Source organism: Diceros bicornis, chromosome 10 (genome assembly GCF_020826845.1).
Source record: "Diceros bicornis minor isolate mBicDic1 chromosome 10, mDicBic1.mat.cur, whole genome shotgun sequence".
NCBI lineage: Eukaryota > Metazoa > Chordata > Mammalia > Perissodactyla > Rhinocerotidae > Diceros > Diceros bicornis.
The window spans coordinates 77,684,336-77,950,852 of NC_080749.1; the positions used below are offsets into that span (position 1 = coordinate 77,684,336).

Here is a 266,517-nt window from a genome sequence, read left to right on the forward strand (position 1 = left end):
CGTCCCGAGACTATACTTGGATGAGGTGGCCCCAGGCTCCAGTCCAAGCTTCACCACCAACCAGGTGTTCACTCTTGGCCAAGTCCTGGAACGCTTGGCTTTTCCTGTTCCACCCAGGCTACGTGGTGGCTGCGTGGGAGGACGTGGAATGAGGGTGCAGTTAGGGGCAATTCCACAAACACAGGTAAGAAGAAAATGTGGCTTCTTCAACTCCTCAAGCTGATCCAGTCTTTCTTATAAGCCCTTGTCCCATTGTATAAGGGGGGCAACATGAAATTCCAGCCTACTCAACATAGTCTCATCCAATAATTTAAATAGACTCTTTAGATAAATCCGTCTTTATCAGGCAAATGCTATTCTTTCAGATTACCTGCTCCTCTCTGTTGTCTGGGAGAACAGAAGGAATGTGCGTTACCACTGAGTGGCGGGAGAAAGCAGGACCTCAGAGCTGTGTGTCAAGGACTCAGACCTGTTTGCCTACTCCTTGGTCTCTTTGCCCTTGTCCACTTTCCTGGCTGCCCGGCACCCTGCTGGCATTGGGTGCTGCATCTAGGGCTTGGGAATGGGCAGTGGCTCCCTTGGCTCACTCAGGGCAGAACCCACTTCCCTGATGTCTAGACACCCCAAGAATCTCCCTGGCATTAGGACCCCCAGAAATCTGGCCATGACTTCCATTTGATGCTCACCCTGGATGGTGCTCTGTACTGCTTGTCACAGGTCACTATGTCCCTGCTGTGGTGACTCTCTCTGGCTGGTTCCCCAGCCACACTCTCAATCCCAATCTGTGCTCCTACAGATCATGCAAGGCATTCAGGTCTCTGCAAGGCCACACAAAAGCAGGGCAATGCTAGTATCATCTTGGTCTCTGCCCAGCCACATCGTATCATTACTTTATGGTGAGGACAGGGTACGAGCTATAAGAGGGAATCCTCCTAGAATCTCAAATAGGAATGGGAGTAAATGTCCTCTTCTTTGGCTTTCCCCTAAACTTATCCAAATGCCTCACCCTCTGGCATTTCTCTCTCAAGAGGAAAGATCAGGACTCTCAGTTGATGCTTTTCTTACCTCTGTCTTTCTCTTCCCCACAATCCACTGAGGACCAGAGTCATGAGCTATTTTTTTCCTTCTTCCAGTTTAGCTAAGTTTAGCCCTATGTTACATCAAGGGCCACCACGTACAGTTGTACAGATTGTGGCCTGCACAAGAAAGCCCAAATGAGACAATGAGTAGGATTTGAAATCCATCCCGTCCTCTGCTCACCCCGCCAGAGCCCTGGCCCTGGGCTGTCTATTTAGAGCAAGAAGATCCTTTTTCTAGTTTGCATGAAAGCATTGTAAGGGTTAGCATCAGCTCTGGTCATATCCATTCTCTTCTGAGGACATTACCCACCCCTTCCCCGGAGCTACGACGGCTGTCAGAGGACACAATTTATAGGGGAGAAGAATGGCATACACATTGCTTAGTATTTTCAAAATATGATCCACATTCCAGATGCTGAAGCACTTGAAGCCAAAAGGGTTTGGCTGGTCAGTTAATCAACAAGTGGCTGCTGTGTTTTGCCACGAATCAGCACTGTGCAAGGACTGGGGCGATATGGGGGGATGTACTCTGTGACCCCTGAAGAAGGAAAGCTGAAGTGGGCTCTAGGGTACAACGCAAGAAAGCCCGCCATTAGGCAGCAGCTGTGCAGCGTGGGCTCCGTCCTGTGGAGCGTCAGGACGACCAGGCCCATGAGGTCAGGGGATCCCAGGGAAGGCTGATGTCAATTACTGGAGTACAGGCGGGGCCTGCTGAGCTCTTACACATGGCACAATCCGAGTTCTTTCTTTGGAAATCTTTTTTTATCAGTCTTGGGCTTTTCTGTAGTCTATCTATCTCTAGCCAATCCCTTAAAAAAACAATGAAAACAAACTATGCTCTCTGGGGTGGTAGCTCTTCACACATGGACTCTTTCATGAGGCAAGTAAGACGGTTCCACAGATTTCAACTTGATTTATTTTTCTGGGTCAGAAAAAAACTCAAAAATGATTATTAAAGTAAACCTTTAAGTGGAAAAAACAGTGCCAAGCAACTGTGGGTTGAATCCCACCTCCTCAACATGTCACAGACCGGCCATTTGGTTTGTCCCACCACCACCATCTCATAAGACATGGGGTGTCTGCAGAATCTTGATTCAGCCAGTGTCCATCATACGGACGTCTGAGCTATCATGGCCATGTCTCTTTATTTCACCAGATACGTTCCGCAGGCTGTCAAGGCTCGTGCATTTGAGTGTCTCCCTTATACACTCGTTTGTTGCCCAAAGACAATTTGTGTCAATGAGAGCAATCAGTTCACTGAGAGGTGAGTTTGTAATCAGCATAACGGTCCTCCAAAATCTCGCAGATCAAGTAAGGGTCAGGTCATGTATTTGAAGAGGCTGCAAATTTAAATTTAGGAGATTCATAGAAACCGATGAATGACTTGTTTTTTAGTGAACTAAGGTCCATATCCACTTTATTTCTATAAATAAATCTATTTATAAACATATGTAATATCTATAAATATTACAGATTGTTTCTAATGAGACAGGAGAGAGAGAGAAGAAAAGAGAGAGAAGAGAGAATAAAAAATGTTTTGCTAATAAGAATGATAAGAAGGTATATTTATGGCTCTTCTCAGATGTTTTTGGGTGCTTTTTCTTTTTGTATTTATCAGAACAGATGGACTATGGAAAAATAATGCACTACATAAATTCTAGTTATATTAGCATAAAAATGAAAAGTAATCATAGGAAATGATTACAGTATAAGATGCTTATAAATTCAATATTTTTCTTTGTAAAAGATGCGGTGCATGATTTCTAGTGAAAAAATGTCTATTTCATATCTGAAAATGAACTTTTCTTTTTAGTATAATAAAAGAAAAAATATCCAGGATGCTAATGAGTTAATAAAATTACAATTAGTCTGAACAACTCTCTCTACTGCTCTGAAGCACTCACCAACATTTAACAGAAATGCCAAGTCTGATGGGCTATAAAATGAGAATAGTAATGAGAATAGCCCCTGCCAATCCCACAAGATTGTTCTGGAAGATAAAATGAGCCCGTAGCATGTAGAAAAAGAGTCCAACCGTGCATCAGCATAGGGGCTTTTCTCTCTATTCTCTCACAGCTATCTGGTTGTGAATGCCCCACATCGTCTGATGTAGGAGGTATGTAGGATATATGCATGTAGGATGAGGGGTACAAGCATTTTGGAACTGAAAAAGACCACTGAAACCATCACTGAAAAGGATGTGCATACACACAGGAGAGTTTGAGTGGAACTTGGCAAAGTCTCAGAGATGTACCAGCTTTCTTCCATTGAGCGATCCAGGGCCACTGTGAGGACAACTGTGGATGAAAGAAACAGACCCCAGGGTCTTGAAACAACAGCTAACGTGGCTCCTCCCCCGGCTGACATGCAGTGCTACCTTTTGGTGTGACAATGAGAGAAATAAAAGATCAGGATTTCAAGATTTCAGCTTGAAAAAAGACTTACGTTTTTGTCGTCTCAACTTTTTATCCCCTAATTTACAAATAGCCTTCTTTCTTTGCCAGCCCAGTTTCCAGGATCTGTGAGGCAGAATCGAGTAAATGGATAGGAGAAAAACAGGACTGGAAATGTAAGAGGTAGTGGGGAGGAGAGCAGAAGACCAGGGCCACGGGGGCTGAGACTTGGAGAAGAGAGCTGGTGAGAAAGTGAGGTGTGAGAGTTAAAAGAATGAGACGCTCCTGATCACCTGGTGGTCAAGAAAACCGAAGAGGAAGAGAAATCCTCAGAAAGGTTTCTAAAGGTTGTAAACCAGGTTGTAAGGTAAAACCATACGAGAACCAGAAGATAGAAGCTCTTTCAGAAACACAAGTAAAGATGTGACCGGCTCCTTAACTGCTCTCAGGTGCTAGACTGGGTTTCCTTGGATGATATACTAAGTAACGATGGGAAGCGGTGGTGTTTACTCAGGTGTTTATTTGGGCACTCCAGCCGTTGTATCTTCTGATGGCATATATATTGTCTGAATGATAACATCTCTCTGACAAAACTCAAACTATAAATCTAGTGAGATTTTAGTAACGCCGCCTACTTCGTGCGCCTCAAAAATTCTTGAAACAACAACTAGAAACTCTTTCAGATCCCCATAATGATGTGGAAAGCAAAAGATTCTGTTTTCCACACAAAAATAAGTGTTTCTCAGGGTGCAATATAGTCTAGCAGAAATTAACATGTGAGTCATGAGCCTTATAATCTATTTCCAGTCACAACCACAGATTTTTTTTACTTTGGCTAAGTCATCCTCTTTGACGCTTTAGAACTCTCCCAAAGATGTGGTAAGAGAAGGAATCAGATTATTGTTTGTATCTGTATCGTTTGGGTCATATTGAACACTTCAACAAAATGAACAATATAATCACAAGGCTGGTGTTATCAGTCAGGGTTGTGGGCACCCCGTGGCCCAGCTGACATATAAAATTAACTGTCACAGCTGGGTTTATAAATTATAAATAAAACCGTATTTTCATTGAATAGAATGTAGTGTGAGATGTGACTCGGCCTCTGCCTGAGAACCATCCAGGAATTCATCTTTTTGGTCAAGGGCGTGCCCGACGCTGAGCAGTTCCCCTCGCCGTCGGTTTCCCGCTTGCGGCATCCTTGCTGAAGGGCCGGCCTTCCCGCGGCTGGAAGCCCAGACTCGGCGGCAGGCTGCGAGCGGGCCGGCGGGCGCCTGGCGACGCCCCTGGGGGCTCAGCCGGATGCCTCACCAGAGCGCGTCCGGGGAAAACTCCCCAGACCTCGGGCCTCCACTGCAGAGGTTGAAGAGGTTGTCCAGCATATGGCATATGGCAGAGGGAACGGCAAGTCGCTCAAAGAGGAAATGAAGGGAACTCTTGGCTGGTTGTCGAGCTCACGGGTCAGCCCCGAGAGCCGATTTCTCTGCTTTGCTTTGTCTCTCAGAGTTCATTTTGTTTTGCAACCGGAAATACATTTCAGTTTAAAACCTTACCCAGGCCACACCCTCCCGCTCCTATGTGAGGGTGCACCAGCTCTTCCCAAGGCTCCAGCAGGCAGTGGGGAGCCCTGCGTCCAGAGGAGTCCCTAGTGAATGCCATTCTGGAGTAATAGCTTCTTTACAAGAATGACTTACAGGTAACACATTACCTCTCACCAGCCAAAACCATGCACTTCTCCAGGGTGTATCTACATGACAGTAAGTAAATATGGAAGGAAAGAATTAACCGCTTTACATGGAAATGTGCGTTAATTTCTTTTCATGGAAATTGACTTGACAAACTGATAGTTCTGCCCTGATTCCTCAATAGGCAAGTGTTCTTGATTGATTAATTCTCAACAAACAAGACTGGCATTCTAACTTGTTGCCCATTCCTCAAGCTGAAACTAATTTCTCCTTTTTTTAAAAAAATTTTTTAGCATTTACCTGTACATCTCCTCTGTGGTATAATTACTTAGGTGCACACTTTATCTTTCCTAATATGTTGTAAGCTCCTTGATCCGTGTGTGATTCGCTCTACACCTTGCACAGCACTCAGCCTGGTGCTCTGCTTTTTTACGTTCTCTATAAATATAAACAACATCAGGAGAATGTGTATTTGCCATGCACAAGCCAGTTAATACTTACTGAGCATCCACTAAGTCACCAGCACTGTGCTGTCCCTATGAAAGAACATGGTCTCCAACAGGAGGGATTTAAAGCCACGTTAGTGAATGAGAGTTACCTATACCCAGAAGAACCGGAGGTTTGTGCAGAAGCTCTTAGTGAGCTACCTCCTGCTTCAGTTGGTATCTTCTCCAGCTTAGTGCAAAGACAAATACTGGAAATTGTTCAAAATAAGGGATACAATATTATATAATACATGGTTTCTATAAATATTACTGCAGGGTATTGAGAAATTCTGACTTACGTGTAGCCAAGTAAGATAGTAAATATAACTTAACTAGCAAGATATTAGTAAAAACCATATCTATTAAGAATGAGGGCCTTAAGCTGATTTTAAAGTTCATTTGTAAGAAAAACAAGCAAGAATAGCAGGGGAAAAATCTTTAAAGAAAGATCAATTGTGGGGGAGCTGAGTCTCACTAGTTATTAAAATATGTTATCAAGCCTCTATAATTAAAACTGTGCGGTATTGGCACTTGAAGAGAGGGAAAGACCAATGGAAAGGAATCGAAAATGCAGAAATAGACTCAGTTGCATATGAGAATATAGTGTATGATGAACTTGACATTTCAGATCGGGGGAAAATACACACTTTAGTAAACGGTAAGGGATAATTGGAGAATTACAAGGAATAACATAAAGTTGGATCCATTCCTTACACCACACACCAAGATAAATTTCAAATGGATAGGAGACTTAAAGTTGAAAGAACAAAACCCTATAATAATTAGAAGAAAATGACATGAGTAAATTTATAATTTGGGAATGGGAAAAACTTTCCTAACCAGAACTCAAATATCCAGAAGCAGTAAAGGAAAAGATTGGTGTATTTGACCATATATAACTAAAAAAACACTTGCAAGGCAAAAATATACTGTAAGCAAAGTATAAAGATAAATGACAAAGTTGGAAAAAGTATTTGATACCACAGATAAAGGGTTAATATCCCTGCTATATTTGATCATGTAAAGGAATCGTTGTCAACTTTCTAGGTGTGAGCCTGCTCTTGTGGTTATGTTTTTAAGAAATAGTCTTTATTGTTTTGAGATACTTATTCACATATTTATGGATAAAATTACATGCTCTCTCAGATTTGCTTCAAGATAATCAAGAGGAGGGAGAAGAGGGCAGAGGAAATGAGAGAGGCAGTGAATTGAGAATCGTTAAGTTGGGTGAGAAGATATACAGAGGCTCATTCTATGACGCTCTCTCTGTTGTATATATTTAAAATTTTCCTTACATAGAGATAAAGTGTTTTTGGAAAAAAAACCTATGTAAAGCACACAATTAGCTTCAAGAAACTCTTATTAGAGTCATGTTCAATACATGTGGATGGAATATGAACACAGTCTCACACATTATTATTTGTTTAATAAATCTTTATTATATTTTTTTAAAATAAAGGTCATCACCTCCATAATTATGGCTGACTAGATGCTCTGAGGGACTCTCCTGCTGCAAAACAATGAAATCCTGTTGAAGACACATTCTGAGACATGACTGGTTTCACAAGAGATGGGGGATGTGTTGAGAGATCCTTCCCTACCCCCTCCCCGAATCACCTGAGACCAGAAGTAGCAGGAGCCGGGGCAGGTGGAAGGGACAGGGTCGCCTGAGGCTGGTCGGGCAATAGCACGGTCCACCACGGCAAGAGTGGAAGGAATCTGGGACTCCTCGTGCTGGCTGAGACCCTCAGGGAGGCTGAAGTGGTCCCAGTATAGAGCCCCCTGGCCACCAGCAGAAGCAAGTGATATGAGGGGTGACATAGCCATGCCCCTTTCTTCACATATGGCCCGTGGCTGCTGTTTGCTACAAGAGCACAGTTGAGTCGTTGCAGCAGAGACTGTAAAGCCCACAAAGCCTAAAATATTTATCATCTAGCTCCTTACAGAGAAAGTTAGCCAGCCCCGCTTTAGGCCCTTAAAGACAGCATGGAGGTTGACCCTTCCAGTAGTCCTGGAAGTATTTGGGTAATGCCCTTTCTCAAGCATCCAGTCACTTGAGTAAACGGCCATAGGTCCCTGTGGCGAGGCTTTGGGGGCATCATTACCATGAGTGATCTCACATCAATAAGTTCTCCCCTGTCTAATCTTATGCTCCCATCTCCTTGATCAAGCCCCCTCAGAACCCATCCCGTGCAAATGCCCTTTCTCGTGCCACTACATGATGGCTTGTACGGTCCCTTTCTTCCCCATCAGTCCCCTAACATCCCCCAGATGGTTAACGCTGTGACTTAACCCTAATTATAGGCCAGGTGGTCAGGAGGGGGTTAGGGGCAGATCCTGAGGGCATCATGTGGGGGAGAGACCACTAAATTGTCCCAAGGAAGGGGACTGTGCTAGTTCATAATAGGGAACAGTGGGACACTTCTGAAAGCTCAGAGGGTCAGGAGCCTGGGCACTCAAATTTTGATAGATGCTTCACCCAGATGCCTGCATCCCAAAAATGGGGCTCCACCTTTCCCCCAATACGGCCTGACCTTGACGTAGCAGACCTGTCTTGGTTGGATGTTTAACCTTCTTTGGGGCTTGGTCACTTGATTAAGTCCTGGGCCTGGGCCTGGGCTTCAGCTTTCTCTGCCCTTCTGATGTGGGGGATGAGAGCCCTTTGTAAGCTCCCAGGGAAGCCTTCACTTTTCATGCCTAGCTTTTCAATTGCTTGTTCATCACTTACAGCTTTTCATCATCTTCTTCTAGAGCATCAACAGTGCTTAACAATAGCCATCCAAGCTCACTGCCCTTGGAGTTACTATTTCCCCACATACTTCTCAACTGCCTGATATGTCATACCAGCTAGCATGCTACGCTCCACCACGTACCAATTCACCTCCGGCGCGCATGTCAACCACTGGATTGCCGCCTAGGGCCAGGTGCTCTACCTACTCCTCCAACCACAGTGCTGGCAGCCTCACTGCCAACAGGGAGGGAGAAGAGGGCTGAGGAAATGAGTGTGATCCTGCTCCAAAACCTCATCTTGTCACTCATTCTCCTGACCACTCCTTGTACCACACCTGTCTCAGAGTGGGTTACTTCTGCAGGAGAAATGAAGGCCACACAAGGGAAGAACAAATAGATTTACAGAAATTATAGCTAATGTTCCAGTTCTTGGGTTGGGAGGCAGATTCGCCAGTGTTTATTGCATTATATGGTAATTATGTATATTTACATATAACCTTTTGGGTATATGTAACAATATTTTTTAAAGATAAGAAGGCAAAAAATAAATTGTTTATTAATTGTTTATATTGCGTAACATCTTATGCTACCATAATTAGAAAATTATGAAAAAGCATTACTGCATTTAGAAATTTTCTTTTAGGCTTCCACATACTTTAAACCAATACATGTGTTATTTTGTTGTTGTTGAAAGTATATATGGTCTGTTGAAGTTAACTGAGAATAGTGGTAGTTCATTATCTTTGCCATTTTTTATTGTAATCTTGGTAATTGATTTTGAATAGAAAAATGGCTGAAGTAACTTTTAATAATATAGTCTGCTTTAGCTTTTAACCAATTAATGTTTTAAGTCTCCATTTTGAGGTACAGATAGAGAATTTTTCTATTTCTATAGGAAGTCATGACCTTAACAGGGTTCTGAGGTAACTCTCAATGTAATAAAAGATAGTTTCCTAGGTCAAGTCTAATAAATTGTTTGTGCTGATCTTGCTTCATTAAGTTTCATCTTTCCATAAACTTTGTTGCAATATTAGTGTAATGATTCTCAACTCTTTGCATGATGGAATCCTTAAGTATTGATACGCTTTTGGATGGGCTAGAGTTATCAACAAAAATCTTGGATGATTGTGCTTAGTTTTTTTAAGCAAGGGAGTAAATGATCATATCTATGTTTTGTAAAAATATAGTTTGCTGTTCTATGGACAATGAACGGGAGAGAAGAGTGTGGGGAAGGAAGGAGAGAAGCCACTGAGGACTCTTACCAAAGTCCAAGTGAAAAGCAGTGTCTGAATCCGGCGGTGACAGTGACAATAGAGAGGAAGAATGGAACTAAGAATCTATTGGATCTATTCTGGGGAAGGACTTAGGGATCAGTTTGACGTAGAGATAAAGGACAAGAACTAGTCAAAGGTGACTCAAGTTTCTAGTCAGGTGGACTGGGTGGAGATGGTGCCGTCAGCACAGTTTGGTAATCAACGACGAATTGATGGGTTTAACAAGGAAAAGATTAACTCAAGTTTTAGCCATACTGATTCTGAGAGGTCTCAGGCACAGAGGTAGAGCCATCAGGGATTGTCAGGCAGGCACGTGTGCCAAAGGAATACTTTGTAAGATTTTTTTAATCTCTAAAAACCTCTCCTCCTCCATTACCTCAGCTATGCCTTTCCTATTTCCCTAAAGGAAACCGGACAGATCTCCTGGGCCTGTGGGAAGGAAGAAAAGAAGCCACATAGAGAGCCCGAGCTTGAAGCAGCCCTGGGCCAACCCTAGTACCTTGTGCAGGCTCATGGAGGTCTAATACGGAACTGGATTTTTCTCCTTTTTATTTTAGATTTTATTCTTTTTAAAATCACAGTACAAAATATTTTCAAAACTATGAAAAGTCCAATTCTTTATAACATACAGCTCATGCTAAAAATGAATGATTAGACACTGACAGCCACACAATCCATAATTCCCAGTTGAGCCAACACAGAAATAATCAATATGTGACAACAGGCCTACCAAATATCAGTACACAGTGATAAGCCAACCAGCCCTTTTATAAATGGGATATGCAAAGCATTAGCAGCAGGCCGACTTTGGGCTTTTATTTTTAGTTGAGATTAGCTGACCTTTGAATAGATTTGCATTGGGAGAAGCATAAAGCTTTCTCAAATAGAGTGCTACTTAACTCAACACACACCATGGCAGGGGGTCTCTGGAGAGACTTTTTATATTCTAGTAACTATAAAAGAAAGGTTTAATACTAAGCTATTTCTCTGAAATTTTCATATTCTAGTGAAGTTTATAAATGTGTCTTTGGACTTAATAAGAATACTGCTGAATGGCGTGCCCCCTCGAAGCTATTCTCACCCCTGGGATCGGTTTTTTGGCATCTACTCTGAGGACGACTGTTGTTTCCCTTTGTCAGCTATCCCTGCAATTTTGTTATGATGCCACCAGATGGTGACAAAAAAACATTGTGCTCAAACTGTAGAGGCTGTGCCCCAGGGATGCAAGATGGGCAGGCAACTAACCGATTAATGGACACATATTTTCCTTGAGTGATTTCAGCTTTTGTAGTCACATCAGTGCAAATACATTGATGTGGGCAAGTGTTCAGCAAATGCATCAGTCTTCCGGACCCTTGATTTCCCATCCAGGCCCTTACCACCCTAGTACCTCCTAGGTACCCCTGGCCCACCAGTCAGTACCCAACTCTGCTCCTTGAACAGCATCCACAATATCTGTCCATTTATTAGGTGCCAGGTTTCTCAAACATTATTTCAGTTATTCCCCATATCAAACCTGCGAGGTAAGTATTGTTACACTCTCTTACTGAGGGTAATAACACCAGGGGAAACTGAGGAGCCAGGAGACTAAATAACTTGCCCAAGGTAACCCAAATTACTGGAAATTTTATTAAGCATTGGAAATTTTTTTATGGAGGTATAATTGACATATAATATTATATTAGTTCCAAGTATACAACATAATGATTTGATATTTGTATATACTGTGAAATGATCACCACAGTAAGTCTAGTTCACATCCATCAATACACATAGTTACAAAATTTTTTTCTTTTGATGAGAGCTTCTAAGATCTATTCTCTTGGCAACTTTCAAATAGGCACTACAGTATTATTAACTATAGTTACCATGCTGTACATTACATCCCCATGACTTATTTATTTTATAACTGGAAGTTTGTACCTTTTGACCCCCTTCACCCATTTCGCCCATCCTCTAACCCCCACCTCTGGTAACCACCAATCTGTTCTCTGTATCTATGAGCTTGGTGTTTTTTGCTTTGTTTTTTTTTGTTTTTAGATTCCACATATAAGTGACATCATATGGTATTTGTCTTTCTCTGTCTGACTTATTTTACTTAGCATAATGCCCTCAAGGTTCACCCATGTTGTCGCAAATAGCAAGATTGCATTCTTTTTTATGGTTGAATAATATCCCCTATATATATATACTATATTTTCTTTATCCATTCATCCATCAATGGACATTTTGGTTGTTTCCATGTCTTGGCTATTGTAAATAATGCTGCAATGAATGTGGGAATGCATATATCTTTTCAAATTAGTGTTTTTGTTTTCTTTGGGTAAATACCAGAAGTGGAATAGCTAGACCATATGGTCATTCTATTTTTAATTTTTTGAAGAATGTCCATACTGTTTTACAAAACACTGGAAAATTTTAAACCAGGCCCAATCCTAAAACTTCAGCCATTACACTATGCCAACCTCATAGGCTACCTGACTGGTCTCTTCCAAGGTCTTTAGCTGAAGGGAATGATTTTGAAAAAAATGGAATTTTCAGCATGGAAGAGTTTTGGGGAACCAGAAGTTCTCAGAGGATGTAGGTTCTTCAGTTATTGGACCTACTAAGCCCCCAGATGACATTTTGGCCCACTTGATTCAATTCAACAATGATTTAAGGCCTCCATGTGCTAGAGATTGAGCTCAGTGTTATGGTAGAAACAAAGATAGATGAAACCAAGTTCTACCTCCTAAGAAGCTCACATTTCTCTCCATCTTTGTCTACCAAACATCATTGGATGGCATGCTGTCCTAACAGAAGAATTTGGTTTAATGAAGGCAGCAACAACCTAAGGTTTATTAGGTGTAGCTTGGTACACAGTAAAGGACTTATTTGGACTTATCCCAAGTCCATGCATTCCATATAGTATCTAGGCCCTCCTTGAATGGCAGAGGAAGAGCATGAGTGGAAAGGAGGAGCAGTTGGTAATCTCCTATTTATTTTTAAGACCATCAGAGTTTTATGGACTACCTATATGTTGCAGTGAGCATTCTTTTTATTTATCATCATCCTTTCCTTGAAGAATCTGCCTCTTCCATACATGGTGAGATCCCAATGGAGCTATTAATCACACAGCCCTGCCTCCATTGGCCATACGAGTGGGCATATGACTAGTCAGATTATCCAATCACGTCCCTCGAGGCATGATTTGTCCAGAGGTGTACCTGTGCTCCAAGTAGAGCCAATCAGAATCCGTTTTGGGGACTGATACATGGACACCAACAAAAGAAGCTATTTTTTCACCGTGATTTCTAACCATGGACTATGTGAAACTTGCCCACCATGTGGAAAGAGTGTGCAGGAGCCAAGCAAAGAAAAGCAGTGCCAAGATATGGAGAGAGAAACAGGACCCTGATGGCATCACTTAACTCCTGGATATATTTCTTAGACTTTCAGTTATATGAAACACACACACAAGCAAAATATTTTGTATGTATCCATTTTTTCAGGGTTTGTTTGGTGTAAAAACTAGTACAAGTTAGGTTGAAAGTATAAGAAGTTAGATTGAGCGTCTGTTGCTTGGAACCAAGAGTTCTAATTTAAAAAAGGAAAAAAATCTGTACTGCCCTTAAACCTTGCAGTTAGTGGAGCTTAAATCTCTGAGAATAATGAGGCACAAAGTAGAGGGCCTAGTGTCGATGTCCTGCTCATCATTGCTGTGCCGATAAGAGCAGCTCTCTTGGGTACGAGTTCACTGTGTCCCCCAGGTATCTTCCGGAAGGATTTGGAGCAATCTCCGCCACTGTCCGTCAGTATCAAGCATGTCACTGAAAGCAGCCTCTTGGAATCCTAAGTATCCTAGGCAGCCTTCACCTCCCTATTAGCAATTTGAACAGTTTGCCGTCAGGTCTTGGGACTTGACCCTTTTTCTTTGCTCAGACTCTGCAGATGCTGAGCGATGAATTGAGATCACTGATCTAAGGTTTCTACCTCCACAAAGAGAACTGTTTTAGCTCATTCCTCTTAGTGATGAATAAATAGACTTCCAACTATGAGTAATCTGAAAATAAGCATTTTGTGGGCCCTCACTGACAACTGTTAAATTGGTAAGTCATTAATCAATTTCAATTACCTGGCCGAATGGGAGGATGAGGTCTGGAAACTCTGTCATGGATGATATGCAGCCTATGGTGCCCTGGTCTGGCATTCGGCTACTGAAAACAAATGCAAAAAGTAGCTGAGGTTTCAGCCTCAAGCTCTGATAATTTATCGCTAAAAATAAACATGTGCTCAAGAGACAACTACTGTAAACACTCTCAGAAAGATTTCTCAGCATCTGCATCCAGAAGCTGCCATCCAATACCCGGGGAAGCTGAGGGCACAGCGCACTAAGAATGCTTTATCTTTGGGGGAGCCAGCATCTGCTGAGCATGAAGGAAAAGCAGGACAAAGAGTCGCTTCTCTGGTTCCGGCGGGGAAAGGAAACGGGCTTCATTGTTCTGTCTTGAGCAGCCGCAGGTTTACTGTTCCCTAACTGTGCAGAGTATTGGAATTTGCCATTCCTTGGAAGCATGACGCTGGTCCTTACACTGGCGTCGGGCTACCCAGGACTCAGTGGGAGCAGAGACACCAAACCTCCTCCTTCTCCCTGAGGACTCTGTGCTGTGTCCAGGATATTACCTGGCACTTAGTGGGGGCTTAATAATTTGTATTTCTTGCCCATCTTTCCATTAACACTGTAGACTTGAGGCAAATACGATTTGTAAAAACCAGAACTATAAGGCAGCTAAATGAGGACACAAATACTATAAAACCAAAGGGCTCTTTCCTTTACCTCAGGATGATTTTAAGTTGACAGTTTCCTCACTTGGGGTGCATTTAAAATGCACAATTTACATACAAATTTTCAGTGACGATCTTGTACGCAAGAACAGGGCACAAGCCATGCGGGCCATCTGCCTCCACTGGGATTTGCAAAGGAGGCACCAGAGGAAGAATCTACCAAAAGAACAGCTGCTTCATGAGGCAGGCCGTTGAAAACTTGAAAGCTTTCCACTTAAAGTTAGGTTTGGGGATTATCTGAGGTCTTCAAATATTCGTACAATTCGTATTCTTCATTATCACGGGTCATAGGAGACACTGCAATGCATGAGAATTTACTGCCCAGCATTGTGACAGGAAAACCTCTAGAATCATCAATTCATAGATTTATGGCTCTTGAATATGCATTTTCGCCACGGATCACACACTCATGGTGATGGGAGTTGCTTTGGCCACACTATGTGAGAGCATAGCCAAGACGAGGAGGGGCGGGAAGCAAGGCTTGGATGGGAAAGAACCGCATTCTGGTTGATGTCCTGCTTTCTCGGCTGGGTTGGAGTCTGGAAGCCTAAGCCTGCCCCCAACTGGATCTGACTCCCCAGAGTAGGCTAGCCTCCAGCTGGGCCTGGTCACTCGCCGGTCCACCCTGCCCTAGGCCGTGGTCATCCACATCTGTACTAGATGATGTGGTGAAACCCTCACTCTAGGCCTAAACTTGAGCATCTCCATAGGTGTCTTTCTAAATTTAGGCTGATGCTTTAGTTTCTTTTCTCTTATTTTGACTTTGTTCATGAATTTGTGATTTTATATAGTTACACATAACATTATTTAAGGGGGATTCAGGTTTCTCATGGTTGCTAACCACCTGGGGTCCGATTCTTGCTTTCAGCATTTACTGCATGATAAGTAACATTTCTGACTCCCAGCTAGCCCCTTTACATTCTTGCTCCCTGCATGAGAATTTGTGAAAAACTGTCACCTAATTCTAGTGCTCAGTAAGTCTCTCATGGGAGAGAGAAGCCCAGAATTTTAGAAACATCCTGTGACTGACTAACTCCACAGGCTTGAGCAAGTCCTGGACTCTAGGACCCTTATGATGGTTAATTTTATGTGTCAATTTGGCTGGGCCACAGTGCCCATATATGAGGTCAAATGTTATTCTGGATGTTTCTGTAAGGATGTTTTTGGCTTAGTGGACTGTGTATAAAGCTGATTGCCCTCCATAGTGCAGGTGGGCCTCATTCAATCAGTTGAAGGCCTGAATAGAACAGAAAGACTGACCTCCCCTGAGCAAGAGAGAATTCTGCAGCAGACAACCAGCCTTCAGACTTGAACTGCAACATCAGCTCATCCCTGGGTCTCCAGTCTTCGGGGACTTACCAGCCTCTATAATCACAAAAGCCAATTCTTTGAAATAAATATATATGTATCTTATTGGTTGTATTTCTCTGGAGAACACTGACTAATACAACCCTGTTTCTTCTACTTTAAATTATGGAATAACCTGAATCCATTCTGCAGACATCACAGCTGGTATGATGAGCTAAAGGAATAAAATATGTGAAAAAGAGATTTGAAATAAATAAAACACTGAACAAATATAAGGATTTATTTCAGTAAACCCTGAACTTAAGAATTTATAGTGAAAATCAGCAATTTACTTAAAGATGAGCACCAGAAATTTCTTCTTCTGGAAACAGCCTGTGCATGAATTTCTCTCCTTTGGTCAGGTCTCCATCAGTGAGCTCAGACGAGTTTGACAGAAGTATGGCCCCAAGGGCCTCAGAGGAAGTGGTGCTGTTTCAAGGTGAATGTCAAGGTTGGCCTCCCTGTGTCGCTTCCCCAGTTCTTGGTGGGAGGAGGGTCCTGGCTAGTCTCTAACAAGTCCCACTCTCTTCACCGGGGTACAAGGGGTTTTCCGTGTGACTTCTGATGTTCATGTACACTTTGTTCACCAAGACCAGACCGATGACACAGTGACTTCTTTGTTCATTCATATTATTTTTTACCTATTCCTCCAGCAAGGCTTTATAGAAAATCCACCCTGTGCCACCCACCAAGGGTCCAAAGATGATGAAGACACCAAACCTGTCTAAAAATATACTTACAGACTCTTAAAATTTCTAAAGGAGATGACCTCAGACATTCTCAAATCCCTAAAACCAAGAATATGGAAATGCTTTTATAGTCTGCTGGCTTTTCTCATGAATCATATTTTTTGCTCAGAGTCACATATAAACTATGAATATTTTCACGCCACAAGTTAACCACCTTTTCAACTTTATTCAAACTCTCTCTCTTTTACATGGCAGTCATTTTTTCCTTATGCATAGAAACAATTGCTTTACTTGTTATATGTTGGCATCTTTTACCAGAGATATAATAATCAGTGATGAGAAGAGGGCCAGTAGAATTGATGGGGCAGTAGGGTCATCCATTTACCTGATAATCAGACTTGGACCTGAAACCCAGTCTCATAATTCAAACAATTGAGCTGATGCCCAAGTCTGCATAATGACATTTCTCTCTCCTGTAGTTGACAAGGTGTGTGTTAAACACTTAAGCACCAAGAGTAGACCACAAAAGACATCTTGGTTCTCCCACCATCTTGGCTCTCTGGGTGCCGATGCCATTCTCTCCTCTGGGACTCCACATCTTGCTTGGTCATTCTTTACAGTAACCTTTGCCCCCCACCCACCACCACTGGCCTCCATTCATAGGTCCCTCTCCCCACACTACCTACCCCCTCTAACTGAGAAGCTTTACAGATTTACCAGATTCTCCCAGCCTCTTCCCTGTGGCCTGTCCTAGTCCACACTGTTCCATTTTAGTTCAATTCCAAGCCCTGACAAGAAGCTAGACCAATTGTTCTGGTTTTATTATACTTGAAGTAAATTTTTTGATTTTCCAGAAGACTTTTTGATATTCTCTACTGTATTAAAATCTTCAATATTATTTTTCTTTTGAGCTTGATAAGTAATCTTTTTATTTCATCTTTTGATGTTAATATCACATAATACAAAAAATACACAATCATAAGTCTAGAGCTCAATGAGTTTTCACAAAGTGAACAAATCTGGCGTGTAGCCAGCACCCAGATTAAAAGATAAAACATTATCAACACCCCAGAAGTCCCCCTTGTATCCTCTTCCAGTCACTACCTCTCCCTAAAGGTAACCACTATCTTGACTTGTCAGTTTTTTAATTTATGTAAATAGAATCAAACAGTATTATAATAGCAGCTATGGATATGCGCCACTCTGATCTCCCTTTAGGAGAGAAGGGTAGCGAGGAAAGCAGTGAGCCAGCAGCCTCTACCTGTTGCACCATCAGGATCCGTTGCAGAATTTACCCCAAGACCATGCTCTCCTAGGCTGCACCCAGCTAATGACAGAGCATCATGGGTGTGCTAGAGTCAAGCTATTTCTGTTCAATGCAGGACCCTCTAGTAGGCAACCTTTGCTGTAAGGCTACCCATCAGCATTTCTGCCCTACAGTCTGGGAGTCTTCTCACCAGTCCTCCTTCCTTCCCCCTCTCCTTTCCCAGGTGTCAGACCTGCACTGTAGTATGATAGCTCTCCTTTCCTATTTCCACTCTCTTTCCCCTTTATTTGACATATTACATTTCTTGGACTTCAATTCCGTTTGTCATCTGCTTCCTAGAGAACCTGAACTAACACACATTTTTTGTGTCTGGCTTCTTTCACTTAACATTACGTATGTGAGATTCGTCCACGAGCAATCTTTTTATTGAAAAGTCTAATTATATACCAATAAATCTATTAAAATTCTATCAATATATATGTTAAAATTTTATAACTCACCATAGTCTGTTTCTCCTCTTTGTGATTGAATCTACTGTCCCAACTGCCAGCCTCCTCGAGCCTCAGTCAATCCTCACGGAAGGTCTAACACAGCCTGAAGTGCATCTCTGGTGAGAACGTGTCCCAGAACCAGCCCACAGACTATCGACAGCTCACTCACTCATATAACAAATACACATGAACACCTACACTGAGCCAGGCACCAGGAGGGCATCCCTTGGCAAGTCAAGTAAATTCCAAATTGAGCAGCCTGGCAGTTAAGGGCCCCACAGTGTGGTTCCCATCTGCCTGAGAGAGCAGAGTTCAAGACCCTGTTCTCCACTTCATGCCTTTGTGATTTGAACTAGTCACTTAATCTTCCTGAGCCTCAGTTGTACAATAAAGAGATCAAACTAGATTGATCTGAAGTCCCTTATGGCCCTATTGAAGGCTCCACCCTAAATGATTAAACAGAGAAAGCAAGACAGTACTGGTGCATTTGGCTGCATAATGAACATGTACTTAATGGTTCAGTTACTTTCATTTTGTCATTTTCTTGGGTATAATCTTCTGCGCTGTCTTGCCCCAAATACTGGGTAACCCTGATCTCCATCTGGTACCCATTCTGTGGGCATTTTGGGAACTTTCATTTCCTGTATTCAAGTCTGGAATCTTTGAGAGCCCTAATTTCAATCTGGAAGGGAATAAAATTGGCCCTGCTTTTCTGAACTTAGAAAAGCTGAACATTCTATGATCCATTTGTGTCATAGACATGTTCACACACAAACACACAAAAAATCCAAACAATGTCATTAATATGTAACAGCTGTTGTGCATATTAATAACTTTGATTTTAATTTGTAGGTTTACACAAGTAAATCTTTATATCATTTTGTATGAGTCTAGAAATTTTAATTGTTAGAAACAAAATATTCTTAATTCTAGGACTGCAGGTTTAGTCATTTCAATAATATTCTTTTGGTTTAGAATCTCTGCCAATGATCTAAAAATAGTTAAAGATCTTTTGCTTTTATTTTAAATACAAATTCCTTTTGATTTGATCATCTGTCATCTGAGACTCCTAGCTTCCCTCTGAATTGAACTGTGTGCATGAATTTGTAATGCCTGAAAATAGTAGATAGAAATGTAAGCATCAACAACATACACACAACTATGCTCAAGTTAAAATGTTTGCTATTAATGCATGTGATTGTGTAATATTTTAAGCACTTAATGGCACTTAAAAGATTTTGTCTTCATATAGTTCTAATTTTCCCTGGAGTTTTAATTCCATTTTCCAAGCATACTTATTTGCCGTTTTAAAAATGGCTAGAGAAAGCCTAGATAAATATGTGACCAGAAATTTAATAAGTCTCTTTAAGTTTATTATACAACAGAGAAAGAAAGGAAACTAACATTTATTATGTGTATATGTGCTAACTCATATACAAGTTACTTTCATATATATTCTTTAATTATAGACAAAAAGCTTAGAGTAAAACAAAGGAAAAGTAAAAATGAACTTTGAGGATTCAGCAGTAGCCTGATGATTTTACTGAATTCATGAAGATTTTCTCAATGCCTACTTTAAGTTCAAGTTGAAGAATGACTATTTTTTTGAACTCCCTAAAAAATATCACCTCTAGTGTGTAATTAAAATGAAACTTCCTGGGCTCACCTTGATAACTAAAAATGTGTTCAAGATTTGACTCTTCCATTTCTCCTATTCTGTCATGTTAATGCAATATTAAAATTACATTTTACTTAGTCCCCGCTTTGTTCAGCCTATTTTCTAGGAAATCTGAGAAGAGATTTGCATTAGGTGTGATACTTTGAGTGTTGCAAAAGTGGATTTCATTTGTATCTAATAGACTTCACTGACACAAAGTAAGACATTTTTAGGTTAGTTCAAATTCAAGTTTTGAAATGTTAATGAGTCTGTAGTAAAAATAGCAATTTAAAAAATAATAGCACTTAAATAGACCCATTTGTACCTCTAAAGTGTACTGAAATTGTCCAAGCATGTTATCATAAAATAGAAATTATTGGAGGGCCAAAAGCTCTTTGATCCTGATTGGCAATGAATAGTCACCAAGACAAAAGATTTTTAAAAATCCATCCTTGTAGGGAAAAAACAAAACAAAACCCCACTCCTTCTAGCAGAAATTTGTAGAAGGTATAGCATAAGAAGGCATTCTTTAAATTATGCATAAATAGAAAAACATGGATAAAAGATGAATAAATATTTTCAAATATTAAAATCTATACTAGCAATGGCAGTGGCATTTTTATTGATTAATTGAAAGTTAGCAATTTGGGGAATTGCCACATAAAGTGGAAATTTAATAAATGGGACTCACGTGACTCAAAGAGTTACGTTATTAATCATAGTTATTGACATTTGGGAGCAAAGAACCATCACATTAGTTTCTCATTTGATTTTCACGATAGCCCAGTAAGTTCTCTGTTACTGTCACCGTTCCCTTTTACAGGTGATATTGATATGAGAGGCAGGCCAACATAAGACCGGTCCGTAACTGATTTTGAATTCCCCATCGGCCCCGTATTCCAAGAGGTTTAATTGGGGCCATCAGATGTACATGACTATTTACCTTTGTTATATCTCACCTACACTCAACTCCTGTTAGCTTAGCCAAACTCAAGAGATTGTGTAGATCATAGGTCAGTGCTTCTCAAACTTTAGCCTGCACAAGAGTCACCTAGAGAGCTTAGGCCGGAACCCCAAAGATTCTGATTCAGTAGGTCTGGTGGGACCTGAGAATCTGCATTTTAATAGGTTCCCAGGTGATTCCTGCTGCCAGTCCATGGTCCACTCTGAGTAATGCTGTGATAGGCCACTGGTTTTATTTAATACAGTGCCTAGTTAAGGAACAGATTGCTAGAGCCACAGCGAGATGGCCAACGGGTCAGCAACGACTTAATGCTAACAGGGCCACTTGGCAAATGTGTGAGCTGCACAGCTCTAGAGGGTGCTACTTACATAGCCTACAGCCTGCACAACTGTCAACCACATCCTTGAGGACTAAACAAGTGTGTTCCAGGAGCAGGAGTGGGAGGGGAGGAGGCAGTGAGAGGAAAGAAACAGCATTGCTCTAACCACTGGGTTTTGGGATTTCCCAGATCCAGGAAAATTATCATAACCTGTCTTGTCAGGCTGATTTAGGGTCAGAAAGTTGATCAAAGGAGAAAATCTTAGATCAGCTTTGGAAGCCGGGTCTATGGAGTGAATGTTTGTGTCCCCCCCAAATTCATATGTTGAAACCTACTTCCCAATGTGATGGTATTCGGATGTGGGGCTTTTGGGATGTGCTTAGATAACAAGGGTGGAGCCTTCATGAATGGGATTAGTGCCCTTATAAGAAGTGGCCAGAGAGCTCCCTAGCCCCTTATGCCTTCTGAGGACACAGTAAAAAGATAGCCATCTGTGAACCAGGAAACAGGCTGTCACCACACACCAAATCTGCTGGCACCTTGATCTTGGACTTCTAGTTTCCAGAACTGTGAGAAATAAATTTCTGTTGTTTGTAAGCTACCCAGTCCATGGTATTTTGTTATCCCAGCCCAAACGGACTAAGACGCCAGGAATCTGGGGAGTCTTGAAGTTCATGTAGTACTATTTGGGATCTGGAAAGCAAAAGGCATCACAAAGTTGGGGAGAAGATCATCCAACACATTTCTTCCCAGAACACTCAGCGGCTTTGGTGGCATAGGCCACTGGAAGCATCAGGAGACAGTAAAAAGGCACCACTGGGAGGACGCCAGTGGCAGAGGCAGTGAAAAACTACCTTCTCCAGATGGCTGGCATGCAACTGCCTCCCTCACAACCTCACAGAGCCAGGGGCAGAACTGAGCAACCATGAGATACCACCTGGGGACTGCCAGGGAAAAAAAGCAAAACTCAGGGAGACACCAGTGAGGGATGGGGCTGAGATCTGGGAGCGGTGCAGGTGGAGAGTAGAAAGCCTGAGAATATTATTAATAAACATAACTGCTTTCATGCTCTCAGGCTGGTGAGTTCCAAGGCCATTCAAAGGAAAGAAATAAAAAATTCCAGCAATCATAAGAATACAGATTGCAAACATTCCCTTTTGTGATGAGAATAACTTTATTATTTTACTGTTAGTCACAGACCATGAGTAATTCACTTTTCTAATTGATCTCTGCTGCTTGTAAATTGCCACTTCAACTACAACTCCAGCTTGTTACCAGGTTTTGGCATCTGATACAAACTCACAGCTCTGTGAGTGGGAAAGCACCTGACATGCAGGTGTTCCTGAGCCCAGGCTCACTGAGACGTAGAGACCATCTTCTCCTCCTCCCAGCATCCCTTCTTTGGCCCACAAAGTCCACCTCTTTGAAAGTAATAGGGAGAGTTTGTTTGTCCTCATTCCACTTTACTCCTCCTTCTCAAGTAAGGAGGAGTGATATATCTAACCAACGAACTTGGGAAAAGGAACTGAATGTCTCCTAGCTTAGTTCTTTCTGCTTTTGATAAGGCAAGTCTTCAAGAAAAAAAATTCTCCTCCTCTGCCGAGAAGAGGTTTGCCCTCCATGGGGCAGGAGGGATCCTATAGTTGTGTGGTGGTAGCTGGGTAGGTAGTCTAGTTCAAAACCACTTAGCTGCTGTTGCAAACCACATTCTCCCATCAGGGTTCCAACAAGAAACAGACAGCACACGCAAATTAGGTTAATTTGAGGAGGGTATGTTTACAAAGGGACAATTTACAAAGTTGGGAGCAGAGTGTAGGAAAAGCACAAGGGATTGTGCCAGAACAGAGCTCCCCACAGAGGGTGGCTATCATCCAATCTGTTGAGGGTCTGAATAGCACAATAAGACAAAGGAGGTTGAATTCACTCTCTGCCCAACTGCATAGGCTGAACATTGATCCCCTGCCCTCCATGCTCCTGGTTCTCAGGCCTTCAGACCCAGACTGGAATCTACACCGTTGGTTCTCCAGCTCTCAGGCCTTAGAACTACACCGCTGGCTTTCCTGGCTCTCCAACTTGCAGACAGCAGATCGTGGGACTTCTCAGCCTCCATAATCAGTGAGCCAATATCTTATAACAAACCAGTCTCTCTCTCTCTCTCGCTACACATATATACATATATATATATATATATATATATATATATATATATATATACACACACACATATCTCCTATTGGTTATGTTTCTCTGGAGAATACTAACTAATATAAATATACCATGGGATCCCCACCCCCATCATCCTGGCATCTTGACACCGCCCATTGCAATGCATACTACTCAATGGTTTCTAACTGAAAGCACTTGCAACTCTGCTTGATGGATTTCTCAGACCAACAGAATCTACTTGACTTGCACACCAAGCAGCTGAAAGTGCCAGAAAGATAGTGGGTTCTGAGAGCACCCCTCAACCAATGGCTGACAGGAGTTGAAGGACAACTATCTCAGCCCCTCCCTCCTCAGGGATAATTCCCAGGAATCTTCTACACGGTCTCCCAGAGTTCACCAGTAGGATCGAGCTCCCGCTGTCCACGGTGGCAGAATGCTTGATACCACACTCTTTATTAGGTATCCTGTCCTTCTTTGTCTCATTTCCGCATTGTCCTACCTGTACTTCTAAGGATTATCTCCTAAATAAACACTTTACTCAAGTTCTTGATTCAGGGTCTACTCTGGGTGCACCTAAACTACACATACATACAGGGTGAAAGAATCAATAAATTACAGCCTAAGAACATTATTTAGAAGCATAGAGGACAGTGCCAGAAGAAACAGGTAAGAGAACTGAAAGTGATTGCCTCTGGGGAGGGGATTTGGGATAGGGCTGGGGAAACAGGTGGGCAAGGAACAGCTGGTGTTTGTTGAAGCTTTGTAATATTATTTGATTAATTGGTATATGTACATGTATTTCTTTATGAAAATATAAGATAATATTAAAATATGCTTTTGACTTATTTGCAGAATAGGAGCAGCAGGGGAGTAGAAGAAAAACAAAGAAATACAAGCTGATTAAGCTGGAAGAAGAAAGAAATTTCCTTGGGAGAAATGTAATCTTAGTAGTCAGGCCAGAAAAATATGAAGAGAAAAATAAGCTACTAGATGCTAGACTTAATGAACAAAGTATGGAAAGGGAGATGCAGCTAAGTAACTGCTTATAAATATGGGAGTATAAAACAGGGTGATGTTTTAATCATTGCTAGCCCTTGAATGGTAAATGGGGCTCAAAAGTAATGTAAAAGAGAAAGACGCAAGATTTCTGGGAGCAAACTAGAACGGCATCACTTGAGAGAATTCAGATGCAAGAAGCAGAGCATTCTCCTAAAGCCATAAATAGGATGCCCATAAAAATACAAGCTGGGAAGTACCCCTTGGAGAATGAAATGGCTCTACTAAGTGGTAACAGAAAACTTGGACAGCTTGGAAAGAAAATGACTGAGACGATCAAGGTACCATACGCAAAACATTATTAGGTAGGTGAATTTCATGGTGACCCATTTCTTGACGCGTGAATCCAGAAACTGCCTGTCCTATGAGAGAGCATATTCCAAAAATTCTTAAAATTAAGAGGTTCTGCATCTAGAAATGGCTGAGGAAGCGCCTATCGGACCACAGATGATAACTGTAAACTCCAAGAAAAATATAATAACACAACAATCTGAAGGCTTAGAGAGTGAGTAAAAGAAGGTAGATTTTGGAAGGGAGTACATATTTGGAAGAAGAGGATGGCATAAGGTGAATTTCCCATTTTTATGGCTTTTATCCCAGGGATAGGCTGCAGTAGGCACCATGCAGAGCAGCTAAAACTCTGATAGAAAGCCCAAAGTTATTTTGCCCTGAAGAACCAGAAGACAGAGGGTGGGGAAACAGAGCTGCAAGAAAATGAGAGAATTATCCCAGAAAACATTTAGATAGATGGAGCTCCAACTACTCTACACAAATCTCTGCTGGACCCCTCAAGTCTAGATAAGAGTAAAAGAACTGAACTGAGATTTGAACTGCCACCTAAGAAACACAATTTGAAATTTGAGTCTAGCCAAGTCAATCGACTGATAAACCAAACCCAAATGAGAAAAAACTAAAAAGTCAACACTCTTCAGAAGGATTTAAAACCATCCAGTCTCCACAATATAATAATCACAATGTCTAGGACTCAACCCAATATACCTAACATAAAAACTAGGAAATTGTGACCCAGTCTCAAGAGAAACAACAATCAATACAGACCAAACCCAAAATGATTCCAATACTATAATTAGGAGATAAGAGTGTTAAAGCAGCTATTAAACTATAGTCAATGAGGTAGAAGAAAATATGCTCAAAATGAATAAAAAGATAGGAAGTCTCAGCAGAAAAATAGAAACTATAAAAGAATCAAATGGAAATTCTACAGCTGAAAAGTAAAATATCTGAAATAAAAAATTCACTAGATACAGCAGAATGGAGATGAAAATAGATCAATAGAACTATCCAGTCGAAAGAATAGGTAAGAAAGAAAGAGAGAGAGAGAGGAAGGAAGGAAGGAAGGAAGGAAGGAAGGAAGGTAAAAAGACTAAAGGACAGAACTCAGGGACCTCCAAGACAATATCAAAATGTCTAACAAATTTATAATTGGAGCCTCAGGAGAATAGTAAAGAGTGAGAATGGAGCAGAAAAGAATATTTGAAGAAATCATGGGCAAAATTTTTCCAAATTTGGTAAAAGTCATAAATTTACAGATTGAAGAAGCTCAGCAAAACCTAACCAGGACGAACATGAATAAAACCATACCTAGCACCTGATAATCAAACTGCTAAAAAGTAAAAATAAAGAAAAAGTCTTGAAAGCAGCCTGAGAAAAATACCACATTTCCTCTCGTTTATTGTTAACTTTGTATCTAAAACAACGGAGGCCAGAATACAGGGGAGCGGGCCGGCCCCGTGGCTTAGCGGTTAAGTGTGTGAGCTCCGCTGCTGGCTGCCCGGGTTCGGATCCCGGGTGCGCACCGACTCACCGCTTCTCCGGCCATGCTGAGGCCGCGTCCCACGTACAGCAACGAGAAGGATGTGCAGCTATGACATACAACTATCTACTGGGGCTTTGGGGGAAAAATAAATAAATAAAATTATAAAAAAAAAAAAAAGAATACAGGGGAGCAACATACTTAAGGTGCTGAAAGAAAAAAAAATTTTGTATCCAGTGAAAATATCCTTCAAGAATGAAGATGAAATAAAGACATTTTCAGATTTAAGAAAAAGAAACTAAGAGGATTCATCATCAGAAGTCCTATACCACCAGAAATGCAAAGAACATTCTTCAGGCTGGAGGAAAGGATACTAGATGGAAACTTGGATCCTCAGGAAGGAATAAAGAGCACTGGAAATGTCGAAGAGCTGAGTAATTATAAAAACCTCTTTTTTCCTCAACCTTTAAGAATGCATACAGGTTAGAGCAAAAATTATAACATTGTCTTGTGAGATTTATAACATATGGAGATACAATAATGCAACTATAGCATAAAAAAACAAAGGGGGTAAACACAACCTCTATGATTACAAGGTTTCTACATTTTACTTAAAATGGTAAAGAATAACTCTAAGAGGGCAATAAAAAGTTAAGGCTAGATATTGTAATTCCTAGAAATTTTAACTAATTTAGTTAAAACATATAATGCAAAGAGGTATAGCTAAACAGTCAATAGATTAAAATGGAATTCTAAAATATATTCAATTGATCCAAAACAAGACATAAAAGAAAGAGAGAAACAAAGCAATAGCAGGAACAAACAGAAAATGAATAACAAAATGGTAGACATAAATCCAACCATATTGATAAAAGCAATTCGAAGGTGAAAAGAGTCTTTTCAACAAATGGCATTGGAATAATTGGATTATCCATAGGGGAAAAAAATAAACAAACATTCACCCCTAGCTCACATTGTACACAACTATTAATTTGCAATGGATCAGAGACTTCAAGATAAAAGCCAAAATCATAATGCTTTTAGAAGAGAACCTAAGAAAATAGTTTCATGACTTGTGGATAGGCAACATTTTCTTAGACAGAATACAAAAGCGATCACTGATTCGGAAAAATGATAAATTAGACTTCACCAAAAACAAAAACTTCTGCTCATCAAAAGTCACTGTTAAGAGAAAAGAATAGACAAGCCACAAACTAGGAGAAAACTCGATTTATTTAGAAGGGGACTATTTACAAGGCTGTAACCAGGAAATAGGGGAACCAAGAGATAGTGCCAGACCAGAGCTGGTAGCAGCAGAGTGCACGGAGAGGTTACTGGACCCAGGAGAGAATCATGTAGAAAAGGTCACCTTGAGAGGAGCTATGATCTTCAGAATGCAGAGCAGTGACCTTTGGTCAAGGGATATAGCAGCCTGAGGCAATCCCATAGGAAGAGAGTCTGTGGAATAAATAGCCTAACATTCCTCTCCTCCATCTCTCCCATCTTTCTCTAGGGTTTCCTGTTGACTGAATCCAACCAGAAGCCAAGGGCAGGGAAGTTGGTTGAAACAGTCCAATGAGACACCGTAGTGACCCCACCCCCATCACCTTGGCATTTACATTCCCATATGATTTTTATCAAAATCACATTTTAACATTTTTATTATATGATTACATACAAGACCAACAGGACCTTTCTAGAAGTTCCTATAGACACATGGCCAGATTCCTGCCAACTCTCAGCTTCCTAGCTCCTTCAGCTCTCACACTACCCATCACAAGTTTGGGAATTCCAGAAAGCACACTATCTTGGATGGCCCATCCATCTGTATGTTTGCCAGGGGTGTTTGAGAGGGATTTTGGAATTGTAACTAACTGACTGAACCAAAATTTGAATATGAGAGAGAGTAGAAGAGAGTTAGGTAACTGTTACATTTGGAGCAGAAAACAGCTAAATCACCAATATAGTAGAGTAGAGAGCAGGGTTAGATACTAATTTCTGAGGAGATTTTAAAAATTGGATTTGCTAAATCTCGACTGTTTCTTGAACCAATTTTCAATTTTTCAAGAGACCAGCTGAGGTTTCATGCTATATCCTAATAAACCTGAGGAAACCTGAACAGACCTCAGTTCCCTACAACCTTGAAATACCCAATTGTATCTTTCTTTCAGTTAAGTGACAGGCAAAAAAGAAAAAGGAAACTTATTGCCTCCCATAAGTGAACAGTCTTGAGGTAGACAAGTGAAGTTTGATCTAGCAGCTCAATTACATCACCAAGGACTTTTCTCATTGTTTATTCCTTATGCCATCTACAGTGTTGGCTTCATTTCCAGGTTTCAAATAGAAGCTTTCCTCTCATGGTGCAATAATTTCAGCCCTTACTATTTTATTATCCAGTGCTTAGATGAATAGAGAAGAAAGTTCCAACGGTTTCTGCACAAGTCTTGAGATTCATTCTCATTGAATCAACTCATGTCACATTCCCATCCATGAACCAATCTCAAGGGCCTTGAAAGAGCTACTTTATCAATGTTCCACACCTGAAGTTAGAGGTGAGATCAGCTTTTATGGAGCTACATGACTTCCCAAAGATACCAATGGCTATGGAGAATGGGATAGTGGGAAACAGATACTTGGAAGCAACACATTTGTCCACTACCTAGGCTAAATGGCTACCCAAAGATCTGCGACTTCCATTGGATTATCGAGCCCTGGCATTCCACTCTCAGAAAGTTCTTTGGTTAAGGCTTGGTCCTCCACTAACGTGCAAGTATCCCTGTTAAGATAAGACATTCAGACACAATCATCAGTCCTGGGCAGGTTTAGATTTGAGGAAGGGAGAGAGCAATTGAAAGCAGGAGAACCTTGGATACCTAGAAAGAAGAAGAAACTACCAGAAGGGGAAGTGGAGAAAAAGAGACTTAGGATGCTAATGACAAATTGTGTCTCATTTTAAAAAGTGGATAATTTTTTAGTGGTAAAAAAGAGAGTAAACTTCCCATTACCAAGAAGAAGGTGTCTCTCAGCTGCACTGAGCAGACTGAAAATGCCCATTTGTCATCTCTGGCCCAAGAATGGTTTTAGGACTTCACAGACCACTCCAGATATTTGAGACATTTTTTATTAAACTCTGGTGGGCCACTCCAAAGGGGGAAGGTGAGTTTACCCCAGGACTTCTCTCTCTACTAGACTGAAATAAACAAGATCTTTAATCAGCCATCCATTTCCTGCCTCCTACTGAAATACACAGACATACATACTGTTCAAGGTATTCCATTCTTGCGTGGGTCAAAATCCGCGCAGAAAAAGATGCTTCATGCAATAACCCTGGAGTTTCCCCAGTGTGCAAGTTCAGAGTTATGAGCATTTTCATGAGGTATCAATAAGGCGTATTCACCCCTAGTTCATACCTACCCTGCTTCCCGTTTCTCCTCTTCCACCCTGTAATGTTCAGGGGCAATCCGGATCAAAGTGAGCTCATAGAACTCAACTTGATAAGCTGATAAGCCAATGGGACATGAGACACAAATAATGTTGCTTTAGTCCTTTACAATAAAAATTAAAAAGTTATTGAGACCACCTTGATAACAGAAAGTAAAGAATATATTTTTAAAAATTAAACAAGGAGTTAGTTTGGGCTGTTGGCATATTATTCTTGATTATAAAATTTTAAAATAAAGGCTTCCACTGATTCACAAGAACAGACTCTCTGATAATTTGTTTAAATTTATGTGTTTCAACAAATTAAATATCCGCATGCAAAACAATGAACTTCAATCCATACCTTCCACCATATACAAAAATTAACACAAAATGGATCAGAGACCTAAATGTAAAATCTGAAATTATAAAATTTCTGGAAGAAAACACAGGAGAAAATATTTACGAGCACATGAACTTAACCACTACACCACTGGGCCAGCCCTATAGTCTCCTAATGTTGATCAGAATTCACGGCAATCATCACTTCATTATCCTTGTTCTCCTTCACTCAAGCCCCTAGGTCCTTTATTTCTTTCTAGCTCCATCTCTCTCCTTCAAGCTGCTGGAAAGAGTAGTGCATGTCCACCGTCTCCACTACCTCATGGTCCCTCCTCTCCTCACCATCTTCAGGCATCCAGAAATCTGGTCTTGGTGGTGAATGGGGGAGTTGTACCGTCTGATCAGAGGTAGTGTAGAGAGTTTGATCTCCAGGCTGTGAGAAGCCACACGCAGGTGGATTTTCCAGATGAGAACGACATACACGGAAATGTCCGAACTCTTCACTACCAATGCAGTTCACTCTTTAGTATAATGTCTTACCTGCTACTCTACCCTGAGACGACCCTTTTCTGCTCACAGTTGTAAGCACTTGACTGCTATCTGTAGACCGTCTGCTATCCTGCCTGTGGCTTACTGGCAAAAGCGGATGCTTGGTGGAAGGCTTTGGGATTTGGATTTAAGTAGCTCTCTCTTTCAGAGAAGTAGACTTCAAGTGGTTTGCTAGTTTGGCTTTTATCTTATGTCTTAGTCCTAGTAACTATGCTTCTTCCTCCTTCCCCACCTTGTACTAGAACTCTTGAAACCAAATTCCCATCTCTGATTGCCATTCCTTAGTACCTGGCTTGTTAGCTGGCTATATCAGACAAGAATTTCAACTGGACAAGAATTTCAATTGGTACCAAAATAGGGAATAACAGTGGCTTAAACAAGATAAAAGTTTATTTTTCTCTTATGTGAAAAACATCCAGAAATAAATAGTCCAGGACTGCTATGATGGCTCTTCAGTGGTCAGGGCCCAAGATTCTGTCATTCTTTCTGGAACAACATCCTTAGCACTGGTTTCTATTTTCAAGGTTGCCTCATGGCCCAAATTATCTGTGGAAGCACCAGCCATCATTGTTTTCGTTCCAAGGAAAAAGTGGGAGAAAGAGAGAACAGGGAGAGAAAAAAGGCACAAAACAGCCATTTGTCCTCTTTTTACAGAACATTCCAGAAAGTTCTACCTAGCAACTTCCACTTATATTTTATTGGCTAGAGATTAGTCACACTGCCAAGCTGTGCTGCAGAAGCCAAATAAAACACAGGTTCTAAGTAAGAGAGAGAGAGTAGATTTTGGGTAGGCAATCAGCAGTCTCTGACATATTGCTCAGCTTAGAGACTTTTGCCATTCTCATTATGTCCTCTCTCTTTCCTTGTATCAGTATTCTATCTTATTTCTCAGCAGATACCTAATATCTGCTGATGGTCTTCCATAAATCTGACTGCCTGCTGATTACTTACCTGGGACTCCAAATTTTTTCTGCTTCTAGAATTTCTATTGCTATGCTGTATCAACATAATTGTTTAAATTGCTTAATTACTCCTTATTGGCCTTCCATGCTGTTGACAGCAGGCTTGGACTTCTTGTCTATAAATTCTTAGTGAACGGTACTTTCCAGTACTGCCAAAGATGCTTGAAGTTCCCTTAGGGAGAGGAAGATGAGCCTATTGCACAAGAGGCAGATGTGGAAAAGGGCAATGACAATCATCATGTCGGACAGAAACACATCTGGTTTGAAGCAAGCAGATCCTTACCCTGCTTGAACTGCAGCATCTTCCCCCTTCTCCTCCTCGTCTAATCAGTCATCATCTCTGGGATCTGCCCCTGAAGCCAAAGCTTTCCAGTTTGGCAGCTAGCTCGCTACCTTCCAAAATTTCTCCTCTTTGTGGCCTCTTTGGCTCTGAATGATTTCTAGCTACAAGTCTTCAGTCATAGACATCGTCTTAGAAATTATGTTTTTTCGACTTTCTCTTTCACCTGCTCTGTCAGACACCCATTCTCATGAATAGCATCTCCAAGCTTTACCCTGAGACTGCTGATAAACAAGTTTATTTATTTCCAGGGGTTTGCTGGAGCAGGCTCATACGGGCTTGATAAAGTCGACTGATAAACATAAAAACATATTAAAAATAAAATAAAATAAATATATAACTTGTTGAACTGTTGGCAGCTTGAAATTGGCCAAGGCAGGAATATTTACAACATGGAAATTGGCAAATGCTGCCAATCGGAGCTTTTCTTTCCCTGAAAGGTGGTTTATTAGCACACTATTGCTCGTTTCTCCCTGTAACTGCCCCCGTGCATGCATACACGCAGTGGACAGTTCTAATTCCAGACCCCATTTCTTCAGTCTACCTTAGCCTCCAGCTGCAGGTAACCCTTTCACACTCATCTATGTTCAGTGATTCGACATTTTGCCTCCTATCTTAAAATGTTCACTTTTGACATTTGATAACAGAAGACATATTTTGAAAATACATTCTGGATCCTAAATAGACTTATCCAAAACTGCTCACCACACTATTTGAGAACTGCTAATGTAGCCCATCTGTCTGTCTTCAGAACACATATAATCATGTGCAGGAATCATTTGTGGGGGATAATCTACATACTTAAAACAATGTTTCAGGAGAGGCAATTATGTATCAGCATCAGAGACGACTCATCACAGAATATTAACTTCTGTGAACTTAATATTGAGAGGAAAAGGGCCAATTATTATTAATTATTACAAGTATTTCAGAAAACCTGGCGCAAAGTGTGCGATGATGAAGCTACACGAGCCAACCAAAATACCAAGTTGCTTTGCCTTTGACAAGAATTATATCAATTGAGATCATGCTGTTACCTCATATTAATCAGGAGCTGTTACATACGTCTTTGATTTATTAAGTGAAAAATGAATTATTACTTATCACTGCAGGATTTTAGTAAATAAAACCATTCAAAACATGGAAGGAAAAACCATACAAAAGATGATGAAAGGCTGGAGACCACTAGACTATGAGTTTTTAAAGAGCATATCAATTTTTTTGTGTGTGTGAGGAAGATCAGTCCTGAGCTAACATCTGATGTCAATCCTCCTCTTTTTTTCTGAGGAAGACTGGCCCTGAGCTAACATCCGTGCCCATCTTTCTCTACTTTATATGGGACGCCGCCACAGCATGGCCTGACAAGCAGCGCATTGGTGCGAGCCCGGGTTCCCAACTGGCAAACCCCGGGCCGCAGCAGCGGAGCACGCACACTTAACCACTTGTGCCACCAGGCCGGCCCCTCAATTTTTTATTTTAAAAGAGCTAATGTTTATTTGTTTATCAACATGTAGAGGTTGCTAGTATAGTGACTAGAAGCACAGGTTCCGGAGACAGACTGCCTGGGTTTGTATTGGAGCTTTTCCACTTACTAGCACTATGATTTGCGGTAAGTTATTTAATCTCTTGTGACCATCATAGACCAATTCATACTGGCCTTATTTATCCAATTGTATCAATATCAAAATATCAAAGTTACTTTGCGGGGGCAAGGAGCAAAAACCACAAGTCATGCTCAGAAGATGGAAACTTTGTCCTCAGATGACCTCGAGCCACCCAGGAACCAAAAGTTCCCTAACTATGGGACTCAATGTGAAGAGAAAGCTGTGTGGGGAATCTACTAAGAAGTGAGGGGTCCCTTGATTTGTAGCACACTGGACTTATAAGACTGTTACACTCCCACCCTACAATCAGATTCCGTCCAGCTAGTATTTAGCATAACCACTCCCACTCCCAACTCTTTCAAGTCTGTCCCTGCTTCAGCTTGGGGAGACAGATTTTGGCCTTGCCTCCTGTCTCCTTGCTGGGTTGACTTTGCACTAAAGCTCTTTCTTCTCTCAAAAGCCAGCACCGTAGTATTGGCTTCTATGCACATTGGGCAGCGAGCCCTTTCTCAGTAACACTCTCTGTGCCTTGGTTTTCTCTGTAAAATGGAAATAAAAACACCTACCTCGCACGATTATTGTGAAATCAAAATGAGATAGCACATAAAGTACTTAGAATGGTGTCTGGCATGCAGTAAATACTTAATAAATACTTGCTATCATTTTCATTATTAATGCTATTTTTAGATGGCTTACAATGTGCCAGGAGCTGTGCTACATACTTTACATTCAATCTTCTGTAACCCTGAGGTAAAAACTAAGCCCATTTTATGAATAAGGAAACAGAAATGATGTAACTTTTCCAAGCTCTTGTGCCTAGTAAGTGAAAGAGCTTGACTCAATATATTTTAGGAGTTTTCATTTAAATGATAGAAAGATGTAAAACCACATCTTGTACTGGAATCCAACCCATTATGATATTTAGCAGTATTCTATTAGGAAATTCTTCCTTCATAGACAGCCAAACCTTTGCGTGCTGTAGCATCAACTATTCTTATTCTGTCTCGAGCAGAGACGGGAAAGTTCATCAACAGCCCTGTGTTTCCCCTGGAAGACTGTTATTCAGTTGCCCTTCTGACTTGTCTTCTCCAGGTTTTAAAAACACACAGCTCCCATAGGCCTTCCTCCTGACCTCTGTTTATTAACCATAGAATAATCTCCACAAAAGTATTTCCACTTTCTCTGTGATTTTTAAACTAGACTTTAAATCTAAAGTTCATTATTAATGTAAGTAGGGTGCAAAGTATCCTTTGACTGAACTTGCTTCCTTGGGAAGCAGCTGAACATAAGGGTCTTTTTCCTGTTTTGGGCTTCCTTATGCCACCTTCCTATTGAGAAGCTGCATCCACAATGTGCCACATTATACTTAATAAGGACTTTAAAATGTTTCTAGTTTGCGTGTCATTTTGTTTCACAGGGGTGAGCCTAGATTCACTTATATTTAGATGTGCACTCAGGAAGAAAAATGGCAGTGTAGACTGGTGTTCCTTAAAAGATGAACATTGTATCATTGTTAATCATTCATTCATGCCCCTTGTCTGGGTCAGGCTAGACACCAGGAACAAAAGACGCAGTCCCTGCTCACAAGGAGTGCAGAAGTCTTGTCAGAGAGATAAATGTGTAGCTACCTAATTATTATGATAGAGCAAAGCACAAGAATCAACAGGAATGTGGGGGAAAGGGCAGGAACGATGCCCTGGAATGCAGAGGTAGTAGGATCTGATAAAAAACCCCGGGGTAACCAGTCAGAGGATCTAACCCCACTTGTACTTTTACCTTCATAATTATGCCATCTGTTATGGCTGAATTGTCTTCCACAAAAAGATATCTTGGAATCCTAACCCCCAGGACCTCAGAATATAACCTCATTTACAGACTGGGTCTTCAAAATGAGGTCATTAGGGTGGGTCCTAATCCAGTACAGTTGGTGTCCTCATAAAAAGGAGAAATTTGGACATGAAGACAGATGTACACAGAGGGAAGACAATGTGAAGAGACACAGGGTGAAGTCGGCCATCTGCAAGGAGAGAGGCCTGGAACAGATCCTTCCCTCACAGCCCTCAGAAGAAACCAACCCTGCTGACCAACCTTGATCTTCGACTTCTAGCCTCCAGAACTGAGACAGCACATTCTTGTTGTCTAACCTACCCATCTAGTCGGTGATACTTTGTTCTGGCAGTCCTAGAAAACTAATATACCATGTCCCTGTCACCAGCATACCCCACGTCTCAGCTCCACTCTCAGCAAGGCCAGTTTCACACATGGGAAAATTTGGACAAAAGCACTGAGCGTCCAACCAACCAGAAAAATACCTGTGACCCAGAGGAATCTCGAGATTTCTTTAAATAGTGAGTTTGGCTCTACAAGATTCCTTTATCCTCTCGGGTGTGGTATCCAAAGGCAACACCCGTAGGCCTTTGTTTATAAGGTAAGCAATATACAATAATATGGGGAATTATAGAGTAGAAGCCAAACTCAATAGATAAAATAAAACTTTCTGTTAAGTAACAGATCAACATGGCACTACTTAAAATAAGCGATTAATAAACATATGAGAAGATGTTCTATCGCACTAGTAATCAGATTTGTGACAGAACTACTCTCGGTAAACAGAAAATGCTACCACACGTCAGAGAAGAACGAATGTGCCATCCTGAGTGAATGATGGCCTATTCACCCATAATGCACATGCGAGCCATTTTTCTTCCTGTTGGCACAACTAAGGTTGAATGAACCTGGAATTATCTTCCTACAATACACAGGGACATGTAACTTTTAAAACCAAAAAAAAAATCTTCTATTAGGTATATATTCATTTCAGGCAACAGCTTCTGAGACGAGAAGCTTTTTAACCTAAAAAAAATCTGAAACAGTGAAAAGATAACCTAATATTTAGTTCCTGCGTAGACTAAGCAAGTTCAGCAAAAGGACATTGTTTGGTTTTTCTGTTTCCAACATGATTGCCCTTAGGCCAGCAAGGTTATCCCTTCTCTTCTTACCCCAAGTCTTCCTCTTTCCTGGAAAATTTCCAAGCAGAACCTTGGTTCCAGGTCATAACAACTCAATCTGCTGCCACTGGAACTCCAAGAGAGTGACTCATTCCTTTGGATTTGCCTCAGCAAGTCTTCAACAAGTCTTTGTTCCTCTGCCCATCCATGCCTCAACTGTCGGCACTGGCCAGAGTCCACAACGGGTTTTTCTTTCACTCTCTCTTGACTTCTTTTACTTTTTTAAAAAATAAAAAAATTGTAATTATAAAAATGATACACAAAGGGGAAAAAAGGAGTGTACAAAGTTAAAAATGGGAGTCCCTTACCCCAAGGGTTGCCAGTGTCAACAGTGCCCACATCCTTCAGGATACATAGATTTCCGCCCTCATTCCCTCCTATAGAGCACATACTGTGCTTATTGTTCTGACTTGCTCTTATCATGCACAATATGTCATGAATACTCTTCCATGTCAACACACATAGCTCCCTCATTTTTTAACAGTTATTTATTATTCCACAGTGTATATGTACCCAATTTATTTAACCATTCCTCTATTCATAAGTGTTGAGGCGTGGTCCAATATTTTTTTGCTCTTACAAATAATACTACAATAGGCATACATGTAAATATTTTTTTGCACACAGTATTTCTGGAGGACAGATTACTTCTAGTGGAAATGCATGGTCAAAATATATATGCACTTTTAATATTTATAGATACTGCAATTTGCTTTCCAGAAATGTTTATCAATCTATACTCCAGTCAGTTGAGTATGAACGTTACTTTTTATACATGCTCACAAACACTTGATATGAAAACACTTTTTTTGTCAGTCTCATAAGTAAAGAATACTGTCTTGTTTTTACACTTTGATCATTGATGAGGTTGATTATGTTTTCATATGCTTATTAGCACATATTCCTTCTTTTGAGGATTATCATTTCCTGTGTCCGTTTTCTTATTTTGCTCCTACTCTTTTTTGAATTTATTTATAGAAGCTATTTGTTATTTTGCATATTAATTCTTTTCTGTTGTGTATATATGTTGCATATATTTCCTCCCATTAGGTAACATTGTTTATGGTGCCCTTCACTGTATAGAAATGTTATTTATTTATTTATTTTGTAGTCAAATCTGTTCAATCTGTCCTGTTATAGTTTCCGGAGCTTTTGTTATTATATTTCTAAGTAGTATGATAAACATAACCAATATTGTAAAAGAATCTCCTATATATTTTTTTTAGTTTTTTATAGTTTTTTTAATGTATTGAATATATCTATGTTTGTTTATTTTTTTTTAATTTTTTGTTTATTGCAGTAACATTGGTTTATAACATTGTATAAATTTCAGATCTACATCATTATACTTCTATTTCTGCATAGATTACATCATGATCACCACCCAAATACTAATTACAACCCATCACCACACACATGTGCCAAATCATCCCTTTTGCCCTCCTCCCTCCCCCGTCCCCTCTGGTAACCACCAATCCAATCTCTGTCTCCATGTGGTTGTTTATTGTTGTTATTTTCTACTACTTAATGAAGGAAATCATACGGTATTTGACCTTCTCCCTCTGACTTATTTCACTTTGCATAATACCTTCAATGTCCATCCATGTTGTCACAAATGGCTGGATTTCATCGTTTCTTATGGCTGAGTAGTATTTCATTGTGTATATATACCACAATTTCTTTATCCATTCGTCCCTTGATGGGCACTGAGGTTGCTTCCAAGTCTTGGCTATTGTGAATAACGCTGCAATGAACACAGGGGTGCATGTATCTTTACACATTGGTGTTCTCAAGTTCTTTGGATAAATACCCAGCAGTGGAATAGCTGGATCATATGGTAGTTCTATCCTTGATTTTTTGAGGAATCTCCATACTGTTTTCCATAGTGGCTGCACCAGTTTGCACTCCCACCATCAGTGTATGAGAGTTCCCTTCTCTCCACATCCTCTCCAACACTTGTTGTTTCCTGTCTTGTTAATTATAGCCATTCTGACGGGCGTGAGGTGATATCTCATTGTAGTTTTGATTTGCGTTTCCCCGATAGTTAATGATTTTGAACATCTTTTCATGTGTCTGTTGGTCATCTGTATATCTTCTTTGGAGAAATGTAGGTTCAGGTCTTTTGCCCATTTTTTAATTGGGTTGGTAGTTTTTTTGTTGTTGAGATGCATGAATTCTTTATATGTTTTGGAGATTAACCCCTTATCAGATGTATGGTTTGCAAATATCTTCTCCCAATTGTTAGGTTGTCTTTTTGTTTTGTTGATGGTTTCCTTTGCTGTGCAGAAGCTTTTAGTTTGATGTAGTCCCATTTGTTTATTTTTTCTATTGTTTCTCTTGCCCAGTCAGACATGGTGCTTGAAAATATATTGCTAAGACCAATGTCGAAGAGCGTACTGCCTATGTTTTCTTCTAGAATTTTCATAGTTTCAGGTCTTACATTCAAGTCTTTAACCCATTTGGAGTTAATTTTTGTGTATGGTGTAAGGTAAGGGTCTACTTTCATTTTTTTGCATGTGGCTATCCAGTTTTCCCAACACCATTTGTTGAAGACTTTCTTTTCCCCATTGTATGTTCTCGGCTCCTTTGTCAAAGATTAGCTGTCCATACATGTGTGGGTTTATTTCTGGGCTTTCGATTCTATTACATTGATCTGTGTGTCTGTTTTTGTGCCAGTACCATGCTGTTTTGGTTACTATAGCTTTGTAGTATATCTTGAAATCAGGGAGTGTGATACCTCCAGCTTTGTTCTTTTTTCTCAGGATTCCTTTAGCTATTCGGGGTCTTTTGTTGTTCCATACAAATTTCAGGATTCTTTGTTCTATTTCTGTGAAAAATGTTGTTGGAACTTTGATAGGGATTGCATTGAATCTATAGATTGCTTTAGGAAGTATGGACATCTTAACTATGTTAATTCTTCCAATCCAAGAGCATGGAATATCTTTCCATTTCTTTGTGCCTTCTTCAATTTCTTTCAGCAATGTTTTATAGCTTTCCATGTACAGCTCTTTCACCTCTTTGGTTAAGTTTATTCCTAGGTATTTTATTCTTTTTGTTGCAATTGTAAATGGGATGGTATTCTTAATTTCTCTTTCTGCTACTTCGTTGTTAGTGTATAGAAATGCAACTGATTTTTGTATGTTGATTTTGTATCCTACAACTTTACCATATTCGTTTATTACTTCTAAAAGTTTTCTGGTGGATTCTTTAGGGTTTTCTATATATAAAATCATGTCATCTGCAAATAGTGACAGTTTCACTTCTTCCTTTCCAATTTGGATCCCTTTTATTTCTTTCTCTTGCCTGATTGCTCTGGCTAGGACTTCCAGTACTATGTTAAATAGGAGTGGTGACAGTGGGCATCCTTGTCTGGTTCCTGTTCTTAGAGGGATAGCTTTCAGTTTTTCACCATTGAGGATGATATTAGCTGTGGGTTTCTCATATATGGCCTGTATTATGTTGAGGTACTTTCCTTCTATACCCACTTTATTCAGAGTTTTTGTCATAAATGGATGCTGTATCTTGTCAAATGCTTTCTCTGAATCTATTGAGATGATCACGTGATTTTTATTCTTCATTTTATTAATGTGGTGTATTACGTTGATTGATTTGCGAATGTTGAACCATCCCCGCATACCTGGAATAAATCCCACTTGATCATGGTGTATAATCTTTTTAACATACTGTTGTATGCAATTTGCTAGTATTTTGTTGAGGATTTTTGCATCGATGTTCATCAGTGATATTGGCCTGTAATTTTCTTTTTTTTGTGTTGTCCTTGTCTGCTTTTAGTATCAGGGTAATGTCGGCTTCGTAGAATGAGTTAGGGAGCTTCCCCCCCTCCTCAATTTTTTAGAAGAGTTTGAGAAGGATAGGTATTAAGTCTTCTTTGAATGTTTGGTAGAATTCACCAGGGAAGCCGTCTGGTCCTGGACTTTTATTTTTGGGGAGGTTTGTGGTTACTGTTTCGATCTCCTTACTGGTGATTGGTCTATTCAAATTCTCTACTTCTTCTTGATCCAGTTTTGGAAGGTTGTATGATTCTAAGAATTTATCCATTTCTTACAGATTGTCGAATTGGTTGGCATATAGTTTTTCATAGTATTCTCTTATAATCTTTTGTATTTCTGAGGTGTCTGTTGTAATTTTTCCTCTCTCGTTTCTGATTTTACTTATTTGTGCCTTCTCTCTTTTTTCCTTGGTGAGTCTAGCTAAAGGTTTGTCAATTTTGTTTATCTTTTCAAAGAACCAGCTCTTGGTTTTATTAATTTTTTCTTTTTTTTTTTTGGTCTCTATTTCATTTATTTCTGCTCTGATTTTTATTATTTCCCTTCTTCTACTGATTTGGGGCTTTGTTTGTTCTTATTTTTCCAGTTCCTTTAGGTGCATTGTTAGATTGTTTATTTGAGATTTTTCTTGTTTGTTGAGATAGGCCTGTATTGCTATAAACTTCCCTCGTAGAACCGCTTTTGCTGTATCCCATAAATTCTGGCATGTTGTATACTCATTTTCATTTGTCTCCAGGTATTTTTTGATGTCTTCTTTGATTTCTTCGTTGACCCAGTCGTTCAGTAGCATTTTGTTTAATCTCCACATATTTGTGGCTTTTCTGATTTTCTTCCTATAGTTGATTTCTAGTTTCATACCGTTGTGGTCAGAAAAGATGCTTGGTATTATTTCAATCTTCTTAAATTTATGGAGACTTGTTTTGTGGCCTAATATGTGATCAATCCTGGAGAATGTTCCATGTGCATTTGAAAAGAACATGTATTCTTTGGTTTTTGGATGGAATGCTCTGTATATATCTACTAGGTCCATCTGTTCTAGTGTGTCATTTAAGGCCAATGTTTCCTTATTGATCTTCTGTTTGGATGATCTACCCATTGGTGTAAGTGGAGTGTTAAAGTCCCCTACTATTATTGTGTTACTGTCTATTTCTGTTTTTATGTCTGTTAATAATTGCTTTATATATTTAGGTGCACCTACATTGGGTGCGTAGATGTTTACAAGTGTTATATCCTCTTGTTGGATTGTTCCCTTGATCATTATGTAATGCCCTTCTTTGTCTCTTTTTACAGTTTTTGTTTTAAAGTCTGTTTTGTCTGATATGAGTACTGTTACCCTAGCTTTCTTTTCATTGCCATTTGCATGGAGTATATTTTTCCATCCCTTCACTTTCAGTTTGTGAGTGTCTTTAGGTGTGAAGTGTGTCTCTTGTATGCAGCATATATATGGGTCTTGTCTTTTTATCCAATCAACCACCCTATGCCTTTTAATTGGAGCATTTAGTCCATTGACGTTTAAAGTAGCTATTGATAAGTATGTACTTACTGCCATTTTTTTAACTTTTTTTCCTCAGTGTTTTAGTAGTCCTCCTCTGTTCTTTTCTTCTTCTATACAGAATTGATGGTCTCTTTAGTTTGACCTCCATCTGAAAGCTCTACTCTTTAACTCCCCTCCTCCCTCCTTTTATGTTTTTGATATCATATCTAACCTCTTTTTTGTGCATTTGTATCCATTACCCTCTTATCATTGAAATAGATAATTTTTCCTATTTGTGGTCTTCTCTTTTCTCCTTAAATCAGTCCCTTTAACATTTCTTGTAGCACTGGTTTCTTGGTGACAAACTCCTTTAATTTTTGCTTGTCTGGGAAATTTTTGATTTCTCCTTCCATTTTGAATGATGACCTTGCTGGGTAGAGTATTCTTGGCTGTAAGTTTTTTTCCTTTTAGCACTTTAAATATTCGTGCCATTCTCTTCTAGCCTGTAAGGTTTCTGCTGAGAAGTCAGCTTATAGCCCTATGGGGTTTCCTTTGTATGTAACTTGACTTTCTCTTGCGGCTTTTAGGATTCTCTCTTTATCTTTAATTCTGGATATTTTGATTATGATGTGTCTTGGTGTGGGCCTCTTTGGGTTTATCTTGTTTGGGACTCTCTGTGCTTCCTGTACCTGGATGTCTGTTTCCTTCCTTAGGTTAGGGAAGTTTTCATCTATTATTTCTTGAAATAGATTCTCTGCCCCTTTGTCTCGGTCTTCTCCTTCTGGGACACCTATAACATGGATGTTAGTGCGCTTGAAGTTGTCCCAGAGGTCCCTTAGACTGTCCTCACTCTTTTTAATTCTTTTCTCTTTTACTTGTTCAGCTTGGGTAATTTCCTCTAGTCTTTCGTCCAGCTCGCAGATCCTTTCTTCTGTATCCTCTACTCTGCTTTTGAGTCCTTCTAGTGAATTTTTCATTTCCAGTATTGTATTCTTCATTCCTGATTGGTTCTTTTTTATATCTTCCATTTCTTTGTTGACATTCTCACTGGGTTCATCTATTCTTCTCCCCAGATCATTGAGCATCCTTAACACTCTTTGTTTGAACTCTCTATAGGGTAGGTTGCTCATTTCTGTTTCACTTAGTTCCTTTTCTGGGGTTTTGTCCTGTTCCCTTACTTGGAATGTATTCCTTTGCCTCCTCATTTTGCCTCTTTCCCTGTGCTTGTGTCTACATATTAGGTAGGTAAGCTACGTCTCCTGCTCTTGGATAGGTGACCTGATGTAAATGATGCCTTAGGAGGTCTGCAGTGTGCCTCTCTCAGTTCTCAATGTTCCAGGGGTGACCCCTATGTGGGCTACATGTGTCCTTCTGTTATGGCCTGTTTGCTCTCCCAGTAGGCGCCCAGGGAGGCTGAGTTATGCTCCTGGCCAGCTGTTGTAATGCTCAGCTGCATGTAGTTGTTGTGGGCCCTTCAGTCTCTTTATCAGGTGTGGGGAGCCCCAGCACAGTTGGCTGCAAGTTCTAATACCACATTTGTGTTGCAGTATTTCTTTTAAGTGAGTAGGCCCTCAGTGTGGCAGGTTGTTAGGCTCAGGGCCTTACAATTGCTATAAGCCTCCAGCCTTTAGGTCTCTTGTCAGCTCTCTGAGGATTGCAGCTGGGTGGGGCTGGCCTCAGGCACAGGAGCACCCAATTGTTTCAGGCTTTGGAAGGTGGGGCAAACCCCCATGTGGGTCTTTGAGAAGCACAAGTCTTCTGCAGCTGACAAGCCCTGCCACCCACAGGTCCACACACACAGTTAACACAGTCCTGCCCCGTGTGCATGCCCTGACCTCCCGAAGCAGACCCAGTCTCTCCACGGCGGGAGCCCCACATACTCCACCACCACCCCACACTATCCACCGGCTCCTTGTGCACACCCTGCCCCACTGAAGTCAGCTCAGCTGCCAGGCTGCAGAGAATCCAGTCACCAATCTTTGCAGGCCCACAAGTTGCCTGAGGGCTTGTTGTTGGGTGGGGCCAGTCTCTAGGGTGGGCTGCCTGCCCTGGCTGAGCTGGATTAAATCAATGCTCTAGCGGGTGGGGTAGACGCTGGGCTAGCAGGCCTCAGGGAAAACTCCAATGGCGTCTGTGTCAGCAGGCCCACACCAGGCCACAACAATGGCCGCTGCCCATGTCCCAATCCCTGGAGAGGTCTCACCTCTCACCGAGATGCACTCAGGGCCTATTAGGTGAGTCTCTTTTCACCAAAGCACTGTGCACCTTTCTTTCTGGTGATTTTAGGTTGCTTTCTGAAACAGGTGACTTTGCATGTGGGCCCTTTAAGAGCCAGTTTTAATTTCTTTGTGAGCCAGCTTTTCTGGAGGTACTCCCCGATGTTTTAGTAGCAGGCAAAGTCAGATATTCTGCCACTCGTCTCGATTGTGCTGGGTCCACAAAATGCCCACAGCGGGGGCACTCCCCGGCTCGGACCCCGCTCCTCCAGGGAGGCTGCGGACCTGTGGGCTGCTCCCAGGCAGCCGTCATGCGCTGCGGCTTGTGAAGGCGGCGTTTTTCCTCTCCAGAAGGGAGTTTCTGCCTCTTCTACCTCAATTAGGATTGTCCTTTGTTGCAGGAGTTCCTCTTATCCAGTTTTCAGTTCTGTCTCAGGGGTAATTTTTCCACCAGTAGTTGTAAATTGGCTGTGTCAGCGGGAGGAGGTGAGTTCAGAGTCTGCCTACGCCGCCATCTTGACTTCCTCCCCTATAGTTTTGTTTAAACTATTAATCCATCTGGAATTTTTTCTGGAATACAAAATAAGATAGTGCATTAATTATGCTTAATTCAACAAAGGTTTTTCTACTCAGATAACATTTCAGTGTGGATGTTCAGCAGGTGGACACCATAGAGTGACTCAGAGACTAAGCTTCCTTCCATCCTGTATTTCTACCCTCATCTACATAAGGAGTCGGCAAATTACTGCCCACAGGATACATCAATCCACTGCCTGTTTTTGTAAATAACATGGAACACAACCAAATCCATTCGTTTACATAGTGTCTATGACTGCTTTCCTGTAAAACAGCAGAGTTAAATAGTTGCAATAGAGACCTTATGACCCACAAAGCCTAAAATATTGACTATCTGGCCCTTTACAGAAAAAGTCTGCTGACTCCTGCTCTCAGAGTCTCAGAGTCCTTAGTTTCCACACGGCAGCTGCAGAGGAGAGATCATGTAGGAGATTTCCATGGGTGGAGACTGGAAGTGAAGCACAAAACTTTCATCTACATTCCACTGTCACATGGCCTCACCTAACTACACAGGAGGCTGGGAAATGTGAATTAGCTGTGCACCCAGGAGAGAACAGAAACCGATTTGTGGAATTATTAGCCATTCTCTGCCACAGTGTGCCCTGCAATTATTTGTTTCCTTCTTCCTCCCTATTTTTAATCAGAATAGCTAGATTATACTGCAGAAACAAACAACCTCTGAATCTCAGTGGCTGAGAACAATGAGGTTTACTTCTCACCCATCCTACATATCCCGTAAGGGGCAGCAGGTGTGGCACTGCTCATTGTCGTCATCATTCCAGTCCAACGAAGCGACCATGCCAGGCACCTTGCTGGCTGCAGTACTAGGGGGAAAAGAAAATGTGGTGATGCATGCACTAGCTCTTCACTTCCGCCCAGAACTGATACTCATCACTTCCATCCACTGTTCCTTGGCTGAAGCAAGTCGCAGGGCTACACTGTACTTCAATGGGGTGGGGAAGTGCAATCCTACCATATGCTTTAAAGGAAGCAGAGCTGGAGTATTTGTGAACAGCCCTAACGAATACCACACTCACACATTCATCTCCTCCCTGAGGGAGATCACCCAGATTCCACCCAGTCACTGCACCTAGTCAAAGGCAAGGATTTCTAGGTGACAGACCCTCCAGCAGCTTTGAATAGTGGTCTGGAGCCTAGCACCTAAAATCACTCTCTGTCCCCATCACTTGTTCAGATATTAACATTCTAATAGACACAACTGACCCTGGCCTAAAACAAGCCTCTGAGATCTGAGCTGCTTCCATGAAGGTGAACCCTCCTCTGAATGACCATGCCTAGAGAATCAAGACAATCTAGGGGGTGGAAAATAGGGAAAATGGCATTTTGCTGAAATCAATCCTGCAAGGAAAGAGTCAGCCTCGTTGAAGGATATGGCATTGCTCCTCCACACTTACAATTACGCCCACTGGATAAAGAGTGTAGATGACGATACGAAGGGAAGCAGCAGACACAGATTATAAATACTTACATGGAAATATTAGAATATATACACTGACATACTTTATTCATCCCTCAGAAAATGTTTCCTCTTATGATTCTTGTTTGTTTGCTTAAGAAAAGATCTTCACTTTTCTACTTAGCTTAGAAAATTGTAAAATAAGATTCACGGATTATAATCATAGAGAATCATTTTGAACAATAGAGTCATACTAGCTGTAGACAGATAACCTCCTGATCAAAATTTCAAACAATGTAATTTTTCAAATAAATTCTCAATGTCTGTTGCTAACTCCATTACATATTTTTTTATATTCTATTTCTTTGGATTTTTATATCCAAAGATGTATGTAATTATAGGAATGTAATTCATATGTTTTAAAAATCATTTATGCTTAACTCATCAAAATGCTGCTTTTTTAGTTATTTGATGTGCAAGAAGTTTTTACATACTTTTCAATAAGCATTTTAAACTCTCTCTCCCAGAAACACAAGTTTTCATTTTTTCCAGAGTAAATTAATTTGAACAGCAAAAGGTTTAAGTTTACTCTGAAACTACCTATAAAACTTTTTAAAGTATGATTTCTTTTGCGAGGTCCCTTAGCTAACTCTTGAAAGCTATAATTATTTTCTTTAGTTACTTTATAATTGTCTCTTCATGGACTAGGCCTCTAGTCCCAGCGGAGAACTAGTTTTAGTCTAGTTTGTGGTATAGTGGCTACCACTACACTCCTATTCTCCATTTGTTTCTTTTTTCTCGTCAGTTCAATGCTTTAACATTTTTGCTCTCAGAACACATACCAGTTATACTTATGCTACTACCTACTTACCAGGAAATAGCCCTCAAATGTAAAATGCCATGTATAGGCTTCTGAAAACTCTTTCTTCCCTCTGGTCATAGTCAGTTCTTGAAAGCATTTTTCTTTCAGACTTTACTAAACAAGCCGGATTTGGAGTCCTGGGAAGATTATGAAGTGGTAGAAGAAAGGAATGAAGACTGAGTTCAATGTTATTTCCAAAGCCCTTACTAAGAAAACAATAATTTATTATTTCTTTTTAAATTCTAATTACGAGGAGAAACCCCCAAAAACTTCAGTGAATGATATGGCCAGAGGACCTAAAAAGTGCATAAAACTCCAAGTCAAATTGTTGTTATTTTTTTCGTCTAAATTCAATAAGTGATCTGATGTTTATACTTGATATTTACCCCTATATGGCTTCTAGAAGCAAGTTTTCCTATGGGCAACATAAGTGGGGCCAGATTGTGTCCCTCTGTCGTTTATCCTCTCCTGCCTCAGTTTCTTTATCTGTAAAAGAGGTCAAAAATAGTACCTATTTGATAGGATTGTTTGAAAGATTAAATGAGTTAATACTCATAAAGCACTTAGAAATGTGCGTTAAATAACTTATATGATTCATACACCCACTCAGTGTAACAAGAGCCACCATCCCAAGTCCCATAAGAAAAGGAGTTCCTTTACTTTCAGCTCCTCGTCCTTATTAGGGCTGTGCTTCGTCAACAGGGCCACATTATGCTAGCAGATTTGAACTTTACCAGAAAGGTGTTTGTATTTTATTTAAAATTATGAATTCCTGAAGGTCGGATGATATACCATTCTGCTGTACACTCGGGCCCCTTGCGGTTCCGAGCGTGAGAGGCATAGCTAACTCTGGTCTGCATATTCGTAAGGCGCTTTGACATCCAAGGAGCCGCTGAGAAACAGTCATTGGCATTGAGGAAAAGGGAGGCTCAGTCACCGTTTTAAAAAAAATAAACTGAATTGGAGAGCTGCCTGCATTTCACTCTACCGCCTCTGGAAGAGGTGTGTTATCTAAAGTGCTTCCGTCATGAATAATGATTGAGAAACTGCCCTTGTTCTCCCGACTACTGTGCTCCCAGGCAGAAATCTACGGGCTGATGCCCACGGTGTCTCTCTGGAACTTGGCTGTCCCATGTTTAGAGCAACCCATCCTCCAGGAGCCCCGTGTGAACAGGCAGCGAAACGGGAGGGGAGGACAGCCCGGGCGAGCCGCGTTTCTAAGGTCGGATCCAACTCCGCCCCGGTTGTTTTCCCGCGCCGGGTTCTCCAGGTCCTCTCGGAAGCGGCTGTCTTTGTTTACATTCTGAGCTTGGCTCGGCGCCAGAAAGCATTACCGCCTTCTAAAAGCAGCAGCATCCTGCATTCGTAGACAGTGCTGGGGGAGCGAAGTTCCTTCTCCCGGGCGTGGGAGGCCGGCTCCCCTGCAACACGTGCGGGGTGTGACAGTCTTCCAAGAACAGGGGCGGTTTCAGCGAGGTGGACATTTGGGGCCAGGCGAGGAGGTTGGTGTGGGGCAAGCAAGCGAAGTGCGGAAGCTGTACGGGGATTCTTCTAGAAAGTGGGGTGGGAAAGGAGCTCGGGAGGGCGTGTGGAGGGAAGGGATCTGTGTCAGAACGTGCGTGTGAGCAGATACAAAACCCGAGAGGCGTGAGCAGCGCCGAGTGTGCGAGCGGGAGCGCGGGCGCCGGCCCGGGTGTGCGCCTGGTGAGTGACACGGGGGCGGGCTGGCCGGCCGGCCGCGGGGGGGGGGGCGGCGGGGGGCGGGAGTGTCCCTGCGAGGAGCGGCCGCCGGAGTTGTGTCAGCGAAGGAATCCAGCCCGGGCCGAGCCGGCTGCGCCCTCCGCGAGCGCCGGCAGCGCGGGCCCAGGCAGCGGCTCCGCTCGGCCCGCCCTCCGCGCCGCACGGGCCGCCACCGCCACCTCCCCGCGCGGCCGCGCTCGGCACAGAGGTAAGCCCGGGAGCCCTCCCGCCCGCCGGGACGGCGGCTCGGCGGGGCCCCGCGGCCCGCAGCCCGGCCGCCCGGCCCCGCCGCCCCCGGCCGCTGGGTGTGGCCCCGCTCGACGCCGGCGCGGGCTGGCGGCGCGGCCCGGACGCGGAGGTCGCCGTCCTTCCTTTCTCCGGCCAGCGGGCGGCGGGGGGAGGCGGCGCCGGGCGGGCGCACAGTGGGGCGCCCCGGGCCAGCGAGTGGCCGCCGCGCTCCGCCGGGGAGCCGCCCGCCCCGGATCTGAATCGGCCGCCGTGCTGCCGGCCGTCCCCGCGCGAGCGCCCCCTGCCACTCGCGGGGCGGAGGGTCCCACTCCGCCCGCCGCTCCAGCCGCGGGGCCGCCGCCTCCGCCGGACCATGCTGCCCTCGGTGGCGGCCGGCGGGAGCGGAGGCGGCGGCCCCCGGCCCGCGAACTGGGCGCGATTGCGCCGGGGGACGGGAGCAGACGCCGCGGGGACCCGGAGTCCGCAGGGGCGGCGCGGGCGCGGGCTCGGCCGCGGGCTGGAGCGCGGGACGGCGGGAGTGGCGGCGGCGCGGGGGCGGCTCCCGCTCCCGGCCCGCTCCACTTGCCGCGTCTCCGAGCTCGGCCCGCGCTCGCTCCCCCTGCTCGCTCGCCCTGTGGGGTGTTCAGAACCGCTGCAGACGAGGTGGTGGGGGGCTGAGACCGCCCCTGGACCGGGATGCGACCGGAGCCTCCCATCCTCGGAGGTGGAGGTTCCCAGTTCTTGGGGGGTGCTGTGCGTGTGTGTGAACTTCAGAGCCTCCAGTTCCCAGCGGCCGTGGGTTTAGCGGGTGTCAAGGTTTCAGAGACCTGACGCTGAAAAGATTCTTTCCGTACAGCCTTATCCTTTGAGCGTTTTACAGGATCCGTAGCTGGAGAGCTAGTGAAAAACCTTGAACTTCAAACACAGCCTCTTTCTTTACATAAAATGTTATGTGTAATATTTTTCACTTGCTTATTTAAAAAAAAATTTTAATGTTGTATTAGAAACTTTTATCAGTTCTCTCACAAGTAAGAAAAAAACAACTGAAATTTTAGAACCTATGCAGAGGAAGAAGCTTTATGCCGGTATTTGAAAGAGTAAGGTCGTGTGACCTTTATGACATCGTTTTAGTTTGTCTTAGAGGAGCGATTGGTTGCCATTCTGATTGATTTTGTTTTCTAGAGATTAAGCAGATGTGCAATATGGCAGGGAAAAGAAGGGACAGGAAGTCAGAAATTGCTTCATTCTAAAAGAAAAAAAAGAGACAGAATATTCAAGTAACGAATCCAATTATTTTGAAAGATACACTGAAAATAAAGACTAAAGTTGCCTTCTGGATAAAGTGTGTCATTGGCCTTATAAAATTGTGTCACTTAACCAGAAAGCAGTGTGTTGTGCGAATGGGGACAATTTTATCAAGTAAATGTAGCATTTAAAAATACCCGTATGATGATATTTGTTGGAACTCTGGGGAAAAATCAACTTTGGGAATGATTTTCTTTTTGGACGAGGCAAATACTGCTGCAGTCTCTAATTAGAGTTTTGGATTAAACTCATGCTTTGTTAAAATCTATTTTATGGAGGAGCAGAACAAAAAATATGTCAGTTTCTGTTTCTTTGTGGCTTTAAACACACACACACAGACACACAAACTAGACTAGCCCCAAAGAATAATTTGCATAAAAATACAATCACTTGAATGCAGAGACTATTTAAGAGGATAGTAAAAACTCAACATCTGGGAAAGGAGTATATTAATTGGCAATTTTCTCTCTTTAATTCCTGCCTCTGAAAATATTAGATGATTTTCTAGGCATCAACTTAGTTTAATGTACTTACTTAGGCAAAATGATCAAGACTCCTTTTGTATTCATTTTGTTTTGGGGAGCCCCTAGTGAAAGTCATCAGTTGATCTGTTCTGTGCTGCAATGATTTTCCGGTGGCCATTGTGGGGTTAGGTATCAGTGGGCTTCTGAAGCTGCCCCACCACCTCTGTGAGATCAGGGAAGAAAATGCTTAGGCCACACCGTTGCAGTCTTTGAAGTGCTGCCAGTTGGAAGTATCTCGTAGATCCATTTTGCCATGCAAATAGAAATACTTTCCGTCAGAAGTTAAGCTTTAGAAATATCTCATTTTGGGTTCTAAGTTTTATCAGTTTCTCAGTCTCTAATCGTGGAATTGTGCTGTCATTAACCATGAATATTCATTTATGGCTTATGTGTTGAAGGCGCCTAGGTGGTCTTCATTCTCTTACCTTTACACAGTTTTCGTCAGCATCTTATGAGGTGAGCCAGGACAAGGACTTTGGGTTGCAGTTTGATGCAATGGAAGAAGTGGAGGTTGCTCATGGCAAGATCTAAGTTTCTCCCACCTGTCTCTCCATATGATGCGAGTGGAGTGGGTTTCGTATGCGTTAGACAGATACTGCTTACTCACCGCCCCCTAGTCCTTTCTCTGTAGACCCTTTACTGTTATTTGACTGTGATAGTTGAATCATGTGGCTTTTATAATTTTTGTACACAGAACAGTGGCTTTTACAAGCATGACACAGGACATGAGGGCAGATACATAAAATGGACCGTTGTAAGTGATGGAGTCTGTTTATTGATCTCTGAATGATTGTGCATAATTCAGCTAATCAATTCATGCCACCACTGTTGTGTCTTCGAGTGTAATCACACAATTAAAACATGATTTTCATGATACAAGCAGTTAAAAACCCAGTATACATAATTATAGAAGAAAAACAACCTTTCTTTTCCTTCCCTCTTTTGAAGTAGTCTGCTGTGAAGGTGTTATTTCCTTGACACATCAAAATGGCTCATTTGGAATTGTGATGTTTGCTATGTAAATAGGCCATATGTTGAATTTCTATAGAAGTTTATTCCTTCACTGTTGTGATAATGGGTAGGAGGCCCTAAGTACCATAGCTAAGAAAAATAATCTGTGAAGTTATATTTCTCTCTACTATGTATATCATTTCCATTATTGTTGTTTAATAGCTAGTATTTTTATTTTCTAGTAAAAGATTCTTAAATGTGATGGTGTTATCTATCCTTTATCGTACAAAGCTTTATCTCTGGGACTGACACCATCTCCATTTCCATTTATGCGCCTATTTCATGGGCTTTTCATGGTGGATGTCCTGCTGACATGCTAAAGGCTGTATGCCTAACGGACTTTTCATAGTCTCTGCTAAACCTGTTCCTTTCATAGTGAAGACTTTCCTTTTCTTGATACTGTTGGTGTTCTCTTCATCACCCAGGCTTGAGACTTAGGGACCATCTGACTCTTCTCTCTTGATCCCCCAGTAAAAATAAGCATCAAGTCCTGTTAACTCTTCCTTTGTAACAGTTTCTCCGAGCTGGCCCCACATGTTCTCTTCATTTCCCACTCTCCCCTCAATGGCCCAGGCCCTCAGCCGTCACTGCTCTAGGGTGATTATAGTTGTCGACATCCTGGTCTCTCTGTCATTCAGTATGCCCCATTCTGCGCACTTCTGCCACCTCCACCTTCCTAAGACTCTTCTCCGAGGGTTATCTCATGGGAAGGCTGTGTTGAACTCAGGTTGATCTGATCCTAAAGGTATCACTCTATCCACTAGTTCACATACTTTGCATGCCTCCTGCCCAGTTGCCTTTGGCATAAAGGCTAACCTCTCAGCCTGGTTTTAATGTACCTCACAGTCTTGCCCAAATTTAACTTACCAGCTTTGTTTTCTGTTTCTTTCCAATATGAACCTTCTGTTCCTACTGATTGGATCTCACTGCCCTTCCAAGATGACTTTGTACTCTTTTGTTCATGCTCTGCCTTTTAGAAGGGCTTTTCCTTGCCGTCTGCCCTAACCACCATCTCCAAGTTCAAGTCGCCTGTTCTGATCTTGTTTCTCTCACTGGTTTCTTCCTCCTCTGCCCTTTTGTCTGCATCCTTCCTTCAGACCATCAAACACTCTCTGACACCAGCCTATGCTTAATCCTTGCTTTCCCAGCTGGATTACGAGTCCTCCAGGGCAGTGGTGTACCTTGTGTTCTATCTTTGAACCATCAACAGGCCCTTGGGCAGAGCAGGCACTTGATAAGTATACCTGTAGAGTCGATAAACCAGAGGGTGAATTTTTTTAAATGATGGGCTTTGATACTGCCTGTGTACCGCTCACCCTTGTGTCCCCAGAGCCTAGCTTGCAGCCTGACATCTAGTCCTGACCTCTGTAAATATTTGTTAACATAGAAATTAATGTTGACATTGGATAAAAGGGACAGGTGTTGGAAGGAGGCATCTATCAAGGAGTTTTTTTCCCGTTTTTCTTCAGTGGTTCTCTAATCGGCCTCTCCATTCATCAGCTGTGAGGATTCTGAGGCCTCACACTTTCCGGAGCTGAAATGATGCTGGAGGCTGACAGTTGTGAGTTGGAATTAAGGAGGCTGTCGTTATTCTCGGGTGGAGTGATGGATCCCAGTAGTGAGCAAAAATAGAAGCATTCAGGCTTTATGTCAGTATTTTATACATGAAACAATTAGGGTAGAGTTCTCAGTTATGTGAAAGTTCAGCTAATTGGCCCTAAAATCCCAGACTGTATTGTAAGGCTGCCCAACATTTTCATGTAAAAGCTTCTTTGTAGGGGCTGGCCCAACTGGACGCTGACCTGTGCACCACTATCAAGCCGTGCTGTGGCAGGCGTCCCACATATAAAGTAGAGGAAGGTGGGATGTTAGCCCAGCACCAATCTTCCTCAGCAAAAAGAGGAGGACTGGCAACAGATGTTAGCTCAGGGCTAATCTTCCTCACACACACACACAAAAAGCTTCTTTGTAAGTAAAAAAAAGTCATCTGGGAGTGAAAGGTGAGGTAGGGAAGAGTTGCCACGCCCATCAGATTGTATTTGGGACAGAATTCAGTTCATTAAACTTTGAATAAGACTTGCTTTGCACAGGCGGTGTTTTTGCCGGGAAGGAATTTATAGCCTAGCTGGAGAAATAACACATGTATCCCAGGAACAAAGGTCTAAGAGAGCTCGGAAGGGAAAATGTCCTTCTGCTGGAGGGTAGTGGGGTCTTCCTAAAGGGACAGTTGTTTGAGCTGATTATTGAGAGGATTTGGGTAAGATTTCACTGGCTGTTATTGGGAATGCAGAGGTGGGGGAAGGGTGGCGGGGTCCGGGGGAGTGCAGGGCAGGCTTTCCAGGGTTTCTGACTCTCATCAGTACCCTGTTACACTACCCCTGCTCCTCGGCTGAACCCCGGCTAGGGCTCTCCTGGGCATTGGTGCTCTGCAGTGTTCCATAGTGAAACTTACAAGATACACACATTCCTGCAATACTTACTTTTGGTGCGAAGTGCAGAAATGACCATGACATAAGGCACAAAATAAATCTTGTAAGTAGTAAAACCATTGCATTCCTGGGTAGCATCCAGCTTGCTTAGAATGCTCAAAAAGGCCTCCCGCATTATGGAAACACCACTGAAGGTTGAAACTTTCTTAGTAATGTTAATAGGGAGAGGTCAGGTAGCCAGCCATCTGTGGGATGCTGCACCCAGCAGAGCTCAATAAACAACACACTGTAGAACCCTAGTTATCATTCTGTAGAACTGCCCCCATGGCCTATAAAACTAGGACTGATGGGTGTGAGTTTCAGAAAGACTGATTGGGGGTCAGTATAAGGAAGGTGGTCCTATTATGGATTGTACTATTTCATGAGATGGTGAGCCCCCCATGACTAAACGTATTCAGGCGTAGGCTATACCAGGCAATGTCTCATTTAAATATCTGCATTATCTCCTTTCTTCCTCAAAACGGTGCTGTGACATACATGCTCTTATTGCCCTCATTTTACTGAAGAGCAGTGCTGAAACCTAGAAAGGTTGAGTAGCCAGTGAGTTGTAGAGCAGGTGTCAAATGCAGGCAGTTTGGGGGCAGAGACTGGATATGCACTGTTGTGAAGAAAGGATACAAACATCTGATGCCCACTGGGATTTTTAAGGGCTCTTCCTGATGCTAGGATGGATTCTTTATTCCCCTTAGGGATCAAGATGCTAATTGTTGGAAAGCACTAATTCATTATCAGCAGGGCTCAATTCCTAGAAGTTCAGTACAAAATGAATACTATTATCCTCATTATCATGATAGTTATCACTTATTTATCATCTCATTTAAACCTCGAAGTGATCTTGCAAGGTAGGGATCATGTACCCTTTTAAGAAGGGAATAGTGGGGTCGGCCCGGTGGCGTAATGGTTAAGTTTGTGGGCTGCGATTCAGCTGCCGGGGGTTTACGGTTCGGATCCCAGGCGCGGACCCACACACCACTCATCAAGCCGTGCTGTGGTGGTGTCCCACATATCAAATAGAGGAAGGTGGGCACAGCTGTTAGCTCAGGGACAATCTTCCTCAAGCAAAAAGAGGAGGATTGGCAACAGATGTTAGCTCAGGGCCAATCTTCTTCACCAAAGAAAAAGGGGGTGGGGATAGTGAAGCTCAGGGAAGTTACATAACTTGATGGAGTCTGCAGAGTTGATAAGTGGTAGATGAATCTGTTTGGTGTCTGACGCCCTAAGCCCCGACTTTTTTCTTACACCGCCCTGTGAGGTAATGCCTGGTGATACTGAAAATATTCACCTATCAGTTCAGCCCCGATACCGACCAGTCAGAGAGGCCATTAGCTATAAACAACCCTGCAGCTCTCCTGGGTGATCACTTCCCCTGAGGTGAGGTTAGGTGAAGTCCAGAGGAGTGTGAACGGCTTGGTGATATAGCGACACTGCAGATCTAGAGCTCCAGAAAATGGGTGACTTCCTGTGTTCAACATTTATCCGATTTTATATATGATACGTAGTACTATAAAGAAAAAAAGCCTTCATGTATAATTATATTTTGTTTGTATTTCTAAATAAGGAAAAATAGTTTTGTGATGGTGGTGTTGTGTCTTCCTTATAAATGGTGGGATCTTCCTCCCACTCCTTTGCTTCCCTTCACTCTCTTTCATCTGAGGCTGATATTTCTGGAGGCCACCCCCTCTTGCTTCCTTAGCGACCCTGCTCCATTATCTCTCTTTTCTTCAGGGTCTCAACCTGCCTTTTCTTTAAGTGCATAAGCATGTGTGTTATCTCTTATAAAAACGGAATATGAGACACAAGACAAACAAGATCCCCGTGGCCTCCCCCCTCTCCGTCTGGTTATGTCCATCTCATTCCTGGTCTTAGAAGGCAGCTCCTTGAAGGACAGGTCCTCATACGGTACCTGAACCTCCCACCTACCCTCCTCTCCAACCCTCTACAGTCCTGTCCTCTTTTAATGGCCACCTCTGTCCTTCAGACCACCAGATCCATTGTCCGGGATTCTCTTCTGATTCTTGACTGTGTGGGGCACTTGGTGTGACTGATGATCACTCTCCGCTCCATGAAGCTTGGCCCCCTGTTTCCTGAGCCCTTCCCTGCTCCTGATTGTTTTCCTGCCCCGCCTGCTCTGTGTTATACTTCTCTGCACGTTCCTCTCCTCCTCCCAGACCTCAGCATCTTCCAGAGTTCACCGTGAACTTGAACCCACTTCTCACTCTTCTCATTTGCCGTGGGGCAGATCACCTGTTTTCTTCTGCTACCACCTGTATGTCATTGATTCCTAAATCTGCAACTCCTTGAGCCCTTGCCTGACATATGTTCCAGGTATCTTAAACTCAGCGAGCTCAAAACTCCACTTCCACATCCAGCATATTCCTTCCATGTTCTCTGTCTCAATTAATGAATCCTACTCACCAAGTTTAAACTCTGGGAGTTGTTCTAGATTCCTCTCTCTTCCTCAGCCCCTGCATTTCTCTGATCACCAGGCCCTGTAGAAACTGTCTTCTCACACTCTCTTGAGTCTGCCCTCTCCATTGCTGCCCTGCTTCAGGCCCTCAGCCTTCTCTTGAGGATTACTGCAGTAGCCTCGTGACTGGTCTCTCTGCCTTCTGCCTGGCCTGCCTCCAATCCGTTCCCCACACTGCTGCCTTTCTAAAAGGCAAATTTGATCACGATTGCTGCTTAAAATCTCTCAGCAGAGCCACTGCTCCTCCAGGATAAAATCTAAGCTCCCTAGCATGGCACAAAAGCTCCTTTGTGATCTGGGCTCTTCCTTCGAGTGTGATCCAAGTCTTCTCTGGGAGAAGGTCCTGGGCTCCGCTGTCTCCCTCTACCCATAGCATCCCTACTAAAGGAAATGAATGGTTATAGAAACAAAATGAGAGGAAGGCTGGGAACAGAGAAGAGATTATGGAACTGTGCTGTCTAGTACCATAGCCTCTAGTTGCAAATGGCTACTAAACACTTGAAATATGGCTAGTCCAAACTGAGATGTGCTGGAAGTGTAAAATACATGCAGAGTCAGAGACTTTATATGAAAAAAGAATGTAAAATATCTCATTAACAAATTTTAATATCAAGTACATGTTGAAACAGTAATATTTTGGCAATAGTGGGTTAAATAAAATATATTATTAAAATTAATTTCACATGTTTCTTTTTACTTTTTTTTTAACGTGGCTCCTAGAAATTTTTAAATACCTGTGTGGCTCGCGTTATAGTTCTACTGGATAGCATTGTTAGAGAACATCTCGTTCCCAGGAGATGATCCTATAGGAGCCCATGGCTTTTTGAATGATAAAGTCAGCCCTACAGGGAGAGAGAAGCAGCAATTGCTCAGTTTCTTAAATCCAGAGGTATAAAGTGCTTTAGATAAGATTCAGAATCAGAGAAACAGATTGTGAAAACTGCAGCCAGGAGTCACACGAACAGTGCACAGAGCTGAAGTCGCAATGAAAGTACATCTGTCTCCCCAGGCCCACCCCATCACTGCCAGGAGTGGGAAGCGGGGATACTCGCTCGTGTGGTCGAGGGAGGATTTGAGATAGACAGGAGGGACAAGGGAAGGAAAAGTGGAGTCACATTCCTGGAGGCTTGCTACGTGTGAGGTAGGTGGAACACTGAGAGCCACGTCTGGGTCTCTGAGACCCCCTCCTACCACTGATCCTTCCCAGTGGCCTCGCTGCAGCTCCCCCACTGTCTGGCTCTAGGATCCTGAGAGAGTTAATGAATCAATGGGTCTTGAGCCTCAAGAACATGCACTTCCTAGTCATTGTGCATCAAACCAATGGCCTGTCAAACAATTGGTAAGTGCTCTACAGGAGTTAATTATGCCTTAAGACGCTGAGGGTAGCAACCTTGGATCAGGTGACCCACAAGGCTTTGAGGGAAGGGCATATAGGGTCTCAGAAAGACCCAGAAGACGGTGTGTTGTGTCCTAGGAGATATGGAGAGCCTTCTGTCTTCACAGAAGAAAGGCCAACTGGTGAAAGGAAACCAGAGCTTATCGTGGGAGCAGGAGGGAGCAACCTGGAGGAGGGGAGGAAACCATGGCTTGAGAGAAGAGGTCCTCAGGACGGGCTTCCGGTGCAGTCTGATGGGCAGCGTGACTCTGTGGTCTTTCCTAGCGGTTTGCATGCTGTGTTCTGCTGAGCCCTTCGGGTCTGAGAATAGTCCCCCTGAGCGATTGTTTTTATCTGCTTTACATATTAGTCATTTGTATAAGATTCTGTTGAGGGGAAAGTTTCTTGTGCTAAAAATTTGAAAGTCATACATCTATAGAATATGGCCTGAGAGGAGTGGTGACCACCCTGGTGCGGTTATTTCTCCCCCATTTGCAGGATGTGGGACCAGTGTCGGCCCTTTGCAGGAGGATTGGCTCCCTTGCATCTGTGCCTCAGTGACCCTCCGTCAGACTGACCATGCGTTTCCCTTCCCCGGGCAGTTTACCCAGGAAGCCGTAACTCAGCCTCATTCTTGGGTAACCGGGTTTTCACTTTGTGCCCCAGGTTCCACTTTGTCTCCCACATTCCCAAGAGCCTGCTTTGAGTTCTTGTGTAGGAATCCCAAATTGCCTTGAGTAAGGGTCCCATCGTGTATCTTCAAGCCTTCTTGGGATGGTAGTCTTGCCTCTGAGCTACAAGCCCTGGGATGAGTCCCTGCTGCTCCCTTCCAGGCCTCTTCAATACTGACAGCTCCAAGCAATGGGAAGGAAGCTCAGATAGTTTAGTAGGTATTTGTGGATTGAATATCTTGCCTGGCTACTGGCTGTTCCCTGGTTCCAGACCCCTGACACCAAACGTTGCTTGCTAGTTGGCTGCCCCACTGGTCTCTGAGTCCCGTTTGTACCATATGTGCGACTTGGGAGGAGAAGGGGAAGGCAAGTATAGGGCTGATTTTCCTAAGTGATCATACCTCCGTTTCTTTGTTTCCAGTGGGAAGGCTGGTCTTAAGTGTGGATGAGAAAGGTGCTGCCTTTATGGTGTGATTTCAGAATCCATACCTCTCAAAAGGGCTCTTCAAATATCAGCAGTGTCTCTCTCCTGCTCTCTAATATTCGAAAGCCTATGTTATAAAAGCTCTGTTCCCTTTCCTCAGACCAGTATGGTTTAGAAGAAAAAGAGGACATGCTTTGGTGCTGGAAAGACCTGGTTTTGACTCATGTAATTGGCTGGCTATATGAACGTGAGCAAATTATTTAATCTTCCTGAACGTCAGTTTTCTCACGTATGAAGTGAAATTAATAATACCTACTTGTTTTGTTATGATTTTGCTATGCGTAAATAAGACAGGATATGAAGTGTCCAGCACCAGGGCCTACTGCAAATTCTATGGAAGTGCTAACTTAAACTTAACAGACTTGTGCTCCTAACAGTGAATCATGTTAGAGACCCTTCTCTAAGACTGATAAGAAGATAAGAAATCTGGGGTAGGGGGCCCAGATTTCACCTATCCAGGGGCACAAAAGGACCAGAAGAAAGTTGCCTTCACATTTTGCTTATGGCCAGTCCTGCCTAATGGTTTGCATTTGTGAAAATATCCATCTGGGATTATGAGTACAGCATGAAGCCATGGAAGAAAGGCATGTTTACATCCTCTGCCAGGGTAAAATAAGAATAAACAAAGGAAGTTTTTGAATCTCTGAATAGTCAGGTGCACGGCCATCAAAATAAACATTTATTTCTGTTCTTTGCTGATAAATTACAAATAAAGGAAGCCACTAAAATACCCTGAAAAGGAAGATTCATATACAAATTAGACACTGGGGACAAATTTCACACTTATTTTGTTGGAGCCATTCTTCCCTTAACTGTGGGTGTTTGGGTAGTTCTTTTTTGTAGCCTTTGTTGCTTGCAAGAAGGAGGAAAACGCTTTAGTATACTGAGGAAAGAATGGTTTTGATTGGAGGCAATATTGTTCTCACTGTGGGCCGACTTTCATATACTACAGTGATTGCTAATACATAACCGAGAAAACCCGTTCACTGGAGTGCCATACACAGCGGTGAGATCGTCTGAGCTGACAGACTGCCACATCTGAGTGACGAGGGTTTGTTATAGGAACATGGGCAGTCCTATAATTTTTAAAGGGGAAAATGGAGGATGTTATGCTGGCTACTGTGACTGCTGATGTCTTGATCTAGACGGTCTTTGTCCTTTCTCATTTATTTCCCCTGTGAAGCCTGAATGGTGGACTGGGCTCAGTGTGCATTAGGCTTCCAGTGACTTCCCTGGCTCTTGATGGAATTGATCATCCCACTGTGATACCATAGCCTCAGTATAGTGTCATATTAAAATTGTGAACACTCAAGGAGAATATGTAAATCTGCTGCCTCAAAAATTAAAAATAAAAGCATTAAAATGTTATTTAGTGCTGGTTTGTGGTGTTGAATATATAAACTTATTTATTGTTCTGGTAGTCCCAGAGCAAGAACTGTTTCAGCTGCAATGGAGGATATCAGCTTAGGTTGCCATGACAACGTTATTTTATAACTTCCAAACTTTGGTGGATTTTCACCTTCTGGACTCTTATGGATTGCATTTAAAATTTATAGTTATTTCTCATTTAGTAAGATGAGGCATATTTAGACATTGCTTACATAAATGCACTAGGAGTATCTTCATGAAAGGTACTGATATGAAATTAGAGCGTCGAATGTGGGCGTTGGAAAGGGGCTGGTGGATCCTGTGGTCTAACATCCCCCGAATGCAGGAATCCTTTCTACAGTATCCTGGTCCAGTATCCTGGTCAGACGGCTGCCATTTGAACTCAGACAGGAATGAGGAGTTAACAGTTTTGTGGTGCCGAGGAGTTCTGCTGACAGTCATCTGTGATGCTCCTAGATCTTAAGCCTCTTTAGATTTGGACCTTGTCTCATTTGTGGTTGTAACCAGTACTCGTTATCAAGCACAGGTGGACAGAAACACGGACATCTGCTTCCCCGCAGCCTCCCCATTGGTCTTGCATTGCCTTTGGAGTGCCACAGCATAGACGGTCACCTTCTGTGTGTGGGAGCTCTTCAAAGGCTTGACCATGGCTATTGTGTCTCCTCCTCCAAGTCTGCTCTTTTCAGGGTGATGGGTCCCAGTTCTTTCGACTGAGCTTTCCCATCCTGTTAACACTCTGGGCCCCAGTCACTCTGCCCGTGTCACTTTACAAGTGATATCTGGAACTCAACACCCTACTCCTGAGCTCTCTGAGCCCTAGAAAACACGGGGCCGCTGATCACTCCCTAGTTCAGGCACCTTGTATTTATCTAATCAGATATTGTGTGGGCCTCCGTTTTAAATCAGGGGCAGCAAGTTGCTCGTTTATATCCAAAGTGGAATAAAACTCCAAGTCCTTTTCTTCACAGCTGCTACAAAGCCTGGTCTCCCTTCTGTCCTCCCTTACATTTACCCTCGTTACATTTTCTCTCTTTCTGTCAAATCATTTTTCCTCTCTATCCAGACATTTTTGAATTCTAATTTTTTTAATTCAATCTATTATTGATACTTCTTTCCCTTGTTTATCAGTTACACATTTGAGAATGGTACTTTCTCTGTTGTTGATAAAATGTCAACCAAGACAGGCCAAAGATAGAGCCTGTGACTTTCTACAAGATGCTTCTTGACATCATTATGCAAATTTTGTTAGTTGTTGTTGTTGTTTTAACTAGTTTGATCATCTTTCACTTGTGTTTACTTTCTTGCCAGGAAAGACTGAGTCAAATGCCTTAGTAATGGTGTTGTTTTTGATCCACTTATTGCATAGAACCTCTATTATGAAGTGTAACAAGATTAATTTGGACTAACTTTTGGATTGCGTTAATTTTTCTTTTGAGAAATTTACTAAAGAGCATTTCTAAATAACCTTATTTTTAATTTGTTTTAAAATAAAATAACAATTTTGTAAAATAAATTCATGCCTCACCTATAATTTCAACTCCTATGAACTCGTTTGGTTCAGAGGAATTGCTTTTTAGTACATCATTCAGTTCTCTTTATGGGATTGTTGCTCTGAAAACGGATTGGTGGGGTGACAGGAAGTCACTCCTTGGGTGTTGCTCCCACACCTCATTGTAGTCACAACTCCTGGGACAGACAGTAATCAGGCTGAGGCACATCTAAACAATGTGCTGATGTCTACATAAATGGCTCCACGACAGTATCACTAACATGACCGTGATGGAGAACGCACTGATGGCGTCACCTTACTAATGAGTGTGTTTCCTCTGAGTGGAAAATTCTGTATTATTTGAAAAGAGATTTTTTTCCCCTCACAAACTCTTTGACTTTTTATATTAACATCAGATGTCTTTCAAATACCTATATGGTGCTTTCGGTACTATATTTTGTTGTATTCATGTACAAAATAGTTTTTTACATGCTTTTTACCTTCGACTCGATGGAAAGAAAGAATAATTTAAAAAAATAGTACTGAGGGGCTGGCCCCGTGGCTTAGCGGTTAAGTGCGCGCGCTCCACTGCTGGCGGCCCGGGTTCGATCCGGGGTGCTCACCGACGCACCGCTTCTCCGGCCACGCTGAGGCCGCGTCCCACATACAGCAAGTAGAAGGATGTGCAGCTATGACATACAACTATCCTCTGGGGCTTTGGGGGAAAAAATAAATAAATAAAATTAAAAAAAAAAATAGTACTGAGGAACCCAAATCATAATGCGTCAAGGAATAAACTGTTGCTTTATAAAAATACTGGTATTTGTGTAATACTTTATATTTTGCAAAGTATTCACACATTTTCTTTTTTGAAAAAATTTTTTTTCTGATTGTAAAAATAATGCATACTCATTGAATTTGGAAGAGATACTGAAATGCATAAAAACTAATTAAAAGTCAGCTAAAATTTCATCACCCAGAGATTGTCATTGTTACTATCTGGTGCGTTTTCCTTGCAAATATGCATGTACATGTGGTTGTGAGTATGCGTGCATACACGTGTGTGTCTGTGTGTGTGTATGTTTAAACTAGCCTCGTGGTGGACCTAGGAAGTTTATACTAAACAATCAGTGTGACACACTAGTTAAAAGTGCTTTGGAATCAGGCACTTTGCCATTCCAGTCCTGGCTGTGCTACTTATGTAGTGACTGTAAATTGCTTAAAGTATCAAAAGTTCGGTTCCTACTTCTGTAAAATGGGGATAATAATAGCATGCATCTAGTAGGTTTATTGCAAGAATTAATAAGATAATGGATGTGGAGTACATAGCATGTTGCCTGGCTCATAGTAAATGCTCAGTAAATGTGAGCTATTATTGTTTTACAGGGTTTCTTGTCTGCTTTCCTCACTTAAATTCTAGGATAGCAATTTCCCTTGTCATAAAATATTATTTGAAAAAAATTTGGAATGACTGCATACATTTCAATATGAATATATCTTAATGTAATCATTTCCGTATGCTTAGACCATTTCCAGTGCTTTGCTGTCATAAAGAGCACCCCAGTTAATATCCTTTACATTATCTTTGTGCATAGACAACAGATTCAAAATGAATTACTAATGGTATTTTATGGAGAGGTGGAAAAAAACTAACAATTTCTTAGTGTCTACTAGTGTGCCAGGTTATATTCTAGGTTTTTTACGTAAAAATTCTCATTTAACTCTTCCACAACCCCTTTGAGGTAAATCTGCTACCCCCAGTTTCCAGATGAAAAAGCTCTGAGGGGAGATCAGCAGTTTGCCCAAGGTCACAAGAGTTAGTGGTGGTGGAGATGGTGTTCGAAGCCAGCTGTCTGATTTCAAAGCTTAAGCTTTTCCTCTCCGGCATGCAGTTCGTACCTATCTTTTTAAGGCTGGTGGAATGAATAGTTACCATTGTGCTTTTTAGAAAATGTCACTTGGTGCCACATAAAAGATAGGACACTTGGCTGGAATTCTTGGCTTCCTCAACATAGTACCTCTTGTGTGCGTATGTTCTTATATGTTTTGGAATCAAGCCTCATTAAAATAAGGTGTTAACTAAAGGAAATAAAACATTCATATGATTATTTGATGAAAGCAAACCTCAGGGAAGAGAACATTTATTTAGTCAATCATACAAAAGTCGTCTTTGTTTTAGTAGCGTGGACTGTGCCAGAATTACTTATCTCCCTAGGAATCAGAGTATTTCACGTAAGTCAGTATAGGAATTAAACAATAACAGCCAAAGTAATTGATGCTGTCAAAAGGCGTTGTAAGTTTTGTTACTTGTATATTAGGGATTGAAAGTTAAAATCTTTAGCCTTAGTGATAAGATGCTACATCAGGAAAGAGCTGTAATAATTGCTTTAAGCTGGGGGAGACATAAAGTATACTGGGATAAACCCCCAAAGAATTACTTGGTGAACTGACAGGTTGTCTTTAAAAAGTCAGCCATTTGGAACATTTATCTTGGCAGCTCTCAAATCTGACTTACAGCGTGTAGTGTGGCTTTCAATTTTGTAGGAAAAATGCATAATTAATGTGAAGATCAAGGTATAGGTATTGCCAGTCAGTACCTAACACAGTTTCTTAGAACAAAGGAACAATTGAAGTTGTCTTTTAATAGGATAATCCTGGTTTGTCATTTTGTAGGTTTCGGTTCTTAGTAAAAATGAAAGAAAAAAAAAAAACCCTAGTAGTAATATTTCATATTCAAGAAGTACTTTGTTGCAGAGTTTATAACCAACTATTGTCTAGTCAATAAAGCTCTCTTTGGTTTTTTTTTTTTTTTTTTTTTTTTTTTTAAAGATTTTATTTATTTATTTTTCCCCCCAAAGCCCCAGTAGATAGTTGTATGTCATAGCTGCACATCCTTGTAGTTGCTGTATGTGGGACACGGCCTCAGCATGGCCGGAGAAGCGGTGCGTCGGTGCGTGCCCGGGATCCGAACCCAGGTCGCCAGCAGTGGAGCGCACTCACTTAACCGCTAAGCCACGGGGCTGGCCCTCTCTTTGGTTTTTGATTGCTTGAATTTCTATAGCCCTTGAGCTTACACATTCTTGCCTTAGAATTGTTTCAGTTTTCCTTAAGTCACTTTAGTCCTTGCAAGGGAGAAACAGGGTCACTCAGAGCCCTATAACTAAGAAGGTTATGGGTCTTGACAGAACATGACCACAAACTTGGCCTATTGAGAGTATGTCCCCCATGGTTGTGTTGCAGGTGGGAAGGGCCCAAAAAGTTAAATTTGGGCTCTCCACACAACTAGTGAGTAGTTGGAAGTCTGAACAGAGAGCTCGATATGGCACCTGCAGATTGGACTCAAGATGTGGCACCAGTGCTCAGTAGCTGTCTAACCCTGGAGGTGCGGGCCAAGCGCTTCCCTGTCTCTGAGCCCTGGCTCCCGACCTCAGCTCTCCCATGAAGATAATGACTACTGCAGAGTCGAAGGTCATTTGGAGGATTAAATGTGCTGAGCAACCGCTTGGTTAACTCAGAATTGCTTTTATGATTAGTTTCTAAGTAATTAGTTTATGGCCACAAGTTATCCCTCTCAAGGAAGAGCTGATTTACCATTTAAAATATTTTCAAATGAATAATATGAATATTTGTAAAATACATATAAAAATACACCACTTCTGGGACTGACCTCATCACACCTTCTTAACTCTTTGCTTATACTTTATCCAGTAATAATGGGACAGGTCCTTTCTCTGCCCTGGAAACCCCTGGTGCCTCGCTTGGAATCTCTCAAAGCATGGACGCTCACTCCCACGGCATATTCCTTGATAAGGGGAGGAGGCCCTTGACATCAATAGGTGGTTCCTTTGAACACAATAAAGACCTTTATCAAAATAGGCATTTAGATATATTATGTTTATTCCAAAATAGAAGCAAAACTTGTGTATTTGATGTATTATTTTCGCTTACAGTGACAAAGCCTCAAAGAAAAAGACTATCAGGTAGAAAAATGTATTCCAAGGTTGCATTATAAACACATAGGAAACTCTTTGATTATTAAAGTAATCGTGTTGCTGGAGGGGAGAAGGGAAGAGAATAAGAAGTTAGGAATTTTGGCGCTGGTAGTAGTCCATGTGAGCTTTTCGACGTCTCTCTTGGTTTCCCCAGCCCTGGCCATGTCGCAAGGGTGCAGAAAGCGATCTTGAGTCTGGCACCAAGAGAGTAAATCCCACCCCTGGGGCTGCGCTTACTTCCTCTCCCCGGGCTGCTGTGGGCTCACCTCTCAGCCTTTTGTTGCCTCCAGACAGTCATGGTGGCCCTTTTTCTCAGTCCTTTGGAAGGACAAGATTTGTTCATTGGCCACCCTAGCTCGGCCTATTCTGTAGGACCTTTATGAAGGTGTTTCAGGCAATTACTGATTGAAAAGTCTCTGTGGCGTCCCCCCGGGACGGGAGTGAGTGAGCCAGGTGCTGGACGTTTCAGACAAGCCCTCGTGACCGCTTAGCAGTAGGGAGCCACTGGAAGGTCCCCGGAGCTCCAGACTCCTTGAGCATGCCAGCCGAGATGGCTAAACCTGCCAGCTATACAACTCTTGAATCAATTTCTAAATTTTATGTCTCCTTCTATGCAGGAAACTATTCTGAATTTCCCTCATTTGTTTTTGTATCACATTCCATTCAGCTCATTTCTTCATCAGCTCTGTCTTGAGCATCTGCCCTGTACCAGGCACTGTGAGAGGAACAAAGAGTAAGCAGACGCTGAAAAGGAGAGACCATTACATACCCAAGGTAGAAAGCAAGGTGTGTCTCCAGACCTGAGAGGAGGGAGAAGTTAAGTCTGTAATGATTTTTTTTTGCACTGTACTTTTTGCAGTAAATTGTACTACATAAAAATCTATACCAATATTCATTTATGTGGGAAATCCCATTATAATGAGAATTCCTGTTATTTGTGACTCGGGCAAGCATCATGAGAACACAATTCCAATATAACAGAGGACTTGGGACAGTCCCTTGGAGTGAGCTGAAATGGGATTTGACCTATATATCAAGCTTTTCATGGTTTTGATATTTTTCATTTCCACATGTCAACAAATACCTGACTTGATAGTAAAGCCAGGTAAATCAATATTTCTTGCTGTAGTCAAGATACAACAACATATATCCAAGGGCAACATATGCCCAACAGCCATAATTTGTTGAGTACGTATATTTTATCATAAACCTAACTGATTGAACTACCTTCAGATGAATACAATGAAAATATCAACATAGCTACCTTAAAAAAAAAAAGAAAAGCCAGAGAATCTATGATCTTGTCCCTCGCCCTTCATTTAACCAGTCCCGTTATTTATTTTGCTCACTTTAATCATAAGGAATGACAGTATGAAGAGGTCTTGATTGTGGTAGCTGTGGTTTCCGTCTCTCTGCGCTGGTGGGTCTGCTTTAACCCTTCTCCCAACTCCCGTCCCGACTGAGGATTTCTGAACACAGCAGCAGAGGAGCGGGTACAGGTGAACCCAAGAGTCTCAGACTGTAGGAAGCCAGTCGTTCTGATGGAAGGGAGAGTGGGGTAGAACCCTGTACTTTCTTTTTTTCTGAACTTTGAACTGTTAGAAGATTTCTGAAAGTTGTTTGTTAGAAACTCGCAATGTTTCTATAAACTAATGACCTGAAGCATCAACTTAGAAACACCAGCAAATTTATTTACTGTTATTAGAAAAGCCTAACTTCCCTTCCCTGTGTCCTATGGATAGAAGAGTGACTGTCATTTTGGGGGCTCCTACTCTGTGTTAAGCACTTTTAGTATCTCACCTCTCATAGTCAAAATGATGCTTTCAGGCAGATGTTTTTATTTCCATTTTATGAGTGACTTGGGCTGCTGAGTAACTTATCTGAGAGCACCAAGCTAGAAAGTGTATAAGCAGGGATTTGAACCTAAGTTTGTCTGATTCCAAAGCCTTTTCACTTTTTACATCAAGCGATTTACCATAATATATCATGAGATTGAAAAATGATCTTTTTCAAATTGTTAAAGTAATACATGCTGATTATAGAAAGTTTGGGAAGAAGAGAAAATTATAAAGAAAAAGGAAAAAATCACCCATAATTCTTCACCCCAGGGATAATTGCTGCTAAAATTTTAATTTTTTTCTTTCTAGGCTTAAGAAAGCCATAATTTTATACCCAAGAGAGTACTTCTCGTCAGAGTTGTCATCTTTGAAGTTTATGCACATACTCCAACTATGTTGCTGTTGCTTAAAACGTTTTTGGAATCCCTTTCCGAGCCAATTTAGAAACTGAATTCTCTATAGATTCCCATGCACAGGGTGCTTTGGCAGAGACATAACAAAAACGGTATATCTGTTACCTGAATACCTATCAAAATAATATGTTTTTATGTGTTTTACCATTTTGTGCCTTCTAAAATTATATGCTGCAAATATTTAACCATCCTGTAAAGAATACCATCATTGCCCTCTTTAAGAACCATAAACATCTTGTGCTGACTTCTCTTGTGGTAGGAGATGGACTTTACCAAAACACTACTTCCTCCCATGTCAAAGATTGATGGATATTTTGGGGTGTGTTTAAAAGTCTTTATTAAAAATTAAATCTATAAATGTTTAATATCTCATTTGACAACTCATGTTATTTATTACATTGTCAGTGCAACAGTGTTTGCCTTTTGTGGTACATAAAGAAAATCAGAAAACTGTTTTTGTCGAAAGTTTGAAAAGCATATTTTAAAATCAGTTTCTTTTTAATGGAAGTATTATACTCACTGAATTATTCCCCTCCAAGGAGTTTCTGTGAAAGCAAATATATCTAAGAGTGATGATCTGATCTTTAAATAAAGTCAGTAGCATCTTGTGTTGAAGTCAGTGTTTTTCAAAGCAGCAGGCATGCATGCGCACTCACACACACATACATAAAAGAAAAGATTGCTATCAAAATGGCCATTGGTATACTTTATTAAAGTCAAGACAGTCAAGTAGTTAAGTGCCTGCTGCCTTCTCATCTCTTTGGTTTATTACATATAACACTATTACTTTTAGAAAACAAACCTAACCCTCAACCCAAGCATCTCACTTATTGTCTGGTTTCTGCTGTATTTTCACAAATGTTTTTATCTGCTCCATCATCTTAGTGTGGCCCCGCCTCCGCCAGACTACTGGGGACCCTGGGACACGGGGACCCTGGATCTTGGATTGGTGCAGAATTCTTTGGGGCCACTCCCAGGGTTCAGATTGGGGCAGACCGGGCATGCACAGTTGTCTTAAGGGCTGCACTCTTCCCTGGTCTTCTGATTGCCAAAATTTCTTGCCATACAACTTCATCATGCTCACAGAACTAGTTACAAAGTGTGGGCCACGTCTTGTGTTGATATCCTGGCCACTATTCATGGTGCGTGGCGCCGTGTTCAGTCAATGTTTGTTAGATAAATGAAGGCTTATAATATATTCTCTCAAAAATGGACTGTTGGGGGAAAGGTTAGTCTGATTGAAAGGGAGAAGAGAATTGCAGATTAGAATCTCAAGGCTTAAGAGCCTCTAGGTCAGTCCTCTCATTTAAAGATAAAACCCAGAGAGTCAGCTGACTTGGAGAAGTTCACCCAGAGAGTTGATGCTGAGCCAGGCACCGCATCCAGTATCCTGAGGTCCTGTCTTGTCCTTTCCAGAGCTCACTCCTTGTTGTCATTCCCCGGATGTTTCATGGAGCTTGAGCTGACTTTGCGGGATCAGTGACCCGAGCATTTGAAGCCCCACACAGTGCTTAACAGAGCATTGGATGCACAGGGATTCTCAAGGAACACTTGAAGCAGTTGTTGACTTACTGAGTGATTGGTCGGTTGGCTTATGACCCTGGCCCCTGTCTCTCTGCCTTAGTGGTTACTAGCTGAATGGCAAGTTCCCTGGGGTTGTGTGGATATTATAGGCTATCTCTTAGAGAGGAGAATATTACAGCAACAATAATAACAATAGTTACCATGTGTGATAAATTAAGCAGGACGTCATTGTGATTTAGAGTCCAGGCTCCAGTGCCAGATGGTCACAGTTAGAATCCCAGATCCACCACTTATCTCATATATTTTTATGAGACAGGTGATTTGACCTTTCAGTGCCTCGTTTTCAATATCTGCAAAATGCCAGTGGTAATAGTGCCCACCTCAGAGTATTGAAGAGTTAGCCCATTTGGAGCCCTAGAGCAATGCCTCACTATTTCTAAGCGAGCAATAAATGTTAGCTATTGTTGTTATTAAAATATTACTCTTTTTTTTTTTTTCTGGTGAGGAAGATTAGCCCTCAGCTAACATCTGTTGCCAATCCTCCTCTTTTTGCTGAGGAGGATTGGCTCTGAACTAATATCTATGCCTGTCTCCTCTACTTTATATGTGGGACACCTGCCACAGCATGGCTTGATAAGTGGTGCATAGGTCCACACCCGGGATCTGAACCTGCAAACCCTGAGCCGCCAAAGTGGAGCGCACGAGCTTAACCACTACACCACTAGGCTGGCCCCCTAAAATATTACTCTTGTGTGCTAAATTCATTGCATGAATTGTGTTATCCTGTCTTCTCAAGACTGGATAGTGAGGAAGGTACTATTAATATCCCGCATTTTACAGTTGAGTAAACTGAGGCACAGAGAGGTTCTCTACCTACACAGCTATTAAGTCACAGGTAAGGCCCGATTCCACGTCTGCCTGACTCCAGATCCTGTGCTTGGGTGTGGATGTGATGATGAAATTGTGGTGTGGCTGCTAAATGTGAGATCTGACCTCCCAAATTTCCTTTTTCCCTAGAGCGCTCCAGAACCCAGGCTGCTTTCAGGAATATCTCCGTGGATTCCCAGGTAGGTAGAGATGGTCCTTCCCTTCCCCATATCCTCCTCCTGTGCACATGGCCAGCTGGGCCTGCACCTGCCGCTGACTCCAGGAGGCCTGGTCACAGCCTTTCTCAGCCTCTCGGGGTGGCAACCCCTGAGTCCTTGTTTATAGGTGTGTAGACTGAAGTCACTCATGATGGGGCGGGGGAGGGGCAGTGGGCCTGGGCGCTCCTCCCCCATCTACATCCCCTTCTCCACCTGCATCAGCATTTCTACGGATTTCTTTAGAGTAGTTTCATGCATGGAAAATACTTCAAAGTATCAAAAGAAAAGTCTTTTGTAGATGCCCTTGAGATGTAGAAAGGGATCGTGGTGAAGAGCGGCGGGCCTTCCCACCCCACAGTGGTTCCCATGTTTGCTCTTGTTGCTGTTGTTGAAGAACTTGCTCCAATGAATCCAGAAGTCTGGCTTGCAACCTTCGGTGCTCACTCAGCCTTGAGTGGGAGTGAAAGGACACAGGCTTTTGAGCCAGACAGCCTGGCTTTGCACCCTGCTTCTGCTGCCTAGTAATTGTGCGGTCTTTGCACGCCGCCTGCTTCTCTGATCCCCGGCTTCCTCCTCTCTGAGATGGGGAGAATTATACCCATCTTGCAGAGTTGTTGTGATGTGTATAGCTCACGTGTGTTGAGTGAACTATACAAGATTGGCATTCAGTTACATGCTGATTATTATTGTCATCAGTTATTGCATTTGAATGGGTTCTTCAAAAGTATTTGCTGGACAGGAAGCGTGTTGTTATTTTTGGTTCATCACACTTCCTCTGAAATATTTTTATTTCTTCCCCCAGCAATCTTGCTTATTTAAATTAATTTGCTTAGAAAGCCATATATTCGTTGTAAAAAGATCATCTCTGGTTCAGACCCTGTCAAATTATTGTAAATTCCAAATTGAGGTAGTCCAAATTAATGAGGTCTCATTGCACCTGGATATTTCCATGAATGTTTGATCTGAACTTGATTCTTTTTCCATAACCCTGAAACTTTAGTAGTGAGACAACTGTAACTTTTTGAAAAGAGCCAATAACACTGGTGGCAGTTGGTTGTTTTCCATGAATGGAATAGAATATTTTACTTCCTCATATCTGAAATCTGAATCACCATGAAAATACTTTCTTTATAGGTGTTCAAAGAGAATTATTATGGAAAGTACTGGTTGATTCTCTCTCTCTCTCTCTCTCTCTCTGTGTCACACACACACTGCTTAGTTTTTCTTTCCATTAGGCCACTGAAGAGTTACTATGTAAATTCTGGCAGCTTTCTCCCCATCAGACAAGCAAGGGCAAAATCAATTCCTGTTTTCTTGAAATGTACCAAATAATCAGAAACTCTGTTTATTCTGCTGGAAGGCAACGAACAGCTTGATGGAAAGATGTACCAATTTGAAAACAATTCTGATCATATTTCTGTCAGGAGAATGAGATGCCTCCAGCTGTCTGTCACTAATCATATTAGAGGTGGAAAGCAGGAATGTTTGGCCTGCAAAAGATTCCTCTAATCGCATGTTGGAACACGACTTTTACTGGCTGCTTATCCCAGAATGGTGACATTGAACGTACATTCTGTAACTCATCTTGCCAGTTGGTAGTAGTCTCAAACATATGTCACGTGAGCACACTTAAGGAATTTTCTAATTACAGTTCAAAGGCTTTCTTTTATCTTGCTATGCTCGTTCTACAGACATCACTGATTGAAATGATTTCTCCCTCAGCATAATCCTGTTGCCAGCAGTTGCAAAAGAGTAGGGAGATGGCAAATGAAACTCACAATAACTGAAGAGGTGTCCGAATTCAATTAGGAAGAGGCCTCTCCCATGTGGATGCCTAAGCCATATAAACCCGTTTTAATTGTGAGCTGTGGTACTTATCTGCCGTGTTTATTTTGGATGCACGTGCCAAAGCTGGATTTAGACCAGAACTCCAGATCTTCGAGCCCTAATGACTAATTTGGGTATCCATTGAATCCCTTAATTCATTTCTTAATTAGTTCTCCCAGAATTAGAGTTGCTTGGTTACAACCACTTTCACAAAATTTTCATAAATCAAAACAAATGTACATAGATTCCCCTATGGTTCACACATTTTGCCCTAGTCTTAAAGAACTATTCTTATTGTTATCAAAATAATAAAAACAATGCCAACAACAAAACTAACATGTTGCCAGGCAGCATAGTAGAGTATGGACGGAGGCACCAGGAAGCTTGGTTTCAATTTCCAGCTCCACTACTTACAGCCATGGGACCTTGGTCAGGTTACCTTCCCTCTCTGTGCCTCGGTTTCCTTTGGTAAAATGGGAATAATAATAGTACCTGTCACATAGGGTTGTTTTGAGGATTAAAACAGCATTGTATATAAGAACTGATATGCAGAAAGTGCCTGGCACTATAATAAATGTTATTATGTTTATTATCAATAAGACAGTGGGAGACCAATGAGCAGGTTTTGCTGGTGTCACAATATGTCATCGAAGTATGTCCCATTTATGCAGTCCATTTGGAGATTACTCATGATGGTAAAGAAATGCTGGAGACTCCGGAGTTGGAATTGGTCTCTGTTATTTGTATTTGTACTCCTCAGTTGGGTTATAGGATTAACATTTTTGGTTTCCATGCTTGATCAATGTGAGTGTTAACTTGAAAACTTTTGGTGAAAAATTTCTTTAAAATTTGAATGAACATTTTGTTCTCCCAGTAGACACAATATTGACCTTCATTAAAAGGAAAAATGTGATTATATGTAAAAAGTATATATGTGGGGGGGGAGAATTTGGGAGGAATTGGTATTGGAAATTTTCAAACTGTTTTTTAACAGAGTTAAATGCATTTAATATCATGGTTCAAATTTAATGAGTGTGCAGGAGTGCAAGTCTAGGGAAAGATAAATCTAGTCATTTAATGAGCTTTCCTCATGGCTACATAAGAGTTAGTTAATATTAAAAGTGATTGCCAAGCAATACACTAGAATTACCTTCCCTTAGGTTTTTTAAAAAGTTAAGTTAAATAGTACCCAGCAGTTCCACTCACGTGTGTGTGTATGTGTGTGTATTCTAGAGAAATATATACTCGTGCATCCAGAGACCGCTGTAAAATGTTCTTAGCAGCATTGTTTGTATTAATTTCAAATTAGAAATGTCCAAAATATCTATCACTAGTAGAGTGGATGAATAAATTGTGGTGTAATCATAAGATTGAATACTATACAGCAATGAAAAAAGAATAAACTAGAGCTACACACAATAACACAGATGTATCTCACAGATATAACGTTGAAAGAAAGAGGATACAAAATAATACATAGCACTCTTCCATTTATATAAAGTGTGAAAACAGACAAAAGTAAACTCTTTTGCTAAGGGCTACACGCATAAGTGGCTAATACTATAAAGAAAAGCCAGGCATTTATTACTGAAAGAATCTGGAAGTAACACTGGGGAAGAGAAGGGACCTGGAGGGCTTCTGGGAGTGCTGGCAATGTTCTGTTTTTTGACTGGGCTGGTAGTTACATGGGTAATAGCCAATGTATTACATGAAACATTAATGTTTTATGTGCTTTTCTGGTTGTGGGTTATATAGATCATAATTTAAAAAGTTTTTTAAAATGCAAAATAACTGTCTTTTTGACCTGGGTTGGTTTGTCCTTTTAGTTTTGTCCTGCATAGTTTTAGGCCTGGAGGTTCCTGTGATTCTAAGTGGCTCTAGAAGTAAACTGCTGCCTGGCTGTGTGGTACAGTGGCCTCCAAAGTGGGATGTGGACCCCATGGAGCTCTGGAGAGGATTCATTTGGGTGGGAAAGAAATTGATTAGAACTTGGATTTGCTTTCATTTTATTATCATGCAACATTATGATAACTGGTGGTGATTGTGTTGACACTGGCATCGTCCCTGGGTCCGCATGTCAGGTGGCTGGGTATCACCTGGAGGGAGGGAGGTGAAGCCTCCCCTTCACAGTGGCTTCCCCACTGGTTCATCAACTTTGGCTATTTTGGGAAATATATCATGCCTGGTTAACTGGATTTACAAACTCTATATTTTAGTTTCAACAAACCCTCACAAACTAACAGAATCTTAAAAAGATTCTGCAGAGAATTCCCATAAATGGAAGATCATTTTAATATTGTAGGCAACAAGAAAATGGCAAGGTTTAGCATGAACTCTTTGTCAGTCACATCATGAGGTACTGACAATGACTATCGAATCAGATCTGGCAAGAAGCTGGACCTCAAAATGCTAAATTATCTGAAAGACATATGGATTATATCCACTGCAGTTAATCAATCATGAACTTCACCCCACATTTGCCTTGAGATAATCATTTTTAGCAAAACATTACATCAAGTCTGCCATTCCCTTTTTCTATTTTGTTCATGTTTCATAAGGTATATAACATGTTAATATAATAATATATGTATATGAATTATAAACAAACAGCCAAACGTATTTGGGGATACATGTTCAAAACATGTAAAATGAAAACAGCTTGGACATCACGGCCATGTAGTTCAAAGCCTGCTCCCTGCTAATAGCTAAAATGGGTAGAAGAAGGTAAACTTGCTACCCATATCAAAAGGAGGCACCTCTTGGGCCTAATTTCTTTTTATTAGTAAGTATCAACACTAAGGCAATAGCTTATATATTTTACTTTATTAAAACTTTTCCCAAGCCCCTGGGTTGGAGTTGGTGTAGGAGAAAATGAAAAGATAGACAGATAGATAGATAGATAGATAGACAGACAGACAGATAGACAGACTGACTCAGAATAGCTCTGTTATTCTCTTTTGTTTATATTCCGTGTACGATTCCCTTTAACTAAGGATTTTGTATGTTAAAAAAAGAAAAGAAAAGTTGAATACCATCCCAAGGCAGGAGGAGTAATAGAAGGTGCTAAGTGGCATATGCATCATGGCTTGTAGTGGGAAGGACGCTTGACCAGCAGTCAGTGGACCTGCCTTCTAAGCCTGGTTCTGCTCCTTGCCAGTGGCCAGGCCACAGCACACAGGCAGGGCTGTGAGCTGCCATTGCTTCTTCTCTATCATCACGGTGATAAGAACAACCCTTCCCTGGCCTTACAGTGATCACATGTGAGAACATCTGTAAAACATAGTTTCCTACCAACATAAGGAATTATGATCCCATCCCTTATACTTCTCCTTTAACAAGATGTAATTTTTTATTAAAGTGCTGATGTCTTTAACCTACAAGGTTCTTTTGATTATAAGCTACAGAAACTAACTGACTAGCTTAAACCAAAAAATAATTATTTTTAAGTTTTTTTAGGAAGGGTCCTGGGGTGTCTCACAGAGTTGAAGCAAGGATGGAACCATCAAACTGCATGAGGGGCCGCAACCAGAGAGGCTCTTGGGGTCTCAGCAGAGGATTTTGTGGCCCTCTTCTCTAAGATACCACTGTTAATGTGATCCAGCGCTGATGACTGCCACCCTCTGGGTTCACGGTTCCAAGTCTGAGGTCCCTAGAAGAGAGAATCTAATTGGCCCAATTTAGGTAGCCTGACCACCTTTTGACCACCGAGGCTCAAGTGAGGGGACATAGTCACATAGTATGGACAAGATTCCTGGGAGCTCCAGCCCCACATATCTGGGCCATCTCAGAAAATCAGGGATCCCTTTGAGCCTTTATCTACCACTGGTATTAATGTTGCAATAGTTGCTAATGACTCAACGTTCTTTAAGGAATTTTAATAAAAAGAACCAAAGAACTAGAAACACAGAAATATATATGAGTGTTTTCTTCAATAAATGTCAACGCACCTAATCGAGCCTGGACTTCTCACATTCTTCTTTAGGTGGACACTGGACTTGAAGTCACTCTCATTAGATGCTGAAAATTCTCTGTAGGTCCCAAGGGGTGTCCTTCCACTTAGGCTGCTTCTTTAAGGTTTCGCTCCACTTCTGCCTTTAGCTACTGCTTTACCTCTTGTTAGAAAGAAGGCATTAAATCAATGGAGCATTCCTAATGCTGATGCTCTTCACTCCCTTCACTGACAGCCTGACGCCTTTATGCCAAGGTAAAAAGAAGAGTCTGCTTACCATAGGCAGGTCATCATACTGCTCCACAGCCATTCCTAAACAGATGTGTATAGCTGTTCCTCACACCAGACGGATATTTGATACGTAGCATTTGTCCCCCCAGGGCTCAAGCAATTACTTGTAATATTTCAAGAATGGAAATGATGAAAATGTTTATATGCCTGAAAAATTGATGCATATCTTCCAAAACAAGTTAAACATTGCTTTCAAATATTGCCCTGACAAGCCCTAGAGTATTGTCACCTTTGGATCATTCACTATGAAGCTATAAAGAGTGCCAAAATGCCTTGTTTTTAAGCACATATACTGAATTTTAATAACTGAAATTTTATACTGTTAATACAGTATAAAAAAAAGCACATATACTGAAATAACTGAATTTTATACTGTTAATACACAGTGAAATTTTCTTTCTGTAAAAAGAAAATTCTTTTCTTAGAGAGTGCACCACTAAAGAAAGAGAGATGGTAATAACAATCATTATTTTACTTAGCCTCCATTTTCCAAAGTGCTGAGTTACAACGTAATCTATAGTTCATACTTTTTAACCAACTCGCAATACATTGCCCACCCAGTGCCTCACACTGGTTGCAAGGATGATTTCTTATTTGTCCGATTTTAAGTGCCGACCCATGAAATGTTAAAGTTGTATTGGCAGCTGTTGTCTGAAGGTTTGCAGGTGTCCTGACTAATGCTTTGAAAGACAAGCATTAGCAATAAATCGCAGCTTACATAATTTTTCAATAAAGTAATGGAAAGGATTTTGCATTCTGGGTCCTCTAGGCTTCGGTATTTGGAAGTTACTTACATGGGAAATTAAAGTAAAGGGGTGAAACGTTCTCAGGCTTTACCCCTTGCACTTTGGGCAGCTGTAGTCAATAGCAAAAGCTTCTTGGTAGCTTTGTTCTCCTAACCCTGAGATCTCTTGGCTCTGGGAACTGACAAGGTGCCAAGTATAGGCCTAATTGCATTCCTCGTTCCTGAGAAAAAAATCTCAAAGGAATTTTTCTTTTCTTTCAAAGGAGTACCTTGAACATTAACATTTGCTGGAATAGCAAAATTGTTTATAAGACTTCTGCAAAGTTTTCTGGAAAGAGAGCTTGAAGAGGGCTCTGGCAGCCAAGTCAATTAAGAGGTATGTGTTGCTTACCTAAAGCAACAAAGAGTGAGGGAGATGAAATCAAAGTAGGGGATATCTGGCTTGGTCCTCTACGAGCTTGCTCTCTGATTAACGAGCTGATGTCCTCTTTGAGCTGATGTGATCTGCTCAAAGACTTAGCAAGATAGTACATGATATATTCAGCTAGCCCCATAACAGACCACTGACTATCTGAGTGTGAGCTCTGTTCACCAGTATTCCCAGTGCTGTGCCCTTCTCCTGGTACATAAGAGATGTTCAATTAGTATTTGTTGAGAGCAGGAATATGTTCAGGCGGGTCTTTCTGTGATGTATATATTAGTGAATTTTATACTGGGCCAGATGTACTCTGGGCCAGATTGGCTCTGATCAAGGAATCAGTAACCAACCTTAGTAGATTGGGATCTTGCAATACATGGAGCTAATATTCTAGTAGAGGAGCCAGACAATGAAGAAACAAGGAACCAAGTGAATAAATACAATAATTATAGCTAGCAATCAGGGCTACAAAAGGCCTACCAAGAGTGGTGCTGGTATGGAGACGAAGGGCTTGGAGAAACCAAAACCTGGAGCAACCTGAAAACTCAGTGGTAGAAAAGGTATTGATACACCTCCAGGTTTAATTACTCCAGAAGTTAGCATATTCAATGAAAAGGTTCAGCTTATCACAGCTTTTCTTAATGCAAATAGGTTTTCAGAATTCTGACCATACCGACAGTACCAGTTTCTCTTTTATGGAATTTTGCTTTCAACACCGCAGTTGGTTTGCACCTAGTGCCAAGGCCAAGGGGTAGCTCTCTGCTTCAATTCCCTTCTCCAAGCTGCAGCTTCTCTCCCAAAGCCAGGCAGCTGTTTCCCAAATGGACACTGTCGGTCCCATAGAAAAACAGATGACCAAAACAGGGTAGATCAGCACAAAGTTATCGTCAAAGCTGAAAGAACCTCAAAACGATTGCTCGATTGCTCGATTGCTCGTCTGACTATGGGTCAGCAGTGTTATCTTTATCTCAAGGACAGACGTTTAATCAAGATTTGGGTACAAAGTACACATCACCCTCCAGGCATGCTGAACCATGTCAACAGGAAAACTGTTCCTTAAGGTTTACAATTTCCCCTTTTTCCTAAATTAAAAAATGCTAATGTGAACTCTTGACTCTCCACAACACGTTATTATTGCATATAGGGCAAAGAGTAAATAAGACACTTGCCTAATGACATAATGGTTCAATTGAACTCAGCAAGCTGGAGGTAATTTTAGCATGTTTTCCTTTTTCCATGCTTCTTTATGAAAATAGGCCACAATCATTTTTATTCCACCATTCTTCATAGCCTTATAGCATGCTTCCTGTTTATGCTATTAAGAGCTGTTTTTAAAGACCCTTGAGGGATATATTTTAATACATTCTTTTTAAAAATAATTATTCATCTATGGTACCCCCTTAGAATGTGTGAGGACTTAGAAATATAGAAACTTCTTAATGAGATATGCTTAATGATCTATGCAGAGTATTGCAATGTTTACACCTAGTTCCTTTAATGTAAATTATTCTGGAAAAGTAGTAGATATTGTAGAATCGATTCAGTACCTAAAACCTGCTATTTGCCTTTTATGTATAGTATTTATAGATAAAATTCTATGACTAGTATATATAGATTTAAAAATGTTTGCAGTAACATACAGTCAATTCTTAGGGACTCATATAATAAGAACTTGTCTTGTTGGAGCATGAAAAACATCCATGTGGGATAGAAGATGGCTTTTATAAAAATTCTTTATAGACTTTAAAGTGCTATACAAATATAATTGTTGTTATTTTGACATTTGTGACATGCAGAACTTCTGGGCTGAACAACAGTCCGTAACTTTGTGTTTTAATGCTGAATATGTTCCTGTTTCAAGTGAGATTTCCTTTTTCACATGTAAGTCTTGTGTCAGAAACGCTGAGTTTCTTAATTGGGTTCCTTCACACTGCACTTGACTTTTGAACCCTCCAGTCCACACTTCGCCAGTAGAGGCACGCTTCACGTGATGCTTTAGGAGTGTAATTTCCAGGAAAGAACTTGACCCACATCACATGGATCTATAGATGCTGGCTAAGAGCCCCACTGTGGCCATCCCCAGCTCCTCACATGCACTGCACCAGGACTGAGAAATCACGCATTCCTGGTCTTACATGGCCTCTGTCATGGTCCTCTGACATACCTCCTTTTCCAGAACTTCTCTGCCCTGACTGTCTCTTTGCTGCTGTGGTGTCTTCTGCAGGCTGGTCCTTCTCTGGTAGTTATTCCAGCCACTTGCATTTTTTTTCTGCCAACCCCGTGTCCTGGTCGGTCTCTCTGTGCCTTCCTGTCCTCCCAACACCACATTCTCTGCACTTCAGCCCCTCTTTTTGCCCCCACGGCTGCAGGAAACTGGACACAAGAGAAGGTGTCCTGGTCCCACTCCTGTGCCGATCCCCTGCCCTCCTCCCTGGGTGAGCTGCTCTCCTCCACAGCCCCCGGGGGCTGCGGGCTGCCTCTGTGCTCGGCTCTTCACTGACAGCTGGGTGGGGTGGGCGCAGCGGGCGGGGCCGGCCCAGAGAAGGCCGCATTGTCGCGGCCAGGCCCAGGCCCTGGGACAGACTGCGGGCAGCCCCCGCGGGCCACACGAATATTACTCCGTGAGCCTGGCCTCCCACTGCGCTCTGACGTGACTGAGCATACTTACACGGTGTACAGTGTTTTCTGGAAACAAAAATAAATGGGGTTCTTCTAAGAAGCCACACTTGACCTTTTGCCCTTTTCTTCCATTTTGAGTCATTATATCCAGTTCACGGTTTCCTTTTGGCATGTATTTTGCTGTTGTGAGAAACAGCTAATTTCTCTACTGATAAAGTTACGAATCACAGAAGCGATGTGATTGTTCCAGATAAGGCTGCCTCGTAGAGCCTTCAACACCTAGCTCTGGGACTTGAGTCCCGGACGTTTCCTCAGGCTTCCGTGCGCGGGGCGCCGGCCGACTGGCTTCCTAATTCCGTCACCGCTTCAGCGTGTCGCCTCAGCTAGTCCTGCCAGCAGCCCTTGCGGCGGGCAGCGTTGCCCTCGGCGCGAGTTTCCCGCCGTGGACGCCGAGGCGCAGCGGAGGCAGGGGAGGCGCCCGCGGCCCCAGCGCTCGGGCCCGGGCCGCTCCGGGCGCCGCCTCAGCCCACGCTCTCCGCCAGCGGCCGGCCGAGGGGGAGGGTAACGCCCGCCCTACCGAGCCGTGGCGAGGAGCCAAGACGACGACCGCCCGGGCCGCTCGGCGGTGCCGAGGGGCTGCGGCGTCCGCGCAGGCGGGAGCTGGCCTGTCAGTCAGGCGGCTCTCTGTTCAGTTGGCCCTCGCTCCTTGGATATCCTGCTGCTTCACATGAAAAACTGCGTGTTCTTCTTGAGATTTCAGAAAACCTCAGGTTTCACAATGAAAATGATCCTTTTATTCCAAAATGGCGGCCATGGGGAGCATGTAGAGCGTGGGCAGAACTCAGCCGAGCACTGGAACACGGCGGGTAGGTCCAGCGGCGCTCGTTCCCCTTAACCCCGTCAGTGTAGCGCTTGGCCCTCCCTGTTTCTCTCAGTCACGCACAGTGAATTTCCTTCCAAGTCCCTGTTCGCCACACTTGTCTGGAAGTGACCGTCAATGTGTAACATGGGGTCTGGGGCCCCGAAACAGAGGCGAGATTGGGCGAGGTTTAGGCCAAGGAAGAGACGTGGAGATCGAGTCCGAAGATGAGGATTTAGAAAGGCCACGACGAAAAACAAACCGTGCTTCGAAATGTGGGACGGAGGGCCAGGGCCAGCCCCAGAGAGGTCTGGTGGGGGTGCGGGAAGAGTGGGAGGCCCGGGAAGAAAAAGAGAGAGGAGACTAAGAAGGCCGAGCCAGACAGCAGGTGCTGCTCGCTGCTCGTGCGGCCGGTCCGGGGCGGGAGCTGCCCTCCCCGCCTGTGCCGGCCTGCCTCCCCCGCCCTGGGCTCCTGGGCGTGTCCGTCTCTCCGTGCTCTCCCAGGTCGGGGTGGCCGGAGTTCTTACAGTCCTTGGGGGAAGGGAGGAGCCAGAGGCCGCCCGTCTGTGCTTCTTGGGAGCTTTTATGCCTCCTAGAAATGGAGTTCTTCCTGGTTTTTTTACGGGACTGATACTGCGTACCTTGGGTCCCTCTGTCTAGGGCGTCTTCCAGGCAGGATTCATGACCATAATGAGTTATTTTTTCCTCTTTTCTGGATAAGAACAATATCCTTGCCATTCAGTCTCCAGATAGAGAAAGCAGTTATGACAGAAGAATATCCTTATGTTAGGAAGGAGGTTGGCAGCCTCAATGATGTGAAAATGTCTAATTTAGAAAACACGTTTAAAAAGAAAAGCTGTTTTAAGTCCTTTTTGAAATCAGGTGGGAGAAAAATGAATAAATAAGAAATTTAAAAGAAAACGTGTGGTCTGACAACACATTCCACTTCTCTTTAGTCTTGCAGGTACTTGTTGATTTTGCCTGCACCTCAGATGTCGTTTCTCACATTTCATTAAAATGTCACACTGCAGACTTATTTTGGCATCTAACTGGGAGCATACCTTGGATGAAAGATTTTCTAGCTGATGCGTGTAAACAGAGCACTACAAGAATGTTGCCGGGGACTAACCATCTAGAATCTCTTTAAGAATATTGAGTGCTTATTAACACAGAAGGGGAAGGCATCACATCCCTAAGAAAGAGTCAAAGTGGAATGTGTCAGTCAGTCATGGCTGGAGGTGTATGAGTAGGGAGCTTCTAGTCTAAAATCCTGTAAGTGACTAGGGGTCTGTAGTTACCATTCATCAGAATTATAGATACAGGCACATCTATCACCCTTGATCAAGCCAATGCCTACATAGTTTCTCCTGACAAAGTGCTGAACTGATCAGAGCACTTGACATGCATGTAACTGGAGTAAATTAAACTGTGTGACTCCTTGTGTAGAAGGCAGTTTTGCAAATGTATTTTTTTTAATCCTTTAAAATGTGTTCACTGTTTTGTTACAGGAATTTTATTTCTAGGAATTTATGCTAAGGAGATAAGGATATGTGCAAAGGTTTTAGCCACAAAGATGTTCATCATGTCATTGTTTATAATAGGGTAAATAGGAAATTGCTTAAATGTACAACAATAACAGATTAGTTAAGTATGTTACGGTCATACAGTGAAATACTGCTCGGCTACTAAACATACCTCAGCTGAACATGTGTGCCATGAATTGAGAACAGTAACTGCCCTTTTGTACACCGGATTTAGCACAGATTGGTAGCTTTCTTCCTGATCTCTGCAAAATGAAGGAACTCAGCTTATTAGACCTTCTCTGGGGTTTCTTCCTGCTCCCAAATCTCAGGTCTACACTTTCTGGGTTTACTCAGAAACTGCTGAGTGGGGGACTTCTGCATTTCTAATACTTACCAGCTGGCAAGTGATGAAAGTGGATTAATAAGAAGGATTCATCTTTTTATTTGTAGTACACTCAAACTAACCCACTCCACAAGATTATCCTTGATTCTATCTTCTGCTACATTGAAGAGAGACCTTCAAATGATCCAGTTTTTCCATCACTTGTTGATTACCCTAGTTTTGAATTTTTGGGAGACCTTATGGTGAGAACTGCTCGCAGGGGAGCTTCGGCAGTGGGTGGGAAGCAGCTGATGCAGACAGCGACAAAGAGTTCACTTCCATTAGAAGATAAAATGCCCACCAGCTGTTAAACCCTGACAACCTCTCAGCCCCCTCCTTTGGTATCACGGAGGCCTCTGTCTGTCCGCACCGCCTGGGCCTGGGTTAGTTCAGTGAGGCGAGATGTCGTATATTTTTCTTCATTATTCACTCTTGGCAGATATCATGGTATTACAATCAATTTTCTCCTACCTTTAAAAATATAATTCAGAACAAGTTCACAATAAACCTAGAGGTAAATTACAATATACATCTGGCAGACTGACTTCCTCATTCTGTTAGTGAAAAGAGTTTGGAGCTAGGAGTTAGGGAACCTGTGTTTTGATCTCAGCTGTGCCATGAGCTTGTAGAACATTAGAGAGGTGACCGAGTCTTTTTAGGTTTAAGTTTTTCTCCTCTGTAAAGAGAGAGGGTTGAATTCAGTGGTTTTCAAGCTTTCTTCCGGCCTCTGAAATTGTATGAATATAATCTACAAAGGTCATTTATTGTTGCCTACGTAACTCAAGACTGAAGGCAGAGTGTCTGTTAACAGGTGGCCCTGTGACTCCCTTGCCTGTTATCTCTCTTGGTCCAATAAACCATTGTTTTCTTGTTTATTTTCCTCTTCTCATGTCACTCTACATAATTTCAGAGAGAATCTCGTTTTGGCATTCTCTATATCCTCTAATGTCTGATGTATCTTTGTGACTAGTGAAAAAAATTCTTAAAAGCGGCTACTTCCATTATTCTCCAGTTTTTAAAGCTACCCTCTGAGAACTAAATGTCAATTCACAAATTCCTACATTTGTTATCATTTCTAACCTAACCTATAGAAGTCTAAAGCATATTTTGAAACAGAAAACAGAAAAATTCCTGCTTAGAGACAGTGGACTCATAAATATGTAGTATGATTTTTGCCTATAATTTAAGAAGAAATTAGGATATTTAACATTTTTAGCAAAATTTTTTCAGTATCTACATTGAATATGCAAAATTGGGCTGCTGCACATGCTTGCCAAGCCTGCATTTTTAATTGTGGGTACCATATTTTTAAATTGACTAATAATATCAAATGAATCTACTATAAAAGAAAAATCGGATTACCCTAATGAAAGGTTTTACAAATGAAATACTTGTGTGTTTTAACTTGATCTCTAATTTATAATTCTGAAATATGTAATACCTTCTTTACGTAGAGAGAATATCTATTTTCTGTAGTAAGCACAGAAAACCAACCCAAACAGGCCACAGAAGAGACTGCTAATTGCCTCCCCACTACCCGTTCTTTCTTTCCTCCTTAGTAGCACACCCTGATTTTCTTCAAGGGCAGTGTGCCTAGCCAAAGACTGCGTTCCCAGCCTCCCTTGCAGTGAGGGGAGGCCAACAGAGACATCGTTAGATGGGACTTTCAGGAAAGTGCTTCAGCGGGAGTTGACTGGGCTGTGTATTTCTTGACTCTGCTTCCTCTGTGTTCCTCTGTGTTGGCTCCTTTCTGAGCAGCGCATGTTTACAAGATGGCTGAGGCAGCTTCACTTCCATCATCCTCTTCATTAAAGCCTAGCAAAGAGAAAGTCTAATTTCCTAATAGCTCAAAACAAAGGTTTGCTTCTCCTTGGCCTGATTGCCCATTTTGGGCTGAGTTGAACTCATAACTGAGACACATGGAATAATAAACTGATGGGTTCATCCTGGGTCTTCCCCACCCCCAGACCCATTCAGGAAGTAGCTTCACTGGGTCCCCCAAAGCAAAATAGAGCTTCTGTGGCTAGGAGAACTGCGAGTGGATGGATACTGGATGATCAGACCGCAAATATCCACCCTACCAAGTTTGCCACTTTCTTCTCTGAGTTATTATAGTCTCTAGTAATGAGGTAACTGATCATTTGGTTTTGCAAAATTACACTGAACAATGATTTGGTCATTGGATTCATTTATGGTAAATGAAATTGAAGTCTCAAGTCCATACCATTAATCCAGATTAGATATCAAAATAAATATCTTTTAGTTTTCCAGATTAATATCTTTCAGTAAGCCCTATAACTTCCCCTTCTTATTGCCACCCTATATATGGCCCTCTAAAAGATAGAATCAAAGTTTGCTAAAGTTTTTTAAAAACCCCAAACAACTGTATTTTCCAATTTGGCTTATTGATGCAGCAGAGGACATTGTTTCTGAACGTAAAGTTGTTTAGCAAGGTAGAGCTAAATGAAATTTAAAATGACTTGAGATAAACCCTGAAAAAGTGGTACTTTAAAGTAGTAATGGCAGCAAGCTGACTATTATGTAACCGTAATACGAGTGCTCTGAGTTTAGGTGGAGGAGCTACAGGGCAATGACAAAAAATACCACGCCTTCTGTTTTGTATGAGTGACCATGTAGAAGTGATTTACTGCAGTTGCACACTGGGACATGGTATGCAACAAGACAGATGATTATGGCCCCAGTTCTGAAAATGTTCAGCTGGCTTTCAACTAGCTTTGGGCAAGGCTGCTTCTTGCAGAAGCCAGTATTGATTTTTCAGAATGCCTCCTAGCTTTTCAGCAGAAGGGCCGATCATGTCAATCCTTTGAAGCCACAGGAAGTGTCACTGGAGAGTAGACTGCAGCAAGTTTTCCTGCAGTGGCTGGGGGACTGGCTCCCTGGGCTGCAGACGGTAGGAACGAGAGTGTGGGCTCTGTAGTCAGAGTGATACCTGGATCTGACACGGCTCCTCCGCCTGTACCAGCAGATCACTAAGCTCTTGGACCCTCGATTTCCTCATTTATAAAATGGGTGTATATGAGAATCTAGTAAGAAAAGGCATGTAGAGCTTCTAGCCCAGTGCCTCAGACCTATCCTGAGTGTTTGGTAAATATTAACTATTACTCTGTTTTCAGAGTTGGCCCTTGAAAAGAGGGAGGAGTGTTGAGTTTTCACTCTTTTCTTTTCTCCTGAGTTTCATTAAGCAAAAAAAAAAAAAAAAAAAGTGTGAGTGTGAAGAAGTTGACTTTGGGTTGGCTCCACCTGACAATGCTTTTACTTTGTTGTGTGGACAAATGGAGAGTTGATACTGGCGTCTTGTGGGTGCCTTGGGGTCCTGTTGTGTACTTTGGGTGCAAGTTCGCTGAAAACAGCCTTTTTGGAAGGATAGTGTCACTGCATCACATCTAAGAATGCCAGCCTCCTGCTGTGGGAACAACAAGGACCCTGAGAAGTCAGGGAAGCCTCAGGCTACAAATGGCACCATATCCAAGACCCTGACATTCTGTTTGTCCTTTTAGACCTGCTGGGAAGAGTGAGCATCTCAGAATAACAGGACCCTAGGACTGTAACCCTCCATTTTACAAATGAGGAAACTGAAGCATAGAAAGGAAGAGTGACTCAAAGGCCACATGAATAGTCAATAACATAGGCAGGACCTAAACCCCAAGTTCCTGAAGCCCAGGTCAGGGGAATAACGACTGTAGCCACTGGACTCTACTGGTTATCCTGAAAACCTCTCCTTCTCTTCCTGTTTATTGCCAGTCTCATCCAACCACTGAAGGACAGGAATTCATTTCTTTGAGCAAATTCAGTTTGTTAGAAGCCACCTTACCCCCTCCCCAAATGTCAGCATCTAGAAGTCTTCCTATTGTGGCCGCTCAATTTCCTATGAACAGAATCCACATCTGCCTGCGGGGTCTAAGGGGAGCCACTGTCCTAAGCTGTTGAATGGGAGAAGGGTTGGAGGCCTCCCTGTTAGTGTGTCCAGACTTCCTCCTCGGCCCCTAGTTTTCAGCCTGGTGCCTTTCACTGTCCTCCATAATCCCTGAAGTCTCCAGCCTCTTGGGTTCAGTTTTTCTAGAGAATAAACCACCCATGTCCCACAGGGCTAGGGAGGGATGGTTGCCTAGCTGCTGTGAGTAGGGTGCATCTGTCAACTTCCAGAGCCCTCCTGGGGTTCTTTGGGGGGTCAGCTGGCTGGCTTCTCCTTTGCATTCTTGTCTGTGGGCCCTTAGTCTCAGTTGTGTCTGCCGAGTCAGTCACCACTCTGCCATTTGCTTTCTATCTTGCAGACTTGTGTCATGTCTCAGCCAGTTTTGTCTCCTCTCCCATTTGTTGTCCTTTTGGGCTTATACCTTTTTTATTTCTTTCTCACCATCCTAGTGGGTTTTGGAAGGAAGCTGAGATCAGTGTATCTGTTAACTACCTCCCCTGCCCGAGAATGTTAATAGCCTTTTTTTTTTTTTTTTTGTATATTGTCCAAAATTTCATCTCTCTTAATACAAGGTCCTAATGTGGACCTAAAGCCCAATGGATAGTGACTGACCCAATGCATAGTGGCTGAGTGCAGTTAATTTGGGGGGGGGGGGGCCTGGTGTTGAGAACCTGGGTCTTCAGCAATACAGAGAATGGATTAAGGAAATCTCAGTTCTCGCGTGTGAGGTATTACCCTCAGCAAAGAACACACCATATGTTCAGTCACTGCCAAGAACCGTCTGAAAAACAAATCTCAGGTTTTGTGTTATCACCAAAAATTAACCTCACAGCATGGTTCACAATCATGTTTATGAAAGTGTTTTGAAAATGAAATGCACCACTATGAAATCAATGGATGGAAATCAATGAGACCTCTGAGGGGGAGGTGGATTTGTATGGGAGGAAGTGCCAAACATCTCTCTCAGTGTTTGTGTTTTTAGATGCACTAACCAGCAATAGAAAGCTCTCCTCCAAGTGTGTACATACCAGGAATGCAGAGGAATAAATGTTTGGCAAGTGAATAAACTTAATGTATGGTAGAGAATTTTGTGACTACGGCAACATGTTTGCAGTAAAAACATTTGAAGGTGAGATGCTTTTCAAAATCCTGAGAAATTAAAATTAAATAAAGGGTACATATTTTATTTTGCCAAGGACTAAAATTTTCCGTTAAAAAAATAAACCTTTTAGCCTGTCAGTAACTTTTCTCCAGCACCTGACGTATTTTAGTTAGTACTACCTTATTCCTGGTGATCTGACGTGCATAATTGTTACCAAAGGGATTCGCCAATATTGTATTCAGAATTGATGACTGACTTACATAGCCTTAAACTGAAGGATGAGGCATTAAAATATTTGTCTTCACTCCCGCTCTCTCAGCCAGTCCCTCCAGTGAGGGATTATAGATTGAGGTTTTACTTTAATACAACTACAGTTCAGCCTTGCAAAAACACAGCTAACAACAATGTAGGATTTAGTGTAAGGTAGTTCTGTGGACTTCATTCTGGAAGCATTGAATTCTAGAAATATCTGAGGAGTTTGGCTATAAATCCCTGCCCCTTGACATAGTTCTCTGGGAGGGTGGGTCTAGTTCAGTATTGTTCAGTTAATGGTTGCTCTCCATTGTCTTTTTTTTTTTTTTTTTTCTTTTTTTTTGTGAGGAGATCAGCCCTGAGCTAACATCCGCCAATTCTCCTCTTTTTTTTGCTGAGGAAGACGGCCCTGGGCTAACATCTGTGCCTATCTTCCTCCACTTTATATGGGACGCCGCCACAGCATGGCTTACCAAGCAGTGCGTCGGTGCGCGCCCGGGATCCGAACCAGCGAACCCCGGGCCGCCGCAGCGGAGCGCGCGCACGTAACCGCTTGCGCCACCGGGCCGGCCCCTCCATTGTCTTTTAATGGATTCTAAGAATGTTGTTCTCTCTCTCTTCCAGTCTGTTTGGCTGCATCTCTGGTTTGGGTAGTTTCCCATTTCGGTGTACGTGTCAGTTTCATGTTTCTGTGCTTGATGAAAGAGCCAGAGGCTGAGGCCTTTCTGTATCCCACCTCTTGCTTTTTGTTAATGCCTAGACGATGTGACAGTGTCTCATGGTTTATAACCAAAAGACATGCATGCTGCGTTTGTATTCTGAATTTGTTTTCTTGTGTAGGCTAAACTGATGGTTTAGGGACGATAGAAAAGGGTATACACTTAGAGACATAAAATGAGTTGCAAGCTCTATATAAAAAAAATACAAAACATTTTGGTTTCGAAGCCACTGTGTAACCAGCAGAAGTTAAAAAATAAAATAAAGGCAAACTGTTTCTCTCTCTCTTAAACATTGTTCCAAATAACTGGATTAACTGGTTTTTTCCCCACTCTATTGATCAGTTGCTCTGGCCTGGTGCAGACACAGCTACTGAATGCTCTTGTGAACCTCCTGCTTTTTTTTTTCTTTAAACCCTTGGCTTTAGAATAGCTGGATTTAGTGGCAGGGGCCTCAGCCTGTGTTCCTGAAGGCTCTTTTCCTCCTACTCCCTTGGAGAGGGGAGCACGATTAATTTCTCCTCTTCCCTTTTGATTATAGGAAGAATCAGGTACACGTAACTCAGCGCCAGCGCACCTGAGTTCAGGGCCAGCTCCCCGACAACTGCTCTCCTGTTCTTTAGTCTCCTGGGCCTGGGGAGCAGTGAGGGCGCAGGGTAATGAATTCCTCTAGGTGGTGATAAGAGCTACATTCCAAGAGGATTAAGAGCACAAAACCCGCTTCTAGGAGGAAGAAAATGGAAAAGGCGGGGGAGGGGGAACACCCACATTGACACACACACATAGCCGCACAGTGCACTTGGCAGTATGTGCTCAAAGCTACTTTCCAATTATAGCTGTCAAAAAAACGAAGCTACTTTGACAAGAGCATCTACATGTTGCACATGACGGGGTGGTCTTTAAAAGGCTTAGGAGCATTCTCGTTCAGAGAAAGGGGACTGTTGTTCGTATCCTCTGCTTTGCCATAAGAATTACGTCTGGCCCCTGTCAGGTACCTCCTTGATCAAGACGCAGAAACATTTTCAAAATACCTTGGTTTCAGGCTTTTCAACCTAGAGGAGGAAAGAAGAGGGTGTGTAAAAGTCCATGTAATTTGGTAACTACATCTGAGAACAGTGCTGCACATGGAAATTTGGCCCCATTTAAACTTTCCTAAAACAGCACGATCACTGCATTGAAATTTGGGAACTTGATTGTGCAACTCAAGTGGAGGTCCCTTGTGTGTGTTTCCACGGATATATTTGGTGAAACGTAAAGGCAATATCATTCCTGTCTGCTAATCAAGGGCCAGAACCAACCCACACACATCTGCCTAGCTATTCCTCACTGCCTGTTACGAAAATAAGCCTTTCATTTTTCAAAAGAAGTCGCTACCCATAAAGGAGAAAGTGAGAGCGCATGGATGTGGTCAGTGATGTGGCCCCCCAATCTTCTCACCCTCTTCTAACCTTTCACCACCCCCACCCCTAATAGCTGCGATACCCTAAATTTTCAGACTTTAAGTCTAAACACCTTTTGTCTTGCCGGATCCCCTCTCTCACTAAGAAATCTGACTTAGTTTAGATAATCCCTAAAAAAATAATTCTGAAGGTGTTTGCCAGGTAGACACAGTGTGCTTGAGAAATAAACACGTAATTAACTCTTATTGAAGCAGTGACTTTTACAAGTACTGTGCTATAGTCTAAAACAGAAATATACCACACTATTGTGGGAAACTACGGCTTTTACATTTCCTTGGCTGAACGCTGGTCGTCTTTTTAGTGAGAAGAGAACATTCCACAAATAGCAAAGTAGGCCTTCAGTAAAGACGTCCAATCCACATTTTGCATGGCTGAGTCCATTGGAAATGCACCCTCTCAATGTCAGTACAGGCTTAATGAAGTTAAACATTGGCGGAGTGAGTTTGTTTTTTAGAGGAGTCACTTCAGGAGGGCGTGTTGGAGCAAATCTAAGCTTAGCTAACCGTAAGTAATTATTTGCCTATGTCCATAATTTTAACAATGTGAATCATTAGCTCAGACCCTCTCTTTTATCCCAAAGAGGAAAAGATACATTGGGCAAGACCATGAATTTTGGTGAAGGCTCTTTGTTCTTAGTAGAAAAGCATGTTGATGTACCTCACCTCTGTGCAATGAGATGACTTTAGCATTAGCCTGATGACCCTGGCAATGGAGCCATAGGGCTTGTGCAGTGTAACTGGATGTAGGTGAGTTGTGTTTGGCTGTCTCCATCTTGCCTGCCCACTTCAGTCTTGTGCTTCTGAAGTCCTCACCAATGTGGGAGGCTAGTTATTGCCAGGGATTCTTGTTAATGTCCTTTCTTCCCATTTTGGGAGGTAGTTTGTAGAAAATACAAATAGCTTTTAACTGTCCATAGATGTATTTTGAAGTGCTTTCTGGGATACAGGAGAAAATGCTTTTCAATTTAAGAGAAAATAGCCCTGAGTTTGTTAGTTATTTGCTGTGACCCGAACAAACCAGATTTTAGCAACAAAGGCAGTACCTTTGACATCTTGCCAGGGTTGTGTTTCATAGCTAAACATGACATTTAGGAAATGTCAATTGTGAGTGACTTTTAAAAATTGTAGTAAAGTGTGGTTTGCTGTACGTACAATCCCTGACTTACAAGTACTTGACAAACAAGTTTCCAGGAGACATAAAAGGCTGCCCTTCCTCCATCTCTCCCTCTCAGGATCCTTTCATTTCTCCTCTTTGCCCTTCCAGCCTCTCCCTCCCATCCCCCTCAGTGCCAGAGCCATTTCAGCGCTGCTGTGGAAACTGCCTGTGAATAGACTTGGCTCTTCTGGAAAAACTGGTTTCTAAAGTGGAAGAAGCAGCTGTGTGTAACAGGCACAGTGGGCCTGACCCCAGAGATAGCTCCTGGGCAGGCCCAGGTGGACTTGCCAATATTTTCTCTAATGTGGTGGGGTTCCTTTTAACTTCATTCACTTTTATGCGTCTGGACTTACAAGTATCCTTTTTTTAAAGATCTGGATGTCTGTGAGAGAGTTGAGGAAAACAGCCTTTAAACACACAACCCTCACGTAGTCTAGTGCTTTATCTCTCACTGTATACAAAAGGTTTCCACACACATACATTTGTTCTTCACAACTTCTTTACAAATGGTGAAACTGGGACTCAGAGAAATGAAATATTTGAGCTGATGGAAGCAGGACTAGAAACTGCAAGTTTAAATTCTGAATCAAGTTCTCCTTGCAATCCGTATTCCACTGTGTGCGTGAATATTTTTATACGTGGATGTGTTTTTGTATGTATACACGCATGCTCACATCTCTGCCTTTTTAAACAGTGAAGGAAACACATTTGCAGGTGATTAGTAAACAGTATAATTCAGAGAATCTCAAACCATCTCTGACCTTGATATTCTGCTGTTTTATAACATCTTTATACCTAGGAGGTGAAAATTAGATGGCTGAGTTTTATTTCATAAGCTTTAGAGGTTGAGAGTACTGTGTGTGCCTATAAAACACGCTTAAAAACCTGAATGTTAAGAGTTTACAGCTTGACTGAGAAATATCTATGTAATGGTTGATTAATTAATAATTTTCATGAATTATATTTCTGCTTATAGGCCTAATACCAACACTAATCTGTGGTTTTGAATTACTTATAGTAAGTCGGTCCACTCTTGGTAAATGGATATTATTTGTATCCACAAAGTGTATTCGAATTCCATACCAGAATCTTAGGTTCATTAGATATTTTCGTGTGATAACCTTTCTAATCAAGGCCTAAATATTACAATTCTGACACTGAAAATGATAAGCATGCATAAAAATGCATTGTACAGGTCTATTTATAGTAATAATAGTGGTGCCTCTAAACAGATTGTCTCACTGGCAGTGAACATACAATGGGAACATCGTAAGAGATGAACCCTACCATTTTCTGCGATAGAAAATTCTCACATTTTACATAAAGCCACAAGTAAAAATGGTTCCAAGAAAAAACATGTGTTAAGAATTATAAGTGTTTAGCTTAGAAGGAGGGAAAAAAATTGGGTTATCACAAACATTGCTTTTTTTCCTCCCAAAGTATAGAAACAGTTTATGACTCCATGATGTCATGCTCTGAAATAGTGAAAGCAATGCACTTATGCAAATGAATGATAAACTTGTTATCAATTAGATTTAATAGGAAATGAAAATTTGAAAACAATTTGGTAAATATCTAATAAAGCCTTGAGAATCATGAAATTATTATTTGCCAGAATCTTGTTTGTGATTAAAATTGTGTAAAGTTCTACCTGAATGTTTTCTTGAAAACTGTAACATCATCTTCCAACATTCTCCACAAATGTTGAATGTTGTTCCATTCACTTTTATTTTGTGGCCAGGTGTTTTTGGACATATGTTTACCCTTCTAATCTGCCTCACTGGAACAGGTCACTACTATTCCTGACGGTCATTTCATTGGCAACATCTATAGAATGATGCTTTGGGCTCTGCTGCCATCTTTAGCACTGCTGGCTAAGTGAGGCCACTGAGAGATGAAGGTAAACCCAGAGTGTCATGACAAGACTTCTCCCCATCTGAACAGGCGGAAGTGTGCAGGCTTTAATTCGCAGCTCACCCTCTCGCTGTCTATGGAGACAAGTGGGTAATTACAGAGACCAGCAATTTCTACCTTTTGAAAAGGCTGGAAAGGGGGCAAAGCAACTATGTAAGTGATGTGATTTTTGTTATTAAATGCCTCTTTTCTTAGTTTAAACAGGATTTGAAAAGCCACTGCAGATCAAATTACTTTTTCTGTACTTGAATACGCCCTGGCTAAATTTTAAAGCACAGGTTGTATTTTATATAACTAGAAGAAGGAAACTTTATTCCCATTTCCTCTGAAATAACTAGTACAGAGACTCGGTTTAGATCCATTTCCATCCATGTAGACCATCATAATGTTAACCGTGAACTGGCACTGGGTTTTGAAGTCTCTGTAGTTAATTTTAGAGCATCGGTGGATGTAGAGGAGCAGTGCTTGTTGCAAAGTGCACTGCAGACATCATCTTTGAGAGATGACAGAGATAATCAGTTTGACTTCGTAGCTGAAGGCACCCAAGTAGACAGAGTCTGGGAGAGACTTGCTTAACTACTGAGGCAAGGAAACTGCCCTCATGTCAAGCAGCTAATGTTCTGTCACTTGCCAAACATTCCTGCTACAGATTCCATGTTCGGAAATTTTCATGAACCAACTAGACGAACAAACTGTGTGGTCTGGATTAAATAGTATCTGCCTGAAAGGAAAGAAGTGAAATTAGCCAGAAGGCCAGATGGCAGCTGTATTTTCTGCAGAGCTCTATTTAGAAAGTGAGCTTTATGTAATTTTTGGTCATTTCTTGCCATCTTAGGAGACCATTTTCAGAATAAGTCATTGAGGGATATAGCACACGGCTTTCAAAAAATGAACTACACAGACATAGGCACATTATATAACCTGTGCACAGAATTATAGCTATTTGGTGAAAATCTTGGATTTCTTTTTCTTCCAGCATTGTTGTGACCTACACCTCTATCCTATCTTTTTTATTAGACAGCTGGCTAAACTACCCCAGAGCTAAACTCCATAGCTTATAATACATAGAGTTCACATATATAGGGAAAATGTGGCTGAAAATGTCATGAACTTATTACTAGTCTTCATCTTGTGGTTGACTAGATGGTTCACTCACATGCGGAAAACCAGCAGTTGTCAACTGCTTATACACAAACATGATGTTTCCTTTTTTTCCAAGGCAGAATGCCATTTCTGAACTGTATCTTCCAGCAAACTTAGTAAGTAATACCTTGGACTCATGAAGATTTAGTCCATGTTCCATGTTTAAGAATTTTACTTTGAGGTTATAGGGTGAGCCCCAAGCTTTTAGATAGGAGCAAAGAAACATCAACTCACACTGGGGTTACTCACCATAGCTAATCAGGATAGAGGAAAATTTCAAGAAATCAATTAAGGTTGTTCATTTTCCAAGTGGTGGGATCATCTCTAGGCATATTTGGTTTCTTCTCTTTCTTCCTCCCTATCTTACTGGTTACCAAGGCTTGATCATATTCCTTCTAACTGACTTGCAGTTTCATACTTTCTTCTCCATTATCACCTTCATCACTCCAGTCAGACTCATGATCTCATTCCAGACTCTTCAGAGCTGCTCTAACCAAATCCAAGTATTGCTCCAACAAATGTGCATCGTAATCCCAGTCTAACCTTCCTGAAACATTGATATCATGATGATGTTTCACATTTTAAAAACATTCAGTGGTTCCATATTTTGTTCTCCAGCAAATCAGATCCAGATATCTCTGCCTAGATTTCATGGCCCAGGGTAACCTGCCACCTTCTCTCTTCTCTCTCTCCTCCCGTAACCAGCTTTATTTTCTGTTACTCTATAATATGTTGGTGCTGAAGTTGGTGTCTGATGAAAGCCAACCCCTATCCCATTTCTGTGATGTCTATTCTTGGAATAAGGTATTCCAAGATAAGTCTCACTTGGAATAGCCCTCCCTTTTTCCTTGTAGCTCGATGAACATCCATTCGTCCACGTTGGCTCAGTTCTCACCTTCTCCTTGCAATTTAATTCACCACATACTTACTAGCACCTGTCATTAAACTGAAAGTCACCTTATAATGTGTTGTGCAGACTGCAAGGCTGTGTGAAACAAGGCCCCTGTGTGAAACAGCTCTGCCTGAGTCTGTCTGGACTGCTCCAGACCTCCAGATCCTTCTCTTCTGAAATTCTACAGCACTTAAAGTCTAGGCCAGCGGGCTACAGAGTGGAGTGCTCAGAATAATCCACTGGGGTGCAGGAAGACTATCCTGAAGCTTACATTTACATTTTTTTGTATCTTTTCAAATTTCTATTTTAGAGTCTTTTATGAAGTATATAATATATTGATGCAAAGGTACATGTTTAATATGTACAAATAAATAATATACATATATTGGGGGTCCATGTATGAGCATTTTTACTAATGGAGTGAATGATCAAAAAATATAGAGAGCCTCAAGTTCAGAACAATTTCGTTGAGGTTTTAGGAGGTTAGCAAACTGGCCCACCCAAGTCCATTCCTTCTCTCATTCAAAAATTGTTTACTAATCCCCTACAGGGTACTAGGCAGTGTTGGGAGATAGAGAAGTCAGGCAAGAGGAGATCAAAACGTCAGCTTTATTTTTGATAACAGCTCCCTGGGAAATGTGGCTTTAGATCAGGGCTAGGACTGCTCGATAATACTTCACCCTGCGTTAAGCAGACCCAGTCACAGGCAGAGCGGGTAATTACAGCCCTTTTTCTGCCTCCCTCCTCCCAACCAGGGGCTGGGCCTACACTCAAGGCTAGTTGCCTGACCAAGAGCGGGTGAGAAGGCAGAAGGATCCTAATCAATGGGGAGAGTGAGGGATTGACTGGGCACGCCCAGTTTATCCTTTGAAATGCACCTATGAGATAAGCCACTCCCTCCTGGGGGTGGGAAAGCAGAGAGTGGGGCGGAGAGAGGTCAGCAGTGTTCCCTTAATATGGGGTCCCTCCTAATAAATATGCCACTGTTGTTTCAGCTTTTATCACCTCCTAATAAATAAGATTTTGTGTTGTTTCAAATGGATCTCCCTAAAAAAGAGCACTCTTTTCTCTTTTACCAAGAGAACAAGCCAAACACATAAAACCCGTTGACAGAATTTTGAATTGTGTACTTGAAGGCCTAAGATGTGTCTGTACTGAAACCTGGGTCCTGATGCCATTAGATGGCCCTGCCCAAGAGTCCATTATCTGATTTCCCAACAATGGGATAGAATGGGGCTGTGTGTGTGTGTTTGTGTGTGTGTGTGTGTGTGTGTGTGTGTGTGTAAAAAGAACGGTGTGGCTGTCCATCTCATCTGGATACATTGTGAAACTCTTTTCCTAGGTCTATCCCCCTGTTCCCCATCACACACACACACTGTTCCTACGTACCATTGAATTTTGCAGCCTCTGGCACATTATGGAACAGCAGACGTGGGTCAAGGCATATGGTCATGAGAAACAAAGCTGCTTGTTTCTCATTGCTTGTAAGAAAACGATTTAGTGTCATTCTGGAAAGAGAGGGAGAGAGAAAGAAACAGAGATGCGTAGGAAGCACATCTGGTCCCTGGGTGAGGGACCTTGTTGAGGTCACCTAGGCTATCCTCACTCCTTCCTGCCTGCCCTCACAGGGCAGAACTCTAGCATGACATTCTGGGAGATTAAAATCTATCCAGTTTTTAAATATTTACAGAGAAAGAGATTTCACAACCTCCCTCAATAACTAATTAAAGTGATTAACCATAAGCTCAGAGAATGCTTTTCTCCAAACTGTCAAGGCTTTCTTGCTTCAATTTAAAATGGTTTCATTTTTAAAAGTGGAAGAGACCATCACCATCCTTTGTCTGATACAGGGATATTAAGTTGACCACCAGATAAGCCAATCCTATGCCATCATACACCTGTTTTTGTTTACCTTGAATACTCTCTGTGGCACCTCTCTGCATCCTTTTCCAATTATCTGCTTTCTACTTTAGTTGTGGAAACTAAATAAAAGGATTATATGATGGTTTCTATGTGCTTCTATATGTTTATCCCAATTATTCAGCTTAAAACAAATCTATAATGCTAATTGAAAATCAGCTCTTTACCTGCCCATTCTGATTTCTTTGGTGTATTAGGACATTTATATGTACGTCTTTAGGATATAGAAACCTTCTTAATCCAAAGATATGAATCCTGGAGATTTCAGGAAGGTCAGTGCAGGAAGTTTTTGGACTAAACAATAGTTAGGAGACCGATTTGGCTGCTGTGATAAAACCCAGACAACAGTGGCTTAAAAATGTAAAAGTCGATTTCTCTCTTATGGACAGTCTAAGTGTGCAGGCTGATGTGGAACCTCCACAGTGATTGGGACCCTTCTTCTTATCTTCTTGCTTTGCCATCTCTCTTTATGGCCTCCATTTCAAGGTCTTGTCACGCTTTAGCTGGCAAGAAGGGACAAGAAGAAGTGGAAAGCACACCCCTTCTTTTTAAGGGTACAACCGAGAAGTTGTACATATCACTTCCATTCATACATGAACATGCTACATGAATGTGCTCCATGAACGTACTGAGCTGCAAGGGAGCCTGGAATCTGTGGCCTTTAGCTGGGTGATCATGCACGCAGGAAGGACCTCAAAGTTCTATTACTAAAGGAAGAAGAAAAGAACGGATTTGGGGGACAGCAGTTAGCTCTGCCTCTGGCTTGGGAGAGCCAGCTTGAGAAGCAGTTTTTGACCATGAGTTCAGCTATGCTTACCATGTAAGCAGTGTAGAAAGGACGTATAGGAGAAAATCTTGCTCTGCCATAGAAGCCAGACTACTGGATAAGCTTGGTGTTGCAACCTTGTGGATCTCAGGCCTGGGGCTCAATAATAAGGTCCACCTCCCCTGCTACTGGGAAAGAAGTTGAAGCTTAACTCCAAGAATACCTTTTGCTACTGTACAACTGAATTAAAATAGACTCTCTAGGGGCAGTTTCCAGACTAAATAAGTTCAGTATAAAACCAAGATCACAACTTTGTTTGGTTACTGTGATTTCAGGCTACAGAAGCCATGCTGCGCTGTAGCCCCTTGACCCAGATCATCCTGTTAGTCTGAGGCATTGCTACACTTCTCTGAAAGGGGCAGTCATGTATATTTGAGGCCTGTAATGATAAAACTTTTTAAATGCTAGTAAATGAAAAATTTAAAGTAAAAAAAATTGTACTACTGCTACCACCCCATTGGAAGATCCACATCACTTTAAGAATGTTCTAGGACAATAACCATAAAGAGACACTTCGCTGATTACAGTGCTGGCCGTACTCCGTGTGGGACTTGCATGTTGGATTTGTTTACTTCATTAGCCAGCTGCTTTTCTTGTTAGTGTCCACAGTCATGGTTTCCAAATGTAACCCTGGTTTTCATCTCAACCTGACAAGACCAACCTGGATTTTGACAGTCATGCTGACTTTTATCTATTTAAACTGCTAGAAGCAAAATCTGATTTTGTTCCTGGCTTTTGTTATTGAGAAAAGTAATGAAAACCAAGGCAGAATTAGATCAGGGACATCCATTATTCTAACCAGGAAAAAAAAATAAGTATATAGCTCTCCCTAAGTATTGGATTAATTTAAGTATACAGGAGTCATTAAAAATTGCACTTAAAATGTGTTTCTCGGCTGATCATTTATTTGATATGCAAATTTAACATTTCTATTGTCTGTTGTAGAAATAATAATATAATAACGATGAAAACTCTTCATTTGTTGAGTGCTCAAGCTGTACTTACCCTGCACCAATTTCAATGGCCAAAGTTGAAGCCTTGAATCAGTCCACTACGTACGCAGTAGAGGAAAAGAAATCCAGGAGCTTTGGGTGGAAGATCCATACTAACAGGTTCTTCTTCAGTATTATTGTTCTGTTTGAATAGATGGTGCATTCTCAACAGGGGCCATATTGCCCCCAAATTGAAAACTGGTTCTTGGGGAGTGGAAAAATCAGATATTATGGCTGAGGTCAGAGTGAGAGGGAGATGTGACTATGGAAGAATGGTCAGAGTGATGCTACAGTGCTGGCTTTGAAGATAGGGGGAGGGGAACACGAGCTAAAGACATGTGGACAGACTCCAGAATCTGGAAAAGGCAGGGAAACAGATCCTCCTCTGGAGCTTCCTGGAAGGAACACAGCCCTACTGACACCTTGATTTTAGCCCAGTGAGATCCATGTTGGACTTCTGCCCTATAGAACTGTAAGATGATAAATTTGTGTTCTTTAAAGCCACTAACTTTATGCTAATTTGTTACAGCAGCAATAGAAAACTATACACTCAGTTTCCTGTTCAATGAGAAGAATAGAATGATCGATGTCGCAGGTTTGTTGTAAGCATTAAATAAAATCATCTGTGAGAAGTACCTAGCATGGGGGCAGAGTGACATATCCTGGCCTTGCCAGTGTTCAGCCAGCCAGCTTGCATCTGAGTGCGCTTGGACCACGTTTAGGTTGCTGATAGACTTCTGTCTTTGATTATGTCAGAGACAACATCAAGTTTTACACCGGCCCTGTCACTTTGAGGGGACTTTGTAGATTTCTCTTCAGATTCATTGTGTATTGATTTTATATTTCAACTGTGGGAAGTTCCTTTCAGTGCCTTCCCTGTACTGCCAACTCTCAGGTCCTTCCCCAGCGCTCTCTCCCCTTATTCTCTTCTCCTGCTCTGCCCAGTCTGAAGAAAAGCCTGAGGCCTGGGTGGGTCTGTGGAGAGGTGGGGGAGGGATCTTCCCAGCAGCAGCCGAGAGGAGAGAGAGGCCAGCTGCCAAGCACCCCAGTGAGGGAGGGGGAGCCCCAGGTGGGGCTGCTATTCCAGAGAGAGTTATTCCATGTTAGAGCCTGACTGGGCTGGGAAGAATGACCTTGGGTATATTGTTTTCTTAACTTAGGGAAAGTGTGTGTGTGTGTGTGTGTGTGTGTTTCATTCTTGTTTTTTTATGACTAAGATCCTGCTGAAAATGAGAATCTTCACGATGGAACGAACATTCACTGACTTGCTTCATTAAGTCAGTTGGGTAGAGCCTGGTGTAAATGAAGTGAAGGCCACAGGTTTTTCTCTCTTTGTTGAGTCAGTTATTTTCACAGAGAACAGCTTTTGCATTATCACAGGAAAAGAAACCAACAGAATTGTATTCCTACAACCCAAGTGCTAAAACTCTTGTGTGTTTACATATGTTGTCTTTAATCTCACAGCAACGCTGTGAAGCAGATATTATTACTCTCATTTCCTGCGGAGGAAGGGAGAGTTTCCTCACAACATCACTATGAAATAGATGGATAGTATTACCCCCATTTACGGCTAAGGATCCTGGGCTCAGGGAGGGTGGCAGCCATATGGTTTGGCTAGGATGGCAGTGTGACTCAGGTGTAGGCAGGACTTTTCGGTTGATGCCATATTTCAAAGCCTGGCTTTTAGTCTTTGAGGTCTATACACTGGACTATTCCTGTGAGCTCAGAGATGCCCACACTCTATAGTGATGTACTCAGGCTAACAAAGTTTTAATATGGATGGTGAATCAACCAGAAAGCTGACGTCTTTATTATTAGGGTATTTCTTTCTTTCTAAGGACCAGGACATCCCCTTTCCAATATCAAGGGCTCACAGATTTCTCTTGCCCTCCACACCAATCTGATCTGCACTGCCGTGTGTTCTTTCTGGAATATGTATCTGGCCATTTCGCTCATTGCTTGTGACCCTTTAGGGACTACTTGCTACCCTCAGGATAAAGTTGAGGCTCCATTACCTGAGTCACAGAACTCTTTCTCTCTAGATTCATCTCTTCTTCTCGCTTCCTTCGGTTCCAGGGATACTGAACACCTCAGTCTGCCCTGAATCTCTTTTGCATCTGGGCTTTGGTGTATTCTTGTCCCTCCACTGAGACCGTGTTCTTCCGCTATCTTCCCGCTTGACCATACCCCATTCATCTGGCTAATTCAGGGCCCAGCTTAGATCTCACATCCATCTGGAAGCTTTCCTTGACCCTCCTGATCTTGGTAATTTACCACTCCCCCAAGTGCTCTAATAAAACCTTATACTTCCTCTATAATAACTTGTCAACTTGTGTCCTGTCTACTTGTCTGGTAACCCTCACCAGAATCAGGGTTCTCTGAGGCCAGAGTCCGTAGTTCATTCATTATTCCTCTACCTAGTATTTGGCACAAGTCTATGTATATGGGAAGTGCTCAATGAAATTTTCTTGAATGAATAGAGAATGGAAGACCTATATTCAAGTCCTGGCCCTGCCACTTTCTAGTTGTGTGACTTTTGACAAGTTCCTTATATGCCAGGGCCTCAGTTTTCCTCATTTACAAAAATAAAAATTTCATTGCGATGATATGAAGTTCTTTTCAAACATGAACATACTGGGATTCTAATGCAACTCATTAGCCATCCAGAAACCATAAATCAATCATCGTATTTTGTAAATGATAAGCTGGGAGCATTGCTATGGACTTCATTTCTTGGATGTGGATTGATTATTTCGCTCCATCTACTTATATACATTAATGGTCAACAGATTTTACACCTGTTCTTGTGTTGATATTTCTGTCCTTGACCCAAGGGTTTATTTTCTGCAGGATACTCTCTTCATTTACATTGATTGGCACATCCAAAAGGAGCATTTTAAGCCTGAGAAAATAATAAATTCTGTTTATGTCTACTTTTTTGTTCTTATGTCCATCTGTTTTTACCTAGAGGGAGTTAATGAAACCTTTTGCTGTACTAAGAATTTCAAGTGAAGGTAATTAAATAAACTATTAGATGAGAACAACAGAATCAAATAAAAAAATCTGCAGATTTTTCTGATTATCCACGGACTTGAGTTGGTAATAGACATAATACCATATATTAAATATGGAATATTTGATATGAAAATAAAAGGAAAAGAGAGAACTCCTAACATGCCAGCAGTAAAAGTGTGACTGTCAAATGTAAACCATTACAGTAGCTCACACATGGTGTCCACGAGGTTAACTCCCTGGGGAAGGAATCCATGTTAAGCTTCAAGATTGTATTTGAGCTTATACATTTGGAGCTTGCTTCCTTCTACATTTCTAAGGCTTATTATCCTATGAATCAGAATCTTACCATGTCTCAGGTACTTCTTGCTAGTAAATTTAACATGTTTAGATATTCCATTAATATATTGTATGTAATAATCTGAAGTAGAAATTTACTAAGAGTTTCTATAGGTGCAATTAATTTTTCCCAAAATTTGCTCTATATTTCCTGGTAATTGTGACTAATTCAAGACTTGAAAATAGAAATTTTTTCAAAAATTACTTCTTAACTTGACTGCAAAGTTTTGATCAATATTATTGAAATGATATACCTGATGGGATAAAGCATCCGTATTCCACGTAAACTCATTACAAATGATTTTTAGTCTCTGTCCTTAGTTGAAAGTTTTCTTGCCCAATGCAGAATTTCTTTTATCTTTGGACAAAACTGTATTTGGCCTAGCTTATAAGCTGCTTAGTGTTGGGGTTTTTTTCCTCTCTCTCCATTACTTTCATGTATTGTTGCTTATTTAGCAATCCATGATGATCTTTGACCTCCTGACTCAGCAAAGCCACTTCCAGGTCAGGTGGCCGTGACCTTGTGTGGACGGAGCGCAGTCTGTTAGCAGCACATCAGGAAAACACCAAAGACAAATGGATTTGTTGTTCTCTACTGACAAGTTACTGTGAGCTCAAGTCACAGCCAGTGAAAATGATTTGATGACTCAAATACTTGGTACAGAGACTTTCAGGAAAATCTATACTTTTCAAGAAAATAAGAGTATATCTTTATTTCACATGGAAAATAAATTGTGGTGATTTATTTGGGGGACAGCTTCTGCACTTGATTATAGATTACTTTGCAAAAAGTAGATTAAAAAATTTAAGAAAGTAATGCTCATATTTACATGTCCTAGTCTTGAAAGTGAATTCCCATTTTTATGCTACACGTAGGGTCTATGGATATATAAATTAAAGTTCACATCCTAAAAGTTCCTGGTCGTGTTGATGATCAACTGAATAATATTATAAATTTGGCTGTATTCTTTTAAAATGTCAATTATTTCTGTCATTAAGATCAGTGATTTTTAATGGTGGGTGGTAAGGGATGTAGTTTATAAACAATGTAGTACTTTGTCTCATAGCTCTGTTTTTTTAAGTTACTGTACTTAATTTGATATTTCAAATAGGATTATAGGAAAATAAAGTTTTCATTATCAAAAGATTGAGAAATCCTGTTTTAACTAATCTGCAGTTAAAAAAAGTTGGTCAGTGGCAGAATTTTTGACAGAGAAGAAACAGAAGGAAAATGAGTTGTTCCCATGGAGCAGGAATCCAGATGTTCTAGGGGAGGCAGAAGTGTGAGTATCCAAAAACCCAAGAGAGAACACATGCTTGGTGAAGTTAGAAGGAGGAAGAAAAAAATACAGTGCCCAGAACAGCTCCTTGCACTTAGTAGGCACTCAATAAATAGTTTTGAGTGAACAAATGAACTTAGACCACCCAACCATATCAAGCATGGGTATAATTTACTTCTGATATACCATACAAAAGTGATGCAAAGGGAACCAGTAGGAGTGATGAGAGACTTAAGCTATTTGGGCATCTGCTAGAAGTCTTATTCATGTTTAAATGAAAACAGGGTCTTGGGTACCAATTTACCTCACTGACATTTTCATCTCTAGGAAGGTAAAGGAAATGAAGGGAACTGCTTTGTTGGATCTAATTTTAACCAAGAAGAGATTGGTTAGTGAAAAAGAAGTGCAAGGAATAGTTATCCATTTATTCAATAAATATTTATTGAGTCTCTGCTATGTGCCAAGCGCTTGGAAGATTGTGGCCATGTCATTTTAGCTTTTGTGATAACCAAGGAGCAGATGATGGATATAGTCAGATATGTACTACAGACTTTAGGAAGGAAATTTCAAATAGTCAGAGAAGAAGTAGATATGATTCTATAGCCTGAGACTCTAAAAGAGAAGATGACTAAAGAAATGAGAAACCCAGTCCGTAAGTTCAGATTAGGGCCCTTTCTGTGAGCTCCCAAAGCTCCTCAAACCTCCCTTCTGAAGTCCGGTGTTGTGCTGGATTTCATTGCCTTTGTACTCATCTCTATTTATTATGAAACTTTGAGCTTCAAGAGGGCAGGACTGCAACCATTGTGTTTATCTTTGTTATCCCAGCAAATAAGACAGTACTTGCACATAGCTGATTCCCAATAAATTATACACACATACACACATTATTATATACATATATAATGAATTAAGCAATAAACAATAATGAAATCCTGATAACATAATCATGAATATTTTTCCAAATTATCAAAGATAATGCGCACATATTCCAAGTCTAACAGTCCACAATTTTTTGAATCGTTAGAATTAGAAGTTTGAAAGTTCTAAAAAATGAGCAAGAGAGATGGTTGTGGCTGCAAAGGGCATGCTCAAGTTAACTCAAAATATAAAAGACCATTTAAAAAAGAATGCAAAGAGAGGCAAATAACCAAGAACAAATACCAAAGAGAAAGATAATTCCATTAGAATAGTGTCAGGAAGCCTAGAGTCCAGAGTGAGCTGAAGTATGTAAAAAATTCTAAAAACAACAAAAGAAACTTAAAAAGCTGGCAAGGAACAATCCTACAGAAAATGAAGGTGACAGAATAAGCCAGACATAGAAAACTGGAATACTTATGATGTCGAGAGTGTTGTGCCTGTTTTTGATAATGACATACTTTAATTTCTGTCAAGACTAGAATACTATTTTTATCATATTTTTTATTGTAGAATTTAGTTTTACTTTTGTAGGAAAGAAGACAAGAATGGGCTAGGACCTCTGATGAGAAAAACAAAGGACTATTCATTTCTTCTTACTCTTGCCTTCTAATCAGGGATCGTGATTTCCCACCTGGTAAGGGTAAAACAAAATGTGAATAACAGGGAATTGAGGCCCCAGTGGCATCATACTAGATCCTTAGCCCTTCACCATGGTTTGGGGTCTCCTGGCCCAGGTGTTATCCACAGGCCTGAGAACCCTCACACCTGTGACTCTCTCACTCCAGCCAGCCATCTTGGGGGAATATCAGCAAATGGAGAAACACCCAAAAGCCTGGAAATTAACAAAAGGAGAAAACATAAAATCCCAGCAAAATTCTAAAATTTATTCTGCAACTTTGAGAACACTCAGAAAAGAAAGTGATAATCATTAAGCACCAACAAGACGTCAAGTGGGACTAAATAATTTTCCTGTTTTCCTGTTCAATAGAGTAACTGGAATGCAAGATGAAGAAAATGTGGTAGATAGAGTGTATGTGAGTTTCATCAAGGCAGTTTTCACAATATCTCAAGATTTCATTATGGATTAAATGAAGAAATATGAACTGAATAACAGAATAATTAAGTGGATTGACAACTAGGTTTGTATAACCAAACCCAAACAGTGCTAATGAATGGATGATCTCTAGACAGCTACCTGTTTTATTCTAAATCTCTCTTTATCAATGACTTGAATGATGAAGAATTTGATGAAAATAATAGAAATAACAGACATCTATTGAACTCATGTATCAAACACTGTTCTTTTACTCTATAGTATTAGTTTATTTAATCCTTACAATAATCCTATGCAGTCAATACTTTTATCTCCACCTTATAAATGAGTAAACTACAACACAGAGACTTTAAGTAACTTCCTCAAGGTCACACAGTTCTTAGGTGGCAGAGCTGAGATTCAAGCCCATACTGTTTGCTTAATGAAATAAGTTACATAAATAATATCTGTCAATTTGTAAATGACCAAAGTTAAATGTACAACAGAAAGTAAAGTGGAAAGTTATAGATTGGGTATCCAAAAGAACTCTAATATGCTGGAGAAATTGGCCAAATTAATACGAGAAAATTAATTTGAGCCAATATAAACTCATGCACTTAAATTCCCCAAAAAATCAACTGCTAAAGTGAAGATTGGGAAATGGGACTTACTAATGGATCAAATGAGGACATCTGGGGGTTTCATTTAATATAGGCTCATTATGACAATGTATAATGTGATGTGATTATCAACAAAATGCAATTTTAGGATGTAATAAAGAATAAAGCCATGGAATGAATATATATATATATGTTTATATAGATCTAGATATCATATCAGAGTGAGAAGACTCAACACTATGTCACGTGAGGAATGAGTGCACTCTCCAAAATAAAGTTCTGAAGTTCTGACGATACAAAATGTCTTATCCACAGAATAATTTAGGGATCTGTGAAGTCCCCTCTGACTTTAACATCCTGTGATTCTATGAATGGTTCTGTACTAGAACAGCGAAAGCATGCTTAAGACAAATTTGAGAGTTTTGGAAGGGTGGTCAGATTTGTGGAGTGTCTGAAGGCAGAACTAGGAGCATTGCATGGAAAGTTACAGGAAGGTGGTTTTATCTAGGAATTTACTCGCAATTAGTCTTGTGCAGAAGAAGCTATGTTAGGAGGCATTGAATCTCCATCATGGCATTTGTTTGAGCAGAGGCAGGATGGCAACTTAGTGAGGATGTTGGAGAGGAGGTTCACTTATAGGTCAAGAAGATAGGAGACCTCTGAGTCCCTTGTAACTCCAAGATTCCAGAATCTTGGACAGTTACTAGACCTCTCTCTGTGGAAATAAGTAGTGAGGGATGGATGTTGAGTTGAGTGTTGAAGCTGCACCAGCTTGCAGGACTGTAGGGGGGTTGAGACCTGGAGATGCTTTCCATGGGAGATAGATGAGTTATGGACCAGATAAAATAAAAAATCTAAGTTAGAAGGTATTTGTGTGTGCCTTCCTGGTGACAGTTTCTTTAGATTTTGCTTCAGTGGTAAGTCACTAATTATTTTCCAACAAAGCCATATATTTGGAAGCATTTCTGGACCTGCAGGCTCTTTTCCATGACCATCTCAGAATCCTAGGCACAAAAAGCCCAAAGGAAATAATTCACTTCTGGGAGTATGCCTAGTAAGTATCAGTTAGACCCAACTTGGTTTCAGTTTTCATTTCAGGCTTTCAGACAATAAGGCAAAATGAGAAACTTAGAGTTGAGAAAGGAAAACTTACAAAACTATGTTGTTTCCCTTTGTGAGATCCTGGAGTTACAAAGGACCCAGAGGTCCCCCGTCTTCCTGAACTGTAAGTGAATCTCCTCTCCAGCATCCCACTAAGTGGTCATCCAGCCTCTGCTTGAACAAATTCTGTGACGGGAGAATCCCTATCTGCTAAGACACTTCTCCAGCCATCTAAAGACACCAGATGTAACCGGAAGAAAGGGAGGGGAACATGAGGAGATACCAAGTAAAGGGTGAGCAAGACTATGGAAAATGGGATGGGAAAATGTGTTCCTGAGGAGTGGAGAGCAAACTTGAAAACAGTGAGAAAACATTGTTCTTCTTCCCATTGATAATTTTCCTTCCCATTTGACTTTTTTCAAGCCTCCTTTACATTTCTGATTCTAATTCTTGTAAACACTAAGACTTCTCAATTGGAATGAAAATAATTTTTTGACCGAGTCCCTTTATTTGCGATGAACCAGAGCAGTGGCAGCAGACAGGTGGAATAAGCACAAGCTTGGAGTCGGTGTCAGAGGTTTGAGTCCCAGCCTGGCTGGGAACTGGCTCTGGGACCTTGGCCTTCACTTCTATATGCCTGGTTCCCTCGTCTGTAAAATGGAGATGACAGTACCTACCCTGCAGGGGCACTGTGAGGACTCCGTGAAATGGACATTAAGAGAGACAATCACCCAGCGTGGGCCTGAGGGGGTCTGTTTTGTTCTCTGTTTCCCCAGCGCTGGGCCAGTGCTAGGCGCAGAGGAGGTGCCCAGGAAGTGTTTGCTAAGTGGATCCTGAATGAGTGAATGAATGAATGAATGCCCTCGGTATATGACAGCTATCGCTAAAGGCATGGTGGTGTCCACAGACATGAGAAGTCTTTGTAAAGCAAGAGGCTGATTACTCAGAGGTTCGAAGAAGGAGAATGCTTTGTTAGAGCTAGATTTCTTTTTATCCATCATGCGGCATGGCTTCAGGATTTTTTAAAAACCGGGCTAAAGTTGTGACCATTATGTAGTCTTTGTAGTCTTTCCTCATCCTTACCCCACGTTTTCCATGAAGTGTCTAGAGTGGGCTCATTCTGTCTAGTCAGATATGGTTTCAATGCTTGAAATGAAAAATGAAACCAAGTTAAATCTGGCTAGTAGCCATTCAGAAATAGATTTTTTAAAAAATTGATTAATTTTCGAAGACATTTTCCCTCATTAATACTTCCTCATATTTTTAAAAGAAGCATTTAGTAAAACAAATAAGAGTGTCTTTTCAGTGTCTGGTTATCTCTTCTTCAAGACTGAGTTTGGTAAATTATATAATATTAGCTGTTGGTCATCTCCCAGGATGTAAAACCAGGTAAAAATAAAACCAAATGAAATCTCTAATGTAATTTATGCGTTGTTTCCCTACAGCTAAGTGAAACTCAGCTACGTAGCTTTTATTTGTTTTGGAGCCTTTAATATTAGTCAGATTAAAGTGTATGTTTTTGCAAACCTAAAAGGACAAAGAATCAAGTTGCATCAAGTTGAAATGGTTAAAAAAAAAAAAGATCCAGTTTTCGATTCAGCATTTCAAGAATAACAGAGAAAATTGGGGCTAGTTTCAGAACCTTGTAGCCAACACTGACAGTGGGGTGGGGTGGAGAATTGGAGTGGGGTGGGGATGAGAAGGAACTCTCCCATTTGCTAAAAGGAAAACGAAACAAGGATGTTATCTCTTTGCTGCATTACGAACAGGACAAGCGTATAATTGAAACCACACCATTTAACACCTTTTCACACACTGCCTTCTGCTGTCATCTGACTGCGTACTGCCTGCTAATCTTATCTCCCTTCAGGAGCCAATCTTAAAATTAAATAGCACTACAATTAGCTACACACATTGCATCTAGCCAGGACACACGGTGGACCCCCAATAAATAATTATTGATTGACTTCTGTGCCCTACGCAGATAAGTTTTCTTTCTGGCCTCACACATGACTTCCTTGTTTCTGGCAGAGTCTTCAGTCTTGCTCTTACTGAAGTACCTGAAATACCATTGCCTTCATTGCCAGGACTGCCTCAAAGCGGCACAAAAGAGCACCTCCTCTCAGAAGGCCTCTCTGATTAAATCCTCCTACGTTAAAGCCATCTCACCCCTTTGGAAGCCCCTTTTATAAATATCTTGTAGTTATTTCAGAATGATTTGCTTAAAATTCTGTTACTGGCATTCTTATTTCTCTTGGCTCTGACACCTCCCAGGCCCCACAAAATACACCCCTCAAGAAGAGGGATTGAGTATCATTTCCCACAGGGACACACATGTGGACGTCCCTCCACAAGTGTGTCCAGCCCATGAGGAGCACACTCAAAAGACACGTTCTGCAGTTGGATAATGAAATTTTTAGCATTGGTAAAAAATCAGACCACCTTGATTGGTCGTCTCTATTGGTCTGCCAAGAATGGGTATAAATGGAATCAAAGGTGTGAGAGAGAGGTCTGTTTCACCAAACAAGTGATCAAAACATAATACTTTATACCTCAAAATTGCTTTAAGGTAGATTGGATTACTAACAGAAAGTCTTCCAAAGGGAAATAATATATGATATTATATTTATTTGAGAGGCATGTACAATATTTGAACTACCTTACAAAAACCAGTTTTGATTCATTCAGTTTTTAGAAAAATGATTTGGAAGAGATTAAACTACATATTGCTAAGGCTCATAGACCATCGTCAGCATTTGGTACTTTCCCCAATGTGAGTTGAGCCATGGCACAGGCTGGAGCCCAGTGCAAAGCAGAGAGGAGTGGTGTCTGCCCTCAAGGCTTTTCTGCTGTAAACTAGAGGAGTCAGCGGGCAGGCCAGGAGAAGGAGTACAGGGAGCCCTTGGTGTGCATATGGGCGTCTACAGCAATAAACCCCCTGTCTGTGGGTGGAGTTGCAGGGGAATACAATAGTGAGGTTAGTGGTTAAATGTGTTTACCGTTGGCTGGAAACCAGTTATTTTTTCATACTCCACAGAAAGGGTAACGTTTCAGTCTTTCTCTTTTGGACAGAGTGTAGGCTTTGATGGAAAGGAGCTAGGGGCCTAGTCTCGTGACCTGGTTATCCTGAATACAAGGCTCTGCGTTAAGAAGAAATAAAATAAGGAGAAGCTATTGAGGAAGTTCCCTGGTTAAAGAGATGGGATACATAGGGTCCAGTGTGGGAAGAAGTGGAGGTCTTCGGTGCTCATGATAAGACCACGACTCTGAGAACGACTAAAACATTGCAGGGTTGGAGATGTGGCCAGGAGGAGGCTGCGGGGGTGATTGGAGGGTGTGTAAAGTGATGTGGTTAGAACAGCATTTGACAGTGCTGGTTTTAATGGTGGCCTTTAAAGGGATAACCCAGTACTAGTTGTTGAAAACTGGGGAATAAATTATTAAAGACTCATTGTGACCAAGAAAGGAAAAATAAAATGGGAGGACATTTATTCCTCTTTTTCCACATGTCAGAGGCATTATACTAGGTACTTTGGAAAAGAGAAAGAAGAAACGGAATTTATCAGAGACAGGCTTTTTAAAGGGAAGTTCTTTTTGTAATTCATTAGATCTGTTAATATCTTGTATATTTGAAGTACTTTTAAAGTGTTTATTTTCCTCTCACAGCATGTTTCAGGTGACAAATTTCTATTTTTTATTACAGTTAGAAATGGAAAGAAAATTCACTAAGATGGTAAATATGACCTCTAGTATTTTGAGCATATCATAAAATGGTCAAAATGAGTTTTTATTATCTGTGATTGCATTAGAATAAACTCCAGGGTATTAAAATCATTAATTCTCTCTTTTGTCCATCTTGATACAATTACCTGAAATCAGAATGTGTGAAGGAGATTTATTATTTTTTAGGTTGTTCTCTGATTACCTCTAAGACTTACTTGAACTTTGCTCTTTCTATGTCGTAACTGTTTATTGTCCTCTAAGGACAATACCTTATCTATGAATTTGGTCACTAGAACACTGATCACATTTGGCAGCCACAAGGTAAGAAACTGTGACCTGGTGTGGGTTTCCAAGCCATTCTGTAGGGAAGGGGTATTATAGTTTAGGATTTACTTTTGCTTGTGCTGACGTTTTAAGAATATGGAAAACGGCTGACCCTGTGGACATAGACAGAGCCCTGAGAGTTTACACCTCTCTTAACAACGCTTTAGCCATGGGCTGCCACCCACACCTTTCCGGGGTTGCCCTGGTCCTCCCATAAGGTGGCAGCGGCAGTGGGGAGGAAAAGGTGTAGCCATATTAGGGCAATTTGTGCTCAGAAGGCTGTGTTTCAAGGTCCAGCTCCATCCCTGGCCAGATGCGTGACCGTAACCTCTTACGGCTTAGTTTCTCACCTGCAAAATGAGGACAGTAGGAAAGCAACCACACAGGCTATGGAGGAATCTAATGAGATGACTTATCTATTTATATTTATTTTATAACATGTACTGTGTACTGAGCGCTGTTGTAATCACTTTACAAATATGAACTCATTTCATCCTTGTTACCACCCTCTGAAGGAGTTACTATTATTATCCTTCTACTGGTGAGGAAATGGAGGCATGGAGAGGTCGAGTTACTTGCTCAACTCCTAAAACTAGTAAGAGGCAGAGTTGGGATTCAAACTTGGTAAACTGTAATTACTTATTTTCTATCATAAGAGGATAAGGAAGAATCTGAATCCCAGAAGATAGGCAGTATTTCCTCTTTGCTATCTTTAAGGGCCCAAGATGCTGTGCTTGGTGACAGAGGCACCTTGGTTAATGCAGACACCTGAGCCCTGGAGCCGGCTGCAGGGGCCTCCTGGCTGACTTTGCCGTGGGTAGTTATCGAGATGGGCTCTGACGGTAGGGACCAAGAGAGGCCTGGCCCTAAAGAGAAACAGTGCCTTTCTGAGAACATGTTGAACTTAGTTGTTAGTTTTTAAAAAAAAATCAAACCAGCAAACAGAGGTCACATATATAGGGCTTGCCTGTCGGTAGAGCAGGCCTGACAGGTAAGAAAGCCTGTCCACTCTGTCCCTCTGTGGTTATGCCCAGCCCCATGCTCCTCACACTAGCTTTTCACTAGTGAAGACTGAGGGTTCACATGAGAACATCATTCTTTCTGTTGAGAGCATGACCCTGATAAAATAGGTGTACCCCTGGATATGGTAGTACATTATTCACGTAGTGCAAAATTAGCTAAGAGATGCTTCCAGTTCCATCTAGAACCAGGAACAGGCTTTAGAAGTGGGAGGGGAGAGAGCGAGCCGGGGGTGCAGCACTGGGAATGTTTGCTGATTGATTGATAATGCCCTTGCTCATGTCGCCGGAAGAGTAGAAGCCGTTCGCGGATGACCATGCTCAGAAACTGCCCTTTGGAATGATGACTGCAGTCCCAGCCTGTACTGTCCCTTAGCGTCTGTGGCAGTCTGTGTAAAGTTTGCAAGTTCAGTCTTACAGCCATGCTTTCCCCAAGATGAGAAGGATGAAGACCGGGACATTCCCTAACAGGGGCCTGAAGACAAAAGCATTGGGCAGTTTTACAGAAAGGGAACAAGCACTTTCTCAGAAGGTGAGTCCCTCCAAGCCTTAGGCGGCTGAAGCCACTGGCCTGGTTCGGGTTACTTAGCCACACCCAGGGTCCTGCCACCTCCCCGGGTTTCTGCCTCTACCTGCGTCACTACTGGGATGACTTACTGGTCACAGTGAAGGCAAGTTGATAACCATGGCCAGCTGGGGAACAGGGCTTATGTGCCTGGTGAGAAAGCCAGCAGCCGGCCGGACGCCGAGACAGCTGATGTGGAGCACCAGGAGATCTAACAAAGTGAGTGGAGGTTGACTTTGTTGGGAAGCCTTAGGAGGAGCAGTAATGGGGGGTGGGGAGCGAGAGGGGCCAGCCGCCTGTGGGTTCTGTCCTGCTGGGCGTCGAGGTGCCCGCCTCCTCCCCTAGTGTTTCTTTAGTGCCTGGAAGGTGGTACAGCTGGTACTGTTTTCATCCAGCCAGTGCCAGCGACGTAGCAAGGAAGCAGGAAGAGCCTGACTTTCTCTGCTACTTTGAGAAAATCATTAAATGTTGACTAGGAGAGTTCTGACTTCATGAACTGGAATATTGTGAGTCTGTTGGAACAGAGGGGTTTGAAACTAGAATATGCTCTGAAGGATGACGGCTTCCTTTCCCGGGTGTTTATTCCATGACTAATGGCCAGCTTCCCTAGAGTTGCCTATGAATGGATAGTTTTGGTTGCCAGGTTTAGTTAGGATTTCTCTTTGCTGGTCCAGCATTATATTGTAGAACTACAATGCATATTTTCTTTGGAGATGAATATGCAGTGTTTTCCTTAAAAAGATGCTATAAAAAGTTTTTAAAAAGCATACAACCTCCATCCCCACCCCACCCCCTCTAACTGCGAGCCTGCCTCTAACTCCTGCTCTGCGGCTCTAGGCCTCAGACTTGCCAGCCGGGCCCGTCACAGCCCAGTGTTGCTCTGCTCAGAACCTTCAGCCAGGTCCATTCCAACTCTGATTTCCTGAGTGCACCCTCTGATTTCACTCCCCCTCCTCGCCTGGCTCTTTTCTGTGTTTTTGTGTACGTATCTGTCTCTATCCAACGATATAAGCTCTTTTAGGGGCAAGACTCTGGAGCCAGGAGGCCCACGTTCAGGTCTCACCTCAGCCACTTAACCAGCAGTAAGTAGCTTGAGTAAGTAGCTTACCTCTCTGGGCTTCCATTTCTTTTTCCATAAAATGAGGATACTCCATAGGGTTATTATGAGAATTAAATGAGTTCATTCATGGAAAATACTTAGAGCAGTGCTGGGTAAACAGTAAGAGTTCAGTAAGTGTATTTTGTAACCTTTGCCAGCCTTCCCCACAGAGCCTGGCACACTGTAGGCGTTTAATAAATGTTTGTCAAATAATACGTAAAAACATTGCCCTTTCTGCAGGAATCGCCCATAGCTGGTTGAAGAGCTGGGGGAAAGGAAAGAAAGAAAGGGAAAGCATGTGATTTCTTTTGCAGCATTCGGGGAGTTGGTGGGAAGGTACTTGGTGCTCAGGGGTGTGGAGAACTGTGCTTGGTCTTTTGTCTAAACCCCTCTGGGATTTGGGATTTGCTCAGCGGGCAGTGGCGGGGATGGGGACGAGCCAGTGTGATCTGCAGGGAGAGAGCCTGGAGCAGCATGCCTGGAGAGGGTGGAATCTATTCTTCTAAACCTCCTCACACCAGCCACTTTGCCTTTCCGGAGGCATCTCTGAGGATGGGCCTGTTTTAAAGACTAGAGCTGACATCATCACATTTTAAAAGAACCGAGCATAATTGAATTGCTGATACAAGTGGGTACTTGCACCAGGCCCGGGTCACCCACATCTCTATGGAAACACATGTTTGCTTGAAAGCCCAGCAATCAGAAGCAGAGCCTTCCAGGAGCCAGCATCGGGGCACTTTTAGAAAAAGGCATTTATTTATATTCTCAAGCCGTCAGAGACCTATGAAATGAAATAATTTCAAATTAAATAGAAAATCATGCTGTAGATGAGTGCTAATAGAGCCTGCCGTGTGCCCTCCTGCTGTGCTCGCGGTGTTGGAGATCTGCTGCCTTTAGTCTAGCTGTCCTTTGCTCTTTTGCTCCCATTTGCATTCTGCTGCTGTGGGGAGGTGGTTTGGCACTTCATGCAAAAATGGTTAATCTTCATTCATACGAATTTGCCAGTACTAAAATGGAAAATTCAAAGCTGGGCCTGCCATAAAGTGTGCGTTGTGCTCTTCTTTGCCGTCTCTGTGTGTGCAGCGTATACAAGGGTGCCCAATCCGGATGACTCTGCCTCCCCCACGAGCGCTCAGGCTGTTCAGTGAAGACGGTCTCCCACACAGGTCTGAAACTGGCGTCAGCACCTCATGCCCTCGCTGTGCTCCAGCCATGTCCCAAGTGATCAGGAGCCTTTATCTGCTGCTGGAAGCAGGCCTTTTCAAATCGATATTGACTGTTAATGACCTGTTTAAATAAAACATTCCATTTTCTTTCTTCCCCCCACAAAGAACTTAGTAGGCAGCGACATTTCTAAACTAAAGGCTAACCTTGCTTTTCAAAAGAGGCAGATCCAGGGCCTTTAAATGTGAAATTTTTTTCTGACATTTGCCCTTAAAATGCTTTTCAGTGAAGTTGCCCCAACAGTGGATTTAAAGTGCATTGAAGTGTCTTTGAATAAAAATTGCAACCTTGGGATTTTTTATCCCTCCAAATTAAACAAAAAAGTCTAGGTAAGTATCTTCATATGAAATTCCTATTTCGGTTGGCATTCTCTGTTTCATTGTTTATGTGTCCTCATTCCTAATAATTAAAGCAACTTTCCTCTAAGGAACCAGACACTGCACAAGAACTTTGATTAAACTGTGGGAATTAATCCACAGAAGAAGGAGCTAAAGCACAGGGAATATAAGAGACCTCAAGATAAGGAGCTGCAAAGGGTTGAGGGAGGTAAAGGATAAACTGAGGCATATTAAAAATTTTCAGAGTTTATTTGAGGAAAAATCGATTCGAATCAGGCAGCATCCAATCTAGCAGATAGAAGGGGGCTGCGAGGAGCTGTACAAATGAAAGGCTTTCATAGGCGAAAGGGAGTGGGAACAAGAAAGTTACACTGGCAAAAAAGCGGGTTGGTTATTGCAAGGTTACTCTCCTTTAGAGGTTGGCAGGGGTCAGTCTGGCAGATTACCCAACTAGTGCTGACCAGGCAATTCCTGACTGACTGGTTTAAGATTCCATTTCCGGGAGAGCTGAGACTGCAATTAAGTCTCAGTTTGGTGGTGTGCGGCTTAGCATACATGACTCCATTTTGGGCCTGTTGTCTTGCTTTTAACAAGGGAAAAGGAGGAGGGCGCAAAACAGAAGAGACATTAGGCAATGGAAAAGTGAAGCAACAGAAAGCCTACATAATGTGAAATTTAGACAAAGTCTCAGTTTTCCAGAAGAAACACTGTATCCCTCTTCAGCTGGCATGCAAGTACCCCTGACTGGGCTGAGGGGACTGGACAGTTAGTCCTTGACCAGTTTAAAGGTGATCTTTGCAGAGAGATAGCCTAGTACATCAGAGACAGCACCCATGCCTTTCATTTTTTTAAGGTGAATTTTCAGCTTTCTGCTACCTTAGCTGCTGAGTGCTCCTGTCACTCCCAGGGTTCTTAGAGACTTGTAATACCTGAAAGCTGCAAAGGACACAGAGTCATATACTCTGAAGGGTGGAGACTATACACTACAAAATATGACTGCAGGAGTTCAGAACATGCAACCCAACATATGGCACTCTGGCATATTGATTATTGTGAGCTGTAGGCACTGGGAAAACAGCAAATGCGGGGAGAGCTTTCTCTGACCTCCCTCATCTACCTAAAGATACATCCTCCAAAAGAAACTCACTTGTCGTGAATCCCCTCCCTGGGAGTTTCATCAACCACGGAAGATTGACTCTCGTCACAGAAGAGGAGACTAGAAGTCGACACCACAGCCAGACACATTTTGTCACAAACTATCATTCTTCCCATCTGTTCTTCTAAGGACCCACTCATCTTTCCTAAAAATCATTTACTCTCTTCTAAGAGGCCTATGTCTCCCCTCCACTTTCCTTATTAGATGGTATTTAATCCTGAATTCTAAGCCACCTCGGGAGTTCTTCATTGTTCCCTGGGTCTCTCCCATGTATACTTGAGTTATGTGTGTTAATCAAATTGTTTGTTTTTCTCTTGATAACCTATCTTATTACAAGGGTCTCAGCTACCCTTTAGAAGGGTAGAGGGAACGTTATTTTTCCTCCCTTACAACTTCAACCTCTTATTCTGCCGCTGGAGACCTGAGGTCCTCATGCTGTACTGTGACAATCTAGAACCTTTACCCAGATGTCCCATCAGGATTAATGGTGCCCCATATAGGGGTATAGATGGGTGCAGCCTCTCCTGCTTCCCTATCAAAACTTACCTGTCCTGTTTCCCACTCTCGCAGAGCACTGCTCTCTGCTAAGGGCCAATTGGTGGCAGTAGAGAATGAAATAAATTAATCTGTGGTTTGCACCTTCTTCCAGAGGTAATAGCAAGCTGTAAGCTGAGTAAAAACGTAGATGTCTCTTAAGAAGGTCACACGGGTGAGGAGTTGGACTCTGGGAGACTGCGGATGCTCTGTTTAGACTGAGAGGCTATTTGCTGCTTCCTCCAATCACATCACATACTGACTTCCTACCCACAAGACCCATCCTGGCCCCTCCTCTCTGGGGCGGTCAGGAGAAAAAGTCTCAGGATCTACGAGATCACACACTGTCTAGGATGCACCAAAGTCAGACACACAGACACTGGAATTACTTTCATTTAGAAAGAAGCAGCAGTTTGCGTGAGGCCCTGGAAGGCCATGGAGCCCCCGGGCAGCATTGCAGAGCCCAGGAAAGAGTTGGTTGGCCAAGGGCCTGCTGCACGCAGCTTTGACGCTCACCTGAGGTGGGAAGCCGCAGGAAGACAGCCGCCTCTTTCTGACCGGCGCATTGCTGCCCGCTCCCGTGGGTCTAGTGGTTCTGCTCCCCAGTTGTGTGCCCCGCGCGTGCACAGGCCTGCGTCACTGCCTGCCCAGCTTGAGAAGCGGCGCCTGGGACGGGTTTTGTTCTCCTTGCGGAGTTCTCACTGCGCTTCATGGACACTGAGCCCCAGGACTTCTGGAAGCCAGTTTTGAGGTGCTGTAAGCACAGTGGCTGTGGGCTCCAGAGTCAGACGGCCTGGGTTTGAGTCCTGGCCCTGCTGCTTACTGAATCTCTGTGCCTCAGCTTTCACATCTGTAAGGTGGAGATAATCATCATTGCCACTATATAGGGGTGTAAGGGTTAGATGAAAACATGTGTCAAGCACTTAGCAGAGTGCCTGGCACATTATAAGTGCCCTGTAAGTGTGCTAATTATTCTTAATAATACGTTGGTGAAAAGACCATTCCTGAACAATGTAATTTGTAGGAAACGGACCCTGCATTTATCTCTCTAGACTTCTATGAGAATCTATTTGTTGTGTCTAGTGATTGGGATCAAGGAAGAGGCCCTTTCTTAATATTCCCCGGATGGAGACTCTGGAGTAGTGGTTCTCAGAGTTTAGTCTGTGTGCATCTGAATGCCCTGGAAGCTAGTAAAACACTGATTGCTGGCTCCACCCGGAGAGCTTCCGGTCTACTGCTCCACCGTGTCTGGGTAGGGCAGAGAGGGTGCATTTCTAGCAAGCTCCCAGCAGATGCAGATGCCGCTCACCCGGGAATCATGCTTTAAGAATCACTACTCTAGGACAGCACTTTCCAACAGAGTATAATCTACGCCACAAGGACAACTTGAATCTTCTAGTAGTCACATTAACAAGTAAAAAGAAATGGGTGGAATTAATTTTAATGTTATATTTTACTTGACCCAGTATGTCAGATATTATCATTTCAACACATAGTTGATATAAAAAATATTGAGACAGTTTACATTCTTTTTTTGTACTAAGTCTTTGAAGTTCCAGGTTATATTTTACACGCCCGGCACATTCCAATTCAGATTTGGCTTTGCATGAAAATGACCTGGGGAGTTGTTTTTTTCAGGCCTCAACCCCCCATACCAACTGGCATGGGACCCCAGAAATCTCTGTTTCTAAAAGCTTCCAGGTTGATTCTGGTGATTAGCCAGAAAGTCAAGTTGATCCCCAGCCTCTACCAACTCGCTCATTTTCCCTCGCTATGCCTGATTGTCAGGACGTTTGGCACTTATTTGTCCCCTTCAGCTACATTATGATCATTTATGAAATACTCTATTAACAGCCTCAGTTATGCAGTATGATTTTTATGTTTTTATAAATCATAGGAGAACTTTGCATAAATGATCTTGAAAAATGTGTTAAAATCATTACTTTCAATTTTTTCTTATGTATTTCCTCTGGTTCCATAAATCTAATTCAAGAAAAGTGATGTAATCTCTGTGATTGCAACACTTGAGAACAGGAAAGTGAATCTAAGAGCAGTAAGAGGTCTCGGAGAAGCGAAAGTGAAACTTTATTACTGCTGACACAATAAAACGAGGGAAAGCAGAGATAGGGAAGCCAGAAGGTACTTTGGCATTTCAAGACATTGTTTTAACTTTTTATGTTTTATATGATTGCACAGGAAATATAAATAAATATATCTAATTTTTAAACTCAAAGTTTGGTAGTTGACCATATTGTCATATATGTTAAACTTCACTGAATTCTATTAGAAATGCTGAAACAAACATATTTGTCAGAATTTGTGCTATTCAGGTTTATTTTTCATAAAGGATATTTATCTTTGTTATAAACTAATAGATTTCCTGACTGGCATTAATGCATATTAAGTAAGATCTTTGCATAATGAGTAGTTCAGTTTAATATAACTTTGCACATGAAGTGATTGCTGGTAACCATATTTTTGGTTTATTAATTTTACACTGGAGAAGTATATAGATGATATATTGGTGGTAAATGATGAAATCTTTTTCTTTGGGATTGATATCTTTTCCTCATAAGTTTTTGACTATGGACTATATATATCTAGAATGAAGTGAGAGATTAATCTGTTATTTCATAAGTAAAATTTCAGTCAGCAATTTTCTAGATCTTTATTTTTCTCTAGGATATATATAAAACTTAGGTGATGTCTATGTATGTTTGTATGTTATTACTGAAAGCTAAAGTACAATTTTCAGGAAAAAAATTTCAAACAATACCTAAGCTATTGAAATGTTGTGTCAACATCGGGACTTGTATTTCTGGTTATCTTAATTTTATATTGGTTATTTGATATACATGGAACATTTATCCATGGATTGGAATAGTTAGGCCTCAGTAGTTGATCGGTTCCAAGAACAGTCTTAAGTGATCATAGGAATTAGAAACCAGACTCTTTCCCAAGAAGTCAGAGATCCCCGTACCTTGTGGACTTAAGGCTCTGGGGATCAGGCTGTGTTAGGATATGGGCAGCAGCCGTGTCCAGTAGTGATACACCACCAAGGGTGGTGACCAAGCATGATGTGAGGGAAATAGGAGGTCTGCTGGCCCCAGACATCTGGCACTCACTCACAGCATTGAAGGCTCTCAGGTTAACCCAGGGGTCTGCAACGATGAGGGCTGGGCTTTCAAGTTGCTGAACTCTGGGCCTGTTACTTGGGAGAGAGTGACAATATGTCTCCTTGAGGAAAAGTTCCTTAACTATCTAAATTAAACAATTAACATTCAGATTAAGTTGATTAGATTGTCCAGATATAGTTCGTAGCAGAAAAATCCCAAAAGAATAGGAGCACAGCAAGTTTCCTTTTCATGAATGTTTTATATGATTGCTCAGGCATCAGGGAGTCAGCTCAGGAAAGGTAATGACCACGTGACAGCATGCTGGTGTAAGGGATGCGTCTTGAGTATTCTGGAGGGAGTAGTGCCAAACCGGGGTGTGGACACTCAGCGAGGACCTGCAGGTGCACCGATGATCACCCTCACCTGTTCCACAGTTCCCCTAGAGTTTGTCCTTATCAATAGAACCCAATTTGAGTATCTAGCCACCTAAACTCTTAATTCTTTAAGGCAAAGCAAATTTATGTTCTGTTTAGATTAAAATCCTTCATCTAGTTTCCACAACTGGAGCTGGAGCTGATTTCCCAATCTCTCTGTTATACACCAGCCAGCAGACAGCCTCGGTGTGGAGAGGGCATTGGAATCCGCCCGGAAGGTAGACCTGTAGAGGCAGCCCTCCACATAGGAAAAAGAAAAATTTAAGAGAATAAAATGGGCAAAGAACAGCTCTCTACAATTATTTCTATCTTATCTTCCCATCTGAAAAACCTGTAATAGCCCCATTCTGCCTTCATAGCCAGCATTTTCCTTCCACATAAAAATAATGTTGTAATTAATCTTACTGGCATCACTACCAAAGAAGAGTCTTCCTTGACTTAGACTTTGAGGTCAAAGAGAAAGGGAATTGCCATGAATTTTGTCCTATGAATATAGCTCACCATTCAGTGCTGCCACTTCCTCAGATCTCAGAAATTTTCCATCCTCAATGCAGTTCCTCCCTGATTGCTCTGTGGATTATAACTCTCCAGCTTTAGAAAATGCTGCGCACCAAAATCCTAGACATCAAAGCAAAACAAACAAAAAAACTTTTTCTATCAGATTTCACACATCTATAATGGCAAGATTAGATGTGTCCAGAAGATTTAGCCAGTCTAGTGTAATGAAGGTTATTGTAGCTCACAGGTCCATCCTAACAAATAGCACCAAATCTAGCTGGTACCTTCCATCCTTCATAGGTCCGTAGGTGGACCCTGTATCTCCCTCCCCCATCCTCGTTCTCACACACATACATGTACCATCACATGCAGAAAAATCCGTGTATAGACAGTGTTTGTTTACGTAATGCCAAAACTTCCATTTGAATAAGAAAATCAACCATCCAAGTATCTTCAAATATCATGATTGTAGACCATCTTGCAGGTGTTGTGATGACTGATCAAAGGTTTCACTTTTCATCTATGGCTTGTAAACAGAAACGGCTGATTATATGTCCTTGTACCTCACATACCCATCTCTTTTCTCTGTTATAGATATGTAATCAGAGAATAATCCTGTTGTCTTTTCCTAGTAACTCTCAGGAACAGGAATAAATGAGAATGAGATTCAGATATTATTTGCCAGCTAATATTATTTACTTTCTCCCATCTCCCAGGTCAAAGGATATGGAATTTACCATTTGGAAGAGTTATTTAAATGGGAGGTGTCTTCAGTGGGAGGGGCACTCTTTGCAGAGCATATAGGATGGAGCTGTCTCACTGGGGATCCAGTGTGTATTGTTGCTCCTGCTAGCGTGCCCAAATGCATGTGTCAGCAGCAGTATCATTTGGAAACTTATAAAAATAAACTCTTACTGTTTCTAATATTTGGTAACCTATAATAATGTGTTTATGTGGATTCCCGTTTGAGTGGTAGTAGAGTTAAGATTACATATTGCCACGCTTTCATCCTAAAATCAACAGAAGGTAATGGATCTGAATTTATGACCTAGGTTTAAAAGAAAATGGTGGGGAGAAATCAGAGAATTTTTGCAAGTTATCCTTAAAATGCATCAACTCTAGATACATTCTTTGTAGCAAAAGTCAAAAAGAATACAAGAAAGAGTTGCAGTGGTTGTTGATTGACAAAAAGTGTTAAACATGTAAATAGGTTGTATATTGATATCTTGGCCTGTCTAGGTACTAATTTCTGAACCAATCTGTTTACTCATTTTAAGTCATTTATGCTCTATTTCAAAAACAGATTGAAACTATTAAAGACTTAAGATCTATCTTCCATAATAATGGTGAAAGATTGAGACCAGATGAGAAGAAAGAAAATACCACAGCTTGGTGTTAAGAATAGAGATTTCAGAATGGGCCACTTCACAAAGAAGATTGGACAATAAAGGCAGGAAACCTAAAGAATTTAGAGAAACAGAAGTGTTATGGACAGCTTTAAGGGTCCATTTGAAACTGGAGATATGAATTTATGGTCACTAAAAATAAGCTGAAGGTATATATGTATAGATCCAGAAGGATGTTCATGAAAATTTGGTGAGTGAAAAAGCAGGTGTTAAAACTGTTATGTATAATGTTTCTGACATTTAAATCTGGAACCATTTCTCCTGTTTCTTCCTGGAGTGCCTGGTGTGGTTACATCCATGCAGGAAATACTCAACAAATGTTTCTTATATTAACTAGAGGCTGATAAAAGCTTTGGGACAGTAAGGATTGTGAGGACAAGGCTTGGTTGAAATAGGTACACTTTTCCTCCTCTCACTGTTTTGGACCACCTTTCTTTCAGATAAGAAGAAGAAACACAGTTTGGTGCATACCCATCTGTCTTTGCTGTTTTTCTTGTCAATACAATATGAATAAAAGATTTGACATTGTCTTCTAGAGTTCTCGTAACATGCTTTTTGAATGTATCTAAGATAGGTGCTTAGCTTGAAAGTGTTTTTACATTTTAAAATAGTATTTATGATTATGGCTGAATGAAATTGTTTACTGTGTTGGCAGAGAACATAAAAATAACACATTGAGAAATCAATTTTAAAACTTTAAAGTTAATGTTTTTTCCCCCTTCTTTATAGGGCTTATTCCACTAGAAGCAAGATGGCTGAACTCAATCCTCATGTAAATATCAAGGAAAAGGTAAGATAAATTTATATGTTGGCTTGCTGAAACTCCAAACTGGAGAATATAATATCTAGCTAGTAAAAACTCGATTACAATGGAAGAAAGAAGTGGTTTGGGGGGATACATAGTAAGTTTGCCGTCCTAGAAAACCATTTCACAGAAAGAATCATAAGTAGCCTTCACTGAATGTGTGTTAAGCATATTACATTCATTTTCCCATTTAATCTTGACCATAATCCCAAGAAGTTCATATTATTCTTATTCTCATTTTACAGATAAGAGAATTGAAACACAGAGAAGTTAAGTAATTTTGCCTAAATTCACATAGCTAGTAAGCAACAGAGACGGGATTTGAACCCAGGCAGTGCCATTCCACAGTTCATACTCTTTACCTCCATGCTGGGTTACATCTGAAAGCTAGGGTATTATGCTGTGTCTCCAGAAATGGCCTTGTACAGAAAGGGGGCCTCATATACACTTTTGGGTAGAGATACCCAAAACCTCACCTAATGGTCGACACTGAGTGTTTGTGACTGAAAATCCCCCTCCTCCTCCTTTGTTGGAGGCTGATTACATTTCAGAGCCCTTCCACATCTTGTCCTCCTCTGTGAAGTTTCCTCCACTTGGGGTCAGTCCCTCACTTGCCATGTGTGCTGCCTGCACTGTTAGCTCCTAGAGATCATAAACCATAGACCACATGAGACCGTGGAGATATTTGTCCAGCCCCTTCACCTGGTGCCCAGGGAACTGAGGCCCTAGAGGAGATCTGTCCGTGATTGTACAACAGAGTGGAAGAGCCTAGACTGGAGCTCTCTCCACCTTCCCCAGGGCCACCTCCTGCCTCCACTGGACAGTAAACGACTTGAGGGCAGCCATTTGTCTCTCATCTCTTTGCATCCCCACCGCACCTAAAGTACAGAGTGAAGAAACATTTGTGGAGTCCTTACTATTTTTCTTTCATTCAGCAAAGATATATTGGACTCCTACCTTGTGCCAAACACTGTTCTAGATGCTGGGAACATGGCACTGAATGTGTAGATGAGGTTCCTTTTCCCAGGAGACCCACTTTTTAGGGCAGGTAAACACAAGAACATAAATGAACACAGTCATTACAGATAGTGGTAACCACCATGAGGAAATGACAGCAGGGCAGCAGGGAGTGGTGGCTACTGTAGGTGGGGTTGGTCAGGGCAGCCCTCTTGGAGGAGGTGATAGTTGAGCTGAGATAAAGACAGTAGGAGAAAAACACCTTGCAAAGATCTGAGGGCAGAGCATTCCAGATAGAAAAGCAAAAGCAGATGCCTGAGGTAGACTAAGTTGAGTGTATTTGAAGAGCAAGTGGTCAGTGTGGCCAGAGCACAGCAGACACAGGGATGGTGATGGGAGATGAGATCAGGAGCCAGTGTTGGTGGAATATTGGCTCTTCACTTGTGTTCCTGGACCTCCAAGGGATCCATGGGTGGAATCCAGGGTTTCACGAACGTGGATGGGAAAAAATACATTTTCATTTTCACTAATATCTAAATGAAATGTAGCATTTCCTTCAATCATGAATGTAGGCAAAGGAAAAAACCACTCACAGTAGTAGCAGGAGTCCCTGTGACTTTTACAACTAGAGATGACAGATGTCTTCATATCATGTTACGTTTGTTACAGATCCTGACTATGGTTTGTTCATCACTACTTAAAATTACTGTGGTTATAGAACCTGCCACTATATTCTGTTATTTGATGCTGATAGAGAAGCACGTGTATTACTATAGCAGAAATTTGTTTTTTCAATAATATTTCAACTTTATTTCAATATAAGTGGTTTCCTTCGTAATCGTATGTATCTTATTTCATGAATTTTAAAATATTATTCTGAGAAGGACCCCGTGGGCTTCACCAGGCTGCCAAATGGGGTCTGGGCCCTGAAAGGTGTAGAAGCTGAGGTGGAGCCATGTAGGGCGTTGTTCAAAGGGTGTGAGTAAGCTGTTGAAAGGTTTGAAGCAGGAGCATGACTTGGTGTGATTTTGTTTTAAAGGCTCACCCTGCCTTTGTCAGCTACGGTGCTAGATATCTTATAAATCTTCATATTAAGTAACTTTCCTGTTTGATGAGGATATGGAGGCTTGAGGTCAAGTGACTTGGTCAAAGTCAGACTCTCAGGAAACGTGGAGAAGCAGGGACTCACACTTGGCTGTGTCTGGTTCTAAAGCCTGTGCTCTTGCTATTACATTACTGCTTCCCAGAGTTTTCCACCAAAATACCCCCAGGGCACAGAAGAACAAACTTGTCACCCCACATCTCTGGGGACATGGTCAAAACCAAATTCCACCAACATACAATTTCTTTGGAGTCTTATGTGTTATCTTAAAAATTGATGCAACTGTGTTATCCATTTTATTCTATAGTATGTTACATATATTATTTTAATACAAAACTGTTTTCACTTATAGACCATTGAGCAAACAATAGCAGAAGGGTGTGCTCCTTTTATATCATGGCTTCATATTCCCCCTGACTCACAGTCATGTACTCAGGTGAGAATGTGAGTTCCCCAGTTTAAGAAGCTGGGTCTGGGACCACAGTGCTGACCAGAGATTGGCCCCTTTCCAAATGTCTGTTGATGAATGGATTGAACAGCTCCTAAAGTTGAGCTGTGAGAAGGAAAAACACTTAAAGAATCAGTCATAGCAATTGATCCCTGCAAAGCACGGCTATTGGGCCAATGAGGTAGGCTCAGCAGTCAATGATAGAGTGTCTTATTCAAAACATAGGTGGCATTCAGCCAGTAAGGGGAAGGAAGCTGATCTGTCAGCACACAGACCACAGAGGCTCAATGTGAACGCTCCATGCATTGGCGCAGGCGCCACATTCATCCACTTGTCATGATCAGTGTCACATACGCATATGAAGATTAACAGTAGATGAGGTTTTTACCATCACACTTCAGTAACTTATCAAGATGTTGGCATTATTTTGAAAGAGGGTGATGGTTAAGTTGTAAATATTATCAATCCACGTGACAAAGAAAGTAGAGCTCCTCTAAATCAATTAGTAAATTCCATCTTCCTATGTCAAAAGGTTAATAGATTTCTCAACTCAATAAAATAAATCATAATAAACTGAAAATTCTTATCATTTGTAATTTTACACTGATTTATTTTAGTACATTTATTTCCTTTAGTTATTAGCTTTTATGGCCTTTTTGTGATTAGTTTGTTTCTCAGTCTGTCACACAGCAATGACATTTTAGTTCTGAAAATTAAGAATACTAACAACTGTTATATCTTAAATTACACATGATAAGCTTTTAGAGATCTGAGAACAGATCTGTGTCGTGTTCTTAGTCAATATCTAGTCAAGCACTGTGGGAAATTAAATACCTAATAAAAGTCTCGCGGTGAAATGAGCTCATCTGTTCTCTCTAGTGGGCCACTCTTGGATGAATTGAAAAGGGGTAGGTGCTTTGCGGAGGGAATCACTTCTGTCCTCGTGAAGCTTTTAGTCCAAAGGAGAAACTAATAACTTAAGGTCTCATATCTAAATAACTGAAATTTACAGTTGACTCTGTGACTGTTTTATTTTAAGACATCTTTATATTATTGGATTATAACTGCAAGGACTTAAATTGGAAATATTGTTGGAGTCAAATTTCAGTCTCGTTAGTGTGACATGCATCCTCTGTGAGATCTGATCCTCTCTACTTTGGCACCTTTATCTGTAGCCACTCTCTACACACCCCCTTCAACTTCAGCGCACCCCTCCTGACCTCGAATGTTTCTGCCTCCAGGCCTTTGCAAAGGCGGTTTCTTCTCTCTGGGACGTCCTCCTCAGGGCCCTGACCTCACTCACCTCCCTTTTAGGAGCCCTTTCAGATATCTCCTTCCTCCTCCTTCCTTGCCCCACCTGAATGATCTGCCCCTCCTCTTTTCTCCTTTGAGCTTCCTGGGGTTCCCTGCCTTCTTACAGCCATTATTCCTAGTACTGTGATTGTTAGCTATCTGTCTCCCCACGCGAGGCTGTGTGCTCCTGGAATGCAGGGACTGGGCCTTTCTCATCTTCATCTTCTTGGGTTTGACCCCTAGTTGACCCCCAGTTAGAGTTAGATGAATGAATGGATAATGAATGATGAACATGTCTGCTTGAATAGTTATGGTCTTTAGAGACAATATATTTCCCATTCACAATATTTTGCAAAATCTCAAGCCTTCTTGAAAACAGAAATGTAGGTTAATGGAAGTGACACCTCATTTTAGTACTCTCTTTACTATTAAATAAAGCAAGTTTTAAATTGCTTCTAAAAACAGAAACTCAGGTTACTCAGGTTGACTACCTGTGGTTCTCGCAGCATCTTTATGAGGTGGTTATCAAACACAGGTGGTCTCAGGTAGGTTTCACAATAGCAAATGAGGTCTTTGGGTGAGTAAACAGTCACATCCTGTTGTACCAAAAAAAAAAAAGGAAGAAAAATATCCCCATATCTCACTTTGTTAAGGAAAAATAACAGAACAAAATCTTTAGGCTAATCAGGGATCTTATATTTAGGGCATACTCGCTTTTTACAGCTTTTTTCTAAATGACATATTTTTTAAGAAATTCAACACTGGAAACTCATAGGTGAGGTAAGGATAGGGCTCAGTCGTGATTAATACGTTATTTCTCATGTGAAACACTAGGGTACCAAGCTAAATTGATTTATAAAATTTTAGATGTAACTCTCAACTGAATAAGAAAGGATTATTAGAACTGACAGACAAAATAAAATTTTTAGCAGGATATTTTCATGCATCATTATAAATCAGTTTAAGTGGAATACAATTGAGCAATACAATTTGATGATAGAAAGCAAAGGGGATCCTTGCTTTTAAAATGGGGTTACAAAATAATATTTGCTGAATGTCCAGTTACAGACTGATGACTACTTCCAGCGAGGAGTGATTCCTAAGGGAACCAAGTATGCTTGGGAAGTGATCTCCAGCGAGGTAAAGTCATGGAAAGAGTATGGAGTTCGGAGACAGAGCAGAGATTATTAGCTCCCCAATTACTAGTGGAGCAGCCTGGAGCAAGTCACTTAAGTTTTCTAGGCCTCAGTTTGCTAATTTGCAGATTGGACGTGATAATAAAATCTACCTAACAAAGTCATCAAATACAGTAATCAGTGGGGAGCTGCTTTATGAGCTCTTAATCATGTACATCATAAAGGTTCTGGGAGAGCTCATCTGTTTAATTTACAATTAAAAATGGAAAAGGAGTTCCAGTGAATGTTTTTGTTTGGAACTCAAAATATAAATTCACATAGAACTGAGATTAGAAAGAAAACAAAATAAAAAGCCCAAGTGAAAAAAAGCACATAAGTGGACTTGATTTTTTCAAACTTTTATAGCTCTTGCTGAGCCTCACAAAAAAATAAGTGAGACTAGAAAATATGATGGTATTGGAAATGAGGAATCGCTTAGTGTATAATGTCTTTGCTGAGCTGTGCCACTTACTGTGAATGGCTTTTAGAGCTGTGCAAGATACAGAGGTAAACTGGGTTGTAAACAGCAATCATCTAGAGTCGTTAAAATGAAGGAGGAGAGCTAGAAGGGAGGAGAAGAGCCTCTTGTCCACAGTGGAACAGAGAGGAATCACCTCAACATCTGTGCAGACGACAGAGATAGACTTTGTCCTAGAGTCTGTCCTCAACAGGTGGGCAGATGTCCCATTCTGTTATTAGTTTTCCCTGTAACTTTTTTTTTTTTTTTTTTGGTGAGGAAGATCAGCCCTGAGCTAACATCCATGCCAATCTTCTTTTTGCTGAGGAAGACCGGCCCTGAACTAACATCTATTGCCAATCCTCCTCCTTTCTTTCTCCCTTTTTCTCCCCAAAGCCCCAGTAGATAGTTGTATGTCATAGTTGCACATCCTTCTAGTTGCTGTATGTGGAACGCCGCCTCAGCATGGCGGGACAAGCCATGCGTCGGTGCGCGCCCGGGATCTGAACCCGGGCCGCCAGTAGCAGAGCGTGCACGCTTAACCGCTAAGCCACGGGCCAGCCCCTCCCTGTAACTGTCTTGATCTGTGTTTTACAAAGTACTAAAATATAGTTCAGGTGTGTATGTGGGGTGGAGTATTGTCTGAAAAACCCAAGCATTCGATTAAAGAAATGTTAGCAGGATCGGAGAAAGTACAGAAGAAACACATCATCCTGTGTCTTTAAAATATTAACTCTATTTAATAGAGAACTCATTTCATGGGATGTGGCACAAGTTTTAATGATATGCAGTTGTTTTTTTGTTTTTGTTTATTTTGAGAAGATTGGCCCTGAGCTAACATCTGTTGCCAATCTTTCCTCTTTGTCTTTTTTTCTCCCAAAGCCCCAGTATGTAGTTGTATATCCTAGTTTAGGTCCTTCTAGTTCTTCTGTATGGGACACCCCCTCAGCATGGCTTGATGAGCAGTGAGTAGGTCTGCGCCCGGGATCCAAACTGGCGAACCCTCCGCTGCCGAAGCGAAATGCACCAACTTAACTGCTACGCCACCAGGCCAACCCCCTGCAGTTGTGTTTAAAGACCAAACTATGCAAGCTTTGGGGCAAATCTTAATTTTATAATTTTGTGAGAGTGTTTAAGTCAGTTTAGCCCAATCCTTGGATTCAAACAGCAAAAACACAAACCCCACACAGCTTTCAAGTTTCGCCATGGGCAGGTTCTTGTCATCTTTTTCTCATAGGAAAGGGTCATTAAATTTCCCTTTCAAAGAGAAGAGAAACACTGACAATAGTTACTGCCTAATGCTTAGGTGCAGAACTGCTGTTATAGTTGCTTGGCAACCAGAGAGATTTGACAAGGAGTTGAAAGGAACTGAATGAATAAATGGAAATGTCAGCATCAGTTTCAGGGGATAAGAAGAAATTTACCATCGCAGGATTAGCATCACATTGCTTTCTCCAAGCTACATGGGCGGAATGCATGGTGTTTCTGTTCTGTTCCTACTGCCGCCTCCCCTTCCAGCCTTTCAGCATGGCCCCTTCTGCACTGTGGCTGAGAGGTATATAGAAGTCAGAAGTTTAGTGCTAAAAAATACAAGGGCACGTCAAAAATTAAAACCTTTGGCGGCAGGAAGAAAGTCACCTCTGTTGGCAATCCCTTGGAATTTATGGGTGCTCTACCAATAGTGTAGTTAATTCTCACAGTGATCCTTCATATTAAATTATCCAACTTTTACAGATAAAAACAATGACAAGGCTGCACTGGTTTTTTCTCTTATGACCTTGAACACTAAAAATCTGTCCAGATAGATTAGATAGATGGGTGGGTGGGTGGGTAGATAGGTAGGTAGGTAGGTAGATAGATAGATAGATAGATAGATTAAGCACTTAAGTATACTGCTTGTATTATTATTATTATTAAAATCACTTTTTCTCTCATTTAACTCATTTCCCTACAACTTGATTACAAGCTCCTTAAGAGCACAAATGGACTTTTAATTTATTTTTGTATTCAGTAGCTCCTATAATAGTAATATCGTAGACTTTATGCCCCCAAAATATTTGTTAATTAATCAATATTTAGCTAAATAATTGAGCCAAGATTCTACAATGGTGATTCTCGGCTATTAGGAAGAAGGGAGAAGGAAGTGGAACATGAGTGGGGCGAGCGTTAGAATGTCAGTGGGGAAAAGACAGGAGTAATTAGAAAAAGCATATTTGTGTTCATTTGAGTCCTCCAAGAAGGGATTAGATGAGCACGATTTCGTGGGGATAGGAGGCGGGGGAAGGGGAGAGAGTACTTGTGAAAGAGAAAGGAGAGGAAGCGTGAGCAGGCAGGGAGAGTCTGCAGACTTCCCTGCAGACTCTGCTTTCCCTCTGCTTTCCAAGAAAAGAAAAGAGAGGGAGAACTGTGTAGGAAGAGTCTCAAGGTGCAGCACAGTTCTAACAGTTTCCGCAGGCTGACGAGGAGTCCTGTGGCCAAAGCTGCCACTGGGGTCTCCCGCATCCCTCAGAAATGAGCTTTCACTAGGACCCCGCCACCTCCGTCGTTGACTGAGAGCATCCTGAGGGGAGTGTGGCTCAGGTGCCAGTGTGCTCATGGACCCACAGGGGTGGCAGCTGGGCTGTTAGTCACTCTGCTTCCCGCAGAGGGAGATTTCCCGGGCCACTACAATGTTCGAGAGTATAAGAAAATTTTATATTTAAAAAGGAGATTGAAATACCTATTTTAGAATTCAATCATATAAAAGCATGAGATTTATATGTTTATTGGAAAGAATTAATAAAAAGTTTGAGAACCACTATTCTAAAGTAGTAAATTAAAATGCAAACTCTAGGATTTCCCTTCCGTTGGCAGGTGAGCTATACTGCCACTAGTATAGGGAATCGTCTTAACTAGAGCAAATGATGATTTGGTAGTCTTATTTTCTATTAAAAGTATCTATTTATGTCCACGTTTAGGGAAACAAAGGGATACGTTAATTCTACTGAAAAACTGTGTGTTCTTCGGCACATTGTGTAACCTCTCTGGGCTTCAATTTCCTTATCTGCCAAATAGGGAATTCATGTGGAGGATCTCCAAAACCCTTTCGAGCTCTAACGTTGGGTGACTCTGTGGTCTTTCCTACCTCATAAGCACTGTACAAGACCCAAAAAGGGATTGTGCCACAGATCAGAGAACCTGGGGGCAGCCTCAGTCCTGATAGAAATTGGCTGCCTCCGTTTGAATGTGTGCATTACCGCTCTGTACTCAGCTTCTTGTAAAATAAAGGAATTTGATTAAACCGTCTCTAGGGTCCGTCATGGTTTGCTGGTGCGGCATTTCTGTTGCCGCCTTGTCTTTGGGTCCTTCAGCACTGCAATTCTCAATCCTTGAAGATAATTGTCAATAAAAGTGTATTGAAATGATGATTGGGGGATCAATTACATGTTAATATTTTTGTTTCTTCCTTTAAAATTATGGTAAAAGATTTTTCATGAGACCTGCTCTCTTTAAGCAGTACAGTATTGTTAACTCTAGACATGATGTTGTACAGCAGGTCGTAGAACTTACTCACTCACCTTGCACAACGGAGACTCGATACCCGTTGAATAGCAGCTCCCCGTTTTATTTTCCCCCAGCCCCTGGCAGCCACCATTCTACTCTCTGCTTCTATGAGTCTGGCTATTTTAGGTACCTCATCTAAGTGGAGTCATGCAGTATTCATCCTGTGACTGGCTTATTTCATTTAGCATAATGTCCTCAAGATTCATCCATGTTGTTGCATATGACAAGATTTTCTTCTTTTTTTAAGGCTGAAGAATATTCCATTGTATGTATGTACCACATCTTCTTTATCCACACATCCGTCAATGGATATTTGTTAATTTTTTTTATTGGCTCAAACTGTAATTTTAGTTATTCAACTAAGGCTGAGTGCACAAACTAGTTGTAACTCTTTTTACTGCCATTAAAGTAAAAGCAAACAAACTCATAAAATCATTGGGAAAACAAGATGATATCAGTAGGACGATAATTTTTATGAACATTTAAACCAGCATGCTTTTTTAAATTGGTCAAACTGTTAGAATAAAACATAGTATGGAGGGGGACAAATACACTTCCCCAGAGAAAGCATATTCCTGGTGTCCACGGTGTTTAGACCATCTCCTTCCTTCACGCCACAGCGAAGAAATACCCAAAGTTGATATAATGTAGCGATTAATGAACTCCTTTATTCTAGTATTGACTAAGGGGTAAATAACTCCTTTATTCTGGTATTGGTTAAAGGGTAATAGTGACGTATACCTTTGTGGTACTCTTTATCTGAACAGTTCTGTGACTTAGCAGGAAAAAAACCCACAGGGAGAGTAGATGTCAATAATCAGCTTTTTTCTCCCAAGTGGAGACCTTAAATTCCGAAGAAAATGAGGAAAGATTTTTACTGAATATTCGAAGTTGGAAGCAGAAGATAAAAGTATCTTACTTTTCTGTTCTGATTAAAATACCAAAAACAAAATGCCTTGTAAAAATAACATTGCCTTTTTTGTCTTCACTAATAAATCCAATTATGGATTCCATCAGAGAAAGTAACCAGATAGAGTATTTACCTAAGTCCTTGTACTGTGTGGCTGTATGTAACAGGCTGGCTGAAAACAGACTTCCGATGCACTCAGGATGGAGCCTGCCCTAAATTATGTGCAAGTCTAACTGGCAGTTCTGGGAAAATATGAGGAAGAATCCAGCACAGTTACAGAAAACACGCAGGTATACACTGAACACATGTAGCTAAATAGTGAAATGAACTGTGTGTGAAGCCCATTGCTCGTCTCAACGTAAATTAGATGGGCAGCCTCTACCAATAGCAATCATTTGAGATTTCTGTATATACCTACTTCTCACCTCCAAGTGTCAGAGTCAAGGTGAGAATTCTGCTATGAAAAATTTACCTTGCTCTAAATTAAAAGATTTAAGATACTTTGGTTATCTGATTTTAATTTTACTGTTTCTTTAGATAGGAGAAAAGTCCATTTGAGTATCTCTTGCTTTACAACAAATCATCAGGCTTATTTCCAGGAATATCAATTTTCATTTAGTATTATAACAACTGTTAAATTAATTTGCCTTTTTTTTTCTCAAATGTTCAGTGACTTGACAAAATATAGACTCAGAACTGATGGAAAGAAATCTTGGTGGTGGTTGTTTTTAACCCTTGGAGGCAGATTGTATTCTCCAGTGATAACAGCAACGTCTCCCCATTACAAGGTGGGGTCTGTGCCCCTCCTCTTTAAACTGGGTAGGCTTTTGGAACTGGTTGACCAGGATAGGAGGAAGGAGGTGACACTATGTGACTTTCGAAGCCAGGTGTTTCAGCTTCTTCCTGCCTAGTTGGGACACTTGTGCTATAGCTCTGGGCTGCCGTGTAAGCAGTCTGATGGTTCTAAGGCCATGCCGTGAGGAAGCCCAGATGAGCTCATAAGGAGAGACCAGTGGAGAAGGCCTGAGATTCCATGAAGGGAGAGAGATGCCCAGCCAGACCCCAGCCGCACCAGCATCCCTCTCCCCCGCTCTACCCGCTCCTTCATCCATCTGTATGAGACCCCAAGGCAGACCCACTCAGCCGAACTCCTCCTGAATTCCTGACCCACAGAAGTGTTGAAAAATAGCAGATTGATTGTTGTTTTAAGCCACAAAGTTTTGGGGTTGCTTGTTAGGCAGCAGTAAATAACTGGAATACCCTCTCAAAAAGTAAAACTGTTCTAAACTAGAACTGATATTTTTGAAATTATGCATAAATAATGGAAATATGTGGATGAGGAGACAGTGCAGTCAAGTAACTTAGTTGATAGGGGTGCAGTTATACCTAAAACGAGGTCTGTCCTGTGCCACCTTCATTTCTTTTCCTTCCGCACTGTCCCTTCCCTGTCTGTGACTTCCCTAATATCTCTCACTCATAGTTCTCAATTCTGGATAGACATTAGAATCATTAGGAAAACTTAAAAAAACATCAGTGTCCAGGCCCACATTTAACTGTTCAAGGTGGCACCCAGGTGTAGGTATATTGTTCAAACTCACCAGGTGATTCCAGTTTGCAGCCAGTGCTGAGGACCACTGGTTGATGCTGACAATACCCAAATCTGTTACCTGACTCAATTCTTCCTTGGAGCTGCAGATTCACAGATTCAACTGCTTTCTAGCTGTCCAGACATGAATGCCTCACAGGCCCTTCCAGCCCAGTGCTCCATCTCCACTGCTTCCTCTACCCAGGAAATGACACCACTACCCACATAAGCACTCAAACCAGAAACCTGGGAAGCATCCAGATTCCTTCATCTTCCTCATCCCTTGCATCTAGTTAAACACAAATCAGTCAGTCACCTCCTCTCAAGTAATTTATGAGTTCTTCTCTACACTGCCCCATCTTGGTCTATTTTCTCTCCCCTGGATACTGCTTTAGAATCCTAACTAGCTTCCATTTCATCTCCTGCAAGTCATCCACATAGAAACCACAGTGACCTTCCTAAATACACAAATGTCACACACCTCCTCTGAGTAAAAGCCTTCAACAGCTTGTCCTTAGAATAAGGCTCAAAATGATGAATGGCATGCAGGGCCCTGCCCACTTTTGCTCCATGCCTGTTTGATCCAGCTTCATCTGAAATCCCCTTCCTTGTAACATGTAACGCTCCAGCAATCCTGGAGCTTCATTGCTATGAACGTGCTTCTAGTCCCTCAGTCCTGTCCCTTAACAGATGTTGTATGCTGTTCCTGGAATACGCCACCTCTTCTCTCCTTCCCCTCTCCTGTCTTATCTCATTCAGTCCCGAGAGGGGGCTTCCCTGACTTAGATTAGGATAGGTCACCCTGTTACAGGCGCCCAACGCATCTTTACTTCCCCTTGTATAACACTCATTAAACATCTGCCTTCCTGGACTATAAACTCGAAAGTGGGTCGGGGAATGTATTTGTCACTGTCTGTAGTCCAGCTTCTAGCATAGTCTGTACATTGTGACTGACTGACTGACTGAACAAACAAATGAGTATGGATCAAGAGATCAATATCAACTTTGAGGGAGTCCTTGTGGTAACGCTCTGGCCTCTGTACTTGGCTCTGGCCTATCCAAAATGCAAATCAACCATTTAGATAAGATAGAGAAGATGTCAAATAAATTTTTAAATGATACACAATTGGAAGGAATGGCTAATGCATTTCCTATTTTTGGTGGCAAAAAGCAAGGTTCTAAAAGATAACAGCTGGCTGGAATGATGGGTCAGAACCTACAGATGGAAATGTAACAATGATGAATGCAAAGTCCTACCCTTACATTCTAGTCACTGTACAAGTATAGGATGGGGACACTTGTCCCAGAAACAATCCAGGGTGTGTTAGTAGCATAGTAAGCTCTGCCTGAGCCAGTAATTGATGTGGCTCCTAAAAGTGCTAATGCCACCTTAGATTCCCTTAATGGATAAATGGGGCCCAACCAAGACAGGTACAGGTCCCACAGTCCCTTGCTCTGATCCCACCACCTCTGGAACAATGTGCTTTATTTATAGGACCACATTTCAACAGGACACACTCAGAGGAACTTGACCAGAGTGGTAAAAGCTTGGGAGGCATAGCTCATGAAAAACTGCTGAAGAGCAGATGTTTACTCCATAAAAGATGGAATTCTGGGGAACACTTTAGTTCCTTGAAAAAAGTGAAGGGCTGGTCTTTAGAAAAAGGATTGTACTTACACACCAGAAGGCAGAACTAGGATCAAGCACTGGCAATATCTAATATCCCCTCCTTAGCCACGTCCTTCTTGTCATTGACCTCTGTCTTCCTCTCGCTCTAACATCTGCTCTGTGTTCCTAACAGGCTGTCTCATCCCTTAGCCCCTCCCTGGTCTCCCAGCCCATCATCCTCCTTCATAGACCACAGAGGACTTGATCTGCCACCTGAATGATTCTCAGCCCCCATATCTCTGAGCCCTAGGATCTACAACTGTGTTCCTTACCGTTTGTAACCTTGGATCCTTCCTTGTCTCTGCTTCTGCTTCTCCTCGTGGAGAATTGCTAGGGGAAGCCATGCACCTTGGCTCCATGACAAATCTGTGCTATCTGGCATTAGTGGGTGGGCCTTCAGTCCTGCTCAGCATTCCCCCATGCATCGAGGCCGTTTCCTGTCCCATTCCCATGAAGCAGCTCTAAACCTTTCTCCCACTTCTTAGCCCTAAAGCAAACTCGAAAACTCTCACTCATAGGAAGTAATTTTCTTAAATTTTCCTCTTCACAATCTCAAATTTTTATTGTCTCTTCACTCTTTCTTTCTCTCCTCTCCTCCTTTCTCAGAATTCTGATAGAGAGAGAAGAATCTGCCGCCCTTTCCAAAGCTTGCTTTTCCACGTGGATTTTGATTCCATTTTCTTTCATTTCTTCTGGGACTTTGTTTCTTAATTTATCTCCTCTCTTTCCTCTCTTCAAAGTCTTCCTCACTGCCAGCTCCCTCCTTCCGTCAGTGACCATGCTCAGGCACTTTGAAGATTCATTGTGAGGTGATGTTTTAAGATGGATTGGAGAAAGGAGAAGCCAAGCCAGAGACGCCAACTGGCAAGCTTTGTCCAGAGTCCAGGTGAAAGGCACAGGGAACCTGTCCAGGGTGGTGAATGAAAGAATAGAGAACAGGTGAGATTCAGAGAGGATTTGGTCGTCAGAATGACTCTTGAGTTACTTGTTTTTCATGACTTTGCCTTATTTTTCTGCTGTTTTGTCGGCTCCTTGGCTGCAAAGATTGTGTCAGGTTCATCTCACTTTCCCTCACAAAATCTGGTTTGAATGAATGAACAGTTAGAATTTCCTTAAAATGTGTGGGAGGGGGCAGGGGGAGCTGCCCTCTGGAAGGTGTATTTTTAAAAAAGAAGAAAGTTGGTGGGAAAGGGAAAGACATTTCCATATTAGGAGGAAGAAAGGAGTAGACCTTGTTCCTCAAAGTGTGCTCCATTGTATTAGTTTCCCATTGCTGTAATAGATCGCTACAAATTTAGTGGCTTAAAACAACACAAATGTATTATCTTACAGTTCTGGAGATCAGAAGTCCAAAGGGGTCTCATTGGACTAAAATCAAGGTTGTCAGCAGGTCTGCATTCTTTCTGGAGGCTCTAGGGGAGAATTTGTTTTCTTGCCTTTTCCAGCTTCTAGAAGCTGCCTGCATTCCTTGGCTCATGGCCCCCTTTCATCTTCAAACCTAGCAATGGCGGGTCAAGTCTTCTCACATTGTATCACTCTAACAACTGCCTCTCTTCTCCTCCTTCCCCATATGCGGACCCTTGTGATTATATTGGGCCCACCGAGATAGTCCAGGATAATCTCCCCCCTCTCAACGTCAGATGATTAACAACCTTAATTCTGTCTGCAGCCTTAATTTGCCATGTAACCTAACATATTCACAGGTTCCGGGGGATTAGGCCTGAGATCTCTTTGAGGGCCGTTATTCTGCTACCACGTCCTTGGACAAGCAGCATCTTGATCACTGGGAGCTTGTTAGAAATGCAGAATCTCGGGCTCTCCCCCACCGTCTGAATCAGAATCTGCATTCTAATCAGATCCCCAGGTGAACGGAATGTACTTCAAAGTTTAAGAAGCTACAACTAGACTATCTGTAAGATCCTCTCTACCTTGAACTTCCCACGATTCTATGAAAACAGCAGGGTTTTTTTCAACTTCAAATCTTCATTATTCCTTCTAATCCTGATTTCCCACCAAAAAAAAAAGTTAATTTTGATTTGTACCCGTGGTGTTAATTCCCAAAAGTTTAGCCAAGTAGAACATGAATTCATGCATATTTTTTTTTGCTAGCAGAAAGGAGATGTTAGAAAAGGCAATTAAATTATAGAATTATCCATGATGCAAAGGTACTGGTCTGCAAAGAACATTTTCTTCCCCAAGAAGATTCATGGCAGAGCTGCCTTCCTTAGTGTGTAGATAATATTAGTGGCCCAGCAAGTGAAGCAAAATGTGCACAGATGAGCTGTTCTTAAGGCATCTCTGAACAGCTCAGCATATGAGAGATGTGACAAAGCTGATGATAACATACCCTTCAGAGTTGCAGGAATGGCAAACCCATAAGTAACTCTGGGCTCACTGATGCAAAAAGGAGGTTGCTGGCTGTTTGATTGCTGTCCTCATTGTAGGGATGGATTAAGCTCACCTCCAAGATTGCAAACTCCTCAAGGCTGGGACCAGCCATATACAGTGTCTGGGACGTAGGACGCACTCCATACATTTTGGGTTTGAATACTTTTTCTGTGTAGTACTTTATGCTGAATTACAGAGATGCAGTGAAAAAAAATGGATAAAGAAAACTGGAATATTCCAATGACCATCTCACTCCACTCTCTATTTCCTTGTGTTCATTCAGTCATTCATTCATCTGTTCAACAAACATTTATGAATCATCTACTGAAAGCCCCCCATTGGTCTAGGCCCTGTGGATATAAAGATATTGTCCCTGTCACTCAGGAGCTCCCATCCCCGTGGGGCAAATTGTCACACAGGTAAATAATTATGGCAACATGAGTGCTCGAAGAGGTATGTGAGCAGGCTCAGGGAACTCTCTTCTCCTGTCACTCACACTCTAACTGGATTTATCTTTAACATCGTCCATTCCTCCCCTTCGCCAATTGGATTAATTATTTGGCTTTATTATTTTTATTTTCAACCCTAGATATTAATGTTGCCTCTAGGCACTCGATACTTGTTCTAGAAAATGAAACTCTCTCAAACTAGTGCAAGTGAAAAAGAGGTTATCATCAAGGTCTGTTGGGGACTTGTGCAGGCAGTGCAAGAAGCAGGAAAGGCAGGAAGTGAGGCGGCTCCAGACGGCCCCACTGCATGTCCACTCTGTTCTCTCCGTTTGTGTGGAAGAGTCCAGACTCCAAGGCAGAGAATCTGACGGCCCCGCTGTCTTTCCAGCCAGGCCACTTCCTGACCGCTGGGATCACTGCCACTGTATTCTGATTGCTTCCTTCACGGCACTCACTTAGTATGAGCTGCAATTATATGTATTTTAATTTACTTGTTTATATCTGTTTTCCTGTCCAGGTTTGGTAGTGACCGTATCTGTTTGTTACTGCTGTATCCAGCCACTAGTACAGTGCTTGATCATAGCACTTCGTAAATAAATAAATGAAAGAATGGGGAGGGGGAGTGCATGTGGTCAGCCACCCTAGGGATGGGCTTCCTTCTGGTACCAGTCAGCTTGCAGGGGAGGGGGACTGAGGAGAGCCTTGGGTCCACTGACCGCTCAGAGAGTGGAGGAGGGTTCTAAAGAAGGGAGGTACACAGGGCAATCTCCCCCCATTAAGTCTTGGCCAACACTCCAGCCACATGTTCGTTCAACTGCAAAGACATGCCAACCTTTACACCTGGAGACCCTTCTCCTTTGTGGCCCAATGTAAATGCTCCCACCCCTTTCTTTTTAAAATTTATTGAGCAGCTAATATATGCCAAATTCTATATCAGATGCTTTACATGCATCATCTCTTTTCATTTTTACTGAGATTCTAGCAGGTACTATCCTCATTTTACAGCTATCAAACCAAGCTTGAACAGTTTAAGCAGTTCATCCAAAGTCATAGAGCTCGAATGTAGCAGAGCCAAGAGCAGAACATAGGTCTGTCTAATCCCAACGCTCCTTCCATGACATTTGGCTGTCTCCTCTGTACAGTATTCTCCCCGCTCGGGCAGACCCTTCTCTGTGGTAGCACAGTGCCTTGTTCGTGAAGACAGCACAGCGTTATTACACACTTCCAGGCACAGGCAGTTCTGGCTCCACTGCTGCCCTGTCCCTCGTAGGGAAGGGACTGTACCTGCTTCCCCTTTGTGTCCTCGGTGCCGATCACTCAGTGGGGGCTCAGCCAACATCTGTCCGCTGGGCTGAGCTTTGGAAGAATAGGCAGTTACTGTGCTATTTCATATTTTTAAAACTCCACAAAATACCGTGAGTACCATATAAAGAAAATGAAATTATCAAGTCTCATAAATATTCTTCCATCTCTGTTACTGAAATTTTAAGAGTGCAGGTATATTCACCCCACCCATGTAATGTTTGGGTCACATCACAGTCAACTGAGACTCAGCCGCCTGTTACTGTGGCTGGTAACTGCAGAGTGATGGGATGGTCCAGACACACCAGCAGAATATTCCTTTGACTCAAAACAGCAGCCTGGTATAGCTATAGTTGGGCATTCTCTCATTCAGCAAATAGTTGTTAAATATCTCCTGCGTGCACATTATTAGTCAGTCAGGGGTGGGCATGGTGATTATGCAAAAATGTCTGAGAGGACGGTTCTGCCCGTGTGTCACTTACCATCTAGCAGACACTGCTTCCAGCCGCACTTAGGATGTAAAGGAGGGGGTGCCCAGTGTTGGGAGACACCTCCTGACAAGGCCCGGGGGAACTGAAAGGAAGCGGGAACGGTCGAGAAGGACGTCACGGAACACGTGGCATGTCAGCTGGAACATAAGATTTGCACAAGCAGACGCCTCTCAGGTCAAGGGCAGAGCTCACACAGAGGCGGGCGGGAGGCCAACACCGGCTCGCACTTCTCTGTAAAGGGCAGAGCAAGAGGGGCGTTTGGGACAGCAGCTGGAAGCCCCATTGTTGGTGGCCTGGAATGCAGGCTGTAGAGATGTGACTGTATTCCTAAGGAAGGGGGCCGAGTGGTCCTGATTTTGCTTTAGGAAGAGCGGTCTGGCAGCAGCCTCGGGGTGAAGGTGCAGAGGAGAGACCTGCAGCAGAGAGCAGTTGTTTGATGTTTATTTGATAATGCTGGGTCTTCAAGGATCACACAAATGATCACACAGCTGTGTGTGTAGGTGGATTGAAAACTTGGGTCAGAACCATTTTTGAAACTCAGACATAGTCTAAGTGACTCATCAGTAAACCAAGTAGAATTTCTGAGGAGTCATCACAGACAGACTCAAAAAATGCACGGTGTGAACGGGGAAATCTGCTCCCAGCTCTCAGAGCAGACAGCCCGGGTCAGGGGCGGGGGTTAACACGGGAAGCTGACATCAGAAGGCGTCTGGGAGAGCCTCTTGGCCTCGCAGCATAGTGCCTGCCGGATGCCAGCAGGGCGGCTGTGAGGCAGAGTGGGCAGACTCTGCCCAGCCAGGTAGAGAGCCTGGGGAGAGGAGGGATGGGGAGATGAACACGCTGGAGGAAAATCAGAACAGCGTCTGAGGCGCAAAAGGCAGATTTCTTAGTCGCAAACTGAGTTTGCCAAACTGGATTTAAATTAGTAGAAGCAAAACAAGGGAACGTGATTTGGGAAAGGTGAAGCAGTGGCTAAATGAACGGCTAACCCGAGGTCTCGACTGTCCCCCAGCAGCCTGCGCTGCCGCCTGGTCGCCCTCCTGGACCACGCGGTTTACGGTGTGAGAACCCTCGAGGGCCACAGTCAAGAGCGGCCTCAAACGGTGGGCTTCAGTGTGAAGCTGCAGCAGCAGGCACGCCAGCTGGGGCCGTGGCCACGAAGTCAGGGCTGTGTGTCTGAAGCAGCACCAGACACAGCATCTGCAAATCAGCCACTGCAGGCGCGAATTTTATGAGTTCCCCGTATGCAAACTACCGTCAATCACGCCTTCATTGATCCATTCCTCCAGGAGCTTCATTTCCAAATGCAAAGGCAGCCTTTCAACACAACCTCACTGTAACACTGCCTTTGTCATCCACTCCTTCTATTTAAAGCTACTTCATAATGAACTCTTTTTTAGATTTGAATGCTTAGACCCCTTATGACTGCTGCATCATGAATAGTGACACTGTGAGGTTCCTGTATTTTCATGTGCACATGCGAGCGCCCAGGATTTCTCCATCTTCTCAAAGACATTTTCCTAGGAAAATAAATTTAGTGAATTTATAAATAAGAAGGTGGAAAAATAATACTACTCTCTTCACATTAGCCAAGCCGAGTGATCAAAGCAGAAACAGAGCTTGGCCCAGCAATTCACTAGAATTCAACATTATTATGGAATATCTAAGAATAGGCAGAAACTATTTTTTCCTTTTTTCTCTCATTTCTTTAAAATCTGACATTCTTATCTTACTTAAATGCTTCCTCTGGGAATTGTATGCAGTGTTCATAGTTGTATTTGATATCAGAACTCAGCTATGGACAATTTTCAAAGGATACATTCAGAGCTAGGACATATAAAATGACAAAGATAGATGTTTTCTATATCTGATGATGGTTGAATTTTTTTTTTCTTTTAAAGAGGAGTAGGCAAGAATAGTATAAACGTCTAAAAAGGAAGTGTCTAGGGGCAGGCCCCGTGGCTTAGCAGTTGAGTGCGCGTGCTCCGCTGCTGGCGGCCCGGGTTTGGATCCCTGGCGCGCACCGACACACCACTTGTCCGGCCATGCTGAGGCCGCGTCCCACATACAGCAACTAGAAGGATGTGCAACTGTGACCTACAACTATCTACTGGGGCCTTGGGGAGAAAAAGGGAGAAAAAGGAGGAGGATTGGCAATAGATGTTGGCTCAGGGCCGGTCTTCCTTGGCAAAAAGAGGAGGATTAGCATGGATGTTAGCTCAGGGCTGATCTTCCTCACACAAAAAAATAAATAAATAAATAAAAAATAAAAAGGAAGTGTCTATAAGCCATGGTTTATATTATGTTTTGCCTTAACATAATAAAATATATTCAGTTTTGGAGAAGAGAGACTGGAAGCAGGGAGAACAGTTATTTTATGTTTATTCCATACTTCTGGGTCTTTACTGATTACACAACTATGTAGGTGGATTGAAAACTTTGGTCTATGTAACTGTAATGTAGTTAATGTATTTAATAACTAAGCATTGTATTATTTAGAAGGGCATGGCTGATGTGGTAATAATGATGGTAATTATTAAAATTTTTATATAATACTAACCAGCTGTAGTGGCTTGAAATGTGTGAATTTTATTTAAAAGAACTACATTAGGAGGGTAACGTCATTTTTATACATAACTCCATTGCACTGGAAACTACTAGGCCGGTATTATTTATTGTTGGATACCCACTGTTAATGACTGTCCTGGGCTGGATGCAGGTGTTTCCCCCCACATCTTGGCTTCTCTTAAAAAAAGAGGGAGGGGCTGGCTCGGTGGTGTAGTGGTTAAGTTCGTACTCTCTGCTTCGGTGGCCTGGGGTTTGCAGGTTCAGATCACAGGCACAGACCTACACACCCTCATCAAGCCATGCTGTGGAGGCATCCCACATAACATAATAGAGGAAGATTGGCACAGATGTTAGCTCAGAGACAATCTTCCTCACCAAAAAAAAATTAAAAAAAAAAAAAAAGAAATGGGGAGATATTGGTCAAAGGGTACAAACTTCCAGTTGTATAATGAACAAGTTCTGGGGATCTAATGTACAGTGTAGTGATTATAGCTAATAACACTGAGTTATATACTTGAAAGCTGTTGAGAGTAGATTTTAAATATTCTTACCACAAAAAAAGAAATGGTAGTTATGTGACAAGATGGAGGTGTTAGTTAATGCTATGGTGGTAATCATTTTGCAATATATAAATGTATCAAATCAACACATTGTACAGCTTAATTTACACAATGTTATATATATATATTTTAAAAAGAGAGAGGAAACTATCTTTCTAACACTATGAATGAATAAGAAAGGACAACTTAACAAACAGACGATTGAGGGATGCTCATGAGATCTAAATCCTTTGCACCGCCTTGTCAGCCCTGCATGATCTGGCCCCTGCCCACCTTTGTCCTCACTTGTAGTCTAGAAGCCTCAGCCTCTGCCTCCCTGCAGACTCCCTCCTCATCTGTGCCTTGCTGTTCATTCATGCTGTTCCCTCTGCCTAAAATTCCCTCCCCCCCCCCTCCACCCATTTCTTCTTGCTTGTCCTTCAGATCTCAGCCGACTGTATAAAATCAAGTCCCCCTGTCCTGGGACATAATAGCATTTAGCACCATGTGTAAGTGCCTGTTTATTTTTGTGATCATTTGATCAGTGCGTATACGCCCTCCAGTCTATAAGTTCCAGGGAGTCGGGTGCCACACAGTAGGCATTTAAAAAATATTCACTGAATGGATTTTTAAAGGGGGAAAAGAGAAAAAGTGAGAAAGAACTTAGATTTGAAGAAGTTAATATTTTTTTAATAAGAAGGCTAGAAAAATTAAGAACCATAAAATGTGAGAATAGAAAAAAATTTAAAGGAATTTTGAGTCACATATATACAAATATATGTAGTATTGTAGTCTTTAGTAACACCCAAGTGTTTAGCATTTATGAATGTCAAGATTCAAAACCAGCTTTCTGATCTGTAGTGTCAGAACCTCTGCAAGTCATATACCCATAGCTTATGCTGTTTACTCATTATCATCTAAATACTCTTATATACAGATCTATATGGAGTAGGCTGCCTATTTTTGAACATGATTAGGAAATAGGCTATACTGCTTCATTAAATGTTCTAGTCAATAGAGTCGCATTACACACGCATACCATACCCAGGTAATCCATAGCCCATGAATCTGATAAGAATAAACTGCTTGTAACTCTAAAACTCAACAGGTCATGATTTAACCACTGATGAAAACATGTAAAGACTGTGCCAAGCTTTCATGATCATCGTTATGGATGCTACTTACCTTTGCACCACGCAGGACTCTGGTATTTGTCAGTAGCAACTCAGAGATCCCCTTGATAGAAAGCTGGATGAGCCAGGTTTGGCTAAAGTTGATAGAGCATCCTCTAGTAATTGCAAGTTCTGTGAGATAAAGGTCAGTTAATTCTATTAGGCCAGAAGAAAGAATACGTGCTAAATTTGACTACAAAATACATATAGGTCATTAAAAATTGAATATCAGCCTAATCTATTGAAATCCATAGCTCTCATATATGTATTTACTTTTACTATGTTCTAAATGTTTAATTTTCAGAAGTGTGTTTGGGAACATTTTTTGTATATGGCTAATATTGCCATTCAGAAAATGCAATGCCCCACATTTTTATGTCTCTATATATTTTAATGGAGTTTCACAACACACTTCTGTGAACTTCGAGATGACTGTTTTCCACTGCGCAGATAAGAGAAGCTGAGGTGTGAGGCTATTTCTGTAAGTTTTCCAAAGATCCCCCCTGAGCCAGTGGAGAGGAGGGCCTGAGACAGAAGACAATCTGTGTCCCCACTGAAAACACGGCTTGTAGGCGTCTGGAGTCTGCGGGGGGAGACGGCCAAACCCCAGTCGGCTTTTCACACTTGCCACTGACGTCCTAACAAGGAGACCTTTGTAGAAATGTGCACACAAATCAAGAGGGTATCAAGGTGATTACCAGGATGAATGTTGCTGGTCGGAAATACCTTGAGTATGCTTGATGGCAAGAAGATAGAGTAGTTGGCTTTTCAAGGCCTTTCTAACAGTTATTATTCTATCCAGGGAGAGATTCGTGCATGAAAAATATTTAAAGTGTTTACCTTTCCTTTTCCTTCATAGATCTATGCAGTTCGATCAGTTGTTCCCAACAAAAGCAATAATGAAATAGTTCTGGTGCTACAACAGTTTGATTTTAACGTAGATAAAGCAGTGCAAGCCTTCGTGGATGGTAAGTATCCATGTCTCTTGAACCAGAAGATGTTAGGGGTAAATATTGCATGTATTCTGTTTTTTTCCCTTAAATGAATTGAATACCAATTAGTTACTAGTACTTTAATGTTCATAAAAATATGGTAGGCTTTAAAAATACATATACATACTCAATAAGAACAAAATTTAAAGTTCTTTTTCCGTCATTAAAACAAAAGACTGTAGATAGTTTCCAAAGGATACCTATTATAATGCTACTAATTCCATTGTCCACCAATCATTCCAATTTGTTATTAAACGTATCTTTATTTGAGGGTGTCCTTGTAAATGGAGGATGACGTACTTCTCTCCTGATCTGGAAAGTCTTCTCTTCACCCAGCGTAATTCTACTTGGCTTTATGACTGGAATCCTTGAACTTGGTGCTTACGTAGTCTGAGAGGACTGGTTTATTCTTTAATATCTTTAGTTTATGATTTTGAGATTGCCTAATTAATCAGAATATCAGTTCGTCTTCTACCTCTAGAACCTTTTTGCTTTCTAAGAAAAAAAATTGTTTTTTAGTTTAGACAGCCCATTGCTAGTGATGTTATAGAATCTAAAGTCTCAGGAATGTGTTTATCCTATAAATGTATAACTTACTGCTTTAGATTTCCTGTAAATTATGGGGAAATTCTCCTCTCCTAATCAAATTAAATAAGTTCCATTTTTGAACGAAGGTCTCATACCTGTCCTTAGTTATCATATGTCTTCTGTCCTGGTATGAGTTTCTATTTTGTAAATATGAACTAGCTAAACATAATCTGACACATAAAGTCAGGGAAGACAGCACATTTCCCAGTTATATCCTATTTACACTTTAATTGTTAAGGACGGTTTGATTTACTTATTTTCCTAGGAGTAGAGTAATCTTCCTAAGTTTCTACAAGTATAATTGCATTTCAGGCGAGGTCTTGGAACCAGGTAACGTACTCACATTCTGATATCTGCAGTCAAGGTTTAGGGTCCCAATGTATTAAAAAATGATTATCATTCAAAATAGACCTGCAAGCAGACCCATCATGCATAACTTTTCTGACTGTTTTTCCCTGCTTCATGGACGAGCAGATATAGACTCTTTAGTAGTCATAAGAAACAAACAGGAGAGAATGCAATATTAATCCAACTTTGCAGCATTCCATGCAATTTGTCTCAAGAAAAAAATTTTGGAAATATGCACATCCTGGCTTAGATAAACTCCCTTTTCAGGTTTTACTTGCGAACATCACTTGCATGGAAAAAAGCTTTAGGAAAGGAAGAAGGTTATTATCCCCATCCCTCGCCAGCCTCACTTGGATGGAGGCCCCACAATGAAAGTTTTTATTACACAGTGACCCTGATGAGACATACAGATGCTCAGGAACTGATACACTGTCATCAAATCCGTCTGTGTTTAAATAGAGCACCTTGCTTGTCCTTCTTGAAATTTTCACCTTGTCAGTGTTGAGATCTCGTTAAAAAAACCCATTGATTGCTGAGAAACCTCGTATCATTTTGGTTGGGGACCAATGCAAAAGCTTGTTTAAAAACCACCAAGAACCAAAACTGTTTGTTAGGAATCACTTTTGAGGCATATTGAAAGCACGATTTCCGAGTGGCTTAAAAAACTTCAAGCAGTTTCAGTGTAATTAAAATTTTATAATAACGTTTTCAAAATGCTCCGTAAACCTGGATATTTCTTCTTCAGAATTACTCTCTAAAAGCTCATTGTCCAAATTGCAAATAGAACTTATGTGAAAATATGAAAATTAGAGAAATAATTGAATATTGCAATTGAAAGCAGTGAGCAACTCACCTCCTTTCTTTGATAAAAAGAACAGTATTTAACATTTTTTAAAATTTAATGTTATTTAGAAAACTGAAGTTTAGCTATAAGTAAGAACTACCCTAATGGTTATTAACACTGGCATGAGTTACCAAGGAACCTAATGAAAGTGACTACCTAAAGTTCTTCTAAAGGAAAATACTATGCAACATTAATTCTCTGGGCAAATTAGAGAAAGACCAGCCCAGTTAATAAAGAGTCTGAATTATAGCTTACTTTTAAGTGCAGTCTTATTATTTCAAGTACATGTAACTCAAAAAGCCTAAGAGGGGCACTGGATTGGAAGCTTTGAATAGAGAGGAATAATTAGCCTGTCTAAATATTAGTCAAAGCACTGTGGCCTTCTGCTTATCTAACGGTGACAGCAGACTCAATAATAGGGATCCTCCTAATTTGGAATTTGTTATAAAGACCAGCCTGAAGTTTATCTTTGCTTAGCCAACACACTCATTGTACAGAACTATTAGTATAATGAGATTGTATGAAAATGCTTAAAATTCTTGAAAGAATACATTTAAGAGCTCCTCTTTTAGAAATACCTATTTATATGAAAACAACTGATGTACTCATTACCAGTAACTTATTGTTGAAATTACCTCCAGCACAGTTGGAATGAGTGAAGACCTTTGTTAGAACATTTGGAAATAGTTATTAGAGTTGACCACTGGTAAAACATTTCTTTTACAATATTTTATAACTTAATCAGGTGAGGCTTTTCCTCCAAGTCCGTACAGTTCCACATATGGATGTGAACGGCACTGACAGAACCTGGGACACCACTTGTCATCTGGTGAACTTTTGTTTCAAAGTGGAAGCCCTGCAAAGCTCGTGTCCCATTCCTGTCCATGGTGACGAGAGCAGAGCTCACGTCATATACACTGTCCTCCTCCTTACCCTGCAAGTTGTGACCAGAATGAGCAGAGGCAAAGAGAGCAGGAATGGCCAAACAAAAAGCTGAGATTTGCTTGGTTAATAATATTCAAAATCCCATGTTTGGTCCAGAAGATTATAGGTATTTTGATTCATATATCAAACAGAACAATTTTTATTCTACCTATGGCCATGAAGCTATCAGAAAATTCTCAAGATATATTTCATTTTCTCTAAGACAACATAATGATAAAAAAGTAAGCTTCACGTAGTGGGGCTTAATATTTTGATAAAACCAAGATCATGCAATGAATTAAATAAAAATCTGGAAATAAAAATGAAACTGGCATTTTTATTAAGGTAGGATGTATCAAAACAAATGAAAAAGCCAAAAAAAAAAATTGCTACCTAGATGGAAAGATAGAGATGAATTTTGTGTGGTGTTTTATTATGTGAATACATGTTGAAGATTCTTTGTCTTTCTCTAGGCAGTGCCATTCAAGTCCTAAAAGAATGGAATATGACAGGAAAAAAGAAGGTAAGATTAATATTGATTGTAAATTAGTAACATCTTCAGTCAAAACCATCATGGTGGTTATCATCTTAACAAGACTGCCAATTTTATGCTTCTTTCACATATGTTAATGTGTACACCCAGAAAGCTTCCAGATTCACACTCTCTTCAGTTATCAGCCTTCCTCACTACTGATGCCCTTGTTCTTGGTTCAAGCATTTGTAACCACCAGGTGTGCTTTAGAAGTCCCAGAGTTTTTCTTTGTAAGTATTAAGCCCAGTGGAGAATTCAAAAGGATTCAAGACGTTAACTTGCCTGGACATATCCTGTAGCTCAAAGGGAAAAATCAGGGAGTGTTTTAAAGATACTTATAAAGTTCTAAACATATTTTCACATGTTTTCCCAACTGAAAGAATCTGTCCAGGGCTACTCTGAGATAATTTTTTGCTGAGTTCTAAGCTAGATCTTTAATAAAAGAAGAAGAAAAGAAAATGCCTTAAAGCCATAGTAAGTAAGGGCCCTGTTTTCCCTTCTTGAGAACCCTGGCCCACTGCTCCTTGAGAACAGAGGAAGGGAGGCTTTACTCTGCCCCATTCAGATTATTCTGCTTCTTGCCTTCTCACAGAGTCTGACTTCTGGGCACACAGGAGGTGTGCCTGTGCACACACTGGCCCCTGTCTCCAGCACGTGCCCTCGTGATCTGTGAACATATAGGAGAGCGCACTAGCTCCTTAAGGTGCAACTCTCTTGTTCTCAGGACTTTCACAAAAAGTCTGCTTCTCTTTTCAAAGTAACTGCCCCGCCCGTTCCCACTGTTTCCCAGCAAGGCCTGTGTTTTGGACATCTCAGGATATAATACGCCAGCCTACCCTTCCCCATGAGGGAGGATCACAGGCCTGTGAAACAGGTGTTAAACAAACCAAAAAAAGCAGTTTTACTTTTATAATATCCTGGGATTACTGAAATTACCGGAATTATCCTTTCTCCTTTATTTTTCTTCCTAGTTTCATGTGGAATAGGAAGAATTATGAGGGTTTTTTTTAACCTTTGTATGTCACTATCTTTGACAGTCTCTGCTTATCTTTAATCATAGCTTCCCAGGCTTCTGGGTGAGATGAAGGTGATTTGCAAGTGATTAAAAGGCAGTATTTACACTTACATGGAAAAATTTCAGATGTATGGTTTGGGTATCAAATTTCTCTGATGTGAAAAAAAGAGCAGACAGCAGCTGCAGACCCGACTCATCACCGAGTCTCCCTCTCAGAGGCTAGTGGAGCGGGGAAAGGCCCCCCCAGCCCAGTAGGCGTGGGGCTTGTGTGGGAAGACGTGCCACTGGCCCCCTCCACCCAGTGGAGGCACGGCTTCCAGCTAGAGGAGCACTTACTCGGGGCATGATGGTTTCCATGGAAAAGAAACGGAGTGGGGAGGAGAATTAAGAAGAGCAAACAGTTGCTTTTTCCTTCTTTTCCACATGTGCCGAGGAACAAAGCCAGGCTGAGGTTCACCTGGGCCTCACTGATGTGGCACGTGGACGTGGTCTGTGTGATGGCTCAGGCGCCTGTTCTCATTGGCTGAGGCCTGAACCGTACTGAATGCTGAGTACACTGAATAACCCCGGTACAAAAGCCAAAGTCAAGTAAAGCAGACAACATAATTAGGAACAACATCTTCTTAATTTCCTATATATTATTATATATTGACCATTAGGGCATTTTAGGAGAGAGACAGTAAAACTCTGTCATATTGTGATAATTGAGGTCTAAAAAATTTCATTGTCTAAAATGCAGGGTTGTGTTATTTCGAAGTAGATAAACAGGAAGTCTCGTAATGCTGTTCAGCTAGCAGCCGAGAGGTCCAGGGTCCAGCTGTGCGATCCACATCCAGGTGACCCCGATCCGCTGGCCCCGATCCGCTGGCGTTGCTTTGCAGCAGTGTCTGCTCCGGCTTATGCTCATGGGGAGGATGGCGGGTCCTGTGGCTGCCTGGGACCCCGGGACAGGGGCACGATCCCAGGAATCTCGGTTGGTTGGTGCCTGTTTCGTAGACCCAACCCAGACTTCGGGGATCTGCTCCTGTTTCCTCATTTTGCAAGGGCTTGCCTGCCTTTGTCGCACCCATCCTCCTCTCCACCTCCTCTCCTCCCCGGAGGATCAGACCTGAGTGTCCTCCTTGCCTCCCCCACCCCCGTCAATGGCTCCATTACTGAATTCAAGTTCTTTCAGGGCAGTTTTCACAAGATTTTACTGTGTTACCATTCACACATGTAGCCCTTCAGTTTGCTCAAATAATATCTTAGCTACTTAAGCCATTCCCTGCTATTTTTTTCCTTTTAAAGGAACTTTTTTTGTTTACTATTTTATGAGGTAAAAGTTTATACAACTTATGGTAAGAAAGAAGATATTTACATTAATTTGGGTGGTTAATAAAAATGTAGGTGTTTTCACCCATTCTATTAGAAGAGCCAGGAAACAAACCAAAAAAAGATAACATATTTTGATCTAAGGTTCACGTTTTATTTCAAGGGTCTGAGCTGAATAATATTGTCTTCTTGTTTGTTTCTCATTCTAGAACAATAAAAGGAAAAGAAGCAAGTCCAAGCAGCACCAAGGCAACAAAGATGCTAAAGACAAGCCCGAGAGGCCTGAAGCAGGGCCCCCGCAGCCACCACCACCACGGATACAGAACGGCCACGTGAATGGCTATGAGAAGGACAGCTCGTCCACCGATTCTGCCAGTGAAAAGCCAGTCCTTATCCCTCGTGAGAAAAAGATCTCAATACTCGAGGAGCCTTCAAAGGCACTCCGTGGAGTCACAGGTCAGTAATTCTTAAGTCAAGTTGCTTAGGAAGACATAAAAGAAAAGGATGCACAGGGAACCCACTGGGACAGTCGCTGCTACTGTGGCTATTCCCGGAAGTGAAAGGTTGTTCTTCTACAGTGTACACGGATTCAGTCTTCCTGCAGGATGGGGAGGGGGTGGGGGAATATAACAAAGCCAAAGAACAATTGCTCAATCTGGACTTGCACTAAGTCAGAGCATTATTTTTTCTAAAAAACATAGTTCTAGTCTCTATTAGGATCATCAGGAAAATGGAAATTCCAGTTTAAAGAAATTTTCTTTATAGACACCTTTGCTGGGATAAGGGAGGGATAATTGATGACAAAAGAAAATGTTATGAAAGGGTAGACCAAATTATTTTAACTCCTGGTGTTTCATATTATGTGACAGAATATAACCTTCCAGGATGTTGGAATCTGGAAAGTTAATTATTTGTGCTATAGCTGTATACTAATTAATCTACAAAAGGCTACTTCTTAATCAGCTGTATGACCTTGGGTGCATCATTTCATCTGGGGAGTCCCACTCCCTTTCTGTAAAATAGGAAGTCTGTACTGGAATCTGCTAGATCAGTGGTCTTCAATACTATCTGACCCAATGCTCCATTTTTATATCAAACCTTAAAATAAAATTCATAGATAATATAATCTGCCTAGAAACGGAATTTTCATAAAGTAAAAATTTAAGAAATTCAGGAACAACTAAAATAGAAGCCCTAATAAAATGGCCAGATGTTCACACCCATTTATAATGGATCACTTTGCGCTTGAAAGAAGTAAGATAATAGTTAACTGGAGATTGTGGACACCGGTTTTCATATTTGACAGGTGAAGTAGGAGATAAGTATATTTTTTTGTAGATGTGGAATTACTGAATGCAGCTGCTCCAGTGCAGGCTGAGAGGGGGTGCTGGTTGTCCACTCAGATACCGTGACTGCCGATGCGGTTGGCCATGCGATTTTCCAATGTGAAAACTCTTGGTAAAGTTCTGAACAACATAAAGTACAATTTTCTCTTAATTTATACAGTAGTTGAATCCTGGAAATCCATGGATTTCCTGGAAAACTGTCCAAAAAATCCTTGGTGTTTGTTAGTAAAGTGTCCAGGAGGACATAAAAAGGTGAGGGTGCAGGATGCCTGTAATGGTGAGGCTGCTTGCACCCTGCCCTCCCCACCCCACACACAGTCATTCTGATAAATTTTAAAAATGCCCTGTCGGTTTTTCAAAATGCCTCCCAACAGGTGGTCGGTGAGAACCACCACACACGGTGATCCCCAAAGTCCTTCTTCTAGTTGTAAAATCCCGAGTCTGTTGAATCAGTGACTCTTTCGATTCCTCTTATATGCAAAGCACTGAGCGAGAAGCCACAGTGGATGATTCAGCTAGGGGTATAGGTGTGGTCGAGGCCCTGAGGGCATCGCATTCTGAACCCTGGAAGAGAAGACTGTGTGTCTGCTTGTGAGTTTAAAGTCTGAGGAGAGAAATCCACATCTGACCGAGTGACTCAGGGAGATTTCGTGGGAGCAGTGGGTCCTGAAGGACCGGAGACCTGAGGTCGAGAGGACTTCAAGGGTTAGAGAGAAGCAGGAGAACTTGACTCAACACCCCTGCAGACGGCAGACCTGCTGTCTGTGAGGACTGCTGTCCTCTGATGAACCAGGATGAATGAGGCAGGGCCCTGCCTGGGAGGAGTTGTCTAGCAGAAGAGACAAGTGCAAACAGGACATTGCACCGTGATCCGTACCAAATCAGGGGTACGACATGGAAGCATTAAATAACTAGTAAGTTTTAGAATTGCTCACAAGGCACTAATTTTCTTCCATAAACACATTACCTAGCAACTCTATAATAGTGAGTGCTATAATTCAGATAATCCTTATTACAGGATGATTTCTTAACACCAAACAAACAACAGAAATAACCTATTTCGATTTAGAATCTGAATTTTCTAGGAATTTTTAAATTCGATTTTTACCGTGCCTACACTTTTGAAAATGTTTTGATTTATAGTCAGGGCAGGAAAAAGAAATTAAATAATCGAGTGGCAGATTCCCAACTTTGCTTGTGATTGCTTTCACATGAATTACTTTCAAAATCTAATTACTCAAGTTGCTGGTTTGATATCAATCATAGACTAAAAGCCTAGCACATATATTTGTTCATTTACTTATAATTTATACCTTCTTCCTGAAACAATTTTGGTAACTCTATCAAGTATATGGCATTAGAGAAATGCAATATTGAAGTGCTTCACTTCACAGCAGATAGCTGCCTTGCGAGTTAAGTACCTGCCAGAGGAGTTCTCTGGACCAGGGAGCTTTTGCAAACCCTAACATGAAACTTTCTGTGAACAATCCTTTATTGCACAAAGAGCCATCCCAGTGTTCCTTCGGTTTTGTAAGTTTAGCATGAAGGCATTGAGATATGTCAGTATTATCTCTTAATGTTATTGTCATTACAAATCTATGCTAAATGTAAATTTTTCTGTTAAAGTATAAATGATGGTAATGGAAGGTTATTAGATGTTTCTCCAAAAGGAAGGGAATCCTCCTGGTTGACCATTAACTTAATTAGCATCACTTATTAAGATCATAAATTTTAAAATGAGTTTGTAACTAGTTAGGTTTTTCTTCCCAAAAGTAATGAAAGGTTATCAGGAAGTTGATACCGTAACTGTCAAGTGACTTTAAAATGCTTGTTCAATCTGTGGGAAATCCTGAGACTTCCAATAGCTATTTCCCAGATGAGTGATAGGTCTTGGACATTCTGCACCCCATTTTGAGTAGATGGGTGGAACTAGAAGGGATGGGAGTGGTCCTTTAATCCCATCCCTCACTTTACAGCTGAGAAAACCGAGGCCCCCCCTTTGAGCAGCTGAGCAGATAACCCACACCCCTGGAGTAACTCTCTTTGGTTTGCAAAAGTCTGACCCCCATCCGTGTAATTTTATGCATGCGTCACAGAGTTACTGCTAAAACCACCGGCTCCCTAACTCCTGGAAGATGTATAATTGAAAAATTAGGAGAAGGTCATCATGATGAGCCATGCAGTGATATTCTGTACTTGAGTGGGTTCGAAGTGCGAGCCTAAAAGAAATCTCCAGTTTGCTAGTGGTGGAGCGTTTATCAAGCTTTCCAGTAATGAAATGGGCTCAAGAGAGCCTGCCCTGAATGCCCAGCTGGGCAGCAGGCTGTGAGCGCGGGGAACGCGTGTTTCATCTTTTTATAACACCTTGACATTCAAGATCCCTCTTCTTAAAAGTTTTTAAACGGAATCGTTTTCTGGTGAGGGAAAAGTTAGCTTTAAGATATATGCAGGTGGTTCAGGGGTGTTAGTGTGACTTCCTACATGAAAAACAGCTGCCAGAAGCATCATCATTTCAGGCTGTAAATAGAGCACTGGCGAGTGGGACAATGCTGCTGTCAGCGTGAAGCTGACAAGTTTGGGAGTTTGACTTAAACTTAGCACAAAATTACTTCTTTAAGCCTTGGAGAAGTTTTTCTGTATTTCAGAATTTTTAATAACAGCTCAAATTAGATCTTTTACATAATCCAATCAAGATCATCCTGCATCCAAGTACAAAGTCAGACAAGCATTAGATGAAGATTTATTTTTACCAAAAGTGATGCCAAGGGTCACTTTCATGTCTAAGGCCCCATCTAAATGTCTAAGCACATTATGACCTTTGGGTCCCGTTTTCCCAAATGTTCCTCCCGCTCTATTTTTCTTTTCTTTCTTTTTTTTTTTTTTGTGAGGAAGATCGGCCCTGAGCTAACATCTATGCCAATCCTCCTCTTTTTTGCTGAGGGAGACTGGCCCTGGGCTAACATCCGTGCAGATCTTCCTCCATTTTATGTGGGATACCGCCACAGCATGGCCTGACAAGCCGTGCGTCTGGTGCGCGCCAGGGATCCGAACCCCGGCCGCCAGCAGCGGAGCGCACGCACTTAACCGCTATGCTATGGGGCGCCGCTGCTCTATTTTTCTTGAGGCTCAGATTGCTGAAATGTATAGGTGCTTATGACCGTACAGGCGAGAACAGGAATTTAGATTCCTGTGTTGTCTTTCTCCCACTGGACACAATTCCCCCCGCAGGGGAAAGGAGCAGGATTGAGGGCCACCACCTGGCTGCGCTGAGGTGAGCTTGGGGGCGGGGCTTTCCTTGCTTCAGCTCCTCTTGCTGGCACCAGCTGGCTTCCCTTATATCCCCTCATCTTGTAAAGCATCCTGGGAAGCCAGCTCTTCTGCTACCTGTTACTTATCTCAAACAGAAGGCTCCGTGCTGTGCTCACCGACCTCCACAAACCGGACTTCACTCTCTGCCCTGTATTCTAGAACAGGAGCAGAGCGCCATTTTGCGGTGCAGGGTCTGTGTTTCCGCAGGGCACTGGCACCGAGCTGCTTTCTCATTCTCAAAGTGAACCGAACCAAATGTGACAGAAGGGGCCTGTTATTTTAGAACATGGGCTGCTTGTCCCTCATTTGTGCTTCTTATTAAAAAAGAAAAAAAAGAAAAAAAAACAACAGACTGTTTTACAGCGTTTTTGTGGTGTGAGGTTCCCTACAGAATTTCCAAGCAGATTTTTTTATGCTGCTGTTGGCCCTTGCTTCAAGATTATCCCCCCGTGCTTCTCTAAGCCCTATATTGGACTAGAGGATTAGAAAACATCAACAAGAAGAAAGCAGCTCGCCTAGGACTTTAATAGTAAAGCCAAATGTGTATATTCCAGGATTTCAGCAGTGCCAGCTCTCACATGGAAGCAATATAATATCGTAGCTATGAACCAGTGCTTTAGCATTAGACATATTTGCATTCACATCTTGGCCTCATCACTTACTAGGTGTGTTACCCTGGACATGTTCACCACTCTGTGTCTGAGTGTCCTAACCTGCAAAGTAGAAAATATCACTCCACTGTACAAGATTGTGGTGAGCAGTGAGTGAGATGCAGAAAGAGACCAGCACAGCATCTGGCACAGAGTAAATACTCAAATCATTTATTTATTTATCTAGTAAATACTTTTAAGCATTCTTTTTTGGGAGTGGGAAGAAGAGATGCACAATAAACCAAAATACAACTAAGTTACCAAGATACTTATAGATTATAGTAGATGTTGTAAAGGCAGCAAGTAGGAGAGAGACCCGGGCCGGGGGGGAGAGGTATGTGTGCAGCAACTTCATATAAGGCCGCAGTGTGACATGAGTTCCTGAAGAGGAGACCCAGATGCCTCAATTCGGGTTTCTCACACCAGGTTATGGTGGTATGAACGGCCAATGTTTTATTTCAACCTTAATTAAGGACTTTAGCTGAAGCCCTTGTAGAGCTCTAACCATAGGTTTTTACTATTTTTTTAAATTAAAGATAGAATACTTTATTAATATATACAGCTGGCATTAAGTACTGTTGTATGAAGATGTGTTTTGAAAGCTTGTGTTTTAAAGCACATTTATAGTTATTCTCACTCCTCCTCAATGATGATTTTAGCACCTAAATACCTGGAATTAGCTCCCGTTTATGGTGGAGTGTTGCTCAGTCTCTGCCTCTGCTTCCAGCAGCGCTGCCTCTGAACTGTTCAGGGAAAGTTAGAGGAGGCCTTGATGGCATTGTCAGTGACTGAGACCTCTGCTTCCTTTCCCTTTGTATGAAAAAGCAAAAAGAGACGGAGGCAGGCGTAGGATGTAGCGACATGAGGGCACAGGAAATATAAAGCCCCTTGAGCGCTTTTCTGTCACGTGGGTAGAGTGAAATCCAGAGCCCTCTCTCTGCTCTTTCTCATTTCTCATTAATGAAAACTATTATTTTGCTGCAGCCTCACAGCAGCAACACAAAACTACTCGCCTCTAAATAGCTGATACCTTCCTAACCTCCCTCCCAAACCTCCCTCCCATACCTTGTTATGGTGATTTCACTTACAAATGGACTATGTTAAATGGAATGCACTCCTTGCAAAGAACAGAAGGCCTTCCAATTTTTTTTTTTTAATTTTCAAACAAAGATTTAAATGGCTCTATCAAATGCAATAAGAATTAAGTCTGTTTTTCAGGGAAATAAGTCAGTGAAACAAATCAAGTTAACATGCCTACCTTGTGTCATTGACAGCTTTAATTTATTGACTTTATTATCTGTTATCTTTTAATATAAATAAACCTTTGAAGGTATTAATGACATATGATACCTTGTAAAGACAATGTAAGTAAAACTAAAAGATTTGTTTCCAATTGGAAAGTTATCAGCTTTATGCTGTCTGAGCTGATCAAGTTTCATAGGACTTGAATGAAATAATAAAGTATGTCTGTATTTGATAAAGAAGTTATGAAAAGGCAGAACTGACTGACATTATGTTTTCTGAATAAACCTATCTGTTTTGGTCTCTGTTCCAAAGTTATTTGTTCCTCTGAATATCTGTTAATTACCCCGTCATATGGTGATAGCAGAATGATGAAACATGCAAATCTAGGTGTATAATAATTGTACTGTGAAAAGAGTTTTCTTGGGGCTTCGTCCCTAGACCATTATTCTGTGTAACATCTTAAGAGAGTTATCTTTACTCACTGTCTCCATTTCTTCACCTCTCTCTCATTTATCAACCTATTCATTATGACTTACAGCCCCATCACTCCGAAGAAATTGCTCCCACTAAGTTTACCATTGGCCTCCATGTATTGAACCTAGCAGACACTTTTCAATCCTTACTTTTCCTTTTCCTTTCAGCAACATTCAACACTGTTGACCACTCTATCCTTAACCACTCTATCTTTTCCCTTTGGTTTCTGTAACATGACGTTCCTGGTTTCCCCTCCATCTTCATTGCTTCTCTGTTTCCTTTGAGGGTTATTCTCTACCTGACTGATATTTGGTGAGGCTCGTCAAGACTTGGTTGGTTCCAAGTCCTTTCTCATATAAAGCTATACTCTCTTCTTAGATCATTTCAACCATACCCTAGCTTTACTTAAGTAAGCTGGCTCACAAACTCATCTTCCCGGTCCAGGCTACTCGCTCAACTCCAGACTCTTTCTTGACATTTTGACTTTGACATTTCAAAGCACTTCAACAACATGCTCAAAACAAACTCATGATCTCCCTTCCCGGTCTTAACTTTCTTTTAGTGTTCCTGATCTTACTGTACTGTCTATCCAATTGTGCAAGTTAGAAATCTAGGCATCAGTCATGACATTTTCCTTTCTCTCACTCCCCATATCCAATCAATCACCGAGTCCTGTTGATTTTCATTCCCAAATATTCCTAGTATCCATCCATTTCTCACTGTTTCTACCTCTGCCTTCCCAGCAAAACCACCATCCGCTCTTGCCTGTGCTGCCGCAATAGTCCACTCATTAATCTCCTAGCATGTACTCCTGTTCCCCTCTAAATCATTCTCTATCCTGTAATCTTTTCAAAATATAAATCTGAACTCTTTAAGATAAAGACTAAAGGTCTTACTCTGGCCTACAGGCCTGCATAGCCTGGTCCCTGTGTCCTGCTCCAGCCCCATTGTATGGCACACTCGTTCTTACTCTCTCTGCTCCAGCCATAGTGGTCTTCTTTCAGTCCCTCATATTGGCCGTGTATATCAGTCAGGTTCAAGTCAGGAAACAGAAGCCACACTGGTTATTTGAATGGGAGGAATGTAATACAAAGAATTGCTAACTAAAACAGTAGGAGGTGGTTAACTACTAAAAGGGATAAATGAGGACTCTAAGGGGTCTAGACATGGCAAGTGAGCAGCTGCTATCTCTAGGAAGACTGGACAATAAAGGAACTAGGACTGGGAGAGTCCCTCAATCCAAGACTGAGAGTCTGACCTCATTGAAGAAGAGTGTGGCTACCAGAGGAACATGCAGCCTTGTGGTGGCAAAATAATTTGTCACAGGACATGGACTGAACTGTTCTGTAGGAGAGACCTGCCATTGCCAGAGGGTGTACATAGACTGGAACTGGTCAAAGCCACTGCCAGTGGGAGGAGAGCAGGGAACATGGCATGAGAGTGCAGCTGGAGCTGCTCGGCATGGCTGCTGTCTCCTGTGATCATAATGATGAAGGACCAGAACCTAGAAGAGAAGGGTATTCCTGTCCTTATAGCCTTGCAAGGTCACTTTATTGCCCTCTACTGACAAAGCTCACATTCTGCTAGTTGGCAAAAGAGAATTGTTTACAGGGCCCAGCTCCAGTATCACAGAGCAGGGCAAAGAAGGGTGGATTTGAGCCAAAAGACAATAAGTTGATAACTGGCACACCATGCTTCCTCCTGCCTCAAATGATGTCTCTGCCTGGAATGCACTTTCCTGCCCTCATCACCTGATTAGTTCATGTGATTTCAGGTGAGCTCAGCTGTTACTTCCTTGGGGAATTCTTTCTTCCTATCCCTAGGTCAAATATGCCAGTTACAGATTTCAGAATACCATGTGCTTTTCTTTCATAACACTTATCATAGTTGTAATTCTACATTTGTTTGTGTGGTAGTTTGATTTATATGTCTTCCTGTTAGACTACAAGTTCTAAAAAGACAGAGACCATGTCTGTCTTTGATCACATTGTATTTCTGGTGCCCGGAACAATAACTGGACGTAATAGGCACTCAAACAAGCCTTTCCTCATGGTCTTTATTGATTATTAGTGATAAAATATGTGGAGAAGTGTAGGTTAATTAAGTTTTTTAAAATTGCTATGCTGCTTTTTAGAGATAATTATGGATTTTGTATTTCTGGTTTTAAAAGGAATTTACACTAATTGAAGAAATTTGAAAAATACAGTAAGGCTTAAGGAAAAAAATAATAATCATACCTCCCAGAAACAACCACTGTTAAATTTCATTTCAGAATTTTTAAAATGCACAGCTATATAGGGTTTTTGTTTTTTTTTAACAAATATCATATTATATAGTATGTGACCTTTTGTATTCTTTTTGCTTAACATGAAATTATAAACATTACCTCGTATCATTATATGTTCTTTTAAAACATGATTTTAATGGCTGCATTGTATTTTTATGAATTTGCCACATTTCTTTTAATTATTCCCAAACTATTGTTCATGTAGATTGTTTCCATTTGTTTGCTATTATAAACAATGCTGTAGTGAACATTCTGTGTATATAAGTCTTTATGAACAACTATTATTATTTCTTTGGCATATTTTCTTAGAAGTAGAATTATTGGGTTCAGTGAATATTTTTGACATTTTTAATATATTGCTGTCCAGAAAGATTGTACTAATCCCATTGTTTTTATTTGTAAAACTGATTAGTAGGGAGATGGAACATTTTTAAGGTGTTTCATTTCCATTTGCATTTCTTCTTTTGAAAATATTTAAGAACACTAAGATCAATGATCAAAGAACTACCAATTATATTATTATCAGTTATCATAAAACACTGTCATATTCACTTACATACTTTTAAGTGAATGGTAACATGCTTTAAGGAACACAGATATTAGGAATTTTAGACATAATTTTATAACAACAAAATTATACTTTGTTTTTTCATCAGTTTTTTCTAGATAGAACTACTTTACAATACTAAGTTAACTGTCATCAAATGATGGGCTTTACTGAAGTTACAGGTGTATAGGAGACTGTGAAACCATCTTAGCTCAGTGAGTTAAAATAATTGTTTCAGTACTATATGTTTCATACATTTCTTAAAGTAAGATTTGAAATCTATGTATAATTCCTTCAGTTTACTTATAAATACATAAAGCTTTCACTAAAAAGTAAAAACTAAAGAGAAAAAGAGTTTTCAGAAACTTTCACATTTGAACACATACATGGCTGTACATATATTATGAAAATCTATGAATCAAGTCCATATATTTTTCCCAAGAGGAAGATTTGTTTTCTTTGGTGCTGTTAACAAAAACCACCACCACAGTTCATGTTTTGCTATGTGAAATAAATCACTTCAAGGGTAAGTCAAATATGTAAGTTGATACCAAGATTTAGTAATTGGAAGATTGCTAGTTCTCAGTATTGACAGGAGTTAATTGTGAGAACAATTGCAGGCATTACAGCTGAGTGTGAATGGGTACCAATTGACTGGAAAATAATTTGGCAATGCATATCAATAACTCTTTAAGAAAAAGAAAGGCATGAATTTATATCTTCATTACAAACCCCATTGAATTATAGTAAAGGAATTTTTAAATGTAGAAACCCACAACAATGAAGAAAAAGGAAAAGAGGGATTCAGTTGCTAGAAAAGGGAAAGTAGATGGAAGAGGATTTACTGATAAGCAGTGTATAGGAAGCTGCAGCATGGAATTCAGAGGGAGGGAGCTTTAGGAGGGAGGATGATGACTGCCTAGCAGGAAATGGAGAAGCTCTGGATTTAGAACCAGCAGATAGGGTGGAGGGCAAGCTTAAGAAGAGAGGTATAAAACAGGGGAAATAAATGAAGATATTTTGAGGAACAGTCCACTATCCCCTTACCATCTCTTCTACTCCAGCTTGTTCTATACGATGCCTAACATTTACTTTCAAGGCAAAAAAAGCGGGGGCAAGAGAGTGGAGAGTAATCTGCTAGTATTTTAGTGATCTATTAGAACAAAATTCAAAACTCTTTGGAGGAAAATAACAAAACCCAATGTTTCTTGATGTGTCATCCAAATGTTCAGTACCAAATTTTAAAAATTACTCGACATGGGAAGAAGCAAGAAAATGTGACCGATAATGAAGAGAAGGATTAGTCATTAGAAGCAAACCTATAGACAACCCAGATGTTGGAATCAGCAGACAAGGATTATAAATATGTTAAAAAATTTTACAGAAAAAAAAGGATGGGTATAATGGGTGAAGAGAAGAATTTCAAGAGAGCTAAAAAGAATGAAATGGAAACCCTAGAACTAAAAAGTACAATATATGAATTTTTTTTAAGTCATCAGATGTACTTGACAGCAGTTTGAACAATGAAGAAGAAAGGATCAGTGAACTTGAGGACAAGTCAAAAGAAATTATCCAAACTGAAGAACAGAGAGAAAAAGATTAAAACAATACAAAAAAAAGCCTCAGTGACTTAAGTGATAGTATCAAGCAGTCACATATATACGTAGTTGAAATTTCCAAAAGAGAAAAAAAAGAGACTGGAGGAGGGGATCTATGAAGAAATAATGGCCACAGTTTTCCAAATTTAATGTAAAGCAACAACCCACATATCTAAAAAGCTCAGCAAAATCCAAGCAGGATAAATCATAGAACATCACACCAAAGCACATCATAGTCAAACTACTGAAAGTTAAAAATGAAGAGAAAATCTTAAAAGCAGCCAGAAGGGGGCTGGCCCAGTGTCATAATGGTTAAGTTTGCACACTCCGCTTTGGCAGCCCAGGGTTCGCAGGTTCGGATCCTGGGCACAGACCTACAGACCGCTCATCAAGCCATGCTGTGGTGGCGTCCCACATACAAGACAGAGGAAGATTGGCACAGATGTTAGCTCAGGGACAATCTTCCTCACACACACACACATACACATAAAAAAAGCAGCCAGAGGAAAAAAATACACAGTGCAAACAAGGGAACAATAATAAGAATAAGGGTTGACTTCTCATCAGAAACAGTATAGACCAGAAAACAATAGAATGAAATCTATAATGTAATGGGAAAAATTGGCAACATAGAATTATATATCTAGAGAAAATATCCTTCAAAAATGAAGGTAAAGCAGGGCCGGCCCAGTGGTGCAAGCAGTTAAGTGCGTGCGTCCCGCTGCGACGGCCCGGGGTTTGCCAGTTTGGATCCCGGGCACACACCGATGCACCACTTGTCAAGCCATGCTGTGGTGGTGTCCCATATAAAGTGGAGGAAGATGGGTACGCATGTTAGCCCAGGGCCAGTCTTCCTCAGCAAAAAGAGGAGGATTGGCAGATGTTAGCTCAGGGCTGATCTTCCCCAACAACAACAACAAAAAAAATGAAGGTAAAGCAAAGATATTTTCAGATAAACAAAAGCTGAAAAAATATACCACCTCACCAGCAGACTTGCACCACAAAACAAGCTAAAGTATATTCTTTAGGCTGAAAGTAAATGATAACAGATTAAAATTTGGATCTGCTGGAAGAAATGAAAAATGCTGAAAATGGTAAATATATGGATAAAAAGAAAAAGTTTGTTTCTTTTCTTAATTTTTTAAAAAGACAATTGACTGTTTAAAGCAAAAATAGTAACAATGTGTTGTGAGGTTTACAACAGATGTAGAAGTAAATATATGACATTAAACGTGAGGCAGTACAATATTGATTCAAAGGACACTGTGATAAATTAATAGTACATACTGTAATCCTTAGAACAACTTCTAAAAACACAGATAAAGAGGTATCACAAAAAGCAAAATGCTAACAATTACTTGAAAACCAATTCACCTAAAAGAAATTAGGAAAAGACAACCAAAGAAACAAAAGAATAGATACAACTCAAAATGGTAAACATAATCCAGTAATACGAATAATTACATTAAATGTAAATAGATTAAAAACTCTAATTAAAAAGCAGAGATTGACAGATTGGATAAAAGAGCAAGATCCAACTATATGCTGATTACAAGAGATGCACTTTACATATAAAGTCAGAGACAGGTCAAAAGTTAAACATTAAGAAAAGATATACTATCCAAATAGTAAGCATAATAAAGTTGGTGTGGCTATATTAACACCAGACAAAGAAGATTTTAAACAAGGAATAGTACCAGAGATAATGAGGATTATTTCATAATAATAAATAGATCAATTCATCAAGAAGACATAACAATCCTAAATTTATATGCACCTAATAACAGAGCTTCAAAATCCATGAAGCAACAATTGATATAACTAAAGAAAGGGACAAGTCCACAATAGGTGTAGGTTTTATCACCATTTTCTTAGCAACTGATAGAACAAGTAGATTAAAAATCAGTAAGAGTGTAGAAGATTTGAACAATATTATCAACCGACTTGACCTAATTTACAGTTATAGGACATTACACCCAACAACTTCAAGAGTACATGGCATTTTCACCAAAATAGACAAATTACTGGACAATAAAGTGTTTCAACAAATTTTTAAAATATTGAAATCTTTAGAGTATGTTCTCTGGGCATAGTAGAATTAAATTAACGATTAATAGCAATAAGATATCTAGAAAATTTCCGAAAATTTAGAAATTAATCAACCTTCTAAATAATCCATTGGTCAAAGAAAAAAAAATCACATAAGACATATTAGAAAATATTTTGAAGTGAATCATAATGAAAATACAATAACCCAATTACCAGTATCAAGAATGAAATTGACCTTGACCCTTCATTTATTCAAAGACTAACAACGGGATATTATAAACAACTTCATGCCAAAAATGAAATGGACAAATTCCTTAAAAAATACAACTTGCCAAAATGCACATAAGAAATAGAAAATCTGAATAGCCTTAAACCTATTAAAGAAATTTATAATTAAAATCTCCAGGCCCAGATGGCTTCACTGGTGAACTCTAACAAACATCTAAGGAAGAAATAATAACAATCTTAAAATATTTCAGAAAATCCAAATTTTCTATTCTAGGAATAGAAAGAAGAAAACACTTCTCAACTCATTTAATGAGGCCAGCATAATCGTATCAAAGTCATTACAAGAAAAATTACAGAAGAATATTCAAGAATATTGAATAAAGAAGCAAAATCCTCAAAAAAATATTTGCAAATTGAAGTAACCAATATGCAAAAAAGATAATGCACCTTGACCAAGTGTGCTTTTTCCCAGGAATGCAACACTGGTTTAACATTTAAAAACCAGTCGGGGGCCGGCCTGGTGGTGTAGCAGTTACGTTCACGTGCTCCGCTTCAGCGGCCCAGGGTTTGCCACTTTGGATCCCAGGTGCGGACTTACACACCACTCATCAAGCCATGCTGAGGTGGCGTCCCACATAGAGCAACTAGAAGGATGTACAACTATGACATACAACTATCTACTGGGGCTTTGGGGATATAAAAGGAAAAGAGGATTGGCAACAGATGTTAGCTCAGGGAAAATCTTCCTCAAAAAAAAAAAAATCATTAAAAACCAATCAGTGTAATTTACTATATTAACAAAATAAAGGAGAACAACAATATGATCATCTCAATAGGTGAAACAAAAAAAAATCAGTTGACAAAATAAAAACTCGCAGCAAACTAGGAATGTGAGAGAACTTCCTGATAAATATATGACAAATAGACTCTACAGCTAATATCACACTTAATAATAAAATATTGAATGTAATTTCCCTAAGATCAAGAACAATGCAAGGATGCTTATTCTACATTGTGCTAGGATTCGTAACCAGTCCAATTAGGCAAGGAAATATTGGAAAGAAAGAAGTTAAACTTCATTTGCAGATGTCATTATTGCCTATGTAGAAAATTTTTTAAGAAATTCAAAAAAACCCAAAACCTAATAAGGAAATTAGCAAGGTGTCTAGGTACAAGTTCAAATGTAAAAAATTAATTGTATTTTTGCATTCTAGCAACCAACAATTGAGAAGTGAAATTTTTAAAAATATTATATATAATAACATAAAAAATTTAAAATACCTAGGAATAAATTTAACTAAAGATACAGAAGACACTAAAAACTATAAAACAATGCTGAGACAAATTAAATAAAACCTAAATAAATGGAGAGATATATCATGGTCAAAGATTGAAAGATGCAATATGGTTAAGATATTAGTTATCTCCAGATTGATTCATAGATTCAACTTAAGCCCCATCAAAATCCCAACATATTCTTTGTAGAAATATACAAGCGATTCTTAAATTTATATTGTAATGTAAAGGACCTAAGATAGCCAAAACAATCTTGAAAAAGAAGAGCAAAGTGAGAGGACATACATTACCTGACATTAAGACTGGTTTCATAGTTATAGCAAGCAAGACAGTGTAGTATTGGGGTGAGGATAGACAATTAGACCAGTGGAATAAAACAAAGTCCAGAAATAGACCATGCACATACAGTCAATTGATTTTCAACAAAGGTGCAAACATAATCCAATGGGAAAGGTCAACTTAGATTTACTACATTGTAGTCTTACGTTACTTGTTCATGTTTTAAATAATAGCTGTTAAGGGCAGAGAGACTATGTCATTTATCTCCTATGAATAAGCCAGAGCTAGCACATAGTGGGCTCTCCATACATGTCTGCTGAGCTAAATTGAATCAGAAACCCGAATGATACTCACGAAGTTATATACCATCTATGTTGGAATTTGATAAGTATTTTTAATAAAAGGAAGGCTCAGGTAATAGTTAAATTCAAAAACACATAAGCTTCTAGGAGCCATTTTTAGATACATGGACAAAGATTCAATTAAAATGTATATACTTTTTATTGAAATCTTGGCAGATTGGGTATTTCCAGAGATAACTTTTCTTTCCAAGATGTAGCTACTTTGGTTCAAGTATTTGGTCAATTTTGAATAAAGACACAGCCAGAGACTCATATCACACTAAGCTCCCTATAACTGGAAGGGCCCCAGGCATGCAAAGTACCAAAGTAATGCTGATTCATTCATTCATTCATCCATTCAGTATTCATTATGTACCTGCAAGGCACCAAGCATACAGTGATGAACAAGACATACATCACTCTGTCATCACTTTTCTCATGTAGAAATTGCAGAGGATATTTTAAGGTTTCACTAAAATCAAAACTCTCTTAGTCTAGAATATAAATTAGTAGTGATTGTAGATTGTACACCAACAATCTCACGCTCCTATGTCTTATATTAGTGTTATCCAATAGAAACAGAATGTGAGCTACATATGTAATTTTAAAATTTCTAGCAGCCACATTAAAAAAGTAAAAAGAGGGCCTGGCCCTGTGGCCTAGTGGTTAAGTTCGGTGTGCTCCGCTTCGGTGGCCCGGGTTCGGTTCCCAGGTGCAGACCTACATCACTCATCAGTGGCCATGTTGTGGTGGCAACCCACATACAAAATAGAGGATGATTGGCAACAGATGTTAGCTCAGGGCTAATCTTCCTCAAGCAAAAAGAGGAAGATTGGCAATAGATGTTAGCTCAAGGCGAATCTTCCTCAGCAAAAAAAAAAATGTAAAAAGAAACAGGTGAATTAAATTGGGTAATGTATTTTATCTAACTTAATAATCCAAAATATTATCATTTGACATGTGATCAATATTTTTTAAATTATCAAAGAAATATTTTCAATTCTTTTTTTTGTACTAAGTCACCAAATTTCAGTGTATATTTTACACTTACAGCACATCTCAATTCAGGCAAGCCACATTTCAAGTGTTCAGTAGTCACATGTGGCTAGTGGCTACCTTACTGGCCAGTGATGTGAATCAACTCCGAGTCAGCTATAGTCTATTGAAGTTTACAAGTAGATTCCAGGAGGATGGCACTTCTGGCCCGTAATGTTAGAGGAAAATCACTGTATCCAGGGAAGAACTCCCATTATTCTATTGCTAGAAATATCAGGATTTGTGGTTAAGATGAACCTAATTCTGTTATACCTGAATAACTCTCCACCAATTTTCATCTGAGCCCCAGAGTTTGACTATATTTGGAGACAGCTCTATACAGCCAATGTGTAAATATATGCAAGTAGTCTTGGAGAATTTCAAATCTTTCCAGTGTTCAATGATCCCACTAATAATGATCCCAGCTTTTCAGAACCATAAAAAAATACCACTACTCAAATTTCTCAATAAATAATTGTTGGATGAATGATGAAATGAACCAAGAGCCACATATGAGTTCTCTGATACACAAACAAAATATTTTCAGCTCTAGATTAATGAGCCCATGCTCATTTGCATGCTTGTCTTCCGTTTAAAATCCTTTTTCATTCAACACATTAATTGTTTTCCTCTATTCCAAGCTCATTTTTTCCATTAGGTTATAATATAAATCCGCTTATTTTCAATAAGACTAATTTAGTACACTATGCCCAATGACCTGTATTTTAGATTTTCAATTTATAATATTTCATCAAGGCTGAATCTTAACTATGATTTAGATAGAGAGTGAGTGGGAACTAGCCTGTACTTAATCACTGTTTTAACAAAACATTTACAGACTCATCAAAAAATTAGTTTTTTATCTTTCACAGTAGAATTTCTCCAGGTGGGTGGTGCCACCCATCTCCACCCCAACAGAATCACCTGGCAAGTAGAATCCTGGGCCCACTGCTGAATCGGAATCTCTGGAGGTGGTGTCTGGGAATTTGCATGTGTAATAAGCACCAAGGGAGAACTCAGGCACACTGAAGTCTGACAGCCGCTGCCCTGCAGTGAAGTTCTACTGCAGTGTATATACTGAAGTGTAATAAAGAGAAAATGGCACACTGCCATTTAAATCTGTTTCATTATTGGAGGAAATGCTGTTTTCAGTACTTAATTACTTTGTTCACTACCGTTGCTGAACATTTCATTGTGTAGTGTAATTTCCCTTAAAGTAAATTTTAAAAAGTACTCATCTTTCAGCCCATAAAGCGGATGTGTGCCTTCTTGATATATAGGTTATGAATGATGGATTCAACTAAAGTCATATTTACACTTATCATAAATGGGCTAATGTCTAAAATCAAATTGACTAGGACCCAAATCATATTCTTTTGCACTTTCCAGAGTGTAGTCTCTGTAATGTTGTGACAGTGTCAGGAAAGGTGTTCTTTGTTTGTTTTTTTTTCTGTGAAATCATTTTAAGTGTACTTTAATTCAGTCACAATTCTACAGATAACCTGTTGAGCCAGACACAAGTACTGGAGCTTCAAAAATGAATCAGATTTTTCTGATTCACAGGGGCAGACGTGTAAGCCCTGTGTTAAAATATAATGCACTAAGTTTTTACGAGGCACCATCGGAGCAGAGAGAAGTGAGGCAGGGTGACTCTCTGAGAAGGGGCTGGACTCATAGAGATGACATCGTGCTCTGTTTGAGTATGAGCCATAGTCAGCCAGAAAGGTGAAGTCATTCCTACAGGGTCATCCGAGACGTAGGGAAGAGCAGAACACGGGCCTCTGGGGCCCAAACCTGCACACTTTTCTACTACACTCAGCTTTCTCCAAGAATCTGGCCATCAGAAGCATGCTGGCTTCCCTTTTCTCACACCCAAAGCCCTCTCTGGTTGTGAGTAAGATGTTAAGGGTGACACATTTCCTTTTCGGGCCACTAAGGTGCCATTTAATTCACTCCAGCAATTACTAAATAGGAACCTACCTTTAAAAGATGCCAAAAGCAATGTGCTACTATTTTATTGCCTCATGTATTAAAGCTCCAGAAAGAATCTACGCCCTAGATTTTAAATATAGTTGAGATATTATGATGATGTTTCCTGACTTAATCCCTCCATAAATTAGATGAAATGATTACAGTACCTGTTGTCACTTCATTCTTGCCCCATCTCCAATCACTCTTCTCCTTTCATTAATTTAGAATAAAATACCGCAAGACAGTAATGTCTCACTTGGAGATAGGAGGGCTACATTTTTATAGCCTCAATTTGAAATCGTACTTAAAGACGCCTAAGCCTTTCCTTAATGGAAAAAAATAAAAAAACAACCCTGCTCATCTCATGTAGACCCCCTAATATCCTCCCTGGTTAGTTATGAGTGAAGAAACTAAGGCTCAGAGGTTTTAGGTGGCTTGCCCAGGGTCACCTTGCAAGTAATTATAAGAGCCAAAACACCTACCGGGTCTGCTGACTCCAAGTCCAAGGCTATTTCTATTTCTAGCATATCTTCTAATCTTCTAGGGATTCTATTAAAACAGTTTCTTGACTGTTTGCAATGAAAGGCATTATTGCCAATAAGTAAACAAAAACAAAAATCTTGGCATCCCCCATCACTTTATCATCAGTGTGTCTAGTTTATCACTTCACAGTCATTATTTGGTGTTTTCTTACAGAAGGCAACAGACCACTGCAACAGAAACTATCCTTAGATGGGAACCCCCAACCTATACATGGAACACCAGAGGGGTCAGATGGCCTACAGTGGTCAGCTGAGCAGCCTGGTAACCCAAGCAAGCCTAAGGCAAAAACATCTCCTGTTAAGTCCAATGCCCCTGCAGCTCATCTTGAAATAAAGCCAGATGAGTTGGCAAAGAAAAGAGGTAAAGTGATTTCTTTTGCACGAATGATTCAACATATTTTGCACACACAGAGAAGTGCCAGAATGACAGAACTTGCGGGAAGATGCTGCTTAGTGAGGAGAGATACATGTGACATTGCATTTCCTTCTGTGACCCACAGAGATTGAAAGGCGGATGTGATTCCTCTCATGTTAATCAAAGGCCTTGAATGCTTAAGTGGAATTACATCCCCTCTCTCTGCCCCTCTGTGGCCATTCTCTTTGCAGGCATGGATGAATTTGCACCACTAATACTTTCTACCCTATTATCTTATAAAGGAAATGCTAATGCAGGAGTTCTGGTAGAAATGCGAATGCTGAATGTTTCCCTGATACACAAGTTCTGAACTTGCATTGAATGAAGATGAGTCCAGAGGCTGGTGTGTCTTCTTCAGATATGACCTTCCTCACGTAAATTTCGTTCTGTGTTAGAACTTGCAGACAATATAACACTAAAAGAGGGTTTTATATTTGACACACTGTATTTTTATTTTTTTTCAAGCTTTGATATGCTTTCTACAAAACTGGTATTAAAAGAGAAAAGGGCTAAATCACTTTCTGATTCCCAGAAGATTGAAGAATAATATTCTTCTTATTCAGCCTCAGTTGTAACTGATTTCCTTGGCTTTGGTTTGATATACTTTCTCACGTTCCTTGAGGGAGATTTCTTTCTTCTAAGCAACATGCCCTTGTTGGGATAAGTACCATTTGCCTATTTGCTCTGCAGTATCTGTAAACCCTGGTGACAGTTTCAGGAAATCAGGCAAGACTGGCGCCCATGGAGCTGCTGTAAGTGCTGCTGCTATAATTATAGGCCTGGCTCAGGACCGATGGGGCCAGAGCCAGCGTACCTGGCACTGATGCTCCATCCTCTCCCTAGCTCATTTGTACCTCTCCCAGTCTCTATGTCATTTTCCTCTTCCAAAAACCCTGCTGGCTTTTAACCACGCAGACTGGTGTTTACAGAAAGAGCCAGCAGCACAAATGGTCTTTAGACATGTCAGATTCTAAAGAAATTGCAGTTTGCGATAGAATATAATGATCAGAGACTCTTTCCAAAGAGCCAGGGAGACACGTGTGTCCGAAACGGCCCAGCCAGAGAACCCCCTGGTAGAATCACAGCAGTCAGGGGCTGTACAAACTACCCACTCTGGATTTTACAAACTCTGGGTTATAAACATCCTCTTGACAGAACTTTTATTTTTCATTGAAAAACAAAAGACAAATCTCTCTTTTTATTGGGGGGGGGTGGTGAGTTAGTTGTTTTGTTGTTGTTGTTTAGCTACAAATAAAAAGATAAAGTGCTCAATTTAACATTTTTTTCTTGACATTAATTTTAGGCCCAAATATAGAGAAATCGGTGAAGGATCTGCAACGCTGCACTGTGTCTCTAACCAGATACCGCGTCATGATCAAGGAAGAAGTGGATAGTTCGGTGAAGAAGATCAAAGCTGCCTTTGCTGAATTACACAACTGGTGAGTCATTCAACTCAAACTAAAATCACAGCACTTGAGCTGTTCCTATAAGTACAAGCTTCAGATGGAAAACATTGTTTATTTAATACATAAACATCACAGAACAACTCTTTAGCAGATTTTTGTAAGCCCTGCAGGCAGAGGCATACATCCTGGGAATAAAAAAGAAGAAAAAGTGTTTGAATAAAAAGAAACCTGATACACATAATTCATTGGCATTTGAACTTGGCCCAAAAGTATATGAATGATGTAGAACACAACCTCAACAAAGAACAAAACCTCAACAAATGATATTTTTGACAAATCCCTGGAAGGCTAATATCATGAATGCTACTAAGAAAAAATATTTTCCAGTCTTACCATAATAAAATAAGAAAAACTCCCTTAAAACTCAGAAACATCCTACATAAGCTTAGTGATAGAATCCCATTCTTGGGTCCCTTTAAGACTAGAATTAAGAAATGGTACACTGTATGGTTTTGGTCCTGCCCTGCCCGGTGGCTGATTGTGATAGAAGATGTTTCTTGGAGCCCTGCACATTTGCTCATGTCCAAATTGGAATGAAATATCTGGTGGTAAAGGTTAAGTTATTATCAGTAGAAAAATGTTCTCAGTGTATCAATCAGAACTCTTTTGGTTTCAAGTGACAGAAACCCAAGTCACACTAGTCAAAGACAAAAGAGAATTTATTGGCTGATGTACATGAAAATTTCAGAAGATTCCTTTAGGCAAATTTGCTTCTAAGCCCAAATTATGTTATCAGGATTCAGTTTCTCTCTCTCTCCCTCCTCCCCTTCCTCCCTCACTCCCTCTCTCTCTCCTTTCCTCTCTCAATGGCTCCCACAATCTCCTGGTTCTGCTTATTCTTGGTTTCTTGGGCATGCTCTCTCCATGTAGTAGCAAGGATGATCCCCTGGCAGCTCCAAGCTTACATCATCTTAGCCCCTGTGATCTGAGGGAGGGCTTTGTCTCCAGTAGTTCTAACAGAGACCAAGGGCTACTTCCCATTGGCTGGGTTGGTCATGTATCTGTCCCTAAACCAGTCACTGTGGCTAGAGGGACAAGTCTTCCCACTAGCCAAGCTGGAGTCACATGCCTACCTCAGAGTTAGCGGTGGGGTGAGCCCCATAACTGAGAATTGAAGAGCTATGGTTCCCCAGAGGAAAATCAGGGTGCTAAGAGGGAAAATACAGGATAAAGAAAACACATATCCACAATGCCAGGCTCATATAACACATGCCCTATATCTCATTCGCCTCCCGTGATTCTAGAATTTGATCACATCTTCTGCATATTTTTCCTATTCCAACTCCTTTCTTTGGCACTAGTGTGCTTTTTAGCTGATTGTAGAGTTGTGTAAAACTAAGGATTATACTTAACACTAACCTAATCTAAACTTTTTGAATTTTAAACCATCTGGTACATATAATATAAAATCCCAAGTGTGCATAAGACACCAGGGACTTGAAAGAAAACCATCTCCTTCAGTCATCATTCAATGAGGAATCATTTACCCTGAACCCAGTCACGGCCTCTCGACTTGAGCGGAACTCTTCTCTGATCAGATTATAACCCAACTAATTGTTCAAAGAAAACTCCAAGAATATGTTTGAAACTACTTAGAGAAGGTATAGATGCTATGCAAATGAAAGATGTTACTATTATTATTGTTGGTTTTTAAATTTTATAGTTATATGATTTTTCAATCTATCCTTAAGTTACCCTAATATGTATAAGCACACCCAACTTCTAGGCCTGTTCTCTAGAGCCAGAGTCAGCAAACTTTACCTGTAAAGAGCCAGCTAGTATACACTGTAAGCTTTATGGGCTGTAAGGTCTCTATGCAGCTGCTCAGCTCTGCCGTTGTGACATGAAAGCAGCCAGAGAGAAGGCAGAAGGGCAGGAGGCCAGATTTGGCTCGTGGGGGTTGTAGTTTGCCAGCCTCTGTCTGGAGGCATTAGTTAGCTGCTAAGAGAAGACCGCTCTGTCTTATCCTTTTATGTATGCAGCACTTTGGAATAAACTCTTCCTCTGAGGCCTGTGTATGGTACCTTCCATCTCAGTGACTCACACACTAATTGACAAAGTGTAGCAATGACCTCAAATTACCTCTCTCTTCCAGCTGCTCTGAGTACTTTTATTTTTTATTTTATTTCCTTAGTAAAATGAACATCACATGGGTCATGAGACATCTTGAGATTTATAACAGATTCTTTGAGTGTTTTATTCCTCAAGAGCTAAAAGTGTGGGGCCAGAAAAGTCAGCACCCAGGGAAGTTGTGTATCTTTTCTCTGCTTGTAATTCACATTGTGTTTTAAACTGATGGGAAGGAGCACTTCTGAATGAGCTCTGCTAAGCAGTACTGCTGTTTAAAAGTCACCTACTTGACAAAATGGCACTTTTCCTCTCAATTGAAGAAGAAAAAATTGAGATCAACCATTTCTTTATGCTATTGCTACAAAATGAGTAACCACCAGCACTTGTTTTTTGATCTAACCCTTAACAAAACTGATCCCAAAATAATTATATGTTAACTTAAAAATAAAACCAAAATATTTTTTAATCAACCATTTACATGCATTTCCGCCAAACGAGAAAACTTCGCTTCTATTCCAAATAAGTCTTGCAGCCCAGCCAACACGGTGATGTACTTGAATTAAGCCTCCCTCTCATTTTCTGAGGGGGAGAAAAGGATGAGTTTTAGGGAATGTGGTGCTCTTGAAAAATAGCAGGTCACAGAATTGAAGAAGGCAGATTAAATATTTAAAATAAAATGAAGCTTTCCTATTGGTGAGAAAATCATGAATTCTGGGCATTAGAGAGAATTTTGAATGTAGCGCCATTCATTTAATGCAGCTGAAACCTCAGGATTACATTGTAAGGCATATCAAGATTTGGAGGATGTGAGACAAGTCCTATGTAGATTTCCAGAAAGAGTGTTGGTTCTGAGACAGATGTTAACTCATCTGGTGCATGAGTGACATTGAACTTCCAGTTCTGTTTCTCCTTACTTCGGGCCACCCAGTTGTCTCACCAAAGCATTCAGCAGGCATTGTGTATAGTTTAAAAATGTTAAATAACAAGGTGTTTAGTTAGCCAAAATGAGTTTATTCAGGAACAGCAGAAGAATTGCAATTTTGGGCAAGCAAACTATAGTGAGCCATAGGCAAGTCCAAAGAGACAAAGGCAAGGTCAGCTTTTATTAGGTTTTAGGAGAAAGGTGGGGAGCCCTCCCTTCATGGCTTCCCTACTCCATTTTGCTTTAGGTTTTCTTCGTTCATTTTCACATTTTCCCCTTTTGATCAAGACCTTTCCTTGAAAGCATTGCTGATCAAGAGTCAGGTTATCCAGTTTTAGTGGAATTATATTTGGTCCCGCGGCACCTCAGAAGGACCTTTCCTAGATGTCATGTCCCATGTTGGAGGGCAAGTGCATAGTGATCATAAACCATTTGAGGTCACATCTGAGTAAAAAGGAAGGTAGAAGGGGGGAACTCACAGGCATTTTCACTCTTGAGATCCTATTTTGTCATCTCAAAGTGTTGAGCTAACATCATTCTATTTGGTGCATCATTTCTGCAGAGGTTTGACATGCAACAGGTACAAAGTTTAAAAATAATTATGCAAAGCAGAATTAAAAGTAATAGGACAAATCCAGTTTGTATGATGGTTCTAAACCATGACCCTAGACCTGAAGGTAGCCAACTGAACAAATCAAAGGATCACAGAGAGTCAGGTGAAATTTGTTGTAAAGGGTGAGTTTGTTCCTGATCTTGTGTAACTGAGTTTCTACTTCTCCAGAGGCATTTGTCCACGTGCAGCAGGTGGTATTTGCTATTGCACAAACACCTCCTTGTTCAACAAGTAGGTAATCAAGGGCTATGCAACTGTCTAAAACTACTTTAGCCAATGAGTCAAGTGATCATTGTTGGGCTGCTGTTGCTTTCGCTGTGGAATTGGCTAGCTCCCCTAACGTTAGGGAGAGAGTTCTGATCATATGCTCGTTGGCACGTAATCCAACCCAAGGAAGAAAGGCTCTCCCTATGGAGGCAAACCCAGGGTCATGTATGCCCCTGGGTAGTTCCCATTTAAGACACTTATGAAGGTTTAGTGGGAAGACCAATAGGAAGCTTCAGATTTATTACAGATATTAATGTTACCTATCCTAGTAAACACTGCCCTCCCATTCACCAACTGTCCAAACATTCCTAGGCCCGTTGAGAGTTCCATTTGCCACAGACGAAGATAAAACCAGGTGGTACACATAAGACTCCTGCTAGGGTTTGATTAATAATAGTGATTTGTTGATTGGCCCTTTTGAGCCAACGGTCAGTGGTGTTTGGGGAATATTTGGGAAGAAGCCATTCTGTTCTGTGGACTTTGTCCCCAAAGGCTGCACAGAGACAGGTTATTTTATTATAGCAAGTGGACTTAAGATCATACTAGAGGGTCACTGCTGTCATGGACAGATCGAGGTTTTGGACAGATCGAGGTTTTTGGTGGCAAATCCAACAATCAGAAAGCTTTCCCCCTTTGGCAATGGATTGGGAAATATGGATAATAGCATTGTCTTTCCAAAAAAGAGGGGGAGAAAATAAAGTGAGAAGTAACAGTGGGGAAAAGATATACAGGCCTGGTCCGTCCATCTTGGGAAAGCTGTCTCCTTCAGCTGTCATCTGCTTCAGTTCCTGGAAATCTTTACTTTTAGATCACCAGTTGGCATGTAGGTCCAGTCAGGGTTTGGCGCTTTCTTTAGACATGACACATGGATCCAACAGTCTATTCCTTGGAGTTCAGTGGCACAAGGGTTGGTTAACAGTACCTGATAAGGGCCTTTCCAGTAGGGTTGAAGAGAGTTTTTCTGGAGATGTCTTTTCCAACAGACAAAATCTCCAGGTAGTAAGGTGTGACGCTTAAAGTCTTTGTCTCCTGGGAGCACGCTGTGGAAATATTGTTCCACTAATGTATGGTTACTCTCAATGGATGCAGTTAGACCTTTACAATATTGAAGTATAGCTCCTTTTATCACTTGTGAATCAAAAGAGGCAGGGGCTAGATGCATTGAGCACCCAGTAATTATTTCAAAGGGTGAGAGTTTGTGGGTTCCAAAGGGAGTGGCCCAAAGGTTCAGAAGGACCAATGGTGATGCTTTTGGCTAGGGTATTTGAAAGGTCTGTACTAACTCTGCTGACTGGGTTTTGATGATGCCATTGGTAGTTCAACTAGTCCTGAAAACTGGGAATGATAAGTGCAGTGAAAATTGCTGTAGAACTGGCCAAACGGCACAGTCATCACCAGTTAGGGCATAAGGGTAGGCCCTATGCACTCCTGTTAAAAGAGCACTAAGCATTTTTGATTCAATATCTTTTTTCTTGACTTGTTGAGGTTTATTAGAGACCTCCACTATTTGAACTGCTTTAGTACTCTGAGGCAGCAGCTATTTAATAGTAGTGGGGTTGAGCAATGAGAGTGTAGCTCCAGTATCAATAAGGACAGATAGAAATTCATTCCTAATTTGGAGAATTGTTTCTCCAGCCAGTCTAGAGGAAGGGTTGGGAAAAGTCCCTATGACTCCCCGGAGCCCCATCATTAGGAAGTGAGAGGACACTGGAAAGATTGGGTGGGCCACTGAAGATGCCTGGAGCATTTCAGTTTATAGCAGTCTTGTTTCCAAGGTCCTGGCTTCTTACAATAAGGACAGAGGCCAGGAGGATTTTGCTTAGGGGCTGCCATCTGTTGAGGATGGAGATTAAGAATTTTAATGGTCTTTTCTTAGAATCATCTAGGGTGTGGGCTAATTGGTTTGCCAGATTAACTAAGTCTGGAGTGGACATAGTTTCCCATTCCATTCTGGTTCTCTTAACCAAGAGAGAAAGGTCCAGGTATAGCCCATTAGTGAATGTAGAGTTGAAGGCTACCTAAGTAGATTCGACATCCACAGGGAGACCAGAATTTTCCTTAAAAACAATTTGGAGTCGACTGTAATAGTCATGCACAGGTTCACTGGGTTTCTGGGTGGAAGTCTGAAGCTTATTCCTATCAACAGATTTGGGGAAAACCCTAGGGATTTCTGCGCCGGGTCACGTAACACGGCAGGGGGTTGGTCTGTCATGTGTAGTTCTAGAGACTTTTTAGGATCATCCCAATTAGCTGTTTTCATCCAGTGATGGGTTTGACCTCTACCAATGAGCATGTGAACTAACTGGTATAAATCTGAGAATCTGGTTGGTAAGTCTGGATGACTGTATTACATTCCTCGGCAAATCTATAAGGATCTTCAGTAACTCTAGGAAAATCTTCCACAATTGCTCGTAGTTTGCCTTAGTCCAGGGGACACAGGAAATTAGGGGCTTATTAGGATTCTCAGAGGGTCTGATTCTAAAGGGGCAGGTTCTAACGGTTCAGATGAGGAGGAAGGAGAGAGGTTCAGAGAAAAAAAGGGAAGTTCAGCGAGAGGGTTGGAATGAGGAAGTGGAGGGTACAAAGGACGTGGGGTAGGCGCAGTAGGGGCAGAGGGAGGAAGTCCAGGGTTGGGCAGGTGGCAGGGGTAAAGAGGCCTCTGATGTTTTTATCTTCTTTCGGTTGTTTATTTGCCTCAGTCAATTTAGAAATGGTATTTTGTAAAGAGGCAATTTTACAGTCCTGAATACGCTTGGAAGCTTCAAGACACCAATTGAAGTAGGCATCCTCTTCAGTTTGTTTCATTTCAGAGTCGAGGTCTTCAGGTTTAGCTCTGAGAAAAACAAATTTGGGGAGATGGAAGGTTCCCCATAATGGCCATTGAAGTTCTAAATTATCTTTGGTTAGGTCGGTCTGTTTAGTTAAAAATATGCATGAGGAGGGACTTTGTTCTTAAACATGAAACCGGCTGGGGTCCCAGAAGGAGGGCCATCCGGAGAGCGTTTAGAGGATTGGGATCCCATAATCTCAATTTAGAAGTTCAGAAAAACAAAGCAATACTCACCAAAAGGACGATGCCTTCAAGAAGACATATCTGAATAAATGCGGGGAGCTCGACCAAAAAGAGGGATTTAGAATCCGAGAGGAGACTTCCCAACCAAAAGGAAGAAGAGGACCCACAGGGCGGAGAGCACAAAGGGCCAAGGGGACCGCCCGCAGTTCCCCAGGGATTCGTCTCCTTCAGGTCCCTTTGTGATCACTATGAAATGTCAACCTTAGAAATGAAATAACACGGTCTTTGGCTAGCCAAAATGATTTTTGGGGGAGAATAGCAAAGGAATTACAATTCCAGACAAGCAAATCACGTTTACCGATAGGCAAGTCCCAGGAAACAAGGGAAGGTTGGCTTTCTTTAGGTTTGGGGAGGAAATTGGGGCTGTGGCGGCTTCTCATTGGCTGCGAGCGGCGGGCGGCGCATTGTTGCTGCCTCGGAAGGAAGTCTTCTTGCTGCCTGCCGGGTACCTGTAAGCTGAGTGTGTGATGTGCAGGAGAGCCCTCCCGTCCTGACTTCCTGACTCTGTTGTGATTTGGGTTTCCTTTGTTCATTTCCACAGCACTAAACAGAAACTCTCATGTAACAAGTTCTAAACATTGGCTTTGCTAAATTTCCCCCAAATGCTGCTGGAATTCATGAGAATGATGATTTTGTGAGGCTGGGAGAAAGCACTTGTTTGCACATGCTCAGGACTGAGTGAGCACCTTTTTGAGTAAGATGACCTAAATGCTTATCCTTCCCAATCTGGCTGTGAAGAATACTTTGTTCAATACAGTTATTAAGGAAAACCTTTAAGTAGCTAAACTATAATATCAAAGTTGGCATTTAACCAGAACCCAGTTACATGGGGCTAAATGACCATGACATGGATCAGTCTCATTTTCCCAGAAAAGAATTGGGGATTTGAGAGAGGAACACTGATAGCACAACGCCGTCACAATATGTCTTAACAGAAAATAAATTCTGCAGCATGAGCATCTGTGTGAAGAGTCCCATCAGGACCTAATAGGAAACAGCTGGTTTCTCTTCTATAGGCTCAGCCCTTACCACGACTGGAAGGTATTCTTCCTTTGGAATCATGGCTGCCAGATTTCATTGCTGTGTGCAGACTAGTCTAGTTTCTCATCACAAATCTGTGTGTATGTGTACAAGTTGATGGTAAAGGCTTAAAATGAGCAATGAAACATTAAACTCAAACAACACTGAGGAAGGAGAGTAATACTTGATAGTTCTGCCATATGCTGGAGCAGAGAGCATTTCAAAGTAGAGCTGTAAAGATTGTTAGGTGTTACTGTCAATTTAACATCTAATTAAAAGCGTTCCTAAAGAAGATGGAAGATGGTGATGAGCCGAAGGGGGAGAGTGTGCTGGGGGTTGGGGGTGGGATAACGGGGTTGAAGAGAATGGGGGCTGGAGGGGCCGATATTTTTAGGCTGCTTTGGGTTCAAATAGGAAAAAGAAATCAGTTAAAGCAGGCATTCTGTATAAAGAGGCCAGAAACGTTCCTGCACCTCATGTTTCTTTTTTCCTGAAGCAGTGCCAGGCCCGGCTCCAGCAGAACGTGGAAGTAGGTCAGGAGTTTCCGCTGCCCCGACCCTCAGGCCTTGCCCACTGCCCTTCTCTGCCTGCTTGCTCTCCATCTTGGCGTTTCCCCTGCACAGCAAAGATGGGGTGCGCCTCCTGCCGCCCCTGCAGGCCAGGGGTCGCTCACCGTGACCCCACTCACGACAAGACAGGAACTCGTAGTGGGGTCCCCATATCCCTTTCCTTCTTCCTTTTAACATTGGAACTCATTTCTCTGTGACTGATAACCTCATCCTTTTGATCACCATGTGTCCTGCCTCCCAAAGTGACATATTTGCATGTGAACAAATGTAAACTGAGTCTGTTGAGACTCTCTCCACCAGCCAGAATAACTCTAGAAGTGAGAAATTCAGGCTGCAGAAAAAGCTATTTTGAGATAAGGGTATCTTCTTCCGGCATCCCTCAATCCCACTCCAAAGGGGGCCTCTCCATCTGCTGCTGGAGCCGTTGGTAGCCGGGCAAAACCACACACAGCCCACTGGGGTGGTCAGCAGGGCGGCCCCACACAGACCAGATATCATCACTGGGACATTTTAAATACTGTGCCCTTTTTCTGGGACGTGAGCTTGAGGAGCCTTCCAAAGGGGAAATCGCCGGGGGGCTGTTGCATTTCAGAACAGCTCATGCAGCAATCTGTCCCATGGCTCAGTCTGCTGCTTCTTGGGTGCCCAAGTAATATAAAGCTCTTGGAGCCTACAGCCTTGGAACTACTTCAGTTTGAGTCCAAATAAGACCATTTTTCTTCTTTGGGAGGGCTGTCACATAGCAGGATTGTTTCCTCATTGGTTGGTTTTTCCCCCATCATTCCCCAAATTTGTAGCTGCTTTTTGTGTGATACCTGGCTTTCCATACAGTGTTAAAGCCTGGTTTTTCTGTGCTCTGGGTTTTTTATTTTTCTCTTTGTGAATAACGTTGACTGAAAGATGATGCCTGTAAATTAATATTTACTGCTCTCTATACCAAAGTATATGTGTATACACTATAGTTAAAAACGCCTAGAGCTTTGTGGTCATCCTTTGCCTAGGTGGCACCCCAGAAATGCTGGTGTCACTGGTCCGAAGTGGACCCAGGAATAGGTTTTTTTTTTTTTTTAAGAACTCCAGGTGATTCTTTTGTGCATCTGGGGTTGAAAACCCCTGGTGGAGAGTCCTGTAAAGGGTGGGGGCTGGGGCTGGAGCACTGTTCTCGGTGGGATGAATTTGCCCCCAGGCGACAGTTGGCATGTCTGGGAATATTTTTGGTTGTCACAACTGCGGGGAGGGAGTACTGCTGGCATCTAGTGGGTAGAGGCCAGGCATGCTGCTAAATGTCCTAGAATGCACTGGACAGCCCTCCCCACCACCTCACCTATAACAAAGAATGATGTGTCCCAAGATATCAATCACGCTGAGAAGGCAAGGGGAAGAGTGCCCCAGTGCTTCTGCACGTTATGCTGTCCCTCTGCTCCCTCCTTGAAGAAGGACTGAGAGTCCTCCCTTTGCAGCCCACATGAGTATCTACCTGCCCCTCCCCCAGCTGCCCTCTGACCCACCACTGGAGACCCTCCACTGGAGGCATGAGAGAAGAAATTTGTTTTCCAATCATTTACATACCCCCCAAAACCATAGTATCTTCTCTTTTCATATCAGTGAAGTAGGAGAGTTCTTTTCCATACTGCCTGAAACATAAACCTTCCAGGTACACATTTTATTTTATTTATTTTTTATTTTTATTTTTTCTAACAGTTTTATTTTATTTGTGAGGAAGATCAGCCCTGAGCTAACATCCATGCTAATCCTCTTTTTGCTGAGGCAGACCGGCTCTGAGCTAACATCCATTGCCAATCCTCCTCCTTGTTTTTCCCCAAAGCCCCAGTAGATAGTTGTATGTCATAGTTGCACATCCTTCTAGTTGCTGTATGTGGGACGCGGCGTCAGCATGGCTGGAGAAGCGGTGCGTCGGTGAACGCCCGGGATCCGAACCCGGGCCGCCAGTAGCAGAGCACGCGCACTTAACAGCTAAGCCACGGGGCCGGCCCCAGGTACACATTTTAAAGGTCAAATTATGTATATATTTTTTTTTGTGAGGAAGATCAGCCCTGAGCTAACATCCATGCTAATCCTCTTTTTGCTGAGGAAGACTGGCTCTGAGCTAACATCTATTGCCAATCCTCCTCCTTTTTTTCTCCAAAGCCCCAGTAGATAGTTGTATGTCATAGTTGCATATCCTTCTAGTTGCTGTATGTGGGACGCAGCCTCAGCATGGCTGGAGAAGTGGTGCGTCAGTGCACGCCCAGGATCCAAACCCTGGGCCACCAGTAGCGGAGCACGCGCACTTAACCGCTAAGCCACGGGGCCGGCCCCAGGTACACATTTTAAAGGTCAAATTACATTTTTGTCTCCTTAAGACCAGAAAAACGATTATATTGAAGTGTAGAAAATCGAAGGCTTTGCTTTTTTGTCTAATTTTTCATTATAGAATTCAAGTCAGTCCTTAGGAGAAAAGAAATATTAAGAACTGGCATTTGTAGCTAATGGTGGGCAGTCACCTTCATCAGCCGTTCTGTCTCTATCTAAGTCTTTTTCTCATTCTGCAATAAAACTGAATATGACAGTGGGACTGGGATGAGGATGAAGATCTGAGGCATGTAAAGATACATACAGTGGTACAAAGCTATAGTAACCAAAACAGCATGGTACTGGCACAAAAACAGACACACAGATCAATGGAATAGAATCGAAAGCCCAGAAATAAACCCACACATCTATGGACAGCTAATCTTTGACAAAGGAGCCAAGAACATACAATGCAGAAAAGAAAGTCTCTTCAACAAATGGTGTTGGGAAAACTGGACAGCCACATGCAAAAAAATGAAAGTAGACCCTTACCTTACACCATACACAAAAATTAACTCCAAATGGATTAAAGACTTGAATGTAAGACCTGAAACTATGAAACTTCTAGAAGAAAACATAGGCAGTACGCTCTTCGACATCGGTCTTAGCAGCATCTTTTCAAGCACCATGTCTGACCGGGCAAGAGAAACAATAGAAAAAATAAACAAATGGGACTACATCAAACTAAAAAGCTTCTGTACAGCAAAGGAAACCATCAACAAAACGAAAAGACAACCTAACAATTGGAAGAAGATATTTGCAAACCATACATCTGATAAGGGCTTAATCTCCAAAATATATAAAGAATTCATGCATCTCAACAACAAAAAAACTACCAACCCAATTAAAAAATGGGCAAAAGACCTGAACAGACATTTCTCCAAAGAAGATATACAGATGGCCAACAGACGCATGAAAAGATGTTCAAAATCACTAACTATCAGGGAAATGCAAATCAAAACTACAATGAGATATCACCTCACACCCGTCAGAATGGCTATAATTAACAAGACAGGAAACAACATGTGTTGGAGAGGATGTGGAGAGAAGGGAACTCTCATACACTGCTGGTGGGAGTGCAAACTGGTGCAGCCACTATGGAAAACAGTATGGAGATTCCTCAAAAAATCAAGGATAGAACTACCATATGATCCAGCTATTCCACTGCTGGGTATTTAGCCAAAGAACTTGAAAACACCAATTTGTAAAGGTACATGCACCCCTGTGTTCATTGCAGCGTTATTCACAATAGCCAAGACTTGGAAGCAACCTAAGCGCCCATCAAGGGACGAATGGATAAAGAAGATGTGGTGTATATACACAATGGAATACTACTCAGCCATAAGAAACAATGAAATCCAGCCATTTGTGACAACATGGATGGACATTGAGGGTATAATGCAAAGTGAAGTAAGTCAGAGGGAGAAGGTCAAATATCGTATGATTTCCTTCATTAAGTAGTAGATAATAACAACAATAAACAAACACATAGAGACAGAGATTGGATTGGTGGTTACCAGAGGGAACGGGGGGAGGGAGGAGGGTGAAAGGGATAATTCGGTACGTGTGTGGTGATGAGTTGTAATTAGTATTTTGGTGGTGAACATGATGTAATCTATGCAAAAACAGAAGTATAATGATGTACACCTGAAATTTTTACAATGTTATCAACCAATGTTACTGCAATAAACAAAAAATTAAAAAAAAAAAAGATAAATACAGTGGAGAATTGGTCCACTGAATATCTGTTGACGGGACGAGTATTTTTCTTTGGCTTCAGCCAGGCAGCAGTGTTACTTGGTGCTCCTGGGCACACGTGGCACACATCCAGCTCTTCTAATGCCAGCGACCTCCTCAGGGGTGCCAGCCCTTGTGCTATTTAAAATGAATGAAAATGGAGGGTTTTTTTGCATTATCTTATGATGCAGTAGAGGTCGAACAAATACTGGTGGACCATTTAATTACCCTCTCTTAAGTAGGGGAATCATTGGAATTGTGGCACTATATAGACTTTGATAGTTAGGAAAAATATGTGTTAGGTAAAACAGGTCCTAGAATCAGATCTGTGTCACAAGATAGATGCCAGGACAACAAGCAAACTTGGTTTTTAAGTTCAGTCACATGGAGGATGTTGATGTAAGCATGGGTAACAAGTAGAGGCTCCATTTTAAAACCGTGTGGCAGAAATAGTAAGCTTTCTTAGTGCACCCACGAGCACCAAGGGTATCTGGAGAAGTGTCTTGTCCAGTAATAAAACGACGCTTTTCTCTGCACCACTCAACAAGGGATGTCTGTAATGCGATTACCAGTAGGCGAGCTGGCATTAGGAACCTTTTCAGCCACATAGCATTGTTACCTAATAATTTTGCAAAGCCTTCCTAGTAGTAATAATTATATTTATTTTATTATAATATAACTATACTTATTATAGCTATACTTTTATTATAATATTTATATTACTAATTAATAATAAAAAATATTAATAACTTTACATAGCTTCCCTATTTAAAATATCAGCAGTATGTTAAATGATTACTAGATTGTGCCAGTTCCTTAGACTAAACATGTAATGAAGATAAAACAAGAGTTTGGGCTGTATTTTTTATGGTTTTTAAAAGAAATTTAATAAAAGGTCTCTATGTCCGTCTGCTCTGGAAATGAACACAATCTCCCATCGACCAAACCTGTACAAACAAGACTTTCTGACACATGCCCTTTCTGACTAATCCCCTCCCTTCTCATGGTTTTTTTGAGTGCCCACCTGATACTCTGGTTTCCCTTTAGATCGTATAAATCTTTCACCTTTTACTAAGTGCCCAGCTGCTTGTGACTTGTACAAAGCTCTACACAACAGAAATTAAACAACCATGTTCCTTTGCCCACACCCAATATTCGAGGTTGTGCCAGCATATTAAAAGAACGCATAGTATAGAGAGGAACATACACCCGCAAAGGATATCAAGAGACAATAACAGAAGAGGCTAATAAATGTATTTATGCCACAAGAGAGCCTTATGTATCATTTTTGTTGCTGTCCTAGCTGACAAATTGCCCAAAATGACTGCTTTTCCTCACTCTGCCCCAGTCCAATGAACAGAAATGAGTTCCAGGATCCCTTCTGAAATCGTGAGAAGGGTAAATACCACATACCATGGAGTAACGCAAGGTTCCTGTGACTTTGTGACTGAGCTGAGTCCCTGTGGGGCAGTGAATTTCAGATCTTGCCTCGTTTGTGAACACGTGTCATTCTAAATGGGTGTAGCTCGCTCTTTGGAGGTGAAAGCTTCTCCTTTTCTATTTTGTTTCCTCCTCGAGGTTTTTCTCTGCGTTAGATGTTCCCCCAGGGCCACTGCGAGTACTGAGTGAATCAAGCGGCGTGAAGGAAGAGCAGGTTGACAAATACAAAAAGTACAGGACTGGCCTTTCCAGTTTGGGTACAGTCCCCGGAAACAGCATCAACAGCACTTGTATGGATGGTCTTTCCAAGCCCCGCGTGTGATCGTCTCTGTGCATGAGTCTGTCGCACACTCGGCATTGGAAGTCAGCTCTCCCTTCACTGCAGCCTGCTGTGCAGAATAACAGACCCACAAGAAGAGCCGGAGGACAAGATGGGGATTCTGATTCCAGCTCGAAATCCGAAAAGATTTCTGAATCTTTTCAGCAAATGAAGGCTACCAATCAAGCCAGCTTGGTAACACGCTCCTGAATAGGAATTGTTAGTTTCCATCATAGAATAGAACCATAAAAGTGAATTAAGCAAATTATTCTATCTATAAAAACCTAGAGGGAGAGTATGTATTATTTTTGTTTTTGTTTTAATTTACAGTATAATCCATTTTCACTGAGAAAATAAGACATTTGTTCTTATATATTAGTATACATGTAAAATACATTATAATTTTTAAAGTGTGGTATCCTAGATCACAATTTCAGAATGGATCTTGGGGCTTATTTCTCTCTCTTAGAGTGAGACCAAGGAGTCATTCTGGGCAATTTGTCAGCTAGGACAGCAAAAACTCATCTACAAGGCTGAATTCCTTGTATGTATGTTACGTTATTCTCCCAGTGAGTGTAAACCTTTGTTCTTAGTAGGCCATATTCTAACAAAAGTCACATTTTCCAGGGTTTATTAACCACTTTATTAGGAGGCACGTGGTGTAGAGTTAGAATAGGGTTTGAATCTCATCTCCACATATTCTCGCTCTGAAGGTAGTTGAGTTTCTTAACTTCTACTCAGCTACAAAATGCTGTCACTTTCTGGGGGTTTTGTGAAGATTCATGGACAAGATATGCATTTCTCAGATCATTCTAGAAAATCTCTAGTCTGGCCCATGATAGAAGTTCAAGCTAGGCTAGTTCTCCTCCTTTCCAGATAAGCATTTGGTACATTTCTTTTCCTCTATACCCAGACACCATGCAGAAGTGACCTTTCTCCACCTTCCTCTTACTGAGCATGCAGTGGATCCCAGCTATGCGATACAGATGGTGCATCACAGCTTTTTACTGTTTACTGCTCGGTGAAGAGAGAAGCGAGGCAAAGGAACCCCGATTCTGAATGGCTGTAGTTGCGACCAAACCAGCCCTCCTTCTCCTGTCACATTTTACCATGCCATCTCTCTGCCTTCTCTGCCCCTTTCTTCATCTGTCCATCTAATAGATGGACGCATGTGTGACAAGCCCGGGCTTCTCAGACTTTGGAATGCACTGGGAGCGTCTGGGCCCCATTCCCAGAGGTGCTGATTCTCTGGGTGGGTGTTGGGGCCCAGGAATCTGCGTTTAATGAGTACATAGTCTGAGGATCACACTTGAAGGAGCACTGTTAAAAATACTGATGGATAAAAGACGATCTCTTTCCTAAAAAAGCCCAAGGTGTGGTGGGAGCAGACAGAAACAAGCTGTGCCGTGCAGCACAGCAAATACCGTAATGGAGCTGTTGGTGGGGAGGGGAATCCACACTGGCTGGCTGGTTGGGAAAGGGTGCATTGCAGAGGTGACATGTGAGCTGGCTCCTGAAGGATTACTAGAAATTTACCAGACTGAGAAGGGAGAAAGGATTCCATGCAGAAGGAACAACACGAGGAACTGGAAGCAAGAGAGACCACAGCGTGCTCCGGGAGGAGTACGTTCCCTGAGTCTCTATCAATAAAGGAATTTTGAGCACATCCCTCTCAAACCAGAAAAGTTATTTATAAATCACACGTGTACTACTGTTAATCTGTGTATTAACGATTAGGAAAGTCTACTTTTGAGAATGTAAAGTAAGTATGTAGAGTTTGCTGTTTCTTTGTGCCCTGACTTGGGAAGCCACTGGGCAGGGGCAGGTCCCGAAGGTGAGGGGCAGCAGGTGAGCCTGGAGATGTTGGGTGGTGAGAGCCTATGGCCCAAACCAAGAAGTGCACTTCCCGGCTCCCCTTTCCCATGATAGCCGAGGAATTCGGGAGCCCGCCAGGGCAGTGGAGGCTCGGCCAGCTGACTCGCTGCCTTGGGTTGGATGTGGGCCAGCATTTCTATGACTTCTTGTGCCACATCAGTCTCTTCTAGTTTCTGTTCCTAGGATACTCATGTTCAACAGCCTTGACAGCTTCTGCATAGATGCCCCCCCGAGGCCCCTGAAATTGGAAAGAAACGCAACAGTGTTCAGAGTGGTTGGCTCTGTTTTGAGTATGAGATAAAGAGAGATTTTGCCTTATTTTAAAATTTGTTTTATTTTATCCTGCTTTCTATATTTTCCAACTTTTTTTAGACGAGCATATAAAATGCAGTAAAAATGTGAAGAATGTTAACTCAGTTCCATAAATGGTCCTCTTGTGCTGTAAGATAATTAAAATTCACAGATAGAAGTTTACTTTCTTTTCCATAGATGTAGGTTTTTTTTTTTTTTTTTTAAAAAGGGAGTGGTGGTAAATCATATCATTTTATAGCTATAGAAACTGAAATATAGTTACTTTCCCTGAAAAGTAGTCTCCATGGAAAGAAACAACACTAAGTAATAGGCAAAGATAAGAAATTATATTATTAAGCTAAATCATATGTAAAATTGTGAATGGAGGTATATGAGGAATATAGATTTTTCTCTTGAATGTGTGCTATTGTGGGATTCGCAGAATTTACAGAATTTTGTGACTCTGATGTCATTTTAAAAATTCCAAGAACAAAAAGGAATCCTGTGTGTTTGTTCTTTCAATTAACTATGTCCTTTTTGAGGAACTCCAGGATTTTATAAATATAACAGTGTTGGGAGTTAGTCCTTATGCTAAATCTGCGCGAGTCTCATTCCAGAAACGCACCTCAGACAGTGTGATGAAATAGTCATTAACTGTGATTTAAATCATCCTACGATTCCAATATAAAATACACGGACTAAAAGATATTAACATTAACAGATAATATTACCTCTGATAAAAGAAACAGAAGTAAGACGGGCTCAGCCCGCTTGGCAGATTGAGTGCGCCGTCTGTTTACTGACAGTGGGGAGGGGCCGGGGGGCGGCGGGTGGTTAACTTACCTTTATATGTTGAGTGTGGTTCCACTTAGAGGCACCAACTTCATTTCCCGAAAGTCACGATTACCAGGCAGCTTTTCAAAGAGTTTGTCCCTACCCTACTCTACATGCTGCAGACATGTGTGTGGGTTTTGTATGTTTACCAAACAACACTGTGGAATTCAAGAAATCTTTAGAAAGATCCATTTGTCACCACTGCTGCATTCAGAAAAAAGAATTCCAGTTATGAAAAGAATGCAGATTGTTGTAAAACCGAAATGCAAAAATGTATGGAGGAGAAGATGACAGATCCAGGAATCCCAACAAAGAACTAAATAAATAAATGTGACCAACTACTTGATACTGAGCCTGGAGTTGAGCTGGTGACAGTGAAAGTGGAGTCGGTTAGGAGACAGTTCTGGGGTGGACTTAGGACCGGATCCCACGGGGAGTGAAGGAAAAGGAGCTCTGGAAGCTGGGGGAGTGGTGATCCCAGTTCCCAGCAGACAGGATGTGGAGGGGGACAGTATGGGGATGCAGGGGAGGTGAAATAATCTTCCCTCTACCATTCTGAGTTCTTGGCTGAGACCCCCTATAACAAAAGACAAGTTAAAAGAGACAAACAAACAGAAGTTGATTAACATGCATACCTCAGGTATACATGGGAGAGACCCAGGGAACAATGAGGAACTCCCAGGGTGGCTTAGAAATCAGGATTACATACCCTCTTAATAGGGGAGGGGCGGGGGACATAAGCCTCTTAGGGGAGAGGAAATGATTTTTAGGAAAGATGAAAGGGACCTTAGAAGAATAGACAGAGGAATGACAGTTTGTGACAAAGTGTGTCTGGGTGTGGTGTCGACTTCCAGTCTCCTCTCCTGTGACAAGAGTCAGTCTTCTCTGGTTGACGAAACTCCCAGGGAGAAGTTTCAGGACAAGTGAGTTCGTTTTGGAGGATGTGTCTTTAGACAGATGAGGGAGGTCAGAGAAAGCTCTCCCCATGTTTGCTGTTTTCCCAGTGCCTACAGCTCACAATAATCAATATGCCAGAGTGCCATATTTGGGATGGTGTATTCTGCTCCCCTCAGGAAGCAGAGCAGAGAGAGGAGGACTGGGGAGTTGGCACCATGCGTGAGCGTGGGTGCCATTTTCTCTCCCCTGTCGTAAGTGTTAGAGCTGCCAGTCCTCCTGACCCTAGGAACAGAGAACCACACAGGGTCTTGCTGCATTTGTGCCCATCAGGCTGAGGACAGAAGCCTTGTTGACAGCAGCAATAGCTGAGAAATGGGAGGGCTGAAACCCCTGACTAGTTTTGCCCTGGGCCCAAGAGTTCCTGGTCATACTTGGGGAGCTGGACTGGAATGGTCCCATGGTAACAGTACAGTGCGCCTTAAATGTATAAAGGGAGTTTTCTGCCCTTCACCTGATGGGCAAATCCTCTCACCCCGGGGAAGGGACACAGAAGCCTAAACTCGGGGCAGCACAGGCGGCCTCTTCCATCAGCACTAGCTGTTGGCTCAGGGCCCACAGAGTGGCCACTGGGCGCTGCCAGGAGCTCAGCTGGCATTGCTCTGGGCCTTCACAGTTCTTACTCCTGCTGCAGTAGTAAGGAACGGAGCCCACGGTGGGGGAAGTGTTTCTACATTACTCTTTCTCTTTAGTGAAAGAAATAGAAATTCTTCATACGGGAAGTCTGCCTTTACGGCTTATCACTCACTTGCATGCTTTATGCTATTTGATACAGGCCCGAAAAGCGGAGACACCACCTGAGCATTCCTTAGGATCCCTTTTCCCCAGCAATTTCCACCTTCCCTCTCTCTGATGGGGCTGGGGAACAGGAGACTGTTCTTCAGCGTGCTGGTCCTGCCGGGCCCTGCTCCAGCCTCTGTATCCTTGCCCGGCTCTCCGCCTGCTCTCTTCTGCTCGGCACTGAGCTGAAGCCCTTCATCCACAAGAAGGTTCTGAAGCAGAACTGTCTGGGATCAGATGGTCCCGGCAGTTTCTCTCACGGCAGCCTCCCCGAAGCAAACGTATGAGATGAAAGGTGGCCTGGGTGTAACTCTTTGACCTCCACCTCTGGCTGCTGCTGCAGATTGATTTCTTGAAATTTCCTTTGAAATTCTGCCTTCATTCCTCAGTACCCACCAGAGGTTCTGCTCTCCAGCTTCTCAACCACTGGCCGTCCTGCGGCTCCTCCCTATCGCGGCGTGTTTATTTATGAAGAACTGTAGGCCTGACGCGGCTCATCTGACCCACAGATGAAGCAGTCTTATCACCCCACATCTTAGTCTCCAAATTTAAAGAAAACTCTTTCACAGAGCAGAAAATGATGCATCTATTCCTGCTCAAGTGCCTTTCTGATTCCTTTTCTTATTGTTGTTATTAGTCCTCCGTAGAAAGGAATCAAGACAGTGGAAACATTTTTATAAAATGACATTTTGTCTCTGTGATTAACTATATAATAAACCATAAAGGCTTTGCCGTGGTAATCTCCTTCTCCTTACACCTTACTGCTTTAATAATAAGAGCTTTTTTATGGCAACAGAATAAAGTTTTACTATCCAGACAGTTTAGATAAAATGAGAAGATGCGTTTTTGGAGGGATAAAGGGCACACCGGAAACACGCGAGGGCAGCAGGGGTTTTATGTGAGCTCGGTTTACGTAGAGCATGGTCCATGTGTCTTAAGTCTGGTGTCCCCCGGAGGACTCGATCCAGTCATCCAGAGAACTTTTAGGGTCAGTGAAAAGCCAATTAAAGAGGTCTGCGTTTCTGTCCAGTATGGAGGACCACTGTTGAAAAGCAAAACTATTCAAAACCTAGAATTGCAGGTGATTTGTGGGGGAAAACAAAAATTTCAATCAGTTGTCATCGCCCCAATTTGCAAACAGAATCATCAACTACCTGTTTTGATTCTGAGCCAAACCCTGTGTGGTTTGGTGAATATCTTTGCACTTTTATTTAAAAGCTTATGTCTCAAATGATTAGATTCCGTCAGTGACAAAAATTCTGTAAATTTCCTCGTAAGCATGACTTGTATGCAAGCACTGTGATGCGCCAGTTACGACGTTTTGTTATTGCTATGCTGTGGAAGAACGACTGTTGTCTTCCCTCACATGCACCGCTATCGAGCAGCCTTTGTCAAGTAGCCCATGATGCCTAAGATCATAAAGGGAAGCAGAGGCTTCTAACACTCAGTCAGAGCTTCCCTGAAGTGACGATTAAGCAGAGACCTCAAGGAGGACTCAGAGTTAATGAGGGGAAGAAAGACAGGGCTGGGGAGGAGAGTTGTCTCCCAGCAGGGGGAAGGGCACACGGCAAGCCCCTGGGGTGAGGAGAGAGCAGAGCTCATACCTTCTGGGGTGTTGCGAAGCGTAAACGAGATCACTCCAGGACGGCGCTGGGGCTCTACCTGATGTGCCTAGCCCACAGGGAGCACTCGGGGTGTGTTAGGTGTGATAAGCTGTCATTTTGAGGCAACTCAGGGCTGGTATCTGTCTACACAGGTGTACCTTGAAAGCAAGCGTGTGACCTTTCTGCTTCCCCAGTAGGAATGTGGTCCGTGACACTGATTTTTTCTGTGACTCGTCAACTCTCTGATGTCATTCCTCTCAAAGACACTGCCTCCTGCCCTCCGTGTCTGGTACCTCCGTCCCAGGGTTTTGCCCAGCACCTTCTATCCTTGTCCAGCCTGCAGAGCGGTCTTGTTCGGGCAGCACGGCAGTGTCGCCGTCCTCATCCTGGCCCCTCTAAGGAGACTCAGCAGGACTTGCAGATGGCACTGATGGAAATCCTCCTGAAGCTGGATGTGACACCAGGCCCTGGGGGCATTTGGAAGGCTTTAGCCATGATCTGTCCTCTTTGACCCTTCCTTTGGTCTGGCTCTCAGCTTGCTGTGGTGCTGGCTCCTCGCTGTCTGACAGCCTGTCAGAGGACAGGCTGGCCTCCGCTACTTCCCCCTCCTCCCCCTCTGCATCCCCTTCCCACAGTGTTCTTCCCTTCCACAAGCCTGCTGCCTTGGAAGCAAGAGCCAGGGAAACCCAAAAGTGCACCTCAGTGAGATTCCTGAGGGCGGTTCAGGGGGCGCTGCCTCAGGCCGCGCCTGCTCCTGGTGGGCATTCCGTTCATCAGTTCTGAGCCGGGTCCTGACTCAGCAGCGACTCCCTGGCTCACCTTTGTGCGCGCGCACAAGCTTTGAGAGCAGTCACACACAGAAGTGCTTGAATTACTGAGACGCTGGAGGACAATCTTCTATTGAAACACCCAGAGGAATGGAAGCATGGTTTGATGCCAGGTTCACAGGCTTTTTCACATCCTCCAGTGGGCATTAAGCACATTAATAATTTATTGTGTATAAGTTTCATCCCTCCTGTTGGCTAGGCCAGAAGGCCTGAACTAACCACTGTATGAATACCCAGCTTTGTTTAATACGTGTTGGACTTGGGGATGTGTATTACACCCCGAATGTCCATCTTGTAAACCCTCCGAGCACACTATTATGTTAACAAATTAATCAAGAAAAATTTTACCTTTATCTTGTGTCTGGTAAAGAATTTAGCTAAGGCCCCTTCCTACAACATCCTCCCCACCCAACACACACAGGCTGCCGGGTTCCCAGCCTGCAGGGTCTGTGGCCTTGGTTGGGGACTGAGGGGGTTGGGGGACCATGTGAGGCTGTCCCGGCGCCCCCACTGCAGTTGGCTCCTCTCCCCGCCACTGGAAATCTCAAGACCCCTGATCTTGTATCATGCACATGTCGCGTCTTTAGTTGTGTACCTTGCATGCTCTCAAATCCTGGAGACGAATTAGAAGTCCAGTTGACTGAGGGTGGGAGAATCCTAATTTTGTCTTCCTGTCGTCATCATTTCTTTCCTCTGTCTGTTCTTTGCTATTTCCCCCGTAAGTTCAGCAGGTCCTCTCACCTTCTTCCTCTCAGCTCTCCCTAAAGGAGTGTAGGCTCCACAGGGATGGCAGGAATCTCTTTTTTTTTTTTGATCCACAGCTGTATTCCCAGCCCCAACACCCTTGCCTGGCACATGGCAGGCACTCAGCAAGTATTTGTCCAATGGAGGAATGTTTTGTTAGTCTCCCCCTTTCTAGAGCTCTGTGTGGCATATTCCCGCACCACCGTCCCAAACCTGTGCAGCCTGCTCGCTCCATTGGTGAAGAGGATGGAGCACAGGTTACCTGCAGGTCTCATGTGGCCTGGAGCCCACAGGTCAGCTGGAGTCTCCCAGCCTCTTAGTTGCAAAGAAGTTGTCCTGGACTCCTGGTCCAGGTCCTGTGGAAGCGAAAGCCCTCTCTCAAATTTGGGGGCGGCCAGTTCTGGGGGTGGGAGTGGGGGTGGGGTTTAACATCCTCACGCTCACTCAGCCTTCAGGCTGTGGCCTCTTCCTGTCTGTTCAGCCCTGCACAGACCCAAAGGTGAAACCCAGCCGCTTCCCCAGCATCGTGTGTGCGCACCTGCATGCAGACCATTCCCACCCCGAGCAGTGAGGATCCGGACATCCCGAGCAAACGAGGCCCCCATTACACGCCTCCTGCATGCACCTGCAACAGCACATCAGACCTGCTGGCTCCTGGCGGGTCTTCTGCCTGCCCCACCACTGGCGATTTCTCCCAGGCTCTTCCCCTCCACAGCTCCCAGCCTTCTCGCTGACTCCTCTCTCCCTCTTCTCGCCTTCCTGTCTATAGGGGATAAAAATTCCAAACGGTTTCCCAGGCAGAGTAGCTTAACCATGTTGCTGTAATTGGGGCTCCTGACTCCAGATCTCTAAGGTTGTCACCTTATCTCCCTAATGGCTTATCCATTAGCCTTGTTTTCCTACACTAACTCACAACTGTCCCCTCTAAGAGGGTCGTTGAAAACAAAAACAAAAAATCGCTTGGCATCTATTGTGGCTACATTTGTGAACTTGACAGAGAAGCTAAATATACCTCCCAATCATAGGAGCACAAGCCTATTGACTTAACCCAGGATTTCATACAATTAGCAAATATGTGCTCGTTTATTAATAGATCATCTCTGGAAAGAAACACGAGAAGCTGGTAACAGTGCAGGCCTCCAGGGAGGGGAACTGAGTGAGTTAGACAGAGATGGAATAAAGACCTCCTCCCCACCACACACCTTTCTGTATTTCCTATTTTTAAAATACATTAACATCATACCCATATAACATCAATAAATAAGGTACAGGTATCCTGATATGCTGGTTACACCAAAATGATCATGTCCCGTGACCTTAAGCTATATGCGTCATGGGGACAGCTGATGTCTACACTTAATGGATTGGGCTTAGAGCCCAGCACCGGAGAATTTGCCATTCACTGACCACGTCAGTTCTTCCCACTAGGATTTCCTGGCTGAAGGAGCTGAGCTCCTCAGCACACAGTCCTTCCCCTTCAGGTGTTTACATCACATCATCTGGATGAGGAGCCCCAAACTCCTATAGATGTATCCCAGGAACCACTTCTGACCTTGACATGTATTACAAAATATTTCCTCTTAAGAGGAAATAAGTTTTCAACACACTTTGAGTTTTAAAAGTACATCTGATGGAGGAAAAAAAAAAAAACGTACCTCTGCTAGAACAATCTGAGTAGTAATAACGATGATAACTGCAGTGTATTGAGGCACATTAAATACGAGTTCATAATTAGAGCACACAGAATTCTCCCTGGTTACTGTTGGGGGATGCTAAGGAACCAACTGTCATTTTGAAAACTGATAAATAAAAAGAAAGTGCCAAGCATTTATCCTACCTTACCTAAACTGTACTCCATGGTAACCCAAATAGTTGATAAGAGAAAGCTTCTCTTTATGGAAGATTTCTAGTATATAAATGAAGAAGGAATGATTTTGAATTTGAATATCCCCATTTTTCAAACCCCATTGATCTAGGCAATGATCATCAGTGGCTGCTAATACCATAAAAAATAGAGATGTCCTTTGTATTTCCTATAAATTTGTTATGTTATAGAAATTTGAATATATTCAGGTTTTATTTTTTTTTTCAGGAGGAATATTTATGAGTGTGTTGTGTCATTATGTATCTGCTGGTAGAAGTATCTAACATAAAGTATTGCTCCTGAAATAAAAAACAAATCTGAATCTAATCAAATTTCTATATCTCATAACAAATTTATAGGAAATATAAAAGAATGTGTTAATACCATGGAGATGCAGTCAGTAAAATTCAGACCTTGGAGAATTCTACAGAACGAACAACTTGGTTTCTTCAACAAAGAATTACAAAGGAGAAAAAAAAGAGAGATAGAGGGAATCTATAAATTAAAACAGATTTTTAAGAGACAATCAGCCAATTGCAATGAACAGGCCTTAGTTAGATCCTGGTTCAAACAAACTGTTAAAAAAATGGGACAGAAATTTCAATACTGAGTAGATATCTGCTAACATTAAATTATTGTTAATCTTTTTAGGTATTATAGTAATACTATGGTTATATTCCCCAAAAGCCCTCATCTTTTAAGAGGTATATATTGAAATATTTATAGTTGAAATGAAAATAAAAAACATCTGACCTCTATGCTTGTATATACATAAAAATCTGTGAAAGGATGTGTAAGGGATTTCTGATTATGCGTTGCGTCTGAGAGGGGAAGTAGGAGTCTGGATGGGAGAGAAATGAACTTTTGGACAGATAATCATTTGCTTTATGCAGGTAATACCGTTTCAAAGGACTAACCAAAAATTAAATATAATGGAAAAAAGTTCATTTGAACCTTGAAATGCTTATTTGGGGCAATGAGAAGGCACAGACTCATGATGGAGCTTGTGGACAGATGACCCAGATCATGATTCTCAGAGCAGGTCCCAGGACCATCTGCACCAGAATTGGGCCCACCTCCCTCCCTCCCTCCCTCCCTCCCAGCACGGAGTCATTTGAGAACTACAGGCCTTGATAACCTGAGTGGCAGCTTTTCGTGTACTTATTATATTGTATTGGAACTTTGGAATTCATAGGGCAAAAATACTCCCAAATTTAAATTCAAAGCAGCACAATTCTGAAAGTCTGAAAAGGCTTTTTTTTTAGATTTGCTGACAATGATTTAATCAGCAGATGTCACTGTGTAATGCTTGGGAGCATCCCTTCCATGTGGCCTCATTTTTGGAAAGGCAGAGTGTGCTGCTGGCATTGTAACATAGAAATATTTATGGTAATTTTGTACTTTGTTTAATGAAAATAATTTTTCTTTTACTTCCATTGCTTATTAAAAGTTTATCTTCAATTAAGCATTCTTTGCTTTTGTTTTTGTTTTGTTTCCCCCAGCATCATTGACAAAGAAGTTTCATTAATGGCAGAAATGGATAAAGTTAAAGAAGAAGCCAGTAAGTAGACACATGGTGGTTTGATTAGGAGCCCCCAGTCAGAAGCCATCCACAGGGCGACTGATGGTGATATGGATTCTGAGCGGGGTCCTCACATTCACGCTGGAATCCTGGATCATGAGCTCTGTAACCTTAGGCAAGTCACTGAGCCCTGGAAACTCAGTCACCTCCTGTGGCAGAAAAACAGAGCAGCAGCGCCCACTGAGCCCCACACAGAATAGGCGCTCGGCAAATCACAGGCGTCACTGGGTTATTTAAAGTCCATGGGGACTTTTGTGCAGATAAAGGACCACTTACAGTTTGACTGGGTTTAAAATGACATTGAATTTAGTATTAAATTTTAAAACATCAGTTTTTAAGCCTTCACAACTTAGAAATCTTGCTATACTGCTTACACAATCCTCTCTACGTGTTCTTTCTTAGGTGCAACTAACTCAAGTTTAACAAATTAAATTCCCCTAAAAAATCAGTCTCGTTTGAAATTTACTTAAGTCTCCCTCAACATTTTGAATTACATTTATAAATTTAATCTCTCCGATTGTTTTCGAGTGCTTCAGATGCCTGACGAAGCAAACTCACAAACATAATGGGCAAAGTATTCCGAGCTTTTAAGTGACTCTTATACGATTAATAATTCAAACTCCGAGATGTGCTAAATGAAGTTTCCTTAAAACACTGCAATTCTGTTTACAAACTTAGTCAGATTTGCTGACACCTGCCAACTTAACATCTCAAAGGAAAATCAATTACATGTTTTAAGTTAAATCACAAGTGAGGCTGCTTAATGCACCAAATACTCTGTTTAAATAATGAACACACTCGGATGATCTTGATCATGGCAAAACTTTTCCTAAATTTAACACAAAATATTAGCACTCTGGGTTTGATTTTCTACTTCCTTCTAAAGCTTTCCACTGTTGTAAAGCTCCTCCACAGCCAGTAGGGCAGGTCTACCACCTCCAATGGGCTGAGTTTCGTGGGTTGGAAATTTCAGCAGAGACCAGATTGCTCAGCTAGACTCAACACCAGGCCACAGTGGGCATGCTGAGCCCTCTCTTACTACTGAATTCAGTCGGCTGTGTTAATGGGAACCCTAAAATCCTGTGTTTCAGCTGGGATTTAGTTTCACAATCCTTATCTCCCGGGCATTTTAAATTCTTCATCCTTACCCAAATTTTATCTGGTGAACTGGATAAATGGTAGTCTGCACCCCCAACCAGGTTTCAGCTAAATTCCTTCACCTTTGACTGCAGTGCCTTTCATTTTACCAGAATGAAGGCTCAGACCAGATTCTTCATTCTTTTTCTATTTTTCTTGCCTGGCCCTTGGCCATGATTCAATAGTCACTTTATGGAAAATAGCTATCATTAGTTTTGTTACATAATTTTTCTAAATAATTGTAAACAACATTTTAGAATCTAAAATACAGCAGGTTTTATTAAATAACTAAATGTGATCCAGGGTTAAGCCGTGGAATATTTAGGTAGTTACACAATCCCTTTGATTGTGAAATTATTTTATTCTTATGAAATTTGTTGATTTCAGTAAAAGTAGATTACCACATGGCTTAGGATTTTCCATTTCTCAGGTTTACCTTATTTTTTCTTTTTAGTTTCATGTCCTATTGATAAAAACACTAACAGCCAACATGGACACAAATGTTTCTCTAGCCCCAAAATAGAAAATTCCTAGCACATCACTTTCTAAGAGGTTAACAAAAGGCCTCAGATTTCATGTGCTCATTCTTCTTCTTGGGACAATAATACTAGGAGCCAAGGCCTGTGGAGTTTGGAGCGTCTCTGGACAGCATCCCCATTTTTAAGGCTCAGTCAATAAACAGGTACTGCGTGCTTCCTCCTGCGCTCTGCCCTGTTAGGGACTGGGATAAATAGCACAGAGTGGGGCCGTCACTCATGGGGCGTCCAGGCTAGTGGGAACAGCTACGACTGGCTGGCAAGGTTCACCGACCTTCAGGAACTGGTGCTGCAGCTCCTGGGTTCAGAACTGCCCAGAGCCCTGGGGAAGCCAATTCGCACGCATTGGAGGCAAGCAGAACCGAGTTCAAATCCAAGATCCACCCATTTACTGGCTGTGTGACCTTGAGCCATTTTATTAACTTCTCAAAGTCTGAGGTTACTTATCAGAAAAGAGGAAGAAGAATGGCTTCTATCTCAAATAGTTATTGTAAAGATAAAAGGAGGAAATCCGTGCCAGGCACTCAGCACACTGCCGACACAGTATGTGTATAAGAGGGAAAGGTGCTTATTAGTAAAGAGGTTAGTCCAGCCCCTCATCTGACAGGCAGAAAATGGAGGTCAGAGGGGTTCTGCGACATGTCTCAGGTGACATGTGTGTCAACTATGTGTCTTCTCCACAGATGAAGGAACCACTGAACTTCCCCACTAAGAACTGAGCTGTCTTCACAACCATCTTGAGCTTGCTCATCTATTGTCCCGAGTATATTCCACAGTTCCCATTTCCTGCACATGTTATAAACCATATTTCCTCAATTATAACATAAGCTCCTCTGTCCCTCATGGCACCTAATACAATGCTGAGAAGACTGTAGGTGTCTCATAATATTTGTTAAATGAATTACTGTCATTAATTCAGGGTCTCTGGGCTGTGGGATCCAATATTAGTAATTGCAAAAAGAAGTATGTTCTGGATGAATATATCTCACTTTATTAATGATATTTGTAGTTAGCATTTTTGAGTGTACTATACTAAACCCTTCACCTAGGTTATTTCATTTAGTTCCACAATAACTCCTACAAGGTGTGTATGATTATTATACTCGATGGATGAAGAAACTCAGCATGTTGTAGTGAATGGTCTCAAACTTTGTCTGCAAACCCAGGGAATTGAAGGCCTAGATAGGCGTGTTCTTGGAGTGTCAAATTTACTAGAGAGATGGGAAGAAAACATGACTTTATATTAACAGAAACACAGATATATTATGAAGTAAAATGCAAAATTCACGAGAATTTTTAAGGAATAAAAAGGATTTCAAAGAATCTTTGTGCTCGAAGAGCTGCTTCTGCCCCAGCTGCTGGCCCCCAGGATTTCAGGTACCCCTCTGCTAAGGAGTATTATTTGAGAAGCCCTAAAGCCTTCCATGGTTCAAGCAATAAGAACAAGCTTCCAATGTGTTCCAAAAACTTGAAGGAATATATAAATCCCGTTGAGAAAATGGATTTCAGCATTCCAGATACTGTTTATGAAAGTACCTAAATAGTATTAATCAAGTCCTGGAGGCAGCGAAAATCTAAAGCTGTATGGAGCTGTCTCCCTCTACAGATTTCCACAAGGGTGGTGCTTTCAAAACATACTTAGTATTCCAGTGTAGATTTGAGGATCTGATCTGGTTTTGTTTCTGCTTTTAGTTTGTGTGATTGATGTTTCTGAGGTGAAAATCTTGCCGCCCTCCAAAGCATATTGGCTTTAGATCTCAAGTTTTAAGGCTTTTTTCATAATGAAAGGCTTTGAAATGTTAATGAGACTATATGTTAAAGCTCATTCCAACACTTGCTGATGTGAAGTATTCATTTCCATGCACATTTGCCTGAATGTAAACTCAGAATTTATTGGTGATCTTGCACCTGCATTCCTATTTTAGGGCCCATTTATATCTATTTCTACAAAACCTTTTGTTTGGTGTGAATGCCCAAGTTCTACTTAATCAAAAAGAACAATTATCCCTAATTGTCACCAGTCCCATAAATGATCCATTAAGAAAAGTCAGAGCTGTGTAATGGTGCAGTCGCTCAGGGGCTGCTGACCCTTTGCTGTCTGCTCATCAAGTCTGGGCCTTCCGAATTTCTTCATCTTTGCCGGAGGAGACCACCTCGTTTCATCGTCCTGCTCCCAATTGTTTTCTCATGCTCCAGTCTTTAGTCCCATCCATATGTTGAATTGTAGTGGCAAACAAACAATCAATCAAAGATATGAGTCCTAGACATTCTTAAGTGGCCCCTGTAGAAAAGGAACTTCCATCCTTCTCTGAGTATTCCTCTTCAGTAATGGACTGAGTCACTCATTCAGTCCTTCATTCAGCTAACATATTAGGCACCCACTGTGTACCAGGCCCCAGGTGTTGTGGACACAAAGAACTACATTGCAGTCTCTGCCGTGATTGGGGATGTCTACGGGGGCCAGGCAGATGACATTGATGCACTGAGCAGGGCAGGGCATGACCGTGGCACACTGGGTGCCATGCTCTATCTGAAAAGGGCAACAACTCCTCAGCTCTAGCCAGTTCTTGCCATGTGGGAATGCTGCCAGCTGTGGCCAGAAATTCCAGTATTTTAAGAGAAGCCAGAAATCCAGCTTTCAAATAGAAATCTCCTAATTTTCAAATGTAGGCAATTAATTTGTAAAAGTGATGTGTGGACCAAATAAAACGTATCTACTCTGTGGCCAAAAGTGGTAGTGGGCCACCTTTTTGTGGCCTCTGGTCTGACTCGGTAACTGGGACATCATTCAGTAATACGGTGGCTACCTTCAGATGAGAATTCCTTTCACTCCCATCGTGAGGACAAGTTTTTCACCAGTTCCTCTGAATTCTGAAAGACCGCTAGGCCCAGGTCAGCCTCTGCCCAGCTATGTGATATTGTACATGGGAGGCAGGGGAGTCCTCGTAAATAATCAAAGCAGGATTAGCATCCTTTGGCAGATGATTAGGCTTTATAAGTTACAGATTAGTTATCGTATTGACATCTCAACATTGGTCAGCATAAAAAGATAATGTTTCTCAGTCGGAAGAATGGTTTATGGTTTGTAGCAAATCTTAATTCTTGAATGCTTCTGAACTTCCTTTTGGGTTTTTGAGGTGACTGTTTTGACATTTATAAATTAAGAACTCTTAAAATCAGAAGTCTCATTGTTCGGCTCTGCATGTGTGCTGTGAATCTGGTCTAATGAAGCAGCGGACTCTTGTTCAGGCAAGAGTGGAATATGAATTTGACGTGCATATCTTCTTAGTTGGATGGACTTCTCTTTTGTTATAACTCAAAATGCTTGTCCAAAAGAAATGAAGGCAATTCATATGTGATTGAATTAGAGAACTATAAGTCTATCTGTTGGAAGATCAAACTTCATATTTAAATCTCACCCGATGTGTTTGTATGCATTGCTTTTGAGCTCCATGATCTTTTGGGAAATACTCGCGCGCACACACACATATTAACCTATGGCTACTGCATCTCCTTGAACCTTTAGTTCATCTGACAGTGTGTGAAATGTGGCGCCAGAGAACTCCCATGTGTCTTCTCTGCATGTGCAGATGCTAAAGAGTGCACACGAATCCAGTTCACATGGGCTTTTACTCACCCTTGAAATGTTTCCACTGGGCACACTTAGAACAAAGACGAGACACTCTGGTCTGGATCTTCCCTCTGGTTGCAAAATAGAAACATATCTGCAGAGTATCAAAAGCGTTGGCATTTTTTTAGCTCACAGAAAGCTAATAAAGTAAAAATTTTTGTCACATTCCAATAATACAGCTAGTTGCCCTAAATGAATATGTGTTAAAGTTCAGAGGTCTGATGCTGTTAGCATTTAATAGTACAGCACATACAGAAGAATGGGTTTTGCGTAATGGACTCCCTATCTTTGCAGTATCATTCAGATAGGATTTTAATAAGTGTCTTTTTTTGGAGCTAGCTGTTCTGGGTAATGCACAAATTTAAAAGTCTAAATGAAGTAAGTGAGATCAGATGCCAGTGAGGAAAATGAAGAAGAAGATTGTGGGTGTTCAGTGAATCAGAAAAGATATGTTTGGTTTGGGGATTGGTGGATAAGGACATCCGGAAATGGGTGGTTGGTAATGAGCACCAAGGGCAAAGCCACCTCACTCACCAACTCAGAATACATCGTCTTGGCCCAACAAGGCCATCACTCTGTAGAGGGAGAACTGATTCCAGAAACTAAGTCATATAATATGTTCAAATCGCTGGCCCTAACGTATTATTCCTTCTTATTTGGCAGTGGAAATCCTGACTGCTCGTCAGAAGAAAGCAGAAGAACTAAAGAGACTTACTGATCTAGCCAGTCAGATGGCAGAGATGCAGCTGGCAGAACTCAGGGCAGAAATTAAGGTCAGTTCTAAAACATTACAGCCTGAACCCTGGGCCAGAGATCTGATCCTCATTATGTTTGTTTTGCATCCACAGAGTGCTGCTCCCTGAGGATCTAACATCATACACGCAGCTCTCTTTCACAAGGTTGCACTAGAGAATATGGAAGGCTGCAAAGTCATCTAGTCACTCTATTTAAGTACACTGCCATTTGAAGGGATAGATTAATGCAGAGGAGAAGTACAAGCTGTTTTCTTAGTCAGTGGAGACTGACCTAAATAAAATGTATTCAACTACAAATTATAGCTGGGATGAGGGATATTCTTTTCACCATAGGTAATTTATGTGTATGAATATAAACACACACGTGTGAACACACAGTAAGTGTGAACTTAGTGCAAGTGAAGACTTAGTGTAAGTCTCCAATATGTAGAGACTGCTTTCGTATATCTTTTCCTAGCTTATTTGCCCTTTTATTAAGAAGACCACCCACAAATATGTATTTATTAGACTTCTTCAGTTGCAAGCAACAGAAAGTGAGCCTGGCCAACCTCAAGAACAAGTAGAATTTGCAAGAATATGAGTGTAGGTCACCAAAGCCAAGTAGGATCTGAAGACTCCCAGCTACAATTAGGCAGAAACCCGGGCGGCCACGGGGGTAACATAGGCAGTCATTCTCAGACACTCTTCAGGGCACCATCAGAGTGAATGACCTCTAGACACCGTCAGCCTTTGGCCACCACACTTGATTCAAATCCCAAAGAGAGATTCTGATTGGCCTCCACTTGGGTCACATCCACCATTTGGCCAAGAGAGATCTTGATTGACAGACCCACCAAGACGCTGGAGCTTCAAAACTGCATTGGGGTACAGTTACCAGAAGGAGAAATGGCTATCAGAAAGGCACAAACTAGTATCTACAGCAAAATAGGAAGTTACAGTTTATAAGTTGCCCCTATCTCCTCTTTATCTCCAGTATACTGAACACACCACACATGCACATGCATTCCAGCTTCTGACCCACTTCTTGGGATCTAGAGTACTTTGAAGACACAGTTGCTGCTAGCTTTATGAGTAGGATTGCCTGCTCGTCTGGGCATAAAACTGGTTGGGTATGGTAGAAAGTGGCAAGTGACTTTTTGGTCCCTTCCGTCCTGGTTAGGCGTGAAAAGGAGCCCCAGGGGGATGAGGACCTCCCTTGAGGGTACTGAGAAGCTCTGGAGGTCTTTCCCTTCTCACTTTCTCTTCTGGACTTTGTTGCCTCCCACCCAGTCAGTTGCCATGGCCTCCTAACTAGTCTTTCTGCCTCTGCTGCCTCCCTCCAGCCTGGTCATCCACCCTAAGACCAGACTTATATCCCCAAAGCAGATCTGGTCTCCCCCAATATGGTCTCCCCTTCCCCTCGGAATAAAACCCACACTGGACTCCAGTATATATATCCCAACTTCCATCTTCCTCTTGTTAGAACATGAAGTTAGGAGTATGAAGTTGCCAGCTTCTGGTCTATTGAAATCTACTCATCTGCCAAGTTTCATTTCTGCCAATCAAAATCCTACTCAACATAAAATGGTTTATAGCACAGGCTTTGGGGTCAAACAGTCTAGCTCCTGCAACCTTGGATAAATTACATATTCTCTTAGATTCTTAGAACTTTGATTTCCCCTCTGTAAAATAGAGATAATAATGGTACTGACTTCATAATAATATGATCAAATGAAAATGAGATTATCTGTGAAGAATTTGGCCCATGTCTGGCCAAACAAGGGTTTAATAAATTTTTTTAATGTTCCAGCTCAAATGCTTCCTCTTACATAACTCTTTCCCATTCCCCTCAGTAGGAAATAATTTTTCCTCTTGTATAATCCTAAAGCACCTTAGGTTGTATTTAGTGGTATCCGTTTCCCTTGCCATGTGGTAAACTCCCTGGTAAACTCAAGGTGGGACTGAGTCATAGTTATTTCTGTATTTCTCACTCTGTCATCTACACATAGATCTTAATTTTAAAGGAATTGAAAAATAATCTCTTTTCCACTTCCTTTAATAGCACTTGAAATTCCACCATTCAAGATAATGTTTTCTAGATACTAAAGGCTTTGGAACTTCCTGGTTCCCTATTAAAATAGAGATGGATGTGTAGGAAGGATGACATGTTTTCTCTTGAGGGTTAATACGATTGGCCAAAGTAGGAAGACCCTGCTGGAATGCCACCCAGAAAACTGCAGCAGGCTGTGAAGTGTTAGTAGGAGGGCGAGGGATGCCAAGGGTTAAAGAGATGAGTCCAGACACCCAATTTGACTGTATCACAGCCCGGGCAGAGGAAAGACAGGACCCACACGTATTCCCAGAACAAGAAGGTGATCATGCTTTAGGCAGGTCAGGACCAAGCCTGATTTAGTGGGCCTCACAGTGACCGAGCTGGCACACTCCCCACCTGGTTCACACCGTCAGAGGGCGGAGAGCAGAGTGAATGAATCTGCAGTGTGCCTCGATCATTTCTGTAACTGTGGGGCTCCTGTTTTACTTCTCTTTCCTCCAGCACTTTGTCAGCGAGCGTAAATATGATGAAGAGCTCGGGAAAGCTGCCCGATTCTCCTGTGACATTGAACAGCTAAAGGCCCAAATCATGCTCTGCGGAGAAAGTGAGTTTTGCAAACTTGTAAATAATTCTGTGTGAGTACGCCTGGTGCTGTCTGGAGTTGATATGGGAAATGTCAGGTGTGCGGTGCCCCGGGGGGGCTCAAGTGAGGTCTAAAGAGATTTAATGATCTAGGGTCATGACACAAGTCGCTAGAAATGTCACGATTTGAACTTAGAGTCTTCAAATGCCACTGCCCATCAGTAAATCCCCAGGATTTATTAAGCGGAACGGAACAGGTCAACTAGTTTATATCTTTTGCAAACTTTTCTTAAGCACTGCCAGAGAAACTGCCTCTCTGATTTCAAATAGCCTGCTTCTACAGAGCCCTGTTCACGGAGAGAGAGTCTTCCCGGGAAGACCGGGAACAATCGGCTGTTGTTTTGAAGGGCCTGGCTGTTGTGTGTGCTGCTCAGCAGTGCTCTGGGCCTCTCCCTGGGTCTCTGCGCTGAGTGACGTCTGCAGATAATGAGAGACTTCACTTCAGCCACTAGCTTTCATCTTGTTTGCTGTTAAGCCTTAATTAGAGCAGCTACTGTGCAACAAAATTGGCTGATACTTTTTTCCCCTACTCCAGCCCCGCCCCGGGGAGGACGGAATGAGCATGAAAATGGCTTTAAGGATGGCCACAGGGAGGAAAGGACTGGTGAGGAACCTGGAATATCCACAGCTCATACTCAGCTTAAAAATTGAGATTTGGCTGCACCTTTTTTTTCCAAGTGGAAATTACTTTTATTTTTCTGAGTATAAAAAAATATAAGCTTGGTCTAAAAATTACAGAACTATATTAAATAGAACATGACATTACTTTCGTGTATTCTTTACACTTTTTTTGCACATATAATCTACTGTATAAATTATGTATTATAATTATACTATATAATTTACTATCCTGTACTACATACATATATAGTAATATAATTTGCTTTTATCACTTCACAATATATGGTAGACATTTTTCCATGTCAATATATTTACTGATAATCTATTTAAATATAATTGAGGTAACCAGTTCCCTGATTGTGGACATATAGTTGCTTCCAGTTTTTCACCATTAAAATAACACTGCTGTAAGCATCTTTTTTCACATATCTTAGGCAATTTATCTGATTTTCTGACTACTTTGCCTGTAAATTATTTTCTTTTTTTTCTGTATGCCTCCTCCCTTATGAAAGAATCTGTCCATTTGCCATTCTTCACGCCCAGCTTTTGCCCCATCTCTGAAAAAGCAAACAGTCTGGTTCACAGCTGGAAATTTAACTGCCCATCCAGTTTCGACTTCCACCTGATGATGAGCGAGACCCCGATGCCAAGTGACTGTCACCATTTGAGGGGGTGGGCATGCAGCTCCACCTGCTTTCTTCCAGAGCACTTCCAGTGCCATCTAGTGGGAGGAAGTGTCCCTTACCAAACTCCCACTGTCCCCTATGAAAGGCAGCCTCCCTGTGGGAGACGAGTCCTCAAAAGGCCCTTTCCTTCTCAGGTTTGTGGGGAGCCCACAGCTCCTGAACCAGAAATAGTGGTCAGAAGTATGACCCTCATGAACTGAACCTCATGAGCACAGGAGCCACTGAAGTCCCCTGGTCATGTCTGGACAGCCCCCAAGGTGCTGTCACACCTTACCTATAAAACAAAGGGACTAGAGATGCATCCCCGTCCTTCCCATTTCTGATGTCCTGTGATCCCTATAGTCACCCCTAATCCTCTGGGAGAGCCCTAGGATTACGTCTGATCCAACACAGGGAGCAGAGAAAATTGCTTTTAAAAATTGGTGACAATTTTAGGATTCTTGCTATCCGGCATGGCAGTCAAATTCTGGTCACCTGTGAGAGGGAAGCCATGACTTTATCCTTGAACTGATTCCCTCCAGTCCTGACCCAGCATAATCACCTAGGAATCATCCCATCAGAAACCACGCTTTCAAGCCAGCGGGAACGGGATAATAAACACGGAGCAGACCTGCCTGAGCCGCCCGCCAGGGATCTGTCTGCCAAGCCTGCGGCGACTTTAGCATCATCGGAATCGGTGCAGATTGGCCGTGGGGCTGTAGAAAATGGGGCTGATAAAAGGCCAGATAATGTAGCTCTGATGGAATGTAGAAGAGGCTTCCAGGCGTCTCTTGGGCTGGCAGGCTGGCCCTATGGTTGGGGGATACACACGACCCAGGTGACGATTCCTAACACCCAGCATCAGCCCAGTGCCATGCTCTGAAAACATGGTGGCTCATGGGCCAGGTCTCCACGCACCTCTGGGTCTTCTGTGTCTCTCTGGTACCCAGGGGTCCAGGGCTCTGACAAGGACGGCAAGGACGGGGCAGTCAGGAACCCAGGAGGCAGAGTGCATCGTGAACAGGGCTGAGGGGGCTTCCAGATGTCATTATCCCGCTGCCCTTAGTAGTTCCTGACCTAGGGAATAACATTAAAGTGGCTCAGATGTGTCTTATTTCCTACAAACGTCCCCCAACGTGGATGATTATGCTGTAATCACAGTTCACAGAAGATTCTCACGGAAGAACATTGGTGGTTTCCAGGTGCCAAGGTGCCCTTTCAAATGACAACTTTCAAAAAAACCTTTTTTTGACATTTTTCTGAAGCTCCTGCCGATGTCTCTGTCCCTGGTGGGCTTCTGAGGCAGGGTGTTGGCGGCCCAGCCGTGACACCTGGCGCTTTCTCGTTGCAGTTTCGCATCCAAAGAACAGCTACTCCCCGCGGCCGCCCTGCAGCTCCCTGCTGCCGCTGCTGACAGCTCCCGCCTCGGCCTCCGGAAAACAGAGTAACTTCGCCCGAAAGCCATCCAGTCACAGCAAGCCCCCCGAGGGGAAAGCAGCAAACCCAAAAACCGCAAGCAATCTTCCTGGCACCGCTGACTCCTCTCACCAGGCCGTGCCGGCTCACAAGCAGGTAGGCAGCTCTGGGGAGGGCCTTGCACCGGCTCCAAGGGTGCTGCAGACCCTGCTGCTCGGTGCTGGGGGGAAACCACTGGTTGGCAGGGGAAGAAAAGAGCACGTGCTGGACGCTGAGCTCCCCGGGGTCACACACACACACACACACACACACACACACACACTCGCCCACCCCCGCAGCAGGGTCCCCTGGTCCATCCCGTCCACATTTCACGGGCGCCTTCCCAGGGGGAGGACGTGGCATTCGTCCTCTCCTGACAGTATTAGCAGAGTCCCCCTAGATGAGTCAGCTCTTCTCATGACCTTGAGTGCCACCATTCAGGCCTTCCACGTGTGGAAGGGACTCACAGACGTGGGAACAAGATTCAGAACCTGGCCTCTGACACTATTAGTGAGAGGAAATCCGGCATTTGTTTTTTCAGAGCATTTAATTCCCGCTTATGTTTACTTTATCAATAAGAGGCCAGAGTTAGTTCAAACTTCTCTTTCCTCTCTTGGGCTTTTGGTAAAGAGAATAATTTAAAAATGATATTATTAATTCTTATTTACTATGACCCCTAAAGACCCAGTGTCCAAAGGCCAGTCTTCCTTCTCTCCTTCTTCTCCACTGGATCCTTGAGAGGTTTCCCTATCGTTAGAAAATGAACAAGACCTGGGATTTGCTGATACCGAAGTTGGGCATGCCATAAAGACACCTTCCATGATCTCTAAGAGAGAGAGAGCTCCAACAAAGAGACTCTTTTTTAATCATTCCAAAATGCTGGGTGTCTAACAAGCGCCCTGTTGGATTTTGTGGTCTTTGTCTTTTAGGATGCTCATTAATGACCCCAATAGGTGTTTCTCTGGCCCCGGATGTCTTCATGAACTTTAAAGTAGCACTTTGACAAGGAGCATTTCATATATTCGTAGGTTAAAGATCCTAATAAATCACTTTTACTTGTCGTCTAAATACATGTTCACAGTTTTTGTTCTTTGTTCATTATTAAACCCCATACTAAAATTAAGTCTAAAATTTAGTCTGAGTGTCCCTTTCACAATTTCTTTAAAGACAAAGGCGGCCAGACTAAATGCTATCCATGTGGATACTTTTTCAGCTCACTGTTTCGTCACTTTCAGCAAAGCCTTTCAGGCGATGGTTTGTTTAAGCTGAAACATACTTCTGTATCTGAGTGAGATCCCTGTAGATCCAGGCAGGAAGGGCCCTTGTGACCTTGCCCAGCCACGGCCCTCCCTGCAGAGTGGCGCGAGACCAAGGAGATGTGTGCGACTACCAGAATTTGTGCTCTCCCTCCTGGAAAGTGCTCCAGCACTCAAGATCCTGAAATTCTGTTCCCACATGGCCCCAAGCCTGCTCTCAGACTCCGGGGGGGCCACTTCTAGGGATACTTCATGTTGAGGGCAGACCACACCACCAGTTTGCACAGCCCTGGGTCCAAAAGGTGCTTATTTGTGGGAGTGGGGACGAAGCTTAGGTGTGCCGGCTGGAGGGTCCACATTTGTGTGTGCCAGGCCCCTCACGATGTGGATGGGGCCAGAGGCAGGAAGAGGCCGTCCTCAGGCATATGGTACATGGGCCTGCCTTTGCACTCTTGCCCTGAGCCCTGAATTATCAGGGGCGGGGCTGCCCTGAGACCATCCAGTCACAACACACAAATTAAGACCTTTATATATTTGTAACTCATAAAATTACATATTTTGATAATAGAGGTTTGATTTTCACTAAAGGTCTGTGTTGATGTACCAACCTATTTATGAATCTTGTCAGGAGACACTATGTGGGATGGGAACGGCTCCACCATTTTCTGACTGTGGACCTTGGGCAAATCCCTTAAGTTCACTGTCCTCATTGTACAGTGAAGCACATAATAGCAACTCTTTGAAAGGGTGATGGTGATGATGAATGGGATGGCACCTTGCTCGGTGCCTGGCACCCTATGAGCAGTTAGTAAATGCTGGCTACTATTGACCTCAAGGATCTCAGAAATCCTCCCTTGCACAGTGACACACCGGCTACCCCACTGCTTCCTTTCTTCTCGTCCATTTATGTTCTTAGCGGCTGATTTGTTGAAGGTTGACAATTTTTCAGTGTGATGCTTGAAAATTTGTTGGCTGAGAACTGCAAAAAGTTTAGAAAAAGAAATAATTACCTCTATGGAAATATACATTACCTCTGTATCCCACCAAGATCTACCAGATACACCTTGTCCCTGTATTTACTCAAGATAAATATTTCTGAACTAGGACATTAGTTTTCAAATAAAATAGAAAAACTGCTTTAGAGATGAAGAATTACAGACAGAACATTTTTCCTCATATATATACATTGAGAATTCATAGTCTATACAGAATGTCCCAGAAATTTTCATGGTAGAGAAATCATCATTGCCCTGCCTCTGTGTTACATTTCATTCCGTTATATTTTAAGCTCACTTTATGGGTTTTATTTGGCCTGGTTCTTGAATAGTCTGTCGTATACTTCTATAACCTCTCTTTCAACATGAGGAATTTTCTTGGAGTTCCATTTACAAAACAGTCCACTATTCTTTTAAGCTTGAGGATTTAGCAGCTTGCCCTCATTTGCATGTTGTCATATTCTTCTGGGGTTTAAAAAGGCTTACCTGTGGCTTAGAGAGTTGGCTTCTCTAACGTCTACTCATGTCATCTGTGGTTTGTTGGCATCTAACACTCGTTTTCTTTTTTCGGTAGAATGGGTCTTCTAGCCAAAGACGAAGATTTAATCCGCAGTATCATAACAACAGGCTAAATGGGTCTGCCAAGCCACAGGGAAGTGGCAACGAAGTTGATCCAATGGTGAAGGGCAACAACCGCCATGAACACAGAAGACAGCCACACAATGGCTTCCGTCCCAAAAACAAAGGAGGCGGCGCCAAAAACCAAGAGGCCCCCCTGGGGACAAAGACCCCTGAGGCTCCAGCCCACTCAGAAAAGCCCCGGCGAAGGCAGCACGCTTCAGACAACTCGGAGGCCAGGCCTTTCCGGGGTAACGTCACTAGGGTTTCACAGTGCAATCTCTGCCCCACGAGAATAGAAGTTTCCACAGATGCCGCGGTTCTCTCAGTCCCAGCTGTGACGTTGGTGGCCTGAGCTAGGAGAGAAAAAAGCAATTTTCACTCAGTTTTGGTTCCCTGCCCGAGGTGCTGACCCAATTTGCTGCCAAAAGAGAGTCAATCAGAATATACAAACCCTGTATGGTTGTGTCATCCTCTCTTAATCATTTTTACTAATTCTAATAATCAGCTCTAGCTTGCTTCATAACCTCCATGGCTTTGCTTGATCTGTTGACGCTTTTTCTCATCCAGACATTGCAGCATTTTAGCCAGGCAGTATTTACTCATTTGTTAGGAAAATCAAGATATGGCTAAAGATCCGAGGCTCAGTAGCGACCGATGTTGTAGCAGTGATGTCAGTCTGTTGATCGTCTTTAGAGTTAATTGATGTTGAAAAACAATTATTGATCAGACAAACATGATCTGCTGAAGACACATGCGCTTTTGTAGAATTTAACATCTGGTGTTTTTCTGAAAAAAATATATATACATATATTGCTTTATTTGAAACAAATTAAAATATGCTGCATTTGACACCTGACTTGTTTTTTTATTGATATGCCCACTTTATTATTAAATGCACTGTGGAGTACTTGCAAGAAAACTTTAGAGACCAGAGTTGTGCACAGAGCTCTGTACGATACTGTTTCTCTTGGGACAAGGATCCTTTCGGAAAAAATAATGCCTCACAATGGCCCTGCCAGTACATTACACATATATGGATGGATAGGCGCCCCAGTCTTCTTAGACACCATGTGGTAGTTTGGAAACCTTGGTTGTAAGTAACATAAACCTCAGCTCAGCTGTGTGTAAACAATAAAAAAGAATTTATTGGTTCGGTGACTGAAAGGTCCAGTAGCAAAGTATGCCTTGGGTCCAATTTGCTCAGGGCTCCAGCTCCTTCCTCCTGATTATCTCGGCTCTCCCTTCCCCCTAGGCTGACATTGTATTCAGAATGGTGGCAAATGGCTGCCTCGCTCCTAAGATTCGAGTCCATCCCCCACACTCTTTTCCAGAAGAAAAGAGCAGCTTTCCAGGTAGCCTCCACATGGAGCAAGTAGCTTTGTCCGAAGTCCCAGCAAGGACCTTGCGTGTCATTGGCCCAGGTTGCTGGTAGGCTCGTCCCTCCATCAGTCATCAAAGTGGGGGAGGGAGCAGCAAATGAGATGTGCTAATTAGATAGACTAATCAGAGCCCACTCCTGGAGCTGGGGTGTGGCCAGCTCCCCAAAAGCACGGGGGCTGTGTGGGGAAGGGCACCAATACCTCAGGAAGGGAAAATGGATCGTGGGGGCCAAACCCCAAGTAGCCCCAAGTCCCCTGTCTGTCTTTGACTGCAGGGCTGCTCAGCTTGGGCACTGCTTCCATTGAACTTCCATGTGTCCTACAGATTTGTTGGCCTCTTTCAAGTGCAAATGCTTATTTCCAGCTCAACAATAACATGTTTTCTGGCAACGCAGTTTCAGCGGTTCTCTTCCTTCTCTTCCATAGAGCAGCCCTGAGCGGCTGAGCCTAGACACCACGCAGGCAGCCATTTCTTCTCTTGCCAAGCGCAGGAGGATGTTTGCTCTCTCTGTAGAGCTTTCTGAGGTCTCTGGGTGTACCCAGAGATTAATAGGAGTTTTAAATGTTAAGTCACATTCTGGGAAGGGAGGAAGAGTTGTTCGTTAAAATAAGAAAGATAAACATTCAGGAGTGCAGTCTCCGTTTACTCCATCTGAAGCCCTGAATTCATGGTTCACAAGACAGAAGGACTTGGCACAAATTTTGTGTAGCAAGATTTAGCTTCACACTGAAAAATGTCAGCTTCTATGTGACAGCTTTAAAGATGAATCAAATAATTCTTGCAACAGAAAAACAACAGGTTTTCCAGGTCAGGAGTGCACCTGCCTTTGTCAGGCTTGGACCCAACCATCGCAGCCTTGACTCACGCGCCCACGCTGCTCTCAGGGTTAAGATGGCGATGGCTCACATTCCTGAGCACATAGCAAACGCTCCCTGGTCACTGAAAAGAAACAGAAAAGAAGGCTAAAACTTGCTCAGACCTGATTACGTGTTTTCCTAGATTTTGCCTTTCCTGTAGACCCTGAGCACGTGAGCATTCACTAACTTGCATGTTTGAAACAGTCATTTCAATATTGTAGTGCCGGTGTCAGGCCATTTAAATCCTTTATTACATATCTTCATCTGTTCAGGTGGAACCACTGGTCTGATCCAAGGGATCTGGGTTGTATTCTGCCGTTCTTTTAAAATGGTTTAAACTCCTTTAAAAAATCCATGGGCTTCGAGCGCTCTAATCTCCCTACTTAATGCACAATAGCCAGAAGCACAGATCCTTCTCGCTCAAACATTTCTCCAGTAGGCGTTAAAACATTTTCATACTCATGCAGATTGAATAACTTCAAAACTCACCTACTTGTACCACCAAGACTGCATCTGTGAAATTTAAACCTCCCTGTTAGCTTCCCAATTACATTCCAAATTTATATTTCATTTCAGGATCTCTACATCCTCCAGCTCTGTCCTTTTGAGCCTGTCCTAGGGGTGCTGAATGCAGCAGGCACAGAAAACTAAACACAAGTGGGCACAAAATTCACCCTCAGTAAAGGCTGTACGTGAGTTTGGGGGAAGAAACTAGAAACACAACATAGCCAATTTAGAGCTCAGTTCCAAAGCAGTTCAGTTCTGCTGGCATGAGAAAAAGAGATGCCAATTAAATACTCTTAGGGAAGCAACATCAAATGGGGTTAATGGGAGAAGCTGCCAGACCAAAAGCCACCAGCAGATTTTTGCCAAAGTAAGAGATTTGGGATATCTGAGTCTCTGAAAGCTTAGGTTTGAGCAGTCTGGATTTAACTATAAGAAGAGGGAATCTAGGGCCTGGATAGTTCTCTTCCTGGGTCACCTGGGGGAGCGGGCGGGGGGGGGGGGGTGCTATGGACCGAGATGGAGATTGCACCTAGATGGGGAGATGCCTGAATTCAACTCCACCCCTGACTAAGCTTGCCCCTTCCCTCTCCCTCCCTTTGTACACTCTCCTACCCTGCCTGTTTAGAGTGCCCTCTTGTGTCTAGAGATGGGAGGATTTCATTTCTCAACACATTCTAGTGACAGCATCCATGAAATATGTAATGGCACCTTTTTCACCCCACTAAAATTCAGGCACCGGGGGGCTAGGACTCCAGGTTGCCTCCAGGTACCAAAAAATGAAGCAAAAGAGAAAGAACCAGTCACTTGCTCTCACATTTCCTAAGCAAACTATAAAATAGCAAAAGACAAAAATCATCATCATCATCATCATCAAAATAATTCAACTAACACACTGCTCCAGCCCCTTCCTGAAGGTACCGAGCCAGCTTAACTGCTCGATTTGGTGAGAAAGAATACAAAGAGCTGCTAAGTCCCAGACAGTCTCCTGTTACCTCAGAATTTGAAGCACAGTTTTAATACTACTCATTGCAAGCTGTTACAAGGGATGTTTTTCATCCTTTTTCTTCTTGCGTTTTTTTTTTTTTTTTTTTTTTTTTTGCTTTTTCAACAAGCCTTTATAAATCCTGAGGAATTTTTCTGTCTATTCTTAGTTTCAAAGAGCCAGGTGCCCAGTGCTTGGAGGCAGATCAGCCCAAACCCGTGTTTCTGTCATCACGGCAGCCCCTCAGGCGAAGGCGGGCTGGCCTGGATCTGGTCGTCTGTCTGGGAACGCACAACGCTGCTCTCCTCACACAGGTTCCTGCGAAATACTTTTGGTGACTGATTTTCAGAAGCCCCCTGTTTGTGAACTCTGCTTCTTCCCACAGCTCAGAGGAGCTCTTGGAGCTACCACTAAGTTCAAGTTTCACAGGAGAAATTACCGCACGCATTTTTAGAGAATAAATCAATTCTAAAGCAAATTTATTTATTTGCCTGAGAAAGTATGTAGATTTCTGGCATTAAAAAAAAAATGTATTTCAGAACCATGACTGCAATAATGACTGAGGAGTTTCTACAGAAAATAAGCGTAAAAAGCGCTTCCTGTCAAAAACAGAAAACTACCCTGTTTTTAACTTCAGATGCTGAAGTTTGAATTAGATTTACCTATTCCTAGCCTTTTAAGAGAACACACACTTTGTGCAAGTTACCATCATTGTGTAACAAGCTAGCCAATGATGTCATTACCCCTCTGCCAATGCCTGGCACATAGTAGGTGCTCAATAAATACAAGGACAAGAGAGCAGGTATGAAAGAGTGATCAACCCCAACACCCCTAAAAAATTCTGGAGTCTAAATGGCTTGTGCAAAATAAGGCAGTAAGTCAATTCCAGAGAAGATGGGAAGAGAGCAAGGCAGCTAAAGTTCTGACCCTGGTGGCAGCCTGTCTGGATTCACATCCAGGCCCCACCACTACCTGGCCATGTAAACTTGGGCACTCTAAACATCTCGTTACCTCCGTTTCTCCATGGGTAAGCGGGGCTGGTAACCACACCTAAGTCCAAGGGGTGTTATAAGGATTGAAGAAGGATATATTTGCAAAGCACCTGGAATGACGCCTGGCCCTTCATATGGGTCAGGTTCCAATCAGGAGACAGTAACCACAGAGTGATTTGAATAGGGAAGCTTTACAAATTTATATGGGGAAGATTTATACATACATATATATATACATTTACATATATATGAAGTAATTATATATATATAATATATGTAGTAATAATTTGTCATAGGGGATTAGCTACTAAAGCAGACAGAAATAGCAGATACAAGCACAGGTACCACTAGAGCTGAGGCAGAATGCTCAAGGAAGGAACAAGTTTGGGAGAGCTGCCCACCCCCACCCACCCTGCCCCTAAGGCTGCGATTCTGACCGTGTGGCGGAGGGTGTGGCTGTGGCCAACTAGAGGCCAAGAAGCTCACTGAGGTGCTGGCAAGCAAGAAGTCACCCGCAGGGCACTAGAGAACCAAGAGCTTCCCCCAAGGCGCTGCCGACTCGCCAGGGGTCCACCTGCAGGGGTGCCACTGAACTCACTGGGAATCAGCTGGAGCACCAGTAGCTGGACAGGAAGCTGCCTGCAGGGGTGCTGTTGAATTATCTGCGGAGCCTGCAGGGGGGCCCACAGGACTAGAAGCTGCCGCTGAAACTCCCTAGGGTTTAGGGCCTCTGGGGGTCCCATACCCCAAGCACTGCAAGAGCAAGAACACAGGGATGCACAATGAACCAGGAAAAAGCCTCTCCCTCCTGCAGTGTCCCTCCAGTGACAAAGCCAGCCGGCTAAACAGAAGTGCTCACAGGGTCCAGCTCCAGGGTCACAAGTAGAGCAGTGAACAGTACATTTGGAACGAAGAGGCAGAGTTGATAACTGGCATACTGTTAGACAGCACTGCAAGAGTATTCAATAAATAAATAAGAGCCATTCAGCCGACAGAAGGCTCTAAGTCCTGTCTAGCTCATTCCTGGGAATGGAGTGGCAAGCTCCTATAAGAGGAGGCCTAACAGTACATAAGGGCCTGGACTCAAGGAAGATGACATGCATGGGAATCCTGCCATTGCCTCGTGCTAGCCGCTAGGCAGCTTACGAAACCCCTCTATGTCTCAGTTTCCCCATCTATAAAATGAGAATAATATTAATAATACACCTACATCATAGGCTTGGTGTATTAAATAAGTTAATATATAAAGGGCTTAGAAGAATATGTCTTTGTTTTTATTAGGTAGTTGCTCAGTCAGAATAGCAAACAAAAATGTTTCTAATATTATACCAAAACCAGAAATGTGAGAGCTAATAGGATAGATTTTTTTAATTGGTAGGCCTGAGACATCCTTCCTCGGGTATCATCCTCCCCCTCAATTCCCACGGCTCCACTCCTACCTGTGATTGACAGCCTACTCATCCTCAGCCCCCAATTAAGACAGGCAATTAGTTTGCTCAGGTTAAGTCACCCAACTAAAGCAATGGTTCTCAACCAGAGGTAACTGATTTTTTGCCCACCTCCCCACCCCCAAAAGACACTTGGAAAAGTCTGGAGACATTTTGATTGTCACAACTGGGGCAGGGGGTGCTGGCCTGGGATGCTGCTCAACATACTTCAGTTCACAGTACAGTCGCCCACAATAAAGAATTAACCAGTACAAAATGTCAAAAGTGTCACTGTTGAAAAACCCTGACCTGGTGGGTACAAGGGATTTGGAGAAAGGGAGCAGAGACAGAGCAGGTGAGCAAGGACATGTTGCCTTGTTCCTCCAGCCACACTGGGATCTTGATGGGTTCAGCCTAGGTTCCCAAATCCAGACTGTCTGACCCAAAACCAGAGTCTAAATGTACAATTTCCAATGTCCTTGGGCTATTCCTATCATCTACGAGAAGCTGAGTTCCCACATCTTCCAAACGAAGAAATTAGGGAATTAGTTCTTGAAAGAGCTGCTATTGGAGCAGAATGTCCAAATTTTAAGAAATGTTGGCAGAAGGAACCAACATTTGCCTTTTTCCAACTTTAGTAAATACACTACCTTTTTCTTTCTGTAACGTGCTCTCTGTTGAAAACAAGTTTTTCTTCTAAGCTTCAGGCCCCCAAATTCATTCCTGTAGCTGAGCAAAACTTTATGAAGGCAATGAGGGCTTTAGGGTCTAAAAGAAGGAAATGAAAAGTATGAGAGGCAACACTATAAAATGAAAAGTTGTTAACAAGTAGGGCAGAATCCTGACTGGCAGTTACTGTAAAATTCTGTTTGTCTGAGCCACAGCCCACATCAGGAACCATCCAACTAGAAAATAGGAAATGTGTATGGGCTGTCTGAGCAACACACGTGAACAAAGAAAACTTAGCTTTTCTGTACAGTGCAAACCATGTGTCTCTCATGGGGCTGCCAGGGCTGTAAGTGAAAATGGTCCCTTTGAGGCTGCCCCACCAACCAAATTCCATGAATATGAAAATTCTGAAAGCAGCTGGAAACCAATATTTTTTTCTGTTAGATATTCATGATGTTTCCTTTTTTGGCTGTACTACATGCTGGAAATCCTGCATACTAACTGCAGCCCTCAACAGAGAATCACTCATCGGCTCTTCAGTGATGGAGGAAGCAGCAACTTGCTGACAGTTTTCAAGGGAGAGTTTTAACATATGGGAAGATGACAGTATTTTCCATAATTAAAAAGTTCCTCCTTAACTTAGGAATACACATATGTAAATCATTTGGAAATATTTTTCATCTGCTTTAGTAGAAGCTCTTTCTCTTATTTTATCAAGTTCCCACTTTCTACTTAGTATCTGACTAGCATCCTACCACATGTCGATTAAAGCTATTCACAGGGATTGCAGGTATGAGGCGATCCTTTAAAAGCAGCCTCGTGTTCATGTAAATGTTAGCATTCTTCCCGTTACAGAACAATTTACCTCCACGAGTCTTTGTGCACATTCAAAATGCTATTTAAATCAAAATTCTCTAGGAACAATTTCTCAGGAATATCCAAATATGCTTGCATGTTAATTCCTTCTTTAAAAATCAAGGCAGCAGGGCTGGCCCTGTGGCGTAGCCGTTAGGTGCATGCGCTCCACTGCTGGCGGCCCGGGTTCGGATCCCAGGCGCGCACAGATGCACCACTTGTCAGGCCACGCTGTGGTGGCCTCCCATATAAAGTGGAGGAAGATGGGCACGGATGTTAGCCCAGGGCCAGTCTTTCTCAGCAAAAAGAGGAGGATTGGCATGGATGTTAGCTCAGGGCTGATCTTCCTCACACACAAAAAAAAATCAAGGTGGAGCTGGATAGTAATTATACTGTATTTAACCATAGACTAGGAAGTGAGTCAACGATTTTTTCAATGTTAGCACTTGCTAACGAATCAATAGGATTTAGTCTGTGAATGAAAAAGAAATTGCATCAGCAATTCTAGCAGGAGCGCTTAGGCAGGAGGGGCGAGGCCAAACTGCTGCTTTCCTATCTCAGGAGTCAGGCAGCATCCGCCAGACCTCTCTGGGATCTCGTGATCCAGGGCTCTGAATTACTTAAAACAACTTGACAAGTTCCAGAACTGTTACGGTCATTACTAACGGTAATTGTGGTCATCAGCAATACTAAGGCACTTCCACTGGCACCTCCTTTGTTCTGACAATATAAACTCCCCAAGGTCGGAAACAGTTTCTGCACCCCCTGAAGAATGCCACCAGATACACTTTCTAAAATAACTTGGAGGCGGGGTCAGGGGGGTGGGGAGGGCTGCCCTAACTTCAGAAATTTACTGAAGATCTACTGTGTACCAGGCATTGCAGACACAGAGGCACGGAGTCCCTCTCTAGTAGGAGACAGATGTAACCCAATACTTTAATACCTTCCTGCTGAAAAACTTTAAATATTCAACAAATTCACACTTTTACGTCTGCTTCCTCCCTCTAGCTTTTCCTTTGATCAGTGATGCTGTGTCATTCTGTGGAAATCAGATTATGGGGCTAAATGTGTGTGTGTGCTGGGCGGGGTGGGGGTCATTATTGTATAGCCTTAACTTGGCTGGACCTCATTTTCTTGATCTTTAAAGAACTGGGAAAGACTACCTTCATTATGTTGTTCTGAAACTAAAAAGCAAAATGAACACAATGAAAAAATATATGAAAATACTTTATAAACTATAATATAAGGCAATAATGAAACAAAAACTTATTATTTAAACATATAAGCGAAACAAATCCTTCAGTGTGTCCCCATGGCCAGCCTCGGGCTCTCCACGACATAACTAACCCGTTTTAATCAGGGCAAACCAGATTTCAACACACAGATTCTAACATTCTAAATTTGACTTTGCCTCCTGATACTCATAAGGGACTGTTTGTCCCTTTCCACCTCAGCTGCACCACAGCCCAGTAGTTACTCCAAAAACTCTCTTGTTATAAAGGCTAACTGTGCTACATGGCCTTCCCTTAAACTATTGAAGCAAAGAAATGCAGGCTGTTGACTGAATCACCACGATTAATCTTCAACATGTTTCCTTTCCAGATAAACAGTTATCATGTATAAAATACACATTATATGCTTATTAGTGGAAAATTTTCTTACGTGAATCAGCAATTCAAAATGTCCTAAATCAAGCAATACTAATGCCCTAATTGGAAGTCCTCAAAATTCAGTATGGTCTTTGCTTTTAAGAAAGCCTGGATTCTCATAATAGTATTTTTCAAGGTGACTGAATATTTCACTCATTCCACAGGGGAATGTCTTCATGAATGTTCAGTGAAATATTCACTTATTCTAGCCAAATAAACCACCCATTTTAAAAGGCTGTTGGTATTTGGATAGCTGTCTAAAATTGGTTTACTTACTTCATACATTATCTAGACAAGAAAGCAATTTCGTAAGCAGAAACAAATATCCTATATAAACAAAGAAGCTTTCAAAATACTAAAGGTCTCCAAGGTTTAAAAATAAGTACAGTCATAGAAAATGTCACTTTTTATGAAAAAGTTTTACTTTATTTTGTAAAAAGTAATGTTTTGAGGATATTTACCTTACTCTTTCAAAGCAATGCAAGTGCAATGATAGGCATTGAATAAAAAGTACCCTGCTTTATCAACTTATTTTTAACACACTGAAGGCATACTGCTCTCTGAAGGCAGAAATATGTGATCCAATTATAAACATAACATGTTAAGAATAAACATATACAACTGAATAGCTGTGAAAAAATAGAGGATTAATCAAAATATTTTGTTTAAAAATATTAAATTCAAGTTATGGGGAAATTTACACATAAAAAATCATATTGTATAATCAGAATGACACTTCAATGGTCATTTCTGAAAAACAAATATTAACTGTAGTTAAAAAGTTAAACTTTTAACTTCTCTTTTTCAGAATACTTTCAAAACTTCACTATTCAAATTAAAATAAAATATTTTAACAATTCTTTCTGAAGACATGTTATATAGTTCTCATCCCAAGAAATCTCCTTGTGACCTATAAATAAATCCGCTAATGGAAAAGAGTGAGAAAAGCTAATCTAGGAGAGAAAATCGCTCAATTGAGTGCGAGTCAAAGTGTGATCTCAAACCCCTGTCTTCTCTCCTCCAACCTCCCTTTCCAACGTGCCTTTGGAGACGGAGAGGCACCTGTGGGCAGTGCACCCTGAGCTACCTTCTCTGCAACCTCTCAGGCTGTGGGAGAGCACTAACTCCACCCCTCTCCTTCCCCAGACCCCACTCCCATCCCTGGGCTGTAGTGAGTGTCTATAAAAGTGCCTCAAGTCTGTAATTATTTCGGCAACAACGTGGACTTTTCTAGTGGTGATTTTGCTGTGCTGTGCTGTGGCCTTAATACCAATGAACCATGAAAAAAACAAATTAAAAACCTGAAATTCAAACTGTCCCTAGACAAATAATCATTTAAAAGCTGGGAGAATGAGAAGTAAATACAGGCCCAACCACTTAGTCTCGCCGCTCCGTTCCTGCCCGAATGGCTCGCTTGTCCCGTAATCACCCCACAGAAGAACCAAGTGTCACCTCTCCTCCGTCGAAAGCACGCGGCCTGGAGGCTCCGGAAGGCAAACAAGGCGTCGTGAGTCCACCGTCGCCGTCAGTCAGTCTTGTCCGGCCCGTTTTCAGTCCTATCGCCCAAGGCGCCGGGGATTCCGGGGGGCGGCGGGGGCCCTGCGGGCCGGGCTGCAGTGCCCAGCGGGGTCCGCTTCAGCTTGATCACTCGGTGCGGGGTGGCCCTCTTGTCCGCGAGCAGAACCTTGGCCGGAGGTGGGTGCGCGGCTCCGTTTTCAGCACTCGCGGACCCAGGGGAAGCCTGGGAATGCCCGGGCCCCGCAGTGCCCACCGCGGCAGGGGCCGGGGACGGTGCGGGGCGCTGCGATGCCTTCGCGCCGGGAGCCCGGTTCCCGGGCGTCCGGGACCAGGCCTGGGGGCTTCTGGCTGGAGACACCCGGACTGAAGCCGAGTTCTTGACTTTAATTTGGGTGCTGGTGGAAGGGCCCACAAATCGGACAGGCTTAGGACCAGTCTTACAGTTCACGCCTTCCTCCTCCTCTTCACTGAACGCCATCAGTCGCCTGTAAATACAGAAGTCACTGTCAGCATTTAGACGGTCAGTAACTAATACAAACGTCCCCAAAGTTTACCGTCGGGGCAATTAAAAGGTTTTCCTCAAGAATTTGAGTCAAGAGATTTAGAGGTATCAACCTCCCTCATCTCTCATCTCCCACCAAGGTCAGTAAGTAAATTACCAAGTTTATAAAAGATTGTTTCAATTTGCATACCAACTCTTTTAAAAGCACACAATGTTAATCCCAACAAGTTAAAAGTTGGAGTGTTACACTAGAATTATACAGCATATCACTCTGTTCCCAAGAATCCTCATGTGATCCAGAGGATAACCAGGAAAATCCCAGGTCGTTTTTCCCACAACAGCAGCTTCAAGACATTTACTGAGGAAAAAAGGGTTTCACACTCAAATAAACTTGAGGAACATTACTGCATATTTTATTCTCCTCTTGAAGCTTTAAAAGCTATATCAACAAATTAGAGGTTCTCAGAAGGCCTATAGGAGACACCTGTTTCACTTTGTTAGACCCATATTTCCCAATCATTCTGTAATGCAGCCTTTGGCACCCAGTAACATTAGCATTCTATGGAACACACTTTGGGAACTGCTAGAATGGTCAAACCTACGGTATAGTTAGATGCTTTTTGAATTTGAGAAGTCTTGGACAAACCTTCAAAGATTCCTGAACTGTTTGCCATTCATTATAAAAAGCCTAAAGGGGGGGGCCGGCCTTGTGGCTTAGCAGTTAAGTGTGTGCACTCCGCTACTGGCGGCCCGGGTTCGGATCCAGGGGCCTACGGACGCACCGCCTGTCCGGCCATGCTGAGGCCGTGTCCCACATACAGCAACTAGCAGGATGTGCAACTACGACATACAACTATCTACTGGGGCTTTGGGGAGAAAAAGGGAAGAGAAGGAGGAGGACTGGCAATAGATGTTAGCTCAGGGCTGATCTTCCTCACAAAAAAAAAATAAAGTTTTAAAAAAAGCCTAAAGGGGGAACGTTGTTTATTTTTTTTTCAATTTATTTAAACTAAAAAAAAAATTGTTGGTCTATTTCTCCAACCACCCCCAACCCCCTGCCTCTGGAAACCACCAATCTGTTCTCTGTATCTATGAGCTTGGTTTTGTGTTTTTTTTTTTAGATTTCATATATCAGAGAGATCGGAGATCACATGGTATTTGTCTTTCTCTGTCTGACTTATTTCACTTAGCATAATGCCCTCAAAGTCCATCCATGTTGTCACAAACGGCAAGATTTCACTTTTTTATGGCTATATATATATATACACCCACACATATATATATATCACAATCTCTTTATCTCTTTACCATCCATTGATGGATACTTAGGTTGTTTCCATATCTTGGCTATTGTAAATAATGCTGCAATGAACACGGGGGTGCATATATCTTTTTTGAGATAGTGTTTTCATTTTCTTTGGATAAATACCCAGAAGTGGAATTGCTGGATCATATGGTAGTTCTACTTGTCATTTTTTTTTTTTTTTTGCTGAGGAAGATTGGCCCTGAGCTAACATCTGTTGCCAATGAGGAAGACTGTTGTCCCTGAGCTAACATCTGTGCCAATCCTTCTCTATTTTGTATGTGGCACACCGCCACAGTATGGCTTGATGAGCAGTGTGTAGGTCCACACCCGGGATCCAAACCCGCGAACCCTGGGCCGCCGAAGCAGAGCACACAAACTTAACCACTATGCCACTAGACCGGCTCCAAACTTCTAATTTTTCTAAGAACCTCCATACTGTTTTCTACAGTAGCTATACCAATTTGCATTCCCACCCACAGTACACAAAGGTTCCCTTTTGTCTACATCCTCACCAATACTCATTTCCTGTTTTTTTGATAATAACCATTCTAACAGGTGTGAGGTGATACCTCACGTGGTTTGGAGGCATTTTCCTGATGATTAATGATGTTGAGCATCTTGATTGCACCTATGGGCCACCTGTCAATGGAATTCCAATCTGTCTTCTTTGGAAAAATTTCTATTCAGATTCTCTGCCCATTTTTTAATAGGATTGTTTGTTTTCTTTACTGTTGAGTTGTATGAGTACTTTATGTATATTTTAGATATTAGCCCCTTATCAGATATATGATTTGCACATATTTTCTCCCATTCAATAGGGTGCCTTTTCATTTTGTTGACTATCTCCTTTGCTGTGCAGAAGCTTTTCAGTTTGATGTTGTCTCACTTTTTTATTTTTGCTTTTGTTGCCTTTGCTTTTGGTGTCAAATCCAAAAAAAAATCACTGCCAAGACTATGTCAAGGAGCTTACCACCTCTGTTTTCTTCTAGGACTTTTATGGTTTCAGGTCTTATGAGTTAATTTTTGTGTATGGTGTAAGATAGTGGTCCAATTTTCCCAACACCATTTAGTGAAGAGACTGTCCTTTCCCCATTGTATATTCTCGGCTCCTTTGTCATAAATTAGTTGACCATATATGCATGGGTTTATTTCTGGGCTCTCTATTCAGTTCCATTGATCCATATGTCTGTTTTTGTGCCAATACCATACTGTTTTGATTACTAGGGATTTGTAATATAGTTTGAAATCAGGGAGCATGATGCCTCCAGCTTTGTTCTTCTTTCTCAAGACTGCTTTGGCTATTTGGGATCTTTTGTGGTTCCATACAAATTTTAGGATTGTTTGTTCTATTGCTGTGAAAAATGCCATTGGAATTTTGATAGGGATTGCATTGAATCTGTATATTGCTTTGGGTGTTAAAACATTTTAGCAATATTAATTCTTTGAATCCATGAGCATGGAATATTTTTCCATTTATTTGTGTCTTCTTCAATTTCTTTCATGTTTTGTTGTTTTCAATATACAGGTTTTTCACCTCCTTGGTTAAATTTATCCCTACGTATTTTATTCTTTTTTATGCAATTGTAAATAGGATTGTTTTCTTAATTTCTCTTTCTAACAGTTCATTATTAGTATATATAAACACAACAGATTTTTTGTGTATTGATTTTGTATCCTGCAACTTTATGGAATTCATTTATGGAGTTCGAACGGTTTTTTGATGGAGTCTTTAGGGTTTTCTATATATAATAACATGTTATCTGCAAATAAGAACAGTCTTAGTTCTTCCTTTCCAATTTGGATGCCTTTTATTTCTTTTTCTTGCCTAATTGTTCTGGCTAAGACTTCCAACACTATCTTGAATAAAAGTGATAAGAGTGAGCATCCTTGTCTTGTTCCTGATCTTAAAAGAAAAGCTATCAGCTTTTCACCATTGAGGATGATGTTAGCTGTGGGCTTGTCATATATGGCCTTATTATGTTGAGGTACATTCCCTCTATACCCTCTTCGTTAAGAGTTTTTATCATAAATGGATGTTGAATTTTGTCAAATGCTTTTTCTGCATACACTGAGATAATCATATGATTTTTTGATATGATATGATAGACTGCTTCCAGGTCAAGATGGCAATGTAGGAAGATCCTGAACTCACCTCCTCCCATGGACACACTGAGTCTCAGCTACATATGGAACAACTTCCTCCTTAAAAAACCTAAAAGCCGGCTGAGTGACGACTACACATCAGGCAAATAAGTAGAAAACAACATCGAAGTCAGTAGAAGAGGCTGGAACACAATCTCGCCATAAACCCCAACACAGCGCAGCAACTCACAACTGGGAGGGAACTTAAAACCCAGAGCATCTCCCTGAGGAGTGAAGGGTTCAAGCCCCACATCAGGCACCTCAACTTTTAAGACATGGCCTTGAGAGAAGAGCCTCCAAAACATCTAACTTTGAAAACCAAAGGGGCTTGTGTCCCAAGACCTACAAGACTATAGTGATCTGAGAAAAGGCTCTTAAAGGGCTCATGCACTTGGACTCACCTGCTCCAGGGCCCAGCTCAGAGGCAGCCAATCACACCAGACTTAAAATAAACGAGGGTCACCTACTTACATGAAGTCACCAGACTGAGGGGCAGGCATCTCATTTAACACACACTTCTATGAGCCTGTTGGAATACTTTCTGGGGATGGAGACTGGCAGGGGTCATCTTCGCACTCACCCTCTGCCATACTCCAGAGCACCGGTGTCTCCTGGAGGGGAGCTTTACATGCATCTGGTGCCCTGGTTTTTACATACGGTGTCCCAGTTTTTGCAACTGCTGCTCAGGGGACACCCTTTGATCACCTGACTATGGCGGCTGGGGGGCTTGCATTCCTGGGTCCCATAAGACTCTGGCAATCAGAGGGACAGTTCTTGACAGGCTAGCACCCCCAGGGCACTGCACAGACAGCAGCACGCCCCCTAGCCTTTCTGTGAAGGAGGCCTCTTTGTTTGTTCTGGAGCTTTGCCCTGAGGGTTAGGCTTCAGGTCTGGCACACATTTACTGGCCTACACAGCTGCTCTCAAGGAACACAGGCTGTGGATGCCAGCTTGGTGCTCTCCCTCCGCCTTGCTAGAGCTCACCAGTATCTTCCAGGAAAGAGCTTATACACTCGGCTGAAGCCCAGATTTTTGCAAATGTTGCCCAGGGGACACTTCCATGTTGCCTGGCTCTGATGGCCAGCTGGGCTTACACTTGTGGTCCCACAGGACTGTATATATTTGCATACCTTTAAAAGCTGCTGCCTGAGGCTCTGGCTTCCAGTCAGCCTGAATCTAGGTGCTGAGAGCCTCCCCTTTGGGACACTGACAGGTCTTGGCACATCCTCAATGATTGGGAGCTATTAAAAATATAATAGGCTGCTTGGACAAGCACAGAGGTTTGAGAGACCACCAAGAGGTGGGGCAGGGTAGAATGACAAGGTTCATCTCCTACGTGAGGCCACTCCTTGTTGTTTCATCTACTATATAGAAACCGACACAGAGAATCAAGCAAAATTAAGAAATAGAAGAATATGTTCCAAATTAATGAACAAGATAAAAACTCAAAAAAAACCTTAATGAAATGGAGATAAGTAATTTACCTGATAAAAAGTCAAAAGTAATGGTCATAAAGATGCTCACCAAACTGGGCAGAAGACTGGTGAACACAGTGAAAACTTCAGCAAAGAGATGGAAAATATAAGAAAGTACCAAATAGAAGTCACAGAGCTGAAGAATAACTGAACTAAAAAACACACAAGAGGGGTTCAACAGGAGACTCTACAGGAAACAGAAGAAAGGATCAGTGAACCTGAAGACACGGCAATGGAACTCACCCAATCAGAGCTGGAAAAAAAAAGGAAAGAAAAAAGTGAAGACAGCTTAAGGGACTTATGAGGAAACATCAAATGGACTAACATTCACATTAGAAGGCTCCCAGAAGAAGAGAGAGAGAAAAGGGTAGAAATCTTACTTGAAGAAATAATGGCTGAAAACTTCTCTAACCTGGGGAAGGAAACAGACATTCAGATCCAGGAAGCCCAGAGAGTTTCAAATAAGATGAACCCAAAGAGACCCACACCAAGACACATTATAATTAAAATGTCAGAAGTTAAAGACAAGGAGAGAATCTTAAAAGCAGTAAGAGAAAAACAACTTGTCACATACATACAAGGGAACCCTTAGAAAACTTGCACTAGGTTTTTCAGCAGAAATTTGGCAGGACAGAAGGAAGTGGCACAATATATTGAAATTGCTGAAAGAAAAAAACATCTAACCAAGAATACTGGCAAAGTTATTATTCAGAATTGAAGGAGAGATAAACTGTTTTCCAGACAAACAAAAGCTAAAGGAGTTCATCACCACTAAACCAGCATTACACGAAACATTAAAGGGACTTCTTTAAGCTGAAAAGAAAGGGTGCTAATTAGTAACCAGAACACATACGAAAGAATAAATCTCACTGGAAAGGTAAATATATAGTAAAAGTAGGGGATTAATTACTTATAAAACTAGTATGAAGGTTAAAAGACAAAAGCAGTAAAAATAACTATGATTATAATAAAAATTAGTTAAGGGATACACAAGATAAAAAGATGTAAAATATGACATCAAAAATATAAAATGTGGGGGAAGAAAGTAAAAATGTTGAGCTTTAGAATGGGATCAAACTTAAAATAGACTGTTATAGATAAGCCTCATGTAAGCCTCATGGTAACCACAAAGCAAAAACCTATAATAAATACACAAAAGATAAATAGAAAGGAATCTAAGCATACCACTAAAGAAAATCATCAAACCACAAAGGAATAGAGCAAGAATAGAAGAAAAGAACAGAGAGGAGCTACAAAAACAGCCAGAAAACAATTAATAAAATGGAAATAAGCACGTACCTATCAATAATTACTTTAAATGTAAATGGACTAAATTCTCCAATCAAAAGATATAGAGTGGCTGAATGGATAAAAAAACAAGACTCATCGATATGCTGCCTCCATAAGACTCACTTTAGATGTAAGGACACACACAGACTGAAAGTGAAGGGGTGGAAAAAGACATTCCATGCAAATGAAAACCAAAAGAAAGCTGGAGTAGCTATACTTACATCACACAAATTAGACTTTAAAACAAAGACTGTAATAAAAGAGACAAAGAAGAGCATTACCTAATGATAAAGGAGTCAATCCAACAAGAGGATATAACACTTGTAAATATTTATGTACCCAACATAGAAGCACCTAAATATACAAAGCAAATATTAACAGACCTAAAGAGAGAAACAGACAGCAATACAATAATAGTGGAGGACTTTAATACCCCACTTACATCAATGGATAGATCATCCAGACAGAAAATCAGTAAGGAAACATTGCTTTACATGACACATTAGACCAGATGGACTTAATAGATATATAAAGAACATTCCATCCAAAACTATCAGAATACACATTCTTGTCAAGTGCACATGGAACATTCTCCAAGATAGAGCATACATTAGACCACAAAACAAGTCTTAATAAATATAAGAGGACCAAAATCATATCAAGCATCTTTTCCAGCCACAATGGTATGAAATGAGAAATTAATTACACAAAGAAAACGGGAAAATTCACAAATATGTGAAGATTAAACAATATGCTACTGAACAACCAGTGGGTCAAAGAAGAAATCAAAAGAGAAATAAAAAAAATACCTTGAGACAAATAAAAATGGAAATGTAACATATCAAAATTTATGGGATGTAGCAAAAGCAGTTCTAAGAGGGAAGTTAACAGTGAAGTTCACAGTGACAAACGCCTACCTCAAATAGAGAAAAGTCTCAAATAAACAACTTAACTTTACACCTCAAGGAACTAGAAAAAGAACAAATGAGGCCCAAAGTTAGTAGAAGGAAGGAAATAACAAAGATTAGAGCAGAAATAAATGAAATATAGACAAAAAAGAATAGAAAACATCAGTGAAACTAAGAGCTGATTCTTTGAAAAGATAAACAAAATTGACAAACCTTTAGCTAGATTCATCAAGAAAAAATGAGAGAGGACTCAAGTGAATAGAATCAGAAATGAAAGAGTGGTATTACAACTGATACCACAGAAATACAAAGGATCATAAGAGACTACTATAAACAATTATATGCCAACAAATTGGACAACCTAGAAGAAACAGATCAATTCCTAAAAACATACAACCTACCAAGACTGAACCATGATGAAATAGAAAATCTGAACAGACAGACTGCTAGTAAAAACCTACCGAAAAACAAAAGTCCAGGACCGGACGGCTTCCCTGGTGAATTCTACCAAACATTCAAAGAAGAATTAATACTTATCCTTCTCAAACTCTTCCAAGAAACAGAAAAGGAGGGAACTCGTCCAAACTAATTTTACAAGGCCAGCATTACCCTGATACCAAAACCAGACAAGGATGCCACAAGAAAAGAAAATTACAGGCCAATATCCCTGCTGAACATACATGCAAAATCCTCAACAAAATATTATCAAACCAAATTCAACAGTACATTAAAAGGATCATACACTAAGATCAAGTAGGATTTATTCCTGGGATCAAAGATGGTTCAACATCTGCAAATCAGTCAATGTGATATACCACAGTAACAAAATGAAGGATAAATCACACAGAATATTGTTTTAAATGACCTTAAAACTGTCAAACCACCACTGTCAAAAGCTTGCCTGCTCCCCCAACTGCTGCCATCAGTTTCATTTCATCAAGATCACCTCCTGAACATGAAATGTAATGCCAATCCTCCAAGACTCCTCCCTCTCACCCAGCACTGTTGTGTTTTCAGAGACAAATATAACATAGTGAACTCTGATTCTTGGAAATGGGATCATAATAGCATGGTGATTTGAAAATGGCCATATGTAATAAAGAATGTGAATATAATATATTCAACCCTAAAACTCTACTGAACATAACTAAAGTTTCTCAAGTGAGTCAGATGGTTCTTCAGGACCTCACAAGTACTTCTGGTTATCATTATCCTATCCATGAATCAAAAGTGATGCTTAATAAAATTCCAGAGGAAAGACAACTAACACAGAGGAGAGTCCCCATAAAACCATTCCTGCTTGCTTTGTTTTCTGTCCACACCTTCCACTAGACTCTAGACCAAGGTTTCTCAACCTCAGCACTACTGCCATTTAGGGTTGGATAATTCTTTGTTGTTGGGGCTTCCCTGTGCATTCTAGGATGTTTAGCAGCACCCCTGGCCTCTACCCACTAGATGCCAGGAGCATCCCCCACCCACAGTGTCTCCAAATACTGCCAAATATCCCCTGGGGGATGAAACTGCCCCCAGTTGAGAACCACTGCTCTAGACTCAAATAATATTTGCTAACTAGAAGTTCAAAAGACAAAATAAATAATGATAATAAAATGATGGCCTTTAAGAAAAAAGATCTGTTTTAATAAGAGATGATTAACCACTAAAAACTGAATAAACTTCTCTGCATTCTGATGAAAGATCTAGAGGGCAAAAGTAAGAAAGCAGTCTGAAACTCCATAGGGGCATTGAATCAAATTCTAGAACAGATGATCAAGAAATCAGAACATCTGAAAGCCATGAATGATACTGAGACAATGAAAAAGAAATATGATTTTAAATGTATTTAAAACACAGTAAAGGGGCCAGCCCGGTGGCACAAGCGGTTAAGTGCGGGTGCTCTGCTGTGGCAGCCCGAGGTTCGCCGGTTCGGATCCCAGGCGCACACCAATGCACTGCTTGTCAAGCCACGCTGTGGCGGCATCCCATATAAAGCAGAGGAAGACGGACATGGATGTTAGCCCAAGGCCAGTCTTCCTCAGCAAAAAAGAGGATTGGCAGATGTTAGCTCAGGGCCGATCTTCCTCACACAAAAAAATAAATAAAATAAAACAGAGTAAAAGGCACAGACGTGAAGTGAATTTAATGCTAATAATTTCATAGAACACTAGAATATACCATTAAATAAAAATGCTATTTGTGGTAATAGAAAGGAGAAAGGAATTGAGAATAAGTCACAGGAAATTTCAAATATTAAATCTAATAAATAAATGTTTTGACCGTTGCCAATAAAGCCTAGGATTTCACTTTTGTAGGGAAAAATACCACAGCATTCCCACTGTGTCCACTATTATTTTTAAAATCACACTCTCCCAAAAAGAACGTACTATAACTCAGTTTTACAGAATTGTTTCCACTTTTTACATAGTTTTGGTAATTTGGCATTTATCAAGATTTATACTTTGACACATCTGAGTGATTAATAAGCTTAGTAAGGTCAAGAACCATTATTCACTTCCCCAATAAAGGCAGTAAAAATATAGGCCACAGATTAAAAAAAAAAAAATCAACAGAGCACAGATAACCTCTTTCGAACTGGGGCCATGTGACGCAGGCTTCCAAGTAAAGGCCGCTCTTCCAGAGTCCAGCATTCTATCAGCTCGTGGGGCACCCGCCAGTAGCTAACACCTGGAAGATAAAAACACATAATGAAGAGAGCCACTGTCCACTGCAGAAGGTTCAGCAACACTGTTTCATATAAGACTGGCCAGAAAAAGTTTCAGGTCCATGCCTCCCATTTGACAAAAGGTGCACACAGGAAGTGCTCCCACGAAGAGCCAGGCCAGTAGTGGCGCAGCCATGACCTGCGTCTAAGAAGAGCTGGCTACCAGCCCTGGCTCTGCCACCGACAATCAGCAAGTCGTTATATGGGCCCTGGGCAGCTGAGTGTGTGCTGGTTAAGGGTACAGGCTCTGGAGCCAAGACTACCTTGGTCTGAATCCCACTTCTGTCACTCACTAATCATGTGACCTTGAGAAAGTTACTTAACTTTTCTGTGCCTAAATTATCCCATCTGTGAAATGATGACAACAATAGTACATACACCTCGTAGGATTGTTGTGATGATTAAATGAGTAAATAAATGCAAACTGCTTAGAGCAGGGCCTGGCACAGACTAAGCACTCAAGCGATGTTAGGTGCCTTTATTATAAGTCATAGTGTCAGTAATAGTGTAAGGATTGGACAGTGGGGGTTCTAACACTTCCTCTGTCTATCTCACTGGGTTACTGTGACCATCAAATCGGGTAAATTTTGTGAAGTACCCTGTAAGAGGCAACCACTATGTGAACATGAGATATCACTACCCTATAAGCACCTTTCAAACAAGAATAATTTGAGTTAACGTGTTAGGCCAAGATTCCAGTCAAATTCATTTTAATTTTTAAATCTGATATGTTTCTGATTGAAAGTTATATTCTTATGAACCTTGAAAACATTATGCTAAGTGAAAGAAGCCAGATACAAAAGGTCATATATTATATGATTCTATTTATATGAAATATCCAGAACAGGCAAATCCATAGAGACAGAAAGCAGCCTGGTGGTTGCCAGGGGCTGAGGGGAGAGCAGAATGGGGAGTAAGTGCTTAATGAGTATTGGGTTCCCTTTTGGGATGATGAAAATGTTTTGGAACTAGATAGACATGGTGGTTACACAACATTGTTAATGTAGTAAATGCCGCTGAAATGTATACTTTAATTAATTCTATGTTATGTGAATTTCACCTCAATTTTTAAAAAAAGGACCATAAAAAATGAGATAGACACATTTAAAAACCTTAAAGAATGATGTTGAATAAAAATGGCTTGGCATTAAAAAAAAAAGTAACCTTTACGTCCCAAGAACGGACTTGATATCTTCTTTCTTAATCATTAAAGGTCTAGTAATAATAACCAATTTAGCAAGCGGAGCATATAAATTATTATAGTAACAGATATGTCCAATACTCAAAGAAGTCTATGGACCTCATTTTAAGACAGTAACTTTCTGGAACTGCTTGATCATGCTCCCAAACCTACTCATGCTACAAAAACATTTCCAAATCTCATCCATTAAGTTTTTTTTGGTCAGGTTTACTGAGATATAATTTACATAAAATAAAATTCACCCTTTCTAAGTATACAATCCAGTAAGTTTTGACAAATGCATACAGTCATGTGACCATAGCCACAATCAAGATATAGAACACTGCTATCACCCCAAAAGTCCCAGTGTACCCCTTTGCAGCCAATACCCTCCCTACTATTCCCTAGCATTGCCTTTTCCAGAGTGTCATTTAAATGGAATCATACAGCGTGTAGCCTTTTGTGTCTGGCTTCTTTAGCACAATGGTTGAAGATTCATCCGTGTTGATATATGTATCAATGATCATTTCTTTTTACTGCCGAGTAATATTCACATTTTGTGGATATACCATAATTTGTTTAAAAACTTTCATCTTTTTCCTGCCTATAAAGTAATTCACATTCATTGTACAAAACTTGGAAAATTTCGAAAAGTATATATAAGAAAATCAAAATCACTTCTAATCCTAAAACTAGGAATCACAGCTCATGACATTTTGATGTATGTCATTCCAATCTTTTTTCTATTCATATGATATGCACATAATTGAAAACATTTTACATTTAATTTTGTTTCCTGCTTTTGATCATTTCTTATTTTATCATTTCTTATTTCTATTTTATCACAGGCATTCATCCATGTAAAAAATTATTCAAAATAATTTTAATAGCTATATCCCATCTATATCCCAAGGATGTGCCAGTATGTATTTAACCTTCTATTGTAGACATTTAGGTTGTTTTTATTTTTTCCCTATTATGAATAATGCTTAATTGAACATTTCTGTTCATAAGCCTTTGTCTCCATTTGATTATGTCCTTAGAGTAGATTTCTAGAAGTAGAATTACTGGGTCAAAGAATATGAACAATTTTGATGCTATTGATATATACTAACTGATAAATTATTTCCCAAAAAAGTAATATTAATTTTTACTCCTGCCAAGAATGCATGAGAGATCTTTACTAGTCTGGTATATAAAAAAATAGTTCTCATTTAATGTATATTTCATTGACAAAATGAGTTTGAACCTTCTGCCACATGTTTCCATTTCTGGGAATTTTATGGTCATCACCCTTGAAGATTTATTTATAGTAGGGGTTGAGTTGATTTTCTAATCAATTTAAACAAACCCTCTCTATATTAAGGATAGTCTTCGTCTGTTAATGTAACATTTTTATCCAAGTTTTTTATTAGTCTTTTAACTTTATAATTTTTTATGTTTTAAGGTTAATATATTAAATATTATGTAATCAAATTTATTAATCTTTGTCTTTATGATTTATTTTAAGCTTATAATTTCTTTCTCTAGTGAGAAATCAGTTATTTGCTTACATTTCATTATAGTTTATTATAGTTTCATTTTTCATTCATAAATCCACCTGGGATCATTTTGATAAATGATGTGAGGCTAAAGTTCTGTTTTCTCTCCCCAAGCATATTTCTCAATTACTTATTAAATAATCTATCCTTTTTTCATTGATATTTAATACTTTCTTATCACACAGTATTTTTATTCTTGTAACTTTATTGGGATTTCCTCTTGATCTTTGCATCTATTCTTATACCAGAAACACACTGTTTTTATTATTATAGATCTAGTAAAGGATTTTTACTACCAAACAGTTAGACTCATCCCACTAATGACTTCTATTTCCCAAGATGTTCTTGGCTATTTTATCTGTTTACTCTTTCAAAGGAATTTTAGAATCATTTCTTCAAGATTTCCAAGAGTTCCACTGATATTTTGGTAGGAATTGTGTTAAACCTATAATTTAATCTAAGAAGAACTGATATTCAGATTTCCCGTTCAGGATCATGGTATGTCTCACCATAATCTTCATGTCTTCTTTTTTATAGATGGATGGATGGGTGGATAAATACATTTTAGCAGTTTTCTTCAAAAAAGACCCAAGCATTTCTTGGTAGGGCAGTCTTAGTTATTTGTTGTTTATTGCTATCATGAATGGGATTGTCCCCTATAATTTCTAATTAGTCTATCATAAGTAAGCTGCTGATCTTCGTTTACTTATATTGTATCCAGCTAGTTTAGTCTACTGAACTCATCATTTAAAATAACTTTAGTTGATTCTTTGGGTTTTCTATAAAGACATATTGCCCACAAATAACAATAGCTGTCTTCTTCTAATAGTTCTGTCTCTTACTTCTGTTTCCTGCCTTACGGCTTTCCACAGGCCCTCCAGAACTTTGTTAAATAACAATGATACTCCATTACATGCTTTCTAAAAAGTTAAAATCAGTCGCACGCTTTGTAAAAGTCAGTGATTCTAGCTCTGCACTCCAGCTTCCTGAGTCAGTGGAGAAAGAAGCCCACCCAGGGCCTTCAAAGCTTCCTGGGCAGCCTGCCAGTCTAGAGGCACAAAAGGACACACAGAGAACACCATGGGGTTTGTTCCTCAACTTAAGCCTAAGTGTCTCAACGTCAATTAAATCTAACTTTTTATTTTTTATTTTTTTTTTGTGAGGAAGATCAGCCCTGAGCTAACATCCATGCTAATCCTCCTCTTTTTGCTGAGGAAGACCAGCTCTGAGCTAACATCTATTGCCAATCCTCCCCCTTTTGTTTCCCCAAAGCCCCAGTAGATAGTTGTATGTCACAGTTGCACATCTTTCTAGTTGCTATACATGGGACGCGGTCTCAGTATGGCCGGAGATGCAGTGCATCGGTGCGTGCCCGGGATCCGAACCCGGGCTGCCAGTAGCGGAGCACGCGCACTTAGCCGCTAAGCCACGGAGCCGGCCCAATTAAATCTAAAATAATAAGCTCTTTAAAGAGAGGAGCACTTCTTTCATTACACTTCATCCTAGATGCTTGGCGGTGTGATATGAAAAGAAAAAGGAGGAAAAGTGAGGGAGGCAAATGGAGGAAAGGAAGAAGGGTTGGTACTAGCACTCCGCCTGAAGGAAGAACAGCTGATGGAGAGTTTTTAAAAGCCTCTTCCTCTCCTTTTATTCAACCTATGTGACTTGCAATGTCTGTCTCTACCAGCTTTCAAGAGCATTTGAGAAGTGAGATGTGTCTTATCTCTCTTTGGACCCAATTTTAGGACTTATTATAGGGCTTGCACCTAACAGACACTCAATACATGCTTGTTAATTAAGAAAAAAATACTTTGGCATGGAACAGTTAACCCTCTGTGATCCTTCAGCAAGTGGCACGGCCTCCCTAAGACTCAGTTTCCTCATCAATAAAATGGTAAACAGCATTCAGGGTTGTTTCAGGACTGAGAGATACTGAATGCAAACTACTTACCACACTGGACATTAAACGGCTTTATTATTATCAACTCACTTAAGCAGCTTGATAAAATGGTCACATTTCAAAGTGTGCATTTAAAGATTACTTTAACTGTTTTCTAAGGGCTCCTTAGACATCTTCCCCAGCATTACTTTCATTTTCTCTCTTTTTTTTGATGATACATTTTATGCTTAATTTAGAGGTATACTTCCTAGGACAATGCCAGGTACAACGTAGGTGCTAAATGAACTCTTGTTTAATTGAACTAAATAAGCATCACCAACAGAAGTGTATTTTAGGTTACTGACTTATAAACTAGCAATAATATCTAGCAACTCATGGAGTTTAAAGGTTTGTAAGTAAACTGCTTTAATGCTACTATGAGGTGACAAATACCTTAACCCACCAAAAAAATATTTTCTCAAAAAAAGAAATGCAGTATTTGAGCTTACTTTGTCTTATTAAGGAAAAGTCTACCTCCTGCCATGAAATAAAAGAATTGTACTGTACCTTTTCCTTCCCAGGCATCAAAGGCATCCATCATCTTCTTCAATTCTGCTACTGAATAATAGCTCCAAATGTACTGAACATTATTTCCCGCCTCTCTAGAAATATTGCAAAAGGTAATGAAAATACACTATCTAGGTGAGAACATGAGCATGCATATATATATGTCATAGACACTCAAGTGCTTGTTAATAAAGGAAAAAAATATGCAGGCATTGAGTAGTTGTTCTTCTGTGACCCCTAAGCATATAAATATAGATTATATTCTATACTATATGAGTATAATATATTATACTCATATGCTAACCTACATTTGACCTCTTTTTACTGTGGTAAAGTATTTGTTAATTCCACAGTACAGACCATGCAGACAAATCAACAAATCTTTAAAATAAGTTTTCTAAAAGATCACCTAACTCCAGTAAAGTTAGAGAAGATTTAACTTTGAATAAAACTTTCCTAGCACTGTGCCAGGCATTTACATCTTATACAGAAACATCCCTGCCCGTAAAGAACTCAGAAAATGAGGACACATTTAATCATCGAAAAATCCAGCTCCTGTGGTCATGCATTAGTCACTAATATATGACCCAAGCCAATCTCCCAGAGAATTAAAAAAAAATTTGCTAAGTGAATTGACCAGTGTAAATAAGATTACAGGAATAATATTAAGAGAATAGCACTTACAAATTTAACATGTTCAAGTCACAGAATTTAACGGTAGGAGCAACCAGGGAAGTCCTTTATCATTTCTCAGAACAGGACACTAGGGCACAGGTCACTCAGGGAGCCTGCTGACTTTGAGGCCCATGTTTCTGCCTCTGGACTATGGTCTACAGGAGATACCCAGGTCTATGACTTTTCTTTCTTTCTTTTCATTGTTTAGAAAGCCTCTCAGGGGATTCTGATGTCCACTCCCAGTTGAGAACCACTGTAAAAGACCATATAGATGGCCTTTAGCTTATATATAAGTGGAATGGTCTTAACTATAATCTTCTCATAAAGCAGGCCTATCTCGACAGCTACAAGGGCTCACTCTGTCCGTGAAAGGTGTTGAGAGTCTTTTCTAGTCAACCACATATTCCATAACACCTCTTAGAAGAGACCAAGACTTTATTTTGATCCTTTTCATATTTAAATATGGACATACCTTTTAAAAATGCTTTTACTGTGAATTCTTCCTCCCAGCTGCTTATCAATAGCATCTGTTCCATCAGTTTTTGTGGAATATACACCAATAATTCTACTCTCGCAGCTTGCACCAGACGTGTTAAGATAGTGGAGAACCCAAACTGTTGGTTTATTGCAAACTAAACCATACGAATCACAGAAGTCTGTTAAAGCCTGCAGCAAAAAAATATATAAAATTTGAATTTAATTCTGGAGTAAAGTAAACATGAATTTGCTCTATTACTTTCATGTAAAGCTGGAATTTCAGTTGGTCATAAGGGAAATAAAAAGATTATAAATTTCAGCCTAGTCTTTATGCCTTTAAAAACCACACATGCATTTGTGAATTTGGTGGGGGCACAAATCACAAAAAGTACCACTCAATGGAAATTATATTTTATTTCCTCCTCCTATAGCCTCACTACCAACATTTTTAATTTTAAAATGTTCATATAATAACCAAAAGTTAGACCTTTTTCTTTTCCCGTTATTTCCTCCCAAATTTCCCATTTGATTCAATCCTCCTTTCACCACCTACTGACTAGGCAGCCCCATAGTTGATGCTTATTTAACTCCAAATCCAATCATGGGTTAACCAGATTAACTTGTTCTTTTACATTGAAAGATATGAATATATGAACTCAATACACACTGTCTGATTCATTTGGCATTTATCCACCCAGTCATTCATTCACTTGAATATTAAGTACCTACTATGTGCCGAGCGCTGTCTGAGCATTGTCCTAGAGCGACAATGGTGAGCAAGAGATAGGGGCACAGCCCTCCTAGAGTTTATAGCTAATGCAGAAGACAGACATTAAATAAGCCGTCAGCACACAGTGTAAAAAGTGTTGCCAGTGGACCTATGAGGTGCCAAGGGGTACGCAGCAGGAGGGCTTCACCCAGTGAAGTGGCAAGGGCCTTCCTTGGGAGAAACGGCATTACCACTGTGAGCACCCTGAGGACAGGCACTTTTGTCCGTTTTGTTTTGTATCGCAAGTGCCTGGAATAGTGCCCGACACCAAGGAGACGCCTAATACTTACTGACTCAGTGAATGAAAACAGGACCCTATCGTGATTTGCATTTTCATTTAACGTTGCTATCCAACTCCTGTATTCGTTTTTAACTTTCCTTGCTCATCTATGAGAATTCCCAACTATATTATAAACTGTTCAAGGGCAAGAACTGTATGCTGTATTTCCTTGCACTCCACACAGTCCCTCGAACAGCACTCCATATGCCAAAAACATTTGAAATAAACATGTGTTGGCTGACAGAATGAATGTACGCTTGCTATGTCCTTTCTGCCTACAAACCAGGAATAAAAGACTACAGAGCTTTCAGACTCTGAAGATGAAGACTTCAGAAGATGAGTGCTAACCCACCTCAACCTTCCAGACACGCTTTTTTAGCCCCATTCCGCAGATAGGGTGAACAGCACCAAAAGACTGACAACTCAATTTATAAACAACTTCAGTAGCAGAACCCATACAATTATGCAAATTCCTGACAGGGATCTGGAACCAAATCCACTTTCTCCTCATGCTGCTCTCCTAATAACCATACTGTCAACTTGTCTCCTAAACACTGACATCCAAATCAAAGAATTCAAACCAATTCAGGTCAGTTTTCACTATTAACAGTTATCTAGGAAAAATATTTTGCTTAGATGCCCAAAGATATATAATTAATAGCAAATATAACACTTATCAATAAGACAAAAATAAATAATGAAGCTTTTCAAGTCATGTAAAGATATTTAAAATGTGATTTAAAATAGAAGCATCTTAAAAAAAGATTTATAGATCTCCAAGTGAATTAATCAAACTGATGTTTTAACTTAGTAAAAAACTGCTACACTCACTAAATCAGCTAAGAGATTTTATACAATCTTTCATTTATCATGATCATTCTTTTAAAAGATCATTTCAGTAAACAAAATAATACCACTATACCCTCACATATTACAGTATGGCTCTTAATTTAAAAAGAACTTCAAGAGCAGAATAGTTCTATAAAAAAAGCCATCAAAAAGTGTTAAACCTTCAGTGAGGAATAAAAACTCCATAAACCTTTGAGTGGGGCTATAATACACTTTCCTAGAATAGAATTTTGGCCTTAAAAAATGAGTAGTAGTAATTAACAAATGTGTCTTCAAAAATTATCAAAAGTAAAACTGTCTCATGTTTGGCTTATATGACAACACAAGCTATGCAAAATAACACATTGCTTTGTGCATAATAAATGTGTATATATATATGTATACATATATATATTTTAAAACTTAAGAAAATGCCAAGACCTTTTTAAGTTCTATATTTGACCTTAAAGAATATGTCTCCATTTCATTGGCCAAGTGGTCAGACAGGCTGTACGGATAAGGGATGCCAAAGTAATCAGCCTCTTCCTGCAGAGCAACACGGCTTTGCTCATCTGTGGGAAGGTGAACTTCTCCGTGAAGATAATCCAAAAGGTATTTAAATAGATGTCCATCTCGGTCAATAACACAAGCCCCTAGAAGACATTCAGTTCAAAAATGATTACAGAGAAACATTATGACCACAATAAATCTTCAACATGTCCAACTAAAATCAGACTGAGGACCTCTACAATTAGAAATGTTTCTTTCTCACAAGAAAGTTAATATCTAGTGTTCAAACAGGTTTAGTCAAATTTAGTAATCCTCTGTATTCTCACCTACCATACAGGAAAAGGTATTCTAAGCTCCATTTTGAATTTTGGATGCAATGACCATATTCCCACTACAGTCACTGCAAAAGCCATGGAGACCTCAGCCTCCTGGTAGAAACAAGCTTACTCCTAACCTCAGCCCAGCTGGGCCAGGAAAGGTGTATGGAGTCCCTGCCCGAGGAGGGCATGCGGGGTGCTTGTTACCATGTCCAGTGTTTGTATGTCAGCGACACTACACATTAGCTTCAGGCTTCTTAGCTCCAGGCATGCCATAAGCTTGGACTTATTAGCTCAATCCCTTTGTACTGTATGAACGTAAACCTTAAAAAAAGAAATGCTATGCTGGTACTACTTGATGATAAAAGCCTTTTTTTTTTAGACAATTTAGCAGAATCAAAAAAAAAAAGAAAACACTTCTTTCTGAGGTTACTCAATAATTCCTTTTCTCCTTTGATTAGTGGAGAAAAGAAGGGATTAAGAAGGTGAAACTGGGAGGCAGAGAACAAAACAAAAACTCAATCCCTGCTTACCATCTTTTACCAGCAACCTTTCTGCCCAGGTGGACTCAAGCCATGGGCACCCGCCATTGGAGAGTTTTCCATTCTTTCAACTGCCCTGCAGCTGGCAAAGTGGTCTCTCAAGACCCAGGGTTGCTAACAGCCCCTCAGGCTCATGACTCCTCAATCCCGCTCCTCTAACACAGAAGCAAGAGGGGGTTGTGTGAGCCCCAGACCCCTAACATGTGCAAAAAGCCGTACTTGGGTTGCTGAAGTTTCTTTACAACCAGTAGTAGGTTCAGTGAACCCCAGAGCACTCGAAGCAGAGACAGCAGCCCCAGAACCCTGCCCTTGTATTTTACAGCGTCTTCTGAAACACCAGTTTTCAGTCCTCTACCCCAGGTCACCGACGGTCGCTGACATGACTGCCCCGACATTTTCTCAGGCGTCCATGGGAGCACACAAGACTACACACCCAGACTAGGCCGCAAGTTTAACACTAATTCTACACGCACAATGACTGCCTTGTCAGCCATGAGGGCAGCTTTCTCAGAGAAACACATTTAACTGGAAGAACACAGAGAGAAGCTAACATATTTAATCAGCCTCAATACTTTTACTCATGGAGCTGCATGAATGTAACAACTTTCAAAATATAATTAATCCCCATAATTAGGTCATGGCTGGCCTTTATGCACATTTGCTTTTTTGTAACTTTTAGCAACAGCATCATAGATTCTAGAAACTGGTATTTAATTTCTCCGTGTACTTAAACAATCTCCATACAGTCCTAAGGATCTCGGTAATTAATATACTAATCTAACACATTCCATTGTAATTCAGAAAATCAAGGAATTTAAACTAGACTATCTTAATAATATTCATGATCATGCTTACAGGCTTTAGATATTTACCTGATTCATCTGTTTTTAGAGGAAAACGACCACTGAACATGGATGCCAGCATCGAGTCCTTAAAGCGGCACAAGGACTCACGCCTGGCTGTGTAAATACAGCCCCCTACGTTCAGCCGAAGAATATCTAACGCCTCTTCTTCTGCCTTTTGACTTTCCATTGCTGCCAGCGACAACAAATTTTTGTTTCAAAACACTTTCAGAAACTGCAGAACAATGGCTGCCCAGTCCCCCTCTGTAAAAAAAAGACAATCATCACTGATATTTCCAAGAGTACACTAAACAGATAATAAAATAAATACATTTTAATGTGATTTAAAATAGATTCCTCAGCACTATTGAGGAACAATAGTGAAATTCCTCAACAATATTGAATTGAAGGATTTTATATAATATGAAAGAAGTTTGAGATATGCTGAGAAGCTGGAAAACTTTGGCTCAGAGGATTTGTAAATGATAATAAACTATTACCAACCAAATCATAGCTGTTGAAATGACTGTTTCAAGAACTAAAGAAGATAATGCACAGGTGAGGTGTGTTTATGATCTTCGACATTCACATATCTTTTTAAACTACAGTAAGTCTGAGGGAGCTGTCTAGCCTGCAGAGGCGATCGCATGTAGCATGGAATCGGGCTACCAGGCTCAAGCACTTACCAGCTCTGGGACCTGGGGCAAACACTTACCATCCTCTGCCTGTTTCCTCATCTGTAAAATGACGAAGAAGGAACGGTGCCTACCTCAAAGGACTATCAGAGGAATAATTGATAGAACATATAAAAAGCATATAGAACAGTGTCTGGCAGAGTAAGCACTCGATAAATGATAAATATTATCTATAATGATATAAATTTTACCATTAGGTCTATATTGAGGGACTTGATATTGGCTCTAGAGATTCAAGGAAATATAAGAGCAGAAATTACTAATGTTGGTAATTGTAATTCTTAAGTTAGGTAACTAAAGAATAAATAATTTATCAACTGAGATCAGAATTCTATGTATACCAGTAGCCAGACTGGTCCAGAAGAACAACAAACAACACCTCTAAAGCATCTGGCTTCTTCACTCTAAAATGGCTGAAGCTTTAGGGAAGTTTTAAGGATTTGATTTCTTAATCCATTCTGGAGACAGATGAACCTCAGGTGACAGTGACGTTTCTATGGAACCTAAAACAATACTATGATGAAAAAGGTATTCCCAATGTATCTGCACATTTCACAGCAAGAATAAGATGGCTCTCAAAATGCTCAACTACATCCACGGCAATTCACGCTTACTACGCAATCAACTAAGATCCTTTCATAGATGCTCCAATTTAGCCAGTCTCCAATGAAATGGGAGGAGACCGTCAGAGTCTAAGTTGAAGGCCATGTATGTCAAACATGGTCATTGGACAGACTCTATTACGGACCAACAGTCCAGCCTTCAAAAACCCACTTATGGGCGGCCAACCTGGTGGTGTAGTGGTTGGGTTCAGGTGCTCTGCTTCGGTGGCCCAGAGTTTGTGAGTCTGGATCCCAGGCACAGACCTACACACCACTCATCAAGCCATGCTGTGGCGTGTCCCACGTATAAAATGGAGGAAGATGGGCACAGATGTTAGCTCAGGACTCAGGTCTTTCTCAGCAAAAAGAGGAAGACTGGCAATGGATATTAGCTCAGGGCTAACCTTCCTCACCAAAAAAAAAAAAAAAAAAAAAAAAACCCACTTATGGATGTGACTTCTTGAACTGCCTAGAAGTCCTAGGAGCAGCCCCACAGTGTCCTGTGTGAGAGAACCACCTCTGAGGCACGGAATGGAACTGGTTCATGCTGCCCCAGTCAAAGCTCCCTGGAATCCTATCTATTCTTCAAAGCTGCAGGCAAACCTCACCACGTGCCTGAACTTCCCAAGCACCCCCAGTTAGAATACTTGCACAGTTCCCCAAATATACTCTGTACCTGTGTCCACACTGCACCCCCCGTGTTTAATCCCTGGTTTGGGGGACTGTAAGGCCCAGGAAGGCAGGGCCTGTATCACTCTTAGTAATTCCCACTTACTGCAGGCTTCCTGTGCTGGACACTGTAGGAGACACTTGACAGACATTACTACCTAAGGCACACAAAGCCCCACTGGGCGGGAGTTACTGTCCCTACCGACAGACGAGGACTCTGGGGAAAGAGAGGGTGACGTGTGCAGGGCCCACCAGGGCTGCCCGGGGGGTACGCGGCGGAGGCAGCCCCAGCGGGGCAGCAGGACCCACTCCAGGTCTTCCCGCGGCACCCCTCGCCTGGCTCAGCACCGCCTCACCCCTGAGGCTCCCGACCCGGCACCCGCCCGTCTGAAGACCCCTGCTGGCGGCAGCAGGGACACAGCAGCCCCGAGAGCCCCTGCCTGAGTCTCTCCTGAGGCGGAGGACCGTCACCACTCCCAGGCCAGTCACGGGGCCAATCCTCAAATGCACCCGCTTAGGCTCCCTGCTGTGTGGGAAGCGCCCTGCCCTCTGGGGAAGTGTCCCCAAAGTGCGGTCCTGTGACCACCTGCATCAAACCCTCAGGGGCGCTTGCTGCAAATGCAGATTCCGGGCCTCGGCACAGGGTCCGGGTCAGAAGTCTGAGGAGGGGTCCGGAGTCCGCCCGGGGGCCCCATTTCGAGAAACTGCTCAGGAGACTCGCGTTCCTCCCGCGACGGGGGACGAAAGGGGAGGGGCTGGGACACCAGAAAGCCCGGCCGGGGTCTCCCCGCGGCCCGGGGACCCCCAATCGGCCCGAAGCCCGAGCCTGCAGCCCGGGGCGCCCGTGTTATCACCGCGGCCCGGGCCCTTCCTCGGGGCGCCCCGCCGCCTCCCGGGCCCGCGGCCCACCCGGCGCCCCGCTCCTCCGCACGGGCGGGGCGGGCTCCGCGGCCTCCCCGACTGACCTGCGGCCCGCCCGGCCCTCGGCACGGCCGCCGGACGCCGCGGGGCCCGACGCGGAAGTGAGCGCCTCCTCGGCTGCTCGGCAACTCTCGGCAACTCCCGGTAACTCCGGGCAGCGCGGCCCCGGCGGCGCCCCCGTGCGGCCCGGCACGGCAGCGCGACGCCCGAGCGAGGGAGGCCCCGCCCCGGACCCGCCCACAGGCTGGTCCCGCCCCCAGCGGCCCGCCCCCGATCTGGTCCCGCCCGCGCCCTCGCTCCGCCCCCCAGGCCGCCCGCGCCCCACCCCCTGTATGGCCCCGCCCCTCCGAGCCATCGCCCCGCCCCCCGGACCGGTCCCGCCGGCCGTCGCGGCGTGCCGGTGAGATCGGCATGAGCGGAGGGGTCTTTGTACCCTGCAGGAGGGGAAAGGCCTGGCAGAGAGACGTGGTCTGGACCTCCGAGGAACAGTGTTGTCCGTTCAGAGGCTGCTTTTACACATGAAGAAAAGAAACAAATTGTCCAGGGTCAGTTAACAAGTGACAAGTGTTAGGATGAGTTAGGTCTTCTCACTCGCAAGAGAGGTCCCTTTCCTCCAAACTAGGCTGCTCAATGCCAAGATTCATTAATATAGTGCTCTTGGATAAGTCCACTTGGGTAGTGTTTGTGGTTTACAAAGCTGTTCCACACAGAGCATTCTTGTTTAATATAGTCTATGTGACGACCCTGTATTTTTATTCCCATTACAGCAAGGAAAATTGAGGCAGAAGCAAACATTTATTGAACACTTCTGTACACCTGACATTCTGCTAAGTCCTTTGCAAGTTCTATTTAAGTTCCCCCAACCATAACCCCAAAAGAGTTCTTTCAGCTTCCAGCTCCACCCTACCTTGTGCAAAGACTTTGCTAGGTATTTCAAGATGAATAAAACACAGTTCTGTTTTCAGGGTACTTTCCTAGAATCAACAACAATTGTTTCCCAATTCCTCAGACTGGGTCTTAGAAGGGAATAAGCTAATGAGAGGTAAGCCTACCTATCCCCTCAGATATTCATAGTCACTGGAGAGAGGGAAGATTGGTTCAACCACTAGCTATGGACCAGGCACTGAGTGAAGGAATGAACAAGACAATCAGAGTCCCTGACCCATGGCACTTACATTCTAGTGCAACAGTCAGAAAACTTTTTCTGTAAATATTCTAGGTTTTTTGGGCCATACACAACCACTCAGCTCTGCTGCTATAGTGTTACAGCAGCCATAGATACTACATCAATGAGTGAGTGACTGTGTTCCAAATTTATTATTTTTATTATAACATGTTTAGTGTATTATTCTAACAGTGAAAATTAATTTCAAATTAATTTTCATGTGTTGTGAAATTCTCAGATTGTGGGCCATACAAAAACAATTGGCTGTCCATGGGCCATAATTTGCCTACTCTTGTTCAGGTGGGAGAAGCAGACAGTAAGCAAAAGACTTACAGATAATGACAACTACCTGGGAGGAAATAGGATAATGTAGGGTGGAGATGATGGCTTGGTTGAAGAAGCCCTTACTGATGAGGGGACATTAAGTTGAGTGCTAATGATGAGAATGAGCCCACCCTCTGAAGAAATGGGAAAGAGTATTTTAGGAAGAAGGGAGAGCAAGCAGAAAGGCCCTGAGGCAGGAAAGGGCTGAACAATTTGTAGGAAGAGAAAGGACACAAGTGTGCCTGCAGCTTGGTAAGCCTGGGGACAGGGGGAAGGTGATGGGAGATGAAGTTGAAAAGAGAGGCAGGAGCCAGCTTTCAAAGCGTCTTGTGGCCGTGGAAGGAGTTTAAATTGGTTTTAAGCAGAGAAGTGGCATGATCGATTTACTATTAAAAAATCACTCTGGCTACTGTGATGAGAGTGGATTGGAGGGCATAAAATGAAAGTAGGTGGCTGTTGCAGTGATCCAGGGGACAAATGGCATAGCTTCTACTCAAGTGGTAATGGCAATAGAGAGAAGTGGGTGGATGCAAGAGATATGTGGGACATAGAAATGACAGAAAATTTTCTGACAGATCAACTATGATGTGTTAGTTCAGGTTCTCTGAGAAGCAGACAGTAAGATCAGGTTAGACATGCACAAGATTTATTGAGGGAGACATACCTGTGAGGAAAAAACAAGGCAGGATCTGAAGGGGGCTGGCTGCAGATTCAGCTCCTATAGAGGACAGGAAAGGAAGGGCAGGAAAAGTTGTAGAAATGATGCAGTTCTAAGGAAGTTTCAGGAAAGTCAATGGAAAGTTTTCAAGCCAATGTCTCCCGTGATAGGAGTCCTATGTCTCCCAGGAATGGGCCTGCCTTAGTATGCCTGCCACGCTCAGTCACTGGTGGGGAGCAGTGGGTGGGAAGTGCAGCCCAGAACATGGTGATATATTTCAGAGCTGGGGCCATCATTCAGTAACAATCCCTTTAATGGGAGATCTGAGAGGTGCATTTTCATGGCTGCCACATATTGGAAATAAGGGAAAGAGAAAAATGCAGGATTACCTCTAAATTGTTGGCTTGAACAACTGAATGATGGTGCCATTTACTGAAATGGTCAGTTATGGGAGAGATGAGATGCTGTATTTGGGACTATTAAGATTGAGATGTTTAACAGACATCCAAGTAAAGAAATCAAATAGCAATTGAATGAATCTAGGAGTGAAATGCTGTGCTGAAGGTGTGACTTTGGAAGGCATCAGCATTTAAAGCCATGGGACTGGATGAAGTCACCTATGTAAAGGGCAGGTAAATAGGAAGAAACAGTATGGAGCACTGGCTCCAATACTTAGAGTTCAGGCTTAGAAGGAAGAGTCAGAGGGGAGGAGAATACGGATTTATAAGAACCAAGAGAGCATAGTGTCATTTATGTCAAATGCTGCCAAGAGATCAAGAGTCCACTAGATTTGGTAACATAGGAGTTCTTGGTGACCTTGACAAGAGCAGTTTCAATGCTGTGATGAGGATGCAAGCCCAGATGAAAGTGGATTGAAGAGTGAATGTGAGATGGCAGACTGGATATAACTCCGTAGAGAAGACATTGTAAAGAGAAGGAGAGAAGTGGGACTGTAGTTGAGGTGGGATACGGGGTCAAGGAAAGGAGTTTTAGGATGAGAATCACTAGAGCAGGTTATGCTGATGGAAATGATTTAACAGATAGGGAGAGCCTGGTGATGCAGGAGAGAGAGGGGACAAGTGAAGGAATGAAATCCTTGAGAAGGCAAAAGGGTGCTGGAGCCAGAGTCCAATGGAGGAATTTCTGTTTGACAAGAGCAGAGGTAGGAGGTAAAACAGAGAAGAGAGATTTAAGTTCAGGTAAATTGGTAGATATCACAGTGGGAAAATAAGGAAATTCTGGTGGAATGGCTTCTATTTTCTCAATTAAGTCTAAAGCAAAGTCAGAGGCTGAGAGTCAAGGAGATGAGGGGTGAAAGAGGTTTGAGGAAAGAGGATAATGTATGAATTATTTATCTTGAGAAATTGAAAAAGCAAACTTTCTATAGAAACATGGCAGGATTGCCAGGAAAGAATGAGAGCCTATTTGAAGATTATAATCATTGTACCATGGACAACAAACCAGTCGTACCAGTTATGTGACTTTCAGCCAGCAACAATCAACAGCTTCAGTGTAGGTGCTGAGAAAGCAGATAACTGGGCTCAGCTGGGCTGGGATTTAGCCAAGTAATATGACACAAGGAGAGAAGGGCGAGAGAGTCGAGGATGTTTGTAAGTGATTGATTCCCATGGTGGACCATGGACTCTAAGCTGGGTAAGGAGGGAAATAACCATATGAAGGTGGTGATGAATATTGAAAAAATAGTGAGGTTAATGGATTGGAGATCTCAGTGTAGTTCAGAAATTATTTGAACAGGAGTACCAGAGTAAGTGAGCTGAAAGGATTGGAGGCAGTAGTCAGAGAGCATCATATTTGAATTCAAGATTTCGGAGGTCATTCGATGACTATAATGCCAAGGTTCTGGGCTGAGCTGAGGTGGAAGAAAAGTTAATGGAGGTGAGAAGTTTAAGGAATGATTATTATTAGATGAGTTTCCCTATAAATAGTAATGTCAACGAGAGTGGAGTAGGTGTAGAGAGAAAGATGATGGAACGAAGCTAATGTCATCAATAATGGATGATTAGAAGAGCCTCAGAAGATTACACTGAGGAGACAAGGAAAGATACTGTATCCAGATGGCATACAGTTCAGATTAGCTAGGGCTTAGAAAAAGGAAGGAGGAAAAATTGTTTGTTAGCAGTAATCGGAGAAAAGAGACATCAACCCCACCTCCTGGCCCTGATGTATGTGGGGAGTAGAAGGAAAAGCAGTCACTACTTGAGAGGGCTATAGAGGAAGTAGGTCCTCTAGGAAGAGACAAGTTTCAGTAAAAAAAAAAAAGATGGGGACATCAAAAAAAATGGAAATTTTAAAGGGCTCAGTGGAAGTGTTTGAGAGGAATTGGAAGGGAGGGGATTGGCTTGGAGTCGTGGACATACTAGCAATATGGAAATGGGAGCCCAGTTGACAAGGGATGACTTGAGGGGCTGGGACTGCTGAGGTGATTAAGGTAAACAGGAATCTAAGCCATGATGAGAACAGTCCTAATGGCATGTTAGTGCAAGGTTCAAGCCAAAGCACAGATATTTAGCTCAATAGCATTAGAGTGACCCCACCCTCTGGCTGCTCCCAATTGTATGGTAGTGGAGGGGCAGGTTTATAAGGAGCCCAAGCATCAGGAAAGCTCTTGCGTGATTATTGCCCCCAACAGCTCTCCCAGAAGTAAAGGATAATCCTAGCTCTGATGTATAGGAGCTTGAGGGGGAGGGAGAGGGGAAGCACCATATAAATCAGAGCCTGAGTCACAGACCTAATCAGGTCCACCTGATTCATGTCCGCCCTTCAGGAAAAGATTCTCAAACCATCAACAACACCCTCCCTCCAACCCAGGACAAGGTATAGGAAGGAGAAGAGGGGTCTGGTTGATCCTTTATTCACAAAACCTAGATGAATTGCAATGTTTTTTCTTTTTGAAATGCCTGGTGCAGAGTGTGCACTTCCATCAAAATAACACTAAGGGTACAATTTTTGAGTAGCCAAGATGATAGTAGCCATAGCTGCATAAATCTGAATCTCCCAACTCATTCTCCAAAAAGCCAAATACAGAACAATAAAAAGAACAAATAAAACTACATGAAACCCATGCCCTCTGCATAACTAAAAGAGAATGCCCAAACTTCAAATTATCTGTAAGTAGAAAAATAAATACCAAATCGCAGGAAACTGTGTCCTATGCTCCTGCCATAAACTTGCACAGAGATAGAGTGGTCTGGAGAAAATGCATGGAAGAGAGAAGAGGAGAGCTGTTGGGAGGCCTATGATTGATCTGATAACCATGAGAAAGAGTAAGTCCGCTTTTGTGCTAAAATAGTGGTAAAGAATCCTGGTAGATCGAAACAGTTACTATATATGAAAAAAAATTTTAAATGCACATGATTCAAGGTGACAGTATGTAAAAACCATTGCTTCTGGAGGTATAGAAGGTAAAAAAAGGAATGGAGAGGCACCCTTTGGAGCTTGGTGAAGAGAAAAAGAAGTAAAAGGACATTTTAGGGTCAAGTAAGGAAAAAGAGATCCAAAGCTGTGAAAATATGCAATCTTTAGCCTATATCACACACAAGAACCATCCATTAAGAAACTGTATATCACTGCAGAAGAGTGAACTTGAAATTTTATAAACCATTCAAAATCTTTGAAATGAATAGGTGAAAACAGAGTAAATATATACAAAACTATTATAAGAAAACAGAAAACAAGACCACTTCAGCTGATAAAAAGTGCCTCTCCTAAAAAAAACGACCCCAAAGCAGGAAAAAACTACAACACAAACTCCAAAGTGAATTAAATACGCACAGAGAAGCATTTGGGGATATGAAAAACCACCTTGAACCAGAAATCCAATAATTAAAAAAATAGAGGGGCCAGCCTGGTGGCGTAGTGGTTGGGTTCACGTGCTGTGCTTCAGCAGCCTGGGGTTTGTGGGTTTGGATCCCGGGCGTGGACCTGTGCGCCGCTCATTAAGCCATGCTGTGGTGGCATCCCATGTACATAATAGAGGAAGATGGGTACAGATGTTGGCTCAGGGCTAATCTTCCTCAGCAAAAAGAAGAAGATTGGCAACAGATGTTAGCTCATGGGCCAATCGGCCTCACACACACACAAAAAAAAAGAAATGGAAAAAAAACCCAGGAAGAAATGAAAAGAGAGTGAATTGAATCCAGGAAAGAAATAGAAGAAAAAGATAAAAATTATCACAGAAATGAAGAATAAATTGCAAAGATTCCAGTTTATTGAAAATAAAATCAAGTGAAAATTTAATGAGGCATTGAAAAAAGGCAGGAAAATAGATAATGAAAGATAATGAAAATGAGATACAAAATTAAAAGTAGTTAGGGTCAGCAAAAAGTGGCTGAAATGAAAGACAAAGAAGAAACAATACACAAATAATGGAAGTCCCTAAAGAAGATAAACAAAACAACAGAACAGAACTAATATTTTAAACTATAATCCAAAAATTTTTGGAATATGAAAGAAGATATAAATCTATATACTGAAAGGATCCATCAGTTGCATAAGGAAATCAAACCAGATCTATCAACTCCAAGACATGTGCAAGGAACACTATTGGTCTTCTTTATCCTCAAAGTTAAGAATAAGTACCAAAGCCTCCAAGCTACAAGGATCAAAAAACTACAAGGAGAGAGTTAAACTGGCACCAGACTGCTTAAAAACAACATGCAAGAAAGGCAACAGTGGAATAGCATTTTTTAAAAAGTCAAGAAGAAAAGTGTGTGAATCAAGGATATTCAGTGAGCCTGTCTTTCAAGTATCAAGGCAAGAGAAAATGAGTTTTAAACATGAAAAATTCAGGGAATTTTATATACATTAGCCCTTCTTGAAGAATCTTTGAAAAGTTGATTTCCATTCAACCAAGTGGCCAAACTTCATCAAAAGGACCAATGGTGACCATTTACTATATTGTAGGTCTAAAACTAAACAAAGGTGAGAACAAAGCTCAAAGAATAATGTTAGATGTAATGTGTAATAGGTTCTTACAAAGTAGAAATAATGCAGGTAACAATGGGAGAAGGGAGAGAGAAAGAGGAAAGCAGAATAAGTCCATTGATTGTGATACAGGCAATAGATGGGGGTAAAGGATAATATTAAAACTGACAAATAAGATAATAAAACGTTAAGAAAGAGAGAACTAAGGGCTCTACAAAAGGTATAAATAGAAAGATAACCACTAGAATAACACTATAAACTTTCCTAAATAAAAAAAGAAATTTTAAAAATTAAAAGAGCAAAGAAAATGCATCATATACAACAGAAACATAAAATTATAACAATATTAATATCATTATTATTATATAAAATAATTTTAACATAAAATACTATGATGGTGTGTCTTGACATGAGTACAGCCACGTTTGGCCATTCCATTCACTTACAGCCACCAGCACACAAAGAAATATAAAGCTGCTTTCTGTGTGGTGGGAACTGGCCTTTTTCCTGGGAACTGGCCTTTCTACCATGGAGATAGTTGCAATTTGTAACATTTCAAGGCTCTTTGGGCGTCGTAGGTTGGGGCAGACTGGCCATCTGTGCCGGTCTGGGACAATAACCAGGGAAAACAATGCACGTACACAACTGCCAGGCTGGGACAATAGCCAGGAGGCTCAGTTCACGTACGCCACTGACAACCATTTGTGCGTGGGAACACTAAATGCTTGCTCTGTAAACTCTGTAACTGCTTGCTCTGGAAACTACTGATGCTATATAAACTGCTGGAAATTGAGACCTGGTGAGAGTCTCACCTGTGGAGGGAATGCCCTGCCCAGGGTCTCTGATGATCGGATTCCTGCCCAGCCATGTCAATTGAAGGGACTCTCCCTGGCAGTGGGGCGTGGATGTTGTGAGTAACCGATCTGATGTGTTCTCTTTTTGGTCAACCTGGTGTTTCTCTTTCCAGTTGATTTGTGTCATTTCTCTTCAGTAGATTTGGGTGTTTCCCTTTCCGGTTGATCTGATGTTTTTGCCTCTCATTATTTGACCTATTCAAATCTGCTGCTATCTCAGTCGATCTGGTGTTTCCCTTTCCGATCGAGCTGGTGTTTTTCCCTCTTATTATTTGACCTATTCGGATCTGTTTGCAGACTGTCACCTTTACTCTCCTCTATATAATAAAATATACCTTCAGTCCATTTGTTTGGAGTGGAAGGTTTCTGTTACGTCTCTGATCAAATCCCCCAAACCTCTCAAAAGACGGTGGGACATTGATATGTCATATCAATGAATATGAATAGGTTTAATTTATATATTAAAAGAAAAAATTTTCAATTTGATTCACAAAGCCACTGAAAATAAGAGACATGCCTAAATCAAAATGACTCAGAAAGTCAAAAACTAAAGAAATGGGCATGGTATACTAGGCAGCTGGAAACGATGAGAAGGCAGAGGTTGTGATCCTGACTATCAAAGTAGCATTTAAACCAAAATGCATTAAATGAGACAAAGAAGGACATGTTGTAATGCCACAATTCATAATGAATTATTATATTATAACAGTTGAATGAATTATTATAACAGTTATGAATTCTATTTACCAAATAACTCAGCAACACATTTATAAAGCAAAAATCACAGAACATGCAAAGAAACATTGGTAGAAATACACTAGTAGTAAGAAACTTCAATATGCCACTTTCAATACAAACAAACCAAGTGAACAAAAAATAAGGAAAAAAATGTAGATGTAAATAGTATAATCAAATAACGTAGATCTTATGGACATATTTACTTTATACCCTGAAATATTACTATTGTAATAGTAACAAAGAAAATAAAATGTTTAAGCATAAAATTATCAAGAAATGTGCAAACCTTATCCAAGAAAAACTTTAAAGTACTGCTGAAAGATAGAAAAATGGACTTGAACAAATGGAAAAATATTCCATATCTTCATAAAGATACATTTTCTCTAAGTTAATTTATATATTTAGCAAATACCAATAAAAATACCAACAAGATGTTTATGGAGCTAGACAAGTTGATATTAAAATTCATATTGAAAAATAGCCAGGAAAACACTGAAAAAGAAAAGTTTATGAGAGGAGACTAGCCCCACCAGTCGTTAAAATGCACTACAAATCTGGTTTGTTTCTCTACTCATGGTACTGGTGCATGAATAGACCAGTGGAAAAAAATGGAAAGTCCTAGAAATAGATCCAAATACACATGGAAATTTAGTATGTGATAAATATGGTATCTCAAATCACTTGGGAAAAGATAGACATTTTAATAAATATTAGTAGGACAACTGGTTTGCTATTTGGAGAAAGGTAAAATTAGAATAATTTCACAAACTATAATCAAGAATAAACTCCAAATGGACCAGAGACATAAATGTCAAAGACGAAACCATGTAAGTACTAGAAGAAACCATGTGTGATTTTCTCTGTAACCTGGATGTAGGAAAAGACTTTCTAACTATGATTCAAAATTCAGATGCAATAAAAAATAAAATTGATAAATTTGACTATGTTTAAAAAAATATTTGAACAGTAAAAAATAAACAAATACAAGAGACAAATTACTAATTAGGGGACAATTTACACACACACACGTGCACACATATAAATACACATATTTCTCAAAAACATGAAAAAATATTCAAATCTACTCATTTTAAGTGAAATGCAAATTAATCTACCCTGATGATACACCTCCAACAGTATGAAAATTCTCTGCACAAAGTTAGTCATTGTAGTATTGTTTGTAATTGCAAAATATCTCAAAAAACCCTAAATTCCTATACATAGGAAAGTGTGTGAATAAACTGTGGTACATCTATACAGTGGATTACTATGAAGCTGTAAAAAATAATGAGGTCATATTCTGCAAACTAATGTAGAGTGATTTCTAGGATTTTTTTAAGAGAAAATGACAAAATGCAAGAGTTTTTATAGTATGTCAGTTTAAGAATGGGAAATGAGAAAATATACACATATCTAATCATTTGTGCAAATCAAAACACAGGAAGCATAAATAAGAAACTATTAAGATTAGTTACCTATAAGAGGTAAGTGGAATTGGGTGGTATTGTTGGCTGACTAATGACCACCAAAAATATCCGGGTCCTAATCCCTGGAAACTGTGTATGTTACCTGATATGGAAAAAAAGGTCTTTGTAGATGTCATTAAATTAAGTATCTTGAGATGGAGAGATTATCTGGGATTATCAGGGTGGGTACTAAATATAATCACAAGTATGCTTATAAGAGGCAGGCAGAGGGAGATTTGCCTACAGGCAGAAGAGAAGGCCGTGTGATGGAAACAGAGGGAAGCAGAATCAGAAGATGCTGTGCAGCTAGATTTGAAAATGAAGGAAGCGGCCATGATTCCAGGGTTGTAAGGACTGCAGCCCCAGAGACTAGAAAAGGCAAGGAAACAGATTCTCCCCTAGAGCCTCCAAGGGAGCATGCCCCTGCTGACACCTAGATTTTAACCCCATAAGACTCATTTCAGACTTCTGGCCTCTAGAACTATCAGAGAATAAATTTCTGTTGCTTTAAACTACTAAGTTTGTGGTAATTTGTTACAGCAGCAATAGAAAACTAACACAGGTGGTAAGGAATTAGAGTGAGAAAGGGATAGGAGAAAGGAAGAGAGGAATGACACTTTTGAATACACCTTTTTATGAAGTTCTGACTTTTGAAATTAATGCCTCACATACTAAAATACATATATGAGTATAAACATTCATACATATAAAGATAGGGAAATGTTCTAAAATTATATACAAACAGACAGAAGTAAACCTAACCATAATTCAAATGAATAACAAAGTCACACTGAAGAGAGAGGAGAAAATTAATGAATCCAAGTAACTTTAGATCATAGTATTTAACTACACAGCCTTAAGCTAAAGATTAAAAAAAGAACAGCAAACAAACATTCAACTCTAGTTAGTTTTCATAGAGGTATGGATTAGCAATTCTGCAGTTACTTCTTGTGTATGCTAGGACTGAGCAGAAAGTAAATATATTGTAGATAATAGGAACCAGATTTCTCATTATTGGAGAAGTAGTTACATTGAAAAAGAAAACACTAGAATTAATCCTATGGCTTTTATTTGGAATTGGAAGAATCAGTGTAAATGCATGAGTTTTAAGATAGATAGATGATGGGTAGATTAGATACATACATACATACATGGATGATAGATAGAAACATAGATGTGTTTGTATACATGTATATATACATAAATGTACATAGATTTTCAAGTTCTGTCCCCTGAGAGAGCCTAGAACTAATGACACCCTAGTAGCAATGGGCACACTGAGTCCCCAGATCTTGGTTTCTAAATCCATTCTCCCCGATTCTCCAGTAAAAGGAACCAGGGCCTCTTGGTGAAATGGCTGATTGACTGATTCTAGGGCTGGGGCTGAGAAAGTACAAAATGATCCAGAAATATCCTGCTGTTCCAGTAAGGAAGTGTTCAATCAATAGTGAGGATTGGGGCCGGGTGGGTGGTATAGCAGTTAAGTCCGCACGTTCTGCTTTGGTGGCACAGGGTTCGCCAGTTCGGATCCTGGGTGCAGACTTACTCGCCACTCATCAAGCCATGCTGAGGCGGTGTCCTACATAGAAGAGCTACAACTCTACAACTATGATATACAACTATGTACTGGAGCTTTGGGGAGAAAAAAGAAAAAGGGGAAGATTGGCAACAGATGTCAGGCAGGGCCAATTTTCCTCGGAAAAAAAAGAAACAGCACTACCGAAGGGATACAGAATCATCTTGAAGGGACTACCACTGGCCAAATATGGGACAATTTGCTCATCAAAATTAATTATGAGAGTAATATATTAGAATCTATTGAATAAAACGAGTCTATGATTCCATACTGAAATAGGTAGGTACATATAGATAGATAGAGAGATAGAGAGATAGAGAGATAGAGAGATAAACTAAATACAAAGGAAATAATAGTAATTCTACGGTGGAGAAACCTGGCACACATCACCTTAACCAAGTGACCAGTAACGGTACAAACCAACATCATGTGCTCCTGATAGGATGTACTGAGAAGAACTCAACATCACTTCCATAGCACTCTTGCCCAGAATGAAAACCTGAATTTAATCCTGAGGAAACACCAGACAATCCCAAATAGAGGGGCAATGTAACTTAGTTGGCCTGTACTCTTTATTAACGCCAAGATCAGAAAAGACAAAAACAAAAACAAAAAACTTTGTAACTTTTCCAGATTAAAGGAGTCTATAGAATCTGAAATTGTCAAAATAAAAAGTATTCTAATAAAAACATAAATAAATTTATTTAAAAATAAAAAGCAAAACATGTAAATACAATTCTATATGGGGGCTAAGTACGGTTTGTGTAGGCTGTCTGGAAATTATTCCAGCAAGTCCAGAAGCCTTTCTGCAAGCCGACATATACATTCCGCATAGCCCTGATTACGTCCCATTTCTCCTCAAAAACTTACCTCTACCCTCACTGCCAAAGAACTTCCCATCCTTCCTTTTTTAACTAGTCCTCTATATTTACATTGCACCTGAACTGAACCACTCATTAGAAAATTTACCCATTTTTTTCTATTTTGTTGCTTTTATCCTGCCACTCTCTCAAAATAAAATGCCTCTCTTCACACACTCCAGTCCTTATCTGGTGGAACCCTACTCATCCTTCAAGACCCTTGTATTAGTTTCCTGCAGCTACTGTAATAGAGTCCCACAAACTGGGTAGCTGAAAACAACGGAAATGTATTGTCTCACAGTTCTGGTGGCCGAAAGTCCAAAACAGAGTTGTCAGCATGGCTGCATTCCCTTGGAAGGCTCTGGAGGAGTCTGTTCCTCGCCTTTTGCAGCTTCTGGTGGCTGTTTGCATTCCTGAACCTGTGACTGCCTCTCTCTCTGCTCCATCTTCGTGGTGTCGTCTTCTCTTAGTGTGTGTCTGTATGCCAAATTTCTCTCTGCCTCTCTCTTATGAGGACACCTGTGATGATACTTAGGGCTCACATGGATAATCCAGGATAATCTCCTCATCTCAAAATCCTTAACTTAAATTTTCAAAGACCTTTTTTCCAAATAAGGTAATATCCATGCTCTTGTCACATAAGGTAATATTAGCAAGTTCCAGGCATTAGGAAGTAAATACGAGGGGACGTTTTTTCAGCCTACCACAAGTTCACATGAACTGTCCTCTATGTCGGCTTCCCGAATCTACATCCATATAGGAATCACTAGCTCCTCTGCTACTGTCGAGGCAATGAATGTGGACCACCTTGTATTGTTATCAATGTATATGTCAGGTCTACTGGTCTCTAAATTCTTTGACAGCATGAGCTTTCCATCATTGTACCCCCATAGGACCTAGCACCTATTAGTTGTTTATCCTTTTTTCTAAATAATTTCTACCACTCTATTTATGGGTCATTCCTTAACACATAAAGAAATAGCAAATGTGATCTTAAGAAAACCACCTATGTCACCTACCTTAATAAAATTAAGATGATGGAGAAGATAACGTGATATTTTGTGAATTTAAATTACCAGTTGTCCTTTTTTTTTGAGAAAAGTACTTCATGTTTGCTTTAAAGGTGAACATAGCAAAGTTTTCTACAACCAACTGTTGTGATAAATATTTAGATACTTCCAGGTTCCTGTCTTAGCTGAGAAAAATGTGATTTGATGAGCCTATTTGTGTTTATTTATAGTCACTGTCTAAATTTTTACTTTGTGAGGAATCTGCAATCTAGTGTATTTATCTTTTCCTGCTCAGATTTTGCAAAGCTTAGTCAGCAGGCAACCCGGTTTGAAACCAGTGCTTTTATTTCTTTCTGTGACTTACTGAATATTAAGAGGCCATAACTTGGTGTAGTGATTGACATAATAACAGCTGAGAGTTTTAGGCACAAACTATTTCCTCTCATTCTGTTAGAGAAACTGTTTACAGGAGATAAGGAAGCTTTGGTCCATATCTAAATAATGTCTCTGACCTTAGTTTTTACTAACTTAAATGAAAGTATCAAAAATTTTTAAACACAGAGATAGCTTTTTTTTAAGGAAGCAAATGTTTTAAATAAAATGATAGATAATAGTCCTACATTTACATGAATTTGAAAGCTTACAAAGCATTTTCATTTTCAAACTCATCTATGTCTACAACATCTGGTCTTTCATCTCTTCTTCCTCAGAGGTAGAGGTGGCCCTTCAGCCCACGGCTTAGCCCTCCTTCCAATCTCCACATCCACGGAACTCTGCTCCACCACTGCCCGCATCTTTCCTATGTCATCCACTCTCTCTCTAACAACTCCTTCCTCCAACCTATAAAAAGAACACAAACTCTCCCTCCACTCTGGATTCCCCTGTAGCTATTGTCGCTTCTCTTTTTATCCTCAAAGAATTGTCTGCTGTCATCTCTGCACCCTCTCTGCCGTGAAGTGAATGACTTCCTAACTGTTAACCCCCCGGGCTGTTCTCGCTCACACCTATCTGCTGTGTAAGACAAAGTTGGCTGTTCCTCTTTGAAATGAGCTCCTCCCCTGGCCTCCATGGGGCCTGTGTCTCCTCCTACCCCTCACTGCCTCTCTTGCTGCCCTTTCATCTTTCCTTCCTCCATCGATGTTCACCAGGTTCTACCCTCTACTCTCCTTGTGCTTGTACACACTCCCCTCCATAACTTAGTCCACTCCAGTGATTTCTATTACTGTTCATTGCTGAGTCCCAAATCCAGACATGTCTTTTGAGCTTCATGTTTGTACATCTGTGTGCCTGCTGGACATTTCCACCTAGATATCCCAAAGGGACCTCAAACAGCAGATTCACTATTTTCCACAACTGCTATTCCTTTGCGTTTGCAGTGAGTATCAGAAGGGAGAAGGGTATACGATGAGGAAGCGTGTGGACGAAGATCTCTTGGGACCCTCTCCAGCAGTCAGGGGAATGTCCATGTGGAGAGAACACTGGAGATGTGGGCTGTAGGGCCCTGCGCTGTTGGATGGTTCATGTAAATGTAAGTCCCTTGGTAAAGCTATTGAGCACAACAGCTGACCTTTCAAGCCCTCCCCAAGCCTCCAGTTTGTATGGTTTGGATTTTATCACTGGAAATCTTGAGTAAAGAAATGCTTGAAACTTTTTGGAATTTTCTGTGGAGGCACAGGGTAGAGTCTGGGAAGTAGACTCCACTCCAGTATCTCCCTAGTCTAGCCCGTGAACTGGTGTAGTGTAGGTGAACGAGCTGCAAAGACAGCTGCTGCTGGAGATTATCCAGCCAGACACACGCAGACCAAGACCCCTGATTATTTTATCCCTCCCCAGAGAAGCCTCCCCTCCACTCATACATATTCCTAGGTCAGAGAAAAGAAGGCTCAGTGCCCCTGATACGTACCCCCTGCCCTTGCCTAAACCAGAGAAACAGTCTTGAATCACCTCAAGCCTCTACTTAATGGAAATGCATGGGAATGAATTGTTTGCTCGTCTGTCTTCTCCCTTAAGGGAAGAGGATTTGCCTCCTGCATCTTCACCACTAGCATAATGCCAAAAGGGACTCCCAAAAAATGTACAAAGAAGGAAAAGAGGAGGCTGGCAAGCAGGCAATTCACATGATAGATGCCATGCCTTGAAACCAAAGTGATAGATGACAAATCCCTTCTTCCACTATCTCAAAGAGGCCCAGGCCAGACTGCCTGGGTTCAAATCTCAGCTGTACCACTCACTAAACTTTGCAGAAGTTACTTAAATCTTGTGTGCCTCAGTTTCCTCAACCGTAAAAAGGAAATAACAGTATCTACCACATAGGATCATGGTGAGAATTTAAAAGGCATATAAAGGGGTTGACACAGTGCCCAGGACACGGTAAGCACTGGACAAATGTTATCTGCTGCTGTTTTAACTATTACCTGTCCTTCCCCTGACACAGCAGGAAGTCTTTTCATTAAAGAAAATAGAAATAATGATTGTAGTAAAGTAGCACAAAGTACTGACACAAACCTTTGTCATTCTTTCATCTGCCCAGCTCAGAATGCCCTTCCTGAGTCTAGATGGGAGGCAGAGACGGCCTCTCACTAACAAGCTAAAAAACCTGGACACAGGCTAAACGTTCAGGACTCCCTTGCAGCTAGGGTTTGTAGCCTGTGATCCAGGCTTCGCCAATCAGACACAGCCAACCCAGGCCTAGCAACGGGAGCCAGTGAGGCCAAGCAGCAGGGATGGGGGCACTGCAGCACGGTCAAGCCCACTTTTCCCAGAGGCAGCGCAATGGCGGTCCCAGCAGTTGCAAGAAGGGGCGCTGCTGGCTGTGCAAGATCAGCGGTGTCCTCATGGGCTGTGCTGGTAGCATGAGTGTGGCTGGGTCCTTGTCTGCTGCCCAGGCCCCTTTGTTCCTGCCTGTTTTCCAAGCCTGTATCTCTATCCTCTCCAGAAATGCTTTAAGTCACCCAATGTCCTTTTCTGCTTCTATCAGCCTAGGTTGGTTTTTCTTGGTGCAATTCAGCCTGCCTGACTGATACAGATTATCAGATCAGATGGATTAATAAAATGTAAGTACACTATTTCTCCTTTGTTTTATTGGTTTATTGATTTGAAGTGTGTCTTTTACTTGGCTCCTGTTCAGGGCTTGGATGATTTTTGTTTTAGTAACGCTGAGACGTTAAAGAGGATTTTTGTTGTTGTTTGGCAGTTAGTCTTCCTCTTCTCCCTCTCCCTCCTTCCCCTTTTTGGTGTGAGAAGTGCAGGTCAGGACAATCAAATTTTAATTGACTGGAATCAACCCTTAGGTAAAGAAAATCAGGCAACTAACGAGTGTAAGAATAAAGGAAAATGGAGGCAGAGGAGCAAAATCAGTGCCTTGTACAGGAGAGTATCACAATAGAACCAGGAGCTCATTTAATTTAACTGGTTTATTTTATAGATAAGGAGCTTGTAACAAAGAACACACAGCTAATGTGTGCTCAGGGCACAGCTAACTGTGTCTTCACGCTCCTAGTTCAGGGCTCCTGCCTCTATCCATTATACCAAGAGGCAAATGATCGGAGAGCAAGCTAGGATTAGGTTAAATTCAGCTCAGCTAATTATATGTTTTAGGTTTATGGTTGTGTATGATAAGAACTTACATTTTCAAAAGTTTTTACAATTTAAAAAGCACTTGGTTCTTTAAATTCTCTGAGATAAGATAACCAGCACTTTTTTTAGAGGTGTTGGTATTCATGTCTTGATAAATTTTTTAACCTCTCTTATCTCTGAATTCCATCTCCCTTTTCTATTTGTTTTAGTTTTGACACTGTGGCTACAAAATGAGTCAGGAAGAAAGTAATATTAATGTATCTGAATGAAAGGGTCTGTTGATGGAAACCATCATAAAAATATTTTGGATGTTGTTATTAAGGTTCATTTTACAAATGAGGAAACAGAAACTTGGAGAGATTGATCGACTTGGCCAAGATTAAATAACCATTAAATGGCAGAGGCATGACACGGTTCACTTAAAAAAACACACAACATGTATTGAGCATTTAATGTGTCAGGCTGGGTAAACAAGATATGGTGCTAGTTAACCCCTAGATAACCAGAAATTTCTATAACCAGTATATTACATTATAAACCACTATTATTGAGGTTTTTACTGCACTATGAACTGTAATTTTAGCAGCTGGCTAATCAATAAATACTTTTCTACTTACACAAGATTCATGTAGTCAGATCTCTTTGGAGACCGATCTTGAAATATATTAAACTAAAAGGTTTAACTCAAAATCACGTTTTGCATCACTTGTGTAGATTCTCTAAAGTAAAATGGAAAGTTGTCATTCTCGAACGTCCCCAAATGAACAAAAAATCGACGAGAATATGAAGTTGACTGCTTCACTGTATAATCAATTATTAAAACCTAGATTTAACAAGCTGTTTTCATTTTCAGTCTAATGGCATAC

The 266,517-nt window shown here is 41.6% G+C and overlaps 2 protein-coding genes across 9 annotated transcripts; one reads left to right on the forward strand and one right to left on the reverse strand.

Moving 5' to 3' along the window:
- Window positions 1-47,858: 47,858 nt before the first annotated feature.
- Window positions 47,859-214,857, forward strand: SPATS2L (spermatogenesis associated serine rich 2 like). Of its 7 annotated transcripts, none has more exons than XM_058549526.1 (13): window positions 47,859-47,980; window positions 70,715-70,764; window positions 124,170-124,230; window positions 147,153-147,261; window positions 150,463-150,512; window positions 153,057-153,303; window positions 172,199-172,405; window positions 173,763-173,898; window positions 199,583-199,641; window positions 205,630-205,739; window positions 208,255-208,357; window positions 211,033-211,253; window positions 213,962-214,857. In XM_058549526.1, the coding sequence occupies exons 1-13, from the start codon at window positions 47,891-47,893 to the stop codon at window positions 214,358-214,360; spliced, it is 1,842 nt and encodes a 613-aa protein (XP_058405509.1). In that variant the 5' UTR covers window positions 47,859-47,890; the 3' UTR covers window positions 214,361-214,857. The 7 variants fall into 7 exon arrangements, with proteins under 7 accessions (XP_058405509.1, XP_058405513.1, XP_058405514.1 ...); XM_058549531.1 differs by lacking the exon at window positions 47,859-47,980 and adding an exon at window positions 48,105-48,260; XM_058549532.1 differs by lacking the exon at window positions 47,859-47,980 and adding an exon at window positions 48,385-48,462.
- Window positions 214,858-222,891: 8,034 nt separating this feature from the next.
- On the reverse strand, window positions 222,892-248,590 carry KCTD18 (potassium channel tetramerization domain containing 18). 2 transcript variants are annotated; one of them, XM_058549534.1, is made up of 7 exons: window positions 248,525-248,590; window positions 245,624-245,857; window positions 243,824-244,035; window positions 241,501-241,694; window positions 240,354-240,448; window positions 235,047-235,149; window positions 222,892-225,329 (listed from the first exon to the last, which is right to left on the reverse strand). In XM_058549534.1, exons 2-7 carry the CDS (start codon window positions 245,781-245,783, stop codon window positions 224,852-224,854), a joined length of 1,242 nt encoding a protein of 413 aa, XP_058405517.1. In that variant the 5' UTR covers window positions 245,784-245,857; window positions 248,525-248,590; the 3' UTR covers window positions 222,892-224,851. The 2 variants fall into 2 exon arrangements, with proteins under 2 accessions (XP_058405517.1, XP_058405518.1); XM_058549535.1 differs by lacking the exon at window positions 248,525-248,590 and adding an exon at window positions 247,666-248,400.
- Window positions 248,591-266,517: the final 17,927 nt, after the last annotated feature.

Excerpts from the sequence above, each read along its gene's own strand:
- KCTD18 (XM_058549534.1), bottom strand. The coding sequence starts at position 245,783 with ATGGAAAGTCAAAAGGCAGAAGAAGAGGCGTTAGATATTCTTCGGCTG. Across the intron at positions 241,695-243,823 it reads CAAATATAGAACTTAAAAAG|GCTTTAACAGACTTCTGTGA; the intron begins GTCTTGGCATTT and ends TTTTTGCTGCAG. Across the intron at positions 235,150-240,353 it reads TGATGCCTGGGAAGGAAAAG|GTGTTAGCTACTGGCGGGTG; the intron begins GTACAGTACAAT and ends TTTATCTTCCAG.
- SPATS2L (XM_058549526.1), top strand. The coding sequence starts at position 47,891 with ATGTTTAGAGCAACCCATCCTCCAGGAGCCCCGTGTGAACAGGCAGCG. Across the intron at positions 147,262-150,462 it reads AGTGCAAGCCTTCGTGGATG|GCAGTGCCATTCAAGTCCTA; the intron begins GTAAGTATCCAT and ends GTCTTTCTCTAG. Across the intron at positions 150,513-153,056 it reads ATATGACAGGAAAAAAGAAG|AACAATAAAAGGAAAAGAAG; the intron begins GTAAGATTAATA and ends TTCTCATTCTAG.